The sequence below is a fragment of the Balaenoptera ricei genome, chromosome 8 (assembly GCF_028023285.1).
Source record: "Balaenoptera ricei isolate mBalRic1 chromosome 8, mBalRic1.hap2, whole genome shotgun sequence".
Taxonomy (NCBI): domain Eukaryota; kingdom Metazoa; phylum Chordata; class Mammalia; order Artiodactyla; family Balaenopteridae; genus Balaenoptera; species Balaenoptera ricei.
Genome location: NC_082646.1, coordinates 25,265,860 through 25,511,824, shown reverse-complemented (window position 1 = coordinate 25,511,824; position 245,965 = coordinate 25,265,860). Strand labels below are relative to the sequence as shown.

At 40.0% G+C, this 245,965-nt stretch overlaps 2 protein-coding genes, 2 long non-coding RNA genes, 1 other non-coding gene and 3 pseudogenes across 7 annotated transcripts; 5 read left to right on the top strand and 3 right to left on the bottom strand.

Moving 5' to 3' along the window:
* The first annotated feature begins 7,312 nt into the window (after window positions 1–7,312).
* On the top strand, window positions 7,313–7,385 carry TRNAW-CCA (transfer RNA tryptophan (anticodon CCA)). The gene has a single exon. It is a non-coding gene; the product is annotated as a tRNA-Trp (tRNA).
* Window positions 7,386–71,279: 63,894 nt separating this feature from the next.
* Window positions 71,280–92,712, top strand: RAB39A (RAB39A, member RAS oncogene family). The gene is made up of 2 exons (XM_059930484.1): window positions 71,280–71,506; window positions 92,286–92,712. The coding sequence occupies exons 1-2, from the start codon at window positions 71,280–71,282 to the stop codon at window positions 92,710–92,712; spliced, it is 654 nt and encodes a 217-aa protein (XP_059786467.1).
* LOC132370455 (uncharacterized) lies at window positions 80,391–116,374 on the bottom strand. 2 transcript variants are annotated; one of them, XR_009504575.1, is made up of 3 exons: window positions 116,295–116,374; window positions 111,218–111,412; window positions 80,391–80,859 (listed from the first exon to the last, which is right to left on the bottom strand). It is a non-coding gene; the product is annotated as an uncharacterized LOC132370455 (long non-coding RNA). The 2 variants fall into 2 exon arrangements; XR_009504574.1 differs by lacking the exon at window positions 80,391–80,859 and adding an exon at window positions 105,525–109,053.
* Window positions 116,375–116,543: 169 nt separating this feature from the next.
* LOC132369766 (centrosomal protein of 78 kDa-like) lies at window positions 116,544–148,929 on the top strand (annotated as a pseudogene).
* LOC132370451 (centrosomal protein of 78 kDa-like) lies at window positions 148,287–245,671 on the bottom strand. The gene is given in 18 exon segments (XM_059930479.1): window positions 148,287–148,682; window positions 148,684–148,799; window positions 149,761–149,927; window positions 150,744–150,910; window positions 152,130–152,207; window positions 161,345–161,475; window positions 163,260–163,309; window positions 164,499–164,517; window positions 164,520–164,633; window positions 168,663–168,774; window positions 169,065–169,087; window positions 169,090–169,128; window positions 170,944–171,057; window positions 173,071–173,245; window positions 175,244–175,347; window positions 176,406–176,478; window positions 176,570–176,742; window positions 245,576–245,671. Coding segments are annotated over 18 exon segments (2,127 nt in total). The 5' UTR covers window positions 245,652–245,671.
* Window positions 184,464–192,254, top strand: LOC132369666 (uncharacterized). 2 transcript variants are annotated; one of them, XR_009504459.1, is made up of 3 exons: window positions 184,464–184,502; window positions 185,220–185,381; window positions 192,051–192,254. It is a non-coding gene; the product is annotated as an uncharacterized LOC132369666 (long non-coding RNA). The 2 variants fall into 2 exon arrangements; XR_009504458.1 differs by lacking the exon at window positions 192,051–192,254 and adding an exon at window positions 186,231–187,049.
* Window positions 201,199–202,201, bottom strand: LOC132369664 (serine/arginine-rich splicing factor 3-like; annotated as a pseudogene).
* On the top strand, window positions 204,367–208,364 carry LOC132369493 (thimet oligopeptidase-like; annotated as a pseudogene).
* Window positions 245,672–245,965: the final 294 nt, after the last annotated feature.

Below are 245,965 nucleotides of genomic sequence, written 5' to 3'. Positions count from 1 at the left end.
GCTGCTATGAACATTGGGGTGCATGTATCTTTTTGAGTTAGACTTTTCACTTTTTCCAGATATATACCCAGGAGTGGAATTGCTGGATCATATGGTAGCTCTATTTTTAGTTTTTTGAGGACAATCCATATTGTTTTCCATAGTGGCTGCACCAATTTACACTCTTACCAACAGTGTAGGAGGATTCCCTTTTCTCTAAATCTTCTCCAGCATTTATTATTTGTAGACTTAGTGATGATAGACATTCTAACAAGTGTGAGGTGATACCTCATTGTGGTTTTGATTTGCATTTCTCTAATAATTAGTGACATTGAGCATCTTTTCATGTGCCTGTTGGCCATCTGTATGTCTTTGGAAATTTTTCTATTTAGGTCTCCTGCTCATTTTTTTATTGGGTTGTTTGGGTTTTCTTTGATATTGAGTTATGAGCTGTTTGCATATTTTTTGATATTAACCCCTTATCATTCACATCATTTGCAAATATTTTCTCCCATTCTGTAGGTTGTTTTTTCTTGTTGATTTCCTTTGCTATGAAAAGCTTTTAAGTTTGATTAGGTCCCATTTATTTTTGTTTTTATTTGTTTTGCCTTGGGAGACTGATCTAAGAAAATATTGCTACAATTATGTCAGAGAAAGTTTTGCGTATGTTCTCTTCCAGAAGTTTTATGGTATCCTGTCTTATATTTAAGTCTTTAAACCATTTTGAGTTTATTTTTGTATATGGTGTGAGGGAGAGTTCTAATTTCATTGATTTACATGTAGCGTCCAGCTTTCCCAACACCACTTGTTGGAGAGGCTATCTTTTCTCCATTGTATATTCTTGCCTCCTTTGTCATAGATTAATTGACCACAGGTGCATGGGTTTATTTCTGGGTTCTATATTCTGTTCCATTGATCTATATGTCTATTTTTGTGCCAATACCATGCTGTTTTTTTAATAAATAAATAAATTTATTTATATATATATATTTTTGGCTGCATTGGGTCTTCATTGCTGCACGTGGACTTTCTCTAATTGAGGCGAGCGGGGGCTACTCTTCGTTACGGTGTGCAGGCTTCTCATTGTAGTGGCCTCTCTTGTTGCAGAGCACAGCTCTAGGCACACAGGCTCCAGTAGTTGTGGCATGAGAGCTTAGTTGTTTCATGGCAAGTGGGACCTTCCTGGACCAGGGCTTGAACCCATGTCCCCTGCATTAGCAGGCGGATTCTTAACCACTGTGCCACCAGGGAAGTCCCAATATCATGCTGTTTTGATTACTGGAGCTTTGTAATATAGTCTGAAGTCTGGACCTGTTATGCCTCCAACTTTGTTGTTTTTCCTCAGGATTGCTTTGGCAATTCTGGCCCTTTTGTGATTCCATATAAATTTTAGGATTATTTGTTCCAGTTCTGTGAACATTATCCTGGGTATTTTGATAGGGATTGCATTAAATATGCAGATTGCTTTGAGTAGTATAGCCATTTTAACAATGTTAATTCTTCCAATCCAAGAGCATGGGATATCTTTCCTTTCCTCTGAATCATCTTCAATTTCCATAATCAATGTTTTATAGTTTTCAGTGTATAGGTCTTTCATCTCCTTGGTTAAGTTTATTCCTTGGTTTTGTTTTGTTTTGTTTTTGTTTTGTTTTTGGACACAATTCTAAAAAGGATTGTTTTTTTTACTTTCTCTTTCTGATATTTTGTTATTAGTATAAAGAAATGCAGCAGAGTTCTGTATATTAATCTAGTATCCCACTATCTTGCTGAATTTATTTATTAGTTCTAACTGTTTTTGTGTGGAGACTTTAGGGTTCTCTATGTGAAGTATCATGTCATCTTCAAATAGTGACATTTTTACCTCTTCCCTTCCAATCTGTATACTATTTATTTGTTTTTCTTGTCTGACTGCTGTGGCTAGGACTTCTAATACTATGTTGAATAGAGGTAGTTAGTTGGTCATCCTTGTCTTGTTCCTGAATTTAGCAGGAAGGCTTTCAGCTTTTCACCATTGAGGATTATGTTGGCTGTGGTTTTGCCATAAATGGCTTTTATTATGTTGAGATATGTCCCCTCTATGCCCATTTTGGTGAGAGTTTTTATCATGAATGGATGTTGAATTTTGTCCAGTGCTTTTTTTTTTTTGCATCTATTGAGATGATCTTGTGGTTTATGTCTTTCCTTTTGCTAATGTGGTGTATCACATTGATTGATTTGCTTATGGCAAACCATTCTTGCATCCCTGGAATGAATCCAAATTGATCATGTTGTATGATCTTTTTAAGCATTGTTGGATTTGATTTGCTACTATTTTGTTAAGGACTTTTTCATCTGTATTCATCAAGGATATTGACCTGTAATTTATATTTTTTGTAGTGCCTTTGTGTGGTTTTGGTATCAAGGTGATAGTGGTTTCACAGAATGAATTTGGGAGCATTCCCTCCTCTTCAATTTTTTGGAATAGTTGAAGAAGGATAGGTATAACTTTTTCTTTTTATGTTTGGTACAATTCCCCAGTGAAGCTGTCCAGTCCTGGACTTTTGTTTGCAGGGAGTTTTTTATTACAGACTCTATTTCACTGCTAGTGATCAGTCTGTTCAAATTATCTGTTTCTTCTTGACTCAATTTTGGCAGGCCGTATGTTTCTAGAAATTTGTCTATTTCTTGTAGGTAGTCCTATTTGTTGGCATATAACTGTTCATAGTATTCTCTCATTATTTTTTGTATTTCTGTGGCATCAGTTGTTATTTCTCCTCTTTCATTTCTTATTTTGTTTTTGTTTTTGGGTCACCTCTCTTTTCTTCTTGGTGAGCTTAGCTAGAGGTTTGTTGATTTCATTTATCTTTTCAAATAACCGGTTCTTGTTTTTACTGCTATTTTCTATTGTTTTTTTATTTTATTTATTTTCTCTCTGATCTTTATTATTTCTTTCCTTCTGATGACTGGGTTTTGTTTGTTCTTTTTCTAATTCTTTTAGGTGGTAAGTTAGGTTGTTTATTTGATATTTTTCTTGTTTCTTCAGGCAGGCCTGTATCACTATGAACTTCCCTCTTAGAATTGCTTTTGCTGCCTCCCATAAATTTTATAAGGTTGTGTTTTCATTTTCATTTGTCTCAAGGTATTTTCGGATTTCTTCTTTGATTTCATCATTGACCCATTGGTAGTAGCATGTTGTTTACTATCCATGTGTTTATTCTAATCCCAGTTTTCTTTCTGTGGTTAATTTCTAACTTCATACAGTTATGTTCAGAGAAAATGCTTGAAATAATTTCTATCCTTTTAAATTTGTTGAGATTTGTTTTGTGACCTAGTATGTGCTCTATCCTAGAGAAGGTTCCATGCATACCTGAAAAGAATCTGTATTTTTTGTTTTTTGTTTTGGATGTAGGGTCTTGTAGATATACATTAAGTCCCACTGGTCAATTTTGTCATTTAGGATCTCTGTTGCCTTATGATCTCTCCATTGATGTCAGTAAGGTGTTAAAGTCTCCTGCTATTATTGTATTATGGTCAATTTCTTCCTGTATGTCTGTTAGTATTTGCTTTATATAGTTAGGTGCTCCTATATTGGGTACATATATGTTAATGAGTGTAATAGCCTCTTCTTGTATTGATCCCTTTATCATTAGATAATGCCCTTCTTTGTCTTTTTTTATGGCCTTGGTTTTAAAGTCTATTTTGTCTGATATGTGTATTGCTACACCCACTCTCTTGCCATTTCCATTTGCATGAAATATCTTTTTCCATCTCCTTACTTTCAGTTTGTGTATTTCACCCTGAAGTGAGTCTCTTGTAGTCAGCATATCATAGTTTCTTGTTTTATTATCTAATCTGCCACTCTGTGTCTTTTGATTGGAGCATTTAGTCCATTGACATTTAAAGTAATTATTGATAGGTACATACTTATTGTTATTTTAATCCTTGTTTTCCGGTTGTTTTTGTAGTTCTCTTTTGTTGTTCTCCTTGTTGTTGTTTTTCCTTTTGTGGTTTGATGATTTTCTTTTGTAGTATGCTTGAGTTCTTTCCTTTTTGTTTTTTGTGAATGTATTGTATGTTTTCTATTTGTGCTTACCATGGAGTTCAAGTATGTTGACCCATAACTATATCTATTTTCTTTAAACTGAAAGTCATTCAAGTTAAAACACAGACTAAATGATCTACATTTTTATACTCCTTTCTCCCACATTTTGTGACTTTGATGTCCTATTTTAAACATTCATGCTTATCCTTTTACTATTAATTGTAGTTAAAAGTCATTTTACAATTTTTAAAGTTGTTTTTTAATCTATGTTCTAGCTTATTTAAGTGATTTTCACCTTTTATATGTTTGCCTTTCCTATTGTGATTTCCCCTTTCCTATAGACTCTTGCTTCTTTTCTATTTAGAGAAGACCCTTCAGTATTTCTTTTGGGGTAGGTTAAATATTGCTGAATTCTTTTAGTTTTTGCTTCTCTGAGAAATTCTTTCTTTCTCCTTCTATTCTAAATGATAATCTTGCTGGGTAGAGTACCCTAGGTTGCAGGTTTTTCTCTTTCAGGACTTTAAATATATCATGCCACTCCCTCCTGGCCTATAAATTTCCTGCAGAGGAATCAGCTGATAGCCTTATGGAGGTTCCCTTGTAACTGACTCTTTGTTTTTCTCTTGCTACCTTTATAATCCTCTCTATCTTTAACTTTTCACATTTTAATCATGATATGTCTCAGTGTGAGTCTGTTTAGGTGCATCTGTTTTGGGGTCCTCTGTGCTTCCTATACCTGGATATCTGTTTCCTTCTTCTTTAAGTTTGGGAAGTTTTCAGCTATAATTTCTTCAAATACATCTTCAATCCCCTTCTCTCTCTCTTTTCCTTCTGAAGCCCCTATTATGCGTAGGTTGGAATGTTTTATGTTATCCCATAGATCTTGTATGTTACTTTCTTCTTTTTCTTTTTTTTTTATTTGTCTTTCTGTGTACTGTTTGGATTGGGTGATTTCCATTATTCTGTATTCCAGATCACTTATTAGTTCTCCAGTGTCATTTAGTCTGCTACTTATTGCTTCTATATTGGTTTTTATCATGACAATTGAATTGTCTGTTTTTGATTGGTTCATTTCTTTTGGTTTCTAATTCCTTGTTAAAGTGATCTGCATTTCCATTGAAAATCTTTTAAATTCATTTAGAATTTTTATTACCTTATTTTTGAACTCAGGGTCTAGTAGACTGGTGAGGTCTGTTTCATTCATTTTTTTTTTGGGAGATTTCTCTTATTCTTTTAATTGGGAGTAGTTCCTCTGCCTTTTCATTTTACTTAACTTTTTCTGTCTCTGAATTTAAGAGAACCAGTTATCTACTCTGGTCTTGAAGGGGTGTTTTTATGTGGGGGCCCCCCTATGTAGACTGTGTGTGTCCAGTATTTTTGGTGTGAGGGCTGGTTTTGTTATGGATGCCATGCAGAATGGGTGTGGTTGGTGTTAGGGGATTTAAACCCTGTGCAGGAATGAGGCAGGGCTTCCTCTATGCTCTGTTGCTATCACAGCCCTGTCAGGGGCAAGGTCTGCTCCCCAGTTTTTGGAGTAGAAGCCCTGAGGCTCAGGTTCTATCAGGCTCCATTGCCCTTGAGTGCAAGACCTGCCACAAAGGATGTGATTGCTGAAGGAAGTGAAGCCCATGTGATCACAGAGGACCTATGTGCCGCCTGTGTAGGCATCTGTGGTTCCACTCAGAAGCAGCCCAAGGTTGCATCTCTTTTTCTCTTGTGTTCATCCCAGATCTAGTGCAAGGCTATGGTGTGGAGTAGGCTGGGGTTGGGGGTCAGGGCATTGTGATTGCAGGAATTAAGGTGGCTATGCTGCCTCGAGATCTGGGCTGCCTCTGTGGCAGACTTCTCCCAGGACTTGTCTGCTCCAGATCTAGTGTAAGCTGTGGTATGGAGTGGGCAGGGCCTAAGTGCCCTCACTGGAAAACAAACCATTGAGTACTCCTGCCCAGGGCCTGTCTGCCCAAGATGCAGAGCTTAACCACTGTGCCCTCTTGTGGTACTGCCCTGTGCACACATTGAAGATGTTCACTGCAGCCCCTCCCACCACCTTGTGCACATGCTGACAATGGGCTCCAAGGTTCACCTGGATCACACCTCAGGTGCCCTAGTATGTCTCCACATAGCTAGACCAAATCTTCGCCCAGATCTCGTGCCAGGCTGGGATGTGGAGTGAGCAGGGCCAGAGTGTTGTGCCTTGGAATTGATAAGTGCAGCAAAGCAGCAACTGCCAGTGCAAGGCTCTTTCTGCCTTGATTGTTAGCAAGCCAGCATGTGTGTACTCCTCACAAATAAAAACCAGGCTTCTCCAGCCCTTCTGTCTGTCTCAGCAGATTTCCCAGCAGGCAAGAGACCTTGCAGGCAAGACCCCAGGACTGGGATGCCCAGATTGTGGGTTGACCTGCTCACTTCCCAGAATGAGGGTCCCCCTGTGTGGACCTTCTCTTCCTTACAGATCCCTCCCAGGGGCGCAGGTCCACCCTGATGCCTTTTTTTTTCATCCTATCCAATTATGTGGAGATCTTTCCTGCAGCTTTGGTTGTATAGGAGTTCTGTCAGTTTTTCCAGTTAGTTTTCCATGAGAATTGTTACACATGTAGATGTACTTTTGCTGTGTTTGTGGGGGGAAGGTGAGCTCCATGACCTCCTACTATGCCATCTTGATCCCCCCAATTCCTGAAGTCATTTTTATGAAAAGTAAATGGGAACTTTCCAAGTGTAATCTGTATTTAAGTTCATCTCAGAGCCCATATTTTAAAAGCCTTATTTTAATACAATGGAATATTATTCAGCCATAAAAAGAAATACTGCCATTTGCAACAACATGAATGAAATTCGAGGGCATTATGATAAGTGAAGTAAGTCAGACAGAGAAAGACAAACTTTGCATGGTCTTAAAATAATTCCACTATGTGAAATCTAAAAAAGTTGAACTAACTCATAGAAACAGAGTAGAATGGTTGTTACCAGGTGCTGGGGGAAATGGGGAGACATTGGTCAAAGAGTACAAACTTTCAGTTATAAGATGAATAAGTTCTGGGGATATAATGTACAGCAAGGTGACAACAGTTACCAATACTTTATTGTAAGCTTAAAATCTGCTAAGAGAGTAGACCTTAAATGTTCTCACCACACACAAAAAATGGTAACTATGTGAGGTGATGGATGTGTTAACTAACCTTAATGTGGCAGTCGTTTCAGAATATATACATATATCAAATCATCGCACTGTATGCTTTACTCATACAAACTTATTTGTCAATTATATCTCAGTAAAGCTGGGAGAAAACCCTTATTTTAAAAGATCTTGGGACTTCCCTGATGGTCCAGTGGTTAAGATTCCATGCTTCCAATGCAGGGGGCCCAGGTTCGATCCCTGGTTGGGGAACTAAGATCCCACAGGCCACACAGCAAGACCAAAATATTACAAAAATTTTTAAAAAGTAAAAGATCTTGTTTGTAGGGTCTACTAAATATATACTATTGCCACTACAGTTGAGGCTTACAAAGACAAATAGCTGTCTTCCATCAGCTAAGCCTCCTTATTTTCTCTCTCAGAGATGTTCTAAGAATCTTACTGGCAACCTGTCTTTGATTTGAATTACTAAAAGTATACAAGGTACCAAAAATGAAAATGTCAATTATTTGTTGTTAAGCAGAGTGAATCACTAATACTGTGTGCTTAGGTGGCAACTTTGTTTGAAGAATTAACTTTATTACCATTATGTTACTATAGGACACATTGCAAATCAATCAACCAATATTAGCTGAATGCAAATTATGTGCAGACCACAGTTCTAGATATGATCAGTGATATTCAAGATATGAAAGATACTTTTACCCTTCCTTCTATCCTTCCTTCCTTCCCTCCACAAACATTTTTGTAATACCTACTATGTTTAGGACCCTGTGCTAGGTGGCAGGGAAAATGTAATAATAAATAAGACTTGGTTCTTGCTCTCAAATTGTCTACAATTTAATACAGTAAAGAAGACTTGTACACAACCCTAAAGAAGCTTATTATCTATTAAAGGAGAAGGTATTCTGGGAAATGAGTTTTTCCTGTATTATTCCTTAGTCCGAGTCAGCTCCCACTCTTTCCTGCCCACAGTCCCCAAATATTTCTCTTCCTTTTACCTCTTCCAGATGCTATTGTCTGAATCTTTTTTCCTGAGATAGTCCAACCTCTGAAATAATTAGTTAAGCATCAGTGAAAAGGAAACAGACATGGGGTTGAACAGAAAAAAATTTTTTTAAATAAGGGAATCAAAAAATCATCTGAAGAAATTTAAAGTATGTAATTAACTATATCTATACCTTATCGTTTAGTTCCATGGTTTTAAATACCATCCTTAGGCTGACAACTCCCAAATTTTTAACTCCAGTACAGGCATCCCCAAAGCTCCAGATTCATATATCTAACTGCTTACTTGACATTTCCATGAGGAAATCTTAAAGACATCTCAAACGTGGCCCAAACAAAACTCTTTGTTTCCCCATTTCCTACTCTTTTCCCATTCACTCCCATCCCAGTATAGAGAACCTCAATCAGTTCTCAAGCTAAGAATCCTCCTTTTCTCTTATCCTCCCCATTCAATCCAATAGCCAGTCTTTTTCCATTTCCAAGATATATCTTAAATTCACTCACTTTTCTCTATGTCCACCACTGAAGGCCAAACCACTAAAATCTCTAGTCTAGACCACTGCAGTAGACTCCCATATCTTCTTACATATTCTATTCTTGCTTCTGTACAGTTAATGCCAAAATGCCTATGAAATAAGGCCACTCTCCTGCTTACAAGCCTCCAATGCTGCCTGTTATATTTAGAATAAAGTTTAGGCTCCTCACTCTGGTTTACAATACTCCTGGCCTGTCTCTTCAACTTGCACATGGTACTCTTCTTTCTATTTCTCAAATTCCAAGCCTGTCTTATTTCCTCTGCCTGGAAAAATCTGCCTCCAGATTATTGGATTATCTCAGCATAGTCTCAGGTCCAATGTCACATATTCAGACAAGCCTTCCCTGACATAAATTAATCCATTGTCTCCCAGTCTCTCTCTATCAAATTGATTGATTATATTTTTACCATAGAAATTTTTTATGGGCTGAATTGTGTTCCCCCAAAATTTATACGTTAAAGTCAAACAGGATCAAGAAGGCAGGGCCATCACCCTGGTAAACCAGGAAGGCAGGGCCACCTTGGTTGGCCCAAAGAACAAAGCATCAAGCCAAAGAGGATTATTCTCAAGCCTTAAAGTATAATGGAATTTTCCCCTGCTAGTTTTTGATTTGCTGGGACTTACTTGTGATGCCTTTTTTCTCTCCAGTTTATTCCTTTTGGAATGGAGAATGTCTGTCTTATGCCTGCCCACCACTTGTTCAGTTTGGTTTTTTTTTTTTAACATCTTTATTGGAGTATAATTGCTTTGCAATGGTGTGTTAGTTTCTGCGTAAAACAAAGTGAATCAGCTATACATATACATACATCCCCATATCTCCTCCCTCTTGCGTCTCCCTCCCACCATCTCTACACTTGTTCAGTTTTACAGGTTCACAACTAGAGAGGAATTTTGCCTCAGGATGAGTCATACCCCAAATCTCACCCACACATTATTAAGATAATATTTAGATGAGATTTTTGGACTTAGAGTTGATGCTGGAATGGGTTAAGACTTTTGAAGCTGTTGGGATAGGGCAAATATATTTTGCATGTGAGGACATGAATTTGGGGGTGGGCAGAGTGGAGAGTGTTTGGGGCTGAATTGTGTCCCACCAAAATTCATATGGTGGAAGTTCTAATGCCTAGTACCTCAGAATGTGACTATATTTGGAGATAAGATCTTTCAAAGATAATAAAACAAAGTAATTAGGGTAGGCCCTAATCCAATATGACTGGTGACCTTTTAAGAAGGAAATTAGGACATAGACAGTTACAGAAGGAAGACAATGTGAGGATACAGGGAAAAGATGGCCATCCTTAAGCCAAGAAGAGAGGCCTCAGAAGAAACCAACCCCGCCTTGAATTTGTACTTCCAGCCTCCAGAACTGTGAAAAAATAAATTTCTGTTATTTAAGCCACCTAGTATGGTACCTTGTTATGGCAACCCAAGCAAACTAATTCAGAAATTAGTTAAAATTGTCTTGTTTATTTAATTTAGTGTTCCCCTGCCCACAAAGCAAGTCTTGCCCTTCTAGTAGGAATAGCCCCATAAGTGCCTTGATAATCATGTTAGAGCTCAACAAAGAGGTTAAACCATAAAGCATTCAGGTAACCCCCTCCAGAAAGTTTTTTAAATCTCTTCATACATATCTTCTACAAATTTTAATGTATTAATCTCAATTCCCCTCTCACTACCCTTTTCTTTCTTGACTCTCCTGCACTGATTCTCAGCACCCATTCCTTTAGCCATACCAGGTTACTTGAAGTTCATGAAACATGCCATGCCGTTTTGCATGGCTATGCCTTTGCACATGCTTTCCCTTTGTCTAGAATAACCCTCAATATCTGCTTAGGCTAGCTGGTGCCTTCTTATACTTCAAAACTCAGCTCAGGGGTTCCTTCCTCAGGGAAACATTTTTAAAGCCTCCCTGTTTTATATTTATTTTCTATTTCATTAACTTTTGTTCCAATCTATATTGTTTTTTCCTTCTACATTTTTTGGGTTTATTCTTCTTTATCCCTGACTCCTTAAGTTGTATGCTAAGCCCATTAATTTTGAGCTGAATCTCACAAGTTGATGATATTTTTGCTATCATTCAATTCTAAGTGTTTTCCAGCTTCCATTATGATTTCTTCTGTTTCTTCTATGAGTTAAAACATTCCTTGATTTCCAAGCATAATAAGCTATTTTTAAGTTATTTTTCTGTAATTGAGTCTTAATTTAATTGCTTAATTAATGATAATGTAGCCTATAGGTTACCAAAACTTTGAAATTTGCCAAGACTAGCTTTAAGACCTATTCCATAGTCAGTTTTCATAAATGTTTCATGTGTGTTTAAAATAATGTGTAAAATAATGTGTATTCTCTAATGTTCTAATATGTCTATTAGACCAAACATTAATGGTGCTCTTCAAATATTGCATCTTCTACTGATTTTTTGTCTGTTTGATCTATCAATTATTGAAACATTTGTTAAACCAGTGACTCTCAAAATGTGGTTCCTAAACCAGAAACATCAGCAACACTTGATAACTTTTTAGAAGTGGAAATTCTCAGACTTTACCCTCAGCCTACTGAATCAGGAACTCTAGAGGTGGGTCCAGCAATCTGTGTTTTAACAAGGCTTCCATGGTTTCTGATGTATGTATACTAAAATTTGAACCAGTGCATTAAACAATCCCTCTATAATGGGAGCTTTGTCAGTTTCTCCTTGTAGATTTGCCAATCTTTGCTTTGGATGTTTTTAATTTTTTTACCAGGTACGTAGTAATTTTAAATTGTTATATATCTCTAGTGAGTTAAATATTTTATCATTATGACATGGTACTCTTTATCTATAGTAATAACTTTTTGTATTAAAGTCAGTTTTTCATGATACTAATATAGTCTCTCCAGCTTCCTTTTGGTTAGTACTGGCCTGGCATTGTTTTTCCATTTTTTGCTTTTCAATATGTCTGCATAATAATGATGTTTATACATCTCTTGAAATAACATATAGCTGGATTTTGTTTTGTTTTTCAATCTGACAATCTTTGTCATTTCATTGGAGTTTAGTCTATTTACATATAGAGTGATTACCAGAATATTTGGATTTATTCAGACCAAATTATTATGTGGTTTCAACTTGTCTCAAAGTGTCATAAGACACTTTTTTTTCCTCTTTCTTGCCTTCTTTTGGATTGGCTATGTTTTTTCTCCTCTACTTATTTGGAAGTTATATACTCTATGCTTATTCTTTTATGGTTGTCCTAGCTATTCTAACTTGCAAAGTTAACAACGTTTAAAATTAATCAGTTTTTATCCTCTTCCCAAAAAATACAAGAAAATTAGAGTACTCTAATAACTCCTCCAATTTATATGATATTGTCTAGTAATTTAATTCTAGCTTGCTTTTTCTCCCTCACAAGTAGATAAATTTATTATTGTTTCACAGACTCATTGATTAGCATCATATTCATGGGTCTGTGACATGTGCAGTCACATAGGGCCCACTGCTCAGAAGGATCCCATGCTTGATTTCATGTTCTGCTGTTACCATCTTGAAATCCTTAATTTTTTAACAAGGAGCTCTGCATTTTCAGAATCCTTCACTGAGACACCAAAATTATGTGGCCAGATCTTCCATCAAGAATTTATTTTCTTTCTACTTGAGTTATATCTTTAGAACTTCCTTTAGAGGGTGACTTTGATGATAAAATCTCTCTATTATTGCTTGTCTGAAAATAACTTTATTTTACCCTCTTTGTTTTTAAGATAGTTTTGATGGGTATGGAAATTTAAATTGACTAATATTTTCTCTCACCACTTTGAATATATTTTCCTGTCTTCACTGTTGCAATTGAGAGCCAGCCAACCATCTAATTTACCTTTTCTTTATAGGTGATCTGATTTTTTTCTTGTTACTTTTTACTACCTTTTCTTTTTCCCTGGGGTTGTGCATTTCACTATGATGTATCTAGATGTAGATTATTTTGCTTGGGATTTGTTTGGCTTTGTTGGGCTTCCTGGACCTGAAAATACCTTTTAATAATTAATTTTTTTTCTGCATTATCTCTTTGGATAATGCCCTTTCCCTATTTATTATCTTCTTCAGAAACTCCTTCTAAATGTGGATCAGACTTTCTTATTCTCTCCTCCATATCTCTTCATTTCTTTCATATTTTCCATATCCTTGTCTCTGAATTTATTCTGGATAATTACTTCAAATCTATCTTCAAGAATGTTAATTCTCTTTTTAATTGCATCTGATTGTGGTTTAAACCAATTTTGAGATTTTCATTTCAATTATTTCTAGAGGTTATTATGCAAATCTATTTGTTTCCTCCTCATATATTCAAGCTTCACTCATTTTTTTAAAACACATTAAATAAAGTTATTTTACATTCTGTCTTAAAATCCCCAAAGCTGGAATTTTTATAGGTGAATGTCTGCTGTTCATTGCTTCTATTATTTCTCATTAATGGTGCCTGATTTCTTTTGAGCTATTCTAGTCTTCAGAATATTATCTGTGAATTTTTAAAAATATTTATTTATTTGGTTGCACCAGGTCTTAGTTGCGGCAGGTGGGCTCCTTAGTTGTGACTAGCCGGCTCCTTAGTTGTGACATGTGAACTCTTAGTTGTGGCATGCATGTGAGATCTAGTTCCCTGACCAGGTATCAAACCCAGGCCCCCTGCATTGGGAGCATGGAGTCTTATCCACTGCGCCACCAGGGAAGTCCCTATCTGTGAATATTTTGATATCTAGATTATAGCTGAATTCCCTCGAAGATGAGTTACTTCTACCTGGGGGAGCTACCAAACTAGGACCATTTTAAATTAAATTCCACACTGGAGGTTTTTTGAGTCACACACAGGTAGCATGAATTCGAATTGCAAAGCTCATATTGGCTAGCTTGTGTTATGAATCTTTGAAGGCTATTTTTCATCTCCACCAAGTTTCAAACAGGCAGCTCTCTTTGCTGATCTCTTCTGCATAATGAGATTTATTTTTTATTCACATTTACACTTCAAATATAGGTCTCTGAGCCTCCAGCTTTACTCAGAAGGTTTATGACTGGGTCCTGTCAACAAAAATAAATAATACAGGAGGCTGCAAATAAGAAGAGTTTAGTGACTTCCCTGGCAGTCCAGTGGTTAAGACTTTGTCTACCAATGCAGGGGGTGTGGGTTTGATCCCTGGTCAGAGAGCTAAGATCCCACATGCCTTGTGGCCAAAAAAACTAAAACATAAAACAGAAGCAATACTGTAACAAATTCAATAAAGACTTTAAAAATGGTCCTCATCAAAAAAACAAAATCTTAAAAAAAAAAAAAAAAGAGTTATTTGGGGTCTTAAGAATTGCAATTTGCATGGAAAAGACTCTGACAAGTACAGGTTTCTGGTAACTGACTATACTGCTGAAATGAATGAATAACCATTTTCAGAACTCTAATGGAAAACTGATGAATTCATAAAAGTGCTAACAAAAGATCAAGATGAAAAAAAAATTCATGAACAAAAAATGAACAAAAAAAAGAATTGCAATTTGAAGGACTTCCCTGGTGGTGCAGTGATTAAGACATTGTGCTCCCAATGCAGGGGGCCCAGGTTCAATCTCTGGGCAGGGAACTAGATCCCACATGCATGCCACAACTAAGAGTTCACATGCCACAACTAAGGAGCCCATGTGCCACAACTAAGACCCACAACAACCAAATAAATAAATAAATATTTAAAAATAAAGAAGAATTGCAATTTGAGAGACACAGATTCAGGTAACCCTGAATTACTGCTCCAAGGAAGAGAAAGAGTCAGAAGCTTAAAAAGATAAAAAGCCATGGGAATTCCCTGGCAGTCCAGTGGTTAGGGCTCTGAGCTTTCACTGCAAAGGGCACACGATTGAACCCTGGTGGGGAAACTGAAATCCCAGAAACCCGCATAGCCAAAAAAAAAAAAAAAAAAAGATAAAAAGCAACAGCGTTGTTAAAAGTTGCCTGACAAGAACTGTGATTGACTCTGATGCAAGCTAGAAAATATTTGTCCTTAAGAAATTAGGAGCTGTTTTAGAGTAGGGGTCTGATAAATAAGTAAACTATTACAAGTTATATTAGTGTAAGGGTCCAATAAGTATCTTGGGTTTCTGGCAGGTGCTCTGGATGACTTCATCAGGTCAAAATGTCAGATTTCATCCAAACTGAGATATGCAGTGCATAAGTCCACTTCCTTAATGGCTTCCTGGTTCCATTTTAGAGATCTCTCTTAAGCAATACTGACTCCATTTTGATTTTCGTTTCAGAGACCCTCACCTTAAGCATGCCCTGAACTTTAACTTTTACACTTAAAGAAGTAGCACCAAGAAGTCTTCAAAGCAGAGGCTCACATTCTTTAAGAGTTAGCAGAAACCTTCAGGGCAAAAACTGGCTTTAGCACATTATTAGTTCCCAGGATATCTGAGTTCACTTCATTTGGAGTTCTCTGCAGAGTTGTTACTTTCCTACTAGCTCAGCAATGGATTTTTAAAAAATTTAATTGAAGTATAATTGATTTACAGTGTTGTGCCAATCTCTGCTTTACAGCAAAGTGACTCAGTTATACACGTATAGACATTCTTTTTTTTAATATTCTTTTCCATTATGGTTTATCACAGGATATTGAATATAGTTCCCTGTGCTATACAGTAGGACCTTGTTGTTTATCTATCCTATATAAGTTTGCATCTGTTAATCCCAAACTCCCAGTCTTTCCCTCCCCCACCCCTCTCTCCCTTGGCAACCACAAGTTTGTTCTCTATGTCTGTGAGTCTGTTTCTCTTTTGTAGATAGGTTCATTTGTGCCATATTTTAGATTCCATATCATATGGTATTTGTCTTTCTCTTTCTCACTTATTTCCCTTAGTATGATAATCTCTAGATGCATCCACATTGCTGCAAATGGCATTATTTCATTCTTTTTTATGGCTGAGTAGTATTCCATTGTATATATATACATCTTCATTATCCATTCATCTGTCAGTGGACATTTAGTTTGTTTCCACATTTTGGCTATTGTGAATAGTGCTTTAAGTAGCAAGAGTTTTATTAAGCAAAGCAAAAGTACACTCCCAAGAAAGAAATGAGAGTGGGCTGTCTGGAAACCAGAAGCAGCCCCGCAATGGGGGTAGGGTTGGGTTGTTTAGAGGGGTGGTCCCTCCCTGTGTCCTGTGTCATTTGACTGAGAAATCAATTGACAGCTTTAGGTTATATAACTTTTCTCCTAGTGTGCAGGCACATATCCATAAGCACCCAAGCAAAACCCATGGGGGTGAGGGGGAGGCAAAAAATGCAATGCCAATTTATTCCAAATACAGCATAATGAACCCCGGGTTACTTTGAATCACCTTTTAGGTCTTGGTGCACCTGTGCCAACCTGTGCTGGTGGTTTTATCTTGCTTGGTCCTGATAAGGCTGGAAACTTAGTGGTGGTACTTGACTAGAAGAGGGAAGATCTCTGGGCATTCTCTAATTACCTGTGTAATTAGGTGGGGGAGGGAAAGATGACACCATCCAGGATGGGGTGGAGACCCACTCATGTCTGACTAACTACCTAACAAATCAGTTAGCAATGGATTTTAAATGATTTTGTATTCTTTATGTTTTATTTGTTTAGTTTGGAGGGTCATTCACAGTATCTAATTGACAACATGCCTGAAATGTAATTCTGCATTTATTTAATCTATAATATAAAAGTTTTGAATCATTAAAATAATTTAAGAAAAAAAGTAGCGACAGACTGGGAGAAGATATTTATAATACATATATATCTGACAAAAGACTCAAATCCACAATACATAAAAAAACTCCTACAAATCAAGAAGAAAAAGACAAACCAAATAAAAAGTGGGCAAAATATTTTTACAGGCACTTCACAAAATAGGATATCCAAATAGCCAATAACTATAAGATACTCACCATTATTAGTCATCAAGGAAATGAAATGACATTCCAATGAAACAGAAAGGAAGGGGGCAGGGCACAACCTTTAAAAGAATGACATAGCCATAGGACATGACAAAAACTGGTTAGAACCAACTAGGTCCAAGATGGCGAATATTTGACTTTCAGTGGACCTTGAGCTTAATTATATGCTTCATTGTAATATATTAGCATAAGCTAAGAAGTGTCACACCCACCAGTGCCATGACAGTTCCAAAGCTGACCATCAAAGATCAAAAAGTGGGCTGTGGCCCAATTCCTGGAAATCTCACCCCTTCCCCCAAAATACTTGGAATAATCCTCATGCTCATTAGCCTATGAAATTACCCAGCCAATAAAAATTAACCACCCCATATTTCGGGACCTCTTGCCTTCTGAGATGGCCCACACTCTGTCTGTGGAGAGTGTTTCTCTCTAAATAAATCCACTTCTTACTTATCACTTTGTCTCTTGCTGAATTCTTTCTGCGATGAGACATCAAGAACCTGAACTTCATTATGTTCTGAGACCAGGTGTGTGATCTCAATTAAAAGACCGTGGGTTCATCTCCCAATCTGGGTTTTGGCTGGGTTCGAGTCCCAGTGTGTGCATTCAAGTCCCAGTCTGAATTGCACAGTTTCACCACTATACACCCAACAGAACTTCTAAATTCTTAAAATGACAATGCCAAATATTGATGAGGCTGTATAACTACTGGAACTCTCATACACTCCTGGTGGTAATATAAATAAGTACGACCACTTTAGAAAACTGTATACCAGCTAAAGCTGAACATATGCATATCACATGACCCTAATATCCCACTCACAGGTGTATACCCATGAGAAAATTAATACATATTTTCATCAATGACATATACAAAAATGTTCATAGCATCTTAATAATACCTCTGTGTTATTGTGATATAATAAGAAATACATATTTGTTCTTCATCCCCAGTTCTTGGCACAGAGTTCCTAAAAAGCTTGGAATTTCCTGAGTGATAGGGGTTAGAGAAACATTTTTGTCATTCATAATAAGCCCCATATCAGAGTTTATGCTAATGTGATGACTCTCAGAAGATACAGTCTTGTCACCAGAGAAACCAGCCATGTGGCTAGAGAGTTGGAACTTTCAGCTCCACCCCCTGACCTCTGGGGAGGAGAAATAAGCTGGAAGTTTAGTTAATCATGAATGGCCAATGAATTAATCGACCATGCTTACATAATGGAACCTTCATAAAAACACTAAACAATGAGGTTCACAGAGTTTCCAGTTTGGTGAACACAAGGAATGTTGGGAGGGTGGTGCACCCAGACAGAGCATGGAAGCTCTGTGCCCACCCACCCACCTCCCACATCTTGCCCTATGCATCTCCTCCATTTGGCTGTTCTTGATAGTCCTTTATCCTTTTCTAATAAATTTTATTTATTATATCCTTTATAATATATATAATATATCCTTTATAATAAATTGATAATAGTAAATAACTATTTTCCTGAGTCCTGTGAGCCCTTCTGGTAAACTATTACACCTAAGGAGGGGTCATGGGAATCCCCTGATTTTGTAGCTGACTATGCAGAAGTATGCGAGGCCCAGACTTGCAATTGGCATCTGAAGTAGAAAGTTTCTTGGGGGACTGATCCCTTAACCTGTGAAGTCTGTGCTCACTCCAGATAGTTAGTATCAGTGTTGAACTGAGCTATAGAACACCCAGATGGTGTCTGGAGAGTGGGAGAATTGATTGTTAACGTGGAAAATCCACATATTTGGAGTCAAAAGTGTTTTGTGGGTAAAAACAGATTCTAGTAATCCGTGTTGACAAAAATTAATCAATAGTCGCTCTAAGAAAGAAATGGGAAATTTTATTCAAGCCAACTAGAGGATTATAATCCAGGAGGCAGTCTTTCAGAAAGCTCTGAGGATTGTTCTACCCTTAGAGGTCAAAGCACAGTTATATATGTTTTTGAGACAAACAGTTATATGTCAAATGACATACTGACAGTTTACACAATCCAGATCAGCACATACAAGGTGAATAGTGGGTCATCATGACCCTCTTACAAGATTGAAAATGAAGGTTACATCCTAAGGAGTTATCAAATAGTGGATCATCATGACCTTTTACAAGATTAAGAGGAATGTTATCTCCTAAGGAGGTCTAGTTAATGCAGATGCACAATACACACTAAAGGGGAGGGCAGAGGCCCAAATGGCCAGAGAAAATATTATGTTTTAATTTTTCTTGTCTTGCCATAAAATATGGATTTTATTTCATCAATTTCCCCCTTTTGATCATTAATCTTTTGAAAGAAAGCAGTAGGAGACCAAATATTTGGTCCCTTGATGCCACGGTGGTTGCTTACCTGCCCTGCATCCATCATGTTCCTCAATGTCAGGTCTTAATAGCCCAGTGCTTTCTTTCCTTTCAGGGGGTTGTACCAATAAGATGTTTGGCAAGGACTAGCAGTCAATTCCAAGTTGTCCAATAGGACTTATGCTAATTTTACCTTGCATGTGCATTGTGCATGTCCATTGATGTATAGAGAACTACAGATGTGATCAATAGTTTCAAGCTGTTTAGATATTGTCTTGGTAGGAGTAGGTGATATACAGTGTGTAAGGCAAGAATCTATAACTTTATAAGTTACACAAACAGTAATCAAAATTGCCAATAAGAGTAATAATGTCACTAATAAAGGTTTAAGCCAAGATCCTCCTAAAACAAACCAATTTTCTAGTATTTCCCCTAACCTGGGAAGAGGATCATTTAGAGTGGAAATTGATTCTTCATATGTGTCATAAGATGAGTTACATCAGAAGATATATCAGGTATAAAACCCAACATTCAGCATGGATTATAGCACAAGTTTCCCCTTGGGAAATAGAATATCAAGGGCCATGTGATTCTGTAGGATCACTTTTTCATCATGGAGACTTCCAAACTGAGCAAGCTGATAACTTGATTACTGTCATTCAAAGCTGGCTGAGTACATTTTGTTAAAGCTTCTATGTGAGTAATAATATCTTCTCTTCCGAGTGAAGGAAAAAAATATCATGGCCAAATGATCATAGCATTGGAAAACTGATCAAACCCAGTGCGTTTACATTAAAGTCAGATTGGCAGGCCTACCCCTAGGTGACCTTGAGACCAAGGGGAACCAATTGTTCATCTTCCTAACCAACCTGGGGAGAGCCAAGGCCAAAATTTGTTCCATAAGTCCTGGGTCCTAAGAGCCACCCAATATTTAACATCTAGTGAAAAGGAGTATTTATGGCCAGATTCAGAACAGGTGCCATTAACTGGCCAGGTAAGAGGGTCTCACTTAGTGATATTGGTGGCAGCAGTATCTTACAGAGTACTAGAGTTTCTTTCTTCTAAAATAAAATCTCTAAGGGTAATCCAATTAGAGCCTTGAAGAAGAGAAATCCACCAGTAACCAGTAACCCAGGAGTACTGTATGTGGTCCATCTCATCTGATCTTGGAGGCCAAACAGAATCGTGCCTGATTAGTACCTGTATGGGAGACTACCTGGGAACACAGGGTGCTGGATGTAGGCAATTGGCCACAAACTCAGCAACTGGATTGATTTTTTTTTAAATATTTTATTTATTTATTTATTTATTTAGATTTGGCTGGGATGGGTCTTTGTTGCTGCACGTGGGCTTTCTCTAGCTGTGGTGAGCGGGGGCTACTCTTTGTTGCGGTGCACGGGCTTCTCATTGTGGTGGCTTCTCTTGTTGCAAAGCACAGGCTCTAGGTGCGTGGGCTTCAGTAGTTGCAGCACGCGGGCTCAGTAGTTGTGGCTCGCAGGCTCTAGAGTGCAGGCTCAGTAGTTGTGGTGCACAAGCTTAGGTGCTCCATGGCATGTGGGATCTTCCCGGACCAGGGCTCGAACCCATGTGCCCTGCATTGGTAGGCGGATTCTTAACCACTGTGCCACCAGGGAAGTCCAACTGGATTGATTTTTGAAACTCACCTATGATTTCTTCCAAGGAAGAAATACATTTGGTTCATAAGCAAAAGTGTGAGCAATTATCAAAGTAATTAGTGTATAGGCCTGATCTAGGATCTTGTGTCAGCTGTCTATTTCAGATGTCCTTGTCTGGTAGTGTTGGTCTTAGTTAGTTGAAGTTGGGTGTCAGAAAAAGGAGATGCAGTTCAGGAGAGGAGGCCTGATATGGCTCCTTCCAATGTCTCTACAGAGTTCTTTATCTGATATGTTTTCCAGTATGCATAATCTATCTGCAGGTCATGAGACATCTGATATTCATCCAAAGATAGATTGCTGTGATAAGCTTTAGAAACAAACTTAGAATTGCCTTTTAATAATTCAATTAAACTTTACAACAATGTAACGTAGTAACGAGGAGCCAACTGGGAAGTGAGTCTTAGGCAGTAAATACAAAAAACCTCAAAGACAGCAACAGTAGAACTTAATGTCCACTGAAACGTTCATTTTTTTCTCTCTAAAATACCCTCATTTCTACCAACTATGGCCAAATTAAGACTAATTTGTGGACTTCCCTGATGGCACAGTGGTTAAGAATCCACCTGCCAATGCAGAGGACACAGGTTCAAGCCCTGGTCTGGGAAGATCCCACATACCACAGAGCAACTAAGCCTATGCACCACAACTACTGAGCCTGCTCTCTAGAGCCCACGAGCCACAACTACTGAGCCCATGCACCACAACTACTGAAGCCCCCATGCCTAGAGCCTGTGCTCTGCAACAAGAGAAGCCACCACTATGAGAAGCCTGTGCACTACAAAGAGTAACCCCCGCTCGCCACAACTAGGGAAAGCACGCTTGCAGCAACGAAGACCCAACACAGCCATAAATAAATAAATAAGTAAATTAAAGTACATTTGTTAAAATCTTTAAAAAAAAAAGACTAATTCGTTTGAAAAATTTACCAGACTTCAATAAACTTGGTCTGATTATTTACATAAGTTGATCCTACAGGCTCTTTTAAATTGGTTGCACCGCATGAAAAGATACTCACCATCACTAATTATTAGAGAAATGCAAATCAAAGCAACAATGAGGTACCACCTCACACCAGTCAGAATGGCCATCATTAAAAAATCTACAAATAATAAATGCTGGAGAGAGTGTGGAGAAAAGGGAACCTTCTTACACTGTTGGTGGCAATGTAAATTGGTGCAACCACTATGGAAAACAGTATAGAGGTTCCTCAAAAAACTAAAAATAAAGTTGCCATATGATCCAGCAATTCCACTCCTGGGCATATACCCAGACAAAACTATAGTTCAAAAAGATACATGCACCCTTATGTTCATAGCAGCACTATTCACAATGGCCAAGACATGGAAACAACCTAAATGTCCATCGACAGAAGAATGGATAAAGAAAATGTGATATATATATATATATATATATATATATATATATATATATATATATATATATACAATGGAATATTACTCAACCATAAAAAAGAATGAAATAATGCCATTTGCAGCAACATAGATGGACCTAGAGATTATCATACTAAGCAAAGTAAGTCAGAAAGAGAAAGACAAGTAACGTACAATATCATTTATATGTGGAATCTAAAATATGGCACAAATGAGCATATGTACGAAACAAAACAAACAAAAAGAAGACTTACAGATATAGAGAACAGACCTGTGGTTGCCAAGGGGAAGGGGAGGGAAAGGATTGGGAGTTTGGGGTTAGCAGCTGTAAACTATTATATACAGGGTGGATAAACAGCAAGGTCCTGCTGTATAGCACAGGGAACTATATTCAATATCCTGTGATAAACCAAAAAGGAAAAGAATATGAAAATAAATAAATAAATAAAAAAATATATATATATAATGTGTATAACTGAGTCACTTTGCTATACGGCAGAAATTAAACATGACATTGTAAATCAACTATACTTCAATAAAATTAAAATAAAATAAATTGGCTGTGCTGGACCTTTTTATAAGGAATCTCAAATTGCATTTTTAAAAAGTCTCTCAAGACCAGGAAAGCCACACCAAGGGCTTGCCATCAGATTCCACCTGTGAAATCTATAGATTTTTGTGGATTACTCTGCTTGAGGTCCCCAAAATATCTTGAGATTCCTGCAGCTGCTAGGAGGTAGCATTTTTTATTCATCTGATAAGGCTGCTGTTCCCAGAAACCTAACAGTTTCCAATTTCTGAAGGAATCAGGTAGAAAGAAAAGATAAATGTTTCAATTCTACTTACAAAGATATAACTTACCAAATTGCTGTAAGTCATAATAGCTTGAGGGGAAGGGTTTCCTTATATCTGGAAAACACATATTAAAACGTCATATTTCAGACAAAACAAAAAACAAAAAAATTATAACCATATTTATCAATTCACTCAGTCTTATGTGACTAGTCCTTGATCTTTATCCTTTGTTAACAGCTTCATGAATCCATCAGATTTTCTACTAGAATTCTTTAATTTCTTACCCAGTTCAGTGGTATGATCTGAAAGCTATCAGAAACCTGTACTTGTCAAAAAGTCCTTTCTATGAATCTTCTTGAAGATGAAACATTTTTTTGCAAAAGCATCAAAGTAAAGCAATAACTGTCTGTGAATGACAAAAGACTTTCTGATTACAATGCAATTGACAAAGAAACTTGGTAATTGCTGTGGCATACAATATTTTAAGATAATAACTAGAATCCATAGCATTTTACCAGGACTTATTCAACTTTTAGAAATTTAACATAATTTCTAGAACATCTATATTAATGACATTTACCCATATCTTAAGAAGGTTTATTACCACACACTTGACAACGCTTACCATGTAATTTAATGTACCAAATAAGCCTAATTAGTTTATCTTTCTTTGATAAGAAGAAAAAAACCAGTTCTCTTGAGGTGTTCCAGGAGCCTTTGGAAAAACCTCGAAGTTAGCTAGAGGTCAAATGAACTTCAGTTAGAATTTGATTTTTGGGAAGTTTGTCAAAAATATCAAAAAAGATTCAGAACACTTGGTTGAATAAGATGATAGATAACTGTGGAACAATATTCACTTAACCAAAGTGACAATAAAATATTTCAAAACAAATACAGAAAGTTACAACAGATTACTTAAAGCGTAAAGAAATTTTACAATCTGTTATCAAAAGCAGATTAATACTCTAAGAAAACTTTGTCCTCTTAACAGAGAGAAAACCAAATTCAGGTTTTATACCACTTTACCTTTAATATTAAATTTTATTTACTCAATTAAATTTATTCTAATCTTAGTCAGTCCTGACCACACATAGGATTCCTTTTTAAAGTTTCTTTTTTTTTCTCTCATAAACCTAGAACTTTGTAGAACAGCTTTGTATATCCATATAAATTTGGCCCTTATTTTCTTTCCCATTTAGAAATAAACAGCTTTAGGACAAAATTACTTTATTTTCCTTTGAAAAAATGCATTTCTGTTCCTTATACCCTCTTTTTCCTTGCATACAAAGATGTTTTACTTATTAGTTTTAGTAGTTTTAATTACATATTTTAATTAGAATTCTTAACCTTAAAACTGAGGTTTTAAGGTTAATTTTCTAGTGAAAACTGAGAAGCAAATAATTATGAACTGTTTGTCATACCAGCATTTCTTGATTGGCAAACCTATGAACATATTCTGTAACATAATTTCTTTCTTCAGTGGGGTACAAGACGTGTCCAATGAACACAAACATCTTTAGTTTTTCTCTAATAAGCAATAGCGGGTAAACTTAGTCTTGCTTAGCAATTAATGTTCCAGTATCCTATTTGGAAATGGTCTGGATATCCAATGAATTCTCATCATTTAACTTAATTTAGCAGTTTCAACTTACCAAAATCTGGAGAAACTATTTTAAGTAGACAGTCCTAAAACATAATTATTCCCGAAGTGTTCACCTAAAATGTCTTATCTCATTTACATTTAATTTACTTAAAAGTTTCATCATATCAAGTTATTTTTCTTAATGACAAATTTTGTGCCAGCAATAATAAGATCTTATTTCACTTTTAGTAAAACTAGGTACAATAAAAATATTATACTTCATAATATTATTATTATATTATTATATATTATACTATATAATATTATACAAATATTATACTTTTGATGACTCTAAAGACATGTCTGTATTAATTAAACCAACAAACTTAAAGTTGTTTTCACTCAATAAAAATTAATCCTAGATGAGGAGGAGAGAAGATGGCGGGAAAGACGCGGAGATCACCTTCCTTCCCACAGATACATTAGAAATACATCTACACGTGGAACTGCTCCTACAGAACACCCACTGAACGCTGGCAGAAAACGTCAGACCTCCCAAAAGGCAAGAAACTCCCCACGTACTTGGGTAGGGCAAAAGAAAAAAGAAATAACAGAGACAAAAGAATAGGGATGGGACCTGCACCAGTGGGAGGGAGCCGTGAAGCAGGAAAGGTTTCCACACACTAGGAAGCCCCTTCGTGGGTGGAGACTGCGGATAGCAGAGGGGGGGGAAGCTTCAGAGCCATGGAGGAGAGCACAGCCACAGGGGTGCGGAGGGCAAAGCGGAGAGACTGCCGTGCAGAGGCTTGGTGCCGAGCAGCGCTCACCAGCCTGAGAGGCTTGTCTGCTCCCCCGCCAGGGCGGGTGGGGGCTGGGAGCTGAGTCTCGGGCGTCAGTCGGATCACAGGGAGAGGACTGGGGTTGGTGGTGTGAACACAGCCTGAAGGGGTTAGTGCACCACAGCTAGCCGGGAGGGAGTCCGGGAAAAAGTCTGCAGCTGCCGAAGAGGCAAGAGACTTTTTCTTCCCTCTTTGTTTCCTGGTGCGCGAGGAGAGGGGATTCAGAGCGCCGCCTAAACGAGCTCCAGAGACGGGCGCGAGCTGCGGCTATCAGCGTGGATCCCACAGCAACAGGGGCGCAGAGGGAAAAACGGAGAGATTCCCACACAGAGGCTCAGCACCGAGCAGCACTCAGCAGCTGGAGAGGCTTGTCTGCTCACCCGCCGGGGCGGGCGGGGGCTGGGAGCTGAGGCTCAGGCTTCGGTTGGATTGCAGGGACAGGACTGGGGTTGGTGGCGTGAACACAGCCTGAAGGGGTTAGCGCACCACAGCTAGCCGGGAGGGAGCCCGGGAAAAAGTCTGCAGCTGCCGAAGAGGCAAGAGACTTTTTCTTGCCTCTTTGTTTTGCGGCGCGAAAGGAGAGGGGATTCAGAGCGCCACCTAAACGAACTCCAGAGATGGGCGTGAGCTGCGGCAATCAGTGCGGACCCCAGAGACTGGCGTGAGACGCTAAGGCTGCTGCTGCCGCCACCAAAAAGCCTGTGTGCGAGCACAGGTCACTCTCCACACCACCCCTCCCGGGAGCCGGTGCAGCCTGCCACTGCCAGGGTCCCGTGATCTGGGGACAACTTTCCTGGGAGAACACACGGCGAGCCTCAGGCTGGTGCAACGTCACTCAGGCCTCTGCCGCTGCAGGCTCGCCCCGCCTCCTCCGTACCCCTCCCTCCCCCCGGCCTGAGTGAGCCAGAGCCCCCGAAGCAGCTGCTCCTTTAACCCCGTTCTGTCTGGGCGGGGAACAGACGCCCTCAGGCGACCTACATGCAGAGGCGGGTCCAAATCCAAAGCTGAATCCCGGGAGCTGTGCGAACAAAGAAGAGAAAGGGAAATCTCTCCCAGCTAGCCTCAGAAGCAGTGGATTAAAACTCCGCAAACAACTTGATATGCCTGCATCTGTTGAATACCTGAATAGACAACGAATCATCCCAAACTCAGGAGGTGGACTTTGGGAGCAGGATATATTAATTTTTCCCCTTTTCCTTTTTTTGTGAGTGTATATGTATACGCTTCTGGGTGAGATTTTGTCTGTATAGCTTTGCTTTATAATAGCTTTATTTTACTTCACTATATTATATCCTCTTTCTTTCTTTCTTTCTATTTTTTCTCCCTTTTACTCTGAGCCGTGTGGATGAAAGGCTCTTGGTGCTCCAGCCAGGCATCAGGGCTGTGCCTCTGAAGTGGGAGAGCCAACTTCAGGACACTGGTCCACAAGAGACCTCCCAGCTCCACGTAATACCAAATGGTGAAAATCTCTCAGAGATCTCCATCTCAACATCAAGACCCAGCTTCACTCAACGACCAGCAAGCTACAGTGCTGGACACCCTATGCCAAACAACAAGCAAGACAGGAACACAGCCCCATCCATTAGCAGAGAGGCTGCCTAAAATCATAATAAGGCCACAGACACCCCAAAATACACCACCAGACATGGACGTGCCCACCAGAAAGACAAGATCCAGCCTCATCCACCAGAACACAGGCACTAGTTCCCTCCACCAGGAAGCCTACACAACCCACTGAACCAACCTTAGCCACTGGGGACAGATACCAAAAACAACAGGAACTACGAACCTGCAGCCTGTGAAAAGGAGACCCCAAACACAGTAAGATAAGCAAAATGAGACGACAGAAAAACACACAGCAGATGAAGGAGCAGGGTCAAAACACACCAGACCTAACAAATGAAGAGGAAATAGGCAGTCTACCTGAAAAAGAATTCAGGATAATGATAGTAAGGATGATCCAAAATCTTGGAAATAGAATAGACAAAATGCAAGAAACATTTAACAAGGACGTAGAAGAACTAAAGAGGAACCAAGCAACGATGAAAAACACAATAAATGAAATTAAAAATACTCTAGATGGGATCAATAGCAGAATAACAGAGGCAGAAGAACGGATAAGTGACCTGGAAGATAAAATGGTGGAAATAACTACTGCAGAGCAGGATAAAGAAAAAAGAATGAAAAGAACTGAGGACAGTCTCAGAGACCTCTGGGACAACATTAAATGCACCAACATTCGAATTATAGGGGTCCCAGAAGAAGAAGAGAAAAAGAAAGGGACTGAGAAAATATTTGAAGAGATTATAGTTGAAAACTTCCCTAATATGGGAAAGGAAATAGTTAATCAAGTCCTGGAAGCACAGAGAGTCCCATACAGGATAAATCCAAGGAGAAACACGCCAAGATACATATTAATCAAACTGTCAAAAATTAAATATAAAGAAAACATATTAAAAGCAGCAAGGGAAAAACAACAAATAACACACAAGGGAATCCCCATAAGGTTAACAGCTGATCTTTCAGCAGAAACTCTGCAAGCCAGAAGGGAGTGGCAGAATATACTTAAAGTGATGAAGGAGAAAAACCTATAACCAAGATTAATCTACCCAGCAAGGATCTCATTCAGATTTGATGGAGAAATTAAAACCTTTACAGACAAGCAAAAGCTGAGAGAGTTCAGCACCACCAAACCAGCTTTACAACAAATGCTAAAGGAACTTCTCTAGGCAAGAAACACAAGAGAAGGAAAACACCTACAATAACAAACCCAAAACATTTAAGAAAATGGGAATAGGAACATACATATCAATAATTACGTTAAATGTAAATGGATTAAATGCTCCCACCAAAAGACACAGACTGGCTGAATGGATACAAAAACAAGACCCATATATATGCTGTCTACAATAGACCCACTTCAGACGTAGAGACACATACAGACTGAAAGTGAGGGGATGGAAAAAGATATTCCATGCAAATGGAAATCAAAAGAAAGCTGGAGTAGCAATTCTCATATCAGACAAAATAAACTTTAAAATAAAGAATATTATAAGAGACAAAGAAGGACACAATATAAGGATCAAGGGATCGATCCAAGAGGAAGGTATAACAATTGTAAATATTTATGCACCCAACATAGGAGCACCTCAATACATAAGGCAAATACTAACAGCCATAAAAGGGGAAATTGACAGCAACACAATCATAGTAGGGGACTTTAACACCCCACTTTCACCAATGGACAGATCATCCAAAATGAAAATAAATAAGGAAACAAGCTTTAAATGATACATTAAACAAGATGGACTTAATTGATATTTATAGGACATTCCACCCAAAAACAACAGAATACACATTTTTCTCAAGTACTCATGGAACATTCTCCAGGATAGATCATATCTTGGGTCACAAATCAAGCCTTGGTAAATTTAAGAAAATTGAAATTGTATCAAGTATCTTTTCCGACCACAACGCTATAAGACTAGATATCAATTACAGGAAAAGATCTGTAAAAAATACAAACACATGGAGGCGACACAATACACTACTTAATAATGAAGTGATCACTGAAGAAATCAAAGGGGAAATCAAAAAATACCTAGAAACAAATGACAATGGAGACACGATGACCCAAAACCTATGGGACGCAGCAAAAGCAGTGCTAAGAGGGAAGTTTATAGCAATATAAGCCTACCTCAAGAAACAGGAAACATCTCGAATAAACAACCTAACCTTGCACCTGAAGCAATTAGAGAAAAAAGAGCAAAAAAACCCCAAAGCTAGCAAAAGAAAAGAAATCATAAAGATCAGATCAGAAATAAATGAAAAAGAAATGAAGGAAACAATAGCAAAAATCAATGAAACTAAAAGCTGGTTCTTTGAGAAGATAAACAAAATTGATCAACCATTAGCCAGATTCATCAAGAGAAAAAGGGAGAAGACTCAAATCAATAGAATTAGAAATGAAAAAGGAGAAGTAACCACTGACACTGCAGAAATGCAAAAGATCATGAGAGATTACTACAAGCAACTCTATGCCAATAAAATGGACAACCTGGAAGAAATGGACAGATTCTTAGAAATGCACAACCTGCCGAGACTGAACCAGGAAGAAATAGAAAATATGAACAGACCAGTCACAAGCACTGAAATTGAAACTGTGATTAAAAACCTTCCAACAAACAAAAGCCCAGGACCAGATGGCTTCACAGGTGAATTCTATCAAACATTTAGAGAAGAGCTAACACCTATCCTTCTCAAACTCTTCCAAAATATTGCAGAGGGAGGAACACTCCCAAACTCATTCTACGAGGCCACCATCACCCTGATACCAAAACCAGACAAAGATGTCACAAAGAAAGAAAACTACAGGCCAATATCACTGATGAACATAGATGCAAAAATCCTCAACAAAATACTCGCAAACAGAATCCAACAGCACATTAAAAGGATCATACACCATGATCAAGTGGGGTTTATCCCAGGAATGCAAGGATTCTTCAATATACGCAAATCAATCAATGTGATACACCATATTAACAAATTGAAGGAGAAAAACCATATGATCATCTCAATAGATGCAGAGAAAGCTTTCGACAAAATTCCACACCCATTTATGATAAAAGCCCTGCAGAAAGGAGGCATAGAGGGAACTTTCCTCAACATAATAAAGGCCATATATGACAAACCCACAGCCAACATCGTCCTCAATGGTGAAAAACTGAAACCATTTCCACTAAGATCAGGAACAAGACAAGGTTGCCCACTCTCACTACTATTATTCAACATAGTTTTGGAAGTGTTAGCCACAGCAATCAGAGAAGACAAAGAAATAAAAGGAATCCAAATCGGAAAAGAAGAAGTAAAGCTGTCACTGTTTGCAGATGACATGATACTATATATAGAGAATCCTAAAGATGCTACCAGAAAACTCCTAGAGCTAATCAATGAATTTGGTAAAGTAGCAGGATACAAAATTAATGCACAGAAATCTCTTGCATTTCTATACACTAATGACGAAAAATCTGAAAGTGAAATTAATAAAACACTCCCGTTTACCACTGCAACAAAAAGAATAAAATATCTAGGAATAAACCTACCTAAGGAGACAAAAGACCTGTATGCAGAAAATTATAAGACACTGATGAAAGAAATTAAAGATGATACAAATAGATGGAGAGATATACCATGTTCTTGGATTGGAAGAATCAACATTGTGAAAATGACTCTATTACCCAAAGCAATCTACAGATTCAATGCAATCCCTATCAAAGTACCACCGGCATTTTTCACAGAACTAGAACAAAAAATTTCACAATTTGTATGGAGACACAAAAGACCCTGAATAGCCAAAGCAATCTTGAGAACGAAAAATGGAGCTGGGGGAATCAGGCTCCCTGACTTCAGACTATATTGCAAAGCTACAGTAATCAAGACAGTTTGGTACTGGCACAAAAACAGAAATATAGATCAATGGAACAGGATAGAAAGCCCAGAGATAAACCCACGCACATATGGTCACCTTATCTTTGATAAAGGAGGCAAGCATATACGGTGGAGAAAAGACAGCCTCTTCAATAAGTGGTGCTGGGAAAACTGGACAGGTACATGTAAAAGTATGAAATTAGAACACTCCCTGACACCATGCACAAAAATAAACTCAAAATGGATTAAAAACCTAAGTGTAAGGCCAGACACTATCAAACTCTTAGAGGAAAACATAGGCAGAACACTCTATGACATAAATCACAGCAAGATTCTTTTTGACCCAGCTCCTAGAGAAATGGAAATAAAAACACAAATAAACAAATGGGACTTAATGAAACTTAAAAGCTTTTGCACAGCAAAGGAAACCATAAACAAGACCAAAAGACAACCCTCAGAATGGGAGAAAATATTTACAAATGAAGCAACCTACAAAGGATTAATCTCCAAGATTTACAAGCAGCTCATGCAGCTCAATAACAAAAAAACGAACAATCCAATCCAAAAATGGGCAGAAGACCTAAATAGACATTTCTCCAAAGAAGATATACAGATTGCCAACAGACACATGAAAGAATGCTCAACATCATTAATCATTAGAGAAATGCAAATCAAAACTACAATGAGATATCATCTCACACCGGTCAGAATGGCCATCATCAAAAAATCTAGAAACAATAAATGCTGGAGAGGGTGTGGAGGAAAGGGAACACTCTTGCACTCTTGGTGGGAATGTAAATTGATACAGCCACTATGGAGAACAGTATGGAGGTTCCTTAAAAAACTACAAATAGAACTACCATATGACCCAGCAATCCCACTACTGGGCATATACCCTGAGAAAACCATAGTTCAAAAAGAGTCATGTACCACAATGCTCATTGCAGCTCTATTTACAATAGCCAGGACATGGAAGCAACCTAAATGTCCATCGACAGATGAATGGATAAAGAAGATGTGGCACATATATACAATGGAATATTACTCAGCCATAAAAAGAAATGAAATGGAGGTATTTGTAATGAGGTGGATGGAGTTAGAGTCTGTCATACAGAGTGAAGTAAGTCAGAAAGAGAAAAACAAATACCGTATGCTAACACATATATATGGAATCTAAGGGAAAAAAAAAAGGTCATGAAGAACCTAGTGGCAAGACGGGAATAAAGACACAGACCTACTAGAGAATGGACTTGATGATATGGGGAGGGGGAGGGGTGAGATGTGACAGGATGAGAGAGTGTCATGGACATATATACACTACCAAATGTAAAATAGATAGCTAGTGGGAAGCAGCCACATAGCACAGGGAGATCAGCTCAGTGCTTTGTGACCACCTAGAGGGGTGGGATGGGGAGGGTGGGAGGGAGGGAGATGCAAGAGGGAAGAGATATGGGAACATATGTATATGTATAACTGATTCACTTTGTTGTGAAGCAGAAACTAACACACCATTGTAAAGCAATTATACTTCAATAAAGATGTTTAAAAAAAAATTAATCCTTGATCATATGATCCTGAAATTCATTTGGGTTAATTTCTTTTGTATTTCTGAGTATTTATATAAATGCTTAATTTCCTTTAAGACCAATTAAATACAGTTCTTTGTTTTTTTAATCAGTCATCAATTTTATACACACCAGTGTATACATGTCAATCCCAATCACCTGGTTCAGCACACCACCATCCCCACCCCACCACGGTTTTCCCTCCTTGGTTGTCCATACGTTTTTTCTCTACATCTGTCTCTCAACTTCTGCCCTGCAAACCGGTTCATCTGTACCATTTGTCTAGGTTCCACATACATGCGCTAATATACGATATTTGTTTTTCTCTTTCTGATTTACTTCACTCTGTATGACAGTCTGTAGATCCACCCACGTCTCAACAAATGACTCAATTTCGTTCCTTTCTATGGCTGAGTAATATTCCATTGTATATATGTACCACACTTCTTTATGCATTCGTCTGTAAATGGGCATTTAGGTTGCTTCCATGACCTGGCTATTGTAAATAATGCTACAATGAACATTGGGGTGCATGTGTCTTTTTGAATTACGGTTTTCTCTGGGTATGTGCCCAGTAGTGGGATTGCTGGATCATATGGTAATTCTATTTTTTAGTTTTTAAAGGAAACTCCATACTGTTCTCCATAGTGGCTGTATCAATTTACATTCCCACCAACAGTGCAAGAGGGTTCCCTTTTCTCCACACCCTCTCCAGAGTTTGTGGTTTGTAGATTTTCTGATGATGCCCATTCTAACTAGTGTGAGGTGATACCTCATTGTAGTTTTGATTTGCATTTCTCTAATAATTAGTGATGTTGAGCAGATTTTCATGTGCTTCTTGGCCATCTGTATGTCTTCTTTGGAGAAATGTCTATTTAGGTCTTCTGCCCATTTTTGGATTGGGTTGTTTGTTTCTTTAATATTGAGCTGAATGAGCTGACTATATATTTTGGAGATAAATCCTTTGTCCGTTGATTCGTTTGCAAATATTTTCTCACATTCTAAGGGTTCTTTTCGTCTTGTTTATGGTTTCCTTTGCTGTGCAAAAGATTTGAAGTTTCATTAGGTCCCATTTGTTTATTTTTGTTTTTATTTCTATTACTCTAGGAGGTGGATCAAAAAAGATCTTGCTGTGATTTATGTCTAAGAGTGTTCTTCCGGGCTTCCCTCGTGGTGCAGTGGTTGAGAATCTGCCTGCCAATGCAGGGGACACGGGTTCGAGCCCTGGTCTGGGAAGATCCCACATGCCACAGAGCAACTAGGCTCGTGAGCCACAATTGCTGAGCATGCGCATCTGGAGCCTGTGCTCTGCAACAAGAGAAGCCACGCACCGCGATGAAGAGTGGCCCCCACTTGCTACAACTAGAGAAAACCCTTGCACAGAAATGAAGACCAAACATAGCCATAAATAAATAAATAAATAAAATTAAAAAAAAAAAAGAGTGTTCTTCCCATGTTTTCCTCTAAGAGTTTTATAGTGTCTGATCTTCCATTTAGGTCTCAAATCCATTTTGAGTTTATTTTTGTGTGTGGTTTTAGGGAGTATTCTAATTTCATTCTTTTATATGTAGCTGTCCAGTTTCCCCAGCACCACTTATTGAAGAGACTGTCATTTCTCCATTGTATATCTTTGCCTCCTTTGTCATAGATTAGTTGACCATAGGTGCGTGGGTTTATCTCTGGGCTTTCTATCTTGTTCCATTGATCTATGTTTCTGTTTTTGTGCCAGTACCATATTGTCTTGATTACTGTAGCTTTGTAGTATAGTCTGAAGTCAGGGAGTCTGATTCCTCCAGCTCCGTTTTTTTCCCTCAAGACTGCTTTGGTTATTCGGGGTCTTTTGTGTCTCCATACAAATTTTAAGATGACTTGTTCTAGTTCCGTAAAAAATGCCATTGGTAGTTTGATAGGGATTGCATTGAATCTGTAGATTGCTTTGGGTAGCAGAGTCATTTTCACAATATTGATTCTTCCAATCCAAGAACATGGTATATCTCTCCACCTGTTTGTATTATCTTTAATTTCTTACATCAGTGTCTTAGAGTTTTCTGCATACAGGTCTTTGGTCTCCCTAGGTAGGTTTATTCCTAGGTATTTTATTCTTTTTGTTGCAATGGTAAATGGGAGTGTTTCCATAATTTCTCTTTCAGAATTTTCATCATTAGGGTATAGGAATGCAAGAGACTTCTGTGCATTAATTTTGTATCCTGCAACTTTCCCAAATTCATTGATTAGCTCTAGTAGTTTTCTGGTGGCATTTTTAAGATTCTCTATGTATAGTATCATGTCATCTGCAAACAGTGACAGTTTTACTTCTTCTTTTCCAATTTGGATTCCTTTTATTTCTTTGTCTTCTCTGATTGCCGTGGCTAGGACTTCCAAAACTATGTTGAATAATAGTGGTGAGAGTGGACATCCTTGTCTCGTTCCTGATCTTAGAGGAAATGCTTTCAGTTTTTCACCATTGTGAATGATGTTTACTGTGGGTTTGTCATATATGGCCTTTATTATGTTGAGGTAGGTTCCCTCTATGCCCACTTTCTGGAGAGTTTTTATCATAAATCGGTGTTGAATTTTGTCAAAAGCTTTTTCTGCATCTATTGAGATGATCATATGATTTTTATTCTTCAATTTGTTAATATGGTGTATCCCATTGATTGATTTGCGTGTATTGAAGAATCCTTGCATCCCTGGGATAAATCCCACTTGATTGTGGTGTATGGTCCTTTTAATGTGTTGTTGGATTCTGTTTGCTAGTATTTTGTTGAGGATTTTTGCATCTATATTCATCAGTGATATTGGTCTGTAATTTTCTTTTTTTGTAGTATCTTTGTTGGGTTTTGGTATCAGGGTGATGGTGGCCTCATAGAATGAGTTTGGGAGTGTTCCTTCCTCTGCAATTTTCTGGAAGTGTTTGAGAAGGATAGGTGTTAGCTCTTCTCTAAATGTTTGATAGAATTTACCTGTGAAGCCATCTGGTCCTGGACTTTTGTTTGTTGGAAGATTTTAAATCACAGTTTCAATTTCGTTCCTTGTGATTGGTCTCTTCATATTTTCTGTTTCTTCCTGGTTCAGTCTTGGAAAGTTATACCTTTCTCAGAATTTGTCCATCTCTTCCAGGTTGTCCATTTTATTGGCATAGAGTTGCTTGTAGTAGTCTCTTAGGATGCTTTGTATTTCTGCGGTGTCTGTTGTAACTTCTCCTTTTTCATTTCTAATTTTATTGATTTGAGTCCTCTCCCTCTTTTTCTTGATGAGTCTGGCTAAAGGTTTATCAATTTTGTTTATCTTCTCAAAGAACCAGCTTTTAGTTTTATTGATCTTCGCTATTGTTTTCTTTGTTTCTATTTCATTTATTTCCACTCTGATCTTTATGATTTCTTTCCTTCTGCTAACTTTGGGTTTTGTGTGTTCTTCTTTCTCTAGTTCCTTTAGGTGTAAGGTTAGAGTGTTTACTTCAGACTTTTCTTGTTTCTTGAGGTAGGCTTGTATAGCTATAAACTTCCCTCTTAGAACTGCTTTTGTTGCATCCCATAGGTTTTGGATCATCGTGTTTTCATTGTCATTTGTCTCTAGGTATTTTTTGATTTCCCCTTTGATTTCTTCAGTGATATCTTGGTTATTTAGTAATGTATTGTTTAGCCTCCATGTGTTTGTGTTTTTTACGTTTTTTTCCGTGTAATTCATTTCTAATCTCATAGTGTTGTGGTCAGAAAAGATGCTTGATATGATTTCAATTTTCTTAAATTTACTGAGGCCTGATTTGTGACCCAAGATGTGATCTATCCTGGAGAATGTTCCGTGCGCAGTTGAGAAGAAAGTGTAATCTGCTGTTTTTGGATGGAATGTGCTATAAATATCAATTAAATCTATCTGGTCTTTTGTGTCATTTAAAGCTTCTGTTTCCTGATTTATTTTCATTTTGGATGATCTGTCCATTGGTGTAAATGAGGTGTTAAAGTCCCCCACTATGATTGTGTTACTGTCGATTTCCTCTTTTATAGCTGTTAGCAGTTGCCTTATGTATTGAGGTGCTACTATGTTGGGTGCATGTATATTTATAATTGTTATATCTTCTTCTTGGATTGATCCCTTGATCATTATGTAGTGTCCTTCCTTGTCTCTTGTAACATTCTTTATTTTAAAGTCTATTTTATCTGATATGAGTATAACTACTCCAGCTTTCTTTTGATTTCCATTTGCATGGCATATCTTTTTCCATTCCCTCACTTTCAGTCTGTATGTGTCCCTAGGTCTGAAGTGTGTCTCTTGTAGACAGCATATATATGGGTCTTGTTTTTGTATCCATTCAGCAAGCCTGTGTCTTTTGGTTGGAGCCTTTAATCCATTCACCTTTAAGTAATTATTGATATGTATGTTCCTATGACCATTTTCTTAATTGTTTTGGGTTTGTTTTTGTAGGTCCTTTTCTTCTCTTGTGTTTCCCACTTAGAGAAGTTCCTTTAGCATTTGTTGTAGAGCTGGTTTGGTGGTGCTGAATTCTCTTAGCTTTTGCTTGTCTGTAAAGCTTTTGATTTCTCCATCGAATCTGAATGAGATCCTTGCTGGGTAGAGTAATCTTGGTTGTATGTTCTTCCCTTTCATCACTTAAAGTATATCATGCCACTCCCTTCTGGCTTGTAGAATTTCTGCTGAGAAATCAGCTGTTAACCTTATGGGAGTTCCCTTGTACGTTATTTGTCATTTTTCCCTTGCTGCTTTCAATAATTTTTCTTTGTCTTTAATTTTTGCCAATTTGATTAGTATGTGTCTCAGCATGTTTCTCCTTGGATTTATCCTGTATGGGACTCTCTGTGCTTCCTGGACTTGGGTGGGTATTTCCTTTCCCATGTTAGGGAAGTTTTTGACTATAATCTCTTCAAATATTTTCTCTGGTCCTTTCTCTCCCTCTTCTCCTTCTGGGACCCCTATAATGCCAATGTTGTTGCATTTAATGTTGTCCCAGAGGTCTCTTAGGCTGTCTTCATTTCTTTTCATTCTTTTTTCTTTAGTCTGTTCCACAGCAGTGAATTCCACCATTCTGTCTTCCAGGTCACTTATCCGGTCTTCTGCCTCAGTTATTCTGCTATTGATTCCTTCTAGTGTAGTTTTCATTTCAGTTATTTTATTGTTCATCTCTGTTTGTTTCTTCTTTAATTCTTCTAGGTCTTTGTTAAACATTTCTTGCATCTTCTCGATCTTTGCCTCCATTCTTATTCCAAGGTCCTGGATCATCTTCACTATCATTATTCTGAACTCTTTTTCTGGAAGGTTGCCTATCTCCACTTCATTGAGTTGTTTTTCTGGGGTTTTAGCTTGTTCCTTCAACTGGTACATAGACCTCTGCCTTTTCATCTTGTCTATCTTTCTGTGAATGTGGTTTTTGTTCCACAGGCTGCAGGATTATAGTTTTTCTTGCTTCTACTGTCTGCCCTCTGGTGGTTGAGGCTATCTATGAGGTTTGATGGGAGGCTCTGGTGGTGGGTAGAGCTGACTGTTGCTGTGGTGGTCAGAGCTCAGTAAAACTTTAATCCAGTTGACTGTTGATGGGTGGGGCTGGGTTCCCTCCCTGTTGGTTGTTTTGCCTGAGGCAACCCAACGCTGGAGCCTACCTGGGCTCTTGGGTGGGGCTAATGAAAGACTCCGGGAGGGTTTACACCAAGGAGTACTTCCCAGAACTTCTGCTGCCAGTGTCCTTGTCCCCACGGTGAAACAGAACCACCGCCCACCTCTGCAGGAGACCTTCCAACACTAGCAGGTAGGTCTGGTTCAGTCTCCCCTGGGGTCACTGCTCCTTCCCCTGTGTCCCGATGCACACACTATTTTGTGTGTGCCCTCCAAGAGTGGGGTCTCTGTTTCCCCCAGTCCTGTCAAAGTCCTGCAATCGATTCCCACTAGGCTTCAAAGTCTGATTCTCTATGAATTCCTCCTCCCGTTGCTGGACCCCCAGGTTGGGAAGCCTGATGTGGGGCTCAGAACCTTCACTCCAGTGGGTGGACTTCCGTGGTATAAGTGTTCACCAGTCTGTGAATCACCCACCCACCAGTTATGGGATTTGATTTTACTCTGATTGCGCCCCTCCTACCATCTCATTGTGGCTTCTCCTTTGTCTTTGGATGTGGGGTATCTTTTTTGGTGAGTTCCAGTGTCTTCCTGTCGATGGTTGTCCAGCAGCTAGTTGTGATTCTGGTGTTCTCGCAAGAGGGCTAAATAGAGTTCTTTTACAAATTAATTTTGGCAATACTACACACACACACACACACACACACACACACACACACACAGACTGACACCACAGTTCCCACTGCAAAACTTCAGCCATGAATTAGGTACAGTAATACAAAATCCATCAGTTACAAAATAGGTTGAGATCAAATTGGGTTTCTGGCAGATGGAACAAATCAAAGTCATCTGTTTAGATGGCTAAACCATTTTTTACTAATATTTATGGAGAAGACACTTAAGATTTGTCCTAGTCCACAGTGAGAGGCCCACGCACCGCGCTGAAGAGTGGCCCCCGTTTGCCACAACTAGAGAAAGCCCTCACACAGAAACGAAGACCCAACACAGACAAAAATAAATTAATTAATTAATTAATTAATTAAACAAAAAACAAAAAACAAGGACTGGTGCTTCTGATTTAGGATGTCCATTTAAAAAAAAAAAGATTTGTCCTAGTCAAATTACCTTCCTCCCACCTTTTTTTTTTTGGCTGCTTTGGGTCTTCATTGCTGCGTGCAGGCTTTTCTCTAGTTGCAGCGAGTCGGGGCCACTCTTGGTTGCAGTGCTTGGGCTTCTCATTACGGTGGCTTCTCTTGTTGCAGAGCACAGGCTCTAGGGGTGCAGGCTTCAGTAGTTGCAGCACACAGGCTCAGTAGTTGTGGCCCGCAGGCTCTAGAGCACAGGCTCAGTAGTTGTGGTGCACGGGCTTAGTTGCTCTGCAGCATGTGGGATCTTCCCAGACCAGGGATTGAACCTGTGTCCCTTGCATTGGCAGGTGGATTCTTAACAACTGCACATGCCAGGAAGTCCCACATTTTCTCCCTTTTATTTTTTCTTTTGATAAGAGTTACCTTCTTGAAATTTGCATTTTAAAAAGATGACCTAGATGAGAGTTCCTGGGGAAGACCAGGTAGAACATCTGCATTCCAAAGGCATAGGAAGAGAAATACAAGTTCCTCCTAGGAAGAACTTTTGTTCTCTTAAGGCCAGATTTATTTTTCAATACTTATAAGCCTCTTAAGATAAATAAGGGAGGTTTGGGGAGTGGTAAAATGATTGTTGGGCTTTGGATTGTTTCTGGAGCCACCCCTCTTGTCCTGTAAAGACTAGATTTGTAGAACCAATGCAACTGTATTTAATTCCTCAAAGAATCAGGTGGCCACCTCAGTGATATCGAAGGACCAAAATACCCATCCACCTACACTGAAAATTTTTTTCCCCACTCATTTAGCCTAGGGGAGGCCCAAAAAAAAAAAAATCCTATCAGGCTCTGAATTTCAGGTGTGGTTATGAGTTAAGTCAGACCAGTATCCTCCTATCTTGGTAATCCAATTACAAAAACATTTTGAGGATCCCCCCTGGGTTTAAGAAATACTTTAACTATTCTTTACCTATGGCCTTTGATCTGAAGAAGCTAGCTTACAGCCTCAGGTGGTCAAAGTTCTAAAGGTAACTTTTTGAAAGTCTCTTCAGAGTGGAAGGGCAACTAAGAGAGGATCGCTAGAATGAGTACTCAAGTAAAGGAGGATAGAGTGGAGCAGGAGTTATGTCAGTCTTAAAGTTTTTTGTTTGTTTTAGGTATCTTTTATATTAGTAACTCTTCATTAGCCTGCTACAATAAATCCTTCAATGAAGCTATTTTGGAATTTTGACGCCTTTGGGGGCTTCTGCATACAAATTAAAATAGGTACAGTAGTTTAACTTGAGAGCTCTCTAAAATTTTAACAATTTAGACGTCTTTCCAAGTCAAAGGGTTCAAGAAGCTAGCCTTACAAATATTTCTTCCTGCTAATCTAATTTTAGAAAAGAGAAAAAAACTCTTACCACTCTTGTTTCCAGTAGACACTGCAGGCAGAGATTCAGGAGATTGACTGACATGGTAAGAACTTAACCTTCTGCTTTAACTTCGCACACAAAAATCAGTTTGGGAATGCCAAAAATAAAAGCCCCACCTTGACCATTTCAAGGCAGGATTTCCTTTAATTCCCAATTAAATAGGCACTTACAAGCATACATAAACAGCTGGTATCCCCATAGGTGTCTGTCCATCAGTGGACTGTTGGGCTTTTTCTTTTTTTTTTTTAATTATTTATTTTTATATTTATTTATTTTTTGGCTGTGTTGGGTCTTCGTTTCTGTGCGAGGGCTTCCTCTAGTTGCGGCAAACGGGGGCCACTCTTCATCGCGGTGCACCGGCCTCTTCACTCTCGCGGCCTCTCTTGTTGTGGAGCACAGCCTCCAGACGCGCAGGCTCAGTAGTTGTGGCTCACGGGCCTAGTTGCTCTGCGGCATGTGGGATCTTCCCAGACCAGGGCTCGAACCCATGTCCCCTGCATTAGCAGGCAGATTCTCAACCACTGCGCCACCAGGGAAGCCCAGACTGTTTAGCTTTGAGGCCCAATTTCCCATTATTGGTAGTCTAATTCAGATATGAAATATGATCTGAACAACTTTCTGAGATCAGCGTAGTGTGCTGCTTCTGATTCTAGCTCCCCAAGGAGTTAGCCTTAAGTCAGTTTGACTCTTTTATGTGTCTCGGTTTCTCCCTCTGATAGTCTGAAACCGCTGTGGGTGCTCAGAGGACTGGACGATCAGTCCTTATCTCATGCATCCTCAGAAAAGCAGTATTTGGGACTTCCCTGGTGGTCCAGTGGTTAAGACACTGCGCTTCCACTGCAGGTGGCACAGGTTTGACCCCTGGTCAGGGAACTAAGATCCCACTTGCCGCACAGCATGGCCAAAAAATATGAAAAAAAAAAAAGAAAAAAGAAAAAGAAGAAGAAGAAGAAAATCAGTATTTACTTAATGGTTGTAGTGGAGTTCTCCTGTAGGACAGCTACACATCACAAAGAATAATCATCAGAAAATCCACTAGGTCCTTAGTTGCCTAAGGGCACCCTGTAGCTAGAAGGAGCAAATGTCCCTTGTTCATCAGAGCTGAATATTCAGTCTCTCACTTCACTAGCAAATGTTTTATTTAAACCACATGTCAACTTAGTTTTTTTTTTCAATTTAAGCCAAATTTCACAAAAAATCCTGCCACCTATATTTCCCTGGGCCTCCTGCCCAGATCCCCCTAAGTCCCTGCTTAGGAAATGTGCCCCTTAAGACTCCAAGTCTTAAGTAAAAACAGCTCTAATAAAAATTTTTTGGATCATCACTTAAAAGTAATGAGATCCAGATATCAGGAGAATTCATCAGAACACCTGAGGTGTACCAAGAAGCCATTGGGTTTCAATGGGCCTGTGCTGGTACTGAGTGCCAGTTTGGGGAAGACTCCAGGTATCCTCTGGTGGGTATCTCTGATATTCTGCCAGCTACACAATGCTAATGGTGGCAAAAATTAATCAACAGCCAAACTAAGAAACAAATGGAAAATTTTATTCAAGACAACCGGACAATTATAACCCCAGAGACAGTCTTTCAGAAAGCTCTGAGGACTGTCCATCCTCAGAGGTCAAAGCACAGTTACGTAAGTTTTTGAGAAAAAAGGTTATACAACAAATGATGTATTGACAGTTTACATGATCCAGTCTCAAGTAGTGGGTGATCGTGACCCCTTACAAGATTAAGAAGGAAGGGTATCAATCTTGAGAAAGAAGAACAGAGCTGGAGGAATCACACTCCCTGACTTTAGACTATACAGACTACAAAGATTCAGTAATCAAAACAGTACGGTATTGGCACAAAAACAGACACATAGATCAATCAAACAGAACAGAAAGCCAGAAATAAACCCAAATACTTATAGTCAATTAATCTATGACAAAGGAAGTAAGAATATACAATGGAGAAAAGACAGTCTCTTCAATAAATGGTGCTGGAAAAACTGGACAGCTACATGTAAAAGAATGAAATTAGAACATTCTCTAACACTGTATATAAAAATAAACTCAAAATGGATTAAAGACCTAAATGTAAGACCTGATACTATAAAACTACTAGAGGAAAACATAGGCAGGACACTCTTTGACATAAATTGTAGCAATATTTTTTTGGATCTGTCCCCTAAAGCAAAGGAAATAAAAGCAAAAATAAACAAATGGGACCTAATTAAACTTAAAAGCTTTTTGCACAGCAAAGGAAACCACTGACAAAACAAAAGGACAACATACTGAATGGGAGAAAACATTTGCAAATGATGTGACCAATAAGGAGTTAATATCCAAAATACATAAACAGCTCATACAACTCAACATCAAAAAAAACCCCCAAGCAACCCAATTTAAAAATGAGCAGAAGACCTGATAGACTTTTTTCCAAAGAAGATGTACAGGTGGCCAGCAGGCACATGAAAATATGTTCAACCACATTAACTGAGAAATGCAAATTAAAACCACCTCAGGTATCACCTCACATCTGTTAGAATGGCTATCATCAAAAAGAACACAAATAAGAAATGCTGGCAAGAAAATGGAACCCTAGTACAGTGTTGGTGGGAAAGTAAATTGGTGCAGCCACTAGGGAAAACAATATGGAGGTTTCTCAAAAAACTTAAAATCAAACTATCATATGACCCAGCAATTCCACTACAGGGTATCTATCCAAAAAATAAAAAATAAAAATAAATCAAAAAGATATATGCACCCCAATGTTCATTGCAGCATTATTTATAATTGCCAAGGTATGGAAGCAACCTAAGTGTCCATCAACAGATGAATGGATAAAAAAGATGTGGTATATATACTCAATGGAATACTACTCAGCCATTAAAAAGAACAAAATTTTGCCATTTGCAACAACATGGATGGACTTGAAGGGTACTATGCTAAGTGAAATAAGTCAGACAGAGAAAGACAAATACCACTTATACCACAAATATCACTGCATGATACCACTTATATGTGGAATCTAAAGAATACAATAAACTAGTGAATATTTTTTAAAAAGGGACTTCCCTGGCAGTCCAGTGATTAAGACTTCCCCTTCCAATGCAGGGGGTGAGTGTTCAATCCCTGGTCAGAGAGCTAAGATCCCACATGCCTCATGGCCAAAAAACCAAAACATAAAACAGAAGCGATATTGTAACAAATTCAATAAAGACTTAAAAAAAAAAAAAAAGAGGAAGACTCACAGATATAGAGAACAAAACAGTGGTTACCAGCAGTAAGAAGGAAGTGGGGGAGGAGCAAGATAGGGGTAGGGAATTAAGAGGTACAAACTCCTATGTATAAAACAAATAAGGTATAAGGATATATTGTACAGCACAGGGAATATAGCCTATAGTTTATAATAACTATAAATGGAGTATAAATTTTAAAAATGTGAATCACTATGTTGTGCATCAAAACTTATATAATATTGTACATCAACTATACCTCCAAAATGTATTTAAAAAGATTTTTTAAACTACTGAAGAAAAAGAAGGAAGGTTATCTCCTAAGGAAGTCTAGTTAATGCAATGCACAATACACAACAAAGAGGAGGGAGAAGACCCCAACAGTCAGAGAAAAAATATTGTTTAACTTTTTTCTTCTCTTGCCATAAAATACAAATTTTATTTCATCACCCCAAACTGGAAAACACATAAATGTCCATCAATAATAGAGTAGATAAATTTCTACAATGGAATACTATAATGCATCAGTAAAAAAAACCAAAGTACTGATACATGAAATAACATGGGATGAATCTTACAGATGTATATTAAGTGAAAAAAGCCAGAATTACTGTACGCTTCTATTTATATTAATTTCAAGAAGTTCAAAAAATTGAAACGAATCTTTTAGGATTGGAATCTTAATAACGGTTACTTTTGGTGTTGTGAGTTGAATTGTGTCCCCTAAAAAGATATGTTGAAGTCTTAACTCCAGCACCTGTGAATGTGACCTTATTTGGAAATGGGGTCTTTAAAGATGTAATCAAGTAGGATGAGATCATACTGGATTAGGGTGGACCCTAATACAGTGACTGATGTCCTTATAAGAAGAGGGAAATTTGGACACAGAGACATAGAGACATAGAGGAAGAATGCCATGTGATGAGGAAGGCAGAGATAGGAGTGATGCAGCTGTAAGACAAGGACCTTCAAGGATTGCTGGAAACCAGCAGAAGCTAGGAGAGAGACATAGAACAGATTCTCCTTAAGAGCCTCTAGAACAGAGAAAGAATAAATTTCTATTTTTTAAGCCACCTAATTTGTGGTAATCTGTTATGGCAGCTCTAGAAAACTAATATGCTATGGGGGGATATAAACTAGGAGATAACTTGAAGGAAACTTCTGGGGTACTAAAAATGTTTTGTATCTTGATCTGGGTAGTGGTTATGATATATACATATGTAAAAATTCACTGAACTACACTTTTATATGCACTTAAATTTATACCTAATTTAAAATTAAATAAGAAATTAACAGAAAAAAAATGCATAAAGTAAAATGAGGTTTCTGAAAGATATCTTTTATATGCCTCTAGACCTAAACATTCTTGAAAAGAGCTTTTGTTTTAGTAGAGAACACAAGTCATAAAGGGAGCCACAGAATGACATCACTGTGGTGAGGCAAGAGTACTTCAGGTCCAGACCCTCAGCTCTGCTGATCCAGAAGCTCCATCTGGTAATAAACCCTGAGATGACACAGCACAGAGATATGTCTCATTCTAATTTTTTCATTCAGGGTCCAGTTGCAGAAAACAACAATGAGGAACTATTTTAAACATAAAACAATATAAACCAGGGAATTAGGTGCTTACAAAAAACCCTTTGGAATGCCTGGAGAAGCTGACTCTAGTCTACTCTCCAGAGATGATTTCTAGATAGAACAGAATCACAAAACTAGCCCACCCGAGGAGTTTCAGCCTCTGCAACAGGCAGGAAGGTGGAGAATCAGAGGCTGTGTCTAAAACACAATGTAGAAGCTCCAATTCACAGATCAGGAAGTCACTGCGGCCACAAATGGTGATTCTGAGCTCACCCCATGCCTGCCAGGTGTCCCATGCCTTGTCTCTTGCTACCAGCAAAGCTAGAAACTGGACACTGATGTCCTTATAAGAATAAAACAACATCCCCATGACTATACTTGGTAGAGGAAAATACTAGTGAGGCCTTTCCCTCACTTCCACCTTTAAATCATAATAAATGCATCTAATTTGTGGAACCTATATCACAACAATGATCATAAATACAAGAGAGTCCTAAAAGTGCAGTTTGTAGATTTTCAGACTCAAAGTATAGGAAGAGAAAGTAGAAGGAGTTGGAAATGGAGGCTGAATTATTAATTGTTTCCCATAATTCAGCTCTTTGGCTACTCAATATCCATGCACACTTCTACTTCTGCTTAAACTTCTAAACAATGTCAAGAGCAAAACCAGCCTGCTCCTGTCTAACATAATGCAATTATCCTTACTAATAAAAAGACATGCAAAATCTCTCACAAGAAAAGTACATCCAAATTCTCAAGAATCACTGCATCCATTCCTGGGTGATGTTCATTCCTCTTCTTGTTTAGTCACAATCCTGCCATCATATACTATAACCAGTGGACTAAATTATGAAGTTAACCACCAACAACACACCCTACAAGGAGAACAGAAGAGGGGAAGATGAAGGAAATTGGTTCAAGTACCTAACTATAATACCCAAGACAAGGACTTGAGTGCCCATATTTATTTGGGAGGTGACCCCACAAAGGAGGAATAAAAGAATGGGGTGATTTAGACAGGAAAGAAAGAAAGACGACAATACCTCTATTACTGAGCCAGCACAGTTACCACTGTGGGCAACTGGAGCTGTCCTCACTGGTAATCCTGAGGAAGAGATCGAATGCAATCATGAATTGCTCCTCAAGGATGGAGGTGGGCATTTATCCAACAACATCAATCCCTGATGGTAGAGAGTTGCTCCTGGGCAGTAACTCCTCTTCGTTTCTAGGCTGCCATTTGCATGGGATGAACAGATCCCCACAACTTCAGAGAAAGCCCGGAGCAGGAAAACAGAGAATCCCTTGAAGTCACACACAGCATGCAAAGGAATCGTCCACCAGGGAAACTACTCAAAATAACTGCAACTAAAATCAGATTCAGCACCAAAGATGTCTGCTATAATATATAACACAGACAGGAAAAATATCTGAGTTGTTACTGCAGGTCTCATTTCTGCTACCAGTCATAAAACCATATTGATATTTATAATTTCCTTCTTCATTACACATTCTATGTTCCCTTTGCTCTCAGCACATTAACTGATTTGGATTTTACCTAATAGGATGATCCAAACTAAGAACTAGTAAAATGCAGTTATTACGAGCATGGCTTCTGGAATTATGTTATCTGGGTTTGAAGCCCAGCTCTGCCACTTATTAACTCTGTGAACTTTGGTCAAGTTATTTTAATCTCTCTGTGCCTCAGTACGCTCATCTGTAAAACAGAGATAATGAAAGTGTCCACATCATAGGATTATTGTGAGAATTAGAAGAGTTGATATATGTGAAATGTGAAATGCTTAGAACAGTATATGACACATAGTTGGTACTATGTAAGCACAAGCTGTTGTTTACTTCCCGAGAAGTCCTGCCTGTACTGGGTAGCTTAGTTTTCCATTAACCTTTATCACTGGCTTGGCACATAAGAGGCAACCCAGAGGATACCCTAGATTCCAGAAAAACTCTCTCTTTTTTTTTTTTTTTGTCTCCTTGTATAGCAGCAACGCTATTTCTCCTTGATGATTGAGATCAATCATTCCAGTAATGTAGTGACGCTTTATTTGCCAATAGTGAACAACTGGATACTGGATTGCTGTTGAAGAAAAACCTAGTCTTCACTACTCATGCCTAACAGCAGAAGAAACAGACAGATGGCCTCTACCTCACCTCTACCTCTCAAATCTTGACCACACACATCTTGCAAGAACCAAGCTGTTTTTGATGTTTTGTTAAATGTACTTATCAGTTAGCAATGACTTCTGAAATGTTTACAGGTACAAATATGTGATATCTTAGTTTTTTTTTAAATTTCAACAACAAAAAAAAGTGGAAGGGAATAGGTGAAACAAGATTGGCAAAATGCTGGTAATTGTTGAAGCTGAATGATGGATAGGTATGCATGGTTCACTGTACTAGTCTTTCTATTTTTGTAAATGTTTTAAAATGTTCATACAAAAAGTTTTATTTTAAACACATAGCCACAAAAAAAGCCTGAGAAATCTAATGTTTACCTTTCCAGCCTTTGCAAACCAGGAAGATACACTGGGAGGAAATCAAGTGCTAAGAAGGATGGAGATCAAGTGCTAAGCCATGCATGATGTTACCACATAAGTGAAACAAAAAAGAGTTGATACATAAATTAGAAAGCCCTTGTCCCACAATAGATTCCATCTGTCCAGCAAATGGAGTAATTATATCTGTGAAATAAATACAATGTCTCTCTACCTTGGATAGTGCTTAAGGTTATAACTTTTCCAGCACTAGCACAGTGTTTATTAGTAATAAACACAGGTGGTATCCATTGCTGGAGTTAAATTAAGCATTGATTCTTCTTGGTTTTGCTTTCAAAACCAATAAACTTTGGGAATGCCTTGCTGTAGCCCTCTTTATATTAACCTCACTCTCATTGAGGAAAAATAAGGAGTCTGTATTGAAAATGTCAAAAGGAAAAAATTAAGGGGAAAATTGCATAAGGAAGCTAGGTTCATTACCTACAGTTGTTCCATGTAAAATCTACATTGTAGATTATTGCATTATTGTTCAAATACTGAAGTGCTTTTGAAAATTCTCCAAGCAGAAGTAAAAACAGAAGAGGTTGGACATTTAGGATGTAATGGACATCATTTAAAAGTGCTGTTGCTAAAAAGTAAGTAGATAAGTTCTTGAGAAATTTGGGCATATAGCATTGAGTGAATATAAAGATGATATTCTAAGCTCAAGAATGAATTAAAAGTCTTACTGAACTGCTGGCAGTTTTGAAAAATATTGAAAAACTGTAGTAGCACAAAGACTTAAAAAGACAATTGATACAGTATCATCCTGTATCACACTGCATAAGCACTGTACCCTAATGTTTCTAACAACTATGCTCAGAGGCTCAACCCACTTGTCAGCAAAAATTAAATGGCAGAGTTATGGTGATATTATTACTGCTGCCTAGTTTTACAAAACACTCTTCAAGACATTTACTAATGCACTACCATGTGTTTTTATAAATAATTAAAAATCAAATAAATTCAGAACAGCTAAATAATTTAAACACTTGTCAAAATAAATCAGCTAAGAATATTCTGAGGTTTAATATATTTGATTTTCATATTTTGATTTATTTGTGTTCTCACCAAATCAGATGAAATAAAATAAAAAACAGTTAAACTTTCCATTCATATGTGCCAAATAACATTGCCTTTATTGTCTTGAAAAATGCATTTTTTGAAAATAATGATCAAAGGATCAATCCAAGAAGAAGGTATAACAATTAAAAATGTTTATGTGCCCAACATAGGAGCACCTCAATGCATAAGGCAAATGCTAACAACAGTGAAAGGAGAAATTGACAGTAACACAATAATAGTAGGGGATTTTAACACTCCACTTACACCAATGGACAGATCATCCAAACAGAAAATAAATAAGGAAAAACAAGCTTTAAATGACACAATAGACCAGATAGGTCTAATTGATATTTATAGAACATTCCACCCAAAAGTGGCAGAATACACTTTCTTCTCAAATGCACATGGAACATTCCCCAGGATAGATCCCATCTTTGGTCACAAATCAAGCCTTGGAAAATTTAAGAAAATTGAAATCGTATCAAGCATCTTTTCTGACCACAACGCTATGAGACTGAAAATCAACTACAGGAAAAAAACTGTAAAAAACACAAATACATGGGGTTTCCCTGGTGGCGTAGTGGTTGAGAATCTGCCTGCTAATGCAGGGGACACGGGTTCAAGCCCTGGTCTGGGAAGATCCCACATGCCGCGGAGCAACTAGGCCCGTGAGCCACAACTACAGAACCTGCACATCTGGAGCCTGTGCTCCGCAACAAGAGAGGCCACGATAGAGAGAGGCCCATGCGCCACGATGAAGAGTGGCCCCTGCTTGCCACACTAGAGAAAACACTCGCACAGAAACGAAGACCCAACATAGCCAAAAATTAATTAATTAATTAATTAATTTTTTTTAAAAAAGCAAGATCATCTTCCAACTGACAATTTCTCTTAAAAAAAAAAAAACTCAAATACATGGAGGCTAAACAGTGCACTACTAAATAACCAAGAGATCACTGAAGAAATCAAAGAAGAAATAAAAAAAATACATAGAAAGAAATGACAATGAACACACGACGACCCAAAACCTATGGGACACAGCAAAAGCAGTTCTAAGAGGGAAGTTTATAGCAATACATTCTCACCTCAAGAAACAAGAAAAATCTCAAATAAACAATCTAACCCTACACTTAAAACAATTAGAGAAAGAAAAACAAAGAAAACCCAGAGTCAGTAGAAGGAAAGAAATCATAAAGATCAGAGCAGAAATAAATGAAATCGAAACAAAGAAAACAATAACAAAGATAAATAAAACTAAAATCTGTTTCTTTGAGAAGATAAACAAAATTGATAAACCCTTAGCCAGACTCATCAAGAAAAAAAGGGAGAGCACGCAAATCAATAAAATTAGAAATGAAAAAGGAGAAATCACAACTGACATTGCAGAAATACAAAGGATTATAAGAGACTACTACAAACAACTATATGCCAATAAATGGACAACCACGAAGAAATGGACAAATTCTTGGTAAGGCACAACTTTCCAAGACTGAACCAGGAAAAATAAGAAAATATAAACAGACCTATCACAAGTAATGAAATTAAAACCGTAATTTAAAATCTTCCAACAAACAAAAGTCCAGGACCAGATGGCTTCACAGGCAAATTCTATCAAACATTTAGAGAAGAGCTAACACCAATCCTTCTCATACTCTTCCAAAAAATTGCAGAGGGAGAAACACTCTCAAATTCATTCTGTGAAGCCACCATCACCCTGATACCAAAACCAGACAAAGATATCACAAAAAAATAAAATTATATACCAATATTACTGATGAACATAGATGCAAAAATCCTCAACAAAATACTAGCAAACAGAATCCAACAGCACATTAAAAGTATTATACCACATGATCAAGTGGGATTTATCCCAGGGATGCAAGCATTCTTCAGTATACTCAAATCAATCAATGTGATACACCACATTAACAAATTAAGGAATAAAAACCCTATGATCATCTCAATAAATGCAGAAAAAGCTTTTGACAAAATTCAACACACATTTATGATAAAATCTCTCCAGGAAATGGGCATAGAGGGAACCTACCTCAACATAATAAAGGCCATATATGACAAACCCACAGCAAGCATCATACTTAATGGTGAAAAACTGAAAGCACTTCCACTAAGATCAGGAACAAGACAAGGACTGTCCACTCTCTCCACTCTTATTCAACATAGTTTTGGAAGTCCTAGCCACGGCAATCAGAGAAGAAAAAGAAATAAAAGGAATACAAATTGGAAAAGAAGAAGTAAAACTGTCACTGTCTGCTGAAGACATCATATTATACATAGAAAATGCTAAAGATGCCACCAGAAAACTACTAGAGCTAATCAATGAATTTGGTTAGGTTGCAGGATACAAAATGCACAGAAAATTCTGGCATTCCTATATACCAACAACAAAAAATCAGAAAGAAAAATTAAGGAAACACTCCCATTTACCATTGCAACAAAAAGAATAAAATACCTAGGAATAAACTTGCCTAAGGAGGCGAAAGACTTGTACTCAGAAAACTATAAAACACTGGTGAAAGGTATCAAAGATGACATAAACAGATCTTAGATTGGGAGAATCAATATTGTGAAAATGACTATGCTACCCAAAGCAATCTACAGATTCAATGTAATCCTTATCAAACTATCAATGGCATTCTTCACAGAATTAGAACAAAAAATTTTACAATTAATATGGAAACACAAAAGACCCCGAATAGTCAAAGCAATCTTGAGAAAGAAAAACGGAGCTGGAGGAATCAGGCTCCCCAACTTCAAACTATACCACAAAGCTACAGTAATCAAGACAGTATGGTACTGGCACAAAAACAGAAATATAGATCAATGGTACAGGATAGAATGTCCAGAGATAAACCCATGCACATATGGGCACCCAATCTATGATAAAGGAGGCAAGAACATACAATGGAGAAAATACAGCCTCTTCAATAAGTGGTGCTGGGAAAACTGGGCAACTACATGTAAAAGAATGAAATTAGAACACTACCTAACACCATACACAAAAATAAACTCCAAATGGATTAAAGACTTAAATGTAAGACCAGACACTATAAAACTCTTAGAGGAAAACATAGGCAAAAGAGTCTTTGACATAAACCACAGCAAGATCTTTTTTGACCCCCCTCCTAGCGTAATGAAAATAAAAACAAAAATAAACAAATGGGACTTAATTAAACTTAAAAGCTTTTGTGCAGCAAAGGAAACCATAAACCAGATGAAAAGACAACCCTCAGAATGGAAGAAAATATTTGTAAATGAAACAACAGACAAAGGATTATACTCCAAAATATACAAACAGCTCATGGAGCTCAATATCAAAAAAACAAAAAATCCAGTTAAAAAATGGGCATAAGACCTAAATAGACATTTCACCAAGGAAGACATACAGATGGCCAAGAGGCACATGAAAAGATGCTCAACATCACTAATTATTAGAGAAATGCAAATCAAAACTAAAATGAGGTATCACCTCACAGTGGTCAGAATGGCCGTTATCAAAAAATCTAGAAAAAATAAATGCTGGAAAGGGTGTGGTGAAAAGTCAACCCTCTTTCACTCTTGGTGGGAATGTAAATTGGTACAAGCACTATGGAAAACAGTATGGAGGTTCCTTAAAAAACTAAAAATAGAACTAAACATATGACTCAGCAAACCCACTATTGGGCATATACCCTGAGAAAACCATAATTCAAAAAGAGACATGTACCACAATGTTCATTGCAGCACTATTTAGAATAGCCAGGACATGGAACCAACCTAAATGTCCATCAACAGATGAATGTATATAGAAGATGTGGCACATATATATAATGGAATATTACTCAGCCATAAAAAGAAATGAAATTGAGTTATCTGTAGTGAGGTGGATGGACCTAGAGTCTGTCATACAGAGTGAAGTAAGTCAGAAAGAGAAAAACAAATACTGTATGCTAATGGATATATATGGAATCTAAAAAAAAAAAGGAAAAAATGGTACTGATGAACCTAGTTGCAGGGCAGGAATAAAGAGGTAAACATAGAAAATGGACTTGAGGACATGGGGTGTGAGGGCAAAGCTAGGGCGAAGTGAGAGTAGCATTGACATATATACACTACCAAATGTAAAATAATTGGCTGGTGGGAAGCAGCAGCATAGCACAGGGAGATCAGCTTGGTGCTTTGTGACCACCTAGAGGTGTGGGATAGACAGGACGGAAGGGAGACTCAAGAAGGAGAGGTTATGGGCACATGTGTATGCACATGACTGATTCGCTTTGTTGTGCAACAGAAACTAACCCAGTATTGTGAAGAAATTATACTCCAATAATGATCTATTTAAAAAAAAAAAATCATGTGGTCCTGTGGACAAAGCCAAATATATTCAAATAAATGCTTAAATCCTAATTATTCACTGACACTTTAGAGATAATCCTCAAACCTACTCAGCTGTGGGTCCCTGAATTCCAACTGGGTTGATCTTATTTATACTTTACGTCAAGCAATAAAGTAATGTTAAAAATAATTACCTTGTAAAAGCATGAGACTATTGTTGATAAATTTTTATGGAAGCAACAAATTATTGGAAGAATTTAAAGAGGTTGATATTAAAATCAGGAAGCAGTTTGGCAAAATTGTATGGATTTAGGAGTCAGGCAAACTTAGACCCAGACAGAATATTTGGAGGATTATGTGAATAGGTATACTTACATTAAAAGTGCTTAGTGTTGTTACTCAACTCAGGTCCAGCTGCTCACCACTCAAAAATCAATACTTGAGAGGCAAGTGTTCGTAGAAACAGAAAACATTGCTTTTAATCAGAAAGCTAGCAATCTGGGGAGAAGGTAGACTTGTGTCCCAAACCAACTCTGAAGATTCTGCTCGGCTATGTAAGTTTTTAAAGGGGAAAGAGGAAGTAATCTCAGTTAATCACTGAGATAGTGAATCAGACTGGTCACTATCTCCCACTGTGTGCAGGCTTGCCAACTCTTCATGATCTTTCTTAGATGCTGTCTTGTTCACACAGTTTGTTCACAAGATTACTAAAGGGGAAGCTGGGGAAGAGATCTAGTCAAATGCTAATTACTTATTCTTCATTTCTATTTCTTTGATCTAAGGAAAGAAACAACAGGTTAGGCAAGGTATTATGTGATCAAAAGATTTGAGAAATGTGTGGCAGTGCCTGATTTAAGGTTACTTACAATACAGCTTTGTTAAAGTGACAAGACAAAAGGGGCATCGTGCAGAGAGCTCTTTCCTGCAAAGAGCTCTTTCCTACCAAAAGCTGCTTACATTATTGAATCATCAGTTAAGGAAATTCTGACTTCAGATGCTCACAGGCAACAGAAGGTACCAGATATATAAATCACCAATTAAAATAAAGTAAAATAAGTGATTACCATGTGTCAGAAACTGAGACCTAGAGAGGTATATAAATTTCCCAGTATCACACAGTTACCAAGTGATACTCTCAAACCCAGATTTGCTGACTCCAGAATTTGGGCTCTTAAGGATAGATGTATACAGTCTCAAGATAGACTTGAATGGTGTTATAGAAGTAGAAAGGAAAAGGTTCTCAATGCAGGAAGGCAAGAGACCGCACTAAGAGGGTGAAAAAGGATTGGGAATGACATTATTACGAAGAATGTGACATAGGCAGCTTTTTAAAAAGTAAGAGTAGTCAAACAAGGAAATGGGGAGGACATTACAGGCAACAAACGAAGACAAACTGTGAACACACAAGGTGTGGCTAGCTCACAGAAGGCATGTGGAGACCCCAAGTCAAAAATGTCTGAACACCTCTCATCAACCATCAACTTGAAGAAGGGTTTGTCTTCCCCAAAAGCACAATCCTAAATAAGGAGAAATCTAGGAAACAGGTCACCTACCTTTTTATTAATTTATTTAATAGTTAAAGACTGAGTGCTTACTCTGTGCCAGGCACTTTCTAGTTATTGCATGTAAACAGCATGGAAGATGGGGTGGGGAAGTGACTAAATAAATAAATAAATTAGTTAATTAATAATACATACGAAGAATATCAGACTGTTATAAGTGCAAGAGGTAGGAGAGAAGGAATGGGAAAGCAGAAATTGGTAATAACCTTAAACCTGAAATCAGAAGAACTAAGTGTTAGCTTGGCTTTGCCACAGACTTGTGTTTTGTTCTTGGGCTAAGCTACTCTCTCCTCCAGATCTTAGCTCTCATCAAATGAAAGTCATTTTAAAACATAGTGTATTGAACATATATGTTTATTCTTGTTCTTCTTCAAAACTTCAGTGAGTGATATAGTAAAGAGGTTAACCACAACAACAATGAAAAGACTTAAACCCACAAAGACAAACGGAAGAAAAGACAACAGCAGACAAGGCTGCCAACCAAATATTTCAAGATAAAAGCATTTCAACAAGTGGTAACTGACTTAACAGAATTGAGGAAGCTGCAAACTCAGTGTGGAAAGTCAGAGACCAAAATAAGTCACCAGGGAAAATAAAATGAAGGCAAAGGAAACAGACTAAGCAGAGACCAAAAGAAAACTTTAAAAATAATAATGTCATCACAAAGAAAGTGAAATAATACATCCATAAAACAAGAACAGTATGCTGTAAAAAGGAAATAATCAGAAAGCAACAATAGCAAAAGCCTCTTGGAAATTGAAGTATGAAAGCAAAAATTTTTAATTCAATAGAAAGACTGAAATATGAAGTTGAAGAAATCTACTAAGATGTAAAACCAAAATACACATCTCTGCAGCTGGCTGATCTCCCTATTGTACACATTCTCCCTAGGTGCAGTTTTGGGTAATCTTTCCTGGTCCTGTTCTCCCTTGTTCTGGGGGCTTCTCCTGAGGGAGTTTTCTCTGAGGATTGGCTTGACCAGCACTGGAGAGTGGGTTTGGTTCCTAGGGTGGTAGTCTCGCTGTGGGAGTCTTTGCTGATAGCTGGTCTAGGTACCATCTGATGTGCCTCAAGGGGACCTGGTGTATTTCACAGGTACAATGCACAGAATTAGCAAGCAGTAGGGTCACCTGGCCTTCCTGTGGTTCGTGGGTTACTTGCTCTTTTGTGACATTTCTCTTCATCCTCACCACTTCCCCCCTAGATAGACAACCAAATACTTTTGCCTGGGTATTTGTAGTAGCCTTCTAATAGCTATTCCTATTTCCATTTTGACTCCTGGTTTAGTCTCAACATAGTATAGCTCTAATGGACTTTATTTTTTAGAGCACTATTAGATTTACAGAAAAATTAAGTAGAGGGAATTCCCAGTGGTTAGGACTCTGTGCTTCCCTTGCAGAGGCACGGGTTTGATCCCAGGTCAGGGAGCTAGGATCCCACAAGCTGCATGGTGTGGCCAAAAAACAAAAAAGCAAATCCACAAAATATGAAGAGATAGAAAATGGGAGATAAAAAGTAAGAAATTCAGAAGATATATCCAAAAGATCTTACATCCAACCTTTATGCATTTCAGGAAGAGAACAAAGAAATGGAGTAAAGGAAATTCTCAAAGAACAAGCAATTACAAAAAAAAAATTCTACCATTGAAAAGTCAGTATTCATAATGAAAGAGCCCACAGTGAAAGAAAAAGTCACATCACTGTAAAGTTTTATGAAACCAGACATAAAGAAAAGATCTGCAAACCTTCAGACAGGAAAAAAGCAAGTAGTTTCAAGACAAACAGTTAGGAATGAAAATGGCTTTAGACTTCTCAACTACAACTCTGGAATCTAGGGGACGATGCAAAAGTGTTTTCAAAATTCTGATGGAAAATGATTTCCAGCCATAAAACACAATATCCAGGCAAACTATTAAGTAAATGTGAGGGTAAAATAAAAGCGTTTTTAGACTTGAAAGTTCTCAAAAATTTTTCTTGCTTTGCATCCTTTTTTTGGGAAGCTGTTGGAGATTGTGATCCACCAAATCAAAAAGTTTATCAAGAAAGAAATAGAGGGACTTCCCTGGTGTCCCAGTCGTTAAAACTCTCTGCTCCCAATTCAGGCGGCCAGGGTTCAATTCCTGGTCAGGGAAATAGATCCCGCATGCCACAACTAAGAGCCCGCATGCCGCAACCAAAAGAGCCTACACGCTGCAACGAAGATCCCGTCTGCCACAACTAAGACCTGGCACAGCCAAATAAATAAATAAATATAAAACAAATAAACAAACAATAGCATCACAGCCAATAAGAATTTAAAGAAAAATAGCAGCTCTCAGTTGCCTTAAAAAGAAAAAACAAAAGAGAAAGAAAGAGAGATATGGTATGGCTGACACAGTCGATTGGCTCACTAAATAACTTTTATAACATCTTCCTAGTGTGCCTCTCTGGTTATATAGAAGTTGGAAAGGTAAAAATTACATTTACTCAATTCTCTTATAGCTAAGACTTTGGTTTTGTTCATCAGATGTATGCACAAAAGACTTGAATTTAGATCTGAGGGGAGAATGAGTATATAACATGTATGGCATCTGTTTTTGCTCATGTGGCTGTAGCAAGATAGACAAGACTCTGAAGCCAACAGTTGTGGTGGCAGCAGCATCCTGATTCCTGTGTCGAAGCTAAGAAGGTATGTTCCTGGGGACAACAGTTGTAGCATGGCTTTCTGATTCCCCAGCATCTTGATTAGGACAGGATTGGCAGCACTCCAGTAGCCATCTTGTTCTGTGAGTCATCCCTTGGAGGCCCTACCTAGAGCCTGCTCCTCTAGCCCTCCGGACAATTATTTTCACCACTGAATTCCTATATTAAATCATTTTCTGCTTAAAATAGCTGAGTGATTTCCATTATCTACCTGTAACCCCAAAATACTGTAGGCAATAGACATTCAAGATAGGAATCTGGGATCATATGACCTGGATTTATTTGAAAGGAGTTGGGGATATGTTACAATTTGAAGATAGGATACTGAAAATCCAATCAGTGGCATGTTACTTAAATGATCACCTGTTGAACTGAAACGAAGTACCTTTTGTAAGCACAGCTTTGGTGGAATGAGTTGCAAAAGCTATAACACAGTGTGGTGTACATAATGAATACAAGAACTGAGAGGTTCAGGTTATTTTTTGCTTCCCTGGGTTCCTTTAAATCCACTCTGTGGCACTAATTTCCCCGCCCCCCCCCCCCCCCCCCGCAATTCTAGGTAAAACCCAGGCCAGTGCTTGGACTTTTCAGGCCATTCTTAGGTAATAAGAAGTCATTTTAGTCCCTTCAAGTCATACAACAAGACTCAATTCAATAATAAAAATCTCCTGTCCCATGATTCAAAATTCTGACTTCTCCCCAACCCTTATCTCTGGCCTGTTGCTGTGAGAAACCTGCAACTAGGGAAGAGAGAAAGGTAGTTCTGCTCTCTGCCTTACCTAGTGCTTCTCCTCTTCTCTCATCTTGCCAAGCCTGGTTTTGGGCCACTCTAGGGTCTGAGGAAGAGGAATGGGAAACAGAAAAATTCATACCATTCTGTCATGGTGATGTGGTGTCACACTCCTTGGTCTCAGAGAAGGTCTTAAACCAACTCTTTTCTTCCCAGCACTTTGGTAGATTTTGGGGGTTCTTCATAAATCCCATATCACTAGAAAACACACTTGCAAGCCTTGTCATAGCTGCATGCACCTGTATTCTGACTGATTGTTTGCTACTCCTTCTGCAGTCCACAGGCATCCAGTGGTACACATCCAAGGAGTCCTCTTGGATGGAATCTAAGACACTTCAATGCTGACCCTCTCATATGCATGATTTCCTTCTTCTGGTCCATAGATAACTCATCCTTTGTCCCAGTGAAGTAGAGAAATGCAGGTTAGTCCCAACATATGAGCAACCTCTCCTTCACTCCTTCATTGGAACAGATAGCCAGCAAGGCCCTCACCCTTTAGATTTCTCATGTGGAGTTAAACATATCCCCAAACTGTTAGGGGCACATACTGAACTCTATGAGTGGTCCTGCTCAGGCTCTTTCACTTGAGATGAGAGGCAGGCCTCCTTGGGGAGGGAAGAAGGAACTCACAGAATACTAACTACCAGCTGTCCCCAAAACTCTGCTCTCATCTCCAGCAACCCATGACTTTTTTGTGTTCTCTCTATAAGTAGAGGTTTATGAGTTGAACAACCAGTTTTGGGGGGTCTCTCAATTGAAATTTTTGTATTTTGGTCTGATGACTTACTTTGGAATATGTTCTCTGTTATACAGGGAACTCATTTGAAACTTCCATCGTATCTTGTTATACTTTGGCAAAAATAAAAATTTAAATGATTGGCTTTCACTAGACTAGATAATTCTTAAGGTCTCTTTCAGCTCTAAAAGCTGTATTTGTGTGGGTGGTGGGAGGTATATTTGAAGAGAAGAAGGAAATGCTAATGGGGATGGCACTGAGAAGAGGAGGAAAGTTGTGGTGCGATGTGGTCAGAGATGGGTGTAGCAACAGTATTTCCTGTTGACTCTCCCTGGAAGCCTTGGAGGACGAGGCTGAAAGGATGACCACATAAGAACAGTAGTTCAAAGAACTACTGGCCAGACACCATCAACTGAAGGGACCTGAAGAAGATGGTTTAGAAAGAGTAAAACCTTTCTTCTCCATTTTGAGATCCGTACGATGTTACGGAAATACCGTTCAATATATTTTACTCTAGAGAGGATTATAATAGTGACTTTTTAATAATATACCAGATTTCTCTATTCTTAATAAAACTAAATGAGCACTCTTTTGCAGTAATTCCATGAATGTATTATTGAAGGATGCAGGCTACATTCAGGTTGCCTATTCCTAATGAAATGTTGCTTGATAGAAAATGTAATAAAAGCTATATCATTTCTTAAGGAATAATCAAAGCCCAAGCATTTAGCTGGGATGAGGTGAATAGATCCTGAACACTCTTTGGTAGACTTCCAATCAGAAATAACTGACATCTGAAAAGGCTTAGACTTGGAAGAGAGCCAATTATTTCTCCTTCTTCTCCCTCAATAATATTGAGTTCTGAGCATTGTAAAGCAAAATTTTCTAAATGCTTTAGGCTTGGGATTAGAGGAAAATATACTTCTATTTCCACAGTTCAGAAATTCCAATCAAATTGCTTTCTTTAATGATCTTGAAATTCTTTGTGATGATTTATACCCTGATCTTTGGGTCATCTAATTTCCAGTGATGGGAAAAGTGAGGTAAGGAAAAACTAGAGTGATAGATCATCAAGTTAGTCACTCTCAGCAAAATTGTCAATTTGAAGGTAAAAATTGCATATCATTAATTTATTTTATTTTTTTAAATTTTTAATTAATTAATTAATTTATTTTTGGCTGCATTGGGTCTCTGTTGCTGCGTGCGGGTCGTCTCTAGTTGCTGAGAGCGGGGGCTATTCTTTGTTGCAGTGCACAGGTTTCTCACAGCAGTAGCTTGTGGAGCACGGGCTCTAGGTGCATGGGCTTTGGTAGTTGTGGCACGTGGGCTCAGTAGTTGTGGCTCACAGGCTCTAGAGAGCAGGCTCAGTAGTTGTGGCACACAGGCTTAGTTGTTCTGCAGCGTGTAGGATCTTCCCAGACCAGGGCTCGAACCCGTGTCGCCTGCATTGGCAGGCGGATTCTTAACCACTGCACCACCAGGGAAGTCCGCATATCATTGATTCAATTTGCATCTCTTTGATTGCGAGTGAGGTTGGGTATTTTTTCAGTGCTTAACAGCCATTTATATCTCTTCATTTTTGAATTACCCATTCATTGGTAGAACCGGTCTTTTGATAAATCAGATAACAATTTCCAGTAGACAACTATATTCCTGTCCCTCTCTTTTTTAAATTTGTACTTTAATGATATACTGCTCTTGGATGAGTAGATTATAGGCCCCTAGCCATAAAACAAAACAAAACAAAAAGCTAACCTTCATCTTAAATGTGAATCACTTTTAGCTGTTTCTGATGTAACTATTCTACTCTCTATTTTCAGACAAGAAATGCTTCTAAAAAGTCAACTGTTGTAAAAATATATTCTTACCTTTAAAAGACAGATACCAGTGTTTAACTTGCTTATCAATTATAAACTTATACAAGTTAACTCATTGGATTGCCTCCATGTATATTCACTTTGAAAGGCTGAGAGAGGCGTTTAGTTTCATTTGATTTAAAATTTATTCAGGTTAAGTTCCTAAAGTCATGCTCCATTATACTGAACTTTGGGGCCTTGAAGACCCTTTCATCTATGTGCTAGAGTGAATTCCAAACTACTTCCAGAGGAGAATCTAGGCTCTATCCAAGAGTATTCCCCTGGTTTACCTCCATGCCTTCTAAGACTTTTCTGCTTTCAAAAGAGGTTGTCAATCCTATTTCCAGCCCAGTTGACTGTTAATATTTATGGCTCTAACTTTAACTACACTTTAGGTACCTGGTATTGAGAATAACACTGAATTCACAATACTTGTCCAAAGTGAGACAAATAATATTTATGGAAGATTGACTGAATGGTCTATTCCTCTAGTTTATGCTAAGATCTACCCCTAGGAAAGACCAAACCAGAAGAGAGCTGGATCTCAGCCTCTCATCATCTGTTCTTGCTGAATTAAGCTCAGACATGATGTCATTGGCCTACACTGAGGGTATTTATATAAAACAATCAAACTCACTGGCCTCTCAGTTCCTTGATCTCCTCATCTCCATTGACATTTTTCATCCACACCATCACCTGAGGTACCACTTTCCAAAGTCACATCCCGGATGTCATCACAAGAAACTGTACCACTTCCAAATTCACAAATCGAACATCTCAACCTCTTTGCTGTCCACCCAGCTCCTTTACTCAAGTAGCACACCACCACACTCTCCATCTCCTTAAGAGCACTTATCCATTGACACCACCACCACCACCACCATTTTCAATCTATCAAGGTTTTCTTGTCTTCACTTTCTTCCTTATGCACCTTAGGTACCATGGCCTAGGTTTATAATCACTTGTATAATTTAAAAACCTAAGGGTATATCTTTCTTTAGCTATAGCTTGATGCTGGGGATCAAACAATGACAAAAGAACTGTTTCCTTTCTGGGTTTAAGAGTCTCTGCTTCCTCCAGGTTTATTCTACTCTCAGGCAAGCTCTCTCCTCATGATGGCAAGCAGGTTGTACTCATTAGCTTCAAAACTCCAAATCTAACTGAAAAAGAGATTCTCTTTATTAATAGCTTTCACTAAAGTCCTGGGATTCACTAAGATTCACTCCGAAGATGCACATTCCACCCCTCCCTCTTCTGGCTTGCTACAATTTGGATATGATGGCTGGTGCTTAAGCCATTTTGGAGGTTAAAGCCAAATGTAGAGCATGGCAGTACAGCAATATAGACAGAATCTGGGTCTTTACCTTTGTAAAGCTGCCGTAATAGTCCTGGGCAGCCCAACTATATACTTCTTTTACACAAAAGAGAAATAAATTTCCACCATATTTAAGCCATTGTTATTTTGTTATTTTTCTTTTTTATGTCACACACAGACTAATCTAATCCTCATCCATGCAAAGTGTATGGTGTTGAAATAGACCATGGCATTTTAGGAGTCACATATAGTATAATAATGTAAGAGCAAATACAAAGAAGTAGGAAGTGAAGGACAATCCAATGGTGATCAAAGTATGTATTTTATATCATCCAAATAAATTTTAAATTTATTCTTTAAACAGTGTGTGTGTGTGTGTGTGTGTGTACATACAGAGGGGATATGAAATAGTTTGAGCTAGGCATAAAATGATTAGATTATTGTATATGTTAGAAAGATTCTTTAAGTGATATGATGGACATTTTGGACGTGGGCAAGATCAGAGGAATAGAGCTTGTAGCAACTCTAGTGAGAGATAAGGATCAAAATCAGGGTAACAGCATTGGGGATGGCAAAGAGGAGACAGTTTGAAAAATATCTACAAGGCAGAATTGACCAAATTTGGTCAACCTGAATGATTTTTGAAGCACTAAAGGCAAATAGGCACTATTATAAGACTACAACCAGCTGATATGAGAGGTTCAAAATGAGCATTCCAAAGACATGGCATGAAAAAAAGCAGCTCTTCATTTAGATTCTTCATTCGCCTCTCATGTATTTACTACTCACAAAAGTCCTGAGATTCACACGCATGTTGTGTCTGAATGAATATGCCTAGTTTATTGGAGTGCACACATATTTAAATCACTATTACATGTCAGTTATTATTTGGATCAGTTCTTCCTCTTTTAGCAGACAAGGTGCCTTCAGTCTACTGCCTCAGGCATGCAAATGAACCATAACTTTGTCTTCCTACAACTCAACTTAGTCTTTATCTTGAGCTCCCATTCCACCTAATAGCCTAATGTAGTTATTTAGGATTTTTTTCCCCAGCCATTGCAGATTTAAACTCTTGTCAATTCAGGATTTTTTTCTCCCTCCCCATTTTAGTTGAGGTCATTTAAACTCCTGGAGGTTTATATGAGCTCTTTGTATTGTAGGTGGGGATTGGAACTGGTCATTGGTCTAACTGAGAGACAACAAAGGTCTTCACTAACGCAATGACTGTAGTCTGATCTCTTAAGTATAAAGTAATACACAGAGGAAATTCTACCACTCGGATGCCCTTCACTGCAAATATAACAAAATTAAAATAATGCCTACAAAAGTTAGAAAATTATTATTACATTTTAAAAGTGTAAATTGACTTTTGATTCACTTTATTTATTTATTATTTATTTATTTATTTATTTATTTATTTTTGGCTGCGTTGGGTCTTCGTTGCTGCGCGCGGGCTTTCTCTAGCTGCGGCCAGCGGGGGCTACTCTTCGTTGCGGTGCATGGACTTCTCATTGCAGTGGCTTCTCTTGTTGCAGAGCACGGGCTCTAGGCATGAGGGCTTCAGTAGTTGTGGCTTGTGGTCTCTAGGGCGCAGGCTCAGTAGTTGTGGTGCATGGACTTAGTTGTTCCACAGCATGTGGGATCTTCCCAGCCCAGCTTTCAAACCTGTGTCCCCTGCACTGGCAGGCAGATTCTTAACCACTGCACCACCAGGGAAGTCCCCTGATTCAATTTAGATGGACTGTCTTATTCAGAAAAGAATTGTAAATACACAATAATTTTTTTGAAGTGTTGAGAATGGCAGGAACATACTTTCCAAGGCGACTTCTAATTTTATGCAATTATTCCTATCCACTCTATTCATACTCTGGAAAAGCTCTATTTGACTCAAGTAGTCTCTTTAGATAGTTAAAGGAGAGTTAAATGAGACTAGTTAGCCAGTTCAAATCAGAACTTTAGTTCCAGTTTAATCAGTCCCTGATTGTGAGGATCAGGATATTGAGGATACTGAAGACCTTAATCACTTCATATGTACTCCTCAGTAGTCTATCTCATGACTGCCTGGTGGAACCACTAGGAAAATATCCAGTTTTGACATCAAATTTAATCATTTATCAAATTAATCCTTGGTAGGAAAAGATTATGAAACACTCAATTCATAAATACAAAATTGTAACTGGTAACACTCTGTCTCTACTCTCCATACCTAGAATTTTTTTATTTAATTCCCATCCAAAGCCTTCTATCTTCATGTCTGAAATCAAATATCATTATCTATTTAAAGGTCCTTTTCAGTTATCCTGATTTTGTCATTTTGAAACCTTAAATTTATTAACAGGTATTTATCAACTGTCTACTATATTCCCGGTACTATGCCAGGCACTGGGATACTGCTGTGAATAAACCCGCCCCCCCCCCCCAAAATCCCCATACTCATGGAGCTTGCATTCTTTTGTGAGAGGCAGACAAGATAAATAATTCCATATTATGTTACATGGTGATAAGTACTATGGAGAAAAATAAAGCAGACAGGTAGTTTTACATACTGGAGGGAAGGAAAGCTTCATGGAAATATTTTAGTGAAAATTGAATGAGGTAAAGGAGCAAGCCATGCAAGGCAAAGGCGAAGAGCTGTTCCAGAGGGAATAGCAAGTGCAAAGGCTCTGAGCTGGCAGCCTGCCTTGCGTGTTTGAGAAATACCAAGGAAGCCAGTATGTTTGTTGTGGAGGTATTAAAAGGATGGTAGAAGACGAGGGCTAAGAGGTAAGGAAAGACCAAGGACTTCGACTTTTGCTGTGAGTTAAGAAGCCATTTAGAGGTTCTTGAGCAAAGAAGTTACATGATCTGACTTAAATTTTTACAAGATCATTCTAGCTGCTAGGTTGAAAATAGCCATGGCAAGGCCTAGTTAGACACTATTATAATAATCCAGACAAGAGATAATGGTAGTTTGGATCATGGTGGCAGAAGTGGAGGTGGTGAGAGATGGTTAGAATCTGAATATATTTTGAATATACAGCCTATCGAATTTGCTAGTGGAATACCTATGGAGGAAATAAGAAAGAGTGGAATCAGACTGAGATTTTTGAACTGAGCAACTAAAAGAATGATGTTTCTATTTACTTAGGTGGTGAAGACTGAGGGAGAAACAAAATTTTTGTTGTTGTTTTCTCACTTGTAAATCATAGCACCCATATATAGGTTTAACGTAGCAAACACAAAGACTGCATGGAGAATTTCTGAGCATTTTAAGAGAATCTTGAAGCCAGAAGATGCATTAAAGATCATCTAGCTTTTGAAATTTTTTACTTTGATCCAAAAGAAATAAATTTTACATCTTGACCCAGCGCACACAAGTATAAACACACACACACACACACACACACACATATCACTGAAAGAAAAGTTTCATGAAACAAACATCCTTAATATGTATGATGTACTCTGGTGTTTTGTTTTGTTTTGAGTTCTGGTAGTTTCCCACCAAGTTGATTTTACAACCCCTAGTTTGAAAAACACTGATGCAGCTCAACACTTCTAGTGTCCAGATGAGGAAACAGAGACCCAGAGAGAGTAAGTGATTTATAAAAAGTCCCCCAAACTTAGTGGCAACACTGGGACCAGAACACAGGTCTCTTGACTCCTGGTTAATAAACAACAGGGTGCCTCCTTTCCAGCACTTGCCATATTTTCTCTTTAAAAAAAAAAAAAAAAAAAAAAAAAAAAAAATATATATATATATATATATATATATATATAAAAGCAGAATGTCCTGAGTAGCAGCTTAAGTAGCTTTCTTAAATTAAATGTGCCCTACCTACCTGCCTTATTTCCTAAGCTTAAACTTCTACAAATACAAACATGACAAAGTATTTTTATTAAAGTATTAAATTATTTGTACTCAGCTTACATAATTCAAATATACTTGAAATTAAAGTTATTCAGGGATTATTCAAAGGCAAATTTTAGTAATGATAAAATTAATCAATTCTAGTTCATCGTGAAGCTCATCAGATTGTGTGCACACTACATATGTATAGAAGTTCAGGTTCATGAGAATTACGGTTAACAATTAATTTTCACTCAATGAGCATTTATAGAGTACTACTATGTACTAGTTGTGTGGGTGCTGGGGAAATAACAATGAATTAATAAGTCCCTCTGGCCTTAAGGAACTTACAATCTAGCAAGAAATAGTCAAACCAATAGCCATAATTCAATGAGATATTTTATAGAAGATATGAGATATCATACAAGTACAGAGTACACTTTGCGTACCTGCTTTAGGAACACAGATGAGAAAGAAACTGATTCTCTTGAAGGTATAAAAGGTTTAGAAAGACTACAAAGGTGCCTTGTTCTGGGCCTTGGAAGATAAATAGAAATTTGCTGACCATATTTTCATATAGTGAAAAAAGATATAAGGAGAGGAGAGAATAACATGAAAAAAAAAACAACTAGTGTAACATGAATAGTATGTCATGTAGAGGAATTACTGACTAGATTATGATTGGCCATACATGACATGATTAGGTATTTAGACTTTATCCTAGGATGAGTGAGTCATCGGATGTGTTTAATAAAGTAATTTTGGAAGCAATGTAGACACAAAATAGGAGGTTGCTGTGGGCTGAATTGTATCCCCCCCCAAAAAGATAAGTTTTGAAGTCCTAACTTCCAGTACTTTAGAAGTGCCTTATTTGAAAGCAGTCTTTGCAGATGATCAAATTAAGATGAGGCCATTCAGGTGGGCTCTAATTCAATATGACTAATGTCCTTATAAAAAAGGAGAAATTTGGACACAGACACAGACATGTACAGAGGGAAGACTATGTGAAGAGACACAGGGAAAATGCCATGTGAAGGTGGACAACTGGAGTGATACATCTATAGTGCAAGTAACTCCAAGGATTGCCAGTAAACCACCAGAAGCTAAGAAAGAAGCATGGAACACAGTCTTGCTCACAGCCCTCAGAAGGAACCAACCCTACTGATACCTTGATTTTGGACTTCTAGCCTCCAGAACTATAAGCCAATAAATTTCTGTTATTTTAAGACACTCCTTTTGTGGTACATTTTTACAGCAGGCCTAGGAAACTAATACAGAGGCTATTGAGTAGTATAGTCTAAAGTGGTAAGAGAATGAACAAAGACAGTGATAGTGGGAAGTTCAGAAATGTCATAAATCTACAAGATATTGTTGAAGTAAAAGCAACAAGATTTAATGATTGGCAGAATACACCAAAGGGGAAGGAAGAGTCCAAGCTGGATGAAGCTTTTATTGAGTCTTTATTTTTTTTTAATTTATTTATTTAATTTATTTATTTTTGGCTGCGTTGGGTCTTCGTTGCTGCGCACGGGCTTTCTCTATTTGCAGCGAGCGAGGGCTACTCTGTGTTGTGGTGTGCGGGCTTCTCACTGCGGTGGCTTCTCTGGTTGCAGAGCATGGGCTCTAGGTGCACAGGCTTCAGTAGTTGCAGCTCACAGGCTCTAGAGCGCAGGCTCAGTAGTTGTGGCACACGGGCTTAGTTGCTCCGTGGCATGTGGAATCTTCCCGGACCAGGGCTCGAACCCATATCCCCTGCATTGGCAGGCAGATTCTCAACCACTGCGCCACCAGGGAAGCCCTTTTATTGGGTCTTAATCAACTGAATGTAGTGTCTAAACTTCCTTAGTGTCCTTATTAGATCTCTCCTGAGGTCAGGGACCTTATAAAAAGTCCCATGCCTTTTCCCTTGGCTAATGGTATCTAACTAACCAAGCCTTACTTCTGACCTCTCATTCACATATTTCTTTGGGATGGATTCCCCAGTTTTCATTCTGTTACCTTATAGCTATATCTGCTCCTCTACTCATTTCTCTTAAGAGGCTTCAGTTAACCTTCCTAAGTTCTTTTCCATTTTAGTTTTGCTCTGGATACTATCTATTAGATTATCATTAGTTCTCTATTCTGCCACCTTTAGACCAATTCCACCTCTCCCCTTTATACAACACAAACCCCCAGCCTCCAGATTCAGCACCACAAGCTTTCACATGTCTAAGGAGCTGTGATAGATACTAATGCCATTAACCAAACTGTAAAACACAGGGAAAGAAAATGGCAAGAAAGCCACTGAGTTCACCTCTACTCAGTACTCTGTAATGCCCTATATGGGATAAGAATCCAAAAAAGAGTGGATATGTGTATATGTATAACTGACTCACTTTGCTATACACCTGAAACTAACACAGCATTGTAAATCAACTATACTCCAATAAAAAAAATTTTTTAATTAAAAAAAAAGCCACTGAGGGACTTCCCTGGCAGTCCAGTGGTTAAGACTTCACCTTCCAGTGCAGGGGGTGCAGGTTCAATCCCTGGCCAGGGAGCTAAGATGCCTCACCGCCAAAAAACCAAAACATAAAACAGAAGCAATATTGTAACAAATTCAATAAAGCATTTAAAAATGGTCCACATCAAAAAAAAAAAAAAAAAAAGCCACTGAGTTCATTATTGGACATTATAAATATATTTTTGACACAAAAGGAAGCCATTGACCCATCTTTTCTCCAGGACTGCTAATATCCCACATGCCCCATCCAAAACGATTGACCTGCTGCATGCTCCTGTTCCCCTGGCCATATCTCTTTGGTATGAACACCTTTTCTGAACTGGGTCAACTAAATTGTTGTCTACAGAAAAATGGAAATTGGTTTCCATATATGTCTAGATATCTAACTTGGAAACTGAAGCAACGATAGTCTTCCATATGGACTAAACAGCAGGGAAAGCTGGTTTGCAGAGAGAAAATGACTAAGCAGATGTCAGAAAGAAATAAATATGAGAGAGACAGAGACACATGCTGCCTGGGTTCCTTAGAGCTTTCCCTTTCCCGGTTCCAACCCCTTTCTGATACCAGCTGCATTCCAGCCTGTGGATTCTGTGAAAATACCTCTGTATCCTTATGATAAGTGCACTCATCTTTTTACATCACCCTAACTACAGCTTTTTTCAAAGAATCCTAACCAACACAGTTGTGTCGAGTCTGAAATGTGTATCTAACATCTAAGAGGAGAGGTAGTTGGAAATATGAGTTTGAATACAGAGCAAACTCAAATTTACCCAAATTTACCCAAATCATATGGACGGAGGACATATGATTTGGGTAAGGGAGTAACTGGAGTAGACAAGGTCATGAGAAACAGCTCAAAGTGAAGGAAAAGAAGGGGAGAGTTACAGATCTCTTAAGAACTTTAATATATAAGATATGGGTCACAGGAAGAGGAGTCAGTGAAGAAAGTTAAAAAGAACAGGAAAACAGGAGAGAATGCTTTTGTAGAAACTAAGAAATAAAAGTATTTAGGTTATACTTATAGAAAATTCCATCACCAGTGACTTAAGCAGGTACTGATTTACTTGCCTCAAACAACAAGACATCCAGAGCTGGTACCACACATCAAGTTCATCAGGGACTCGGGTTGTTCTTCTCTCTCCTATCACCATCTTTAGCATCTAGTCTTCACCTCTATGGTCACAAGATGGTTGTTACACCATCCAGGTAGGAAGGAAAAAGAATGGAGACAAGGTGATGGGCAGTAAGTGTGCTGGTCCCTTATCAGAAAAACAGAAGCTTTACTAGAAGCACTACTTCTAGTAATGCTTCTGACCAACTCTAGTAGAGTTGGTGAGAAGTCTGTCATTTGGCCATTCCTAACTGGAGGAGGACTGGAAGAAAGAGGACTGTGGTTTTAAGAGTTGGGTCAGCCAATCAGCTTTCAGCCAAAGAGTTTAATCAACAAAAGCTACTGAGAGGTCAAGAAGAATAACTAAAGATAGATGATGGGGTAGGGGAGGAGCAGATTTGGTAGTTAGAAAGTCCCTGGCAACATTATCAAAAGCAATGTCAGGGGTGTATCAGGCATGGAGAGGGCTGAAGACTAACTGGTGGGTTAGAAATGAGAATAGAGGGTTCTTTTTTAATGTTTGAAAAGGAAAATAATGGAAAAAGCAAAAATCTAAAGGAGAGGCATAATGGAGAGATGTTTTGCTTGGTTTCAGGATTGTGGATACTCGAGTATGTCCACTGGCTGAGCAGTACAAACTATTAGCAAGGGGGAGATTTGAGGTATGAATGGTATGAAATAAAGATCACTGTTGGAAAAAAGTTTTAAAAAGATGGGTGTCAGGGGATTAAACACATCCTTCAAAACAATACCTCTTCCTCCAAAACAAGAAAGGAAGTAAGGATGAAGAACAAAAGCATAAGTTTGGATGTGGGCATGAAAAAACGTGGAATTGTTCAAATTCTACTTTGGCAAAAACACACTTTAAAACTGTTTAACTTTTAAAAGACAAATCTTGAATTCACTATTAACCAGTCAGAAGAGAGGCATGAGGAAGCAGTCGATCTCGCCAGAATTCAGCTGTGCTTTATTCAGATCCCTGACCAGGCATAAGCTAAGGAGAGACCACTTCAGGATTTTTCCGGCATGTATAAAGGAGACGGAAGCTCCCATTCTTCCGAGAAGAAAGGGAGCTTTTATGAACATCTCAACATTTCATTTCCTTTCCTCTCCTTCCCCGCGCTGAAGGGCCCTAGAGACAATGGAGGCGATTGGCATTTTTCTCACTCTTCCGTAGTACTGAAAGCAGTGAGGAAGAAATGGTGGTGGCAGGAGCAATGGCCAAAGCCCTTGCTAGAAGCACCCAGAACTTTCTCTGCAAATTTATTTCGATTCTGCTCTCAACTCCTTCACATTAGAACGCCTCGGAGGTGGCAATCAACAAGGCTAGAGAGCAGAAAGCCGCCAAAAGAAATCTGGTTAAATAACAGTGGTCACGGAACTGGTCAAATCGGTAAAAGAGGAAACCACAACAGTGACCCAGGTTACGGCCCCCGCGTTTTCCAAAATTAGAGCCGTAATCGGACAAGTCCGCCCTGGCGCCCGTAAGAAAATGATTCTCACTTTTCATTGGCTAACCCTCCAAGAGTTGAGACCTTGCTTCACTTTCATTGGTTGCTGCTGCTGTCACGTCCTTTCACCACACCCACTTTCCCGTCGGCGCCCAGTGAGCTTTGGGGGAAAGTGATTTACAGAGGTCGGGGGCGGGAGTCCGCGAGCAACTAGACTATTTCACCCCACCCTCACCACGGCCCCTGCTCCGCCCCCTGGCCCGAGGCCCCGCCCCTGGCCCTGCCGGGCCCCGCCTCTCCATCCAGAGAGGGCGGGGACCAGGCGGCGGCCGAAGCCGCAGGAATATGCTGGAAGCCGGCAGGCGGGCGCCCGGGAGGTGCTGAAGGGACAGTTCCCGCCGCCTTACTTGCCCCGCAGCGGGTGGGTGGGGCGGCCCTAGAGCCAGCTGGGCACGTGAGCGATGGAGACCATCTGGATCTACCAGTTCCGCCTCATCGTGATCGGGGACTCCACAGTGGGCAAGTCGTGCCTCCTGCACCGCTTCACTCAGGGCCGCTTTCCCGGGCTACGCTCCCCAGCCTGCGACCCCACCGTCGGCGTGGACTTCTTCTCCCGCCTGCTGGAGATCGAGCCGGGCAAGAGGATCAAGCTGCAGCTCTGGGACACGGCGGGACAGGAGCGGTTCAGGTAGGGCCGCCGGCGCCGGGACCCCAGGGACCGCGCCGCCCCCTCCATCCGCCTGGGGCACCTTCCCCAAGCGTCGGCCGCACAGGCCAGTGTCGGGAGAAGCTCTGGCCCTTCCCTCTCGAAAGTGCAAACACTCCATTCTCGCTTCCCCTTTGCCCCTCCTCTTCCAGGGACGACTTCCTCCTCCGCAGTTTCTCACTTCTTTCTTTGGCTCCCATTTCCTGCGCCCCCTTTCCGTCTTTCCTTTCCCGCCTGAACCCAGGTCACCCTCACCAGCCCCCTCTTCCCCAGCTCTCTACCCCTGCTAGTATTTTTATCCCCAACTCTTCGGCTCCCCTGCTGCTTTCTCCCCAAACTCAGTGTCCCTCGCTGTACACACCCTGACCTGGCCACCCTCCTCCAAGCTCCCGTTTTCCTCCCCTGACGGAGCGGCTTCCCATCTACGCGGCCCAGGAGAACTGCATAGAAGCGTTCCCAGATTCGTGATTGATCCATTTAGCTTCACAGCAAGCAGTGTTCCAACCCAGATTACTGCATGAGCTCATTGGGCATCGTTCAGAGGGAGATGATGAATGCGGTAATGGTCTGAACACCTCACAGCACCGAATGTGGTCATCAGAAATACTGGGCCAGGACCCGTGGGAATGTGTCTTGTACAGCAACTAGATGTAACATCAGGGACACAGGCACAGCAGAGGAGTTTTTTGTTGTTTTTAAGGGTTGAGTTGTCTTTAGAAGTTTGTCATCATTGGTGCTTTGGTGAAGAAAAGAGAGATGTACATACTGAGATTTGTTAGGAACTTTTCCTTTATTTTATTTATAATAGGTACTTAACGTTCCAGAGTGATAATAGATCAGAAAATACTTTTCTGCATAGAGTAGGAGGGATCCAAAACTAAACGTAAATTGTATGCATTTCCTAGATATTTAATATTTAACCAGATATGAAGCATATTTTAAATTTCTAGGATTCAAGGAATTTTTTTAGAGGAAAGTAGGGACCTGATATATTGTAGTGTTTGGGGCTTTTTTAAGGTTGCATTATCAACTGGAACTCATTAAAGCAAGCATTTTGTAGTCTTCAGCAAGTACTTTGTTTGTGAAATAGAGTACTTATTGACCGGATTTCCCAAACATAGCTTCCCCTCACCCCAGCCAGCATCCATTCTGAATGAGATCAGTCTACTTCTGTGAGAATGTTCCAACATTTAAAGTTTTGGCTTCCATTCCCAGCTATGACACTGATTCATAGAGATAAGCGAACTGCTTAGCTTGCTTATACCATAGTTTTCCAATGTGTAAAGTGGAAAGATAGTAAGGCCAGCCCTTTAGAGAAGTGTTAAAGTTTATTGATTTGAATTGTACAATACCTAGAATTCCATGAAGAAAATTTTTTTTCAAGAAGCCTCCTTTAAAATAATTTTTCAAACTCTGATTCCTCATCTGTAAAATGGAGTCATTATGATCTCTAAGATTCATTGCAGTTTTACCATTATAAGGTAGACTGCAAATTCATTCACTTGTTATCTCAATCAGAAATGAACTTTAAGATATTCCATGGTCAGAAAAAAGCATTTACTAAGAGCTCTTGCTCTACCCTCTAAAGTGAAAATAATAAAAACATGTTCTTTATACCTTAAACTTCTAGCAACTACTGATAATTGCAGCTACAAGAAACATAGGTAGTAAAACCTTCTTGTGTCTAAAATTCTTTCCTTAAAAACTTACTGACAAGAAAGTAAGAGATGATTAATTTGTTAGATTTTAAAGACCTTTTCTGTTAAATACATCATTTTTTTTATTGCCTTTAAGAAGAATGTAAATTGATTTTATATACACTATTAAAACCAGACAGTAACTCTCACAATAATGCAAGGACATTTAGGGAATGTTTACTGATAATGAGTCATACTTTATTTTGCTTGGCTCTTTACCAAAGATGTATTCCTAAATACATACATATTTCAGAAGCTGCCTCCAAATACTTGCTTTTCTCTCATTTAGCAGAATGTTTCTCCATAAAATTGCATTGAAAACAATTAATGTTAAATCATTCTGTACCTTCCTCTAAGAAAATACAGATACTTATTTTGAGTAAGCACATTTGTTTCATAGAAAGGTACTATATAGTTCATGAATATATAGTTCTGTCATTAGTTATAATTATACCATTAGGAATTTGTGGAAAACATTCTATTTGGAGGTTTATTGGTGATTAGATATAAACTAACAAAAAGAAACCTACTTTAGACAGTTCAGGGTATAGCTTAAAAGCATAAACAAATATGTTACAGAACAACAAAATAGTGAGCTGATGATTATGACCATAAGTAGCCTTAGTTATCTTTTTTTTACCCAGCTTTATTGAGGTATAATTGACAAATAAAGCCTTAGCTTTCGAAGTTCAGATAATACATGCTAGTAGTCAATAACTACTTACAAAAAATAAAAAGGAACAAAATCAAAGTGAAGAAGGTTTAGAAAAATGTTGAATATGTGAGCATCTGTAAATTGTAACTTAACACTTAATTGTTAAGTTTTTATTATTAACACTATGTTTTAGTCAGGATAAATGTTAAATTGCTGTATTAAGGATACTAAAAATTACAGTGCCTTCATTAACAATAGTTTATTTCTCTCTTGTGTAAGTCTCAAGGTAAGTAGTCCAAGTTGTTGGAGTGGCCTGCTCCAGGCCATCATTCAAGTACCTTCTCTCTTAGTTTTCTGCCATCCCTAGGACATTATCTTCTTCTGTGTGAACAAAGCTGGGTTGCAGGCACACTCTGTGCCAGTTCCAGGGGAGGGGAAAGTGAAGATCTAAATCAAGTAATGTTTCTTCTAAGCAAGTGAGGCCAATGTGGTGCAGATCACTTCAGCTCTCAATTCAGTGAAGAGAAATTAGTTACAAGGCCACACTTACACGGGGCTACCATGTGCCTAGGAAAAAGGGAAGATGGATTTGGCACTGTGGGCATTGGGGGGAAACTAGCAGTCACCACTTTTATTTTTTAATCATCATAGTGGAAGAAGTTTAGCAGGAAAGGAAACAAGAATATTGCTTAACAGCGTTAATAAGGATAAATAAGTGTAAATAAGGCTAGAAGTATAGAGAGCACCAAATGTAAGAATATAAATTTTGAATTTTTCCCATGAAAAGCACTTAAAGCAATATGAAGATAAAATGAGATAAAGAAAAAGCAACATTAGCTATAGGGATAGAAAACCTGAAGCTTCAAGCCAGATTTGGCCTTTTTTTCGTGTTGTCTGGCCTTGGGGGTATTACAGTTACAGCCACTGGTTGTAAAGTTCAGAGAATAATGTCCTCCTAGTGTAGTGCTTCTCAAAGCGTGTTCTGCAGAACACTCATACCTTCTGATTCTTTTTAAAGGATGGATTCTGTAATCAAATAAGCTTGGAAATCCCTATATTCCGTTTCTCTCTTAGAAATTCATATCAAAGGCTCCAAGAAGTATTGAGCAAAGAAACCTGTTTAACTTTGATTAAACTAGCATTTCCACCATTTATTTGAGGGGCTATTCTTAAAACATGAAAATCTATGATAACTAGTGTTCTTAGTAGTATAATTTGGGGAAAGCTCCCTTGATGAGTTGCTTTAGTCACATTCTTTGAGCAGAACCAACTAAACTTTTGAAGTTTGGAGCAATGGAAAATGTGCAGACATTAGTTAACCAGCTAATGGGCTGGTTACAGCTAAAGGGCTGTAAGCAGTAATTGCTATAAAAGGGACAGCCTCCCCTGCCCCCCTAAAAATCTGAAGGTGACCTGTAACTAATACCACTTAACGTCCTGGGCCTCTCCCTAACTCTCTGCCTGCCTTTTCATCTCTTTTCCTCTAGCTCCTCTTCTACTATGTATCTTTCTCTTCCTTATGTGTCTTACCCTTCCTTAAACTTCTTCTTTTTATTTTTCCTTTACCCCTGTCATCTATCAGTCCCTACTCACAGTTTCCTCCCACCTTCTGTCTTTTCCTCTCCTTCCTTTTTATTTTAATGTGTCTTGTATGCGCTCATTTCTTTTTTTTCTTTTTTTTTTAAGATGATTTCCTTAGAGAGTTTTGACTTTTTTTTAAAGTTAATTAATTAATTAATTATTATTATTTTTTTAATATTTATTTTTGGCTGTGTTGGGTCTTCATTTCTGTGCGAGGGCTTTCTCCAGTTGCGGCAAGTGGGGGCCACTCTTCATCGCGGTGTGCGGGCCTCTCACTATTGCAGCCTCTCCTGTTGCGGAGCACAGGCTCCAGACGCACAGGCTCAGTAGTTGTGGCTCACGGGCCCAGTTGCTCCACGGCATGTGGGATCCTCCCAGACCAGGGTTCGAACCCGTGTCCCCTGCATTGGCAGGCAGATTCTCAACCACTGCGCCACCAGGGAAGCCCTCTCATTTCTTTTTAACTTATTCTCCTTATTTACCCTCTGCCTCCCTTTTGTCTCTGTTTTCTTCTCTTCCCCTTCAAAACATTCATATGAAGTAAATGTTTAAAAGTGGTTTAATTTATGTTCTCCGTTCATAATTTTAGAAGTAAGCAACATGAACATTTTCTATTTCTCCTTAAGGTATCTTTTAAGATTCCTAAACTGAATAGGTTTTGTTTTTTGTTTTTTTTGAAGGACCCTTATTTGATCCCCACTCTCCTTACTGTGGTTCATGATCTTCAATAGAAAATGATTTTCTGATAGTGGATTCATAATTGCATAGGTAACAGAGCAGAGATTGTCCACAATTAAGTCCCAAAATCATTGCAGTCTACTGTAGTTCCAAGTTATTAGAAACAATAGAAAGCTAGACTATATTTGTATTGAGTAATCTGATAATATACTGTCTTGGTTAAAATTATTTGTGTTGTAAGTAACAGAAATATAACCAAATTAGTTTGGATATAAGGGATAAATTATAAATGATGCAGATCTCATGAGAGACAAAAATCTCACTGAACATACAAGTGTCTGAAAATATGGAAGCTCTAATAACAAGAGTCTGTGGATTTTCCCTCTAGTCTATTTCCATTATCCAATGCTGTCAGCTCCCAACTGTCTCAGTCTCTGAGCCTCTTATTCAAATTCTTGAAAGAAAAAATCTCATTGGCTATTTGATTGGCCAGTGAATCAGCTCCCCCAGGGTCCAGTTATTAAGATAATATATACATAAAATACAAAGGGATTATAATACAAATATCCCAGGTATGCATTATGGGTCATCCAATGCAAATGAATCCGTAAGGGTCTACTTTTTGGGAAAGAGAAATTCACAGAAGGAAGTGAGCAGTCACCCCAAAAAGTATCTACTTTATGGAGTTTCAGAGTAAAACTATATGTAAGAAGGAGCCAGCATCATTTCTAACAAGTGTAGCAGAATGTGGAAAGATGACCTGTGTAGCCAAATGTATTTTTATATGATAAAAGTTATTTTCACTGTCCACTCAGAGCATTCAGACCATTTTGAGTGACTGTATAGTCAGTACAGTTAAGAAGCTAGCCAGTAATTTCAAAAACCTGTGATTATTTTTCTTAATTTCTTTTTTCTTCAATGAATCAATTGATTTCGCATGTGTAGCCACAGCCTCAATGACATATTGCTATATGAAGGTGATTATACATTCTGACTATTTAGTAACTAAATATTGTAAATATAGTAGACTAAATATTGTACTCCAATGTTTGAAGGCCCTAGGCCAGCAGCAGGCAAAATTACAAAGTAGGTAAAACTCATTCTTGGGGACTTTGGGGCTTTCCTACTTTTCTTTCCTTCTGTTTTTGGATAGTAGGACCTTGACCTATCCTTCACTTCTATTTTCCCTCACATCTCAGTTGAAAAGCCGTCCCGTACTATTCCATCTTACTTCAGAGAGAGAAGTAGCTAGATGACCAAGAGTCACAAAATTATTAAAACTTAATAAGGGTTCTGACAGGAGTATTTCTATTCTAAAAGAGGATGACCACCTAGGAGGTAACACCTCATCTTGAAGTAACATTTCCCTGTTGGCAGAGTTATGGATCTATGGCTGATGGGTGTTGGAGTTTCCTCTCACCATGCTGCATTGATGACCACCTATTCTGACACATTGGCTCCACATTTAGCTTTCAAAGAAAGGGCTAGAAACAAAAGTAGAGATAATGTTGCTAGTACATGAATCACTCAGTAAAGTTTTCACATGAAGAAAAGTGCTTTGCTCAGTCTGAGAGAAAGAGAGAAGAAATTTCTAGCCATTGTCAGTCAGTTTGGTTAGCATAAAGATTTCTTAACAACTTAGCCTCCATAGCCATGTTAAAGTTTAAAGAGCAACTTCTTGCAATGATCTGAGAATATTTATCTTGGTGTTTTAAGAGCCAGTTATTCTTATCCTAGCTGAGTTAGAAGGGAATCTGCATTCTTTCAGTCTGCTCTATCAAGCAATGAAAAAGAAAGGTGAGCCATTCACCTGAGGTATACAGACACACACACACACACACACACCCCAGAGAACATCAGATTTTACTTTATTAAGATATTTTCATTCTTTCTAAAGTGAAATACCTACAAAGCCTTTACTTTATGATACTAATAAATCTGCCTCCAAATGTCAGTAACTTTTAATCAATTCTGACAATATATAATTCAGGGAAGTTCATTTAAAAATTATTACCCCACACAATCTACCTAGCTTATCAAGAAACAAATATTATTAAAACCCATTGTTTTCTGAAAAGAATCACTTTGTGTAATGAAGTACTGTTCTGACCTGTAGAACAGAGGTCCAATATGTTTTAAATTTAAAAGTATATTTTTAGTTTAAGCTGTGAAAGAGTTTCAAAATACAGATAGTAGTTCTGTATACAAGCATGACTGAGTAAATGTCGATGGCTAGCTGGCATATTATTTTATTTTGGTTTAAAATCTTAGTGTTCTTTTAAACATTCTTAAAATGTACTGAAGTTTTTTTCTATTTCTTTCCTATGGTGATAATTCATTTTTCATTTAGGAACAATAAGCTAAATAAAATTATTTTATTACTGGCAGTAAGTCCTTAAGACCATCCACTGATATCAATAGCTAGGATATAAAGAAACCATCAAAAATATCTCAATGCCAAAAAAATGTTGAGGTAAGGGGACAGAGACTTCTCTCTTAGGTTTATTTCTACTTCACTGGTATAGTGAGTGCATCAGGGTCACCTGAGAAAGGTCTTTATCAAGCCATGCCCCAAAATTCGTCAGTGACTTTTCTTGGCAAAATGTTATCCTTCTCTATGCCTATTCTTTCCTCTGCTTTTTGTATAATTGGTCAAAATCTCTGCTTAAATTATCTTCCTGTACTAGGAATGTTAAAAGTGGTTTTTCTTCTGATTCTTTAGCCTTTCCAAATGTATTTCCATCTCGTAGGACTTAGTGTGATATGGCTTCAAATGGATAAGGCTGAAGGACAGCCTTAATCACAGACTCCTGCCTCAGAAATACAAAAGAATAGTGTGTGGCCTAAACTGAACCCTCTTCTCTAAGAAGAGATCAAGAGAGAATACTGCAAATGGGAGTTAAATAGATACTAAGAACTTCCTGGCTATAAGAGAAGGCATTATGAAGAAAGATTATAGATTCTCAAATTCTAGGCATTGCCTATCATTTTTCTTCAGAGTAGCATTTTTCAAAGTAATAGGTGTAATTTGAGTAAAAGTTTTCTTGATCAAATAGTTTTGGAAGTGCTGGGTTGTTGCCAGATTTCTCAGAGCTTTTAACATACTAATATCCTAATATACTTTGTAAACGCCCAAGACAGATATGGTGTTTCCCAACCCAGAGTCCTTTTACATAGAGTGTTTTAGGAACCAATAGATGGAAAGATTAGAGCACTTTAGGAGCCAATACTTCAAAGAAAAATTGTAGGCAATTCCTTAAATTTTAGGAGTATATTTGAGAACCTCTCATGGTTTCTTCTCTCATATGATTCTCTGTCTCTTTTGCTAGTGCTTCTGAATGACTCCATCAGGTCTCCCTTTTAAAACACTTGGTTACTATATTTTAGGGCAAGATCTAATCAGATCAATAGACTCTAGAGAATTCCTTGGTTTTTGTCCCCTCATTCAAAATTAAAAGGTTTTTCCTCTTGCCTGACTTCTAGGCACTTGTCATAGTTTTATACAGATCATGCAATATCATTAGTACTTGTTTTAAGGGCTACAGAAAGGCTATGGGATTAGGAAATCAAAAGTTAATGAATCAAATATGAGGTGAAATTTAAGACATATATGATAGGACAGATGGACAGACTCTAAAAAGAGAATTAAAAGTGGAGGAGAAGGTATAACTAATTGTATAGGAGAGGACTATTGGAGGTGAGGAAAATTAGTGAGAGATGAATTGAAAACAGATTCCAAGAAAGCGAGGGGGGAGAAGACACATGAAAGAAGCTACAGAGGTCAACATTCTGGCCATTTTGGTACAACCATAGGACTGGGAAGAAACAGATGGATGGATCTGGTACAACAGTCCCTTTTAAAAAAAAAAAAAATTATTTATTTATTTATTTACTTTGGCTGCACTGGGTCTTAGTTGTGGCACACAGGATCTTCATTGCGGCATGTGGGCTTCTTAGTTTCGGCATGCGGACTCCTAGTTGCGGCATGTGGACTTCTTAGTTGCAGTGTGCAGGCTTCTTAGTTGTGGCATGCGGACTTCTTAGTTGCGGCATGCAGACTTCTTAGTTGCAGCATGTGGATCTTAGTTGTCACATGCAGACTTCTTAGTTGCATCATGCAAACTCTTAGTTGTGGCATGCACGCAGGATCTAGTTCCCCGAACAGAGATTGAACCCCAGCCCCCTGCATTGGGGGCATGGAGTCTTTTTTTTTTAAATAAATTTATTTATTTGTTTTATATTTTATATTTGGCTGTGCTGGGTCTTCATTGCTGCATGTGAGCTTTCTCTAGTTGCGATGAGCGGGGGCTATTCTTTGTTGTGGCGTGCGGGCTTCTTATTACGGTGGCTTCTCTTGTTGCAGAGCACAGGCTCTAGGCACGAGGGCTTCAGTAGTTGTGGCATGCAGGCTCAGTAGTTGCGGCTCACGCGCTCTAGAGTGCAGGCTCTATAGTTGTGGCACACAGGCTTAGTTACTCCGCGGCATGTGGAATCTTCCCGGACCAGGGATTGAACTCGTATCCCCTGCACTGGCAGGCAGATTCTTAACCACTGTGCCACCAGGGAAGTCCCAACAGTCTCATTTATAAAATGATAGAATTAATGTCCAGAGAGTCTTTGACTTGCTCCAGGCCTTATCATTTGTTAGTGGTTTGCATAAGAGCCTAATTCTCTTAACTCCTCTGTTCAGTGCTCTTTCTGCTGCATCAGGCCTCCTGGCATGGCTGAAAAGAGTTTTATTGGCACATTGTGTAGTTTCTATCCTGAAAAATATTCTGTTTGCATACAACCCCATCCCCACTCCCATCTCTGTAGATCCAAGTTAATTACTGTGTCTTCTCAAACCATTATTTTTTGGCTATATTCAGAAACAAAAGGAGAAATAGCTTTACACAATAGAAGCGGTACTGATAACTGACAGCAAACACTTGTGGCTGCAATAACAATCAATTCTCCCCTCCATGCAGTACTCAGTGACTGCACTACTACACTTAGTAACAGGAATGAACCCAGCCCACTGCAGTGGAGGAATTTATAAGAAGTCTTTTGCCTTGTTAGACAAGGAGAGATGTTGGGTATTAGGCAAAGCTACAAGCAAATACTGCCTATGTTGTCGTAAAGTTTCAAAAGCACTGTGAAGTAGTTTTCCATTTTTTTCTAGAGAAACTGAAATCAATCAGGATTATGATTTATGTGTGGAAATCTATGCATTTATTTAGATTAACTGTATACCAGGCTAGATGCAAAAATAGATATAAAAATAAATAAGATATAGTCTCACATTCAAGGTCCATGCTGTCTCTATACTGGGTAGAGTACAGACTATATTGCTGTAACAGAGACTGACCAAATATATAACCTTAAATAATACAGAACTTTGTTTCTCTCTCCCATATGTTAATAGTCCAGAGTGAGCAGTTCTGGACTATCCAGGTGGCTGTGCCTCAACATCAGTTTCCAGGGTTTTCCAGTCATTGCCATTTCCTAACAAGCAAGAAGGAGAAAGAGGAAGCCTAGGGCAAATGGCATCTTCAAGCAGATGAACCTCAGATGGCACACATAACTTATCATGTCCCATCGATCCAAACTTAGTGATATGCCAAAACTAACTGTAAGAAAGCTGGGGAATATAGTTTCTATATGAGTTGCTATGTACAAGCTAAAACTCATGGAGTTCTATTACTAAAGGAAGACAGGGAGAATAGACACTGGGGGACAATTAGAGATCTTTCTCACCGACTCACAGCAAAGAAAGATAATAAATAATTGGAATAAAGGCTAGTAAGTACTAAAATAAGTTCTGGTGGCAGAACAAAGGGAGGAATTGTCATCTGTGTGTAGGGTTAGGGCTAGTTTCAGAGGATGTATCCAAAAGAACGTGGTCCTTGATGCTGGGACATGAAGGATATGTCAGTAGTAAGAGAAATAACAATAGGAAACAATAACAATTAAAAAAGAAGTGGCTTCCAGTAATGATAGCAGATTGAACACCTATGACTATTTTAGCTTTTTTTCCTGAAACCTCACTAAAGTGACAATAGTTTTGTTTTTTAACCATAAATCCTAGCAAGGAGAATAGGTAAGGAGACAATAGCAAAAAAATTTTGGAAGTAAGAAAGCAGATGGAGGAATGGTAAATGAATTAGCAGATTAAAGAAAATTGGCTTCTAAGCTAGGAGTGGAAAAAGCTAAAGACCAAAACAGTATATATCACTGAATCCCCTAAAGATTCAGGAAATGGTGACACCAGATACTTCTGAAGTGGGAATGCTAAAATAAGGATCATTGATTGTCAGTCTGTTTAAGAAAGACTGGATCCTCACATCCCCTCCACCATTCCACACACCAGGTGACTTCCTCTCCCCCCACATTAGCAAAAAACTAGAAATTTATTCTTTGAAAAGAGTTAAACATAGAGTTTCTTACTGGAAGCATCAGGCATAATTGAGGTTGGGGTCCCTTATTAAAAGTAAGGGCTTTAAGTGAATGTATGCATGTTGTATGCTAAGACTGTCTAGCCCTCTTCCCCATCTTAGCTCCCAGAATGCTAGTAATCAGACCTTCACCCTTCAAACAGGACATTGGTGAAATCATTTCTGATGCATCTGACCAGGCCAAGAAGAAAGACTTAAGAGACCAACATTAGAGTTTCCTCAACTTAATGATCCAGCCTGATCATCTTATGAGTGAGGCTTTTAGTCTCAATGAAAGATTACAAGAAATACTAGGAAATCTGTAACATGAAACCTAGAGACCAAAATAAACAGAAACCAAAAGCAACCAGAAAAACAAAGTTAATAAGGGAGAAGGGAATGTTTAAAAAAACAACCCCCCCAAAAAAACCCTGTCCTTAATCTTCTCAGAGGGATAGTGGGAAAGTATTTAAATCATAAAAGAACAAGATACTATTTTTTCAAAAGAATATTCTGAGAACAAAAGAGCTTTTGGAAACACAATAGAAAAAAATAAAATATAAAGTTGGGGAAATCTCTCAAAAAGTAGGACAAAAAGACGAAGACTTAGAAAATAGGAAAAAAAAAATATTTTTAAATTAGAGGACTAGTCCAAAAGGTTCAATAAAAAAGTAACAGGCATTCCAGAAAAATGGAACAGAAAAAACAGAGGGGAGAAATCATCAGTGAAGCAATTCAAAAAAAATTTCCTAGATGTAGGGAGGGACCTGAGTTTTCAGATTGGAAGGGTCCAGCACAATAGATGAAAGTAGACACATTCTAAGGGACATCATCGTGGAATTCTAAACACTGGGGCCACAGAGAAGTTCCTACAAACTTCTGGGGTGGGGCGGGGGAGGGACATGGATAATAGGTCACATAAAAAAGATCAGAAATCAGATTGACTTCAGACTTCCTGAAAACAACAGTTGAAGCTAGAAGGCAATGGAGAAACTTCAAAATTCTGAAAGAATTTCGTATCTGACCAAACTGTCATTCAACCGTGAAAGCAGAATAAACACATGCAAGACTTCAAAATATTACCTCATGCATCTTTTTTTTTCCCTCATGAATCTTTTTTAGGAAGCTACTTGAGGATGTGCTCTATACACACACACACAGACACAGACAAACACATACGTGCATAAAAGAATAAACCAAGAATGAAGACATGGGCTATGAGGAACAGGAGATTTACCCCTGAAGAAAAGCAAAGGAAATGCCCAAGAAAATGATGAAGGGAGATCATAGGATGCTATCTCTGCCACAGATACCAAGGACAACCAGGCCCGATTGGAGCAGGGCAGAAGATTGTAAGAGAGACCTCCTCAGGAAGATGAAATTGACAGAAAAGCTAACAGGAATGAACTTTTTAAAAAATGGCCAACTGGCAGAGTTTGGGGTTAGGTTATTGAGGACTACTTGGAAAATTTAGCAAAAAGAAAAAGAAAGGAAGAAAAAGATGTGGTAGAGAGTGCTCACTCATATCTGATGCTTTTCTTCTGGACACACGGAGGAATATATTTCCCTTCCCTCTTGCACTTAGAATCATTTGACTAATTCCAACCAGTGGATTTGAGCAGAACTCACACGTGGTAGTTTTAAAATACAGCCCAGATATTTTAACGTTCTTCCTATCAAGAGGTGGGTTGTTTCTTACTATAGCATAGCCTGGTCTATCTTGATTAATATGCAAGATAATTATTAACTCTAAGGAAAAGAAATCAGTTTATTCCAGGGCACAGCATTGAAAAGTATACATGGTCAGAATAACACAAATGCCAAGAAATGATCTTCCTAAAATTATGATATAACAGTACAGTTTTGGCAAGTTTGGGGAATGGGAAAAATAAGAATGTGTGGTAAGTGCACAGGTAACTTTGATGAAAACACAAACTTAGAAAAAGAATGAAAAAGAACAGTCTATTCAAATGACTTGAAAATAAAAGCTGCATAATTTCAGACATAGAATGAAATGAGAAAAGGATAAATACCAGTATAAATTATAAATGTGGAGAGATATACAAATCACATGAAATGAAGCAATATTGAGAAAGTTGTATGGAAACAAGTCACAAAAATGGTAGGAGGATTATAACCCAAGAAAAAATGTTCTTTTATTATGTTAAATCACATAATGCATTATGTTGTATGGAAAATAAAATAATCAGAGAAGCTGGTCATCATCTCATTTTTGTTCTGCAAAAGGGTGCCAGAAAGTGTTATAATGAGTGCTAAAATCTTTTATACACTTTCTGGTACCATACCAAATAGAAAATAAGCATCCTTCATTATCACCTTACAGACAAATAGTGAAGCTAGAAACATTTCTCATTAATTTCTAAATTATTTAGATTTTCACATTAACTTGTTCTGCCTTCCAGAATCCACTACAAAATACAATTTGAATTACTACCAATTTAAATGCAGTAGTTCTTTAGAAAAAGTGGATGATTTCACCTTTATGTTTATAATGTGCACTGTTATTCAGCCCACTTCTCTCTTTGTTATTTAGCCCATTTCATGAATACCTACTATAAATATCAAAAGGAGATAAGCTTTTTTGTATTTCCCTCTGTTATTCTCCCATTTGCTTAGCATTTGCATGCTGCCTGGACACAGTCTTACAGAGTCTGAGCTTATTAATTCAGTTGTTTATTTATTTACAACTCTCAGTAGGCCTCATGCATGCCCTATTCTGTTTTAGACACTAGGGATACAGTGTTCCAAAAAAAGTGACAAAAATTCTTTCTCTCATGGAGCTTATCTTCTAATGGGGGGAGATGGGCTATAACCAAATAAGTTGGAAAAATTATATAGGACGTTAGAATGTGTTAATTACTATAGAGGAAAATAGAGGATAAAAGGTGAATAGAGCATGCTGTGGGTGATAAGAAGGCCTCACTATCATAAAATGATGATCTGTGGTAAAAGAAAAATAAAAGATGGTCACAGGGGAATTGATTCACATATTCAAAGACAGAATATGGCCATTAGGGCTTGTCAGTATTACATATAGCCTCCACAACCACAGACTTGATTTTTGATGGAAAGACCCTGGAATTATACATAGAAAGATAATTTTAATGTTTGTATGTATGAAAAAAGATATTCTAAGTTATAAGCCCCAAGTTTCAGAAGGCAAAGGCAGGGACTGTTAGAGTCAGTAATAATACAAGGAGCGGGGAGACTTGTGTTTTAGTCTCTTGAAAGCAGTTCTAAGGGCCCGGATTACAAGGCGAGTGAAGCAGGTAAATAAAGCATCAACACAGTGACTACTCCCAGAAGGGCAGTAGGAATGTAATGTCGTGGTGAAAAAAGGCACTCACAAGGCTAATGCATTCATAGGCTGCTTGCTGCCAACAGCCTTTGTCATCAAAGTACTTCCATCTTCTAAATACCTATTTGGCAATTGGCAAAGCCACAAGAAGGGCATTTCCAGTGGACCATCTGGCTCATTTTACCCAAGTAAGTCAGCAAGTGCTCTATGTTTTGTTGCTTTTTTAAGAGACCAGTGCACATCCTATAAAGTTCATAATAATAACATCTAAGATCTCATTCACAGTTTTTGGTTGCATTGCCCATATATTAAGTAATTCTTTATAAATGTAAGCCAATTCCAGTGCTCTCAATTTCACTTGTCTATATATTATTTCAGGAAAAAAATAGAAAAATTAAACAGTTTAAAATGTTTACATAAACAAGACAACCATTTTTTTTTCTATTCTAAAGCGAATATACATGTAAGAATAAACTTTGAGATGAATGGATAAAGAAAATGTGTTATATAAGTACAGTTGAAAATTATTCAGCCATAAAAAAAAGAAGGAAATCCTGTCATATGCTACAACATGGATGAATCTTGGGGATGTTATGCTAAGTGAAATTGAGACAGGAGGGAAGTGGGCACTCACTTTAAAGGTCACAACCTTTAAAAGAATGACATTGACTATACAACATAAACTGGCTAGAACCAACTAGGCCCAAGATGGCAGAAGATTTGACTTCCAGTAGACCTTGAGCCTCATTATATGCTCACTGTAACGCCTTAGCATGTTAAACAACACACCCACAGGTGCCATGACAGTTCTGAGGCTGACCATAAAAGGCCAAAAAGTGGGCAGTGGTCCAATTCCTGGAAATCCCTGCCGCTTCCCCAAAAGAGTTGGAATAATCCTCCCACTCATTAGGCTATGCAGTTACCCAACCCATAAAAACTAACCACTCCATATTTCAGGGCCTTGTGCCTTTTGAGATGGCCCACACTCTGCCTATATAGTGTGTATCTCCCAGAATAAACTTGCTTTCACTTTACTATGGCTCACTCTTGAATTCTTTCCTGCACAAAGCCAAGGACCCTTACTTGGCGGCCTGTCCCAGGGACTCACCTGAGACCTGGGACAGGACTGTCCTCTCGCTCCCCATTTTCCTGCAACAAAATAAGCCAGCCACAGAGGGACAAATACTGCATGATTTCACTTATATGAGGTAACTACAGTAGTCAGACTCAAAGAAGCAGAAAGTAGAATGGTGGTTGCTTGGGGCTGGGGGGAGGGTAGGAAATGAGTTGCTGATCAATGGGACTGGTAGTATCAGTCATGCAGAATGAAAAAGTTCTAGAGATCTGTGGTACAACATTGTGCTTATAGTTAATAATACTGTATACTTAAAAATTGTTCAGAGGGTAAATCTCATCTGTTTTTTACCACAATTTTTTTAAATGAAGGAATTTTGGCTTCATAAAGCTATGTTGAAATTTATAAAATGTTTGTGACTTTGTTTTGTATCATTATTTTCCTACAAAATATCTGTAGCTTCTATCAATCAGGTCTTTGGATGCCAGCAACAAAACCAACTTGAGGACATTAATCAAAAACGAAAGTTACTGGAAGCATGTCTGCATCCCAGAGACTTGACAGGATAGCTGGAGGGACCAGGCTTGAAATGAACCAAAAGATCCCAGAAGTTCTGGGCAGCAAGGACCGCAGGAGGCCAGTGTGGTCCCCACTGATACTGTTGCCCCTTTTTTGCCTGTTCACCCACTGCCATAAGAAGCCCCAAATGGACAATTGGCAGTCTCAGCTACTAATTCAATAGAAGCATCACGAGGTTCTCTAGTGAAAGCATTTCTCCCTTGGATACTAAAACCTTTATATCAGCAGAGTTCAGAGTCACAGGAATTAGAAGCAACAAAAAATTTTAGTGACTCATTAAGTGTAATTGCAAGAGGTACCATCACCCCACTTTTATCCTTTGTTTCCCATACCACAGCATCTATTCATGGGGAAAAAAACACCACCTACTGTATTACTCACTAGCTTAGAACGTATACATCCTGAAGAATCATGCTAAAATCTTACAGGGTGTCAACTCCTGGACATGAGCATAACTAAATCTTTTTTTTTAATTGAAGTATAATTGATTTACAATGTTGTGTTAGTTTCAGGAGTACAGCAAGGTGATTCAGTTTTATATATATGTATATATATGTATATGTATATATTCTTTTTCAGATTCTTTTCCATTAGAGGTTATTGTAATACATATTGAATATAGTTCCCTGTGCTATACAGTAGATCCTTGTTGTTTATATATTATATATATATGGGTGTATCTGTTAACATAACAATCTTAATAACCCATTCCACAGTTTTATAGGTGTATGCCTCTAGGTGATAGTGACATAAGATCAACGAATCCTATGGCATCAGCCCATTTCTTCCTCTGTTAACTGAAACCTTTGGTCTATAGCAAAATGTGGGATACCATGACTTTGTATAAGGTATTCCATAAGTTCATGGATGGTGGTGCTAGCATGGCTTGAGTCCACGTTAAATGTCTATTACAGTGAGGACATATCAGTGTCTCCTCTGTGATGGTTTTCCCAGAGTAAGGTACCATATCCAAGGTGTCAGTAACTGCTGGAAAATTGGGTATTAAGCAGTGACAGTTGAGGCAAGAGAAAGTCTCTGCTCAGCCCAGTCCCAGCCTCCTACCGTGATTACTGTGAGTCCAAACTGGGATAAAAATACTGACTGATGACTATAGAACAGAACATTTTGTTTCACCAATTATTAGGAACTCTTTCAAAGAGGGGGCTTTTGGTGAGTATTCACATAGGATACAGTATTTGCATACTCAAGACCCACCCACACATGCCAAACCTCCTTATTATCAGTCTTCTGATTTTGTTTTCTCCAACATGCCAAACCCTTGGCCTGTGCTCATGAATTGGTGTAGATCCTTAACCTTCATCTCCCCATCTCTTCCTCTGGAAAAAGTACCACTAAAAGTTCCACAAATGGAAGGATTTCTCTTTTCCACTATTGAGTGGAGCTGACTGATGCCAGCATATTATTTAGAGCCATCTGTAAGGCAGACTTGAATTTTTTTCCCCCTTTAACTATAGGGAAATCCACATAAGTCCATAGGTTGAGAGGGTGCTGCAGAAGTAGACATGCTGGGTGTGTGAGCCTTGTTACTCTGGGTCCCCTCAGGTCCCACCCCTATTCCTGCCTATATATATGACTTCTGCTTGAGGACAAAGTTCCCGCCTGGTGAATCAGAGAACCTAGCTCTTGATGAGCACTCAGATTGCACAGTCACCTGATGTTCAGGTGTCTAGTCTCAATGCCAGGTTTTAAGCCAAGAACCATTTCTCAAAAGTGTAATAGCTCATGACAAAGAGGACATGTCTGTGTTCTAAAATGTCACACCTGTAATTGTCCAGTGTAACTTTTCCCAGGCTTTCTTTAAATCATTTATTCATTCAGTGAGACTTTCAAAGCCCAGAAGGAAATAGATATAAAATAACATGCAAAAGATGTTGTTGCTTATAAAGAATTGTTACTCATCATTCTTTACAACTCTTGGATTCTTTACAGGGAGGCCTATCTACCTTGTTCTTTTAGGGTCTGTTCCCTGCCTCCTTAAAATACCTTCAAGACCTTCTGAAGAACTAAGTGTCTCGACCCAAGAGAGGAAGTTCCAGAGAAAGATAGATGTTCCCTCATCATCTCTGTAAGACCTGCCTTTCAAGTTCCATTTTTCAGTCTTGAAGGCCTGTCTCTTCCCCTAAATAACTGACAGCAGGGATGCCCAGTTGTTTTAGGGGAATCCCTGCCTTTTAGGACAACTAATTATGAATCTGAAGGCTAACCATATCAGAATTCTAAATCTAATACCCAGACACAAACTGGAGATCAAGTTATTATATAGAAAAAGGCAGATATCCTATTAAGACCTTTTATTCCAACTAATTATTAATAAGGGCTGTTTTATAAATTTTTATTTATTTATTTATTTATGGCTGTGTTGGGTCTTCGTTTCTGTGCGAGGGCTTTCTCTAGTCGCGGCAAGCGGGGGCCACTCTTCATCGCGGTGCGCAGGCCTCTCACTATCGCGGCCTCCCCCGTTGCGGAGCACAGGCTCCAGACGCGCAGGCTCAGCAATTGTGGCTCATGGGCCTAGTCGCTCCGCGGCATGTGGGATCTTCCCAGACCAGGGCTCAAACCCGTGTCTCCTGCATTGGCAGGCAGACTCTCAACCACTGCGCCACCAGGGAAGCCCATAAGGGCTGTTTTATAGACTATATTACATATACTTTGCTATAATTTTATTCTATAGAATGATTTGGCAACTGTGTTCCAAATATGTTTTCAAAATTAAATACAAAGTGCTAGAAAATATGGTATTTCCTACATGCCTCTGCCTAATAGACAAACATTTCAATGTTGAATTTTTAACCACAAAAGCATGTTGTTTTAAATTATACTAATGGTAAATTAATTGCAGGGAGTGGGTGGTAATGCAGACTTGGTGCTGAGTAAATGAAAGCTTTCAGTCTAATAACAGCCTTAATTAGGTTTCTCTTAAGACACTGCACATCTGTCTAAATTCACACATATATAGATGAGTAGCAAAACAATAACAAATTAATTATCCCTCAAAATTAAAAAAACAGCAACAACTTAAATGAACTGCATTATTTGTAGCCTGCCAGTGATAGTGGGAGATTTTTTCTTACTGTCAACAACTGTACAGTACAGTAGTCCTTGAGAGAGGTTTTTTTTTTAAGTAGTCGCTTGAGACCTCTCTACCATGAATTCTGAGGAGAAGGGGAAGCAGGAGATATGGAAAGGGGAGGTAAACTTTCTTCAAGTGGTGCTTGTGGTATCAGGTCACTGAACTGAGCTGTGATTTCAGCAATAAGGATAAAGAAGGTATGTAAAAGTTGGAGAGTACCAAATAACACACTGGCCCTCCACAAAGATCTTTGATGCCTCAGGCAAGTACAGATGAACTTGCTTAAGGATGATCTCAATGCTTAAGATCACTGACAACTTGGGATAATTCCCTGGCGGTCCACTGGTTAGGACTCTGCAATTCCACTGCAGGGGGCCCCGGGTTTGATCCCTGGTCAGGGAACTAAGACCCTGCAAGCCATGCGGCAGGACCAAAAAAAACAAGATCACTGACAACTTGGAAACTGAGACACATGTTATTTCTGGCTAATACAACATTTAACACTTTCCCTCTCTGATAAGATTAATTAATCCAATATAGCAAATATTAAATTACATCCATCACTTGCCAGGCAGTTGTTAGATACATAGACAGAATATGTTTAACCCTCAAGGAGTTTGAATTGAGTAGGAGACATACCAACAAACCCAATCAGCACATTATGAAAATTGATATAATCATAATGGCGGTATGCCAAAGGTTCAATGGAATTATAAGAGAGAGAAGTGCCTAAGAGAGGTAGAGGGGGAGAAGAGAGTGACAGGGAAGGCTTCTTATATGACAGGATTTTTGAACTGACTCAAAGAAGAAATAGGAGTTTGCTGGGAAAAAAAAAGGGTACAAGACATTCTAGGTAGAGAAAACAACATATGTAAAGGCAAAAATATAAAACAGTATAGCCTTGGCCCCTTGCCTCATGACTCAGTCAGGAAACAAATGGCACACTTGAAAGGTTAACTGAAAAGAGTTTAATGAAGTGACTTTCCAGAAATGCGGGCAAGGTCAAGGGCACCAACAAAGGATGGTGATGCATTCAGTAATAGCAACAGTGGGAAGCCATTAACGACCTGGCCAGAAGGGGCAAGGAAAGGAAATGAGATTGCCAGAACCTGGTGAAAGCCATAACCATGGGAGAGGGGCTACCCAACAGGAACCTCGATCAGAAGAGACTAGATCTGTAGAGGTAAACAATCATAAGTATGCACATCTCAGATTCATATCCCACGTCTGAAAAATTTCCTGTTTCTTGAATAGGTATAGCCCAGGACTAAATCTGTAACTGACATTATAACAAGTTTGCCTTTGTTTCTTCTTCCTTAACCGACAGAAAGAAGAGCCTGTTGATTTAAATGATAGGGAGAGATTCTTAAGATCTGGTCTGCTGTGCAACCTCTGCCCCACACCAAATCTTTTTGTGTGCCTACTTTTAAGCACAGTAATGTGATAAGTATTCTATCAGATATTTAAAAATAAAAACAAGTAATCCTGAGTGTGAGATGACATGTAAGTGCTTATTTGTCTATTTTAAAATATCTACTTTAATGTCAGTGGATGAAACTGGCTTGCATATTAGTTTCATAGAATTTTTTTGTTCACTTTGACACTTCATATTTGACTTATAAACTCTAGTTAAATCACATTAATTACAACCTTTTTTTCTATTTATTTTTCAGATCAATAACTCGATCTTATTACCGCAACTCGGTTGGTGGATTTTTAGTATTTGACATTACTAACCGACGATCTTTTGAACATGTGAAAGATTGGCTAGAAGAAGCAAAAATGCATGTACAACCATTTCAGATTGTATTTCTGCTAGTGGGACATAAATGTGATTTAGCTTCACAACGTCAAGTTACAAGGGAAGAAGCTGAAAGACTGTCAGCAGACTGTGGTATGAAGTATATAGAAACCTCAGCAAAAGATGCTACAAATATTGAGGAATCCTTCACTATCTTGACAAGAGACATATATGAGCTTATTAAAAGGGGAGAAATTTGTATTCAGGATGGCTGGGAAGGGGTTAAAAGTGGTTTCGTTCCTAATACTGTGCATTCTTCTGAGGAAGCAGTAAAACCCAGGAAAGAGTGCTTCTGCTGACTTCATACATGCCAAAGAACTAAGAACAGATTGGGTGTCATTTCAGGATAAATACCAACATTAACAACAGAATGATGTGATGAAAGCATTTAAAAAAGTTATAAACCCATGCTAACACAATTTTGTAAGGTATTTCATTCAGAGCAATATGCTTACTTGTTAAACTACCAGATTGGTATTTTGCTAAATTATCAAGCAAAGCAGATGACTTTTTCTGGAAACTGGAGTATCTACATAATTGCCTCCATTCTCACTTTGTTAGCATATAACTGACCATAATATCCAAATATGTCAATATTACTCATTTTTCTTGACAGTTTGAAATGGATGTTTTGTGCATATATAATCTGATTGAAAAGATTTTACCAGGAATTACATTCTCTAGTGTTAATTAATTAATATTAAATAGTAAAGTGGATTTAAAAGTGCACTGTTTACTTACAAAGTAAACAATCACAGAGCTATTAACTAGGCCTAAAATAACAATTCCTTGTTTAAGGTACCAGGTTTTTAACCATTCTCTGAAATATTTATTCTCCCTTAATTTTGCCTGAACATGAGAAGATAAGTTTTATATTAATTTTTGTTCTCTGATTTATTGCTCCTGAAAATTTTATGTTTTATAAAGATATCTAAGGATCCAAGCAAAAGGTTTTATTGCAAATGTTTTGTTGTTATAGTATACTGTCCTTATTTAGATAAGAAAAACTTAGCCATTTTGTCCAGATTTTCAAATGTGTTGGTATAAAGCTAGCATAGTATTATTTTGTAATTAAAAAAAAAATTCTCTCTGTTTTATAGCTAGTCCCATCTCTATCATATTTGCCAAATGTTGCTTATTTTACTGGTCAAAACAATGTTTTGGTTTTGTCAAGTTTACTGCTTTTCTTCTCTATTTTTGACTTTTCTCTTGATTAATTTTGTCCTTCCACTCTTGGATTTACCTTGTTCTTTTTCTATGTCTACTGTCCATTTCCTGTAGCTTCAAGAGCCATTTTCAACAACTCAACGAGCTCTGCCGGCTGTGTCATGGCCACTTCATCATATGCCATTAAAACTTAATCTCATACACTGGGTGAAGACTCAGCAGTCTTATTTTGCTTTCAAAATTGTTCTATGGCCTTGGATCCTTCTTCTTCTCCTAAATTACCATTATCATCAGGGAAAATTCTACTGGGCCTCATGCTGCTTATAAGGCTTGCCTTTCCTGCAGTTTCATAATAAAAGAAAAAACATTTCCACCCTCTTTTTTGATGTTGATCGAAAATTTAGCAACATTTCTTTGCACTGTATTCAAATCCCGAAATATAAGCAAGCCTTCATGCATACGGGCTCACTGAAATGTCCTAATTTTAAACTATGTATGACCTTGAACAATGTCCTTTCCAAATACTCCATGCTCCCCCTTTCTTCCTAGGTGTTCAGACTGTTTCATTCCTACAACATCTTTTACACATGGTCAATTTGTGTCCTTCCTCCCTCCCACTTCTGAGTATATATCCAAAGGAAACATCATCATTATTTGAAGAGATATCTGTACTCCCATGTTCATTGTAGCATTATTCACAAGAACCAAGGTATGGAAACAATCTAAGTGTCCATAGTAGATTATTGGATAAGGGAAATATGGTATATATATGCAATGGAATATTATTCAACCTTAAAAAAGAAGAAAATCCTATCATTTAAGACAACATGGATAAAACTGGAGGACACTATGCTAAGTGAAATAAGACAAAGACAAATAGTGCATGATGTCACTTATATGTGGACTCTAAAAAAATAACTAAATAAATCAACTCTTCTTCCCTGGACATTTTCCTCACCAGAAGCTAGCAGCCTCTACTATGAGTCTCATCTTTTTTTTATTGTTTGTACCAGATCACAACCCCAGGGAACCTATGTATTTACGGATGTATATCTAGATTATAGTGTACTGTTGTTCGTTTTCTTTGCAATTCATTCCTTCCACTTCTGGCATCAGAACCTCATTTTTCCTTTGGAGAAGTCCTTGTGATTCAGGTAGGTGGTGTGTCTCCTCCCTAAGCTGTGTGACTTGGGCCTGGCTAGACACAGTGTTTTACATATACTCCATATGTCTTATGTACTTATTTCTCTGTTTTCCATGTTTTTCCCTCGAAATTTTAGTGTAGTTATTTTTAAATTGACATTTGTAATACTTTCTTTTGTTTGACTAAGGTACCGTTAAACTGATCTTCTGAGTGCTTAATTTCAGCTTTTCTAATTCTAGAATTTTCCTTTGGTTGCATTTCATAGATAATTTTTGCTTAAATTGTATATGTTGTCCTTTTTGAATACATTAATCATAATTTTAAATAATAGTTTCATTGAGATATAATTTACTTTCCATATTATTTAAAGTGTACAATTTAATGTGTTATGCATCTACCACCACAATCAATTGTAAAACTTTCATCCACCCCCCCCAAAGAAAAAGAATCTATTATAAGTCACTCACTCGCCCACTTCTCCAAACCCTAGGCAGCCACTAATATACTTTGTCTCTACAGATTTGCCTAGTCTGGACATTGCATACAAATGGAATCATACAATTACTTAACATGTTTTCAAGGTTCATCCATGGTGTAGCATGTATCAGAACTTGATTTCTTTTTATGGCTGAATAATATTCAATGGTGTGGATATTACTGTGTTTCATTTATCCATTCACAGTAAATGGCCATTTGGGTTAGTTCCACTTTGGGGCTCTTAAGAATAATGCTACTATGGTTGGATTTACGTGCAAGTTTTGTATGATGGTCTAGATTTGTTTTTTAAATTTATAGACTATTTTGGAGCAGTTTCTGGTTTACAGAAAAATTAAGCAGAAAGGAGAGAGTTCTCATACCTCCTTACCTCTCTACCCAGTTTCCCCTATTACTAACATCTTACATTAGCGTAGTATATTTGTTATAGTTAATGAACCAATATTGATACATTATTACTAACTAATGTCCATGCTTTACTCTAGACTTCACTCTTTGTTTTGTACATTATATGATTTTTGACAAATGTGCAATAACCCGTATCCACCATTACAGAACCATACACAGGAATTTCTCTGCCATTAAAATTCCGGGCTTCACCCATCCTTTTCTCCCTCCCCACAACCTCTGGCAACCACTGATCTTTTGATTGTCTCCACACTTTGCCTTTTCCTAAATTTCAAATAGCTGCAATCATATAATATGCATGTAGCCTTTGCAGATTGGCTTTTTTTCACTTAGCAATATGCATTTAAGCTTCTTCCATGTCTTTTCATGGCTTCATAGCCTTTTCTTTTTATTGCTGAATGCTATTCCTTTGTACGGATATACCATAGTTTGTTTATCCATTCACCTATTGAAAAACATCTTGGTTGATTTCAAGTTTTGGCAATTATGCAAGAAACTGTTATAAACATCCATGTGCAGGTTTTTATGCGGACATAACTTTTCAGTTCCTATGGGTAAATACCAGAGAGCATGATTACTAGATCACTGTATGGTAAAAGTACGTTTAGTTTTGTAAGAAAGTGCCAAGTATCCTGCTAGCTACAAATGAGAATTCCAATTGTTCTGCATCATCACCAACTTCGGTATTTCAGTTTTGGGATTTTAGCCATTTGAATAGGTGTGTAGTGGTATCTCATTATTGTTCTAATTTAAAATTCACTGATGACATGGAATGTGTAGCATCTTTTCATACGCTTATTTGCCATGTGTATATTTTCTTTGTTTTTTTTTTTTTTTTTATATTTTCTTTGTTTAATCATAGTTGTTTTGTTGTTTTTTTTTAACCAAGGCCTGCTAACTCTTGTCCTCCTGTGTCTATTTATATTGTCTTTTTTCTTTCTTTCTTTCATATTTTTTTTTTGAGCTTTTGATCATTTCATCTTTTTCCTGGTATGTCAAATTATTTTTTATATTAAAATTGGGTTTAACTTATTTTAGGAAACTATAAAGATACCTCCACATTCTGGACGTTGTTGTCTTTCTCTTGAAAAGATTTCCTTTTGTCCATGGCAGACAGTTACTATAGGGACTGGTAACCTTAGTCCATTCTCAGTTTGAGCTCTTTCAAAGCTGTTTTTCAGTCTGTGTGAAGGTTGGTCTATTTCTGTCTTGTCCTTCCTCTACGGGTGTTGCACTTTGGGATTACCATGTGAACGTTTGGATTCTCCCTATTCCCAACGAGCCTTGTATTTGTTAGGCTTTAAATGTAATGGTTCCTGCAGCCCTGTGAGACTAAAGATACACTTAGCTTGTCATTCCATTATTTGTTGCCTTTAGCTTGAGCTCTTGCTGTTTGGCTTCTGTGGTTAGAGTCTTTTGATCTCCTTGGCTTTTCAGCTCCTAGGCTGTAAGATTTGAATCAGCAAATGCCCCAAGGAGAAAAGCTGCACCAAATGTCTACCTTGCGTTTGTGTTTCCCTTCTCTCCAGAACTTGGCCCACATGTCTTGGTGTCTGTCTAACATTCTGATGCCAGCGAACAGATGTTTTCTTACTTTATCCAGGTTTTCTAAAATTTCTTTAGACTTCAACTGATCTTATGTTATTACTGAACTGTCATCTCAATTACCCCTAGGAAGAAAATTTACAATTTTAGGTTTTATTTTTTTATTTTCTATATTACCTCAGTTTCTGTAGAGACCTTTAACCTGATTGTTCAGTCTAGCTCCTGTGTTACCAGTAAGATGGAGATAAGGTGGAGGCTAAGAATATTGGGGGGAAATCACTGATGAATGGTATGTCTCATTCTTTTCGTTTTTCCTCTCCTTATTTACTCTGGCAGCCTACATTTGCCTTTCTTCATTTGACCAGTTGCCCAAATAAGGAACCCACTCTGGCAAAGACCTGACTTTACTCTCATAAATGTCTGCATGTTAGGATTAGCTAGATGATGAACACCATGCCAAAGTTCTTTGTGTGAGACTTTTGCAGACTTTCGTTAGTCCTTTAGTTTGCCTCTTGCCAACACTGCTCAGATTGTTGAGGTTTTCTAAGTTTCTGTAGGTCAAACCTCTCTACCTGCATACCAGATGAGCCCTTTTCTCTTTCCTGAGCTCATTTGTGGGAGGTTAGCCCTCGGTTTTTCTTTTTCCCCATCCAATCATAATTGTTCATGAATTCCAAAAAGCCCTCAAAGTACCTGTCGTCCCTTTCTCTCTTCTCTTTTTTATCAACACTGTTAAATATTAAGCATATATTTGCATACCTCTTTCTTACTTACAATGGAATATCGGAAAGCTCGAGCATTCAGTGTGAGCCCCATTGAACTAGGCCTCATACAACACTTTCCTCCGGGCCTCAACTTGTGACAGCCACTGGTTTTTTTTATAATATCTTATATGTATGTAAATTTGTAATGATTTAGTTAATTCCTGAGTTATGTGACAATAAGGAATCAGTCAAATTAGCACGACAGAAGTGCAGCTTAGCTCTAGGGACCAGAATCAAGGACCACAAAAACCTGTTAACCAATAAGTTTCACTTGTACTTTATGTTTAACAAGTGCTGAGGGTGAATGGGAAGTGAGGGAAAAGGAGTTTAACTCCATATCACAGAAACTTGCACTAGAATGAAGAGGAAAATGACCGAGTTCCTGGTTCAAGTCACTATAATCAGCTTAAATAAACAATAACAGCACATAAGAAAAACAAACACTATATGATAGGAACAATGGATAATTAATTACCAGATCAGGGAGGACAGATTACACTTGCTATGGGATTTCATTAAAGAAGGATTCCAAAAAGCACTGGCTTCTTCTGAGAAGATTGCTTAGAACAGGTAGCATTTAAATTGAGTCTTGAACAAGTATATAGGAAGGAGAGTAGAGGGTAGGGAACAGGCCTTCCGGGCAGGGAACAGGCACAGTGTCAGCAATGGCACAAAGGGTTTATGGAATAGGGAACAAAACTGGCTGAACACAAGAGTGCTACGTGTTGGGGAATATGCGGGAAAGGCTGGCTGAGGTGGGTTAAATGAAACATAATTAGACAGAAGAGAAAGTGGGTGGAAAGACACATGGAAGAATGTAGAAATCCCCTGAAGATGGAGGTCAGCATAATAATATTAAGAAATCAGTGGTTCTTCGACACTATATGAATGTCTAGGTTTAAAAAATCAGGGAAACACAATAAAAGAATAAACTACTGATATAATGATACGTGCCCAAATGCCAGATACCAAAGAATACACACTGTTCCCATGTATGTCATATATGGTGATAGAGGTCAGTTTAGGTGTTGCCCTGGGGGAGTAGGGAACAGAAAGTAGTAAAAGACAACATTGTAGGGTGTTAGAAATATTTTATAATACCTTGACCTGGTGTTGGATATATGGGTGCACAGAGATGTAAAAATTCAGTTATTAGCGATGCAATTGGTGTTTATTCTTTGTATGCATACATTAAAAAAAAAAAACTCCAGTAGGTTAATTAGGCTGTCAGTTGTATGAAGTAAATTTTGGTCAAGGAATAGCCAAGGTAGTAATGCAGTAATAAGTTATAAATGTGCTCACTGTGCTCTAGAATGTCACGATTGGAATACAAGAAATATGTGTAAGAAAAAAGACAAATATTCAATATTGATGGTTGAATGAGCTGAATAAATTAGATGACTCTCCTTTCAATTTAAGAAGTTTGCCAGTGTTTGGATACCTTTGAACAAAGAAAAAATGGAAATAAAATTTTTATTAAGCATATGCTATGTATCAATTCCTGACTTATATTTTGACACATATAAACATGGGAAATACTGCACCTTGTAACTGAGACAATGAAGATGAGCGAGGTACCTGGTTTTGACACTAGAGGCTGAGAAAACAATCAGCTCATAATCGTAAGATGTTTGAAGTCGGAGGAAAAGAATCAAGAGGAAATAGTGGTAAGTGCCAGGAGCTCCTGGAAACTACATAAGAGATAAGACCCCAGAATTGTTGAGCTTTCTCAGAGTTCCAATGACTCAAGTAAAAACAAGGCTTAAAACTGAAACCTGGGGATATATGTATACATATAGCTGATTCACTTTGTTATACAGCAGAAACTAACACAACACTGTAAAGCAATTATACTCCAATAAAGATGTAAAAAAGAAAAACAAAAACTGAATCCTGCAAAGTAACAATTGTTAGGACAAACAGTAAAGAATTATAAGAAAAATAATCACATGCCTGTCCCAACAAGAAATATCCTAAGCTCCATCTCAGCATTTCTCCGATTGGCCTTTCACAAAATACAGTCCCATCAGCTGAATATAGGTTTGTCAAGTAAGTGTGAGTAAGACTGAATTAAAAAAATGAAATCAATTCCTTCCTCCAAAACTTTTCAGAGTATATAATGTAACAAAGTGAAACTTGAATTTCATGTCGGGGTGTAGAGTACGGCTCTTCCCAAATGCTTTTGTCTTGTAACTACATTAACATCATCAAAAACCAGTGTTCCTCAGGACAGAGATTGTGAAACGCTGCTCTCATCATGTAAGATAACAAGTCCTTCTCAAAATCCATTCTTCCTTCTGCCCTTTCTCATGTTGTCCCTGCCACCTGGAAGGTCTCTCCTAAGCTCCACCTGCCAAAACCCTACCCAACTTTTAGGATCCAAGAGATCATAAAAGGCTTACATTACTAAAAGGCAGAGAAAGAAATCCCTTCCTAGCGATCTACATTTCCTTCCTAGGGAAAAGAAAAATTGTAAAGTATAGCACAGTGACCTTAAATCTATGAATGTAACTGTGCTGTGTTACTTTGAATTCTGTAAAAGTCAATGTGCTACCATATATATGGATATGAATGTTTGATCTCTTACAAGTAGAACTTGCTGATAACTTTCATCATGAGCGAGGTTAATGATTAAGGGAGTCATCGTGTTTGGCTCAGCCCTTATACCCAGGGAATATTAAAATTGGAAAGGTCCCTAGATATTAACAAATCTATCCACCTCATATTCTAAGTAAGGAAACTGAGACCTTCATAGATCGGATGTTTATATTAACAAAGAATAAGGAAATAAGATATTGGCAGATCTATCTTTTAGATTAAGAATTTTGAGATTTTTGTAGAATACTAGGACATTATGTCCACTGATATTGAGACAATGTGTTTCTTAGTCATCATTTTCTATTGCAGTGACCAAGCGAGGTGGTAGCCAGTTGTACAAGGGGAAAAAGAAACCTTTAGAAACTCCCAATTTATATACACAAGGAAATCCATCATTCATGTTATTTAAGCTAACTGGATGCAGTTTATCAGCTACATTGAGTAATGGTGAAGTGAAGTGTCTATACAATTAACATGTTAGTTTGTGTCATGAGCTCCCTGTTGTTCAAGTGAGTTAATGGTTAGCACTCAACTAGGCACTTAGAGTCCATGATAAAACTGGACTAAATGTTTATCTGTGGCATTTTTATTCTTCTTTGGTGCCCTTAGGCAGGATTAGCTCTCTTATGTTTTGATAAATTCAAGTATTAAACAAGGCTAAGGTTTCACAAGTTCTTTGGCCTAGACATGGGGGTAAGGAGGACCAATGAGCTGGAGTGCTTCTAGATTTAAGAATGGTCAGATTGAGGAAGAAGAGTCTTATGCCAGAGGTGAAAGAAGACTGATTATAATTATCTATTTTAAAAAAATTCCAAACCTTTTCAATGTTCTAAAATGATCATGAAGTACATGGGTATGTTAGGAAGTAAGGGAGTCAACCAAGAATATTCTGTAAGAGTTTGTAGATGGCAATAAAATGACAAGGAAAATAGAGAACATACTAGAAAAGGTTTCGGTTAGCCATAATAATGAAGTCAGAAGGAGAAGAAGAAGAAGAATGACATATGCAATGGGAAAGAGAAAGCAAGAATAGAGAAGCAAAAGGGAAAGTAGAAAAATGAGACAAATTTGGAGAAGGAAATGAGGGAGAAAACTGGGTGAAAGAAAGAGGGAAGCACTGATGGTAGATCAGATGACACTCAAAAATTAACACGATGCACATTTAAGATGTGCCAACAATGGCCATGGTCATTACCCTCAAATAATTGACAGTATGTGTTTCAAAGACATTTATAAATAGAAAATGCCATTAAACTAAGTGCCAGTGTATAAGTGTTCATGGAATTGTATGGGAGAATAAAACGTCCCCGTCAAAGAACCAAGAGCAAATCTTGAAGCACCCAGTAAAAGCCCATTCAAACAAAAAAGCTTTTCCACTTAAACTTGAAAATGTTAACTTCCCAAGAGACCCCCTACATCAAACACTGAGGCTCATTTGGCAGTAAAAACAATAACATTCACCGAACAAGAAATCTAAAACAATAGTTGTTTTACCAAAAAAAAAAAAAAAAAAAGCTGCTAATTAGTGTCTTTCCTGTTTGAAAGAAGGGGGTGGGAAGTGGGCAGAAGACCTGATAGGAGAGATAAAAAGAAAAGTTTCCAGTTTGACAATCAAGCTGTCTTCTGCATCCATTTCATGTCAAGACCACCAAGCCAATGTGGAGGCTTTTTCCTCCTTTTCTTTTCATGAGACTGATCACAACCAGCACTGCAGTGTCCATGGAATTAAGGAATGCTGTTGCCTACATGTGTGAATGAGCTGTGAGTAAAGTACTGAAGTAGAGAAGACCTAAATGGAAACGTCCTCATGAATGTCCATGTGGCTGAGCAGGAAGTTACCCTGTCATAGATGTGCTAAAGAAGAAGAGTTGGGTTTTATTTTATTCACTTTTCTCTGGACTCTGTTGAATGACTGTCATCTACAAGTTCAGGCTACTTTCTGCTGAGGACTAATGCACTGGGAGAGCTGAGAGAAAACTGAATAATAGAGCTGTCTTTTTCTTGCCCAGTTCCCCTTACTTTCCCAAACTCAAAGTCTTTCCCTAACTCTTTCTCCTTTTTATTGTAGTAAAATGAACATAACACAAAATTCAGCATTTTGATCATTTTACAACTCACTGTACCATTCAGTGGAATTTAGTACTGTCACAATGTTGTGCAACTATCACCACTGCCTAGTTGCAAAACATTTTCATTACCCCAAAAGGAAACCTACACCCATTTTAAGCAGTCATTCCTTATTTCCCTCTCTTCCAAACCCCTGGCAACCACTAATGTATAATATTTTCCGTGTGTATGGATTTGCCACTGCTGGACATTTCGTAGAAATGGAACCATACAACATGTGGCCTTTCGTGTCTGACTTCTTTCACTTAGTTGCATCCATGGTGTAGCATGTATCAGTAATCCATTCACTTTTATGGCTGAATTCCCTGATCCTGTTTTCTTCATACTGTTTGAATACAAACTTAAAAAGATGTTGAGAGTGAAGCTCTGTTTTAATGGCACATCTACTAGGCCAATTCTTTAAAGAAGGTGAAAATGGAGATATTGTTGTGAAATGATAGTCGTTGAGAAGCCTCAGCCAATTTGATAATGGAAAGTTTGGAAAATGTTGCAAAAATTATCTGCTTTATATTAAAAGGCTTTTAAACCAGGATTCAGGAGGTTGTCTTTTTCTTGCAGGTAACATAAATGAGTCAGAAGAAACTAACTGCCCTTTAAAACAGATTTTGAAAGGATTCTATTTATTCTTAGTAGACGAATGGGAGTACAGGTTGTTCATATCCAATACGGACTCCCTGTCCAAACACTGTTTATCATTCTAGCCACCCCTATCGAATTATATTTCTTGAGAGTAATGCAGCTTAGTTCCTACATATTACTTTTTAAAATTCATCTATCAAATCCATTAATACAGTATAAACAAGAGAAGTTCATGTTTCAGTGCAGTTCAAATATCAGGTATAAAGAACCCCCCAGTAAGAAAAGGAATCCTATATCTCTTGCCAGAATGTGGTCAGCTCTGGGGTGCTTTGCTAGCTGAAAAACACTTTTATTGTTCAGAGGATAGAGCTTGTTTAAGAGGGATGAGAGCCAAAACATTTTAAGTACTTGTATGTGTTTAGAACAGTGCTAGGCTATCTCATACACTGTATCAGTCAAGGCTCACCATTTTACATATCTGAAAAGCGAAGTTAAAAGTGTTGTAGTAGGGCTTCCCTGGTGGCGCAGTGGTTAGGAATCTGCCTGCCAATGCAGGGGACATGGGTTCGTGCCCCGGTCCGGGAAGATCCCACATGCCGCGGAGCGGCTAGACCCATGAGCCACAACTACTGAGCCTGCGCGTCTGTAGCCTGTGCTCCGCAACGGGAGAGGCCGCGACAGTGAGAGGCCTGCGCACCGCGATGAAGAGTGGCCCCTGCTCACCGCAACTGGAGAAAGCCCTTGCACAGAAACTAAGACCCAACACATACAAAAATAAATAAATAAATAAATTTAAAAGTGTTGTAGTAACTTACTAAAAGGCACAGAACCAGTAAATTCGAGCAAGAATTCAATCCCAAAACTGTCACACTGAAGTTTGAGCTAATACTTGAGATTAATAAAAATAGCACTAAATTAAAAGTTCAGAGATATGTTTTATTTCATACTCTTTCACTAACGCTCTTTGGAGATCAATCATTTCATTTATATGGGCCTTAGTTTTCACAACTATAATAGTTGGAAGCTTGACTAGATGATCTCTACGTAGTCTTCCAGTTCTAAAATGTTCCACTAATTTGGATTCCTACAATAACTGCCTTTGCAATATATGCATGCTGCCACCAAGTAGCAGAAGAGAGTACTAGTTCCTTTTTTATCCCTAGTGGGGAGTGCATTTTGACATCAGACTTACCCGTCAATAGTACAGCCTGTTAATATAACTATAAAAGAACAAAATAATCTGGTATTATTTCCTGTAAAGCAGAAGCTTTACATTGTGTCTATGAATCGTATCAGAATCACCTGTAGGTTTTTAAACATAGAGGAAATGCAGAACCCATTGAATGAGAATCTTCAGAGATGGGACTTGGGCATCTGGATTTTTGGTCTCTCATCATTTGTGTATTTTATTTTATTTTATTTTATTTTTTGCCTATGTACAATATTTGTCACATCCTCTTGAATCTTTAACAATTTCTTTTTGTTTTAAAATTTTAGAATGTTCCATAATCTTCACGTAAGTTTCATAAGGTGTTGTCTGTTATGATTATTCAACCTTGTGCTTCTCCTGGTTAAAACTTCTTATCTTCTTTCTTTCTTTTTTTTTTTTTTTTTTCTTTTTTTGGGCCCTGCCTCATGGCTTGCATCATCTTAGTTCCTGACCGGGGATTGAATCCCAGGCCCCAAGCAGTGAAAGCACCGAGTCCTAACCACTGGACCACCAGGGAATTCCCAAGACTTCTTTTATAAATGACTTTTTTCCCCATTCTAATTCTTTCCTGGGATCACTTTCATGTTTGAACATTAAACCAACCTTGCATTACTAGAATACAGCCAATTTGATTGTGATATATTACTGCTTTACATACCATGGATACAGTTTGTGCTTTTGTTTACACATTTTGCATTCATGTTCAAAAGAGAAACTGGCCTGTGATTCTATTCTTGTAATATTCTTTTTAGTTTTCATCTGAAGCTTATGTTGGGATTATAAAAATTTGGAGCAATATATTCTTTTCTGTTTCCTGGAAGATTTTTATGTAAGATTACCACTATTTCTTCCCTAAATATTTGGAAGAACTTACTTGGAGAGCCATTTATCCCTGGAAATCATTTTCTGTAAAGGTACTTAAGTACACAAACAACTTTCTGAGTAGATATAGATTTTTTAGATATTTTTTCTTTCTTGGGTTAGTCTTGTTAGGTTGCATTTTTAAAGAATGTGTAATTTTGGATGAATTTGCAAATTTATAAATATAAAATTATCATAATTTTAACAGCTTTATTGGGATGTAATTTACATACCATAATTTCAACCCTTTAATGTATACAATTCAGTGATTCTTAGTGTAACCACTAAAAGACGTGTGTAAGCATCACAACAATCCAATTGTAGATTTTTGTCCCCCCACAAAAAAACCCATTACACATTAACAAAGTTTTTTCATTCTCCTCAACCCTCTCAGCCCTAGGCAACCACTAATCTCCTTTCTGTCTCTACAGATTTGCTCTTCCGGGCATTTCATATAAATGGGACCATACAATATGTGATCTTTTGTGAGTGGCTGCTTTTACTTTACATAATGCTTCCATGGTTCATCCATGTTGTAACACGGATCAATATTTCATTCCTTTTTATAGCTGAATGCTATTCTATTGTATGGATATTCCACATTTTGTTTATTCATTTGTCAGATTGACATTTGAATTTTTTCCACCTTTTGTTTTCAGAAATATGCTTCTGTGAACATTCACATACAAGGTTTTGTGTAGACAGAAGTTTTTATTTCTCTTAGGTATATATTTAGTAGTGAAACTGCTGGGTCATAGGGTAACTCTATATGTAACACTTGGAGGAACTGTCAAGCTGTTTTGTAAAATGGCTGTACCATTTGATATTCCCACCAGCAATGTATGTGGGTTTCAATCTCTTGTCTTATAGCCTAGCATGTCATCTATGCTGGAAAACATTTCACGTGTAGTTGAGAAGTATGCATATTTTACTGTTTGGTTGAGTGTTCTGTAGACGTTTATTAGGTCTTGCTAATTCATAGTGTTGTCCAATTCTTCTATATCCTTATTGATCTTCTGCCTAATTGTTCTATCCATATTGACCGTGGAGTACTGAAGCCTCTACCTAATGTTGTGGAATGATCTATTTCTTCCTTCAATTCTTCATGTATTTTGGTATTTTCTTCTTCATGTATTTTGGTTTTATCTTATTCAGGGCACATATGTTAATAATTTTTGTATCTTCCCTTTTTTTATCATAAAATGTCTCTTTTCATATCTAGTAATTTTTTGTTTGTTTTAGAGTCTAGTTTTTCTGGTATTAGTATAGCCACTTCAGCATTCTTATGGTTGCTATTTGCATGATGTATATTTTTTCATCCTTTTACTTTGTTCACATTAGACCTTTGAATCCAAGGAGTGTCTCCTGTAGAAAACATGTTTTTAAACGCAGTTTGACAATATATGCCTTTTGATTGTATTGTTTAATTCACTACATTTAGGTTTTATTATTGATAAGGTAGAATTTATTTATGTCTAACATTTTACCTTTGGTTTTCTACATGCCTCATGTTTTTGTTTTTTGTTATTTTTGTTGTACCTCCATTTTCCTTTTATATTAAGTGGATATTTTCTATTGTTAACATTTAATTCCTTTAATGATTTTTAACCACTTTTTTGAGTAATGGCTGCACTAGGGCTTATGTAATACATCTTCACAGAATCTCTTCAGATTTATAGTAGCTTCATTCCAGTGAGAACCAGAAACTGTACTTTTAGAGAGCTGTATTCCTTTCCCTCTTTTTTGTTTTTATTACATTTATATATGTTACATACTAAACAACAGATTATTATAATTATTACTTCACACAACCTTATCTTTTAAAGGAGCTTAGAGAAGAAAGTAGAGCAAATAAATATTTATAGAGTTTGCTGGGTTAATCTATTTATTTACCATTTCTGGCTCTCTTCCTTTCTTCCTGCAGATTCAGGTTATGATCTGCTGTCATTTTTATTCTAATACAGCTTTGTTCTCACTGCTTTCTTTGTGCCATATCATCAAATGTATGATATTTCTTTATGTTATATACAGAACAATCAAAATATAGTCATATTGTTTATGCACTTACTTTTAAATTAGTTAAGAGAAGAAAGGATAAGAAATTTGAAATTACATTATCTTTTATAATTCCCTACACAACTGCTCTAGTCAGCATTCTTTGTTTTGTTTTTATGGCTTGAGTTACTGCCAGCTATCATTTGAAGAACTTCCACTAGTATTGCTGGTGAAGCCCGTCTGCTAACAATGAATTCACTCAGTTTCTGTTTCTGTTTCTGTTTCTGTTTCTGTTTCTGTGTTAAGAGTCTTGATGATATGTTGTGGAGTGTTAGGAAAAACTAAAATGCAATGTACTATATGATGTATGTTTTACTGAAATGGCTTTGTCAAATTATAATGATTTATGATAGAAATCACCTAAAGCTAGCATCACAATTCTCCAGGAATGTTCTGTAGAATGCTGCTGTTAATGATGAATATATGAATCCCAAAGCTTTCATTTGTATTGACCTTATCATCATTAATTCTTCTCCCAACAATGCCATAACTAGAGTTGAGTTCTAAAGTGTACCTTCCTCTTTTCCCATAGAAATTGTCCCACAATTTCAAAAAGTTCTCAAAGGTGAAAAAGTGCACACAACGTTTATCACATTTGCAAATGCCAATGAAAATGCTAAGGTAACACTGTGCAAAATGCAATATTCTTCTGTGAGAACACCCAATGTTAAACAAATACACGTATTCTAAATACAACTTAGATCTGTGACATGTTTTGGCCAATGAAGTGTGAGCAGACATGATGGCCTTAAATGAGTTGCAGAGGTCTTAAGTGGGCTTGTGTGGTTGGGCTCACCTCTTACGTTTCAGTGAACTTCGTGAGAAGACAGGGCCTGGGAGCTGAGGCCTCACAGTTGGGCTCCACAGTAAGATGTGTGGCACAGACCTCAAACTGACCCAAAACATGGAGCAATACCAGCCATCTAGAGGTCGAAAAGAGAGCCACTGCAGCTAGCCCATAGGTCCAAGAAAAATAAATTCTTATTTATGTAACTGAGTTTGGGGGAGATTTGTTCCAAAGCATTATCACAGCAAGAGCTGACTAATACAACATCCTCCAAATCACTGTTATGTACATGGCTGCCACCATGCCTACATGTAAGGCAACTGCGTACTCAAACTTTGAGAATTCTTGAATTCTTGGTGCCTCCCCAACACAATGTACATGGCTAAAGTTTCCCCAAATAACTTCACTAATGTACCACAAAGATCTCCCTAAACTTTCATTAAATGTAATGCAAAGTTCTTTCTATTCATTTTCTGTTTCTACGCAGTTAAAATGCTTTGTATCAATCTAAAAGGATGGAAAATTGGAACAAAGCATCTTTGTGGATAGCTGTTTTTTTTTTTGAGCATGTCCCATTTTTTTTTTTTTAATTTTAGCAATTTCATGTATCTTTATTTATTTATTTTATTTATTTATGGCTGTGTTGGGTCTTCGTTTCTGTGCGAGGGCTTTCTCCAGTTGCGGCAAGTGGGGGCCACTCCTCATCACGGTGCGCAGGCCTCTCACTATCGCGGCCTCTCTCGTTGCAGAGCACAGGCTCCAGACGCGCAGGCTCAGTAATTGTGGCACACGGGCCCAGTTGCTCCGCGGCATGTGGGATCCTCCCAGACCAGGACTCGAACCCGTGTCCCCTGCATTGGCAGGCAGATTCTCAACCACTGCGCCACCAGGGAAGCCCAGCTGTTTTTCACAAAGGAAAATTACAAACAAAACAGGCATTTCACTGAGTGTAGAGCACTAATGCCCCTAGTGCCTCTAAATGCCAAGTGAACAAAGGCACTTAATAAATATTGAATCCTGCTCTCTCCACTTGAGAGGGAGAGCAAGCTATTCGAAAGTGGTGGAGGGATGCTCTTAGCAGCTATTTGCAACATTCTGTGAGCCTGGATACTGTGTAGCTACAAAGAAACCTTTCGTCTAAGGAAACTAACTAAAGAAACTTGACAGTGGAAAAAGAGAGAAAGAATGAGAGAATACCTTTCTCATGGTGACTCATTCACTTATTCGTTCATTTACCAAATATTTACTATGTGTATAATACTGTGCTGAGAACTGCACAGAACACAGAGATGTACCCCCGTTCTCAGGGAGGTTAGATACCAGTGAGGGAGATAAGATGCAGATGCCTTATGGCAGTTCCACATATGTCTTGTTAAACTATTTCCAAGTTCAGGGGAGAGAAGGGATCCAGAAATTGCTTGGATTCTCAGAGAAGGAGGTGTAAAATAGATTGACTAGAAAAAAAAATTAATGTCATAGGTAGATATGAAAGGGAGCAAGGATGCAGAGACAATTAGACCCAGTTATTTCTTTAAAAGTCTAGAAAGTGAAATTAAAGCCCAATTATGGAGGGTCTTGAATGTGAGTCTTAAGAGTTTGGCTGTATTGACAATGGGTGCCATGGTCGGTTTGGAAGAGGGCAATGGCATAACCCAAGAACCTTGGGAGGTGTAATAGAGGTTGTAGGGAGGAAGATAGGAAGACACGCTATTATCCGAAGCAATCATCGTAATCCAGGTGTAAAATAATAAATGGTAGAACCGGAGTAATGGCAACACAGATGGAAGGGAGGAGTATGAAAGACACTAGAAAGAAAAACTGTCAGGGCTTGGTCCTTGATTGGATACATTCATTTCTCCATTTAACAAAGGTTATCAGTAACTGTGCTACTCGCTGGGAATCAAGAGTAAGCAAAACAGTCATGATCTCTTCCTCACGGACCATATGGTAAACACCTATCTAAAACTGGATGTGAAATGGGATGAAGGCTATAAGCGAGAGGTACCTGGTGTTATGTGAGCTACAGTAGGGGGATGTGATGAGTTGAGTAGGTAAGGGGATACTTTCTTGACCAAGTGACACATGAGAAGAGATGAGAAGGATGAGGAGGCATCAATCAGTTGCAAATTAAACAGAAGGACATTTCATGCAGAGGGGCAGCATGGGCAATGTGCCGTTATAAGTATGCAGGCCTGAAAGGAGGCCACTGTGGGCTGGATGATTGAGAATGAAAGGAAGGAGGTGCAAGACGAGGCTGCAGAGATCATACTCCATCCTGCCCAGGGGATGCCCTGCCCTACAGACTAGCGCACCCAGAGTGCCAGTGCACAACAAGATGAGAAGCTTGCTCTAGAATGCAAGTCAACACACTGTTCCTTTCATCAAGAAAGTCTTGCCTGTTAACCTAAACAGTATATCTAGTGGACATATGATTTACCTTCTGAAGCAAGCTCCTTATCTTACAGAACAGCAACAGTTCTCCACCAGAAGCCAGCCTGTGACTCCACACTTTAGACCACTGTGAGGAGGTTTGTCTTTATCCTAAGAGCAATGGAAAGTCACAGAAGGATCTGAAGAGGAGATGGTGGTGTCTGCGTCATGAAACATGGATTGGAAGGCAGCCAGAGTTAGCAGAAAGAAGACGAGGAAGTTTGTGTCTGAAACCTTACTTTCTTGGTGAAATAAGAGGTATGCTCTTCAGGTGAGAGAGCAAGGACACACAACAGAGTCTAGTGGGACATGAAAAGAGTGGAGAAAGAGTCATTGGTAACAGCCATAAGTAAGGGAGTAGAAAAAAAAAATGCGGAACACATGTCAGTTAAAATAAGACAGCCTATGTTGTTGACATAGCTCTGTGACTGGATCTAACAAAACACATTGCTCTGAAAGCAGGTCCAGAGAAGATGAATGTTAGAGATGAGCAGAATGCATCTGCAGTGAGGTTCCATGGGAAGGTAAAATGGCTTGGCAGTCTGGGTATAATGTTGTCGTGATGGACCAGCAGTCAACTACAGGGAATCAGGGGTAAAATGATAAACTGTATTTTAGTCAAACTTACACTCACCAGAGCCCGGAAGGAGGAGAGCCCGTGTCTTGTACTGCCCAGTAGCCATGTCAGTCCCAGGTCAGGTACCTGCAGGGAAGCCCAGGCATCTTGTCTTGGGCCAGGCATGCACCTGGCTTGTCAGAGAGTCCCAGAGGTGCTGTGGGGAGGCAGCTTTTGCTCACCATGTTCAGGGAAGCTAGAAAACACCAGATGCTGAAAGGAGAACCAAAGTCACTATTAAGCCATAATTAAATGTAAGGAGGGAAGAGATGATCAGGCAAGCCTTGATTGCCAGACAGAAAATAGGTAAGCTTGAGGAAAACACATTTTAAGTTAATCTGTTACATGATTAATTAATATGATAAAGCTTCCCTGAGCTTCATCTGTGGGCAGTAGCTACAAGGTGCTAGTAATGACTTATATGGAGAATAGACGAGAAAGTTCCAGGAGTCATAAATCAGCACTTCCTCTGTACCAACATTGTGCTAGGCATAGGGAATATAAGGATGAATGAGACACGGTCCCTGCCTTCAAAGGGCTTAGAGTCTATGGAAGGAAAACTATCTAAAAAGATGCTTATCGCTGGAGACATAATTATTATGATACAGGGATGTCAAGGAGCAGAGTAGTGAGGCACTAAACAAGCAGAGGAGGAGAGATGAGGGTTAGGGAAAGAAGGCCTCCCAGGGAAGCTGGCCCCCAACCTGAGGCTGGAAAACAAGCGGATGTCAGCTCACTGAAGAGCAAGCAGAAGAAGAGGGTCTTAAGTAAAGAAGCAGCATCTGTAAAGGCCAGGGCAGGAATGATAGAACATCAGAAACTACAAGCTGGTCCACATGCCTAAAGAAGACATTCAGGAAGGAATGTAGCCAGAAGTAAGACAAAAGAGGTAGTCCAATCGTGAAGGAGTTTATATGCCAAGCTAAGGAACACAGATCTGATGCTGAGGACAACGAGAAATATACAGCTTTCCAGGAGGCAGTTTGATGTATGGAGAGAGTTATCTTTGTTAGAAGACATCACCCTGGAGGGGGAAGTTAAGCCTGAACAGGAAATAAGATCACCCAGAGAAACTGTGAAATGTCCAAAGGGGTGGACGCTGAGGATGGAAACCTAAAGAACACCTACACTGAAACTGGGTAAGCAAGAGACACCCAAGAGTGAGACTGAGAAGAAGGAAGTGGAGAGGGATAAAAAAATCAAGTGGCTTGATGGAAAATGCAGAAGAGGGAGCTTCAATTAGACAGGAGACTACTACATTAAGTGATGCTGGAGACTAAAAAAAATGGATGTAGCAACACAGAAATCATACTGACAAGGATTCCCACTCTCACCACTTACATTCAACATAGTTTTGGAAGTCCCAGCTGCAGCAATCAGAGAAGAAAAAGAAATAAAAGGAATCCAAATTGCAAAGGAAGAAGTAAAACTGTCCCTATTTGCAGATGCCATGATACTACACAAAGAAAATCCCAGAGTCACCAGAAAACTACTAGAGCTAAACAATGAATTTGGTAAAGTTGCAGGATACAAAATTAACACTCAGAATTCTGTGGAACTTCTTTTTTTTTTTTTTTTTAATTTATTTATTATTTATTTTTGGCTGTGTTGGGTCCTCGTTTCTGCACGAGGGCTTTCTCTAGTTGCGGCAAGCGGGGGCCACTCTTCATCATGATGCGCGGGCCTCTCACTATCACGGCCTCTCTTGTTGCGGAGCACAGGCTCCAGACGCGCAGGCTCAGCAGTTGTGGCTCATGGACCTAGTTGCTCCGCGGCATGTGGGATCCTCCCAGACCAGGGCTCGAACACGTGTCCCCTGCACTGGCAGGCAGACTTTCAACCACTGCGCCACCAGGGAAGCCCTGTGGAACTTCTATACACTAACAATGAACTATCAGAAAGAGAAATTAAGGAAACAATCCCACTTATCATTGCATGAAAAAGAATAAAATACCTAGGAAAAAACCTACCTAAGGAGGCAAAAGACCTGAACTCCAAAAACTATAAGACACTCATAAAAGAAACTGAAGGCAACACAAACAGATGGAAAGATATTCCATATTCTTGGATTGGAAGAATCAATACTGTTAACATGACCGTACCACCCAAGGCAATCTATAGATTCAATGCAATCCTTATCAAAATGTTAATGGCACTTTTCACAGAACTAGAACAAAAAAATTTTTGAATTTGTATAGAAGCACCAAAGATGCCGAATAGATAAAGCAATCTTGAGAAAGAAGAACACAGCTGGAGGAACCATGCTGCCTGACTCCAGACTCTACTACAAAGCTACAGTTATCAAAACAGTAGGGTCCTGGCACAAAAACAGACATATAGATCAATGGAACAGGATAGAAAGCCCAGAAATAAACCCACGCACTTATAGCAATATACAACAAAGAGGGCAAGATTATGCAATGAAGAAAAGACAGTCTCTTCAATAAGTGGTGCTGGGAAAACTGGACAGCTACATGTAAAAGAATGAAGTTAGGACATTCTCTAACACCATATACAAAAATAAACTCAAAATGGATTAAAGAGCTAAATGTAAGACTGGATACTATAAAACTCCTAGAAGATAACATAGGCAGAACACTCTTTGACATAAATCACAGCAATATCTTTTTGGATCCATCTCCTCAAGTAAAGGAAATAAAAGCAAAAATAAACAAATGGGACCTAATGAAACTTAAAAGCTTTTGCAAGCAAAGGAAAGGATCAAAATGAAAAGACAATCTACTGAATGGGAGAAAATATTTGCAATGGATAGGACAAATATGGGATTAATAGCCAACATATAGAAACAGCTCATAAAACTCAACATCAAAAAAAGTACCAACCTGATTAAAACATGGGCAGAAGAACTGAATCGACATTTTTCCAAAGAGGAAATGCAGATGGCCAACAGGCACATGAAAAGATGCTCGACACTGCTAATCATCAAGGAAATGCAAATCAAAACTACACTGAGGTATCACCTCACTCCTGTTGGAATGGCTATCATCAAGAAGAGCACAAACAACAAATGTGGGCAAGGATGTAGAGAAAAGGGAACCCTGGTATAGTTGGTAGGAATGTAAATTGGTGCAGCCACTGTGGAAAACAGTATGGAGGGTTCTCAAAAAACTAAAAATAGAACTACCATATGACCCTGCAACTCCACTCCTGGGTATATATCCGAAAAAAACAAAAACACTAATTTGAAAAGATACATGCACCCCAATGTTCGCAGCAGCAGTATTTACAATTGCCAAGATATGGAAGCAACCTAAGTGTTATCAAGAGATGAATGGATAAAGAAGATGTGGTACATATAACCAATGGCATACTATGCAGCCATAAAAAAGAATGAAATTTTGCCATTTGCAGCAAAGTAGATGGACGTGGAGGGCATTATGCTAAGTGAAATAAGCCAAACAAAACAAATACTGTAGGATATCACCTATATATGGAATCTAAAAAATACAAACAACTACTGAATATAATAAAAAAGAAGGAGACTCACAGATATAGAGAACAAACTAATGGTTGCCAGTGCAGAGGGGGAGGAGGGGGCAATACAGGGGTGGGGAGGTGAGAGATATAAACTACTGGGTGTACGATAGGCTCAAGGATGTATTGTAGAACACAGGGAATATAGCCAAAATTGTGCAATAACTGTAAATGTAAAGTAACCTTTAAAAATTATATAAAATTTTTTTCAAACAGAAATCATACTGAAAATTGGAAACAAGTTAAATGTTCATCAACAGGAAAATACACATATAAATTATTGTATTTCCCTACATGGGAATCTTACATAGTGAGGAAAGTACATGAACTACACAGATCTTTATGTGTCAGCATGATGAACCGAGCAAAGATAACACTAAATAAAGCAATTAACAAGAGAAAACGTAGTAGAATACTATATGCTGTTTAAGAATACTTAAAAACGTAGCCTAAATAGAAAGACATCCATGGCAGTGATGGAGACCAAGTTCAGAAGAGTGGTTACCCAGGGTCAGCTGGGGAGTGGCTGTGTTTGGGGAAGTGGTTACAGCAGGCTCTTCAACAGGAATGGTAATGGTTCTCTTCACACGCTGGCTGGAGGATGGAGGAGTGTCTGCGATGTTATAATGTGAGCACGCTGCATGTAAAAGCCATTGCTGACCACATCTAGGGGATCTGATGCGCGGGAGCTGGTAGTGGGTGGAGGCATCCAGAATGTGGTGGTAGAAGAGGAACGTTGTACACGTAACGCCTAAGGCCTGACCAGAGGACGACCACTGTTCTAGAAACTGGACACAAATCCAACTTCTACAGCCAATGTTAAAAGACAAACTGAGGCATATTTAAAATTTTAAGACTTTATGTGAGCAAAAATAGATTCAATTCAGGCACCACCAAACCGGAAGTGGTGAGGAGCACTCCAGCCACAGGAGCTGCAGAGATTTTTATTTTAAAAGGGCAGAAGCAAAGTAAGGAAATGACTGATTTGCTATAGCTTTAAAGCCTAATTGGTGGTTTGGGACTGGTCGTCCTCAGCGGTGTTCGTCACCCTGAGGCGTTGACAGGCTTAGATTTTGATTGGTTTACGGAGGGGGCCGCATCACTAGAGCCACCGCAGGCTAACGGCCTCCTTGCAGGGTTAATTTACTAACACCAATGGTCTGAGTCCTTCCTCTTACTCAGTCACTTCACTTCCTACGCCTCAGTTTCTCTTCTGTAAAGTGGATATTCAGTAGTAAATTCTCTGTGGAGGTGTCAGTACAAAACAAAGTGATTATTAGTAACCACGATCATGTCCTGAATGCATGGAACACGTCACCATTTGCCAACCATCGTGTCAAGTCAGCAGAAACTACAGAAATAAAGAGCTCTCCACAGAAATTCACACACCCGTGCACCAGGTAACGGACCACAGGCAGACGTTCACTCAGCCTTTCATGGGTCCCTCACGGAGGGCACGCTCTCTCCTGGGCGGGGCGAGCACAAACATTTGTCGGGAGTTTAACTACTTTTAAAATGCGTTGATACAACCATGTCTCACTTTTGTTTGGATGAGTCAACAAACGCTTTTTCGAAACCCCAAATTCTCCACACCTCCTACCTTTCGCGCCGCCCTGGTCTCGGAGCTCCCTCCACTGTTCCTCAGGCCGGGTCCCCATGGCAGGTGGGGCTGCGTGTGACGCACGGCGAGCGCGGAGACGTCCTCGAGCCCCGCCCCCATGGGCCCGCCGGAAGGCTTAAACTACAGCCCCGCGGCGCGCAGGGTGTTGAGGCCGGCGCCAACAGCCGGTGATGCGGAGCGCGAGATTGCGGTATGGAGGGGCCGACCTAACTGGGGCCCGTGGCCCTATGTCTTTTGGCTACGACGGAGGTCCTGCGCACGCTGCGGGGCCGCATCCTCTGGGCGGTGGGCGCCCGAGGGGCCTTGAGGCGAGCCGGGGCCCCCAGGCGGGTGTGGGCATCGTGTCCGCAGCCAGCGTCCCCGAGGCCGCGCTCGGGCCATGATCACTCGGTGAAGCTGCGCCGGAACAGCGCGGCCGACTTCTCGCGCTCTGAGGACCTGTGTGCGCTGCAGGACTCGGTGCCTCCGCCCGCCTTGCGCGCTTTCCTGCAGGAGGGCCTGCTGGACTTAACGCCGACCGCCTCCGCGGGGTGGACTGGACGCCATTCCTGAGCACCATCTGCGCCTGATCTGTATCCAGAGCTTCTTCCAGCCACGGCTTGGTGAGACAGGTTTGTAGTTCCTGCTTCCAGGGGCTCTCGTGTGGGCGCTGCGAAGCGGGGTTTTAGATGGTGCAAGGTGGAGGGTGGGCACTAGAACCGGTGCCCAGTGGCCGGGTGTGAGTGTACTAGACGGGGGGGTGCGGCCTAGGACTCCTGCCAGCTCGGTGACCCCGGCCGAGTGCTTTAAGGCTTCTAGGTCTCAGTGTTCTCATTTGGAGCACGGGCTTAACAGGACCCAGTCTCTGTGGCGGTTACAAGGATGCACTGTGTTCATGCTTATAGGCTCTACAATGTAGAACACTTAGCACAGTTTGGAGCATCGTTAATTTTTGCACAGATGTTACCTGGTCTGTTGAATGACTTTGTGTGGTACACACCAAGGCGATTAGGAAATGGATATATCCCTGCTTCATTTCCTTTCCATTAAAACAGGGCTCAGGAAAAAAAAAATCTTTTTTCAATATTCGTATCATGTAGTGGAAAGAGCACCGGTGTGAAGGCAGCTTAGGGTTTGAATTACAGGGCTTATGCTCTCTGTGGCCTGGGCAGGTTACTTTTGAACTGCAATCCCCACACTTGTAAAATGACATTAAAAACCACTCTTTCTGTGGGTTCTAACAATTAATTAAGCAGGTTATGTGTGTAAAGTATCCTGGCACTTGAATGAGTTATCAGAACCATGGGCTGCTGGAGACGATGCTTCTGCCCTAGGTAATCTCCCCTTCTACTGGGTGGCAGGTAAACACAAGCGCAGTACTCAGTGCTCTGCAAGAAGTGAGTTCTGGTGCTACAGAGCACAGAATCTTTTTTTTTTTAATTAAATTTTTATTTTATATTGGAGGATAGTTGATTTACAATATTGTGTTAGTTTCAGGTGTACAGCAAAGTGATTCAGTTATACATATATCCATTCTTTTTCAGATTCTTTTCCCATACAGGTTGTTATAGGATATGGAGTAGAGTTCCCTGTGCTATGCAGTAGGTCCTTGTTGATTACCTATTTTATATATAGTCGTGTGCATATATTAATCCCAAATTCCTAATTTATCCCTCCTGCCCAACTTTCCCCTTTGCAGAGCACAGAATCTTAAAAGGGAAAGTTCAGGGTAGGCTTCTTGGAGGAGGTGCCATCCTTTCTAAGGATAGTAGAACCTCCTGGGGTGGCAGGAGGGAGCAGTGTGTCAAAGTTTGAGAAGTATAAGAAAATATGGCAAAACTAATGTACAGGACTGGACCTCAGGGTTTGGGAAAGAAGTGAGAGTTGATACTGGAAACCTAGTGGGGCCCAACAGAAAGGGGCCTTATTTTTCCTGTCAGAAGTTCGGATGTTTATCCTGAAGGCTGTGGGAAACCCTAAAGAACAGTAAGATGGACTTCTGGATTAGAAGCTCACTCGGACCTCCATGTGGAAGGCAGTTGATTGGGTGCAGGGTGAATTGTAATCTAAGGGTCCCACTTAAGTTATAAAAGGTTGGACTGGATTTTGGAGATCAGAGACAGAATGGGTGGGGCCTGGTGACCAGTTAGAAAAGGGAGGGCAGCAAGCGTGGGTGACAGTTTACAGCTGCATCTTTCTGGGAGATACAGAGCACAGTAGGAAGGGATTGGGGGTGGGGAGAGGATCTTACTTCATCTTCAGTGCTTCCGAGGGGCCTGGTAGACGGGTCTGGGCCCAAGGTTCAGATCTGGGCTTTTTGGGAGGACAGGTGTTTGAAGGCATGGGAGAGACTTAGGTTACCCACAAGACGATACAAAGAATCATATGTCTGAGAGTTTTTTAAGTGAGTATATTTGAAGATGTTTATAAGCTGAGAGAAAGTAGCCAGCAGAGGAAGGATGTGAAGATTTAGGAGAGGAAATGATTGTTCATTTGTTTTCAAAAAGCTGAATACCTATCGTGTGCCTGGCCCTTTTCTAGGATCTGGAGTTCACACCATGTGTTATCTCTTCTGCAAGGGCAGTTCAACTCATCCCCTGGTGAAGAGAAGTCAGATTATTCTTTGCATCCCATTCAGGTGTAAGAACTGTTCTGTACCTCTGAGGGGACTTTACTTAACCAGAGTAATAAGTTAGAAATCAAAAGAAATGAGAGCTGGAAGGAACCTGAAAGGCCACGGTACTTAATTTTGCCTAATATTTGACATTGAATGTAAGAAAAGTTTATTGCAGAGCCCATTCTCTTCAGAGTTCCTTCACTGAACTTTCTTTGTGTTTTTCATCCAGTGGGTCTAGCTTGTAGATTTTGGCCTCCTCCTAAATTTGCTTCTTCATCCATATTATATTACAGTTTGCCCGGACTATGGCAGAAGCTCCTGGGTGGTTTTGCGGCCCCTGGGCTCATCAGTTCCTCTAAATTCATCTGCCTACTCGGGTTGAGTGATCTTCTAACATAAAAAGATACGCTTAAAATAATGCTGCTAATGGCTTGCCCACACAGAGTTAGTGCATACTAGCCGCCCAGCGTGTGCTCTGCACAGAGGCGTGTAGTCTGAACTGTGCTCGGCCAAGCCTCGTGGGGCTCTTTGACCCTGAGGAAGGGGATCTTTTTGTGATCACTCCCTTTATCTAATCGGTCCTTCAGCAGCGGGGCACCTTTCTCTAATCAGCGGAGGCACCCTTACTCAGCCAGTGGTAGCCCCAGGCCTCATCACTTGTGGGATACAAGCCAGGCTCTCTCCCAGGCTTGCTTCGGCCAGCATCTCTATTTTCCTTTCTGTCTCTTCTCCCACTTGGCCCCCTGGCCTTTAGTCATCCCCACCTGCAGTATTTAAAGTGCCCAGCAGGTGTCGGGCTTGAGTGTCTGCACAGGTGCTCCCTGTGTAGGTAATGCACCTCCTACTCCAACTCTGCATACTCTCATCTTTTCTAGATTCTCCTTCAGGGTTATCATGAAGCCGTCACTTAGATATAACTTTTTGCCTCCATAGGAACCTCTGTGCACAAAGGTTATGGTTCTTTATCTCATGTGATTGAAATTTTGAGTTTATACATCTCCCTCCTTAATGAAGGCTTTAAGGGCAGGAGTCGTTTCTTATCCTTAGCACAGAGCAGATGCTTTTTTTTTTTTATTTAGATGCTTTTTAGTGATGATAAAATATATGGTTTAAATCACTCATTTTACAATAATTTTGGTTTAGGTTGTGACAGAAATAAAGTTTACAGAAGTCGTGTTCCTGCGATAAGAAATAAAGATGTGACCTTGCAGTTGTGTAAAGCTCTTAAAAGCTGTGTAAGTGTGTCGGGCGCGCTAAGGAACCTGGAGCTAAATGGGCTAGTTCTTAGAGAGAGCGACTTAACTATGTTAACAAAGGTAAGCCTTCATTGTGTCCTGCCAACGTTTGATAGTTGCTTTTGGAGCAGACTAAAGCAATAAAATTTTAAACTTGTTCTCCCCATTAAAGGGATTGAATAAATCGGCCACTTTGGTGCACCTGTGTCTTGCGAATTGTCCACTTGGAGACGGAGGTTTAGAAAGTGAGTTTCAGTCTTGGTTAAGTCTCTTCTCATCAGACTGGTCTCGTGATATCCTACACACCATGTTACTTCCTGTCTACCTTTTCTTGGTGTCGTTCATGCCTAGGTTGTCTCCTGTGCCTGCTCAAACCTTGGTCCATTCTCATTTGTACCGTGGAAGTTTGTCATGCCGGATACCGTCAGAACTAATTTTACTTAAGTTTGTGTTAAGCCACAAACCACACATTTTGTATATTTTCTGTTTTTTTGTGTTTGTCTATATTTTAATGTTTCTCTTCAAGAAATATTATGGGAAGGGAAATAGCAAGATGTAAAGAGCAAAAAAGTCATCATTCTCTTTAAATTGTTAGAACATGTATCTGCAATCATAATTATAACGCACTGTGGTATGTGTTAAAATAGGAAATATATGTCACGTCCCGTAAGAGCAGCAAACTCAGTGGTGTTAGTGGGAGTGTGTCATGGAAGTAATCACAAAGCAGGTGACTGTTAGTTGGGGTCCTGAAACATTAGTGTGTGTTCCCTGTGTCCAGTAGTGGTCTGGAGGGGTAAGGAAGCCTGCCTTTCAATTTGAGGGAGCAGAGGGTTTGAGGTCCTCTCTCTTCTATTGCTCTAGTATACTGCATAGCACCTAATAAAATACTGGGTTTATAGTTGACATTTAAATCGCTGATTGATCATCAAGATTGGGAAGTATCCTTGGAAATGAAAATAGGAAGAGTCTTAAGATTTTTAGGTTTTTCTTTTTTTTCCTATGTCTCAAAAGGTATGTAGTATTTTACTGAGAGGTTGGGAATAAAGTTTGCAGTATTCAGTGTATTCAGTTTTAGTATCTAAATAGAATTAAACTGCTGCTGTAAACTGGAATAACACTTTGTTACTGACAAGTTTTCGAATGCATCTGTTCGTCAATTACCTGTTTGGGAAGATTGTAGTTAATGATTTTAAGAATGTGGCTATAAACCTCCAATTGACTCAAGAAAAGCAAATAAGTCAAGACTGACAAATGTATAGGCTCTTCATCTTATTGTGTGTGTGGCTTTTTTTCTTTCTTTTAGTTATTTGTCAAGGCGTAAAGAACTCTACCACTCTTAAGACAGTAAACTTCACGGGGTGTAATCTGACATGGCAGGGAGCAGATCACATGGCCAAGATCTTAAAGGTGATTTTTTTATGTTTGAACTTTCATGAAAACACATGTGATTGAAGCACATTAATATATTGATACAGATGGCAGTTCATTTTTGTCTTTTGATACGTGTGAGTGCAGCTTTCGTTTTGTTGAAAGAATATGACCGGTTTTCAGTTTGGGATTCTGCCATTTAGTAAAGATAGTCCACTTAATTTTAGAAATAAGAGATTTAATATATAATAATATTTTAATGTATTTTTAGTTACTGAAAACATTGATTGTGATACTGTGAAAAAACTATGCCATTATAGTCTTCAAGACTTAAATGAATCAAGTGTTTACTAGCTGCTGTAGTTTATAAACTAATAAAAATCACTACATCTGCAATTAGTAAATACAGTTTTTAAAATAATGCCTTAACAACTTTACAGTGGTTATAATTACTGTATTTAGGCCTAAAGTTATTTACTAATTTGACATGAAGCCTTCTGAAGAGTTTGATGGTGCAGATCAAGGGTAGGTAAACTATGGCTGGTGGGCCAGATCCAGCCTGTCGCCTGGTAAGGAAAGTTTTTTTGGAACATAGTCGCACCCATTGTTTACATGATAGCTATGGCTACTTTCAGCCTACGCCAGTGGGGTTGAGTAGTTGCAACAGAAACTGTATAGCCCACAAAGCTGGAAGTGTTTAAATTTAGATTTTAAAAATTGAAAAATTCTTTGAGCCTATACAGTGCAAGTCCATTGACCCCTGGGGTTGAAAACAGTCAAGAACTTGGGTGCCTAAGCCAAATGGTCTAGGTTCAAATTTCCTTTCTCCCATTTCATAGCAAGTGACCATGGACAAATGACTTAACCTCTGTGCCTCATCATGAGGTTTAAATGAACTAATCTGTATAAATAGTGCCTGGCACATACTAAGCACTGTGTAAGTGATTGCTGTTATTTCTGCTTGGAGCTTTTATAAGTTATTGTTAATAGAAAAATGACACTAATGATTTTCATTTTAGAGTGTCAAAGGCACTTTGAGTCTTTTATTTTTTCAAGAATGTAATAAGACTTTTTTCATTTAAAGTCAGTGTTCCCTATTACCAAACTTTATTTTATGAATATCAAGAATTGAATGTCTTTAAGACAATACTTGTGGTTAAATGTCAAACCATTATTTTCCCAAGGCACATCCAACTGGCTGTGCATAGTCCAGGCCTCTAAAGTTTGTGTGCATACCCTAGGTAGCATGTGAGATCCATTTTGTAATACAGTTTTTAAAATAATGCCTTGTACTTCCCTGGCGGTCCAGCAGTGAAGACTCTGCGCTCCCAATGTAGGGGGCCCGGGTTCGATCCCTGCTCAAGGAACTAGATCCCACATGCATGCCGTAACTAAGATCCTGCATGCCACAACTAAAAGATCCGGCATGCCGCAACTAAAGATCCGGCACAGCCAAATAAATACATAAATATTTTAAAATAATAATAATAATAATAAAATAATGCCTTAGATTTAGGAAAAGAAAATATTAGAACCTATTTGCCTTTGTATCATTTTTAAAATATGTGTGGTTTATAATGTACATACAGTATATGTATAGAACTTCGTGTACATAATTTGTTAATAAATAAGATGCATATTAAAAAGTTTTCTTATGGGTTGCCCAGTCAGGTGTTTGGAAACGATTGGAGGACAGAATGATGACATTTAGAGCCTCAGCAATGATAGAATTTAGAACCAATTCCCTGACTTAGAAGATACGGAAAATAATTCATAGACTGTAATTGAGTTGTCCAACTTTACATAACTGTTCAGTAACAGGTCATCCAGTGGCTGGAATCTAATCACTGACGGAATAGAATCTGGGTCACTGGACTTGTAAACCAGAAGTGACTGTTTAATTTCTCAGATTGATTCCCCTGCCATATATGCTTGATATGTGTGTGTGTAAATCTCTGACATAATAAGCCATACTCGGTAGGCACACACTGTTTCCTTATTCAAGCATCGTAATTTCATCCCTTTAAATCTTTGAAGTATCAGACTACCAGAAGGCATGAAGAAACCTGGGCTGAGAGTCTTCGTTCCAGGAGACCTGATCTTGACTGTATGGCTGGTTTGAGGCGCATCACTCTGAACTGCAACACGCTCATTGGTGACCTGGGTACAAGTGCTTTTGCAGAATCTCTTAGTGAGGATTTGTGGCTTGGAGGTAAATTCTAAAATTGAAAATATGGAATTTTTAATATGCTATATGCTTAGCTTTTGGCGTGATACTGTCGTGATAGGATATTTTTTTAAAGCCTCATTTTTCTGATAGGTTTTATTTTGCTTGTAAACTTCCTCTACGAGTTGCATATATTCTTTATAGAAAATGCAGAGTTACAAGAGAACAATTACCTGTAATCTTAATACCCAGACATAATCACTGTTCATTTTGGTGTATATACTTTCAGTCTTTTTTTTTTTTCTATGAATATATTCTGTACACTTAGGGATAACAAAAATAAAATTGTAGTATACTTGCTATTTCATAGTCCTGCTTTTTCCATTTAATTATGTATCATGTAGTATTCCATCATACTGATGTCCCATAGTGTAATCAATTCTTTGCCATTAGATTTAGACAGTTTGTTTTTCCCTGTCAGAAACATTGTGAATATGTTGTGTATACACCTCTGTGTCCATCGGGATTACTTCTGTAGAATAAGGAACTAGAAGTGGAATGACCTGAGTGTGACATATTTTTAAGACTTTTGATACAGATTGCCAAATTACCATCCAGAAATGCTATGCCAATTTGTAGTCCACCCCAACAGTGGGTGTGAAACCTGCCTCTCACAAACACTGGCTTGTAGCACTTGTAAAAAACTGTAAAACTACAAAAATGAGTACCTCTCCATTTTCTATGCAAGTAGGATTACTCCAAATTTTATAACTTTTTTCAGTTAATTCAGTATGAGCATTTTAGCAAGTCAGTCAATTTGCATCTCCTGCATCACTTTTTGTGATTGTTCAGTATTCCATTATATGAATATGCCACAGTGCGCATAGCTTATCCATTCTTGTATATAAGCTTTGTCCAGTTTTTCAGTTACAAATAGTACTCCGATATATATCCTTACCTATATCTCTGACTATTTCTTTTGGTTAAATTCTTTGAAAGAGAGTTGTTGGATCAAAAGGGTATAGACATTTTAAAGGCTTTTCTTACAGAATCCTGGCTTAATCTCATAGGAGAATAACCACATTTTGTTTTATTTGTATTCATTTGATTTACTGGTGAGGTTTACTGGCTCTTTGTATTAATTTGGCTATTTGGCTAATAATACTCTGTGTCCATTCTTCTGTAGTGAGAGTTTGTAAGGGTTGTATCATATCCTGTCAGATCCGTATGTCTGACTTGCTATTTCTGTGTGTCATGGGGGTGTTGAAAGACTCCAGTTATTTTAATGTGATGGTCCACACAACACTTAAAAAAAAGACTCATGATAGTTTCCTTTCATGTAATGTTTTTTAATACCTGTGCTTTGGTGATGATCCCTTTGGTTTAAATGAGTAGGTTGTTCAGCCCCAGAACTCCTAGAATTCATGATCAGTTTTTCTGGTTTTTGTCTGACTTTTTATGGAGAGAGTTCTTGACCATCATACTTTCATGATAGGTTTTTAGTATGTATTCTCTATTCACACATTGTTTGAATTTGTTATTATTTGTATCCTCTTAGACTTGTCCTTTTTGCTCTAAAACTAACAGTTATTACATTTCTTCTATTTTGTTTTCCCCTTTTAACTAGTTTCAAGTGTGATTTGGAGCTCAAGATCGTGATCAAAAGAATGCAGTGCATTTCTGAGCTCCACCAGTTTTTGCCTGTGAGGTTTACACTGCCACTGCCGCCCTTGCTAATTATGAACTGAGATTCATTTTGTGATGTTTTTTGCTCATAGGTTATATACAGTTATTCTTCAGTTCTGTAATTGTAAAATATGTTGGATGATTTATTGGTACTAAAGCCAAGGTTATCATTGCACATCCAAGAAGAGGTTTTTAAATTGGATTAATGCATTATGTGTGTGCGTATACGTTTCTGTTTTTTTCCATACCCAAAATTACAAACCTGCCATGGCTGGTCTTGTGCAGGACTCTTCCACACGTGAGAAAATGAGAGTTGTCTATATGTTAAATCTGTATAGACTTCGCAAGTGACCTTTTGTCTTTCAGCGAAAGCACTTGACCTGCAGCAGTGTGGCCTCACCAGTGAAGGAGCAAAGGCTTTACTAAAGGCCCTTGAAAGCAACAGAACTCTGGTTGTTTTGGATATAAGAAAAAATCCACTTGTTGGTATGTGGTCACTTTTTTTTTTTAATTGATTAACACATAGAACAACAAAAAGAGTTTGTTCACGTATTGACAGTTTTTAAAACTTAATGTGTTTCACTTTCCTCATCGTATACAGTTGGCCTTTGAACAACTTGGGGGTTAGGGGTGCCGCCCCCCACGCAGTTGAAAATCTGGGTATAAGTTTATAGTCAGTGGCTCCGCATCTGTGGATTCAACCAACCTTGGCTCGTGTAGGACGATAGTACATATTTATTGAAAAATATCCGTGTGTCAATGGACCCGCGAGGTTCAAACCCATGTTGTTCAAGCGTCAACTGTACTTTTCTAATGTTGCACTTCCCTTATGTTTTTAGCAGATAATGTACTAATTAAAAGTGAATTATACCTTTAAATTGTTCTTATCTCTACTCTGAATAGAGGTGAACCTAGATACTAAGCCTGCTTCCACCAAGAGCATTATTTCCTTGTTGTGCACCTCTGAATTCTTGCAAGGAGTACTTTATTCATTTGTCAGTTTCACAAGTAATTTTTTAAATAGCTTCTGTGTGCCAGATACGGGTCAGGCACTAGGGATAAAGCAGTGAACCAGACAGACAAAAGTCTTGCCCTCGTGGAGCTTACATTCTAGTGAAGGGGTTCAGATAGAAATGAGTAAACAGATAAGTAATATAATTTTAGATAGTAGGAAGTGCAGAAATATCGTAATGTGAGGAGAGTGAGGGGGAGCACGTAGGACTCCATTGGATAGGTTTGTTAGGGGACAGCTTCACTGGAGAAGTGGCATTTGAACGGAGACCTGAATGAAGAGAGGAGCAAGCCATGGAAGATCTGGGGTAAGCACACTCCAGGACAAGGAGGCAATGAGTATGCAGGCATGTAGGTGGGTGGAGTATTTAAGGAAAAGCAAGGAGGCCAACATGGCCAGAGTACTGAGTGAAGAAGAGTGTGGTATGACGTGAGGTCAAGGAGCTAGCCAGGGGTCTGATCTTGTAAAGTCTTGAAGGCCAGAGTAAAGATGTGGATTATTCTAAATGAGTAGAGGGTTTTGAATTGGAAAAAGGCATGATCCAAATAATATCTGCATAAGATGACTTGGTATAGAGAATAGACTTGGGGAGATAAAGAAGAGAAACAGGGAGACCAGTTAGGAGACTATCACAGTGGTCCAAATAAGAGATGTTTATGGCTTAGCTTAGGTTGGAAGTTTGGGGCAAGTGAAAAGTGGTTGAATTCAGGTTGTGTTTTGAGGGTGTAGCTAACAGGGCTTGCTGATAGTTTAGATGTGGGGTATGAAGGAAATAGTAACAAGGAGACAAGTCGTTGATGATTATGTGTGCCACTGGGTGGTATCACTTAGAAAAAGGGGGCTGATGGGAGGAGCAGCTTTTGAGGGAATATCAGGACTTTGGTTTGTTATCTTAGATGCGCTTGAGGTATCTAAGTGTCTGGACAGTGCTCAGACTGTACTTTATACCCAAAGGTATCCAAAGCCGCTTTAGTTATCTAAGTGTCTGGACAGTGCTCAGACTGTACTTTATACCCAAAGGTATCCAAAGCCACTTTAGGTGCAAAATGTTTAAAGTTGACCTTTGCTGCTGCCAAAATAGTAGCCACTGGAGGCAGTCTGCAAGGTGGCATCTTAGGTTTTTGAGGAAGAAATTAGAATACACAAAGGGGGAAATAAGTGTATAATTATATAATGTAGATTTCATATTTAATTTTATGGGAAAGCAATAATTAGTTGGCTTTTGGTTTTAAATGGAAATAGCCCTCACTGGGAAATAATTACTCTAATTTCAATTTATTTTACTTTAGATCATTCTGTGACGAAAGCATTTATCAAAAAAGTTCTCCAGATGGAAGGAGTGCCAAGTCAGAGGTATAGAACATGTTTTAGTTCTCCCGGAAGAATTTCTCTTTAATGGCTTGTTTTTCTTTCTTTCTGAAAAGAAAATTATCAAGGTACTTTCTGCCATCTTAAAACTAAGTTTTTAGTCAAATGAAACGGCTTTTCTGTTTTTGAAAATGTTGTGTGATGCTTTAATTTAGGTTCCCAGAAATGCAGATTGAAAACCTTTTATTAACTTAAAGTATCTTAATTTCCAATGAAGATCAAACCCTCCTAAATTACCTGTAACTTAAATGACATATTTATCATTTCTGTCTCAGTACCAGTGGATAACTTCTCCATCGGTGAAGGAACCATCCAAAACTGCTAGACAGAAAAAGAGAACTATAATTATAGGAAGTAGTCGAAAAGGAAAAGATACTATTAGAATTAGTAACTCTTTCTTTTTTTTAATGCTACTAGAACTTATACTCCTTATGTTTTCGGGTGTGCTAAAATTAAAACAGCCAATATTAACCACATGCATATTAGGAGGCCTATAATTATTTTGATACTTATGAGAATTTATAGAATATAGATATAATAAATGAATTTAAAGAGATGTTAATATTAACCAACATTATTGTTTGGATCTCATAAAAACTTCATTATTTTGAAAATATTTCCTGGTGGATGATTACTTCTAATACTTTGCAATTGAAATTTGGGGTGCACTTTGATGATAATTTTAGTAGTGGTGCTTTTGAGGAATGATTTTTTTTTTTAATGCAGAATTACCTTTGTGCCATAAGAAACAAAATTTCTTCCCAGTTGCAACCTTCCCATTGTTCCCTGCTTCTTTCTTTGAAATTCTTACCCAAATTTTTGAATCAGGTAATATCTTGTTTCTCTCAATGATAAAAAAAACTTGAAATATGTATTATCCTTATAAAAGACTTCTACAGACAAGTTTATTGACCTACATTGAACATTTTAGAAAAACATTTTCTAAATGTTTACTGTAATGTATATTTAATTTTCCAAGTGGTAGTTAACCCAGGATTTTACAACTAAGCCTATAATTTTGTTACCAAATGTAATAAAAAGCTTTTAAAACCCTTTAACAATCAGTGGTATAAGTTTCACATTCTCCTGAATTTATAAATTTGCTATAATTTACTTCTACTGATAACGTTTGTATTGTTTCTAAGAGACCTTAACTTTTTATTTTCTCAACATATTATCGTTAGTCAGAAATAATCTTTTTTTTTTTTTGGTGATAAGAATGAATAGCAGGAGCAGCATTTGTTAAACCAAATCTAATATGAAACTGACTCTTTCTTGTGAGTAAATTTGAATTTTGAAACAGTAAAACAATAAGGTTTAATATAAAGCAAAACAAATTTTTTATGTTTATGATCTGCCAATTTCCCAGAAAAAGTTTTGTGGTGACTTTAGTTCTATACCAGATACATTAAAATCACCAATGGACAACACATCTTTTATTCAGGTACCCTCTGAAAGTTTTAAAAATTTGTTGACTTAATATCACTGAACTGTCCACTTTAAAATCGTTAAAATGATAAATTTTCTGTTTTGTGTATTTTACCATAATTTTTTTAAAATGTGTTGTTTGAAGATTTTGGGGTTTCATAAATGTATTGTATTAGCATAACAATGAAAAATTTAAGAGACCACCTCTAATCTCATTATCCTGTCAAGCAATATTTACATTTTTATTTTCTCTTCCTGCTGTCTATAAACATAATACCACATAGCTTCAATATAATTTGCCATTCTTATCTTTTCATACTAAATTTAAATTTTATGATTCATAGTTATGCTTTTTAACATTGTATTCACAAGGTTTCATTGAGTTGGTCAATTTTTTAAATTGGTGAAAAATTGGAAATAACCTAAAATAAACTATTGTAAACATCTTCATAAATACAGCTTTTGTTTTTTTCAACTTCAAGATGTATGTTTTTGATTCTCTATTAATCAACTTGCTTGGACAATAGTGTATTAAATAGAAGTTGTTAAGAGTGTTTATGAAGTCAAAAAAAAGCTTATGATTGCCAATTGTTATTTCAAGAGAATGATATTTTAATAATCAAATAGTACATACAAATAAGTTAAGATTTGTGATATCACACTAATTAGATATTATTATTAAAAATTTATATCATATGTAAAGCATTCTTAAAATAGCTAAGTTGACTTTTTTGTTATGATATTAGAAATGGAAATATATATAAATAAAACATGTATATGTAAAACATATTAGGAATTCTGTAAAATTAGTACCTGGTGGTATATAATAGGGCATCATGGAATGAGAAGAAAACAATTAAACTTTTTTTTTTATTTAGAATGATTAAACAAAGTGGAAATGTAACTGAAGTATACAAGCTCATTGAGCTATTTTAAGAGTAATTTTATTTCTTAGGCTTTTTTTTTGTATTTGCCTCAGTTATTTGGAGACATAGAGGTAAGCCAAATCAGTATCTGGGTACATACCTAGATCCAGGTGAGTATAGGGGTGAAATAATGGTGTGAATTGTGTCACATTTATATTGTAATTACGTATGCCTAAAAAAAGATGGGAACTTTTATTAGAAATTTTTTTTATCTCCTAACAAAAAAAGTGTAATTAAAAAAATTTTTTATACAAATGTATTTGTATAAAATCAATTTTCACTGCAAAGTAAAGGAGCTGTTACAGTGGAGGATTACTGGACTGAATGTCAATATTATGACATAGTATGAGTGTGTTTCATGTTTGGTAATTGCAATCGTTGTTGCTTTTGTCGTGGTCATCCATGTACAATGCTTGGTGTCAGTCTATTTATCTCTTGTAAAAATAAAGCACAGTGTGTGTGTGTGAAAAAAAAAAAAAACTACTGGTTGTGAGACTTCAGGCAATGACTTAAATTTCTGAGAATTTCAGTCTCCTAACCTTGAAGCCCAATTCATGATGATAACTGCACGAAGCTAAAAGGATGAAATAAGAAAAAGTATATAGTGTGTACCCTGTGGCAAACATTCAGATATTCACTTTTCCCTTCTATGAAGTCTGTGGAAATGGAAAAGAAGGGCTGAGACAGATGGGGAGGTAAATTTAGGGAGATCTAGTGACAAATTAGATATCAGGGGTGGAGGTGGGGGGGTGGAAGGGAGAGAAAAAAAATTTTATACAAATGTATTTGCATTAGTTTCTGAAAGTAAAGGAAGGGTATACACATACAAACCCACATGCATGCAAACATTTTTTTTGACGGTAGTTAAGTTAGAAAACACAATAAAATAGCACAAAATGAACTGAGCTCCTATATATTTTTAAGACACATGTAAATCACACAGGATCGTGTGGTGATTATCAATAACCTACACTCTATGAAATATTTGTCCTATATTACCACATACACTCCATTTTACCCTGCATCCTAATGCTGCTAAAATATAGTAGAAAGCAACAGCATAGTACAGGGAGATCAGCTCGGTGCTTTGCGATGACCTAGAGGGGTGGGATAGGGAGGGTGGGAGGGAGGCTCAAGAGGGAGAGGCTATGGGGACATGTGCATGCATACGGCTGATTGGCTTTGTTGTGTAACAGAAACTAACAGAATTGTGAAGCAATTATACTCCAATAAAGATCTATTAAAGTAAATAAAATAACATAAAATATAGTAGATTTGAAGGATCAATATAACCATTTTAACTTATGATGTTTGTTTTCAGTAAATTCAAATTAAATATTTAAATGTGAATTTTAATATATGGCTTGTTCTAAATAAACTATTAACACGTAGGTCTAGTTTTTGCAACCAAATATTTCATATAAAGATACTTGCCTCTTTACTACTGAAATATAGGATAAGTCTCCACATTTCACTCTTTTATCCAGTGGGTTTCATTTGTTTTTTTGTGTGTTTTCTATATGAAATCAAAGGAGCAGTGACGGTTGACAGGCTTATAGGAGAGTAACATTGATTCACCTACCACCCAGCAACTTGCAGCCTTATAACTTTTATTGTTTTTACATAGAAAAATTCATCTTAAATTGAAATTTTGGTCTAATTCTGAAGATTCTGTTTGGCGGAAGTCATGGGTGTATCTGTGTTTCTCTGTCCTTAAGATTCAGAAATGCCAAAAGTGTTCTAAGATTCAGTAAACTTGAGTGTTTCTGCATGATACATAAAATGTATCATACTTTGGGATTATTTTAAAAATTTATTTTGCATTTCTGCACATCTCAATACTTTTGTTTTAGTTAAAATAACTTGTTACTGTAGAGAACTTATATTTTTTAAAAATGCCGGCTTACGTAAAACCTTTGTACAAAACGATCCTCTTTTTAATGGGCTTGGCATCATTGTCAAGTGCCTGTTTTATTCCTTTCAAAGTGTAACCATGTGACAGTTGCTCTGTAGACTTTTGGTACATCTTGATTCCTTCTTTTCATGCTTTGTCAAACATAGGCTTGGCCGCAAAGAAACCTGTAAGTAATGGAAGGAAACACTCTGCTGGTAAAGAATGTTATGCTCCTGAACCTCTACCACCTGGTGTGTCTGGTTTCCTGCCGTGGCGTACTGCAGACGTGCAAAAAGGAACAGGTAACGTGCTTGCATTCCCTGTCTTTTTCAGTCGTTCAGAATTCTTTATTTTGGAACTTCTATTATGTGGGCGGTCTCTGGTGCTTTCTATAGAGGAAAGAAGATAACTACACGTGGCATCTGCCTAATGAGCCGTCTAAGGAAGAGAAACAAAAAGTAATTGGGAGTTTCAAGTTGTTTCTCAAGTGTCACAACAGAGGTAACCCCGTGGGAGTCTTGAGGAGACTAAAATTATCACCAATTGTGCAGGTGAGAAAAGTTTCACTAAAGGCAGGTGTAGTTGAGCCAAGCCCTACAGCACAGAAGTAGGAACTTGGATATGTACGAATGGGAAAAAAGACATTTTAGGCATGGAGAATAGTTTAATACAGAATGGATGAGAAATATGCATTAGACCTATTCTAAATCAACTGGCTTATTAACTCAGTAAATCAGATTTAGTGAGTCAAACTAGCTTTAGCTGATTGCTTATCCAGGGGATAGCTGTTCATAGTAATTTTTGTCATAGAACAGTAAATGAAATTGTTGAACTATAGCTTTAGGCTTGCTAAGTGAAATAGATTGCTCTAGATGATTTTCAAGTGACTTACTTGGTAGTATTCACGAAATTGGGGGTAAACAATTGCTTAAGAAAACATAGAGAATTGATTTTAAATAGTACTTGAAGTAGTTCCTGTATAAAGTATCTGTTCAGTAGCTCATGTTAAATGGATGTTTATAATCCCCATTGGACAACCAACTACTGTTTTGCAAATGGTAATGTGAATTGCTGTTGCATAAACTATAGTGTTGAATCCCCAGTCTTTGCACTTGAGTTTAACAACTCTGTGGTTTCCTATCTTCTTCTTGAGACACTTAATCTCAGGTCCATCCTCGTCACACAGAGTGGTAAATTAGAGAACGATTAATATCACCATTTAAAGAAGTGAGACTGAAATCTCAACCGTCCTGAACGTAGGAAACGAAGGGCCCTCTCAGCAGTTCAGAGAGTTATCACCAGGCCAGTCGGCTGAATTCTGTTCAGTTTTCTCCGTAGCAGAGCCCTCCAGGTCCTTCTTTTGAGCTTATTTATTTTTATACACAGTTCTGTATGGATACTGTACATAATACTAAATAGTTGTATTAACTGGGTTTAACAGGTGATGTATTCACATCAAGATCTAACTTCGTTTTGTTGATATCTTTTTAGGGGCTTTCCATTCATCAAAGTTCGTGATGTATATAATAAGTTGCAGGTATGTAGCTATCATATTTATGATATATAGGGGGTTGAATTGGGAAAGGTGGATGGTCATTCTTTTTGGTTTTTAAACTGACAGAGCCTTACAAGAAGCATTTCCCTCTCTGATATAAATCCATGTGAAACTTGTCTGGTCGCTCTCCCAATGCAAATGTGTAGTTGGGTGGATTTGGCACACAACTGGCAGCCTTGTGGTTATGTCTGTAAACAAGGAAGCCTGTTCTCCAGTCTGCAAATCAGCTGTTACCCAGTGAAACAAACTTGACTGCCATTTCTGACCCCTCACATGGAGCTGTCATACTCAAGAATGTTCATATGCTTTCAAAAAATGTTGTTTGCGGGCTATATGTACAAATTCCTGATCTGAAAGCCAACATAAAGCAACATCTCCCAAACCTCTGCTCTCTCACTAAGGCCACACACATTCCCTTGCTTATGGCCTCATGGCAAGTTAATACTGTCAGTACCAGATTCTCCTTCCCAGTTGTCTTGGGAGACTGCATAGTTGCTCTGTGAAAGGCACCATTGCTGAGGTTGAGAGAAGAGCACCTTGGGTGTCAGTCCTGCCCTTGCATGCCCAGAGGGAGGGGTGTGCGCCTCGTTCTCCTGTTGGGAATTTCCCATGCTGCAGGTTTGCTGCTTGTTGTCAAAATTATGTCCTAGTGACTTGTCTTCTGCGTAGTTATATAATCCCAGCACACTTCTTTATGATCTGTAGACTTTTATGGGGTTGTGACCAGGTCAGTTTTTAAATGTTTAGAAATGTCCTGTTGAACAACTTTGCAGTGGCAGTGAAGCTTGACAGGAGAATTGTATTACTGTTACCCTAGTTTTGGCTTAAGGCTGATGAGAAGTTGAAATTTTTGATGGGTCAGTTTTAGTTGTTCAGTTTTAGTTTAGTTTTGTATTTGTGTAGCATAAAAAAGAAGATACATTCTAGATAAGATATATACCCCTTATCATAGTCATGCCACATATAGTGCAAAACTATTCCTGCTGGGTTCAAACATTGTGATCCAGAGCCTGCCATTGCCTATTATCAGGAGAAGGAAAGCGTAAGAACCGTATGTGTTTGCCCTTAAGTTGGTCTACAACACAGATACTGTCAATCAGCCTCTGATAGTACCCTCCCCGTGGACAACCTTCTGTGCTCTTTTGAGCATGCTCAGATGGAGTCTACCATCAGTGTGGTGGGAGTTCACTTGGCTTCAAGTGTGTCCATGTTGAAGGGTGAAATTAACAAATACTAACCAAATTTGTGGCTGTCCAAACTAGGAAAATAGTTAAAGAATCAGGACATGAAGAATCAGGCAAATACTCATTTGGCGTCAACCCAATAAAAAAGCTTCTTGGTGAGGAAAAAGTTGCCAAAGATGAAAGCCCAGAATAGTGCTACTTTAGCCTAACCACAGTGTCAAAGCAAATAACACACATACACACAAACGCAAAAGGAAGCCCTCTTCACACTAATGCCCCAAAGTCCTTTATGGGTCTTCAAATTGAGCAGATTAGGTAGGTTGATGGTTGTCCTTTACGGACTGGGTCCACCTACCAAGACTGCTTACTAACAGAATATCTCTGTTTTGTCATTTAATAGACATCCCAAACTTAATATACCTTGCAATCAAATACAGAAATAGTCACTCATGCTTTTCCTGTAGACTTTCCAAAACAGAAAAGGGCAGCTCCATTCTTCCTGGTGCTCAGTTACAAAATGTGATTCATCTTTGACTTTTTTCTTTCTCTCTCCTTTCACATCCAATACAGAAGCAAAATGTGTCAGCCCTATCTTTGAGATAGAACCAGAATTTGACAGTTTCTCGATTTTTCCACTATTACCACTCAGGATTAAGATTTCATTGTCTGTCATCTTAATTATTATCCCTCTGAAATGTGTCCTTAACACAGCGGCTGGAGAACCCTTTGAGAATCTAAGTCAGAAGAATTATGTGACTTCAGTGTCTTCCCCTTCACCATAGTTGAAGCTGAACTTCTTAAAATGCTGGAAAGTTGCTACATGATTACCCTCCACATTATATATTTGATCTCATCTCCTCCACCTCTACTCCTTGCTCACTCTTTTCCAAACACCTTATACTCTTTAGTCCTTGATGTTCAACAAGTATAGTAGGCAGACATTTTCACTTGCTGTTCGCTTTACCTGAATTGCTGTTCTCTTTACTATCTACAGTACTCATCCACTCACTTTTTTAAGTCTTTTCTCAAATATCACCGTCTCCATTATGAGGCCTTGCTTGGATTCCCTGTAATAACCTGCAGCCCCACTAATGCACCCTACCTCCTTAGAAGCCTCCCTTCTGCTGTAGAATCTGTTGAATGAATGAATGGAGTGAGCTATGTCTAATTTCCAAAAAAATCAACCGTAAACACTTGTTGAGAGACGGGTTCAGGGTATAAAGAATAAAAGAATTGTAAATTCAGGCCTTACCATTCACCATCCATTCCTTCAGGGTTCTGCTATGGTGTATCTTTTAACAAAGAGCACAATTTGATAAGACTAATTAATAGCTTAAATTTGTTAGAATCCCAAACCTTTTATAGTAGAAATGTGATAAAAATTGTGTCAGAGATTCTCAACAAAATGTTAGCAAGTTGAAGCCAAAAAGTATAAAAACAATTATATACCATGACCAAATGGGATTTGTGTCAGGTATGTAAGGCTGGTTCAACATTTGAAAATTAATTAATATAATCCATCCAAGACAAAAAAAGGGGAAAAAAACATATAAATACATGCAGAAGAAGCATTTGACAAAATCCAGCATGCACTCATGAGAAAAACTCTCAGTAAACTAGGAATAGAGAGGGACTTTCTTGACTTGATAAATACGATCTACAAAAAAACCAATAGCTAACATCATGCTTACTGGAGAGAAACTCAATGCTTTCCCACTAAGATTAAGCACAAGGCAAGGATGTCCTCCTTTATTATAACTTTTCAGTATTGTGCTGCAAGTCCTTGCTAATGCAATAAGGCAAGAAAAGGAAATAAAAGGTGTACAGATTGAGAAGGAAGACATAAAGCTGTCTTTGTTCACAGATGACATGATCATTTATGTAGAAAGTCTTAAAGAGTTGACCCAAAACTCCTGTAACTAATAAGTGATTATAGCAAGGTTGCAGGATCCAAGGTTAATATACAAAAGGCAATTGCTTTCCTATATACCAATAATGAACAGGTGGAATAGGTTAAGAAAAACCCCACACTATTTACATTAGCATTGCCAAAAATGTAATACTTCAGTATAAATCTAATAAAATAAGTACAACCTCTATAGGAGGCAAACTACAAAACCATGATGAATGAAGTCAAAGAATAACTAAATAAGTGGAGAGATATTGCATGTTCATGAATAGGAAAACTCGGTATTATCAAAATGTCAGTTCTTTCCGACTTAATCTACAGAAATTCAGTGCTATCCCAATCAAAATCCCAGCAAGTTATTTTATGGATATTGGCAAACTGATTCTAAAGTCCATATGAAGAGGCAAGAGACCCAGAATAGCTGTCACCTCATTGAAGAAGGACAGAGTTGAAGGAATGACACTACCCAGCTTGCAGACTTATTATGAAGGTGCAGTAATCAAGACAGGGTGGTATTGGTGAAAGAACAAATAGATCAATGGAACAGAATAAAGAGCCCCAAAATAGACCCACATAAATACAGTCAACTGATCTTTGGCAAAAGAACAAAGGCAATACAATGGAGCAAAGATAGTCTTTTCATCAAATAGTGCTGAAACAACTGGATGTCCATAGTAAGAAAAAAAAAAAATCTAGACACAGACTTTATATCCTTCATAAAAACTAACTCAAAATGAATCACAGACCTAAATGTAAAACACAAAACTGTAAAACTCCCAGAAGATAACATAGGAGAAAACCTAGATGACCTTGGGTATGGCAATGACTTTTAAAATGTAACACCAAAGGAACAATCCATGAAAGAAAGAATTGATAAGCTAGACTTCATTAAAATAGAAAATTTCTGCTCTGTGAAAATCACTATCAAGATAATGAAAAGAAAAGCCACAGAGTGGGAGAAAACATTTGTAAAAGACGCATCTTGTTAGGGTAAAGTGGCAACTTGCAAGCTTCTTACATGTGCAACTGGTGTAATTTATTTTGGTATGTAGTGTGAGGTACAGACTTTAGTTTTCAATGGGTGTGTAGTTTTCTAGGCATCAATTTTTAAGATTATAACTTGACTTTATCACAATCAAACTTCCCAGACATACTTAGAACTATATGTGGATATTCTTTTCTGTTTAATTTGTATATGTGTTCATTCATGTAGTAATGCTACAATGTTTGAATTGTAGTGGCTTTATAGTTAAGTTATATAGCTGTCTGCTAATTAACAGATACTCAACTTCTAATAAAATTTATGACTTGTACCTGAATGCCTCCAGATTATGTTCTTCATTCAGACTCTTTACTATTCACTCAATATAAATTCAGAGCTGATATACATTAAAAACTGAACTAAGGTGGCTAACATGTTTTAGTTTTCATCTATATTCCTAGATTTAAAATATGAGAAAGTAATAGAATGCAACATTTTTAAAAACCTCTAATGACTCACATTTTCTATCTCTAATTAAAACAGAATACCCTGTGGAATATCTTTGCATCACTTACCTGGTTTCATTAATTCTGGCTGCTGAAGTTAATTTAAATTCACTCTGGTAAAATGAGAGCTCAGTATAAGCTTTTAGCATACTCAGTGAGACTTACAAATAGTCATCTGCTAGGTGGTAAACAGTAAACAGTCTTGTTTATTACAAATAATTTTAGCCAATAAATGTTATTTATGCTCCATTTAAGAATAAAGATGTTAATCTGAGATCACAAAACGATCTTTTTGTTAAAGCTAAAAGCAATTCTGCTTTGATTAGTTGCAAATGCAAATATTACCCAACTTCTTTCTCCTTCTTTGATAGTTGTATAGAAATAAAACTAAATATAAGAATGTAAGCCAAACCCACTACAAATGAAACTGCACTACAGGCTCAGTATCTTCAGTGATTTCTAGATGATTTCTATGCTCAAACCTTCATTCTATCCTCTCTTCCTAAACAGAATTGTTTTTTTGTTTGTTTGTTTTTTGGTTTTGAGTAACTTTTATTACACAAGGGATTCATATTCTTTATAGAGAAATCAAGTAATCAAATAATCCAAAAATAGATTAAAAAGCAGCCATAATTCCACCTCTCAGATATATTATCACTGTATCTATTTTATAGTATAGCTTTCTTATATATATATTTAACATCTTTTTTTTTTTTTAAACATCTTTATTGAAGTATAATTGCCTTACAATGGTGTGTTAGCTTCTGCTTTATAACAAAGTTAATCAATTATACATATACAATATGTTCCCATATCTCTTCCCTCTTGCATCTCCCTCCCTCCCACCCTCCCCATCCCACCCCTCTAGGTGGTCACAAAGCACCGAGCTGATCTCCCTGTGCTATGCGGCTGCTTCCCACTAGCTATCTATTTTACATTTGGTAGTGTATATATGTCCATGCCACTCTCTCACTTCGTCCCAGCTTACCCTTCCCCCTCCCCATGTCCCTAAAAAGAATTTTAAGAAGTTAGCCAAGATAAAATGAGAAACTGATTTAGACTTACATCCCAAATTTACAGCTTCAATGATTTAGGAAAATTCCTTGACAGCTATACTGAGCCTCAGTTTTCACATTTGTAATAGGGTGAGGATTAAAAAAACTGATACTTCTGGAAATGCCTGTCATTCTGATTGGATATTTTTAAAATGTTAACTGAAATTTAAATGTATAAATTATAAAAAGAAGATGACAAAAAGGCTTATTATCATTTTATTACCCTGGTGGTCCACTGATAGGAGAAGCGGCTTCTCTAAGTAGTTTTCTTCATCCTGATTTCTGGACACGCCCTTCTTTAATCTGCTTTTGGAGGCAGCGGGTGACATTTTGGCAAGTTTTATTCAATTTCTTTATGCCTTGATTTTAGGAAAGAAGAGTAGTAGCTGTGCTGAGCTCTGCCAGGTCAGATAGAATTTTGGAGTATTCTCTTTCTCTGTCTTGTAGACAGCCACTGTCATTTAGTAAGCCAAAAGCCTTCCTTTGCTTTGACTGTGGTTAGTGTGTTTGCTGGATTTCTAAAATATATTTTTAGTGTTTACTTGTTTAGATTGAAAAGATTGGGCTATATTTTTAAAAGTTTATCCCTTCATTTTGGAAGGCCTTTTAAGTTGTGTTATTGCATGCAAGAGAGCTAACGGAATTCTGGACTCCATATTTTCATTTTTACCTTTTTTTTTTTTTCTCAGACTTTGAACCAATAATGGCTAAGAATGAAAGGAACTCAGACCCAAATATTTTTTTCCCTTGTAAAGCACAGAGAATATGAGAAAAAATGAAATTGGGAAATTGTTTTGCTCTCTTCCTCCTCCTTTTTGGTCAGTTACCTCAGTCGTCCACCTCACTTTGTATTTCTAGCCTGGCTTCAGAAAGACCTGAATTTGATGAACTACACACTGTTGGAGTAGTAGATTGCTAGAAGGAACCAAGATCCAGACAACCTTAAATGGCAGCTTCATGGAATTATTATTCAAGAAGGATGGTCCAGCCAATTTCCTCACTTCCCTTGTGAAAGGAGTTCCCTATTTCTAAGAAAATGAACCTATGTCTGACTGACACAGAAGATGGAGATTTATCCCAGTGCATTTATATATGTATATATATATAAATTATGTATATATATATATATATTTATATATATATAATGCCTAATGGAAATATCTCAGATGGTCTATTTTGTGTTTTTTCTTTAATTTTACTTATAAAATTGTGACCATTTTTTAACTCAAAAGAGGAGAACCTTAAAAATTAATTAAAAAGACATCCTAAGTAGTAGAATGTAGTCTAAGGTTCAGAGTGACTTGGCAGAGAAAATTCCTGAATGGTTAGATAACAGTGCTGGTATGCTTGGCTATTGTAACACTTTACATTAGAGTTTCTCTTCCTTGAAATTACGAGAACTATATGACTCAAGAGAAAGATTAATAATTAGGAATATTCTGCTTGCTTTTTATATAGCCTTTTGAAGAACTTTTTTTTTTTTTTTAACTTTTGGGTTTATTTATTTATTTATGGCTGTGTTGGGTCTTCGTTTCTGTGCAAGGGCTTTCTCTACTTGCGGCAAGTGGGGGCCACTCTTCATCGCGGTGCGCGGGCCTCTCATTATCGTGGCTTCTCTTGTTGCGGAGCACAGGCTCCAGACGCGCAGGCTCAGTAATTGTGGCTCACAGGCCTAGTTGCTCTGCGGCATGTGGGATCTTCCCAGACCAGGGCTCGAACCCGTGTCCCCTGCATTGGCAGGCAGATTCTCAACCACTGCGCCACCAGGGAAGCCCTTGAAGAACATTTTGATTAATTATTTGGAGGTCATAGGAAGGAACCTTCATGATCTAACTTTTGAACAAGTAGTGTTGCAACACAAAGCTATGACTCAAATTAAAAAGGAAATTTGAAATGACCTATTTCTTTTGGCATCTCAATCCAGATATCTGTCAGTAAAATGAGTCACTTTTCAGTCAAATGGGTGGTCAGCAATTTAATTTTTTATTGGGAAGCTGAAAGACACCATTGCCAAACAGAGCATCTGCAGTGTTAACATCTATATTTGAGCATTTTTCGTTTTCCCAAGGGGTGCAGATGAGAAGAAGGAAGGCAGAGAAATGCACTTGAATAAAGCTTTTCAAGATGGATAGAACAGAGAGCATTCCCAGAGGCAGGTCAAGTTCAACCCAAGAACAACTCTCTCAGTGCTTTCACAACTAGTTAAAATACAAGACCAGTAGTAACTCAGCTCTCAAATCAGTGCTGAAATCAAGCAGAAGGTTGTTAATATTGATACGGTTAACACACATCAAATAGGATTACTGAATTTTCTGAATCCAAAAGTTCTCCACAGTGTTGACATTTCCTTACTGAACTCCCAGGATTGTTTGGTTTCAAAGGCGCTTGGGCTCAAGATGCATTTTGTTTTAAATAATCCTTCATAAAAAGTTCAGCTTTCAGTCTAATATGATTGAAACCCAGCTTGAGTGTGTTTTATAATGCACTGAACTGGAAAGACTATGGGCATTGAATTGTTCAAAACATGGTAGGCGAAGGAGTGATATGTGGGGAGGAGGTGATCAAAGAAATCAGTGAGAATGTCTTATCTCATTTTATTTACCTTTTAGAACTCTTCCAAATATTAGAGGAAAGAAATCAATATCAATTTTCACCTGTCACGTTCCACACTTCAATTATTAATGAATGTCGAATTTGACCACAGTTTTCTGTACCACCTGCTCTGCAATATTTCTGAGGCTTTATTAAAAATGTAGAATTGTCACTGAATTTCCAAATATGATTCTCCAGTGGCTAATTCAGCTTGTTTTATTAATAAGCAAGTTCTGATGAGTAATACTAATTTAATACACCTGCATGTAAGGTTAAAGTGTAAATTATTCCTGCCGAAGGTGATGAGATATGACTGCGATGTGGTGGTAGGGCACTCACCTTCCTGAACGAACCCTGCGAGCACACAGTTCTTGGGAGAAACCAGTACTTCATATAGTAGCAAATTTTATATTATTTTGCATGTCTCCTGTAGCAGTGGAATGCACACACACACACACACACACACACACACACACAAACATGATCATGGGTGAAAAAACACACATGCATACCTTAGATGCTTACATTAATTTCTGAATATAGTTCTCCGGAAAGAAAAAACTTTACTGATGATTTGTATTTTTATAGTTTATTATTTTATCCATACTAAAACACTAAACGAAATCACTTACTGTTTTGTTGTCCATGGACTCCTTTCAATTTTGAGATGCTAAATATAAATCGAAATAATGATTATAGTCCTTGGCCATGAAAGACTAAGTTACAGAGAACCCAGTGACTGGAGGTCAGAGCTGCCACAGAATTATTCTCTGCTCCAGAGCTCATTAGAGTATCACTGTGTACCCACTTAAGGATAGAATGCTGCTATTGAGAAACTAGCTCTCTTTTATTTCTACTAAAAGGAGAGAACAGTAGGGGACCTTGGCTGTGTGAGTGTATGAGACTTTCTCTGTTTTGTACGATAAGCCAAAACCTATACATGAAATAGCCTCGGGCCTTTTGTCTTTTGTACCCAGCTCTTTCCTGTATTGCTCCTGATCAATTACACTTAAATCAACAAAAGTTGCTTGAACATTTTGACAATTATGTTCCCCATACCCTGAAGCATTTTTAAAGGGTTCCTGAGATAAAGCTATTTCAAAAAATACTCCCTCCAAATTTTTTCAGGGTGGCATCAATGAAAGTAACTTAGAGGAAAGAAACTAGACCTTGAGTTCCTGGCCTACCACTCTAAGGCGAGGCAGGCATAAACCGTCATAGCAAAACCTAAGTTTGCTCCCAGTTGAGAATTTGGTTTCCATGGTCTTATATAAAAAGTATATGGAGACTTTAATTCCCTATAAGCCCTTTCCAAAGAGTAAATGCAGTTGATCATTCGTAAGAGATGATGAAAATTACAATTTTGTTGAATAGGTGGAATATATATTATATATAATATATATATAAAATATATAAAGTTACTATTCAGAGTCCTAAAACATGGATTTTTCTTGCTTACCAAGAATGAACAGTAACTTGACCTCTAAACACAAAAAAGCACCTGGTCATAGCAGAATCATAACAAATATTTGATATCAGAATGAATTCAATGTTCAGGTGTAAAGAGGGAATACCTTCAGTTTTCCTCTTTCTTGTACCCCATTATTGCATCCTGGACAGAAGAGATTTTCTTGATTTTAATCTAAAGGAGAAATATTCACTTTTGTTAAGATGGAAATTGACAACCTCAGTAGGCAGAGGCACCGTTTTTATTTGGCTGAATTCATGTTTCTAGTGATAATTCAATGTGTAATAGGGTTTTCTCTGCCACTCCAAAATCTGAAAATGATTAGCATCTCACCAGAGTTTCAGGACGGCCCATTACCTATTCTGTGGAAAGGATATTCAAAATACCATGCTTCATCAATGTCTTCTTTGACTTATTCATCAATGGACAACTACTGAGTTAAGACAGTGTCTTATCCTTGCTTCAAAAAAATAAAAACAAAAAAACCCCACAAACACAAAAAAACTGTTAATGATGAAAACTTATTATGCCAGGCCTTAGTATGGCCTAACTTGGAAATTTAGTTTCAGAGGCTTTTGTGAATATACCAAGGAAAGAGGACCTAGGTGTATCTTATTCCCACAGGCCACCAATAAATATTTGCTTAACAGAGAAAAAATTAATATATAGTATAGGAGAGAACCTGACAGATGCTTAACATTATTGAGTGATAGCAATGCCCAAACTCATCTGTGATCAAACACTATGAAAGTATCCTCCTAAGGATAAACTTATTACAAATAAGAAGTGAAAATTCAATTATGGAGATACTTTCAGTTTCAGCTCTGATATGCAAAAAGCTTGGAAGTTGTCACTGTATCTAGTCCTTACAAGATAATGCTGTACAAAATGAAAAACAATGAGTTTTCTCAGGCATGATTAATAAAACATGTAACTATGAAAGAATTTTAAAACTGTAATTATGTATGTGTATATATGTGTCTCTGAAAAATCTGTGTCAAAGAAAACTGAGGCTATCAGTATAAACTCATTTAACTTCTATCTCTTTTTACCTTTATTTCCTCCCAAACTTACCAGTATCCATCCAACTCGAAGGATACAAGTGATCTTTATATACTTGCAAGGTTTTTTTCTTATTCATATGTCCATGTTTCCCTAATTCTCTAAATTATTATCTACATCTTCAGGATCTCCTTAATCGGTTCCTTCATTTCAGCATATAAACTATAAGTCCTTTTCATTCTAAAAAATTCTTTTTTGCTAATTATTTTCTCTTTTCATCCAAACTCCTTCAGAGTAGCCTATTCCCACTGTCTTCACTAGCCCCGCCTGACCCCCACAGGCAGCCCTACACTCTCAATTTATTGCAATCTGGCTTTCTTGTCCACCACTTCACTGAACTGCTCTAAGGTCACTGGGGACCTAACTGCCCAAATCCAATGGACACTTACATTCTCTGAAGGATGACGCTGTCATCTACTTCCTCCTTCTTGAAACTCTATCACCTCTCTCCTTCCCAGAATTCTTTCTCTGCTTATTACTTAAACGTTGTCAGTACTCATAATTCTCTGAAATCTCATACATTTTCATGATTTTAATGACTGCTGATATGTGCTGATGACATTCAAATTTTTATCTTTCCATGTCTTCACGTGCATGTCCAGTTATCTACCAGTTTGTCTCCTGAATTGTACAGGTGCTTTAAAATTCAACATGTCCAGAACTAAAGTCTTTTCCCCAATTCAGTTCTTTATCCCCTATTTCCAAACTCAATGATACCACCACCCAACCTTAGTCACACAGATGGGGGTTCAGCCTCCGCCTCCTACTTCTTCCTTACTTCCCAAGATCAAGTCTTGCTTGTAATTTCCTAAATACAATTAGAACTTATTTCCTCCCTTCATTTATACCTTATTTCAGACCCCTTTCTTCTTGCTATTACCTGGTCTAGAAGTTACCAAATTGCTGTTTGGTGGAACCAGTTGTTAGACACTTCTATTAAAAAAGGACTCTAGAGTCAAATAGCTTTGAGGATGGCTGCGTACCATACGCCTGCTGTGACGATCCAGAATGAACATTAGCCTACAGCAGCCCGGAGAAGCTGTACAGTAAAGAAACCTGATTAACTTTACTTAAGCCAGGTTCTGCCTTCTGCCGGCCTATAAACCTTTCAGTAGGGACAGGAGAGGAGGTGGCAGCGTGAAAGTCCCACTCGAAAATAAAAAACACTGCTTCTCAGAAGAGTGGGAAATAATTGTCTCGAGGCTTCTTCAAATTCCTCATCCATACTGACGTCAGTGGTCTAAAATGCCACCTGAACTTGTCCTTTCCATTCTTAGCTATTTTTTGAGGAAACCAGCTCCATGCACATGGATGGCTAAGATCCGCTCTCCTCCTCCTCGCTGCCTCCTTTAGGGGTGCTTGCCACTGCCTGGTGACACTGCACTGATGCTCCAGAGCCTGTGCCTGTGGCTCCGTAACACACCCCTCGCACACTCACGGCTCTGGACTTCCGCTGTCCTCTCTGCCTTGAGTGTCCTTGCCCTTCACCAGCTGACTCACCAGTTTTTCATGAGTCCTTTAAGACTTAGCTTAGGGACTGCCACTTTCGATGATTTTTCTTTGTCTCACAGCTCCCCTTCTTCTTCCACAAACACTGACTAAACACCCTGAATATGGCCATCACAGCATGTCACGCGCAGGATGAGACATCTGCTGTGTGTCTTCCCCTCTCACTCCACTGCTAAAGGGCCAACGCTACATCTTGCTCATTGTTTCTCTCCTCTAACACCCAATCCATGACTAACGAACTAACTAGTACTGTAGTAGCCCTCTTAGTAACAATCAGGCAGGAACTTCTAGAAGAAATCTGACACTCCAACTGTTCTCTGATCTCACCTTTCAGTCTGAATGAACTAAAAGACTTATCTGTACATGTTTTACCAGGGAGACATAATTTAATCCAGAGATGTGTCGTCACATACTCTTACATACTCTGCTGTTTAAAAATTCGTCTCACGATGGGGGAAGGAGACAGGTGTGCTTTCTGATAGCCCCACTCTTTTGCACCTCTAGTGCTCACTGGCTTCTCTCTCGGTGCCTTCCTTAAACCCTTCGTCTCTTAACAAGGAAACAGGATAACAAAGTAATTAAGAGCCTGGGTTCTGCCTATCTGTGAAACAGAAACATAACCAAGGACATAGAGAATAGACTGGTGGTTGCCAAGGGGGAGGGGGTGGGAGAGGGTTGGACTGGGAGTTTGGGATTAACAGATGCAAACTGGTGTATATACAGGATGGATAAACAAAAAGGTCCTACATGGGACTTCCCTGGTGACGCAGTGGTTAAGAATACGCCTGCCAATGCAGGGGACATGGGTTCGAGCCCTGGTCCGGGAAGATCCCACATGCCAGAGAGCAACTAAGCCCGATGCCACAACTACTGAAGTCCATGCACCTAGAGCCCGTGCTCTGCAACACGAGAAGCCACCACAATGAGAAGCCTGCGCACCGCAACTAGAGAAAGCCCGCGTGCAGCAATGAAGGCCCAATGCAGCCAAAAATAAAAAAATAAATAAATACATTAAAAAAAAAGTGGATGTATTTTAAAAAACCTAAAAGGTCCTACTGTAGAGCACAGGGAACTATATTCTATATCCTGTGATAAACCGTAATGGAAAAGAATATGAAAAAGAATGTATATAAATGTATAACTGAGTCACTTTCCTGTACAGCAGTAATTAACACAACACTGTAATTCAACTACACGTCAATAAAAAATAAAAATTTTAAAAAATTGCCATAAAAATCATCACATAAGGAGGACTTCCCTGGTGGTCCAGTGGTTAAGACTTCGCCTTCCAGTGGAGGGGGTGAGGGTTCGATCCCTGGTTGGGGAGCTAAGATCCCACATGCCTTGCGGCCAAAAAACCAAAATAAAAAACAGAAGCAATACTGTAACAAATGCAATAAACACTTTAAAAATGGTTGACATCAAAAAAAAATCTTTAAAGAAAAAAATCACATAGATCAGAAACAAATGAAACATAATAAAGTCCATACATTAAAAAAAAAAAAAAGCATGTGTTTGGGTCAAATCGCAGCTTACCACTTACTTATAGCTGTGAAATTCTTTTTTTTTTTTTTTTTTTTTTAAATTTATTTATTTATTTATGGCTGTGTTGGGTCTTCGTTTCTGTGCGAGGGCTTTCTCTAGTTGTGGCAAGTGGGGGCCACTCTTCATCGTGGTGCGCGGGCCTCTCACTATTGAGGTGCGCGGGCCTCTCACTATTGCGGCCTCTCTTGTTGCGGAGCACAGGCTCCAGATGCTCAGGCTCAGTAATCGTGGCACACGGGCCTAGTCGCTCCGTGGCATGTGGGATCTTCCCAGACCAGGGCTCGAACCCGTGTCCCCTGCATTGGCTGGCAGATTCTCAACCACTGCGCCACAGGGAAGTCCCAGCTGTGAAATTCTTGGCAACTCACATAATGTCTCCTCAGACTCCTCATCTATAAAATTGGGATGGTAATAGTTCCCAACCTCATAGCGTTGCTGTAGTCCATAAACACGGTTAAGTGCCTTGGTAAATGTTTAAGGCTCTCTGGTTATTGTGAATTAAAATACGTCAATGGCTTCTGGCCATGTGATTTATAATAGTTTGACATTTAACCAAATGGTAAAACTATTCCATTTATTATTCCTATCTCTTTTTACCCCTTACCCTGCTTTGTTGTTTATGTTTTCTCCCACCACAGAGTGCTAGTTCCAGGAGAGTAAAGGCTTTATTTTGTTCACTGCTGAAAGCAATAGCACCCAGAAAAGTACTGTACATATGAAGACCTCAGTAAACACCAGCTGAATGAATGGTGCAAAGTGTCACAAGGAAAAATACACCAAAGCTTTCATTATAATAAAAAAGTATAGATAAATCTTTCTCTAATGGCTTCCAGTCAAGTATTTTAAAACACCATATGCTATAATAAAAACATAAGTAATTTATTAAAATTTGAAGGCAAAAACATAATTTTAAAAGATTTAGACCTATGTTAGGTGTGATACAGTATGGATGCTTTCTTAAAATTCACAATCAGATCCAAGAGTATCACTTTCAGAATGTTCTAGTAGACTGAGTTTACTTTTAGTTGTCTTTGATGAAACAGTCACTATTCTACTCTCTTTAACAGAAATGTGTTTTTTCGAAGACTCACTTTTAATTGGTTTATTAACCAAAGAATTATTTTGCCCAATTCCTTTGCTTTTCTGCTTTACAGGTGAGTCAGAGCAGGGATGCATGTCCTCCCCAGGTTGTTTCTTAGCAGAGTATTTTTTGGTATATTCACCTGCTTTGCTCATTTTCTCTGAAGAAGACCTGCTATTTCTAGATAATTCCTCTTCTTTTCTTTGACTTCCAGTTCCAGAAATGACATCTGCTGAAGGGAGAACATGTTCTAGCAATGAAATCTTCAAAAGACTCCTGCCACTGCTCTGTGACTGGGACCCCCAGGTTGTCTTTGGAAGTTTCTAAGGCCTCCTGAGTAGAGACTGGGACATGGAAGGAGTCGAGAGGCAAAGGAATCCCAGCATCACCTGTAATTTTCTGAAACTGGAGGGAAAAACAAAAGACAAGACAAAAATTCAGTGATGAACAAAGCCAACCATTAAAAAGTAGAGTTCAAAACTTCAATGTTACTCTGTAATCTTATTATTAACACAGTCAATTGATTATTCAGAAGATTTCAGAGCCAGTTTTTTTCTAATTATATCTTGCCAAGTGATTCTCAGCTTAACCTAGCTATATCCAAGGCTATGTCTGCTACCTTTTCAGACTTTGGTGATTGGGATAGTTATTACCCATTTCCTTTCCCTCACTAAAAATAAAACCCTATTCTGTAAGAAAATTAATTTCTTTTCTATCCTCCAGGCACATGTAAATAGTATATAGTTTGTGACCAGACTGTGTTCTCAAGCTGTCAGTTCCCAAGACCAGTCTGAGATTGGTTGATGGGGGCTCCAAGTAAGGCTAGAGGAAAAGCTGACAGGTTTTCCCCTCCCTTTTCCATAACGAGGTGATTCACTATAATATGTTACCTATTAGCTATGTTAAGATTACTTATTTTAAAAATTATATCAGTATGTGTAACTTCATTAGTGTTCCTTCACTGTAAGCTGACTGCATACAAATAGAAACCTAGATAAAATATGAATAGAATAGACATTTATACAATATAAAATCTGGAATATTTTCTCTAATGTTTTCTTTCTTCATTAAGGATAGTTTGCTTTAACTCATAAATTTTCTAAAGAACTTCCAGTTTTCTTATTTATGACAATACAGTATCACGAAATAGGCACACATTTACTAATCTCAGATTTGGAAAGGACTCCAGAGTCTTCTAGCTCCCGAGCATGTGAACTATTAGAGACTGATCATTATTGTTTTCTCTCTGACTTGGTCATTTCCTTTTTGCTGATCACTCTTAGGATCATTAAGTGCTGTTCTGTCCACTTACTTGGATATTTTGCATTTGTCCTGGGGCACCCTGCTTTGATTCTGATTTTTTTTCTTCAAGTGCCTTCTTTTCTTCCTCAGGTGGACTACTAACAGTAGAATTCATCTGGGGATGACCTAGTAAATGAAAATATGACTGATCTATACCAGCCATTGTGGCCAGCTGACCAAGCCTGGACCAGAGGAGGAAAGGAGAAAAGATAAGGTTATTATAATCACATAAGAGCAGTTTAGATTTCCCCAGACCTACAATCATGAAATACTTCTAAAATCTTAAAAGCCAACATCCTACTCCAGACTACAAGCCTCTCTCTCCCCCAAATTCTGAGCCCTTTCCAGATTCATCCTCTAGGAGACATCCCACTGTCTCACTAGCAGCTTCAACAAGTACCCACGCACCTCGTCCACTGCCTGTCACACCTCCATTCCCACACTTCTTTACCACCTTTCCTCCAGTTTCCAAGAATGTGTTTGTTCCTTCCTTCCCAACACCAACACCAATTCATTCACTGACAAAACACCACTCCATCAACTATCAATCTCCACTTCCCTCTTTCAGCAAAATTGCTCCTGGTTGAGAACCACTGACCTATATCTTCCCTGCAGATTAATAATTTTTATGTCTAAGGCAAAAATAACTTTAATTCAAACTTATCAAACAAGCAAAATAAGTGAAAGATAAGAAAATTCATATGCATTCCCGAATATTTTCAATGAAAACTGCCTTCAATTTAGTCTTTACAAAAAACTATACCTACTAAGTACTCTGTCTACAGGTTACTCTTTTATAATGCGCTCCCCACTCTACCAAAGCAGGCTCCCCTATTTGCATTTCTTAAAAAATTTAATTCCTCATTTGAAAAAGTCAACTATATTACCTATAATTACACTAAATATGGCCACGGAAGTGATGAAAATTGCTCCAATTCCTCAGCAAACTACCGTTATAGTCGCAAAGAGAAGAACGCCATGAAGAGAAATGAACTAACCTGGCACCTTTAAGGAGATCCAAGGAAGCATGGAACTTCTGAAAAGAATTCTCAGTGCTGCCCAGAACACCTTCATCATCCAGGATCATGCTTGTCAATGAGTGGGCATGAAGGGCTTCAGACAAAGAGAAATTTATATTTCTTAACTGGGCATTTTCATGTTCCAGCTATAAAAGAAGATTGAAAATGTCTGACATGATTTTTTCTCATTGTCATCAAAAGTAGTCTTGCGTAGTTTCAAGGAACAAAACTAAAACACTCAAAATGTAATTAATTTGTAATTAACCTAACTCTCCACCAGTAAAGACAGAGACCATATCACATAATAACCAAAACCCCCAGGCACCCAACAAAGCTTCCTTTATAACACTCAGGTGATATATAAATAAACCAAAGTTATCAGTTTTATTAATGATCTTTCACAAAAGATCACATTTCCAACTGGTTCAATTCATAAAGGAGCCTCATTCCTCATTAGAAAATTACCTGCTTTAAGTTTCCCTTAAATTAGACAATGAAATATAGACTCTGATTTGAACAAAACATATTACAACTCTGCTGAATGTTAAGAATTAACTTTAGTGAGCAAAATATCTAATGCTTACATTTAAAAGTCCTAAATCATACCCAACCCAATTTATTAAATGTATGATCACCAATATTTTCTTTGGCTTCTTGAAAATACTCACTCCCATGCACTCTTCCCCTTCCGCTCATCATCTATGCACTTAAACCCCCCTATAAGCTCAACTCTAGTATTTCTCAGAAAGGCTGTTATGTTCATGATGCCCCTTTTGCCTTATATAAGCAGGTGCTCAACATTTATTGAATGAGTGTCCGCCAATCCAGTGGATGCACTTTCAAAAATTCCTCCCTACACTCACCCTGTGATAAATTATATTTAGATATAACTTTTTAGATTATGCCCTGCTTTCAGGCACATTACCTAATGTAATTCTCATAGTATATATTTTTATCTTTCATTGCATTCTTAGAAGTTTTCCAATTTCTTAAATTTATCTAAATGATTCACTTTCCTAATTCATTGTCAGGAGAGTCTCATCATGTCTTTTATGTTACTGTATATACAGTATATGCACAAAAAGTGCTTTCTTGAATCAAAAAATCATGAACAGAAAATAAGCTAATGTCGTATAAAAGCACACACACACACACACAAAACCAGATTTTCACATTTTTAAAAACATGCTTTCTGGAATATGGATCATATGATCACTAAGTACCAGTAAATGCAAAAGTCCATATGATACAACCAATTTGCAACATATTACACTTTTAAAGTTTACAAATTATGTGTATATGGCTTAAAATCAAATCAAAATAAAATGAAAACACTCTCAAAAGTATAAGAAGAAACTTGTTTACCTCACTGACTCGTTTATCAGCCTTCAGTCTTATTACTCTTTTCTCCTTTAACTGCTTTAGGCACTCCTCCAGTTTTTCCTAAACAAACAGAGTAAATATTATAACTAATTCATAGTATAATATCCAAAAGCCTTTCCAGCTATTGGTCTCATCAGGATTTAGGGGCACGGCCAGAAGTGAACTCAGATTTTAGTCTGCTACTGGTAATATCATACCATGCTAGTGAAATGAATTATCAAAATCTATCAAATTAGCATAGTAAAGATTTATTTAAATTACACTCTTTCCAACATAAATTTGTGGCAGCCCACCATAAAAGGCATATGCATATAACATAGTAAGTCAGAAATAAAAAGTTCAGACCAAGAAAGAAAAATCCTATATTTGTGGGTCTCTTTATAGTAGGAAGTCCTATTAATGAACATGCTTAACATACCTGAATTGCATAATTGCAGATTCAAAAGCATGTTTTTAAAAAGTAATCACTTTTAAAGCAATTTACAGTCAAGCACTGTTCCTGGAGTTCCCTGGGTATTAAATAATCTAATCATCAAAACCAGAAGAGGGGTCTTCCCTGGTGGCACAGTGGTTAAGAATCCACCTGCCAGTGCAGGGGACAAGGGTTCGAGCCCTAGTCCGGGAAGAACCCACATGCCGCAGAGCAACTAAGCCCGTGCGCCATGGCTACTGAGCCTACGCTCTAGAACCCACGTGCCACAACTACTGAGCCTGCGTGCCACAACTACTGAAGCCTGCACACCTAGAGCCTGTGCTCCACAAAAAGTGAAGCCACCGCACCGCAACGAAGAGTAGTCTCCTGCTTGATGCAACTGGAGAAAGCCCGCGAACAGCAACGAAGACCCAACGCAGCCAAAAATAAATAAATAAATAAAAATTATAAAACAAAAAACCCTACGAGGAAAGAATGATCACTAACTCCATGTTATTTTACAGATGAGGGAAACAGGCAGAGAAGTAGAATAAGTAGAGTAGCACAGCCAAGGTCACACCACTAAGTAGCAGAGCCACACTGTGGACTCAGGAAGCTGGGTGCCATTCCTGTTCACAGAGGTGGTAGTCTTCCCATTCATCAAGGTCACTAAAATAAAATGAACACTGATAAACTCTCTTAGGAGTTTTAGGAACTAAGACACTTCGGTCCTTGAAGTGGGGACACTGCTTGCAATAGGAAGAATTCTAACAGAGCCCCTAAGATTCCTACTTACTGAAGTACACAAACCTTCCACTTATCCAATCAAACTCTAAATCTAGGTGCTGTAGTGAAGGGATTTTGCAGATGGAATTAAGGTTCAAAATCAGTTGATTTTTTAAGATAGGGAGATTATTCTAGGTGGATGTGACCTACTCAGGCACCCCATGAAAAGGACCTGAACTCTTCCTGAATTGAAGTACAAAAGGGACAAGAGGGAGACTCTCCATTGCTGGCTCTGAAGAAGTCAAATGCTGTGGCAGGGAAGGCAAGCGAGAGGCCTCTAGGAGCTGAGACTGTCCCCCGACTGACAGCCAGCAAGGAAATGAGGACCTCTGTCCTGCAACTGCAGAATCTGAATTATGCCAACAAGCCAAAGAAGCTTGGAGGCATTCTTTCCCAGAGCCTCTGAATGCTAACACAGCCAGACTGACATCTTGATTTCAGCTCTGTGACCCACACAAACTATGGTGAACATCCAACGTTTGGGGCTCAATGTCTTACACTTAAATTTCACGTGCTTTAACACTCTCAGGAGGGAACCCACATGTTCCCGTGTGTATCTGAGCAGGAAACCCAGTCACGCTGTGCCTGGACTTCTGACCTACAGAACTGTGAGATAGTCAAATAGGTATTGTTTTCAGTCAGTAAGAGTGTAGTAAAAGAATTAATATTCTACTCAACCTCCATGTTTGTGAACAAAATAAATGGCTGTCATTGTTTTAGGCCACTGTTTCGGGGTGGTTTCTTATGCAGTGATAAACAATCAGAATACCTATACTTATGAAAACAGTAAGGTATATTTATACATTTTAACTGCTTTGAACACTCACTTAAAGAATGAGGAACTCTATTATATGCCATCATTGGGAGAGGAACTGGTATCACTTTCTGGAGAGTAGCTTTTGGTACCTAACAACAATCCTACATCAGGAGTTTACCCTAAGGAAATCAAAAATGTGGGCAAAGATTTATCTACCGACATGATGTCACAAGATTGTTTTTAACCAAACCCTAGAAGAAAGCTAAGAGCCTCCAAATCGGGATTGGTTTCAATAAAAACAGCTCACCGTCTGAAGGAATGCGCTATGAAGCCACTAAGAAAAGAATGACAAGAGGTCTCAACCAGAGTTAATGAATGGGCTTCAGGAGTTCTACATTCAAAATATATCTGTGTGTTTTTCCTGGGAGATGGTGCATAAGCTTAATCAAATTCTCTGATGTAGAAGAGTATTTAGTGACATGACAAAATATTTTTGATACTTTTTTAAGACAAAAAAGCAGATTAGGTGTGTGTACATGCAGAGGTGGCTTTTATTTCCTTCAATAAGTTGTTCATTGTTCTCAAAAATTTGCTCAATGAACATATATTTTTATATTCAGAACACGTTTAAAAAACTGACAGTCTAAGAACTTCAAATTCTTTAATGTTTCATTACTAAAGCCAGCCAAGTTTTCAATGGGGAAAAATGGAAACAAATTGCAAAATTCCTCTACTTTCAATATAATTGTTTAATCAATCTTCTAAAACTGATTTCAAAGAAATTCTAAACAAATAAGCAAACAAAAAAACCCTCACCACAGTCAGAGGAAAGTAGAGTAAAAATTCCTGACTGGTTCTAAATAGCACATCAAAGTGCAATTACATGGAATAGTTTCTCCCTCTAGTGGAGGGAATTAGAACACAGTGTGAAATTTTTGTGAAAAAGTGTACCCTCCTCCTACAAAGTATTAATAATTCATGTCCCTTACATGGAAATATGGAACCAAAAACGTTACAAAGTAAAATTGCTTGATATTCTGTTACTTAAGTAAGACTAATGATAAGGCTTTGGAATAATTTTCCTTCCTGTCATCTGCTCTCCTTCCTCCCTTCTGTACACTGGCTAGGGTGATTTTTCTGGGACAAAGCTCCCATCATATTGGATATCAAATTTTATGTTCAACTTTTTTCCATTTAACATTGAAACCAATCATTTCTCATATAATCAGGGGATTCATAACCTTGATTTTTTTTGTGGGCTACAAAATATTCCACTGAGTGGGTTTACTGGTTAACCATTTTACACATTTAAATTCTTTCCAACTTTTCAATATTGTAAGACAAAATAACCGTTTTCATGCATGAAGGCTTTTTTCCATATTGAGAATAACGTTCCTGCAATAAATCCATAAAAATGAGTTTGAGATCAAAGCAAATGAACATTTTTAAGGCTCTGAGGTACCTATCTCCAAACTTCTTTCCAAAAGATTTCTGAGATTTTATACTGCCATCAGCAATGTATCACTTGGTATATAACCTCTACTATAACTGTTGGCTTACTTCCTCACTTAAAGTGCAAGTTATTTGAAGAAAGGGGGTGTATTTTATTAAGTGTTTATCCCCAGCACCTGTGCCTAGCACAAAGTGGATAGTCAATAAATAACTGCTTAATAAGGAAAATCCCTGCCAATACAAGATGTACGTGTGTGAAAGACAGCCTGTGTGTTTTTCTCTAACTGGATAGATGAAAACTTGTCATCTTCTTTAATGTGCAATCTTTTTGCTTATAATTAGTAATTAAATTTCTTTTAGATTATATTTTTAAAATTCAGATTCTCTGAGGCAAATGGGCCTGGCCCTATCCATTAGCTATATAACCCTGGACAAGTTCTGTAACTCTAGGCCTCAACTTCCTCATCTGTAAAATGGAGATAAGCTCCCATATCACAGAGCTCTTGTAAGGATTACATGAGTTAAAACATATATAAAATTAGAAGAGTGCTTGGTACATAGAATACGTTCAATTAATGCTGAATGAATGAACATGTGAACGCAAACAGTAGTGAAGGGCTTAAAATGAAATAGTCTCATCCCACTCCCACATCCAGCACTCAAGAAGCGACCAATTCTGTACGCAGGTTTTTAATTGTAAAATATGATATGTGTACTGAGAAGTGCACAGGACAAAACTGTCAATGTGACAAATAAAAAGAGAATACTTACATAACCACTACTCAAATCTGAAAGTATTAATACTTGTCAGCATCTCAAAAACCCCCCATATCCTTTTCTCATCACAAGCTCCTTTCCTCTTCCCAGATAAACACCATCCTCATTTCTTGACAATCATTTCCTTTAACCTGCATGCATCCCTAACAAAAGAGGTTAGTTTTGTCAACATCTAACTTTATATAAAGGATCATAGTATTTCTTTCACTCAACATTGGTTTAAAAAATTCATCCACATTGCTGCCTGTAGCTCTATTTCATTCAATTTTATTGCTTGATAGTTTTCCCACTGTACGAATACACATAATTTATTTAATTTTTGACTCTTAATGGACATTTGGTTTGTTTCCAGTTTGTGCTAATGCAAATCATGCACACGAATCCTGCTGTACCGGTTATTCTGGTGCATTTACACAGAGCGGGGGTGAGGGCTGCCGGGTATTTATATATCTTCAGTTGATGGAGAATGCTAAATGCTTTCCAAAGTAGTTGTGTCGATTTATACTCCAGTATAAGCAGGGTAGAAGATTCCCATAGTACTCCAGGTCTACAATACCTGATACTACCAGACTTTATTTATGTATTTGTCAATCTCATTGGCAGGTAGTTTCATTGGTTTTGACTCACTTTTCTCTTATTACTTAATGAAGTCAGACACTTTTCTGTGTTTACTGGCTGTTTGGATTTGCTTTTTTATGAGGTTTATGTCAACTATTGTTATTTTTAAAATTTTTTTAGTTTTATTGTTATTTATTTTTGGCTGTGTTGGGTCTTTGTTGCTGCATGCAGGCTTTCTGTAGTTGCAGCCAGCGGGGGCTACTCTTCATTGCAGTGGCTTCTCTTGTCATGGAGCACAGGATCTAGGCATGCGGGTTTCAGTAGTTGTGGCACGTGGGCTCAGCAGTTGTGGCTCGCAGGCTCTAGAGCGCAGACTCTGTAGTTGTGGCGCACGGGCTTCGTTGCTCTGCGGCATGTGGGATCTTCCCGGACCAGGGCTCAAACCCATGTCCCCTGCCTTGGCAGGCAGATTCTTAACCACTGTGCCACAAGGGAAGTCCAACTATTGTTATTTTGAATTCTTCTCCATTTCCAAGTAATACTCTTACATGACTATTTTCTCACTAAATTTGAGACATTATCTGTTCACTTTCTAATTTACTAAGTAAGGGTTTAGTTCCTTTACACTCTTTCCTGTAGGGTTTAGTTCCTTTACACTCTTTCCTATGTCCACACTGCTCAGTAAGGTTATGTGATCATTAATTATTCCACTGGTCATGATCTCTTTGACTTGTAGTGATATACTTAAAAACCTACATTGTTGATCAACTATATTGATAGTTTAAAAACCTACACTGTTGATCAACTATATTGATAGTTTAAAAACCTACACTGTTGATCAACTATAAACTCGTTCAACGTCATGCTTTGTAAAATGAGGACATTCGTACCATCTTCCCTTTTTTCTACCTCCTGTCTACCTTCCAAACCTAGCTAATACGTTGTCAAAGTTGAACTTTATATTCTGTTCTATGTGCAGTTAAGTCTTCTGTTATTTGAGAGTCAGTACAGCGTAAGGTTTAAGAGAACAGGCAGACAGCCTAATCTCAAAGCCTCGATCCAACCCTAAATTACGTACAGCCTGGGCAAGTTCCTTCCCTGTCTTAGCTTCCTTTTCTCAAAAGTGGCAATGATATTAGCACCAACCTCATAAGGCTATTCAGAGGATTAAATGAGTTAATATATGCAAAAACACTTAGAGCCTAATATATACTAAGTACATACTAGTACACAATACATTTCAGTACATACCAAGTTAATACATACTAAGTATAGTTTAGGTTTGTTATTACATGCAAGTTGACAATAAAAGCTGCAAACCAAGACAGTGTTGCCATTATTACAATTAAATTAATATTGCCCACTGCAAATGTACTGTGTCTCTGTGTATAGACTACACCTCGTTCCATACTGTGTCAGTGTCACTGCCCTTGTGCAGGGTGAACACATACCCCAAGCCACCTTGGGCTGTTCCAGTTTATACCTGTTGTCCTGATGTTACAGCATTATAGTGCCTCCTTACACTATTAAAGTGTTCTGGTGTGGACAACAAATTAGATAGGTGGTCATTACCCCTGTGTGTCACTGAAAAGGGGAACATCTATAGTGTCAAGTTGAAGTGGATTCTTCTCTTGCTTACCAATGGTAGGTTAAAAATCAACCATAGTTTAGTCTGCTTCATGTTTATGTCAGTATAGCCTTTTGTCCTCTGGAGTTCAATTTCCTTCTCCTCTTCCTCTCCCTCCTCCCTTCCAACAGTGCCTAATACCTAGTAAGTTCAATATGCCTCAAGGTGTTTCTAAGCTCTCAATCACACAATCAACAGAAGCCTCTCCAATCTAGACTAGCTGCTCTCTGCACTGAATCCCCTATTACCTTCCTTCTTGGCTTATTGCCTCATTTTGCTGAATTATTTCTATAAATAGCTTAAGGTGTAGCACAGGAGGTAAATTTTTCAAATTTCTTTGTGTACAAAATATCTTATTCAGCCTTCACTTATGACTGATAGTTTGGCTGGATACAAAACCCTAGGGTGAAAACTATGTGCCAGAAAAATTTGGAGGTATCTTTCTAATGCCTTCCAGCATCCACGGTGCTGATGACAACTATGATAAAGTCAGATTTTAACTTTTTTTTTTTTAGGTGACCAGTATTTTTCTCTCTGGAATAGATGTATCCTCTCAGTATTTTATTCTATTTTAATTTATTTTTTCAGTATTTTAAAGTTTCACAATGAAGGGTGCCTAGGTATGAGTCTATTCTTGTTCATCTTGCTCAAAACTTGAGTAACTATTTTCAGTCTGAGGCCTGATGTCTACTTTCAGCTGTGGGGAATTTTGTTGCCCTTTGACAGCTTCCCTCCATTTTTTTTCTGGGTCTGGAGTTTCTAATAGTAACATGTTGGATCTCCCAGATGCAGCCTCTCTAACATATTGCTATCACATTTTCCATTGTGTCTTTCTTTTTTATATACTGAGAAATTTTAAAAATTCCTACTGAATTTATTTCAGCAACCATATTTTCATTTCCAAGACACCTCTCTTGCTTTCTGACCATTCTCTTTTTAATTAACACCCTAGTCTTATTTTATAGTTGCTAGCTCTTTTTAAACCTCTCTCAGGATACTAATTAGGGTTTTTTTCTTAAATTATTTTGTTCCCTAAATTGTCCCCGGTCCTACCAGGATATGTTTTCACTCTTTTTCCCCCTCTCTCATGTTGTAAGCTTTACTCAACTATCAGGCAAATGACAGATATTTCCTATTTAAGAATGAGCGCAGAAAGCTCCCTGAAGTCAACGATTGATTGGCTTCTTATGCAGGAAGAAGTGGGGAGTGACTGTAATAGGATCCCCCCCAAACACTCTTTTCTAGGGTGTAAAAACTCATACTACCTGCCCTAGTTCTCCCCAGTTTCACTGTTTTCAAAATGAAACCATCTCATTTCAGGAGCGTGAGGGCGGGGCTGGGAGTACACTCCTCCAAACACAACCCTTCAATGAGCTCCCCTATTTCAGTCACATTTTTAACTAACTCCACCCTCTCTCTTACATGCGCATCAAAGCATGAAGTTACTTCTGCAGGTGGGGTCAGAATCCTCCTCAGTTGCAGGTGGTCCCTGTGCATATTCTAGGTGATGCTTTTTCTCTGTTCTACTGCTTCAGTTTCACACCCTTCCACTTGTCTTCCGTCTTTCAAAACTATGTTGAAATCTCTTGACTGTTGTTGGCTTATGTACTTAAACACTTTGATACCATCCTTGTAGTGTCTTGTCAAAACGGAGAAGAGCTGCAAGGGTTCTCAGTGCATTCTGAATCTGCTATTCTGTGGTCCCAGTGTTTAAAGTTCTTGGTCTTCCCCAGTGTCTATCACTGCTTTTAGAAATACAATCTCCTGGTCTACTCATGAAGGAAATGAATACGACACATCTAAAATGACAAGGAATGTGGGTTAGATGCTCTAGGGTCTTGTCGTACTCTGCAATTTACTAATAAACCACTTACATGTTACAAATTGTAGGTGCTCATTTATAAAACGAAAGGGGGTAACTCTACATGAACTATAGATTTCTCCTACTGTAACATTTCATAATTTTCTAAGTTTTCTTAAAATTTCTCTATATTATCATTAATTTTAATTAAAAAAATAAAAATCTAACTTTCTCTTTTGAAAATCAAAGAGTAATTACCATAGTCCTACAATAATGGGATAATTAATTCTGAAACCTGTCAAGTTTCATGTTTCATACGAAAAGAAAATCATATTAAATAATTTTAAAAAATTAAACATGTACTTTGTAGCACAAAGACAAGGTTCCCCCAAATGGTATTCCCTTATTTACTAGAAATGTTCAGCTCTGCATTAAAGTTGAAATAAAACAAATATATTATTTTTGAGGTACAAAACTTTCTGATGAAAATCAATTTTTCTTTTCTGTCCATACAAACAAAAGTATGGAATCACATTAGATGTCAGGTTTATTAGGGAATATAATGTAGCTTCTTGATGTTTTTTATTTTAGGAAAGGAGAATATTAACATCAAAACTTTTTTCAACTTTACTTTTATTTAAAATGAAGCCATATTTTCCTCTTATAAAAAGAGAGTTCAACTAGAACTGTCAATTTTCTCATTTGTAAAACAAGAGCACTGAATCAGCTGACTATATTCATTCAGAACTCAATTTCTTTATCTTATGATCACTAAGGTTCTCCCTAAATCTAATATCCTAAGGTTCTAAGGAAAGGAAACTACATTACTAATGACATGTTTTGATTTTTATTTCTTAGAGTTCAAATGTCCACCATTCACCTTGGTCTAAGCTTAAGGAACCATTCAAGGGGATACAATGCAGATGGGAGGAGAAAACAGAACCCTTACTCAAGCTGTGCAGTGTTGCAATCAGGCTTCCATTTGAAAAATAGTCTTCTCTATAGCTTTAAAGTGATAACTTTGTACCTGCAATGCTTCTTGTTTCAAACTGATTTTCTCTGGCTCTTCCTGAACACTTTCTGAGGAATCTTCGACCTCTTCGATTTCTGAGGAGGAAGGACTCTCTACTCTCACAGTCACAGGAAATTCTGATGGACCTGAGTGTCACAAGAAGAAGAGTGTCACAGAGTGTCACAGAGTTGTTAAACTAAAGTGCAAAGAAAGAAGATTGTATAAAAGATAACACAAGCCAGATACCAAATATCCAAATATTAGAGGACATTTAACAAAAGTGATCTGAGGTATCATTATTATTATTATTATTATTTTAATTAATTATTTATTTTTGGCTGCATTGGGTCCCCGTTGCTGCACGCGGGCTCTCTCTAGTTGTGGCGAGCAGGGGCCACCCCTCGTTGCGGTGCGCGGGCTTCTCACTGCGGTGGCCCCTCCTGCTGCGGAGCACGGGCTCCAGGCGCTCGGGCTTCAGTAGTTGTGGTTAACGGGCTCCTGAGCGCAGGCTCAGCAGCTCTGGCGTGCGGGCTTAGCTGCTCTGCAGCATGCGGGACACTCCCGGACCAGGGCTCGAACCCGTGTCCCCTGCATAGGCAGGCGGATTCTTAAGCACTGTGCCACCAGGGAAGTCCCTGAGGTATCATTATTTATAAATGTCTCTCACTGCTCCTTAGTCTAAAACAGGCAATGAATAAGTAAAAATACAGTAACTTATTTTTGCTATGTTACTGTACAGACCTCTGTTGTACATGGTTAGGATTAGTAATGGGAATTAGCCATATTATTTTATTAAGTTTCTTTCACAGAAGCCAAGTGAAGAGCCAAGGTAAACATTTTTTCTCAGATCAACATTATACTGTAAGTGAAAATTTTATTCTTCACCATCAGACAAAAACAGTCCGGAAGAAAATGTAGATTTTCAGAGGAAAATACATCAGTAAAGAGACTGATAAAGAGTCAGAAGAATAATCAGAAAGTCAACATATCTAAGCTGTGAAAAATAGATGTTAAAATTTTAAAAAATAAATCACATACGCATACACAACTAAAACTGACCCATCAAAAATTTCAACTTCTCATCAGCCTTAAGCCAAAACTAGGGTAACAGTAATACAATTCTCCTGTCAAGCTTCACTGCCACTGCAAAGTTGTTCAACAGGACATTTCTAAACATTTAAAAACTGACCTGGTCACAACCCCATAAAAGTCTACAGATCATAAAGAAGTGTGCTGGGATTATATAACTACGCAGAAGACAAGTCACTAGGACATAATTTTGACAACAAGCAGCAAACCTGCAGCATGGGAAATTCCCAACAGGAGAACGAGGCGCACACCCCTCCCTCTGGGCATGCAAGGGCAGGACTGACACCCAAGGTGCTCTTCTCTCAACCTCAGCAATGGTGCCTTTCACAGAGCAACTATGCAGTCTCCCAAGACAACTGGGAAGGAGAATCTGGTACTGACAGTATTAACTTGCCATGAGGCCATAAGCAAGGGAATGTGTGTGGCCTTAGTGAGAGAGCAGAGGTTTGGGAGATGTTGCTTTATGTTGGCTTTCAGATCAGGAATTTGTACATATAGCCCGCAAACAACATTTTTTGAAAGCATATGAACATTCTTGAGTATGACAGCTCCATGTGAGGGGTCAGAAATGGCAGTCAAGTTTGTTTCACTGGGTAACAGCTGATTTGCAGACTGGAGAACAGGCTTCCTTGTTTACAGACATAACCACAAGGCTGCCAGTTGTGTGCCAAATCCACCCAACTACACATTTGCATTGGGAGAGCGACCAGACAAGTTTCACATGGATTTATATCAGAGAGGGAAATGCTTCTTGTAAGGCTCTGTCAGTTTAAAAACCAAAAAGAATGACCATCCACCTTTCCCAATTCAACCCCCTATATATCATAAATATGATAGCTACATACCTGCAACTTATTATATACATCACGAACTTTGATGAATGGAAAGCCCCTAAAAAGATATCAACAAAACGAAGTTAGATCTTGATGTGAATACATCACCTGTTAAACCCAGTTAATACAACTATTTAGTATTATGTACAGTATCCATACAGAACTGTGTATAAAAATAAATAAGCTCAAAAGAAGGACCTGGAGGGCTCTGCTACGGAGAAAACTGAACAGAATTCAGCCGACTGGCCTGGTGATAACTCTCTGAACTGCTGAGAGGGCCCTTCGTTTCCTACGTTCAGGACGGTTGAGATTTCAGTCTCACTTCTTTAAATGGTGATATTAATCGTTCTCTAATTTACCACTCTGTGTGACGAGGATGGACCTGAGATTAAGTGTCTCAAGAAGAAGATAGGAAACCACAGAGTTGTTAAACTCAAGTGCAAAGACTGGGGATTCAACACTATAGTTTATGCAACAGCAATTCACATTACCATTTGCAAAACAGTAGTTGGTTGTCCAATGGGGATTATAAACATCCATTTAACATGAGCTACTGAACAGATACTTTATACAGGAACTACTTCAAGTACTATTTAAAATCAATTCTCTATGTTTTCTTAAGCAATTGTTTACCCCCAATTTCGTGAATACTACCAAGTAAGTCACTTGAAAATCATCTAGAGCAATCTATTTCACTTAGCAAGCCTAAAGCTATAGTTCAACAATTTCATTTACTGTTCTATGACAAAAATTACTATGAACAGCTATCCCCTGGATAAGCAATCAGCTAAAGCTAGTTTGACTCACTAAATCTGATTTACTGAGTTAATAAGCCAGTTGATTTAGAATAGGTCTAATGCATATTTCTCATCCATTCTGTATTAAACTATTCTCCATGCCTAAAATGTCTTTTTTCCCATTCGTACATATCCAAGTTCCTACTTCTGTGCTGTAGGGCTTGGCTCAACTACACCTGCCTTTAGTGAAACTTTTCTCACCTGCACAATTGGTGATAATTTTAGTCTCCTCAAGACTCCCACGGGGTTACCTCTGTTGTGACACTTGAGAAACAACTTGAAACTCCCAATTACTTTTTGTTTCTCTTCCTTAGACGGCTCATTAGGCAGATGCCACGTGTAGTTATCTTCTTTCCTCTATAGAAAGCACCAGAGACCGCCCACATAATAGAAGTTCCAAAATAAAGAATTCTGAACGACTGAAAAAGACAGGGAATGCAAGCACGTTACCTGTTCCTTTTTGCACGTCTGCAGTACGCCACGGCAGGAAACCAGACACACCAGGTGGTAGAGGTTCAGGAGCATAACATTCTTTACCAGCAGAGTGTTTCCTTCCATTACTTACAGGTTTCTTTGCGGCCAAGCCTATGTTTGACAAAGCATGAAAAGAAGGAATCAAGATGTACCAAAAGTCTACAGAGCAACTGTCACATGGTTACACTTTGAAAGGAATAAAACAGGCACTTGACAATGATGCCAAGCCCATTAAAAAGAGGATCGTTTTGTACAAAGGTTTTACGTAAGCCGGCATTTTTAAAAAATATAAGTTCTCTACAGTAACAAGTTATTTTAACTAAAACAAAAGTATTGAGATGTGCAGAAATGCAAAATAAATTTTTAAAATAATCCCAAAGTATGATACATTTTATGTATCATGCAGAAACACTCAAGTTTACTGAATCTTAGAACACTTTTGGCATTTCTGAATCTTAAGGACAGAGAAACACAGATACACCCATGACTTCCGCCAAACAGAATCTTCAGAATTAGACCAAAATTTCAATTTAAGATGAATTTTTCTATGTAAAAACAATAAAAGTTATAAGGCTGCAAGTTGCTGGGTGGTAGGTGAATCAATGTTACTCTCCTATAAGCCTGTCAACCGTCACTGCTCCTTTGATTTCATATAGAAAACACACAAAAAAACAAATGAAACCCACTGGATAAAAGAGTGAAATGTGGAGACTTATCCTATATTTCAGTAGTAAAGAGGCAAGTATCTTTATATGAAATATTTGGTTGCAAAAACTAGACCTACGTGTTAATAGTTTATTTAGAACAAGCCATATATTAAAATTCACATTTAAATATTTAATTTGAATTTACTGAAAACAAACATCATAAGTTAAAATGGTTATATTGATCCTTCAAATCTACTATATTTTATGTTATTTTATTTACTTTAATAGATCTTTATTGGAGTATAATTGCTTCACAATTCTGTTAGTTTCTGTTACACAACAAAGCCAATCAGCCGTATGCATGCACATGTCCCCATAGCCTCTCCCTCTTGAGCCTCCCTCCCACCCTCCCTATCCCACCCCTCTAGGTCATCGCAAAGCACCGAGCTGATCTCCCTGTACTATGCTGTTGCTTTCTACTATATTTTAGCAGCATTAGGATGCAGGGTAAAATGGAGTGTATGTGGTAATATAGGACAAATATTTCATAGAGTGTAGGTTATTGATAATCACCACACGATCCTGTGTGATTTACATGTGTCTTAAAAATATATAGGAGCTCAGTTCATTTTGTGCTATTTTATTGTGTTTTCTAACTTAACTACCGTCAAAAAAAATGTTTGCATGCATGTGGGTTTGTATGTGTATACCCTTCCTTTACTTTCAGAAACTAATGCAAATACATTTGTATAAAATTTTTTTTCTCTCCCTTCCACCCCCCCACCTCCACCCCTGATATCTAATTTGTCACTAGATCTCCCTAAATTTACCTCCCCATCTGTCTCAGCCCTTCTTTTCCATTTCCACAGACTTCATAGAAGGGAAAAGTGAATATCTGAATGTTTGCCACAGGGTACACACTATATACTTTTTCTTATTTCATCCTTTTAGCTTCGTGCAGTTATCATCATGAATTGGGCTTCAAGGTTAGGAGACTGAAATTCTCAGAAATTTAAGTCATTGCCTGAAGTCTCACAACCAGTAGTTTTTTTTTTTTTTCACACACACACACTGTGCTTTATTTTTACAAGAGATAAATAGACTGACACCAAGCATTGTACATGGATGACCACGACAAAAGCAACAACGATTGCAATTACCAAACATGAAACACACTCATACTATGTCATAATATTGACATTCAGTCCAGTAATCCTCCACTGTAACAGCTCCTTTACTTTGCAGTGAAAATTGATTTTATACAAATACATTTGTATAAAAAATTTTTTTAATTACACTTTTTTTGTTAGGAGATAAAAAAAATTTCTAATAAAAGTTCCCATCTTTTTTTAGGCATACGTAATTACAATATAAATGTGACACAATTCACACCATTATTTCACCCCTATACTCACCTGGATCTAGGTATGTACCCAGATACTGATTTGGCTTACCTCTATGTCTCCAAATAACTGAGGCAAATACAAAAAAAAAGCCTAAGAAATAAAATTACTCTTAAAATAGCTCAATGAGCTTGTATACTTCAGTTACATTTCCACTTTGTTTAATCATTCTAAATAAAAAAAAAAGTTTAATTGTTTTCTTCTCATTCCATGATGCCCTATTATATACCACCAGGTACTAATTTTACAGAATTCCTAATATGTTTTACATATACATGTTTTATTTATATATATTTCCATTTCTAATATCATAACAAAAAAGTCAACTTAGCTATTTTAAGAATGCTTTACATATGATATAAATTTTTAATAATAATATCTAATTAGTGTGATATCACAAATCTTAACTTATTTGTATGTACTATTTGATTATTAAAATATCATTCTCTTGAAATAACAATTGGCAATCATAAGCTTTTTTTTGACTTCATAAACACTCTTAACAACTTCTATTTAATACACTATTGTCCAAGCAAGTTGATTAATAGAGAATCAAAAACATACATCTTGAAGTTGAAAAAAACAAAAGCTGTATTTATGAAGATGTTTACAATAGTTTATTTTAGGTTATTTCCAATTTTTCACCAATTTAAAAAATTGACCAACTCAATGAAACCTTGTGAATACAATGTTAAAAAGCATAACTATGAATCATAAAATTTAAATTTAGTATGAAAAGATAAGAATGGCAAATTATATTGAAGCTATGTGGTATTATGTTTATAGACAGCAGGAAGAGAAAATAAAAATGTAAATATTGCTTGACAGGATAATGAGATTAGAGGTGGTCTCTTAAATTTTTCATTGTTATGCTAATACAATACATTTATGAAACCCCAAAATCTTCAAACAACACATTTTAAAAAAATTATGGTAAAATACACAAAACAGAAAATTTATCATTTTAACGATTTTAAAGTGGACAGTTCAGTGATATTAAGTCAACAAATTTTTAAAACTTTCAGAGGGTACCTGAATAAAAGATGTGTTGTCCATTGGTGATTTTAATGTATCTGGTATAGAACTAAAGTCACCACAAAACTTTTTCTGGGAAATTGGCAGATCATAAACATAAAAAATTTGTTTTGCTTTATATTAAACCTTATTGTTTTACTGTTTCAAAATTCAAATTTACTCACAAGAAAGAGTCAGTTTCATATTAGATTTGGTTTAACAAATGCTGCTCCTGCTATTCATTCTTATCACCAAAAAAAAAAAAAAGATTATTTCTGACTAACGATAATATGTTGAGAAAATAAAAAGTTAAGGTCTCTTAGAAACAATACAAACGTTATCAGTAGAAGTAAATTATAGCAAATTTATAAATTCAGGAGAATGTGAAACTTATACCACTGATTGTTAAAGGGTTTTAAAAGCTTTTTATTACATTTGGTAACAAAATTATAGGCTTAGTTGTAAAATCCTGGGTTAACTACCACTTGGAAAATTAAATATACATTACAGTAAACATTTAGAAAATGTTTTTCTAAAATGTTCAATGTAGGTCAATAAACTTGTCTGTAGAAGTCTTTTATAAGGATAATACATATTTCAAGTTTTTTTTATCATTGAGAGAAACAAGATATTACCTGATTCAAAAATTTGGGTAAGAATTTCAAAGAAAGAAGCAGGGAACAATGGGAAGGTTGCAACTGGGAAGAAATTTTGTTTCTTATGGCACAAAGGTAATTCTGCATTAAAAAAAAAAATCATTCCTCAAAAGCACCACTACTAAAATTATCATCAAAGTGCACCCCAAATTTCAATTGCAAAGTATTAGAAGTAATCATCCACCAGGAAATATTTTCAAAATAATGAAGTTTTTATGAGATCCAAACAATAATGTTGGTTAATATTAACATCTCTTTAAATTCATTTATTATATCTATATTCTATAAATTCTCATAAGTATCAAAATAATTATAGGCCTCCTAATATGCATGTGGTTAATATTGGCTGTTTTAATTTTAGCACACCCGAAAACATAAGGAGTATAAGTTCTAGTAGCATTAAAAAAAAGAAAGAGTTACTAATTCTAATAGTATCTTTTCCTTTTCGACTACTTCCTATAATTATAGTTCTCTTTTTCTGTCTAGCAGTTTTGGATGGTTCCTTCACCGATGGAGAAGTTATCCACTGGTACTGAGACAGAAATGATAAATATGTCATTTAAGTTACAGGTAATTTAGGAGGGTTTGATCTTCATTGGAAATTAAGATACTTTAAGTTAATAAAAGGTTTTCAATCTGCATTTCTGGGAACCTAAATTAAAGCATCACACAACATTTTCAAAAACAGAAAAGCCGTTTCATTTGACTAAAAACTTAGTTTTAAGATGGCAGAAAGTACCTTGATAATTTTCTTTTCAGAAAGAAAGAAAAACAAGCCATTAAAGAGAAATTCTTCCGGGAGAACTAAAACATGTTCTATACCTCTGACTTGGCACTCCTTCCATCTGGAGAACTTTTTTGATAAATGCTTTCGTCACAGAATGATCTAAAGTAAAATAAATTGAAATTAGAGTAATTATTTCCCAGTGAGGGCTATTTCCATTTAAAACCAAAAGCCAACTAATTATTGCTTTCCCATAAAATTAAATATGAAATCTACATTATATAATTATACACTTATTTCCCCCTTTGTGTATTCTAATTTCTTCCTCAAAAACCTAAGATGCCACCTTGCAGACTGCCTCCAGTGGCTACTATTTTGGCAGCAGCAAAGGTCAACTTTAAACATTTTGCACCTAAAGTGGCTTTGGATACCTTTGGGTATAAAGTACAGTCTGAGCACTGTCCAGACACTTAGATAACTAAAGCGGCTTTGGATACCTTTGGGTATAAAGTACAGTCTGAGCACTGTCCAGACACTTAGATACCTCAAGCGCATCTAAGATAACAAACCAAAGTCCTGATATTCCCTCAAAAGCTGCTCCTCCCATCAGCCCCCTTTTTCTAAGTGATACCACCCAGTGGCACACATAATCATCAACGACTTGTCTCCTTGTTACTATTTCCTTCATACCCCACATCTAAACTATCAGCAAGCCCTGTTAGCTACACCCTCAAAACACAACCTGAATTCAACCACTTTTCACTTGCCCCAAACTTCCAACCTAAGCTAAGCCATAAACATCTCTTATTTGGACCACTGTGATAGTCTCCTAACTGGTCTCCCTGTTTCTCTTCTTTATCTCCCCAAGTCTATTCTCTATACCAAGTCATCTTATGCAGATATTATTTGGATCATGCCTTTTTCCAATTCAAAACCCTCTACTCATTTAGAATAATCCACATCTTTACTCTGGCCTTCAAGACTTTACAAGATCAGACCCCTGGCTAGCTCCTTGACCTCACGTCATACCACACTCTTCTTCACTCAGTACTCTGGCCATGTTGGCCTCCTTGCTTTTCCTTAAATACTCCACCCACCTACATGCCTGCATACTCATTGCCTCCTTGTCCTGGAGTGTGCTTACCCCAGATCTTCCATGGCTTGCTCCTCTCTTCATTCAGGTCTCCGTTCAAATGCCACTTCTCCAGTGAAGCTGTCCCCTAACAAACCTATCCAATGGAGTCCTACGTGCTCCCCCTCACTCTCCTCACATTACGATATTTCTGCACTTCCTACTATCTAAAATTATATTACTTATCTGTTTACTCATTTCTATCTGAACCCCTTCACTAGAATGTAAGCTCCACGAGGGCAAGACTTTTGTCTGTCTGGTTCACTGCTTTATCCCTAGTGCCTGACCCGTATCTGGCACACAGAAGCTATTTAAAAAATTACTTGTGAAACTGACAAATGAATAAAGTACTCCTTGCAAGAATTCAGAGGTGCACAACAAGGAAATAATGCTCTTGGTGGAAGCAGGCTTAGTATCTAGGTTCACCTCTATTCAGAGTAGAGATAAGAACAATTTAAAGGTATAATTCACTTTTAATTAGTACATTATCTGCTAAAAACATAAGGGAAGTGCAACATTAGAAAAGTACAGTTGACGCTTGAACAACATGGGTTTGAACCTCGCGGGTCCATTGACACACGGATATTTTTCAATAAATATGTACTATCGTCCTACACGAGCCAAGGTTGGTTGAATCCACAGATGCGGAGCCACTGACTATAAACTTATACCCAGATTTTCAACTGCGTGGGGGGCGGCACCCCTAACCCCCAAGTTGTTCAAAGGCCAACTGTATACGATGAGGAAAGTGAAACACATTAAGTTTTAAAAACTGTCAATACGTGAACAAACTCTTTTTGTTGTTCTATGTGTTAATCAATTAAAAAAAAAAAGTGACCACATACCAACAAGTGGATTTTTTCTTATATCCAAAACAACCAGAGTTCTGTTGCTTTCAAGGGCCTTTAGTAAAGCCTTTGCTCCTTCACTGGTGAGGCCACACTGCTGCAGGTCAAGTGCTTTCGCTGAAAGACAAAAGGTCACTTGCGAAGTCTATACAGATTTAACATATAGACAACTCTCATTTTCTCACGTGTGGAAGAGTCCTGCACAAGACCAGCCATGGCAGGTTTGTAATTTTGGGTATGGAAAAAAACAGAAACGTATACGCACACACATAATGCATTAATCCAATTTAAAAACCTCTTCTTGGATGTGCAATGATAACCTTGGCTTTAGTACCAATAAATCATCCAACATATTTTACAATTACAGAACTGAAGAATAACTGTATATAACCTATGAGCAAAAAACATCACAAAATGAATCTCAGTTCATAATTAGCAAGGGCGGCAGTGGCAGTGTAAACCTCACAGGCAAAAACTGGTGGAGCTCAGAAATGCACTGCATTCTTTTGATCACGATCTTGAGCTCCAAATCACACTTGAAACTAGTTAAAAGGGGAAAACAAAATAGAAGAAATGTAATAACTGTTAGTTTTAGAGCAAAAAGGACAAGTCTAAGAGGATACAAATAATAACAAATTCAAACAATGTGTGAATAGAGAATACATACTAAAAACCTATCATGAAAGTATGATGGTCAAGAACTCTCTCCATAAAAAGTCAGACAAAAACCAGAAAAACTGATCATGAATTCTAGGAGTTCTGGGGCTGAACAACCTACTCATTTAAACCAAAGGGATCATCACCAAAGCACAGGTATTAAAAAACATTACATGAAAGGAAACTATCATGAGTCTTTTTTTTAAGTGTTGTGTGGACCATCACATTAAAATAACTGGAGTCTTTCAACACCCCCATGACACACAGAAATAGCAAGTCAGACATACGGATCTGACAGGATATGATACAACCCTTACAAACTCTCACTACAGAAGAATGGACACAGAGTATTATTAGCCAAATAGCCAAATTAATACAAAGAGCCAGTAAACCTCACCAGTAAATCAAATGAATACAAATAAAACAAAATGTGGTTATTCTCCTATGAGATTAAGCCAGGATTCTGTAAGAAAAGCCTTTAAAATGTCTATACCCTTTTGATCCAACAACTCTCTTTCAAAGAATTTAACCAAAAGAAATAGTCAGAGATATAGGTAAGGATATATATCGGAGTACTATTTGTAACTGAAAAACTGGACAAAGCTTATATACAAGAATGGATAAGCTATGCGCACTGTGGCATATTCATATAATGGAATACTGAACAATCACAAAAAGTGATGCAGGAGATGCAAATTGACTGACTTGCTAAAATGCTCATACTGAATTAACTGAAAAAAGTTATAAAATTTGGAGTAATCCTACTTGCATAGAAAATGGAGAGGTACTCATTTTTGTAGTTTTACAGTTTTTTACAAGTGCTACAAGCCAGTGTTTGTGAGAGGCAGGTTTCACACCCACTGTTGGGGTGGACTACAAATTGGCATAGCATTTCTGGATGGTAATTTGGCAATCTGTATCAAAAGTCTTAAAAATATGTCACACTCAGGTCATTCCACTTCTAGTTCCTTATTCTACAGAAGTAATCCCGATGGACACAGAGGTGTATACACAACATATTCACAATGTTTCTGACAGGGAAAAACAAACTGTCTAAATCTAATGGCAAAGAATTGATTACACTATGGGACATCAGTATGATGGAATACTACATGATACATAATTAAATGGAAAAAGCAGGACTATGAAATAGCAAGTATACTACAATTTTATTTTTGTTATCCCTAAGTGTACAGAATATATTCATAGAAAAAAAAAAAAGACTGAAAGTATATACACCAAAATGAACAGTGATTATGTCTGGGTATTAAGATTACAGGTAATTGTTCTCTTGTAACTCTGCATTTTCTATAAAGAATATATGCAACTCGTAGAGGAAGTTTACAAGCAAAATAAAACCTATCAGAAAAATGAGGCTTTAAAAAAATATCCTATCACGACAGTATCACGCCAAAAGCTAAGCATATAGCATATTAAAAATTCCATATTTTCAATTTTAGAATTTACCTCCAAGCCACAAATCCTCACTAAGAGATTCTGCAAAAGCACTTGTACCCAGGTCACCAATGAGCGTGTTGCAGTTCAGAGTGATGCGCCTCAAACCAGCCATACAGTCAAGATCAGGTCTCCTGGAACGAAGACTCTCAGCCCAGGTTTCTTCATGCCTTCTGGTAGTCTGATACTTCAAAGATTTAAAGGGATGAAATTACGATGCTTGAATAAGGAAACAGTGTGTGCCTACCGAGTATGGCTTATTATGTCAGAGATTTACACACACACATATCAAGCATATATGGCAGGGGAATCAATCTGAGAAATTAAACAGTCACTTCTGGTTTACAAGTCCAGTGACCCAGATTCTATTCCGTCAGTGATTAGATTCCAGCCACTGGATGACCTGTTACTGAACAGTTATGTAAAGTTGGACAACTCAATTACAGTCTATGAATTATTTTCCGTATCTTCTAAGTCAGGGAATTGGTTCTAAATTCTATCATTGCTGAGGCTCTAAATGTCATCATTCTGTCCTCCAATCGTTTCCAAACACCTGACTGGGCAACCCATAAGAAAACTTTTTAATATGCATCTTATTTATTAACAAATTATGTACACGAAGTTCTATACATATACTGTATGTACATTATAAACCACACATATTTTAAAAATGATACAAAGGCAAATAGGTTCTAATATTTTCTTTTCCTAAATCTAAGGCATTATTTTATTATTATTATTATTATTTTAAAATATTTATGTATTTATTTGGCTGTGCCGGATCTTTAGTTGCGGCATGCCGGATCTTTTAGTTGTGGCATGCAGGATCTTAGTTACGGCATGCATGTGGGATCTAGTTCCTTGAGCAGGGATCGAACCCGGGCCCCCTACATTGGGAGCGCAGAGTCTTCACTGCTGGACCGCCAGGGAAGTACAAGGCATTATTTTAAAAACTGTATTACAAAATGGATCTCACATGCTACCTAGGGTATGCACACAAACTTTAGAGGCCTGGACTATGCACAGCCAGTTGGATGTGCCTTGGGAAAATAATGGTTTGACATTTAACCACAAGTATTGTCTTAAAGACATTCAATTCTTGATATTCATAAAATAAAGTTTGGTAATAGGGAACACTGACTTTAAATGAAAAAAGTCTTATTACATTCTTGAAAAAATAAAAGACTCAAAGTGCCTTTGACACTCTAAAATGAAAATCATTAGTGTCATTTTTCTATTAACAATAACTTATAAAAGCTCCAAGCAGAAATAACAGCAATCACTTACACAGTGCTTAGTATGTGCCAGGCACTATTTATACAGATTAGTTCATTTAAACCTCATGATGAGGCACAGAGGTTAAGTCATTTGTCCATGGTCACTTGCTATGAAATGGGAGAAAGGAAATTTGAACCTAGACCATTTGGCTTAGGCACCCAAGTTCTTGACTGTTTTCAACCCCAGGGGTCAATGGACTTGCACTGTATAGGCTCAAAGAATTTTTCAATTTTTAAAATCTAAATTTAAACACTTCCAGCTTTGTGGGCTATACAGTTTCTGTTGCAACTACTCAACCCCACTGGCGTAGGCTGAAAGTAGCCATAGCTATCATGTAAACAATGGGTGCGACTATGTTCCAAAAAAACTTTCCTTACCAGGCGACAGGCTGGATCTGGCCCACCAGCCATAGTTTACCTACCCTTGATCTGCACCATCAAACTCTTCAGAAGGCTTCATGTCAAATTAGTAAATAACTTTAGGCCTAAATACAGTAATTATAACCACTGTAAAGTTGTTAAGGCATTATTTTAAAAACTGTATTTACTAATTGCAGATGTAGTGATTTTTATTAGTTTATAAACTACAGCAGCTAGTAAACACTTGATTCATTTAAGTCTTGAAGACTATAATGGCATAGTTTTTTCACAGTATCACAATCAATGTTTTCAGTAACTAAAAATACATTAAAATATTATTATATATTAAATCTCTTATTTCTAAAATTAAGTGGACTATCTTTACTAAATGGCAGAATCCCAAACTGAAAACCGGTCATATTCTTTCAACAAAACGAAAGCTGCACTCACACGTATCAAAAGACAAAAATGAACTGCCATCTGTATCAATATATTAATGTGCTTCAATCACATGTGTTTTCATGAAAGTTCAAACATAAAAAAATCACCTTTAAGATCTTGGCCATGTGATCTGCTCCCTGCCATGTCAGATTACACCCCGTGAAGTTTACTGTCTTAAGAGTGGTAGAGTTCTTTACGCCTTGACAAATAACTAAAAGAAAGAAAAAAAGCCACACACACAATAAGATGAAGAGCCTATACATTTGTCAGTCTTGACTTATTTGCTTTTCTTGAGTCAATTGGAGGTTTATAGCCACATTCTTAAAATCATTAACTACAATCTTCCCAAACAGGTAATTGACGAACAGATGCATTCGAAAACTTGTCAGTAACAAAGTGTTATTCCAGTTTACAGCAGCAGTTTAATTCTATTTAGATACTAAAACTGAATACACTGAATACTGCAAACTTTATTCCCAACCTCTCAGTAAAATACTACATACCTTTTGAGACATAGGAAAAAAAAGAAAAACCTAAAAATCTTAAGACTCTTCCTATTTTCATTTCCAAGGATACTTCCCAATCTTGATGATCAATCAGCGATTTAAATGTCAACTATAAACCCAGTATTTTATTAGGTGCTATGCAGTATACTAGAGCAATAGAAGAGAGAGGACCTCAAACCCTCTGCTCCCTCAAATTGAAAGGCAGGCTTCCTTACCCCTCCAGACCACTACTGGACACAGGGAACACACACTAATGTTTCAGGACCCCAACTAACAGTCACCTGCTTTGTGATTACTTCCATGACACACTCCCACTAACACCACTGAGTTTGCTGCTCTTACGGGACGTGACATATATTTCCTATTTTAACACATACCACAGTGCGTTATAATTATGATTGCAGATACATGTTCTAACAATTTAAAGAGAATGATGACTTTTTTGCTCTTTACATCTTGCTATTTCCCTTCCCATAATATTTCTTGAAGAGAAACATTAAAATATAGACAAACACAAAAAAACAGAAAATATACAAAATGTGTGGTTTGTGGCTTAACACAAACTTAAGTAAAATTAGTTCTGACGGTATCCGGCATGACAAACTTCCACGGTACAAATGAGAATGGACCAAGGTTTGAGCAGGCACAGGAGACAACCTAGGCATGAACGACACCAAGAAAAGGTAGACAGGAAGTAACATGGTGTGTAGGATATCACGAGACCAGTCTGATGAGAAGAGACTTAACCAAGACTGAAACTCACTTTCTAAACCTCCGTCTCCAAGTGGACAATTCGCAAGACACAGGTGCACCAAAGTGGCCGATTTATTCAATCCCTTTAATGGGGAGAACAAGTTTAAAATTTTATTGCTTTAGTCTGCTCCAAAAGCAACTATCAAACGTTGGCAGGACACAATGAAGGCTTACCTTTGTTAACATAGTTAAGTCGCTCTCTCTAAGAACTAGCCCATTTAGCTCCAGGTTCCTTAGCGCGCCCGACACACTTACACAGCTTTTAAGAGCTTTACACAACTGCAAGGTCACATCTTTATTTCTTATCGCAGGAACACGACTTCTGTAAACTTTATTTCTGTCACAACCTAAACCAAAATTATTGTAAAATGAGTGATTTAAACCATATATTTTATCATCACTAAAAAGCATCTAAATAAAAAAAAAAAAGCATCTGCTCTGTGCTAAGGATAAGAAACGACTCCTGCCCTTAAAGCCTTCATTAAGGAGGGAGATGTATAAACTCAAAATTTCAATCACATGAGATAAAGAACCATAACCTTTGTGCACAGAGGTTCCTATGGAGGCAAAAAGTTATATCTAAGTGACGGCTTCATGATAACCCTGAAGGAGAATCTAGAAAAGATGAGAGTATGCAGAGTTGGAGTAGGAGGTGCATTACCTACACAGGGAGCACCTGTGCAGACACTCAAGCCCGACACCTGCTGGGCACTTTAAATACTGCAGGTGGGGATGACTAAAGGCCAGGGGGCCAAGTGGGAGAAGAGACAGAAAGGAAAATAGAGATGCTGGCCGAAGCAAGCCTGGGAGAGAGCCTGGCTTGTATCCCACAAGTGATGAGGCCTGGGGCTACCACTGGCTGAGTAAGGGTGCCTCCGCTGATTAGAGAAAGGTGCCCCGCTGCTGAAGGACCGATTAGATAAAGGGAGTGATCACAAAAAGATCCCCTTCCTCAGGGTCAAAGAGCCCCACGAGGCTTGGCCGAGCACAGTTCAGACTACACGCCTCTGTGCAGAGCACACGCTGGGCGGCTAGTATGCACTAACTCTGTGTGGGCAAGCCATTAGCAGCATTATTTTAAGCGTATCTTTTTATGTTAGAAGATCACTCAACCCGAGTAGGCAGATGAATTTAGAGGAACTGATGAGCCCAGGGGCCGCAAAACCACCCAGGAGCTTCTGCCATAGTCCGGGCAAACTGTAATATAATATGGATGAAGAAGCAAATTTAGGAGGAGGCCAAAATCTACAAGCTAGACCCACTGGATGAAAAACACAAAGAAAGTTCAGTGAAGGAACTCTGAAGAGAATGGGCTCTGCAATAAACTTTTCTTACATTCAATGTCAAATATTAGGCAAAATTAAGTACCGTGGCCTTTCAGGTTCCTTCCAGCTCTCATTTCTTTTGATTTCTAACTTATTACTCTGGTTAAGTAAAGTCCCCTCAGAGGTACAGAACAGTTCTTACACCTGAATGGGATGCAAAGAATAATCTGACTTCTCTTCACCAGGGGATGAGTTGAACTGTCCTTGCAGAAGAGATAACACATGGTGTGGACTCCAGATCCTAGAAAAGGGCCAGGCACACGATAAGTATTCAGCTGTTTGAAAACAAATGAACAATCATTTCCTCTCCTAAATCTTCACATCCTTCCTCTGCTGGCTACTTTCTCTCAGCTTATAAACATCCTCAAATATACTCACTTAAAAAACTCTCAGACATATGATTCTTTGTATCGTCTTGTGGGTAACCTAAGTCTCTCCCATGCCTTCAAACACCTGTCCTCCCAAAAAGCCCAGATCTGAACCTTGGGCCCAGAGCCGTCTACCAAGCCCCTCAAAAGCACTGAAGATGAAGTAAGATCCTCTCCCCACCCCCAATCCCTTCCAACTGTGCTCTGTATCTCCCAAAAAGATGCAGCTGTAAACTGTCACCCACGCTTGCTGCCCTCCCTTTTGTAACTGGTTACCAGGCCCCACCCATTCCCTCTCGGATCTCCAAAATCCAGTTCAACATTTTATAACTTACGTGGGACCTTTAGATTACAATTCACCCTGCACCCAATCAACTGCCTTCCACATGGAGTTCCGAGTGAGCCTCTAAACCAGAAGTCCATCTCACTGTTCTTTAGGGTTTCCCACAGCCTTCAGGATAAACATCCAAACTTCTGACAGGACAAACAAGGCCCCTTTCTGTTGGGCCCCACTAGGTTTCCAGTAACAACTCTCATTTCTTTCCCAAACCCTGAGGTCCAGTCCTGTACATTAGTTTTGCCATATTTTCTTGTACTTCTCAAACTTTGACACACTGCTCCCTCCTGCCACCCCAGGAGGTTCTACTCTCCTTAGAAAGGATGGCACCTCCTCCAGGAAGCCTACCCTGAATTTTTCCCTTCCAAGACTCTGTGCTCTGCAAAGGTGAAAGGTGGGGGGGAGGGATAAATTAGGAGTTTGGGATTAACATATACACACGGCTATATATAAAACAGGTAATCAACAAGGACCTACTGCATAGCACAGGGAGCTCTACTCCATATCCTGTAATAACCTGCATGGGAAAAGAATCTGAAAAAGAATGGATATATGTATAACTGAATAACTTTGCTGTACACCTAAAACTAACACAATATTGTAAATCAACCATACTCCAATATAAAATAAAAATTAAATTAAAAAAAAAAAGAATCTGTGCTCTGCAGCACCAGAACTCACTTCTTCCAGAGCACTGAGTACTGCGCTTGTGTTTACTTGCCACCCAGTAGAAGGGGAGCTTACCTAGGGCAGAAGCATCGTCTCCAGCAGCCCATGGTTCTGACAACTCATTCAAGTGCCAGGATACTTTACACACATAACGTGCTTAATTAATTGTAAGAACCCACAGAAAGAGTGGTTTTTAATGTCATTTTACAAGTGTGGGGATTGCAGTTCAAAAGTAACCTGCGCAGGCCACAGAGAGCATAAGCCCTGGAATTCAAACCCTAAGCTGCCTTCACACCGGTGTTCTTTCCACTACATGATAACGACTATTGAAAAAAAGATTCTTTTTTCCTGAGCCCTTTTTTAATGGAAAGGAAATGAAGCTGGGATAAATCAATCCTAATCGCTTTGATCTGTACCAGGCAAAGTCATTCAACAGACCAGGTAACATCTATGGAACAATTAAAGATGCTCCAAACTCTGCTAAATGTTCTACACTGTAGAGTCTACAAGCATTAACAGAGTGAGTCCTTGTAACCGCCAGAGAGTGGGTCCTGTTAAGCCCATGCTCCAGATGAGAACACTGAGACCTAGAAGCCTTAAGGCACTCGGTCGGGGTCACCGAGCTGGCAGGAGTCCTAGGCCGCACGCCCCGTCTAGTGCACGCACACCTGGGCACTGGGCACCGGTTCTAGTGCCCACCCTCCACCTTGCACCATCTAAAACCCCACTTCGCAGCGCCCACACGAGAGCCCCTGGAAGCGGGAACTACAGGTCTTTTGTCTCCTTAGGTAGGTTTATTCCTAGATATTTTATTCTTTTTGTTGCAGTGGTAAACGGGAGTGTTTTCTTAATTTCACTTTCAGATTTTTCATCATTGGTGTATAGAAATGCAAGAGATTTCTGTGCATTAATTTTGTATCCTGCTACTTTACCAAATTCATTGATTAGCTCTAGGAGTTTTCTGGTAGCATCTTTAGGATTCTCTATGTATAGTATCATGTCATCTGCAAACAGTGACAGCTTTACTTCTTCTTTTCCGATTTGGATTCCTTTTATTTCTTTTTCTTCTCTGATTGCTGTGGCTAACACTTCCAAAACTATGTTGAATAATAGTGGTGAGAGTGGGCAACCTTGTCTTGTTCCTGGTCTTAGTGGAAATGGTTTCAGTTTTTCACCATTGAGGACGATGTTGGCTGTGGGTTTGTCATATATGGCCTTTATTATGTTGAGGAAAGTTCCCTCTATGCCTCCTTTCTGCAGGTCTTTTATCATAAATAGGTGTTGAATTTTGTTGAAAGCTTTCTCTGCATCTATTGAGATGATCATATGGTTTTTCTCCTTCAATTTGTTAATATGGTGTATCACATTGATTGATTTACGTATATTGAAGAATCCTTGCATTCCTGGGATAAACCCCACTTGATCATGGTGTATGATCCTTTTAATGTGCTGTTGGATTCTGTTTGCGAGTATTTTGTTGAGGATTTTTGCATCTATGTTCATCAGTGATATTGGCCTGTAGTTTTCTTTCTTTGTAACATCTTTGTCTGGTTTTGGTATCAGGGTGATGGTGGCCTCGTAGAATGAGTTTGGGAGTGTTCCTCCCTCTGCAGTATTTTGGAAGAGTTTGAGAAGGATAGGTGTTAGCTCTTCTCTAAATGTTTGATAGAATTCACCTATGAAGCCATCTGGTCCTGGGCTTTTGTTTGTTGGAAGGTTTTTAATCACAGTTTCAATTTCAGTGCTTGTGATTGGTCTGTTCATATTTTCTATTTCTTCCTGGTTCAGTCTCGGCAGTTTGTGCATTTCTAAGAATCTGTCCTTTTCTTCCAGGTTGTCCATTTTATTGGCGTAGAGTTGCTTGTAGTAATCTCTCATGATCTTTTGTATTTCTGCAGTGTTGGTGGTTACTTCTCCTTTTTCATTTCTAATTCTATTGATTTGTGTCTTCTCCCTTTTTCTCTTGATGAGTCTGGCTAATGGTTTATCAATTTTATTTATCTTCTCAAAGAACCAGCTTTTAGTTTTATTGATTTTTGCTATTGTTTCCTTTATTTCTTTTTCATTTATTTCTGACCTGATCTTTATGATTTCTTTCCTTCTGCTAGCTTTGGGGTTTTTTTGTTCTTCTTTCTCTAATTGCTTTAGGTGCAAGGTTAGGTTGTTTATTCGAGATGTTTCCTGTTTCTTGAGGTAGGCTTGTATTGCTATAAACTTCCCTCTTAGCACTGCTTTTGCTGCGTCCCATAGGTTTTGGGTCGTCGTATCTCCATTGTCATTTGTTTCTAGGTATTTTTTGATTTCCCCTTTGATTTCTTCAGTGATCACTTCGTTATTAAGTAGTGTATTGTGTAGCCTCCATGTGTTTGTATTTTTTACACATCTTTTCCTGTAATTGATATCTAGTCTCATAGCGTTGTGGTCAGAAAAGATACTTGATACGATTTCAATTTTCTTAAATTTACCAAGGCTTGATTTGTGGCCCAAGATATGATCTATCCTGGAGAATGTTCCATGCGCACTTGAGAAAAATGTGTATTCTGTTGTTTTGGGGTGGAATGTCCTATAAATATCAATTAAGTCCATCTTGTGTAATGTATCATTTAAAGCTTGTGTTTCCTTATTTATTTTCATTTTGGATGATCTGTCCATTGGTGAAAGTGGGGTGTTAACGTCCCCTACTATGATTGTGTTGCTGTCAATTTCCCCTTTTATGGCTGTTAGTATTTGCCTTATGTATTGAGGTGCTCCTATGTTGGGTGCATAAATATTTACAATTGTTATACCTTCCTCTTGGATCGATCCCTTGATCATTATATAGTGTCTTTCTTTGTCTCTTATAATATTCTTTATTTTAAAGTCTATTTTGTCTGATATGAGAATTGCTACTCCAGCTTTCTTTTGATTTCCATTTGCATGGAATATCTTTTTCCATCCCCTCACTTTCAGTCTGTATGTGTCTCTAGGTCTGAAGTGGGTCTCTTGTAGACAGCATATATATGGGTCTTGTTTTTGTATCCATTCAGCCAGTCTGTGTCTTTTGGTGGGAGCATTTAATCCATTTACATTCAAGGTAATTATCGATATGTATGTTCCTATTCCCATTTTCTTAAATGTTTTGGGTTTGTTATTGTAGGTGTTTTCCTTCTCTTGTGTTTCTTGCCTAGAGAAGTTCCTTTAGCATTTGTTGTAAAGCTGGTTTGGTGGTGCTGAACTCTCTCAGCTTTTGCTTGTCTGTAAAGGTTTTAATTTCTCCATCACATCTGAATGAGATCTTTGCTGGGTAGAGTAATCTTGGTTGTAGGTTTTTCTCCTTCATGACTTTAAGTATATCCTGCCACTCCCTTCTGGCTTGCAGAGTTTCTGCTGAAAGATCAGCTGTTAACCTTATGGGGATTCCCTTGTGTGTTATTTGTTGTTTTTCCCTTGCTGCTTTTAATATGTTTTCTTTATATTTAATTTTTGACAGTTTGATTAATATGTGTCTTGGCGTGTTTCTCCTTGGGTTTATCCTGTGTGGGACTCTCTGTGCTTCCTGGACTTGATTAACTATTTCCTTTCCCATATTAGGGAAGTTTTCAACTATAATCTCTTCAAATATTTTCTCAGTCCCTTTCTTTTTCTCTTCTTCTTCTGGGACCCCTATAATTCGAATGTTGGTGCGTTTAATGTTGTCCCAGAGGTCTCTGAGACTGTCCTCAGTTCTTTTCATTCTTTTTTCTTTATCCTGCTCTGCAGTAGTTATTTCCACCATTTAACTTCCAGGTCACTTATCCTTTCTTCTGCCTCAGTTATTCTGCTATTGATCCCATCTAGAGTATTTTTAATTTCATTTATTGTGTTTTTCATCGTTGCTTGGTTCCTCTTTAGTTCTTCTACGTCCTTGTTAAATGTTTCTTGCATTTTGTCTATTCTATTTCCAAGATTTTGGATCATCCTTACTATCATTATTCTGAATTCTTTTTCAGGTAGACTACCTATTTCCTCTTCATTTGTTAGGTCTGGTGTGTTTTGACCCTGCTCCTTCATCTGCTGTGTGTTTTTCTGTCGTCTCATTTTGCTTATCTTACTGTGTTTGGGGTCTCCTTTTCACAGGCTGCAGGTTCGTAGTTCCCGTTGTTTTTGGTATCTGTCCCCAGTGGGTAAGGTTGGTTCAGTGGGTTGTGTAGTCTTCCTGGTGGAGGGGACTATTGCCTGTGTTCTGGTGGATGAGGTTGAATCTTGTCTTTCTGGTGGGCACGTCCACGTCTGGTGGTGTGTTTTGGGGTGTCTGTGGCCTTATGATTTTAGGCAGCCTCCCTGCTAATGGATGGGGCTGTGTTCCTGTCTTGCTAGTTGTTTGGCATAGGGTGTCCAGCCCTGTAGCTTGCTGGTCGTTGAGTGAAGCTGGGTCTTGATGTTGAGATGGAGACCTCTGAGAGATTTTTGCCGTTTGGTATTACGTGGAGCTGGTAGGTCTCTTGTGGACCAGTGTCCTGAAGTTGGCTCTCCCACCTCAGAGGCACAGCCCTGATGCCTGGCTGGAGCACCAAGAGCCTTTCATCCACACAGCATCACGTTCCCTTGCATTTTAGCCGTCTTAATCATTGCCTTTTCCTTCATTTTGCCCCAAGTCTGAACGCGACTTCTGGCCCAGAGAAGAGTAACTTAATCCATTGTCTCGGTGATGATTAAAGTAGAGATTGGACCGGCCGAGGATTGGGTGGACTTGGCTTTTGCAGGAAAAAAAAAAAATTCTTCCAGTGCTTCGGCTTCCCCCTCCGCCACCCTGCCCCTCTCCGCTCCCCGGCGGATCACAATAGCAATCAAATCAGCGGGACCTACAAACCTGTCTTGCCAAGCCGTGACTGGAAGAAGCTCAGGATACAGATCAGGGGCAGAGGGTGCTCAGGAGTGGCGCCCATTCCACCCCGCGGAGGCGGTCGGCGTTAAGTCCAGCAGGCCCTCCTGCAGGAAAGCGCGCAAGGCGGGCGGAGGCACCGAGTCCTGCAGCACGCACAGGTCCTCAGAGCGCGGTAAGAAGTCGGCCGCGCTGTCGCAGCGCAGCTTCACCGGTCATCATGGCCCGAGCGCGGCCTCGGGGACGCTGGCTGTGGACACGGTGCCCACACCCGCCTGGGGGCCCCGGCTCGCCTCCCGGCCCCTCGGGCGCCCGCCGCCCGGCAGCTGCGGCCCCGCAGCGTGCGCAGAACCCCCGTCGCAGCCAGAAGACGCAGGACCACGGGTCCCAGTTAGGCAGGCCCTTCCATGCCGCGCTCACCTTGGTGCCGGCCTCATCGCCCTCCGCGCCGGGGCGGGGGGGGGAGGTGGGGGGATGGGGCTCGAGGACGTCAGTGCACTCGCCGTGCGTCCAGACGCAGCCCCGCCTCCCATGGGGACCCGGCCTGAGGAGCAGGGCGGCCGGAAAGGTAGGAGGTGTGGAGAATTAGGGGTTTCCAAAAAGCGTTTGCTGACTGATCCAAGCAAAAGTGAGACATGGTTGTATCAAGGCATTTTTTTAAATATTTAATTGCAGTGGTTGATTTTTTTTATTATTATTAATTAATTAATTTTTAAAATTTAATTTAATGTTATATATTTATATATAAATTTATTTATATATATATAAATATATATTTGTATATATTTTATATATTTATATTTAATTAATTTTATATAATTTATTTTAATTAATTTATTTATTTATTTTTGGCTGTGTTGGGTCTTCGTTTCTGTGTGAGGGCTTTCTCTTGTTGTGGCAAGTGGGGGGGGCCCCTCTTCATCGCGGTGCGCGGGCCTCTCACCGTCGCAGCCTCTCTTGTTGTGGAGCACAGGCTCCAGACTCAACGCATTTTAAAAGTAGTAAAACTCCCGATAAGTGTCTGTGCTCGCCCCGCCCAGGAGAGAGCATGCCCTCCGTGAGGGACACGTGAAAGGCTGAGTGAATGTCTGCCTGTGGTCTGTTACCTGGTGCACGGGTGTGTGAATTTCTGCGGAGAGCTCTCAGTTTCTGTAATTTCTGCTGACTTGACACGGTGGTTGGCAAATGGTGACGTGTTCCACGCATTCAGGACATGATCGTGGTTACTAATAATCACTTTGTTCTCTCTGTTTATGTCTGTGTCCTGATATTTTCTTTTTATAAGGACCCCAGTCATATTGGACTAGAGCCCACCCATTTGACCTCATTTGACCTGAGTTACCTATTTAAGGGCCTTATCTCCAAATACAGTCATATTACGAGGTATTGGGGGTTAAGACTTCCACATATTAACTTGAGCAGGACACAATTCAGCTGATAATAGAAGGTAAGAGTAATTTAAGCAAGTAAGTAACTATTTTTTAAAGTGAGTTGCTTAAAGATATGAATTGACTCAAGAAGAACAAGAAGAAATTACATAACACTGTACGTTATACAAAGGTATTAAATTAATCATCATAACATCCTGTGAGATCCGCATGAAATTAGACTAAACAAGATTAAGCAACTTATCCAGAGTTGTATAGTTAGTGCTTTCCAGAATTTAAACCAGGTATTTTTCCCAGTTCCATTCTACATTATATTTTCATTTCATTATTTGAAATGAATTTTGAGTCTTCATTTTGCTTAGTTTCTGAAGTTCTATGGGGATAGAATGGAGTTGGATATTTTCAGTGACATTCACACATGGGGAAGGAGATTGAGTGCAGAAGCTTCCGCGATGTTTCCATGGAGAACGCCAACAACAGAACCAGAAACACCGTTATCCTTTTGGTTCAGTCATCTTTCGTAACACTACAAGAATTAATTTTAAGAAGCCCAATGTTTTCCAAAGTTTCACCAATGGGCTCTGTAGGGTCCTCTAATAATATCTAAGAGACTCATTAGCTTCACATTCCAAGCCACTTAAGACCAGGAGTTCTGATTGTTCTTTGTGAGAAAATCAAGTGACAAACATAGCTCGTAATTTAGGATGGTTTCTTCAGGGCCCAGGCAAAACCTAATACACAGTAATAATCATTGTTAATTGCATCTTTGACAATGATTAATCGGGTATCAAAGAGATGTATAAATTGGGAGAAATTATGATCAAAGAGAAACATAGGCCACAGATGTTTAATTAATGCTCAATTATTTGTGAGTTTAACTTTGGTTAAGCTAATTTTCCTTCTTCTAGACAATTTCCAATTCATCTCTACCAAGAGACCAGAATAATCACCTTCCAATACAAGATTTATTGTGTTCCTTTAATTAAGAGCCTACAGTGACTTGTATATTCACTCCACGAAGTTTTGCTATGAGAGAAAAGGAGCCATTATATTTTGACTTGAATTAGATATGCCACCATACTTGACTTAGCTCATCTTACTGGAAGCACTTTGAGGGAAGATCCTACAGTCTTGTCTTACATCCTCTACAGAATCAAGCCAAGGGAATCACACATAGTTACAGCTGGAAAAACACTTGTTCTGGGTTGATATTTTTAGCCTTTACCACCAAGACTTTATCACCAAGACCTATCTTTACAGTCTCTAAACAGAAGATCTTCTTGCCTTCCGTTTTCATATTGACTAGGAATGTAAAGCGAAGAACTGAGAAGTAGCCATAGTCGGCTAGCAGCCAGCCCAGATAAATCATCTGTGGAGATATTGTTTCTTTCAAAAGATGTAAACATAAGAGGAAGTCCTAGAGTTTGTAACAATTGTGCATAATAAAATTCCATGAAAACCTAGAAATCCAGATGCAGATCAGTAACATATTGGTTAAATCAGCTGTTATGTTCATGCAATGGACAAGTGTACAGACATTAAGAAGAACGAGATACTCTTTTCTATGAGATTCTCTTTTCACTGAACTCATCAGTGCTGCAAAGACAATGTTACATAATAGTTTTTCTTTAACATTATATCAGGCATCGTCATCTTGTCCTGTATTTATTGCCAGTGTTACTAAAGGTTATCATTTACCTCTTTCTCTTTTAGATATATAATTTCTTCTTACTGTGGAAGCATTCATCAATCCCTATTTTAATATTTCTTTTAAATTAGAAATGAATGTTGAATTTTATAAAATATCTTTGGGGGATATTTCAACTGATTATATAGTTTTGTTCTCTTTTGACCTTGTTATATGGTAAATTATATTTTGTTATTTTATATTATGCTATTTATTATATATGGTATTATGTTTACTAATTGCATTTATTATATTATAATTACATTATAATTAAGGTAGCATTTTGTTTCAGATAGACAAAACAACCAGTGGAATAGGAAGCATCTTAAAATTAGATGCAAGAGCGTAAGGGATTTGAGATTAAAATAAAATTGACATTTTGGATCAGCAGCCAAACTTATTCAACAAAAGTGGGAAAATATGGCTATCATTAATAAATTCTAGATACAGCAACTAGTTAAAAGTAAAAAAATCATGAAACTGTAAAGGTATCAGAAACCTGGGAGACTTGAAATAAATTATTCATGAGGAACACCTTTCTAAGATACAAAGAAAAAAGGATACATTTAATTATATAAGAATTAAAATTTTCCTCATGGTAAAATGCACTACAAAGGTCAGAAAACAAGCAAAAGAAATTGGGAAATATATTTAGAAATAGATATGCTCTCTTTACAGCTTTTGAGAGAAACACATGTTTCTTTTTCCTTTAACCTGTTACGTGGGTATTAACCTATAATGTAAGTGCACGGTTCCTTTCCTTTAACCTGTAATATGAGATTTCATCTGTATGGTAAGTGCATGGTTCCTTTCCTTTCATCTGTAATGTGAGTGTCAACATGGGGCACTGTTTCCAAGCACAGACTTTGGATGTTCCTGTACTGGTCCCATCACTGACCATCCACAAAAACTTGCAAATGTTGCTTTACTTTCCTGGGGGTTAGAGTCTTAGCTAAGAAATGGAAGCAAAATAGAACCTTCCCCCAGGGATAATAGAAGGTTTAAAGGAGTAAATATGTAAATGACTTAGGACAGTGCTTAGTACAAGAGAGATCAATAGAAGTACTTATCAATTTTTTAAAGAGACAGACGAAAGAAATAAAGTGTGGTGATTTCAATCTATTGATATATATTCTTGACATCTTGACATTCTTAAACTACTTTTTCATTCATTGGATGACCTAACTTGCTCATGCTTTTTCTTACTCTAGTGAACCTGAGTAGCTAATATCATAGCTTAAAATGTTTGCTTTTATATTTACAAGTAAATTTGACCTGTAAATTTCTTTTTCCTTACAGTCCTAATCTATTTTCAGTATTAGGATTATATAGACTTCCTAAGATGAATAAAGGAGCATTCTTCCTTTGCTACTCTCTAGAAGTTTTTCTTTATTAATACTGATGTTATCTGTTTAATAGAAGTTTGATAGAATTCCCCACCCAAACGTTCTGGGTGGGTCTGGTATTTTCTTGGTGAAAGATTGTAAACTATTGACTTAATTCCTTTACTGGTGAAAGAACTCCAGCTATACATTTCCTCTTGTGTCAGTTTTGGTAAACTTTAGGAGCTAGGAAATTGTCCACTTTACATAAATGTTCAAATTTACTGGCATTTCACATATTCTCTGTTTGTACTCTTTGCTATAACATTGTCCTGATTCTTTCTGTGTATTATTTACTTATGTTTTTGTTTTGCTTAATCAAAGTGTGTTTTTAAAATCTTTTCAAAGAATATTCTTTTGGCTTACTAAATCACCTCAATTTTATACCTTTTTCTGTTTTATTAAGTTCCGCTCATATCTTTATTATCTATTTTTTTCTATGTTCTCCGGGTTTATTGTTTTGCTCTTCTGATGTCAATTAAAACACTTGGTTATTAATTTTAATAAATCTTTTTAGTTATAAATAGTTGAACTTTTTGAAGATGCCAGCTTAGTTGTAAGTAGCTAAGGGTCAGCACCTCCACATTGTTGCTGGCCTAAGCCTTAGTGCACCTTATAGCAATGTATATATTGACATTTTTTCCCCTCGACTTTCTGTGTTTTGCGACTTCTCACTTTTCTTTGGAGAGAAGCCCTCTGAAATATCCTTTAGTAATTTTACAGCCAATAAGTCTTTAAAATATGTGTACTTTTGTAAGATTAATCTACTTATATAATTAGGCAGAAAACCTGATTTGCCCTATTTTTAAAAACAGCATAATTTCACTCTTCTCCATGATTAATCTGCTGTTTTACACAACCTTTGAGTTTTTAGCTTTATCAATGACATGTACTTTAGAAATTTTTTAAAGAGCCCACCCACTCTTTTAAAACATCCTGTTCCTTGTTTCAGTTCTAGTTTTATGTCTATTTTCTGCCTTGCACCTGATAATTCCAACATTCAATGGATGGCCTTGGGAATCTAATTCTGGTATTGATTGTTTTTGCTGATTCTCTCCCATTGTAGCTGATTTCTTCATTATTGTGTACATTTAGATCATGAGCTCATGTTTAGCTAAACTTTATCTGTGGGAACGCTATAGGCCTGGGTTGAAGGTCTACCTCTCCAGAGAGTGTTTAGTTCTGTGTTTGGAATACCACCCATCTGGGAACATTTTAAGGTAATTTCTTACCTTCTGTTTGCAAGACCGCAAATAAATTTGCAACCCAAACACTGTGAACACAGATCTGGGGTTCAGAATTCTCAAGATTTCCTACCTGTTTCCTACCCAGAGCAGAGGCCACGAGAATTTGGTCTTAGTCTCCCTTTGCCAGCAGATATTTTTTTTACTGGCACACCCTTTCGTTAAAGGTGAACCTAGGGATAGATAGGTTTAGTTCTAACTTCCCATCTAGGAGGGATGGAGTCTTATCTCCTGCCTCCCATGTGGTCATGGCCATTTTAACCACAAGTCTCTGTGTCAGGTCAGGTGTGTCATTAAACTATGGCCTGTATTCCAAATCCAGACAGCTGCCTATTTTTTATGGCCTATGAATAATGTTCACATTTTAACTGGTAATATTTTAAATGGTTACTTAAGTACCTAAATAATATCCTCAATTTTGCCTCTTTGGTCCACAAAGCCTAAAATATTTGCTATTTCACTCCATAAAAACAGGATTGCCAGCTTCTGTTCTAAGCTATCAAGGTCTTCAATCCACTCTTAATATAGCTATAACTCTCACACATGTACCCCCCTTCTTTCAGGGGTCCTGGAAACTTCTACTGCACACTTCAAAAATCAGACATGCACTTAAAAATAAGTTGTTTACATTTAACCTAGCATACCGAACTCTTTTCTTTTAGGAGAGTTTTTCAAGTAATCTTGCCCACCATATTCTTCAGAGCTTCATTAATAATGGCAAAAATTAAAACAACTTAACATTCTTTTTTTTTTTTAACATCTTTATTGAAGTATAATTGCTTTACAATGGTGTGTTAGTTTCTGCTTTAAAACAAAGTGAATCAGTTATACATATACATATGTTCCCATATCTCTTCCCTCTTGCATCTCCCTCCCTCCCACCCTCCCTATCCCACCCCTCTAGGTGGTCACAAAGCACCGAGCTGATCTCCTGTGCTATGCGACTGCTTCCCACTAGCTATCTATTTTACATTTGGTAGTGTATATATGTCCATGACATTCAACATTCAACAAATGCGAATTGTTCATAACAATTATAGAAGCACATACAGTAGAAAACTATAAACTGTTATTGAAACGGTGAGACATAACTAGTTTTATTCTTTGAGAACTATGTTTATTTAGGTCTCTTCTGTTTAAATAAGTATATTTCTGTGTATATATGTATATAATCATGTATTTATGTACACATACATTATTTATATGATATATTTATATAAATATGTGAAATACATACCTATACACATACCTTTGATTTATATTTGTCTACATAGACAGGAATATAATTATATATATCATATATTTATATACATTGAACTGAAAAGTGGTAGTATACATATATATTGTGTATAAATGTGTGTATATGTGCATGTGTAGAAAAACAGGTTGAGAGATATGTAAGCGTGATTTAGACAGGGTTCAAGATTTTAAAAGTAGTTATGTGTAGGTAGTGAGATTATGGCCCATTTGATTTAAAATATTGCATATTTTTACATCAATTGTTATGAACAGATTCCTACGTAAATAAAATTATAAATAGTTATACATACTTGTATGTGTAGTGTATAATTAAAATATATATACTTTTATGTAAGTATTATATTTATATTATATAATATACTTGTCTTATAATAATACATTATGTATTGTGTTATATAGAATACATTAAATATAATGTATTATATCAGATAATAATAATGATATATTTCTATATTATAATTGTTTTATAATCAATATTACATGATATATCATATTAATACTGTGAACATATTAAACATATAAATACATTGCATTAGTCATATAGTTTGTGTACAATATATGCTTTGCAAAAATACATGTTAATATAATACATAATTGTTATACATTCATATAAACAGTAATATATTACATTTATACACCAATATAATATCTAATATTGGTATATGTATATTATATTTAATATATACATAGCTAATGCTCTTTAAAGCCATCTGCTACAAGAAGTAGAATGAGACCAGGAGTATGGCCAAAGCAAATTCTAAAAATATTAGATTATTTATATGCACTTATATGTCATTTTCCTGGAATCTGCATCTGGCTGTTAGAGAGCACACACAGCAAAATCCCGATAAAGTGCCCAGGAGGACATGGGATCCTTTATTTACTGGGACCTCAAAGGAAACATAGTGCTATTCAGTCCCCCATTAAAGAGCTAAGAGCAAATCTTGAAGCACCCAGTAAAAGCCAATTCAAACAGAAAAGCTTTTCCACTTCAACTTGAAAAAGTTAAGTTCCCAAGAGACCCCCTACATCAACCACCGAAGCTCATTTGGCAGTAAAAACAATAACATTCAGTGAACAACAAGAAATCTAAAACAATAGTTGTTTTAAAAAAAAAAAATCCAGCAGCTAATCAGTGTCTTTCCTGTTTGAAAGAAGGCAGTGGGAAGTGGACAGAAGACCTGATAGGAAAGATAAAAAGAAGAGGAAAAGGAAAATAAAAGTTTCCAGTTTGGGGCTTCCCTGGTGGTGCAGTGGTTGAGAATCTGCCTGGGAACATCCCACATGCCGCGGAGCAACTAGGCCCGTGAGCCACAATTGCTGAGCCTGCGCGTCTGGAGTCTGTGCTCCACAACAAGAGAGGCCCCGATAATGAGAGGGCCGCACACCGAGATGAAGAGTGGCCCCCACTTGCCGCAACAAGAGAAAGTCCTTGTACAGAAACGAAGACCCAACACAGCCAAAAATAAATAAATAAATAAATAAATAAATAAATAAATAAATAAATAAATAAAAAAAAAGTTTCCAGTTTGACAATCAAGCTGTCTTCTGCATCCATTTCATCCCAAGACCACCAAGCCAGTGTGGAGGCTTTTTCCTCCTTTCCTTTTCGTGAGACTGATCACAACCAGCACTGCAGAGTCCATTAAATTAAGAAATGCTGTTGCATACATGTGTGAATGAGCTGTGAGTAAAGTACTGGAGTAGAGGACACCTAACTTGAAACGTCCTCATGAATGTCCATGTGGCTGAGCAGGAAGTTAACCTGTCACAGATGTGCTAAATCAGAAGAGTTGGGCTTTATTTTATTTACTTTTCCCTGGACTCTGTTGAATGACTGTCATCTACAAGTTCAGGCTACTTTTTGCTGACGATTAATGCACTGGGAGAGCTGAGAGAAAACTGAATAGTAGAGCTATCTTTTTCTTGACCAGTTCACCTTACTTTCCCAAACTCAAAGTCTTTCCCTATTTCTTTCTCCTTTTTATTGTAGTAAAATGAACATAACATAAAATTCACCATTTTGATCACTTTACAATTCACTGTACAATTCAGTGGAATTTAGTACTGTCACAATGCTGTGCAACTGTCACCACTGCCTAGTTGCAAAACATTTTCATCACCCCAAAAGGAAACCTACACCCATTTTAAGCAGTCATTCCCTATTTCCCTCTCTTCCAAACCCCTGGCAACCACTAATGTATAATATTTTCCGTGTGTATGGATTTGCCACTGCTGGACATTTCGTATAAATGGAACCATACAATATGTGGCCTTTCGTGCCTGATTTCTTTCACTTAGTTGCATCCATGATGTAGCATGTATCAGTAATCCATTCACTTTTATGGCTGAATTCCCTGATCCTGTTTTCTTCATACTGTTTGAATACAAACTTTAAAATATGTTGAGGGTGAAGCTCTGTTTTAATGGCACATCTATTAGGCCAATTCATTTAAAGAAGGTGAAAATGGAGATATTGTTGTGAAATGATAATCGTTGAGAAGCCTCAGCTAATTTGATAATGAAATGTTTGGGAAATGTTGCAAAAAATTATTTGCTTTATATTAAAAGCCTTTTAAACAAGGATTCAGGAGATTGTCTTTTTCTTGCAGGTAACTTAAATGAGGCAGAAGAAACTAACTGCCCTTTAAAACAGATTTTGAAAGGATTTTATTTATTCTTAATAGACGAATGGGAGTACAGGTTGTTCATATCCAATATGGACTCCCTGTCCAAACACTGTTTATCATTCTAGCCACCACTATCGAATTATATTTCTTGAGACTAATGAAAATTCATCTATCAAATCCATTAATACAGTATAAACAAGAGATGTTCATGTTTCAGTGCAGTTCAAATATCAGGTATAAAGAGCCCTCAGTAAGAAAAGGAATCCTATATCTCTTGCCAGAATGTGGTCAGCTCTGGGGTGCTTTGCTAGCTGAAAGACACTTTTATTGTTAAGAGGATAGAGGTTATTTAGGAGGGATGAGAGGCCAAAAATTTTAAGTACTTGTTTGTGTTAAAAACAGTGCTAGGCTATCTCATACTCTATATCAGTCAAGGCTCACCATTTTACATATGTGAAAAGCGAAGTTAAAAGTGTTTTAGTAACTTACTAAAAGGCACGCAACCACTAAATTCAAGCAAGAATTCAATCCCAAATCTGTCACACTGAAGTTTGAGCTAATATTGAGATTAATAAAAATAGCACTAAATTAAAAGTTCAGAGATATTTTTTATCTCGTACTCTTTCACTAACCCTCTTTGGAGATAAATCATTTCATTTATATGGGCCTTAGTTTTCACAACTATAATAGTTGGAAGTTTGACTAGGTGACCTCTATGTAGTCTTCCAATTCTAAAATGTTCCATTAATCTGGCTTCCTACAGTAATTGCCATTGCAATATATGCGTGCTGCCACCAAGTAGCAGTAGAGAGTACTAGTTCCTTTTTTATCCCTAGTGGGGAGTGCATTTTGACATCAGACTTATCCGTCAATAGTACATCCTGTTAATATAACTATATAAGTTAATATAACTATATATATATATATATATATAAGTTAATATAACTATAAAAGAACAAAATAATCTGGTATTATTTCCTGTAAAGCAGAAGCTTTACATTGTGTCTATGAATCGTATCAGAATCACCTGTAAGTTTTTAAACATAGAGGAAATCCAGAACCCATCGAATGAGGATTTTCAGAGATGGGACTTGGGCATCTGGATTTTTGGGCTCCCATCATTTGTATATTTTATTTTATTTTATTTTTTGCCTATGTACAACATTTGTCACATCCTCTTGAATCTTTAACAATTCCTGTTTGTTTTGAAAGTTTAGAATATTCCATAATCTTCACCTACTTTCCATAAGGCGTTATCTGTTATGTTTATTCACTCTTGTGCTTCTCCTGGTTAAAACTTCATTTTTTCTGTTTTTTGAGGGGGCCCTGCCTCATGGCTTGCAGGATCTTAGTTCCCTGACCAGGGATTGAACCCCAGGCCCCCAGCAGTGAAAGTGCCAAGTCCTAACCACTGGACCACCAGGGAATTCCCAAGACTTCCGTTTTAAATGACTTTTTTTCCCACTCTGATTCATTCCCGGGGTCAGTTTCATGTGGGAACATTAAACCAACCTTGCATTACTAGAATAAAGCCACTTTGATTGTGATATATTACTGTTTTACGTACCATGGATACAGTTTGTGCTTTTATTTACAAATTTTGCATGCATGTTCAAAAGAGAAACTGGCCTATGATTCTATTCCTGTAATATTCTTTTTACTTTTGATCTGAAGCTTATGTTGGGCTTATAAAAATTTTGAGCAATATATTATTTTCTGTTTCCTGGAAGGGTTTTATGTAAGATTACCAATCTTTCTTCCCTAAATATTTGGAAGAATTTACTTGGAAAGCCATTTATCCCTGGAAATCATTTTCTGTAAAGGTACTTAATTATACAAACAACTTTTTGAGTAGATATCGATTTTTTAGATATTTCTTTTCTTGGGTTAGTCTTGTTAGGTTGCATGTGTTAAGAATTTGTAATTTTGGATGAATTTTCAAATTTATAAATATAAAATTATAATTTTAACAGCTTTATCGGGATGTGATTTACATACCATAATTTAACCCTTTAATTATACAATTCAGTGGTTCTTAGTGTAACCACTAAAAGACGTGTGTAACCATCACAACCATCCAATTTTAGATTTCTGTCCTCCCACAAAGAAACCCATTACACATTAACAATGTTTTTTCATTCTCTCAACCCTCTCAGCTCTAGGCAAGCACTAATCTCCTTTCTGTCTCTACAGATTTGCTATTCTGGGCATTTCATATAAATGGGACCATACAATATGTGATCTTTTGAGAGTGGCTGCTTTTCTTTACAGAATGCTTTCATGGTTCATCCATGTTGTAACATGGATCAATATTTCATTCCTTTTTATAGCTGAATGCTATTCTATCGTACGGATATTCCACATTTTGTTTATTCATTTCTCAGATTGACATTTGAATTTTTTCCACGTTTTGTTTTTAGAAATATGCTTCTATGAACATCCACGTACAAGCTTTTGTGCAGACATAAGTTTCTATTTCTCTTAGGTATATATTTAGTAGTGGAACTGCTGGGTCATAGGGTAACTCTATGTTTAACACTTGCAGGGAACTGTCAAGCTGTTTTGTAAAATGGCCGCACATTTTGTAAAATGGCTCAGACTGTACTTTCTATCCAAAGGTATCCAAAGCCACTTTAGATGCAAAATGTTTAAAGTTGACCTTTGCTGCTGCCCAAATCGTAACCACTGTGGGCAGTCTGCAAGATGGCATCTTAGGTTTCTCAGGAAGAAATTAGAATACACAAAGGGGGAACTAAGTGTACAATTACATAATGTAGATTTCATATTTAATTTTATGGGAAAAGCAATAATTAGGTGGCTTTTGGTTTTAACTGGAAATAGCCACTCATTGGGAAATAATTACTCGCTAATGGCCTTAGCGAGTCACTCTGGAGCTTCTCCTAGAACTAGAAAACCTAAGCTCTGCTCCCAGCAGAACCTGGAGCCGCTGCCCAGTGCTGGCGAGGCAGCACAGAACAGGGGCGTCGTCGCTGGAGGGAGCGGAGACGGCGCAGCCCCTCTGGAAAGGAGTTGGCCAGCTCCCTAGAAAGCGAACCGCCATTGCCCACTTTTCCCCAGTGTCACCTCTTGTGCAAGTCCAGTCCGCGTCCCAGCAGGATCCTGACGTTGACACGACTGCCCCTGTCATCCGTTGCCCTGGGAAGGCCCCCAGCGGCTTTCGGTCTGGGGCTCTTCCCAGTCAGGCGAGCGTTTGTGTACAGCTTCTGTGTGGACTTCAGCCTCCATTTCCCCGGGGTAAGTGCCCATGACTGCGGTTGCCGAGTCCTGCGACGGCTGCTTTTTGAGGAAGTTTCGCGGTAGGGGAGCGCCTGGCCGGAGCCCCGTGTGCCGGCCTCTGCCCATCTCTCTGCCGCCTCAACCCCAGGAGGGAAGGTCCACGTGGACCAGCGCTCCCTCTGCATCTGCTCTGCCCTCGGTCCTCAGGGTCACAGGGCTTCCCCAGAGCATGGGCGGCGTGGGCCCCTCGCTGCGTCCCGCCCCACCCCCGCCTCATCCGGGCCCCCCGCCGCCCGTGGCTTTGGTGGGAGGGTCTCGAGGAAGGACCCCCTCCTCCGAGCCTACTCCACCCCCAGCTCCCGCTCCCACAGAGCTTCCGTCCCGACGCCAGGCCCGTGGGGCTCCCGCAGCAGCAGCGCTGGGACTGCCGGGTTTCTGCAGTTCTTCAGTTCGGACTCCATCTACCCGGAGTCAGAGCCCGCAGGTCAGGGCTCGGCCCACGCCAGCCACAGGTCCACGTCGTCCTCTGCGCTTGTGGCCGACAGGCTGTGTCAGGAGTTCCCACGCCCCCAGCCCGAGTTCCGTTCGTTGGCTAGCGCGGGCCCCCAGAACACAGGCACCCAGTCCACGGACTAGAGCACCGGGCTATTAGAAAGGAACAGCCAGGTGGAAGGAGGAGGTGGGGAGAAGTGGGGCGGGGCGCGGGGCTTCCAGGCCGCCTGCAGGCACCCACCCCACAGCTCTCTGAACCCCGTGTTTACCGAGATTTTGTTCCATGAGCACGATTACAGCGGGGGCCATGGGCAACGGATTCACGTTGCAACCCCTGGCCCTCTCCTCTCGCAGGAGGTGGGCAGGCAGGGGGGCTGTATGATGCAACCCGGCCTGTGGCTTTAGGTTTAGGAGCTGTGTGCCAGGACTGGGGGCCAAGACCCGACCCCTTTCTCCCGTAATTCACAGCGCGGCTCCTGCTGGGCACGGAGGCTGGGGGACAACGGGAGGCTGAAGAGCATGGCGTCCGCCTTCACCCCCTCCCTCCTCTCTTGGCTGAGCCCTGCGGCCGTGCGGGTTCCCAGTGGGCCCCCCCGGGGGGCCTGTCCCTTCAGGTCCTCCTAGCTGCCTGACACCCCTCTGCCCCCAGCGTGGACCTCAGAGCCCTCAGACCTTCCCACTCCTGGTCCAGCAGGACGGGTCCCTGCGGCACCCTGGACAGGCGGGCGATGGGCAGCCCGGCCCCTCCCGGGAGGCAGCCCCGTGGGGTGGGGAGGGGGGCGGGCACTGCGAGCCACCCATGGTCGAGCGCGTCAACTCGGTGCGTGGCGTGGGGCGCCGTGGCTACACTCATCTTGATGGCCGGGATCAGACCCAGCTCTGCCACCAACTGGCTGGGTCCCCGGAGGCCGGTCACTGGACCCCATTGTCCCTGTTCACCATCTGCAACGTGCGTGACCCGAGGACCCCCTCACAGGTGGTCGTGAGGGCTGACCGAGTCGGTTTGTGTGGAGGACAGAGAACAGTGAGGCCAGCAGATGAGGAAAGAGCTTGTCACTCATGGTGCTGGGCAGGGGCACGCCTTGTCACCTAGGGCCTCCCAGGAGCACGAGGGTTCGGCAGGAATGAGGGGAGGGGTGGCTGGGGACTGGAGCCTGAGGTGTGGGTCCCCGGGAAGGAGCAGGCTCAGGATTGGCTAGAATGACCCTGGGGCTCCGGGCCTCTCCGGGGTGATGAGGGCAGGGGGACGGTGGCCCCGAGTGTGGGAGCCCCGTACAGAAGGGGCTGGGGTGCAGCCCTGCGCTGGCTGGTTTGCGTCAGAAAGTGACAGACGCGGTGAACGCGGGTACCAGGCCCGACCCGGGGCTCAGCGACAGTTCTTGTTCCTCAACACAAACGCTGTCCCGCTTCGGCCGGTGCTGTGCCTTGCGGTGGAGGAAAGCGGGACTCAGAGGACTGTGGGACTCCGGCATCCAGGATGGGGCCCGGGCACGTGGGCCCCGGAGTCCACCGGAGTGGCGGGCACATGGAGCTTCGAGGCTGGGGGAGGTGAGGGTGTGGACAGTGGGGCTGCGCAGACCGCCTTGACACTTGAGAACCACTGGCCCGAGGGACCACGGGGACGCCCGTGGAGGGGGGCGCCCAGGAGAGGCGGCCTGCTGGCACGGGGCGGGGTCCTGAGTGCCACCCCGCCCTGCCAGGGCGCCCTGTGCTCCTGCCCAGTCGTGGCCGGTGGGGCCGTGAGGCTGCAGGGAGGCCAGTGCCCGGCACGGCGCCTGCTGCCCGCAGAGGCCCGGCGTCCCTCGGGCTGCTTCTGAGCCAGGCGTGCCCGACGAGCCCCTGCGCCTGGCAGAGCCAGCGGGCACGCTCCCCCAGCGCCCCTCCTGTCCTCGGACAGGCACGTCTGCTCAGCCCAGGAGCGGGGCCGGGCGCGCTGAGTCCTGGGCTGGGCAGGGGGCGCAGCCTGGGCAGGTCCTCGAGGCGCCCCGCCTGCTGCTGGCTCGGCAGGGGCCCCGGGGAACCGGCACCTTCCTCTGCGCCCCACGTCGCTCCCTCCCCCAGGCTGGTCCATTTCTACCTGTTTCTGCAAACCAGATAGACCCTGAAGGGACAGAAACTTAGCTCCGTTGAAACGGCTGAAGCTTAGGCTGTCACCCTGGGGTAACTCCTGAGGAGGGTCCTAACAGTTAGGACCCGAGGCCCTTTCTTTCCCATCTCCCTCCTCTCGTCCGCCTCATCCGCCTCTTCTCCTTGAACCCCCCTCCGTGCCCCCGCCCCCCGATTTTACGGCCGTCTTCTTCCTTCAGAAAATCAGGAGCATCAAGAAGAAGCCGAGGACTTCCCTGTTAGCGCAGTGGTTAAGAATCCGCCTGCCAATGCAGGAGACATGGGTTTGAGCCCTGGTCCGGGAAGATCCCACATGCCACAGAGCAGCTAAGCCCGTGCGCCACAACTATTGATCCAGTGCTCTAGAGCCCGTGAGCCACAATTACTGAGCCTGTTTGCCACAACTGCTGAAGCCCGTGCGCCTAGAGCCCATGCTCCGCAACAAGAGAAGCCACTACAATGAGAAACCTGCTCACCGCAACGAAGAGTGTCCCCCGCTCGCCGCAACTGGAGAAAGCCCGTGTGCAGCAACGAAGACCCAATGCAGCCACAAATAAATTAATTAATAAATTAATTTTTAAAAAAATATTTAAAAAATAAAGAAAAAGAAGCTGAGTCTCCTGTGCATCGACTTCAACAAGAACCTGAACAGGGACGTGACCTTCCTGCCATTCACGCACGAGGAGCTGGGTGCGTGCGGGCCCCGCGGGGTGGTCGAGAGGCGTCCGTGTGCCCTGCCCCCGGGAGGGCCTTCTTCTCCTGAGGCGCTCAGAGTGTTTGGGTCCCAAGGTTCTGGATCCTTCCTAGGGGAAGGTGGCGGTCTGTCTACGGAGATTCTGCCCCGAAGGAGGTTGTCCCTCGAGACCCCGCCCCGCCCCTGCTCTCTGTGATGTTTCTTTAATCTCACAGGGTCCTCCCGCACCTGAACCGGCGTGGGGTCTTGAAGGGATGGGGCCTGGGCGGCTTTTTCAGCTTCTGCCCTCTTCTCCGAAGGCTTTATTTTGAAAACTTCACACCTGTAGGGAAGTGGCAAGAATAGTACCAGGGAGACCCCGTGTGCTCCCCGGGCCCGGCCTCCCTGAGTGGATGCCATGTGTGCTTTTCCTGCGCTGGGGCCTCTGGACGCATCGCCAGGAGCAAGGGCGCCCCCTGAGGCCCCGGGTGCAGGCCCCCCTCAGGAAGCAGAGTGTGGAGCTGTCCCCCAGCCGTCCCAATGGCGATCTTCTTTTAAAAATTAATTAATTTTTGGCTGCGTTGGGTCTTCGTTGCTGCACGCGGGCTTTCTCTAGTTGCGGCGAGCGGGGGCCCCTCTTCGTTGCGGGCACATGCCTCTCATTACGGTGCCTTCTTTCGTTTCGGAGCACGGGCTCTAGACGTGCCGGGTTCTGTAGTTGTGGCACGGGGGCTCAGTAGTTGTGGCTCCCAGGATCTAGAGCGCAGGCTCACTAGTTGTGCCCCACGGGCTTAGTTGATCTGCGGCACGTGGGATCTTCCCGGACCAGGGCTCGAACCCGCGTCCCCTGCATTGGCAGGCGGATTCTTTTTATTTTTCTTTTGGAACCAAAACTTTAATCCCAAGGATTCTCACAAAACATATTACAAATGACAGCATGAAAAAAAAACTGCACAGTAACTCAAAGTTCAGCTCTACAATATACTCTTAATCTGGCAGGACACTGGTATCTTGAATACTCTCAAATTCCCAAGTAATATTACAAAGAGCTTTGTATTCATGTACAGCAATCACACAGGGGACTTATGACCTAAATCAAAGGTAAACTAACTTTCTTGAAACTTCTTCGATTCTAAAGTCACTGGACAACCTCTTGTCCGGTGTGAAGACTAGTGGAATTTTTAAACCTCTAATCTAGGGTAAGGGTGCAGCTTTAATTTTTACCTGCTGCCTTGTGTTCACAGCACCTTTTAAAGACTGCTTGCTTAACTACAGCTGCATACCATATCCCAGCTACAGAAAGCCTTTTCAATGTTTGCCAGTGTTGTTTCCATAATAGTAAACATCACACTTTAGCTGGGCAGGAGTCAGAGTTTTATTATCAGTCTAGGCAAGACCAAAAATTCAAAGCAAATTCAATTTTGCTTAAGGGAACATTGTAAGGTAACAATTCTTCATATTACATGCCTCATATGACCCATTTCAAACCATAGAGAATGACACCTTTATGTGTCACTGTCCCAAGAGACAAACAAATGTGAACAGCTAAAACATTTAAAAAGTGCACCAAGCTTCGGAAGTCTCAAACAGAGCTTGAATTTTCTGTACATACTCCTGTCAAATGAAGTTATTGCCTGTACACCACTCCTCTTGCAAAGTGGTCTTCTATTTCCTTTCATTTGACCTAGATCGGCTAGGAGACCTAGAGAAAGATCGGGACGGCTTGTGATTCCTCTCCTGGGACAGGGATCTCTCTCTTCTCCTATATCTAGAAAGGGACCTGCTCTGGCTGAGGGAGAAGCTTCTCCGTCTCGGAGATGTGTGGCGAGGTGAAGGACTCCTCCTCCGGTAATCATCTCGAGGGCGACGACCTCAAGAAGGAGGCGGTCACGATTTCGACTTCTCTTTTCCCCATTCGACAGGTGCACTCTTACTCGGCAGCCACATAGTGTTCTCCCATCTAGTTCTCGGACAGCATCGGCTGCATCTCGGGGATCTTCACGTTCAACAGGAGCGAAGCCGGGAGGGTTTTTAGCAACCCACACACTTCAGAGTGGTCCATAATAGCCTAAAGCTCGTTCCAATTCAGTCTTGTTACCACTGTTTCCAAGATTCCCTACATAAACTTGACAGTCCAACGGACAGGAATCACGATGCAAGACCCTCATGGCTCCTGAGTTTCACGGGCCACGGGGTGATCCCGGGCCTCTAGAATCTGGCAGCTGAATCTGCTCGCACAAGCTGTCCTGTGGGGATGCTCTTCCCCCTATGTGTCCAGCCCGGGGCCCTACTGGCTTGGCCCGGCCTCCTGGGTGAGAGGGTGAACCCCAGCTCCCTGGAGCAGACACTCAGAGCCCTGTTGACCGGACTCACGGGACTGGGGCAGCGGCTGGACATGTGTGGCCAGCCTCGTGGTATTTGGCCCCGTCTGCAGTTCCAGTTCCAGCTGAGAAAGAGCCTCTCTCTGTAATTTTCTCCTGGTTATGTAAGGATCCCCGCTGTCATTTGACAGAAATGTAGATGGTATGTTCTTTCTCTGTTTTCTCCCTGCTTCCTCTCCTCTCTCTCTGTCTCTGTCTGTCTGTCTCTCTCTGTCCCTCTCCCTCTCTGCCTCTCCTTCCCTCCTGCTCCCACTCCTTCCTGAGAGAGGATAGACAGAGTGTGAGAGAGGGAGACTCAGAGGGAGAGGGAGGGAGAGGGAGGGAGGGAGAGGGAAGAGGGAGAGGGAAGAGGGAGAGGAAAGAGGGAGAGGGAAGAGGGAGAGGGAAGAGGGAGAGGAAAGAGGGAGAGGGAAGAGGGAAAGAGGGAGAGGAAAGAGGGAGAGGGGGAGAGGGAGAGGAAAGAGGGAGGGGGGAGAGGGAGAGGGAGAGAGGGAGAGGGAGAGAGGGAGAGGGAGGGAGCGAGAAGGAGGGAGGGAGAGGAGACCGAGAGAGGGAGAGGGAGGGAAGTCTCTTCCTCCCTCCCTCTCCCTCTCTCCTCCTTCTCTCCCTCTCTCCCTCACCCTCTCTCCCTCTCCCTCCCTCCATCACCCTCCCTCCTTCTCCCTCTCCCTCTCTCCATCACCCTCCCTCTTCCCTCTCCCTCCCTCCCTCTCTCCCCCCTCTCCCTCTTCCTCGTCTCTGCCTCTCCCTCTGTCTCTCCCTCTCTGGGAGGGAGTGAGGAGATGGAGAGATGGAGGGAGAGGGAGAGTTGGAGGGAGAGGGAGAGAGGGAGGGAGGGAGGGATAGAGGGAGGGAGGGAGAGACGTCTCTCCCTCCCTCCCTCTATCCCTCTCCCTCTCCTTCTCCCACCTCCCTCTCCCTCTCCCTCTCCCACTCTCTCTCTCCCTCTCCCTCCACCTCCTTCCCTCTCTGGAGAGGGAAGGAGGTGGAGGGAGAGGGAGAGAGAGGGAGGGAGAGGGAGAGAGGGAGAGGGAGAGAGGGAGAGGGAGAGGGAGAGAGGGACAGGGAAAGTGGGACAGGGAAAGTGGGAGGGAGAGAGGGAGAGAGGGAGAGGGAGAGAGGGAGAGGGGAAGGGGGAGAGGGAAGCAGGGACAGGGAAAGAGGGACAGGGAGAGAGGGAGGGAGAGAGAGAGAGGAAGGGACAGAGAGAGGCAGAGGGAGAGATGGAGGGAGAGGGAGAGTGAGAGGCAGGGAGGGAGAGGGAGGGAGGAAGAGAGGGAGAAGGGCTGAGGAGGGGGGCTCCCTCCCCCTCCCATGCTCTCCCCACTGCTTTCTCTTTTTTCTGCTTCAACAGACACCAGGCACCTTTTAGATCAGCCCTGAAGTCAACGTTGATGCTTGGACAGCCTGACCTCCCAGCTGACTTCCAGCCCTGGACCACAGCTGGGAGATGAAGTCTACGGGGCCCTGGGCGGCGGGCTGCACAGGCCCCTTCTCTGACGCCCAATCTCTCCTCGTTTATGAGGCAGCCGCCAGCTCCCCTCCCTGCCTTCCCAAGATTTTGGGCCTTTTTAATATGTGTCCATAATGCCATGAGCTACTATTTAACTTTTCTACGAGGACCCATTTCCCGAAATGCAGTGGTTTTTGGCCTTGCCTGCACTAGAGAACCCCCAGGGAAGGGAGAGAAGTCTCTCCCTCCCTCTCGCTCCCTCTCCCTCCGTATCTCCTTCTGGCTCTCTCCCTCTCCCTCTGGGGTGACGCCCGATGAGCTCAGATTCGCAGATGTTCCCCCCATCCCCTCTCTGTGCCTTGCGTGGGGTCTGGGCCTTCTCATTGTGGCCCGGGTACAGCCTTGACATTCAGACATCGGTTCCTGCAAGGACACTTGCGTTTGGTCCATACCGCGTGTGGCTGCAGACTGTGCTTCTCCCGTTTAGCATCTTCAGTAGATGGGGCCTGTGTACGAGCCCTTCATCTTCCCCGCAGACACCACTGGTGCTTGCCGGGCCTCGCGGGTGATGCGGGGGGCACGGGGAACAGTCCTGTGTTCCCACCTTCTTGGGCTGCAGACAGGCCACGTTGGTCCTGTGGTGACTGGGGGCTCCCAGGAGAACCCCACCGCAGAACCGGAGAGGTTGCCCCAGAGAAGGTGGCGTACGCCTGGGGCTGGGCCTCACCAGTGAGCCACGGGCCACCTGCAGCAACAGGCATCTCGCCGTCCAGGGGCTGGGTGTTCGGGCGCCGTGGGGATGAGCTGCTGTCTGCACGGCAGCCGAGTTTGTATTGTTGAGCCCGGGGAGGCCCCTGGGTGGCTCCTGGAGAGCCTGGCCGCATTTCTTCCTGCCCTTGGCCTTAGAGCCCATCACGGTTCACGCCGTTTCTGGTTCCAAAAGGACCTGTGTTAATAAAGACCACGTGTTAGGACAGCACCAAAGTGTCTAGAAATCCGGGCCAGGAGGAGGAGGGAGGGGGATTGGCTGTGCCCGCCAGTGGCCTGAGAGCCCTGCCCGCCCGCAGAGACCTGGCCCGGGGCCCCACGGGGAGGGCATGGCCCATGGTCCCCAGCGCCGGCCGTCTCTGGGTTCCAGGAGAACTGCACGATCCTCGGGGAGCTGGTGAGGCTGCAGGCCCAGAAGTCCTGCCTGCTGGGGTTCAGCACGCGTGCCGACTCCGTGCTGGAGATGAACATGGCCAAGACCAGCCAGGTGGTGGCCACTTTCCTAGGTAACCCCGCCTCCACCTGAGTCCCAGTGGGGAGGGCGTCAGGCGGACCTTAACTGGATGTGGTGCTGCCTGAGAACCCACTGTGTCAGCCCTTGGGGGTCACCTTCCCGGACCCTTCATTCTGCCTCGAGGGGCGCAGGGTGGGGGGCGGATGGGGGGCCACCACAGGGACGTAGCCGAGCCTCTCCGCTCTGCCGGCAGATGAGCTGGCCCAGAAGCTGAAGCCCCTCGGAGAGCAGGAGCGGCCGTGATCCTGGAGCTAAGGAAGGCCGAGTGCCAGAGGCGGGGCCTGCACTTTGACGGGCCCATCAACACCTGGGACCCGCGCTACTACATGAACCAGGGGGAGGAGACACGCTACCACGAGGACCAGTACCTGCTCAATGAGTCCTTCCCCATGCAGGTGGTCACGCGCGGGCTGCTGGGCTGACCTTCGACCTGGAGGAGGGCACCAACGTGTGTCACGAAGACATGAGGCTCTACACGGTCCGGGACGCAGCCTCAGGCAAGGTCATCCATCGGCAAGTTCTACCTGGACCTCTACCCTCGGTGCGTGCGTGCGGGAACCTGTCGGCCGTGGGCCGGAGCTCCTCTGCGGAAGCTGGGCCTCACCCCACGTCCCTCCCCAGGGAAGGGAAGTCCGGGCACGCGGCCTGCTTCGGCCTGCAGCCGGGCTGCCTGCAGCAGGATGGGAGCCGCCAGATCGCCATCGTGGCCATGGTGGCCAACTTCACCAAGCCCACGCCCGACACGCCCTCCCTGCTGCAGCACGATGAGCTGGAGACCTACTTCCACGAGTTCTGGCAAGCGATGCACCAGCTCCGCTCCCAGGCGGGTGCGGGCGCGGGGCTGCGGGCAGGGGCCGGGGAGGGCCTGGGAGCGCGTGGTCCTCAGGCAGGCCCTCGCCACGGGATTCTTCCGCTGATGTCACCCCGCACGTGGCGACGCCCTCGGTGTCATCTTCCATCGTCAAAGCCTACACACTGGATGCGTAAACAACAGAAATGGATGTCCTCGAGACTCTGGAGGCTGGAAGCCCCAGATCAAGGAGTCAGGACTGGTTCCCTGCATGTTAAGTACATGTACTCAAGAGTTGCCTTTAAAAAAGACAAAAGAAAAGAAAGGCACGTTGCATGCAAGTCTGGTGACAGGCGGCGATGAGAACCAGAGGGAAGGCTCTGGGGCCGGGAGCGCTGCGCTCTGTGAGGCCCTGGGGCTGCTGCCAGTCTCCGTGGAGGCTCAGCAAGTCCCAGTGACTTCCCCACGGTGGGAGGGGGCCCCCAGCTCAGCGTCTGGGCCCAGGACCCACTGCTCGTTCAGTCTTCCTGCGGTCAGCCCTTCGTCCTGAGAGCGATGCTCTCACAGGCTGCACCGGAGCGCGTGGGGACACTTTACTGAGCTGTGCAGCCATCACTACTGCCCTGTTTTGGAACATTTCCATCACTCCAAAAATGTCCCTCACGTCCTTAGTTATCATTCCCTCCCTTCCCCAGCCCCTGACAACCAGGAACCCACTCTCTGACTCTGTGGATCTACCTGTTCTGGACGTTTCCCCTCAGTAGGGTCACACCCTGTGTGTCCTTCTGTGTCTGACTTCTCTCGCTGAGCATCGTGTTCTCAGGGTCCATGCACGTGGCAGCGAGTGTCAGGGCTTCACCCCTTTGCGTGGCTGAGGGCCGGAAAAAAGAAAAAAGAAAAGAAAGGCACGTTGCCTGCGAGTCTGGTGACAGCCGGTGATGAGAACCAGAGGGAAGGCTCTGGGGCCGGGGGCACCGCACCCTGTGAGGCCTTGGCGCTGCTGCCAGTCTCGGTGGGGCACGGGCAGCACTGTCCCCCAGGGGCTGCGGGACAAGCTCATCAAGTCCCGGCAGGCCAAGCCAGGTTCGGCCGGGCCGAGGGAAGGGAAGGGGGCGCCTGGACCGCCTGGCTGGAAAGCGCGGCCTGGACACAGTGCGATCCCCCCATCTCCTTCCTCCCGCCCCCCAGGCCTCTTCAACCTGCGCCAGATCGTCCTGGCTGAGGTGGACCAGGCCCTGCACACGCAGACGCCCGCGGACCCGGCGAAGGAGAATGCCCGCCTCTGCCAGGAGATCCTCGGGGTCCCAGCCACGCCAGGTAGCCAAGCGCGCGCCGGGCCCACCTTAGCGGTCGGTTGGCGGCTATTGCCCAGGTCAAGAGGATCGTCTGGTGGTGTGTGAAAGGGGACCGACTGACAGGCTCTGGCCGAGGCCCGGTGACCTCTGGCCTCTTCCTGCCTCGGTTCCTTGGCTGGTCCCTCCAGCTGTGGCCCGCGGAGTCCGAGGGTGGGGTGGGCGTATCTGCACGTGCTTTCTGGAGAGCCTGGAAGAGGCAGGAGAGGGCTTCATAGCCCGGACGGAACGCGTCGACGAGGTTTGCCCGTGCGTGTTGGTGCGGACACGCGGTTCACTCCCTCGTGAGCGCTTTAACCCGCACTCTCCCTGTGCTGGAGGGCAAGCCCTGACTCATCCCTCGGAGCCTCGGCAGCTGACCTTGTAAGAGGCTTAGGGGTGAACCCTCGTGAGCTTCAGTAGAAAGCCGGTAAAGATTGATTTGTGTCCCTCCACTGAGTTGCCCGCAAGCTCCCCGTTTTCTAGAAGTGTTGGGCCAATACTCCCTCTAGTGGCAGGGGACTCAGACAGGGCTGTTTGAGGCCCTCCGATCTGGGGAAGGGGCACGGAGCGGACAAGGGGCCGGGCAGGAGCCTTTCCGCGTGTGTCCCAGGGACCCACCTGCCTGCGACCTTCGGCCGCCTGGCAGGAAGATACAATGCCCAGTCCTATGGCTACCTGTGCAGCGAGGTGTACTCCGCGGACACGTTCCACACACGCTTCAAGCAGGAGGGCGTCCTGAGTGGCAAGGTGAGAGGCCGTCCTGCCGCGCAGACCAACACGGAGGTCCTTGGCCTGGGCCTAGATGCTTGTGCCGCCCGCCTGGGCCTGCCAGGCTCTGAGGGCCCTGCCCTGGACCTCCTGCTCCCCTGTCCTTTGTTCAGTCACAGCAGAGGTGGCCACACCCACACCCTCAGTGAAGGCGGAGCTCCACCCTCCTGCAGCCCCGCCCCCTCTCGGCAGGTTGCCATGGACTACAGAAGCTGCATTCTGAGGCCAGGCGGCTCCAAGGATGCCAAGGGCATGGTGAAGCTCTTCCTGGTTTGTGACCCCACGCAGGATGCCTTCCTCCTGAGCAAAGGGCTGCAGGTTGAGGGCTGCAAGCCGCCGGCCTGCTGAAGGCACGGGGTTCTGCCCACCTAGGCGGGCCCGGTGCCTTAGCGCCCCGCTGGGGCGGGGGAGGGGCAGCGTGTCCTCCCAGCCCCTGAGTCCCTGGCGGGCCGGCCTCGGCCAAAAGTCTCCACCTGGACGTGACTGGAGAGCCTGGCGTCAAGGCTCCCCCTTGTTGCACTAATGCAATCCCTTCCTGGGGAGCTTTCCTGCTAACAAAACGGTTCTTTGAAAACGCAGCCATTAATAAAAAGACTCCACTCCTGGTCTCTGCCTGCGGTCCCTTCCACCACAGGAGCGGCATGGGGGCCGTCACACTGGGGGGAGTTCTGACCTTGGTCGGGGATCAGCCCTGCGGCCGTTGCAGGCTGCTCTCTGCTGGTGTAGCGTCTGGGTCACTGGGAGATGGCTGAGCTGTGGGGTGAGTTCAGACGGGGATGGCTCCCCCCACCCCGGCCGGGCCGGCTCTCCAGTGAGGGGGTGTCAGGTTCCTGCCGGCCTCTCGCCTGCCCGGCACTGTTTGGCATGTCGGGGGCTGTGATTGGCTGCAGCTGGTTCTGGCGGTGGGCACAGCTGCGGGAAGCCCGGCTGTGGCTGTCCCTGTCGCCATGTCCTGTCCTCCTGCTCACGGCCGGCCGGCTGGCTCCCTCCGTTCATCGGCAGCTGGTGAAGTCTGGACCACAGCAAGGGGCCGCCTTCCTGGGTCCTAGCAATTCTTCCCAAAGGCCTTAGGGATGTGTTTTGGTGGCAGTAGGAATTCAGAGAGGGTGCTGCCCCACTGGAGCACTAGGGTGGGTCTGGACCGTCCCGTGTGTCCTTCCCTGGCCTTTGAGCTCCTCGGGAGCCCTGCCTCCGGCCCTTCGCCCCCACAAAGGACGCCAGGCAGCGGAGCGAGGGCGCGGGCAGCGCCCCGACCTTCTCCCCGGGGCCCAGGCGGGCAGGCTGTGCCACGTTCTGTCCTTCCCTCAGCCTGCCCGCCCGTTCTCACCCGCCCTGGGCCAGTCGGCTGTGGACCAGGCTGTGGTGTCTGCCCTTCTGCAGACCCGGCTCAGCTCCCTGCACCCACTTCTGTGCCTTCTGTGTTCTGGGCTGGTCGCAGGCCCAGAGCCGGTGGGCAGGCACCCCGTGGCCGGGAGGGCTGTTCCTGCGAATTCCCTGGGGCTCGAAAAGGAGCACAGCCGGCCTTCCATCCGGCACTTCTCCATGGACATGGAAGGGGCGTGTCAGGGCCTAGGGGCTGCTCCTCTTCCCGCGCACCGAGCCCCCCGATGGTCCCCGTGCAAAATCCAGGTGTGGCGTTGGCACCCCAGCCGTGCGCCGGGCAGTCTGTGGCGGGCGCCACAGGCCCCGGGCTGGTGGGCCACAGGGTTCCCGAGTGGCAGGTCACGACTGAGAGGGTGAGGCCTTTCCCCGGGTCCAGGGCCCAGACTGACGCCGGCTGGAGGCCCCTCCGCTCACCGCCCGCACCCCCCAGCCCCTGCCCTCACGTGAGCCCCCAGGGCTGAGCTCAGGTGTTGCATGCCCAGGCTCTCCGGCAGCCCAGCCCGTTCCCACTCCTCCATGGTCACTGAAGGACTTGGAAGCAGGTTGCCCCACAGAGACTGCTGTTCCCCGAGCCCTGGGCAGGGGGCGGGGAGGACGGGCACAGGGCCCTGCAGGGGTGTGGGCGCCGGGGCAGCAGCCGGAGCAGCTCCACACAGTAAGTAAGAGCATCTCACCTAAACCAGTGTGTTTCTCCAGCCGCCCCGGGACCTGGGCTCAGGTCCTGGGGCAGGAAGGGGCAGCAGTGCAGCTGTTAGCTGTCACTGGGGGTCGACTGTGGCCCGGTGCCACCTCTTAGATCCTCCCCCGTCCCCTTCCAGGGTTGCGACCAGACCCCTGCCAATCGGGTTCTCACTCCTCCCCGTCCCCTACGCCTGCTCCATGAAGGTGGAAGGAACACATTTTTTAAAAGGTTAGAGCTCGGGCTTCCCTGGTGGCGCAGTGGTTAAGAATCCGCCTCCCAATTCAGGGGACAAGGGTTCAAGCCCTGGTTTGGGAAGTTCTCACACGCTGCGGAGTAACAAAGCCCGTGCGCCACAACTACTGAGCCTGCAATCTAGAGCCCGCGAGCCACAACTACAGGTGCCCGCGTGCCTAGAGCCCGTGCTCCGCAACAAGAGAAGCCACCGCAATGAGAAGCCCACGCACCGCAACCAAGAGTAGCCCCTGCTCGCCGCAACTGGAGAAAGCACGCACGCAGCAAGGAAGAGCCAACGCAGCCAAAAATAAATAAAATAAATGAATAAAATAAATAAATAAAATTTAAAAAATCATATTAAAAACCTATTAATGAGATTTTAAAAAATAGTCAGTTAGTTACTTAGTTAATTATGCCGGGTCTTAGTTGCCACAGGCCGGCTCCTTAGTTGTGGTAATCAGATATTTTATATTCTTTTTTGTTCCTGAACAAAGGCCTCAGAATCCAGTACCTATTTGATAACGCTCACAGCATAGCTCAGCACGGAATAGCCACATTGTTTTTCTTTGGCTGCTATGTACCAAACAGCCTTTTGTACTGTTTTACCAAATGCATGTATTTAATACCTGTTTTACAAAACATAGTGAGATCTCAAAACTTTAAATTGACTAAAGTAAGATTCTCTCTGTAGTACTACTTATTTGACCAACAAACACTACCTGATGACACCGGTGTGGTGCACTGAGCATTACTCTAGCATATCGGGATAAACCCTGTTGCGACAAGTGTTCATCCTCCAAGTCCCCAAGGCCTCTCACACACTGCCAGCGAAACTGCTTCCTGCTTGGGAAAGAGTGCCCCAGTTCGTTTCTTCAGAAGCTTGAAGGCTATGGAAGCCCTCCAAAAAGTTAGAGGGCAAAGAACAACTCTAAAACTGGCACATTTGTTTAAAAAAAACACTTGTCAATATTACAAGAGCCAGCTTGCTTTCCCTTGTGACACGTTTTCTTAGGAGGCAAGGGATGGGACCATGTGACTTGGACAAGCTGTTTCCCTCTGTCTCAGTGTCCCACCTGTGAGTGGGTAGTCTGACTCAACTTCGTTACAGACATCTGAATAAGGATCATGAACAGTGGCATCTAATTTCCAAAATAAAAACAGGAGAATGAGTATGTCTTTCACAACAGGACGTCAAGTCTACCTCAATGATATTGCTAGCCTTGAGTCCAGTGCTTCTCGCTCAGTGCAATTGTGCCCCCAGGGGACATCTGGGAAAGTCTGAAGGTGATTTTGGTTGTCACAACTGGGAGGAGAGAGAGGGAATGTTACGGGCATCTAGTGAGTAGAGGTCGGGACCTTGCTAAACACTCTACGATGCACAGGACTCACACCTACAGCAAAGGTTTATCTGGCCCCAAAAGTCAATGCCTTGGTTGAGAAACCCTGCCTTAGAGCAAACCACGGATACTCATCTTTAGCAGGTAACAGGGCATTTACTACACACCTGTAAACCTACAGACTTCCCGACTTACACAGTTAATCCTGTGGCAGGAATGAAATAGATAGCGTGTGACCATCTAGTAGTATCTAGGTTTGCGCCTCAAGTCACATGGGACAGTGCTAGAGACTGACCTTTTCTATATTGGAGGCCTTTGGCAAGCCACCAGTTTTCTAACCTAAAAAGTCTAAGCAGCATTATTACAATACACATAATAACACGACAACTCTGCTTTTATAGAGAGATTAGATGTGGGAAAGGAGCTTATCTGACATCAGAAGGAAATGCTTTAAACGCATCACATCTGCTGGTTTGACTGTCAAATCTTGACAGCTGGAGAGGTAGGAAGGTAGACAGGAGAGAACACACCAAAGTTACCGGCCTGCTGAGTCCTCGGGTCTAACCATAATACACTTCGTACTGCCCTGGGTCCAGGGATATGTTCTAACACCCACTCAGTCACTTACGGTCCATAGACAGACCAAATATAAATTCACAATTACCAGCAAGTCTACCAAAAGAAGGCAGAGTTAAGAAACTGAAACGCGAGCCCTACCTGCTCTTTTTCTTCTTCATCGACAGAATCACCTGATTTTGCTTCTTCAGGGTCTTCCTCAGGTTTCTGTTTGGCAGGGCTGTCACACACAGTAAGGCCAACTGGTAGCTCAGCCAGACCCTAGACTTCCAGTGGGCACAAAACAGCTTATATTCCTCCCTACCAAGAATACCCTCTGTTTGGAAAGATTCAGGGCATGGACACCCTCTTCCCTCCAAGGAGAAGCCCTTTTTGCCAGGACATTAAAACAAGCTTCGAGCTTAATGTTTCTTTGGATGACAGGTTTAGAATACCACCGTTTTGCAGACCCTAAGAAATAATGGATCTAGACTTTGATCAACGGCTGCTAGAATCACCGAAGAGACATTACATGCCTCTGATGGACAGCCCCATACCGTCAATGAAGTCGCACAAAATAAAGCTGGAATCTGATCAGGACTCTAGACCTAACTACCAGTTGACAGAAAACTGGAGACAAGGGAACACATTCACCACCAAAACGATGCAGTCAGCCAGACCTAGAAGCTATTAGACAAAAGACCTATTTTCTTTACATAAATGGCAAGAAAATAAGGAATCTATCACTTGAAAGGCTTAAGGAACAAATCAACCAAACTCTGTTACACAAGGGGAGGTATGAACACTGCTATATATTTGTTAGTAAGGAACTGTTACACTTTATAAGGCATGTTTTGTCTTCTTCAAAAGACTGTTTGCTAGATGTTAGCAATTATAGCAAAATATGAATAAAAAACTTGTCAGAGAAGGAGACCTTGTCATCTAGAAATATCGTATTTGTGGATAAGATGACATGTCCGACTTGTTTCAAAGTAATCCAACTGGGGGGACATGGGTATGTATGGAGTTGTAATCCATTTGGAATAATTTTCACTTGGAGCATATGGGGGTATAGACGAAACAACAGCCAGGAGCTGTTAACTGTTGATACTGGGTGATAGGTACACAGGGGTTCATTTTACTATCCTTGGTATTTTGTGTATGTACATTTGCAGTTTCCCATGCTAAGAGTAAAAATGGATGAGGTCTTCAGAAATGCTGTTCCATGAATGTCTAAAAACAGAATATCAAAAGGAAAACCTAAGCAATGTGGAAGTCAGAATTACTAAGTTACATCCTACTAATTCTATATGTGTTTTACCAAAAACAGTTGGCCCCTAAAATCGGGGCTGTCCATTCATTATATACTGACCCCCTTGTGAAATGAGATGTGATGGTGGTCTGCCTGGTAGTTTGCCTTGTAATCCTGGGGCTCCATGAGACTTCAGCTGCTTACAGAAAAGAAACAAAAAAGCCACTATGAATAAAGAGTTCACAGCCAAGGTACAGTTCTTCAGCATTAGCAAGCTGGTGCACAGACCAGGTTCTGAGGATTAAGTATCCTTCTCTTCTTATTCTAAGCAACCACCGTCTTCATAAAGTCATCAAATTAGCACCTGCCAGTTTGCTAGGCCATTTTAACACAAGCTCTTGTATGAAGGGCCCAACCCTGAGACGGACAAGGAAACAGAGCCTCTGCTTATTTCGTCAAACGATGAAGTGGCCAAGCACCTGACCTGAGCTCGAGTCCCAGGCTCTTATTTTTAAAAATTCCAGAGGAGTTACTCTGACTACAAGCGGGGAAGGGGTCTAAGAAGAAATGTTTAGCTTCAACAGGCATGTCACTTACAAGTCATAAATATCAGCAGCTCCTGTTTTCTTATACCTCATCAATTCAACCACATTTGGGGATCTAATGCTCTATAACTTGGTCGAAGACAAAAATTTAAAGTATATATCTAAGCTAGTTAGAAGTATACACAAGAGGGAATTCCACGGCGGTCCAGTGGTTAAGACTCAGCACTCTCACTGCCGAGGGCCCGGGTTCGATCCCTGGTTGGAGAACTAAGATCGTACAAGCCGAGCAACACAGCCACCCCCCACCCCCACCCCCCAAAAAATAAAAATAAAAAAAGATACACAAAAAACAAGTACTGCCGGTGGAGGGGTTGTGTGTGGGGGGAACAGACAGACCCTATGGCACCAAGTCTGTCCTCCCCTTAGGCGGTACCAGACTCCAACGAGCTCAAACGAGTCAAGTGCTCTTACATTTTGTTTCTCCATCGGACTTGCTTCTCCTGGGCATGCAAAGTTTGGAAACAGGTTTGGGGGACTTCTTTTTCTCTGCTATTTCCACTCTGCGCTCCTCACCACTTGTCTGCCTCCCGTTTTCTAGACATCCATTCACTTCCCGACTGAAAGCATGAGCTCCGTTCTCCAAGGACAAATCTGTATTTAAAAGGGATTTGACTTTAGCCAGGTAGCCCTCCTACAGCAGGAAAGGATAATTTAAGTAGCAGTGAATGTAAACAAGTGGCCATGAGAGAATAAGGAAACACATGCGCTTCCTTTATAACTATCAGGTAACAGGGAGAGGTGGGATGATCCTGCCTCCCTGGTCACAGACAAGTTACATGGGAGGAAACGTTTTCTAGCCGCCGGGATGCTGACGACTTAACCTCCGATAATTCTTCTTTATGTCATTTGGTTTCCAAGTCACATAACTGATTCTTTATTTCTGTCTGCAGAAATTCAGGCAAGAGATTCCATTTCTCCTTCACACATTCCTAAGGGAAGGATATAGGTTTAGAAGTCTCCACATTCCCAAGCTATGAACCAATGGACTAATACACAAATAGTTACACTGCCTGGTCACATAACAATGACTGAATGGCAGGCAATGCTGAGTCGGCCAAAAAGGAAACTAAATATTCACAAGACATGTTCCTGCTGTTTTCGTTAAGATCATATCACACCATCTCCAGAGTGGTGAAAAATGGAAAGATTAAAGGTGAAACAGACACCTAATAGCATACTCGAACAAACCTGATTTTGAAAAACAGTGTGACCAGGACAAATTATAATCCAGACTCGATGGTACGGAACCCAGACTGGGAAACTCGATGAGTTACCAAAAGCTAACCAATAATAGCCTATTAGTCCAGCACGTTAGACAAAAACATCCACGTTATCCTCAACTTCAGGGAAAAGAGAGCCAATTCCACTTAAATTTGTTTTTAGGAACTACATAGTGTCTGTCAAATGGTCACATTTGACCACACATTTTGTTCAGGTGGAGATTACCTTACCTTTTCTGTTAAACTCTCTCTTTCCAAATCTGAGCCTAGGGGAAGAAAAGGGAAGATACAAACGCTTGTTCAGCAACATTGTCTATCTGTAAGAATACCACAGTTTAAAGAACTTTGGAAAGAAGTTTAACATGAATGTTAGAAAAAAATACAATGGCCCTTCCCTCCCCCAGTGTCTAGAATGCCCTAAGGTAATGCCTACACGTTAAGAAGTTATTTTCAATATGAATGAGGTCCCCCTTTTGGGGGGTGGTTTTCTGTTGGTGGTAAGAGATGGTATAGGAGCTCTAGAACAACATTTTTTCTTTTTTTTTTTTTTTAACGTTATTTTAAAGACACTGGGAAAGGGGAAGCAGGTCACACAGTTGGGTTCCTTCCCAAGCTAATTGACCTATAGGTGGTCTTCCTCCAGTTGGACCTGACAAGATTTCATAGAAGGGCATACAGCGGTTAGAAAGAGTGGACCAGGGTGACAGGATGCTGTGGGGAACAGCCAGCTAACATTCCCAAAGGCCAGGATGGGGTGGTGGCAGCATTCGGAGAAGGAATATATGAAAGTGGAGGAGTCAAGGCATCTGGGGCAGCAGGGGGTGCCCACACCCAAGCAAGAGAGATGAAGCTAGAAAAGTTGGCTGGCGCCTCACCCAAGAGCTCATCCTTGCAAATGTTTGTACCCAGTCATTCAGAAGTGCAGAACTGTCACGAGTTTAGCTGGAAAATCATGGCCTGATTTGGTTCTTGAAGATTAGTATCTTGCCTCTCTGGGGAGGAAGGCAGCGAAAAGAAGAAAGGAACAAAACTAGAAGACACCGAGGAAATGGGGAGGCTGCTGTTCCTAGCCTGGGCGCTGACTGTGGGCAGTTGGGTGCGAACAGGTCTAACCAGCTGGGCAAGCGTCCCTCAGCAGAGGGGCAGCACCCTGGGCAGGCACTGGGCCTCCACCATCTATGGATCCTCCCCTCCGGCACCCAGGCTAGGTACTCAGTTACCAGCAGCCCAAAGGGCAGGAACAGAGCTCTGCCAGGCTGGCCTTCCCAGAGGGCACGTGTAAGCAGCACAGCCAGGAAGGTGAGCGACAGGCTTTGCTGGCTTGTCGGGAAGGAGGGCGACGTCTGGCTCAGCACGGCTGGAGTCAGCGCTAGCCTCCCCTCGGACACGGGCACTGGGCCCCCGGCCTCAGGCGCACACAGGCCTCCAAAGCCCTTCCCTCAGGATGGCGCTCAGACCCTCCACCCAGCCCACCCTCCCGCCCCAAACACCAGCAGGTCAAGCACCACTCAGAGAAGGGGGCCTTTAAAGGGCTTTGGAAAATCTTAGAATCCGGATATGGAAGCTACTATGTTTCACTTGTAGCTGAGAGCTCTGCTCCCAGAGCACAGGATGGCCGAGGGGGGCGAGATGGGAGGGTCTCGCTGTGACCCCCAGGCACCGCTGGCCTTTTCAGCCACATGCCTGCCTTCCTTGGAAATACATTTCATTAACAGCCAAACGGAACACCCTGAGAAACAGGAGGAATTATTGGTTCGTTTCAACCCTTAGCAACAGTGAATTTTCACCACCGGCTATTTCGTCTGCTCTCTGCAATGCACTGGAACTTTCCTTTGGGCTAAACGTGCCTCAGCTGTCCACGGCACCCGACACACATGGTGACTCCGCCTGACCCAGGAGCGCCCTGGGCCCCAGGCACAGGGTCCCTCCTTCCTGACCACCCCCTCGTGGGAGTGCTGAGGCCAGCCAGCCCCCAGCTCTGGGGGCTCAGCGTCCCCTCGGAAGTGACTGCGCGTCAAGCTCCCCACCGACCCCCTCCCCCCTGGTCTCCCTCCCGCCAGGGCCGCTTCGTGCGCGGTGCCGGTCGGGCCCTCCTCAGGGGGAAGGAGACCCCGGCCGACTCCGCTCCACTGACCTGCCGCTGCCCATCCGGGACGTGGCCGGCGAACGACCGGTAGGTGTCGGGGAAGGCCCGAGGGCGGGCGCCCTCCCGCACCCTCACGACGCGGTGCTGCTCCGGGTGGAGCCCGCGACCCGGGGGGCAAGAGGCGCGACGGGGGTGGGAACGAGACGGGGCCACGAGAAACCCACCCCGGGCCGGGGCGCAGAGGCAGGATGTGGCGGGGAGGGCCGGCCCAGCCGCGAAGCCCGTGCCTCCGCCCCGCCCAGACCCGAGCGGCCCTCAGACCTCCCTGCCGGCCGCTGGGCTCGGGGTGGGCGACGGACGCGTCGAAGAAGCCGTCCCGCTCGAGCCGTCCAGAGAGGCCGGCCCAGGGGTTGTGCCTGTTCCCGGCGTGGGGCGAGCACCAGGGCCTGAGGGTGTGGAGCCGTCCGGTTGCAGGTCACAGGCTTTGCCTGTCAGAAAGGAGGGCTGCGATGGGGCTGTGCCGACGGAAGGGGAGGATGGAGCCGCTCACAGTCCCCGTTTGCCAGGCAGAGCTTCATCGCGGACCCTGTTCTCAGCAGCCATGCGCAGCAGGGACACCCAGGCCTGGCGAGTCTGCGCCCCACCCAGGGCCGCTGGGTTCCTGCGCGGCAGCCCGGCATCTCCTGCTGAGAAACCCCAGAGACGGTGTTCCTTCCCCCGAGCCCACCGCAGCGCTGCAGAGCCCAGGGGGGCTGGGGGCTTCACCCCAAACTTGAGGAAGCCACACCTGGGGGCTGGGCCACAAGCGGGGGTCCCACCTTCCCCGCAGGAGCAGACCCCACGGAGGGTCTATCTTTTGGAAATAAAGTTAGACTAACAGGTTTTACACACAGAATCTTATAGCTGGGAAAATCCTTTGTGTCATTCATGTAGCTTCATAAGATTTTTTTTTAATGAGAGGATGGATTTCCTTGAGCAAGAGTCAATTTCCAGGAATGGGTCCCTGGATACCAAGGACTGTTTTGGGGAAGAAAGACGAATCTATTCTGTGAACGCCTTATAGAACTTATTCTATATTGTAGTTCTCTCTGGAAACACATGTACCGTTGATCTTTGTAGCAGCCCTTAACATCCTCAATAGAAGCTCTCATTTCCCCATTAGTACTTGTTATAGACTGAATATTTGGGTCTCCCCAGCATTCACATGTTGACACCCTACCTCCAATGTGATGGTATTAGAAGGTGGGTCTTTTGGGAGGTGATTAGGATTTGATGAGGTCATCGGGATGGAGCCCTCATGATGAGATTCTTATCCTTGTGAGTCATGAGAGAGCTGGCTTTTTCTCTCTGCTCTCTGCCCTGTGAGGACACAATGAGAAGTGGACAGTCTGCAACCCGGAAGACAGTCCTCACCAGAAGGCGATGATCCTGGCACCTAGATCTCAGACTTCCAGCCTCCAGGACTGAGAAGGCATTTTTGTTGTTTACAAGCCCCCACCCCGCCCCGTTTGTGGTACTTTGTGACAGCAGCCCAAACTGACTTAGCGCTCTTTTCTTCAACTAAATGGAAGAATTTGTGAAGCCCATCCATTTTATGATACAATTTCCCAAATAACCAATATTCTGTCTACACACTCTGATTTCTCAACTTTTTTATTTATCAAGACTGTTATAAAAAAAGCTTCCAGGGCTTCCCTGGTGGCGCAGTGGTTGAGAATCTGCCTGCCAATGCAGGGGGCACGGGTTCGAGCACTGGTCTGGGAAGATCCCACATGCCGCGGAGCAACTGGGCCCGTGAGCCACAACTATTGAGCCTGCGCGTCTGGAGCTTGTGCTCCACAACAAGCGAGGCCGCAACGGTGAGAGGCCCGCGCACTGCGATGAAGAGTGGCCCCTGCTCGCCGCAACTAGAGAAAGCTCTTGCACGGAAACGAAGACACAACACAGCCAAAAATAAATAAATAAATAAATTTAAAAAAGAAAAAAAAAAACCTTCCATATTTTTTCCTAATAAATTGTTTCCAATCCAAGTTGTCACTATAATGGTTCTATGATATTAATAATATGAGCCCTAAAACCCTGCTTAAAATAATCATTTATTTGTCTTATGAATAAGTTCAGGGTTCAAATGCAAAAGTTTTAAAAGGATATACTGGGTAAAACATCTATGTCATCCCTCTGAAGGAAACAAGGAGGGAAGAAAGGAAGGAAGGAAAAAACATTGAATTCGCCCTCAGTTTAGCTGCCACTTCCTAAGGGAAGCCCTTCCCAATTCCAGACCCCCAGGCATCACAAATAAGCTCTCATGGGACACTGTCCATACTGTTGCAGGTCATGTTCCCTGAAAAGCTGATTCTGAGACAGGGACAGACTTTCAGGAAGTTTCTTGGGGTGTGTTTTTTGGGATAAACATAGAATTACCGTATGACTCAGCAATTCCACTCCTAAATCATTGAAAACAAACACTGAAACAAACCTACGTACACACATGTTTATAGCAGCACTATTCACGGTAGAAAAATCATGGAAATAACCCAAATGTCCATCAATAGATGAATGAATAAACAAATTGTGGTATATACCTACAGTGGAATAGTAACTCAGTCATAAAAAGGAATGGAGCAATTAAATATCAAACAATTACACGGCCAAAACATTTTTTTAAGGAATGAAATACTAATACATATTACAGTGTGGATGACTCTCACAAACATCATGCTAAGTGAAAGATGCCAGACACAAAGGTCACACACTGTATGATTCCATTTATCTGAAATATCCAGAATAAGTAAATCCATAGAGAAAGAAAGCAGATTAGTGGTCTCCAGGGCCTGACAGAGAGAGAGAAGTAGTATCTTCTCAATGGGTACAGAGTTTCCTTTTGGGGTGATAAAAATGTCTGTGGGAAGTAAAATTTTTTAATTGGAAAATGATTGATTAAAAACAAAAGTCTGTGGGGTATTTCTTGGTACTGCCTTTCCCAATTTTCACAGTAAATGGTCAAGTACACAGTAAATGGTCAAGTACAGCAGCCATGGTTTGAGAAAGAAATGATGACCAGGGCTCAGAACACTCACTCAGGGACGAGGGTGAGGGTCACCCCACCAAGTAAGCCATCCATTTTAGCAGAGATATTACCCAAGGATGAAGGGAATTGAGAATGGATAGCACAGGAAGGAGACAATGACTATCAGTTGTGGCCTTGAGGCCACCTACAGTAACAGAGGCTATATTTCGACACACTGACCCTCCTTTCACTAGTAGTTCATCTCACTCACCCTCTCCCCTAAAAACGATCCATGGAAACTATGAAAGACTTGTTTCCAGAACTTATGCAAAGACGTTGATCCGAGTAAAGGCAACAAAAGCAAAAATAAACAAGTGGGGCTACATCCAACTAAAAAGCACAACAAGGGAAACCACCAACAAAATGAAAAGGCAACGTACCGAATGAGAGAAAATTTTTGCAAATCATATATCTTATAAGGGGTTAGTATTCAAATTATACGAAGAACTCATACCAAAACAATAGAAAAAAAATCCAACTAGGGCTTCCCTGGTGGTGCAGTGGTTGAGAATCTGCCTGCCAATGCAGGGACACGGGTTCGAGCCCTGGTCTGGAAAGATCCCACATGCCACGGAGCAACTAGGCCCGTGAGCCACAATTGCTGAGCCTGCGCGTCTGGAGCCTGTGCTCCGCAACAAGAGAGGCCGCGATAGTGAGAGGCCCGCGCACCGCGATGAAGAGTGGCCCCCACTTGCTGCAACTAGAGAATGCCCTCGCACAGAAATGAAGACCCAACACAGGCATAAATAAATAAATAAATAAAATTACACACAAAAAAATCCAACTAAAAAATGGGCAGAGGATCTGAATAGACATTTTTACAAAGAAGATACAGAGATGGCCAGCAGGTAATTAAAAAGGCACCTAAAATCACTAATCAGCAGAGAAATGCAAATCAAACCACAAAGAGATATCACCTCATACAGGTTAGAATGGCTAACATCAAAAAGACAGGAACTAACAAGTGTTGGCAAGGGTGTGGAGAAAAGGGAAGCCTTGTGCACTGTTGGTAGGAACGTAAATTGGTGCAGCCACTATGGAAAACAGTATGGAGGTCCTCAAAAAATTAAAAATAGAACTATCATATGATCCAGCAATTCCACTATTTGGTATTTGTATGAAGGAAACAGAAACTCTAATTCAAAATGAAATCTGTACCCCCGTATTCACTGCAGCATTATTTACAATAGCCAAGACTTGGAAACCCCTGTGTTCATCTATGGATAAATGGATAAAGGACATTTGGCATAATATGCCAAATTATTTATTTATATATGTATATAATTTTATATATATGTATATAATTATATATATGTATATAATTTTATATATATATATATATATATATATATATATATATATATATATATATATATAAAATTCAGCCATGAGAAAGAAGCAAATCCTGCCATTTGTGACAGCATGAATGGACCGTGAGGGCGTTATGCTAGGTAAAATATGTCAGACAGAGAAAGAAAAATCCTGTATGATCTCACTTTATATGGAATTTTAAAAAAGCTCATAGATACATAGACTGGTGGTTACCAGAGGCAGGGGGTGGAGGGTGGGTGAAATGGGTAAAGATGGTCAATATGTACAAACTGCCAGTTATAAAATAAATAAGTCCTGGGGATGTGACTATAGTTAATAATACCGTACTGCATATTTAAAAATTGCTAAGAGAGTAGATCCTCAAAGTCCTCATCACAAGAAAAAAAGATTTCTACCATGTATGGTAATGGATGTTAACTAGACATACTGTGGTGATCATTTTTTAAATTGAAGTATAGTTGATTTACAGTATTATATTATAATAACAATATATTAGAACACAGTGATTCAATATTTTTATAGATTATACTCCATTTAAAGTTATTATAAAACATTGGCTATATTCCTTATAGCTTATTTATTTTATGCATAGTAGTTTGTGCCTCTGAATCCCCTCCCCTACCCCTATCTTGCCCGTCCCCTCTTTCCTCTACCCACTGGTAACCACTGCTTTGATGTCTAGATCTGTGAGTTCATTTCCTTTGTTACATTTATTCCTTATTTTTTAGGTTCTACATATAAGTGATAACATACCGTATTTGTCTTTCTCCGTTTGACTTATTTCACTAAGCATAATAGTGTTGCAGCAGAATGACCTGTAACTTCCTACATTTCTTACGTTTCAACTTCAAATTTCATTTCTCGGGATGCCTACAGCTTTTCACCTGGCTAGATGGAAGCCAAGGTTTTACTTTTCTCTTGGGGGCTATTCTGCTAGGCTTGAGTCATTAGAAGCAACTTTAACTTTAGGTTGTTATAGATATATCACATCTTTCAAAGCATAATCAGGCTCTGTGGTTCATGATCTGGTTGTTAGATTAAAGGTCTGTGTGGCCAAAGGGCTGTACTTCTACAACTATTGAGAAATAAACAACCTTGACTAGACAGGGAAGGAAAAGTCTACAAGTTGGTCCCTATATCCTGATCAGGGGATTCTTCTCCTCCTTCCCTGGTTCACCAAAAAGCACACTTGCCCATACTGTTCACATTCTCAAAATATGTTTGTTACTCTCAGAGCTCCTGGAATCTATATCTTCCAACGGTTGACTTTTGACTTCTCAATGAACTGTTCTGCACACCTGTGCTTATACTTTAGGATTTTTTTTTCCTTTGGGAGAGAGAAGAGTGGCTTGTAAAAACACTAGTGGAAAGTAAGCATTAAGAATCACTTCACCTTCTCCATCAAATAAATCCACCTGAATTACCGGCTCTATGAACCAGATAAGTAATTCAAAAGTTTGATGAAGAACAGAATACTTTGAGTCTCAAAATATCTCTCCATAAATTACTTATTAACTACAAAGTGACAAATAATAACTTGACAGTGGAGAAACTTCGTGGGCACCACCTTAACCAAGATGCTAATGAGACAGATGACCATCAGGTGGCTCCTGTAAGGATGCACAGAGAGACACACTGTCACCTCTGTGGAACTCCCATCCAAAGCACATAACATGAAACAACCATGAGGAAACAGAGCACAAACCCAGACCGAGGATCATTCTACACAACAACCAGCCTGTACTTGTCACAAACTCTCAATAATATGAAGAACAAAGAGGCTGAAGAATTATTTCATACTTAGACCAAAGTGACATGAGAACTAAGTGCAACGCATGATTGTAGACTGGTTCCTGGGCTGAAAAAATTAGCCATTAAGGATGTTACTGGAATAAGTGGCAAAATTTGAATATGGATGGTCGATCAGTCAACAGTATCAATGTTAAATTTCTGACTTAGACCACTGTGCTGTGGTTTGGTAGAAAATGTTGTTTCACTTAGGAAGTAATCACTATTTACAGGGAAAAGGGCACAATGTCTCCTTACCCTTAAGGGGTTCAGGAGAAAAAAACCATGTATATATGGAGAGACAGTGAATGCCAAAGCAAATAAAGCTAAATATTAACAATTGGTGAATCTAGGTAAAGCATATACAAGAGTTCTTTGTACTAATCTTGCAACTTTTCTTTAAGTTTGAAATTATATCTATAACTATATATCTACATCTATATAGATATATAAAATCAACACACACCATTCAAAATAAGTGCATCAACCTAAAATCCAGCCTATTCTTCAGGTATTGTTAGGTAATCTGAAGAGAGACAAAGGCTAGGATACCAACAGGGATTGGGTTAGTAGATTCATTCATTAGGGCCCTGAGTACATTTCTACTAACTTAAATTATGCTTTCATTTGAATAAAACATTTTGGACTTCCTTAAACTTAGTGCCAATTACTTATACATTTAAACACTCAAAGTATGAATTCCATAGTTTTCCCCAAGTGAGGCCCAAGGCTGTCAGTATTCCCGTGTGCTAACAAGTAAGCAAGGCCAATTTCCATAACCTAACTATAGGACTTCTGGCTACATAAATTTTTCTAATATGCCCAGTTCCCTATTTTCTTAGAAAATCCAATTTGCTCTGGGATTTCAAATACCACAGGCTCTGGTTTTTGTCACAACAAATGAACTATTTTATTCTTTACATTCTTAAAAAGAAATTCAAGAAATCATTGCTCACTGATAGCTTTTCTAGCTCTCGTCCAATATCTCTTTGACCAAGCTTTTCCACCCACTCTGGAATAATCCAGGGGTAATTAGAACTTCTTACCTTCTTTAGCCCAAAAGGAGCCAATTCATCACAAACTATCATGGATCATGATTCTAAATTACCAAGAGCCCAATTACTAACCGAGGCGGGGAATCTTCTTTGCAATTAAAGTGATTGATTTCTTTGCAGATGCAGTAGCATTTCACTTTTTAATTATGTTCAGTCTGATCAAATGTGAGAAAATTCTTCCTCATTTTATTTTCCTTCCAAAGAACACGATACAACAAACATTAATTCCAGAATGATACAAGGCCAGACCTGCAAGGGCCTTTGGCAGAGCTGGACATCTATCAATGGGTCTTGTCCATTTTACAGGGTTTTACTGGCTCCTGAAGCTCTATAGGGGAAAAAAGGGACTAATTATTTGTTTACATCACATAGTTCACCTAAGGGCTTGCCAAACCTTCCAGCATCTGCTAAGTTGTGATGAGACAGCATTAGATATTTAGATAAACACAGACTAGCGCGGAACAGAACAATTTTGTTTCTTGTGCAGGCAAAGAACAGAGCCGCAGTGCTGGGGATGAAGCAGTGTGTGGAGGTAAACATAAGCAACGTGGGAACAAATCTGTTTTTTCTCACGTAGGTGGTATTAACATGATTAGATGTTGTCAAATTTTGAAAGAGAAAAATAGACAAAAACAGTTTGGGAGAAGAAGGAGGACACTCCAGAGGATATAAAGGGACATGAGGCCGCCAAGGCTTACACAGATTTCCCAAGGCCTGAAAGACACCTGTCTGTCCACTTTGCTTTTAATTTTAAGGACTGGCCAGTTGTGCCTCCCGCAGCCTGTTGACCCGGGGCCTGCATCCTTATTTCCCCTTCCCCTCTCTCCACGTGGTCAGCAGACTGGCATCCGTTCACTCACTTGAGACATACAAAGGTCAAGGTTTTCGCTCAATGAGTATCTTCCAGCGATCTGTGCTCCAGACAACAGTGACTACCCTTTGTCCTGGTATGAATGCAGTTGCTGAACGTTTTCCAAACACTTTCACACATCTGTAAAGAAGAATCTAGGAGCCCTCCAAGATTTTAAATTTTAGTAAAAAATGAAATTACATAGTAAGCTTTTGAAAAATTAAAACATCCACGTATGTGAGATTGTACCTCTGCCTTTACTGCAGGCTGTTTGTGAAATTCAGGAAGCCCTGCCTTTCCATTCATTAAACAGACAGTCACTGAGCACCTCCTAAGGGCAAGGCAGGATGCCAGGTGATGCAGGTGGAGAAAAAGGGCTTGTTCCTTGCTCTGATGGGGAAGGCACGTAAGCAGACATCCTCGGCACAGGAAAACACAGAATGGAGGTGCTGTGATGCGATAAAAGGGTCACGCTTACAAGAACAAAGGAAAAGCGCATCCTTCCAATGCAGGAGACACAAACAAGGTCAGGAGGTTGGCAAGTGTCTTGAAGGAATATCAGTCTTGCTGAGCGGGGGCAGGAACTCCAGGCTTACCCGACGTAGCATGGGCATATATGCACGCCACATTCCAAGAACCAGAAACACAAGAAAGAAGAAGCCAGACCAGACACCACAAAGCTGTGACCGTTGGGCTCAGAAGTCTGGGCTTTTTTTTATGAACCAAGGAGGAGCATGAAGGGGAAGTGATGGTCCAACTGGCTGTGCTGGTAGGGGCAGATGGGGGCAGATGAGGCTGCTGAAATGATCCGCTGAAGGCTGACAGAGCTGCCTGTGGCAATGGGACTGGAAATAACTGGAGATTCAAGAGATTTGGGGCCGGTACAAACCACAGGGACTTGTAACCATCATATGAATGGATGAGGAAGGAGGCAAAATAGACTCTGAACACTATTATATGTGAACACTTGGATGGCGTCCATGGACTGGCTAGCTTTTGCTATTTAAACATTTACTGTGGTTATTAGTCACATCCTGCATGGAGCCCTCGTTTTAAGCTCTTTAAATATCCCTGAGATAAGTGGGGGAGTTATTTCAATCCTCCTTTTTACAGATGAGAGAACCAAGACTGGCAAGGCTTAGCCCTAAGCAGGAAACCCAACTAACCCAACTAATTGGTGCAGAGCTGGGACAAAATATCAGTATAGTCCTCATTACACAATCCAACGAAACATGAAGATAGCTCAAAACTGTCCTAGCGGCATGTTTCCAGCCTAAGTGGGACAAAGTTCATAGAACTTTATACCGTCAGCTGTGTTGTAAGGTGGTTTGTTGGTAATGTCCATTCCAAAAGCCAACGGAAAGCTACCAGTATGCTGAATCATTAAAAACATGGATGTACAGGACTCAAGTCTTATACCTTTTTGAACAAAATACTCTTCACAGATGCTATGTTTAGACTCAAGTTTTCCCAACATAAAGTTTTTAAAAGAACAATCTGTCTAAAAAGCATGTAGAGAAATTCATTGATGTTTTAGACTTTAATGTCCTTCATACGGTCAACATAAAACACTGACAATGGATGAACAATAGGGGAAAAGACTCTTCAGCACAGATCTTCCTGAACTCACGGCATCACTGGTCAAACACCATAAAGAGAACAGTCACATGAACAACCAGTAAGGGAGTTTAACAGAGATTTTTAGCTTAACAACATAACTGAAAAACGAAGAACCAACCAACCAACCAACCGTTCTTCTACCCACTGAAAGGAAAGTAAAGATGAATCAGGGAGCTTCCAAATCTTGTGAAGCAGCTTAAAAAGGGAGAGGGGAGGGGGAAGGGAAGGTACACAACTGTTGAGAACGTAACACTCTAATGCACAAGGTCAAGGATCCTAACATTCTCAAAGTCTCAACATATACCAACAAGAACCATATTCTTAGAAATATAAAGGCACAGAGATATAAATGCATAGAGATATAAACTATTTGGTATTAAGAACAGACCTTGCTAGATAAACATATAGGATGTCACTCTTATTGCTTTATGAGAATAACTGTATAAAGAAAGAATCCAGAAGACCCCACTGCTGTCATCTTGCAAAGGATCAAAATTCAGCACCTAGAGGACCCCACCCACCCTCCATGCTGTGTGTCTGTGTGTCTCTAAAAATAATAACCTGCAATTTGCATATAATTAAACCCATAGGCAGCTTTGAATGTGAGATCTAGGCAGAAAAAGTAGCAGCAAAGACAACAGTAGCTAGAATTTGGTAGAAAAGCAAGAGAAGATTTTTTAAAAGCTTCCAGTTCAAGTCAGAATTAAGGTTAAGTTTCAACAGCTTGGGATAGCTGTGGATGTTTTGCTGTTCTTTGAAAAAAGAAGAAAAACTATCATAAGCATGTTCATTCGAGAAAAATACTGAGTTTGTTTAGTTTTTTTAGCCATGCCCAAGTGACTTTCAATTTTGTACACTGTTCAAGGGCAGAGTGTATATTGGTTAGGATGTGCTTATAGCTGGTGCATCTCCAAAAAATGCTTCATGAAGGCTGCCAGCTTCTGGACATCTTCGATGGTGACAGCATTATGCAGAGAGGCCCGAATGCCTCCCACGGACCCAGAAGAACCACCGTTGCAGCCGTTAAGAACAGGAGCATCTGGCTTAGCATCAAGACGACCCTCCTTCCCATCACCAGCTCCTGCGAGAGTCACAGCACCTGAGACCATCGTGTCCAACCTGCCACCTGAAAGCCCCCGCAGGTGGCTAGGAGCTTCACACATCTCAGTCATTAGAAAATTCCTTTCCAACGCAGTGAAGGACCGTCACGCTCACATGGAACCTAGGTTAGCTCAACTCTTCGATGAGCCTGCCGTACAGGGGGCAGGGAGCGGGCAGCTATTCTCATGCGTGAGAATTTTTCATGGAGCTTACAGAATTAACTACTCTCTCTGATGTTCAGGGGAGCGACAGTGATCTGTTCTTACACTGAACAGGCTTGTGCCAGCAGCACCAGAGATGGGATGGCACCTTTGTGCTGTCAGAGCAGAGATTTTCAAAGGTAATTTTGACCAAAGCTCCTAGAAGGTGTGGCCCCCCCCATGCTCTCGGCCGTGGAATCGTGCTAAGGGGTCTGTAAGCAGCAGCAGGAGAACCCCCGTAACAAATGGTCTTTCCCAACTAGTTACAATAACTGCTACTCCAGGTTGGGCAGGCTCCTAGATGTGTTTCATTCAGCGTCTGAAAACTAAACCAATTCTCTGACAAGCTTCTGGATGGGACATGTACTCACCACCTAGGCCCTTTCAGCGAGATCATATTGAGTTCAAGAGCTTTGTCGAGAAATCTTTTTTCTAAAGCATCATCTCCTTTGGTGTTGCCAACGTGGAATGGAATATTCATCTTGCTTCTATTCTGGGACTCCACTGGACATCTGAAAAACATGTTTTTTGTTCCAGCTATTTTTCTGCAATGTGCAATTGCCATTAACAAAGCAACAGAAAGGTTTTAAAAACCATTTTCCAGATGCAAACAAGAGATTAAAAAAAAAGATCTGTGCCAGGACATTTATAATTTACTTAGGGAGACCACTCTTGCATATGGAACAGTGAGCTAACATTTTCTTATACGACTCATACTTAATTTCCAAGAGCCTCAGTTTCCTCATCTGAATATTAGGAATAATAATAATATCTCCATTTCATACTAATTATGACAGTTCAGTGGTACAACATATATGAAGCTTCCAACCCATGGCAGCCACACAGCAATGTGGATGACCCTTTCTCTACAAGGCTGCAGAGAAAAAAAAAAAAGTTGGTCCAAATAGTGGCTGTAAGATTTAAAAATAATGAGCAGCAGCTTTCAAAGCACTTAAAACACTGTATTGTCCTAAGCTGTGTGACCTTGAACAAGTTACTAAATCTCTCTGTTGTGCCTCTCTGATGTGAGGACAAAATGGCCACAAATTCTCTGCAGCCCTCCCAGCAAGAGGTGGGGTCTAGTGCTCCACACCTTTTGAATCTGGGCTGGCCTTGTGGACTTGCTTTGACCAAGAGACTGCAACAGGAGTGATGCTGTGCAACTTCCAAGCTGAGGCCTCAAGGGGCATGCAGCTTCTATACCTGCCCTCTTAAAACATCACTGCCATGTAAGCAAGCCCGAGCTAGCCTGCTGGAAATAACAGGCCCAGCCAACAGCCAGCACCAGCTGCCAGACAGATGAGGGGAGCCATTGAGACTCTAGGTGAATCACCAGATGACTTTGGTTGAATAAGTGATCTCAGATGAGACCAGCAGAAGAAACCACCCCACTGAGCCCAGCCCCACTTGCTGACTGAAAAGAATCCTGAGCAAAAGAAATGGCTGTGGTTTTAAGTCACTGTCTTGAAGTATTCTATGATGCAAAAGTAGATAACTGATAGAATTTAGAACAGTGTCTGGAACACATTCAATACTATGTAAATATCTATTGAAGACAATAAATCTGTCTTTTTATTCTCAGCACCTTGCACAGGGCTCATACAGACTCTCAAAAATGAATGGGTCAAGTTTCATCTAGGATATATTAGTATTTGACTTCAGTTTCTCATTTGGAAAGTAAGCAAGCCAAAATTATCTTCCACTGACAACCAAAGGAGACAAACAGAAGAGCTGACATGCTATTCTGGATTACAAGGAAAATATGTAATAACTCTCTCTATTTTCTCAAACACATCCTGTCTTATTCTTCCACTTCTACAGGGTGGGTGGAATTCATTAAAAGTAAGCAACAAAGAAAAGCAGTGTGAGGAAGCCCCCATTAAAAGCTATGCTCGCCCCTCAGGGCACACACACAATTCCTGTTAAAGTTAATAGGAGTCAAGTGCACATCGACGGACAGAAGAGACGCAAGCAGGGAAACCAAGTATCTGGTAATAGGCTTTGAGCCTGAATTCTGGGCCCCCCTTTGCACAGGTAGTAGGTATCCTGGTTGACACTTACATTAAAAATTTAGTGTCTACTCTCTTTGATATTCTGCTGCCTCAGGCTCCCCAGGTGACAGTCCAATTATAGAGCTGGAGCAGCAAAAAGGACACATGCTTTCAGGGGAAAAAATATTAAAAGGGGGAAGAATTAAGAACCTGGATTTACAAAGAATCTGTATTGACAGTCGTCCCCCACACATTTACCCATCCTACTGTGAACATAGGTGGTATCATGACAGCAACAATGTCATAACTAGAAACTGAAGATTAAATTTGCACGGTGCCCGAGAGTGTCCCTGGCGTGGGGCTGAGGGAAGGAAGAAAAAGATGAAGCGGAATTAGCTGCTCCCAACCTAGCAAGATGGCTGTGGAGGGAATTCAAATTCCACAGGACAAGCGCTGTGGAAGCACAGAGCTGAGCAAGTAACTCTGCCCGAGAGAAGGTTGAAGGTTTCAGAGGAGGGGAAGTGGGAGGGGTCAGGACGGGGGAGACGAAGGAAGGGCATCTGGCAGAGAGCTGTGTCTGCCAAGGCACGGGGGATACCAGCAAGTTCTCTGCAGCACCTGGGGTGCTGGGTGCCTGGCTCGGGGCAGGACTGCAGACCGCAGAAGGCCCAGCAGACACGCTCTCCTGGGAACTGGATCGATCGGATCCTGGAGCAACGAGGAGCAATCAGGTCTGCACAACAAGGAGTTCTGCGTTTTAGAAAAAGCACTACGACATAGGGGCTGGAGGGTGGGGACACTGGTGGAGAGGCCTGCTAGAAAGCTCCCACAAAGAACTTTCTAGGTCAACAGAATTTGGGCTCGTGACCAAGACAGGGACACTGGGGAGTTTCAAGCATGGGCAGTAAATGCAAATGCCAACAGGGACCCAACGGTCATATAAATGAGTATAACAGGCCCAACATGACAGACTCAGCAAACTCCCTACGTTACCTGTTAACTGTGAGGGCCCGTTCTTTACTCCCACAGAGAAACAGAGTCTCCCTTTTGCTTGAAACATACGGCCCTCCCAGTCTGTTTCTCCCACTTTCAGAGACACGGGGATTATGAAATGAGACATCTGGATTTAAGTCATCTTCCCATGTTCCAATAAGGGCTCAAATTGTGTGTTTTAAACCCTGTGAGCCACACCGAGCACTGCCGTGGGCTGTGCTGGACCACCGCTCCCAGGCGTTATCACTAAATCCCAGAGCGGGGGCAGGGACTGTGGCCTGGATGAGTTGGGGGGCAGGGAGAATGTGCCACGCTGACAGAGCGCTCCATGGGGCCGGGTGGGAGTGGAAGCAGCGGGTAATCCTGGGACTACAAAGCTTCCAGGACAGAGTCTGAGCAGCGCTCCCCAGGGAGTCTATGACGGAAGCTGATAAGGATGGTTGTGACTGGAAAAGCGGTGCCACAGTCAGTCATAGACATTTAGGAAATCCTGAATTAACAGGGTTACAAGGGTTTCTTGACTCAACTTCCTAGAGCGTCTCAAGAGCTCCGGTGAATCGTGAACTCCCAAGAGGATAATTCATATAGGAACACAGTTTTCCCCAAATGCATGTGGCTGAAAAACCCACTGCATCTCTGGGATGAGTATTCTAGAATGCCCACTGAGAAACCCCGGGACTTCCCAAGGTACCAGAGGGGTATGTGTGAGGGGAAAGGCACCACCTCAGCGCAAAACAGCATCTCACAAAGGTGGTGAGGGTTAGGAGGGCGCCAAGAAAACCACAGGCAGTTAGCAAGCGATGACAAGACACTCGTTTCAGTGGTGTCTGCTCCAAAAGACAAACCAGAAACAAGAAGGGCGTGAAGAGTGCATTCTGAGGTGAGAGAAGCCCACAAAATAGTCACTAGGCCTCTCCTGACTGCCTAACTTGTAAATAAAAAATTAACTCTAAATTTGCACACGATTAGGAAAACTAGAGTAAACATATAAAGATCTATTCCCTTCCATAGAGGTGGTTGCCATTAACAGTCTTTTGTGCATTTTCAGGATCAGATACACAAATGTGTATACGTGTATATATGCATGTTTCCATATGTACATATATACATATATAGTATTTACAAATACAAACATTGTGGGTTTCTAAGTGGAATAATAGACATGTCCTTTTCTACACCTGCTCTTTTTCCTTTTAACCTGATGATGTATCAGGTCATCTTCCCAGTTTGCTCACAGACCTTCCCCGTTCTCCACACACACGTTACTCCATATCACGGAGGGATCCTAATTTCCTTCATCAGACCCCTACTGAAGGACATCCGGTTGTCTCTAGATTTTCCCCATTATGTAAGTATCCCTCATTGGACTTGTGGGGGCCTGATTTTATGCACACTTCTGTGCAAGACAGAGTACTGGCAGAGGGCAGGTGCCTAGAAGTAAAAGTCTTTCGTCAAAGAGCAAGAGAGTTTTGAACTTTCATGGATGCTGCAAACCTCGCTCCAAAATGGAACACATTTATTATACTTAACATATGCAAAGTGTGTTTGTTCCCTTGTCTACACCAGATGTTAACAGTCTTTAGAATTTCTGCCCATCAGAGGGGAAGAAAATCCCATGGTTTTAATCTGCATTTCCTAAAGAAGTTGGCCCCTCTTCACTTGTCTGTTAGCCAGCTGTGTTTCTTCTGAGTTGTTTGCTCATACAGTTAGAAACCACCCCCTGCCTTTTTAAAATCTGATTATCCTTTTTCATTAATTTGTGGGTTCTTCTCTATATCAACAGTAACCTTTCTATGTTAATACACTACCAAACTTTGGTGCCTGTCATTTTGTTTTGTTTATGTCTTGAACTGTAGAAAAGTTTTAAATTTTCATGTAATTAAATATCTTTTACTTTATGGCTTCTGAGTTTTATGGCTTACTTAGGAAGGCTTCTGTACTCCCTACACTTACACAGAAATTCTCTCCTGTATTTTATATTTGCTTCTTGCATTTAGTTGCATTTGCATCTTTTCAACTGACTAGAATTTGTGTATGCTGTGAGGCAAATATCGAATTTCTGTTTAAATGAATTATCAATGCTTCAATCAGTCAATTAGACAAAAAGTCAAGTTAGACTTTAAAATTGTCTAAGTTAAAATACAATTCTCAAGTAAAAGGGACCAGTTTCTGGACTTTTCCACTGATCTGTCTTTCCCTCTGCCAGTGGCTTTATATGTTAATAGATCATATGTTAACATTACATTTTATTAATGTTAACATATATGTTTAAAATGTTTCATCTATCCTTTTGCACTAGCTTCTTCAGGTGAACACTGAATTGACTTCTAGATATTTACTAATTTTTGTGACTATTGCGAATGGGATCTTTCCTTGTTTTTTATTGTTATTTCTGGCTTATGGGAAAGTAACTTACTTTTACATATTTAGACACAACTGATCACAATTCTGAACATGATCATTTCTAGTTTTTCCACTGATTCCTGTTTTGAAAAAACAGTCATTTTCATCTGTGATTTTTGTTGTTTCCTTAGTAAAGGCTCTGGAACCAGCCGCCCCAACTCTCCCCATGTTCTTATCCTGCTTGATCCCACTTCCCCGCTGCACCTGACCCTAACCTGTCTGCGCTGCTCTAAAGCACTGTCTGTTCACAGGGTTGTGATGACAATAAAATGTATTAATATCTGTAAAGCGCCAAGGGCTCTGCCTACTTTATTTTATTTTGGGGTTGTCACTAAACACATCACATGCTTCCCTCTCTTTCCTAAGGCCTGGACCCCACATGAAAGGGAGAAAAGGTGACCTCGTATCTGGATATGGATTTTGTCACTTCAAGAGCTTTATCATATTAAAATTAATATCTAATACATATTAAACACTATGTGTCAGGTACATCCTAGGCGCGTTCCATAAGAACCACAAATAATATTGACAGCTAACCGTTAAGGAATAACCATTAAGGCTGTTTTAATTTTAGCACACCGGAAAATATAAGGGGTAAAAGTTCTAGTAGCATTAAAAAAAAGAAAGAGTTACCAATTCTAATAGTAGCTTTTCCTTTTTGACCACTTCCCAAATTTATAGTTCTCTTTTTCTGTCTAGCAGCTTTGGCTGGTTCCTTCACCGATGGAGAAGTTATCCACTGGTACTGAGAAATGATAAATATGCCATTTAAGTTACAGGTAATTTAGGAGGGTTTGATCTTCATTGGAAATTAAGATATTTTAAGTTAATAAAAGTCTTCAATCTGCATTTCTGGGAAGCTAAATTAAAGCATTACACAACATTTTCAAAAACAGAAAAGCTGTTTCATTTGACTAAAAGCTTAGTTTTAAGATGGCAGAAAGTACCTTGATAATTTTCTTTTAAGAAGGAAAGAAAAACAAGCCATTAAAGAGAAATTCTTCAGAGAGAATTAAAACACGTTGTATACCTCTGACTTGGCTCTCCTTCCATTCTGGAGACCTTTCTTGATAACTGCTTTCATCACAGAATGATTTAAAGTAAAATAAATTGAAATTAGAGTAATTATTTCCCAATGAGTGGCTATTTCCATTTAAAACCAAAAGCCAACTAATATTGCTTTTCCCATAAAATTAAATATGAAATCTACATTATGTAATTGTACACTTATTTCCCCCTTTGTGTATTCTAATTTCTTCCTCAGAAACCTAAGATGCCATCTGGCAGACTGCCCCCAGTGGCTACTATTTTGGCAGCAGCAAAGGTCAACTTTAAACATTTTGCATCTAAAGTGACTTTGGATACCTTTGGATAGAAAGTACAGTCTGAGCACTATCCAGACACGTAGATACCTAAAGGGCATCTAAGATATCAAACCAAAGTCCTGATATTCCCTCAAAACCTGCTCCTCCCATCAGCCCCCTTCTTCTAAGTGATACCACCCAGTTGCACACATAATCCTCAACGACTTGTCTCCTTGTTACTATTTCTTTCATACCCCACATCTAATCTATCGGGAAGCCTTGTTAGCTACACCCTCAAAACACAACCTGAATTCAACCACTTTTCACTTGCTCCAAACTTCCAACCTAAGCTAAGCCATAAACATCTCTTATTTGGACCACTGTGATAGTCTCCTAACTGGTCTCCCTGTTTCTCTTCTTTATCTCCCCAAGTCTATTCTCCATACCAGGTCACCTTATTCAGATACTATTTGGATCATGCCTTTTTCCAGTTCAAAACCCTCTACCCATTTAGAATCATCCAAATCTCTACTCTGGCCTTCAAGACTTTACAAGATCAGACCCCTGGCTAGCTCCTTGACCTCACGTCATACCACACTCTTCTTCACTCAGTACTCTGGTCATGTTGGCCTCCTTGCATTCCCTTAAATACTCCACCCACCTACATGCCTGCATACTCATTGCCTCCTTGTCCTGGAGTGTGTTTACCCCAGATCTTCCATGGCTTGCTCCTCTCTTCATTCAGGTCTCCGTTCAAATGCCACTTCTCCAGTGAAGCTGTCCCCTAACAAACCTATCCAATGGAGTCCTAACTGCCCCCGCTCACTCTCCTTACATTACTATATTTCTGCACTTCCTACTATCTAAAATTATATTATTTATCTGTTTACTCATTTCTATCTGAACTCCTTCACTAGAATGTAAGCTCCATGAGGACAAGACTTTTGTCTGTCTGGTTCAGTGCTTTATCAGTAGTGCCTAAACCCGTATCTGGCACACAGTAGGTATTAAAAAAATTACTTGTGAAACTGACAAATGAATAAAGTACTCCTTGCAAGAATTCAGAGGTTGCACAAGAAGGAAATAACGCTCTTGGTGGAAGCAGGCTTAGAATCTAGGTTCACCTCTATTCTGAGTAGGGATAAGAACAATTTACAAGTATAACTCACTTTAATTAGTAAATTATCTTCTAAAAACATAAGGGACGTACAACATTAGAAAAGTACCATTTTCTAGGACACAAATAATAACAAATTCAAACAATGTGTGAATAGAGAATACATACTAAAAACCTATCATGAAAGTATGATGGTCAAGAACTCTCACAGTAAAAGGTCAGACAAAAACCAGAACAAATGATCATGAATTCTAGGAGTTCTGGGGCTGAACAACCTACTCATTTAAACCAAAGGGATCATCACCAAAGCACAGGTATTAAAAAATATTACATGAAAGGAAACTATCATGAGTCTTTTTTTTAAGTGTTGTGTGGACCATCACATTAAAATAACTGGAGTCTTTCAACACCCCATGACACACAGAAATAGCAAGTCAGACATATGGATCTGACAGGATATGGTACAACCCTTACAAACTCTCACTACAGAAGAATGGACCCAGGGTATAATTAACCAACTAGCCAAATTAATACAAACAGCCAGTAAACCCACCAGTAAATCAAATGAATACAAAATAAAACAAAATGTGGTTATTCTCCTATCAGATTAAGCCAAGATTCTGTAAGAAAAGTCTTTAAAATGTTTATACCCTTTTGATCCAACAACTCTCTTTCAAAGAATTTAACCAAAAGAAATAGTCAGAGATATAGGTAAGGATATATATCGGAGTACTATTTGTAACTGAAAAACTGGACAAAGCTTATATACAAGAATGGATAAGCTATGCGCACTGTGGCATATTCATATAATGGAACACTGAACAGTCACAAAAATATGATGCAGTAGATGCAAATTACTGACTTGCTAAGATGGTCATACTAAATTAACCAAAAAAAGTTATAAAATTTGGAGTAATCCCACTTGCATAAAAAAGGGAGAGGTACTCATTTTTGTAGTCTTACAGTTTTTTTAAAGTGCTACCAGCCAATGTTTGTGAGAGGCAGGCTTCACATCCACTGTTAGGGTGGACTACAGATTGGCATATCCTTTCTGGGTGGTAATTTGGCAATGTGTATCAAAAGTCTTAAAAATATGTCACACTTAGTCATTCCACTTCTAGGACCTTATTCTACAGAAGTAATCCCGATGGACACAGAGATGTATATACAACATATTCACATTGTTTGTGACAGGGAAAAGCAAACTGTCTAAAGGTAATTGCAAAGAATTGATTAAACTATGGGACATCAATACGATGGAATACTACATGATATATCATTAAGTGAAAAAAGCAGGAATATGAAATAGCAAGTACACTACAATTCTATTTTAGTAATCCCTAAGTATACAAATATATTTATAGAAAAAAAAAAAGACTGAAAATATATACACCAAAATGAACAGTGATTATGTCTGGGTATTAAGTTTATAGGTAATTACTCTCTTGTTACTCTGTATTTTCTGTAAAGAATATATGCAACTCTTAGAGAAAGTTTAAAAGCAACATAAAAGCTATCAGCAAAATAAGGCTTTAAAAAAAATCCTATCACAACAGTATCATGCCAAAAGCTAAGCATATATTATATTAAAAATTCAATATTTTCAATTTTAGAATTTACCTCCAAGCCATAAATCCTCGCTAAGAGAGTCTGCAAAATCACCAGCACCCAGGTCACCAATGAGCTTGTTGCAGTTCAGAGTGATGCGCCTCAAACCAGGCATACAGTCAAGATCAGGTCTCCTGGAACGAAGACTCTCAGCCCAGATTTCTTCATGCCTTCTGGTAGTCTGATACTTCAAAGATTTAATGGGATGAAATTAAGATGCTTGAATAAGGAAACAGGGTGTGCCTACTGAGTATGGCTTATTATGTCAGAGATTTACACACACACATATCAAGCATATATGCCAGGAGAATCAACCTGAGAAATTAAACAGTCAATTCTGCTTTACGAGTCCAGTGACCCAGATTCTAGTTGGTCAGTGATTAGATTCCAGCCACTGGATGACCTGTTTTTGAACAGTTAAGTAAAGTTGGACACTCAATTACAGTCTAAGAATTATTTTCCTTATCTTCTAAGTCAGAGAATTGGTTCTAAATTCTATCAATGCTGAGGCTCTAAATGTCATCATTCTGTCCTCCAGTGGTCTCCAAACACCTGACTGGGCAACCCATAAGAAAACTTTTTAATATGCATCTTATTTTTTAACAAATTGTATACACGAAATTCTATACATATAATGTATGTACATTATAAACTACACAGATATTTTTTAAATGATACAAAGCTAAATAGGTTCTAATATTTTCTTTTCCTAACTCCTAAGGCATTATTTTATTTTATTTATTTAAAAAAAAATTTGTTTGTTTGTTTGTTTGGCTGTGCCGGGTCTTTAGCTGCGGCCTGCCGGATCTTTTACTTATTGCATGTGGGATCTAGTTCCTTGAGCAGGGATCGAACCCGGGCCCCCTGCATTGGGAGCTCAGAGTGTTAACTGCTGGACTGCCAGGGAAGTACAAGGCATTATTTTAAAAACTATATTTACAAAATGGATCTCACAGGCTACCTAGGGTATGCACACAAACTTTAGAGGCCTGGACTATGCACAGCCAGTTGGATGTGCCTTGGGAAAATAATGGTTTGACATTTAACCACAAGTCTTGTCTAAAAGACATTCAATTCTTGATATTCATAAAATAAATTCTGGTAACAGGGAACACTGACTTTAAATGAAAAAAAGTCTTGTTACATTCTTGAAAAAATAAAAAACTCAAAGCGCCTTTGACACTCTAAAAGGAAAATCATTAGTGTCATTTTTCTATTAACAATTGCTTATAAAAGCTCCAAGCAGAAATAACAGCAATCACTTACACAGTGCTTAGTATGCGCCAGGCACTATTTATACAAATGAGTTCATTTAAACCTCATAATGAGGCATAGATGTTAAGTGATTTGCCCATGGTCAAATGTTATGAAAAGGGAGAAAGGGAATTTGAACCTAGGCCATTTGGCTTCGGCACCTAAGTTCTTGACTGTTTTCTCCCCTAGGGGTCAATGGACTTGCCCTGTATAGGCTTAAAGAATTCTTCAATTTTTAATATCTAAATTTAAACATTTCCAGCTTTGTGGGCTATACAGTTTCTGTTGCAACTACTCAACCCCACTGGTGTAGGTTGAAAGTAGCCATAGCTATCATGTAAACAATGGGTGCGACTATGTTCCAAAAAAACTTTCTTTACAAAATCAGGCGGCGGGCTGGATCTGGCCGACCAGCCATAATTTACCTATCCCTGATCTGCACCATCAAACTATTCAAAAGGCTTCATGTCAAATTATTAAATAACTTTAGGCCTAAATACAGTAATTATAACCACTGTAAAGTTGTTAAGGCATTAGTTTAAAGACTGTATTTACAAGTTGCTGATGTAGTCATTTTTATTAGTTTATAAACTACAGCAGCTAATAGACACTTAATTCATTTAAATCTTGAAGATTATAATGGCATAGTTTCTTCACAGCATCACAATAAATGTTTTCAGTAACTAAAAGTACATAAAAGTATTATTATGTATTATATATTAAATCTCTTATTTCTAAAATTAAGTGGACTATCTTTACTAAATGGTAGAATCCCAAACTGAAAACTGGTCATATTCTTTCAACAAAACGAAAGGTGCACTCACAGGTATCAAAAGACAAAAATTAATGGCCATCTGTGTCAATGTATTAATGTGCTTCAATCACATATGTTTTCATGAAAGTTTAAACATAAAATCACCTTTAAAACCTTGGCCATGTGATCTGCTCCCTGCCATGTCAGATTACACCCCGTGAAGTTTACTGTCTTAAGAGTGGTAGAGTTCTTTATACCTTGACAAATAACTAAAAGGAAAAAAAAAAAAACCACACACACCATAAGATGAAGAGCCTATTCATTTGTCAATCTTGACTTATTTGATTTTCTTGAGTCAATTGGAGGTTTATAGCCACATTCTTAAAATCATTAACTACAATCTTCCCAAACAGGTAATTGATGAACTGATGCATTCGAAAACTTGTCAGTAACAAAGTGTTATTTCAGTTTACAGCAACAGTTTAATTCTATTTAGGTACTAAAGCTGAATGCACTGAATACTGCAAACTTTATTCCCAACCACTCAGTAAAGTACTACATACTTTTGAGACAAAGGAAAAAAAAGAAAAACCTAAAAAGCATAAGACTCTTCCTATCTTCATTTCCAATGATACTTCCCAATCTTGATGATCAATCAGCGATTTAAATGTCAACTATAAACCCAGTATTTTATTAGCTGCTATGCAGTATATTAGAGCAATAGAAGAGAGAGGACCTCAAACCCTCTGTTCCCTCAAATTGAAAGGCAGGCTTCCTTACCCCTCCAGACCACTACTGGACATAGGGAACGCACACTAATGTTTCAGGACCCCAATGAAGAGTCACCTGCTTTGTGATTACTTCCATGACACACCCTCACCAACACAACTGAATTTGCTGCTCCTACGGGACGTTACATATATTTCGTATTTTAAAACATACCACAGTGCATTATAATTATGATTGCAGATACATGTTCTAACAATTTAAAGAGAATGATGACTTTTTTGCTCTTTACGTCTTGCTATTTCCCTTCCCATAATATTTCTTGAAGAGAAACCATAAAAATATAAAGAAACACAAAAAACAGAAAATATACAAAATGTGTGGTTTGTGGCTTAACACAAACTTAAATGAGATTAATTCTGACAGTATGCAGCATGACAAACTTCCATGGTACAAATGAGAATGGACCAAGGTTTGAGCAGGTACAGGAGACAATCCAGGCATGAAAAACACCAAGAAAAGGTAGACAGGAAAAGGTAGACACACATGGTATGTAGGAAATCAAGAGACCAGTCTGATGGGAAGAGACTTAAACAAGACTGAAATTCACTTGCTAAACCTCCATCTCCAACTGGACAATTCGCAAGACACAGGTGCACCAAAGAAGCCAATTATTCAATCCCTTTAATGGGGAGGAACAGTTTAAAATTTTATTGGTTTAGTTTGCCCCAAAAGCAACTATCAGATGTTGGCAGGACACAATGAAGGCTTACCTTTGTTAACATAGTTAAGTCTCTCTCTCACAGAATTAGCCCATTTAGCTCCAGGTTCCTTAGCGCACCCGACGCACTTACACAGCATTCATGAGCTTTACACAACTGGAAGGTCACATCTTTATTTCTTATCGCAGGAACATGACTTCTGTAAACTTTATTTCTGTCACAATCTAAACCAAAATTATTGTAAAATGAGTGATTTAAACCATACATTTTATCATCATTAAAATCATCTAAATAAAAAAAAAAAAAGCATCTGCTCTGTGCTAAGGATTAGAAACGACTCCTGCCCTTAAAACCTTCATTAAGGAGGAAGATGTATAAACTCAAAATTTCAATCACATGAGATAAATAAACATAACCTTTATGCACAGAGGTTCCTATGGAGGCAAAAAGTTATATCTAAGTGACGGCTTCATGATAACCCTGAAGTAGAATCTAGAAAGATGAGGCTATGCAGAGTTGGAGTAGGAGGTGCATTAACTGCAGAGGGAATATCCGTGAAAAGACACTCAAGCCTGATTCCTGCTAGGCACTATAAATACTGCAGGTGGGGATGACTAAAGGCCCAGGGTCCAAGTGTGAGAAGAGACAGAAAGGAAAATAGAGATGCTGGCCGAAGCAAGCCTGGGAGAGAGCATGGCTTGTATCCCACAGGTGATGAGGCCTGGGACTACCACTGGCTGAGTAAGGGTGCCTCCGCTGATTAGAAAAAGGCGCCCCGCTGCTGAAGGACCAATTAGATAAAGGGAGTGATCACAAAAAGCTCCCCTTCCTCAGGGCCAAAGAGCCCCACGAGGCTTGGCCGAGCACAGTTCAGACTACACGCCTCTGGGCAGGGCACACGCTGGGCGGCTAGTATGCACTAACTCTGTGTGGGCAAGCCATTAGCAGCATTATTTTAAGCATATCTTTTTATGTTAGAAGATCACTTAACCCGAGTAGGCAGATGAACTTAGAGGAACTGAGCCCAGGGGCCGCGAAACCACCCAGGAGTTTCTGCCATAGTCCGGGCAAAATGTAATATGGATGAAGAAGCAAATTTAAGAAGAGGCCAAAATTTACAAGCTAGACCCACTGGATGCAAGACATTAAGAAAGTTCAGTGAAGGAACTCTGAAGAGAATGGGCTCTACAATAAATTTTTCTTACATTCAATGCAAAATATTAGGCAAAATTAAGTACAGTGGCTTTTCAGGTTCCTTCCAGCTCTAATTTCTTTTGATTTCTAACTTATTACTCTGGTTAAGTAAAGTCCCTTCAGAGGTACAGAACAGTTCTTACACCTGAATGGGATGCAAAGAATAATCTGAGTTCTCTTCACCAGGGGATGAGTTGAACTGTCCTTGCAGGAGAGATAACAGATGGTGTGAACCCCAGATCCCCAGAAAAGGGCCAGGCACACGATAAGTATTCAGCTTTTTTTTTTTTTTTTTTTTTTTTATTTCCGATTTTAATAGAATTCATTAGGTTCAGGATAAACTAGTATGATCTCAAAATTCATAGCAATTTCTATTCTTTACGCATTCTTACCTAGTGGCCTTTTCTTTTTTTTTTTTTTTTTTTTCAGACATTACATGAAATTTCTAAAAATCTTATATTTGTATTTGTATGGAAATATGTATGGAAATATGTTAATATAAATGTTTCAGACATTGCATGAAATTTCTAAAAATCTTATATGTTCTGGTATAATGTTATAAGTAATAATCCTAGTTATTACTTTAAAATGTATATCTCAGAAATAACTAATTTTCTTGTCAACTGCATTATTATGAACTTTCATCAAATCTTTAACCGTGGTCATTTTTAAGTCTTTTGTCATTTACAGACAGTTCTGGGTGTACTCTGATGATTTTGCAAATATGTTCCTATAAAAGGGTTTCATCTTCAAGAAATTCATGGAAAAGACTCTGACAAGTACAGGTTTCTGGTAACTGTCTGTACTGCTGAACTGAATGAATAAGCATTTTCAGAACTCTAATGAAAAACTGATGAACTCATAAAAGTGCTAACAAAAGATCAAGATGAAAAAAAAAAATTAATTACATGGGACTGAGTGAACTGATGAGGATGAGTATAATTTGTGTGACTTTCTGTCTGAATTTAAAAAAAAAAAAAAAAAAATCCCACAAGGACTCAGAGGCAAAGAATATACAAATCAATTTTCACTGCAAAGTAAAGGAGCTGTTACAGTGAAGGATTACTGGACTGAATGTCAATATTATGACATAGTATGAGTGTGTTTCATGTTTGGTAATTGCAATCATTGTTGCTTTTGTTGTGGTCATCCATGTACAATGCTTGGTGTCAGTCTATTTATCTCTTGTAAAAATAAAATACAGTGTGTGTGTGTGAAAAAAAAGTATTCAGCTTTTTGAAAACAAATGAACAATCATTTCCTCTCCTAAATCTTCACACCCTTCCTCTGCTGGCTACTTTCTCTCAGCTTATAAACATCCTCAAATATACCCACTTAAAATACTCTCAGACCTATGATTCTTTGGAACTTCTTGTGGATAACCTAAGTCTCTCCCATGCCTTCAAACACCTGTCCTCCCAAAAAGCCCAGATCTGAACCTTGGGCCCAGACCCGTCTACCAGGCCCCTCGGAAGCACTGAAGATGAAGTAAGATCCTCTCGCCACCCCCAAGCCCTTCCTACTGTGCTCTGTATCTCCCAAAAAGATGCAGCTGTAAACTGTCACCCACGCTTGCTGCCCTCCCTTTTCTAACTGGTCACCAGGCCTCACCCATTCTCTCTCAGATCTCCAAAATCCAGTCCCACCTTTCATAACTTAAGTGGGACCCTTAGATTACAATTCACCCTGCACCCAATCAACTGCCTTCCACATGGAGGTCTGAGTGAGCTTCTAAACCAGAAGTCCATTTCATTGCTCTTTGGTGTTTCCCACAGCCTTCAGGATAAAGATCCAAACTTCTGACAGGACAAACAAGGCCCCTGTCTGTTGGGCCCCACTAGGTTTCCAGTATCAACTCTCATTTCTTTCCCAAACCCTGAGGTCCAGTCCTGTACATTAGTTTTGCCATATTTTCTTATATTTCTCAAACTTTAACACACACTGCTCCCTTCTGCCACCCGAGGAGCTTCTACATATCCTTAGAAAGGATGGCACCTCCTCCAAGAAGCCTACCCTGAACTTTCCCTTCCAAGATTCTGTGCTCTGCAAAGGGGAAAGGTGGGGGGGAGGGATAAATTAGGAGTTTGGGATTAACATGTACACATGACTGTATATAAAATAGATAATCAACAAGGACCTACTGCATAGCACAGGGAACTCTACTCCATATCCTGTAACAAACTGTACGGGAAAAGAATCTGAAAAGGAATGGATATATGTATAACTGAATCACTTTGCTGTACACCTGAAACTAACACAATATTGTAAATCAAGTATACTCCAATATAAAATAAAAATTAAATTAAAGAAAAGAGAGATTCTGTGCTCTGCAGCATCAGAACTCACTTCTTCCAGAGCACTGACTACTGTGCTTGTGTTTACTTGCCACCCAGTAGAAGGGGAGCTTACCTAGAGCAGAAGCAACATCTCCCGCAGCGCTTGGTTCTGACAACTCATTCAAGTGCCAGGATACTTTACATACATAACGTGCTTAATTAATTGTAAGAACCCACAGAAAGAGTTGTTTTTAATGTCATTTTACAAGTGTGGGGATTGCAGTTCAAAAGTAACCTGCGCAGGCCACAGAGAGCATAAGCCCTGGAATTCAAACCCTAAGCTGCCTTCACACCGGTGCTCTTTCCACTACATGATACGACTATTGAAAAAAAGATTTTTTGTCCTGACCCCTGTTTTAATGGAAAGGAAATGAAGCTGGGATATATCAATTTCCTAATCGCTTTGGTCTGTACCAGGCAAAGTCATTCAACAGACCAGGTAACATCTGTGCAACAATTAACGATGCTCCAAACTGTGCTAAGTGTTCTACACTGTAGCATCTACAAGCATTAACAGAGTGAGACCTTGTAACCTCCACAGAGAGTGGCTCCTGTTAAGCCCATGCTCCAGATGAGAACACTGAGACCTTAAAGCACTCGGCCGGGGTCACCGAGCTGGCAGGGGTCCTAAGCCGCATGCACCGTCTAGTGCACGCACACCTGGACACTGGGCACCGGTTCTAGTGCCCACCCTCCACCTTGCACCATCTAAAACCCCGCTTCTCAGCGCCCACACGAGGGCCCCTGGAAGCGGGAAGTACAAACCTGTCTCGCCAAGCCGTGGCTGGAAGAAACTCTGGATACAGATCAGGGGCAGAGGGTGCTCAGGAGCGGCGCCCATTCCACCCCGCGGAGGCGGTCGGCGTTGAAGTCCAGCAGGCCGTCCCGCAGGGAAGCGCGCACGGCGGGCAGAGGCACCGAGTCTTGCAGCGCACACAGGTCCTCACAGCGCGGTAAGAAGTCGGCCGCGCTGTCGCAGCGCAGCTTCACCAAGTGGTCATGGCCAGAGCGTGGCCTTGGGGACGCTGGCTGCGGACACGATGCCCACACCCGCCTGGGGGCCCCGGCTCGCCTCCCAGCCCCTAGGGCGCCCACCGCCTGGCGGCTGCGGCCCCAAAGCATGCGCAGGACCCGCGTCGCAGGCAGAAGACGCAG

What these genes read in the sequence shown, in the direction of transcription:
- RAB39A (XM_059930484.1), top strand. Translation starts at nt 71,280, where the DNA reads ATGGAGACCATCTGGATCTACCAGTTCCGCCTCATCGTGATCGGGGAC. An exon ending in GCGGGACAGGAGCGGTTCAG is followed by an intron (nt 71,507 to 92,285) that starts GTAGGGCCGCCG and finishes TTTATTTTTCAG; the next exon opens with ATCAATAACTCGATCTTATT.